Source organism: Capra hircus, chromosome 19 (assembly GCF_001704415.2).
Source record: "Capra hircus breed San Clemente chromosome 19, ASM170441v1, whole genome shotgun sequence".
In the NCBI taxonomy this organism is placed as follows: domain Eukaryota; kingdom Metazoa; phylum Chordata; class Mammalia; order Artiodactyla; family Bovidae; genus Capra; species Capra hircus.
Window position 1 is genome coordinate 21,851,898 of NC_030826.1, and position 250,105 is coordinate 22,102,002.

Below are 250,105 nucleotides of genomic sequence, written 5' to 3' on the forward strand. Positions count from 1 at the left end.
GAGCCCCATGTGAGCCATTATGGAATCCCTTTTATAGGATTTATGAGACCTGGCTTCTGAGAGGTTTCTTGCCAAAGCCTCGCATTAAGTAGGTGGCAGAGAGAGGAGTGACTGTGAGATCAGGAGTGAATGTGGAAACAAGCTCTCACTACCTCTGTCCACAGGGTCCCGTACAGGGCTGGCCCAGCCTGGACCAGGATGTTAGGCAGAGGCTCAGGGGCATAGGGGCATCCACTACTCCAGCTCCCCACCTTCAACCTGACCTTCTCTGCCCTGAACCCGGGCTCCTGGCCTCGGCAACTCTCTTGGCCAGTTTTCTAACCTCAGAAGCAAGACAGTGGGAAAGGAAGTGGACACAGGGCGCTGGAACCATCAGGCACCAACTGGGTGCCTCGGAGCCCAGGACTCCAGCCCTCCGCAGTCAGCCTGGGGCTGGGGCCTTTGTCTTGATCCCATCCTCACCCACAGACAGAAGTTGTCCCTTTCTGAGCCTTAACAGACATTAAAATTCATCTCCCCATGTTTGCTCAGAGGGAGGGGAGGCAGCAGGCACTGAGCTTGGCTTTCTAATGGGAATTGGATGGATGGGATTTGTCCAGGTGTCTCCCCTCTGTTTATCATGAAGATTGTTTATTAACCCAAATGGAGCGCCTGAATTGGGTGGACACTGCGAGAGATGCTGAATCACCCGGCATTGCTGGGAAGTGTGTGCTGTTTGTTGGGTGGAAGAAAAAAAGATGATCACTTATCTTTCCTAAGAAATTGCCCCTTTAGAAAGAAACGTTTTTTGTCTCGGAAACTGCTTGCCAGCCTTTAAGGCCCGGAATACTATGAGCTCTTTTTCTGCAGGTATTCTCATTCAGTGGAGAATTTTGCACATTTTATAGTGGAACAACCTGGGGATGGGTATAGAGCGTCCATTTCCTGTTAGCAGCAGCATGAAAAGTAACCTCAGATGGCTGTGTGTATGCATGCTCAACCCTATTCAACTCTTTGCATCCTCAGGGATTATAGCCTGCTAGGCTTCTCTGTCCATGGGATTTTCCAGGCAAGAATACTGGACTCGTTTGCCATTCCTTTCTCCAGGGGACCTTCCTGACTCAGGGATTGAACCCAGGTCTCCAGCATTGGCAGGTGGATTCTTTAACACTAAGCCACCTGGGAAGCCCAATCTCAGATGGCTACCACCTTACAAATCTTTCTCCTTGTCTTTGGATTTCTGTTTGCCTTTATATTTACTAAAGGTACACCTCATACTAGAGAAATCTCTCAGGACAGTCACTGGGAACCTACAATTACTATAGTGATGGTGTAAAACCTCAGTAGTACTTCAGAGGCCTGGGCTTCTGAACTGGTTGTGCAACTCCTGCCTGCCCCCTGCAGCTGTGGGGGTGGGGAGTTGGGGGACTGAGCTGTTTTGTTAAAAACATTTGGAAGCTGAAGTCCAGATAGCCCTCTGCCCACAGTGGGGCTGCAGATAATTGAGAGTGGGTTGCAAAAGTAAGTAATCAAAAGACATCCCATTTTTACAAGTTAAAGTTGCTTTCATGCTATAAAGCAAGATGACTTACCTGGGCTTTGAGCTGATGCAGAGAGTGAATTTGATGAACCAGCTCCCCCTCGCCCTGGTAGGGCAGGGTCCCCTGATCCCCTCCTCCCTGCTCCCAGTTCTGAGAGCCTATTTTGCCTGGAGGCCACGGCTCTCCAGGATGGTGGGGTGGGGTTCCACTCTATGGTGTCTGGGGAGTCTGGGCCCAGGGGATTCTCTGCCCTCTTTCTTGACAACTCATTGGTTTTCTTTCCCTCTGGTGACTTCCAGGATGACATGACTGACTCCCTGCGAGATTACACCAACCTGCCCGAGGCTGCCCCTTTGCTCACCATTCTGGACATGTCAGCCCGGGCCAAGTACGTGATGGACGTGGAGGAGATCACCCCCGCCATTGTGGAGGCCTTTGTGAATGACTTCCTAGCAGAAAAGCTCAAACCAGAGCCCATCTAGTGGGGCCCCAGCTTCCCGGGACCTTATTTAAAACTCATTCTTCTCCTCCCCCTCCTCCCTTCCCGTCACCCTTGGACTCTTCCAGCGTGTTCCGAATCACACAACCCAAGTGTCCAACCTCTCTGTGGTGCCTTGTTCTCTGCATTAACTCCTCAGCTAGCACCCTAGGGTGCGCATACTCTCCAGCAGCAGAAGAAACCACCGTGTTTGGAGACTCTGTTCGGGGATTCATGGGGCTGGCGTAACCGTCCAGGATGGGGGCTGCAGCGTGCTCTTGGTCGCTAGCTCTGGGTGAGGTATTTTTGCGCGCCCCCGGCTGTTCTAACGCCGAGTGGGCACAGACCTTGGGTGCGCCGGCTCTGCCGCGGGTGCTAGAGCGCATGCGCAGAGCCCCAGCGGCTCAGAGACAACACGGGCGCTCAGGTGGAGCCGGTCGGGGGCGTGGCCCCCGAAGTCTTGGCGCAGAACTTCTGCCCGCCAGGACAGCCTTTCCTCAGTGACTTGGTCTGTCTTGACCTGAGGAGAAGAACACCAGCTTGTCAGTCGGTATCTTGGGCAGGGGAGGAGCTGCAGCTCTCAAAGGTAACTTGTGTTCTTTTCTGATGAGAAAGAGTAGCTACAGTAATGGTTCACGTAGTATTTGCTTACTTTAATGGAGCACCTCCCATGTGATAAGAAAGAGCTGCTTCTTCCTTCCTTCGAGCTCTTTCTCCCTTGATCTTGACCTTCCCCCAGTTTCTGCCTTCTCAAATGGACAGCCCCTCCCATCTTAGAATGTTGTTGGTAAGTTCTCCCCTTTGGCCATCTTCCCAAGAAGAGGCGGTGGACCTGCATTGCCAGAAGAGCACCGTGCCCCCAGCGCCCTGTGGCTCCGGGCCTGGGGCCCCTGGAGCCTCTGCCCACCCTTGGTTACCCCTGCGTTTCCTTTCCTTCTCAAAGCAGAACTTTTAAAAAGAGGCAAGCAATTGCCAGAAGCCTAGCTTTTTCCTAAGAACCTGCAGAAAGGGCTGTGCCCTAGGGAGTGCAGGCTGAGAACAGGTCAGCTAAAAATGGGCCCTGTGTTGGCTCTGCTGAGCCCAGCTCAGCTCCTCCTTTGGGCTGAACTGACCACAGAAAGGAAACTAGCAGCTGTGCTCTTAGGATTTGGGGTAGAAGGCTTCCCTGGGTTTCAGCCTATCTCAATCAGGTGTCAGGGCCTTTTGGATCATCTCAGGCCTCACCTCTGTCTCCACTCACAGCCAACCAAAACCGTTTATTCGGAAAACCCAGCCCCTTCCAATTAGCTGTTGACAGCATTGCTTCTTGCTGAGTGGGATTGTTCATTTGTAGTTCAGAGGGACAAGTTGAGTTGGTCATTACTCTTACTGTTACCAGCCTGAAATGCAATCACCTAGTAAGAAATAAAACCGGCATCTCTGGACGTTATCAACCATTTGGCCTTTCCTGTCCTTCATAACAAAAATCTTCTGGCTTGTACTGTGCTCCATGGGGTGGGCAGTGAGGCGGTGGGTGGCACATACAAGATCTTCTTGACTTTCACTGGGTACTTGGCAGCTGTGCTTCAGGATTTTTGAGAACCAAGCCCTAATATGGTCATCTGTTGAATCCTTCAGAAGCCAGGATGCTTGTTTGGATGAGAGTGCCGGAGGCAGATCCCTGCTGGAGCTCTGGCCACCATCGCTTGGGGTTTGACTTGCCATGGCAGGGGGTGGAGTCTCAGATGACAGGCATCCTTGTGGACTCATGCTCATTCCCCCTCCACAAGGGAACACGTGCTCAGAAAGCTTGAGAAGGCCAGTTGGAGAAACATAAGGAGTCAGTCCCGCAGGGGTCCTCCTGTGAAGAATGAGGTTGGAGACCCTCAAACCTGGCTCTGTCCAACCCCTAGGACTAGGGGCTGCTCCAGAAGACCTGCCAGTGTCTCCCTGGGGAGATGGGAGGGTGGAGACAAGATGAGGTAGGTCAACCTCACTTGGAGGATAGTTGGGGTTTCTGTCTATGCCCTGTACCATGATGGCCTTGGAGGAAAGGTGGTCTCTCTCAGCAGCTACTTATTTTCTGAGGCAAAAGGAACAAAATCCAATGAGGAGTCCTCATAAGTCATTGCAGCAGAAAAATGAGGTCATCTATGATGCTTCTATGCCCATACAGGGCCAGCTGAACTACTTGCCACTAATGTCAACTGGACCCACACCCCCAGAATTCCCCTCTTGAAGGGGGTGTGAAGGTTAATATCAGTGGGAAGTTTTACTAAAAAGGTACGTCTGGTTTATACAGTGGCAACTTTGGGGGAGAAAGCCAGGGGAGAGTCACTTCGCCAGTGAAGAATCTCTATAGTGCAAGATGCTAGCAATCTTAAAGGTTATTGACGAAGTGGGTGGCTTCTTAATTCCTACTAAGCAGCTCCAAAATACCTTAAAATTCTGGTCGCTAATTAAAAGCAGGTTAAAACGCCAGCTGTGACATATTCAAGGGCTTCCGCCAGCAGCAAAGGAAACCGGGCCCTGCAGCTTGGGACAGGATGGTGGCTGTAAAAATGCCACCCTGGGGTTGCAAGTCTGCGGTCAGCACAATGACTTCCAGATCTGATTCTACCCTTTTTTTTCTTTTTTAAACAGAGTTGAGATCTTTTTTTTTTTTAACCTATCTTCAACAGTAAAGATCTCCTTAAGAAAAAAAGAAAGGTATGTTTGGGGGATAGGTATGTATGTATGTGTTAGTCACTCAGTCGTGGTGGACTCTGTGACCCCATGGACTGCAGTCCACCAGACTCCTCTGTGCATGGAATTCTCCAGGTGAGAATACTGGCATGCATGCCCAGTCACTTCAGTCATGTCTAATTCTTTGTGACCCAATGGACCATGGCCCACCAGGCTCCTCTGTCCATGGAATCCAGGCAAGAATACTGGAGTAGGTAGCCATTCTCTTCTCCAGGGGAATCTTCCCCACCCAGGAATTGAACCCGAGTCTCCTCCATTGCAGGTGAATCCTTTACCATCTGAGCCACCAGGGGAGTCCAGGTATGTATAGCAGGTAGCTGTAAAAGCCGGAGGGTGGCTGAGAATCACCCTGTCTTCCAGGAATGGGGTAGGAGGTCTGGTTGCTCCCCTAGCCTCAAGTGTGTCCTTGGAATCAGTGCCTCCCACTTATCTGAGCACAGGGAGTCTGTTCTGCTGTTTTTGGCATTAGCCAAGCTTCAAGTGGTAATTTTCAGCCAGACTGTGTTTTTTCCTGTTGCCTAATTAAAGACACTAAAAAGCTGTTCTCTCCTCCTGCTGCCTTGTTGCAGGGCAGCAAAGGGAATTCCGCAGCGATAGAGACGTGGTAGACTCTGCTGGACCCAGTAAGGTCACTAGAGGGAGAGCGACGCACACACAGGCATGTCCACGCGGAGAGGCCTTGGAATGGCAGCTCTGGGAGGCGTCCGAGGGAGCTCCTGGTCCAGCTCCTCCAGGGTGCGGGCATTGTTTCGCTGCGAACCCCCACCCCTCCCTGGGCAGGCCCCTGCTTGCCTGCCAGGACCAGGACCTCAACAGAACAGAAATGAGGGCTGCGGGTTGTGGCAGCGCCCCTGCAGCTTCTCTCCAGATGCTGCTGTGTGGACCGAGGACGGGCTGGAACTCAGGATCTTCCATTCACCCTGAAGCAGCTGTGTTCAGTGAGCCCTAAACCTAAGTCCCTCTTTGTTCAACATCAACCCCTGTTGAGCACCCACTGCTTTCCTCCAAGCAGGCTGCTCAAGGGGAAGTTCTCTGCAGACAAATGGCTATTTGTTAGCTTCATTATTGGCTATTCATTATTAGCAAGTAGTGCATGTGTCGGAGAAGGCAATGGCACCCCTCTCCAGTACTCTTGCCGGGAAAATCCCATGGACGGTGGAGCCTGGTAGGCTGGAGTCCATGGGGTTGCAAGGAGTCGACGCGACTGAGCGACTTCACTTTCATGCACTGGAGAAGGAAATGGCAACCCACTCCAGTGTTCCCAGGAGAATCCCAGGGACGGGGGAGCCTGGTGGGCTGCCGTCTATGGGGTCGCACAGAGTTGGACACGACTGAAGCGACTTAGCAGCAGCAGCAGTGCATGTGTGAAGGAATATTTTTCAGGAAATAGTAGGCTCGGATGTAGGAAAGTATATGGAGTCTACTCTATGGCTGGGATTTCTCCTACTGAAGGAAGTGTGACACCAGGATATACCTTTAGTGTGAAAGCATGAAGAGACGTCATTATGGTTCATTGTTCAGCCTGTGTCCCACCCCCTGGGCCTTCTGGAATACTTTCCCAAGTCAGGAAATGTGTGGCTAGATTTAGGTAGGATGGTTCTGAGGAGCTGTTGGGTTTCCATGCCATCACGCGCCTCCTCCCGAAAGCCTCTGTCCCCCAGCCTGAAGGGCAGGGTGCAGCCAGCCTCACGTCTGATTCCTGGGTGTGCCTGCCTCACACAAGCAAGCCAACCACACAGGGCTAGAAGTGGGATACAGGAGGAGGCATGGTTAGGGCCCAGGCCCCCAAACCAGATCGCCTTTGACATTAGAGTATATGAAGTCCCCAGCTAGCCAAACCACTCTCCGGGCCTGCAGTCACAGAGGTGCAAGCAAGGCTGGGAGGCCAGACCCTGCTGCAGCCTCGTCTCTCCTCAACCTGCATTCTCTCCTTCAATTCCGAGGAAGGAACAGTTGTGGAGATGGTCCTCTCCAAGTTCCCTGTAGCTCAAACTGTAAAGAATCCACCTGAAATGCAGGAGACCTGGGTTCGATCCCTGGGTCGAGAAGATCCCCTGGAGGAGGACGTGGCAACCCACTCCAGTATTCTTGCCTGGAGAGTCCCAGGGACAGAGGAGCCTGGTGGGCTACAGTCCGTGGGGTCGAAAAGAGTCGGACACGACTCAGCGACTAGCACTAGCACCTCTGCAACCTCGAGGCCCAAGCTGAACAAAGTTGCTCTTCCCTACAAATGTGTCTAGGGCAGAACTGACGCCGTTGCTACGTGCAGACTTTTGGTATACATGCTTTGGGCAGCGGCCTGGCTCCCTGAGGCTTTCAGTGCTTGCAGCTGCTCCAAGGTAACTCGGGACCTTGCTTTAGGGACGGTCAAGTCACCCACAGCAGCACATCAGCTTGTCTGTTCATCTGGCTGCTTCTAGCATTATTTCCTTTGCATGTTCATTGATGTAAAGTAAGTAAGATCTTGGAGTTAAAAGGTGTTTACATGAGTGTTTTTTTTAAAACACGTTTTCCAGGTGAGCCAGCCAGGTCAGCTCCACAGAGGGTGGAGGCTGCTCGGCCAAGAGGGGTCCACAGTGCAGCAGATGGTTTTCAGTACCAGCCAGGCTGTGGTGCTGTTTCTGGGGTCTTCGCGTGACGTGACACAAAAGTGGAGCTAAAGGTAGCTCAGGTTGTGGTGACACCTGGTGTTGTTAATAACCCTGGGAACGTGCTAGGAGGTCCCAGGTGAAGCTGGTAGAAACCAGTTCCCCAAGGTTGGCTTATCCTCTGGGCCTGCATGACTTTTTTCCCCCTTAATTGGTGTGTAATTGCGTAACACTGCTGTGTTTCTGGTACAGCAAAATGCATCAGCCACATGTATGCATATCCCTATTCCTTGGATTTCCTTCTCATTTAGGTCACCAGAGAGCACTGAACAGAGTTCCCTGTGCTATACAGTAGGTTCTTATATATGTATGTCCGTCTACCAATTCATACCATCCACCCTTCCCGCTTTGATTTGTCTGTGAATGACTGAAATTCTAAGGTGCGACAGCAACTGAGGCTGGGGAGGGGTAAGGGCGTTTATGCCTCCCCCGTCTTGAAACTCCTAGAGGTCGAGGTGGCGGGTTCCCAATGAATGTTCCAGGAACCCGGGGACATCAGCGTTTGCTGAGAGCTGCTTTCCTAGAGGCTCCATTCAAAGGAAAAAGATGTGCTAGATTTTTTCTGTAGCAGCTGCTTCCCATTTTTGTCCATTTCCTCCTTGTTTTTGGTCCAACTTTCTGTACTTTAAGATTTTTGCCGAGAACGAATGACGATGTGGATGGATCTCCCGCTGCAGCAACTCTGAGCTTGCCACAGGCCCAGGGTGGTGGAGGGAGACTTGACTCCATCCTCTTGATTGCAACAACTTGCATCCAGGAGAAATCCCCACCCCTCCCTTCAGCGTTGGGAGTCGTTTTGAGGTGTGACTGCCCCCTTGTGGCAGATACCACCACTACAGCTACATGTAGCACAAAGGCAAGGGGCAGCTTGGCCAACCTTCTGAAGTTCTAAAGGCTTCTTTCAGCCCAGCCATGTTCTTTACTTGTCATGTGCTGCTCAGTTTTCATCCCGTTTTCCTGGGGAAATGGTGACAAATACTGGTAAAAAACTGAGAAGGGTTCAAGATAGCTAATTTCCATCAGCAGGTAAAAAACTTCACCACCACTTGCTCCCCCATGATCATTTAAAAGGAAAGACTGCCCCTTTCCTCTGCTAAATTATACCCAGAAATACATAAAGAACTCACAAGGCATGGTTTACAAGTCATTGATCATAAAGTGAAGGGGACGCAAATTTCTTTGCCTTCTTACAACCAGGATGATAAAACCGGTGGAGAATGACGTGCCAGGCATACTCTTTTGCAGTGCTATTTTCCTGAACAAAGACAAGATATAGGGTGTGTTGTTCTTTCATTGGTTTTTATTTTGGGATAAAAATAAGAGGCTGGTTTCATGCTGAAAAGGCATGGAGCCTCTTTTCAGTAATGTATATTTCTTAAGCACTTTTCCAAGGTGTTGGGAGACTGTCAGTAGAGTGGTATTGTTCTGTGGGTTGTCCCCCACCATTTCACCTGCAGGCATTGTGGCTGTGAAGCTGGCAGAGGAGGCCACACACAGCCTTTGTGGGCTCAGCACAGTACAAAGGCTGTGGGCTCTTCTAGTTTCTGAAGGCTGACAAGGATAGACGCTCTCAAGAACATTCCAGGGGCCACTGTCGCCCAACATTTATGTGGGGCCCTGGGCAGGTCCAGACCAGAGCAGCTTCCAGCCTGTCAGCCTCAGAGAGCACAGCCAACCAAAGAGATTGTTCCTGCAAAACCCACTCCTCTCCAACATAACAAAGCAGTCCCATCGGGGCCGCTTAGGCACAGCCATGCATGACCTTTTGGTTTACCAGGGACCTAGGCAAGGTGAAGGGGTTAGGAGAGGTCCCTAGTTTCTCTGGGCCATGCTGCAACTTACTGGACCTCCGTGACGAGCAGCTGAGGGGCTCCCAAGGAAGTCCAGTCAAGGCAGGAGCCACCATATGGAAGGGAGGTGCTCACACTACACTGCTGGCATCTTGGTCTTCAACCATACTCTCTGTGGCTGCAAAAACACTGCTCAAAAGTCAGTCCCATACTCTAGTCCCACCCCCCGCTTCCCATAGTGACTTAGAGTGATCACTGCCTGCCCCTGCCCTCATGTCCCTGGCTACATCCCACTGGTGCTCAGTAAGGATTCAGTCTGCCCTGTTTTAAGAGAAGAACAGCAGGGTCTTGCTGCCGAGCTGTATTCATCCTCAGGACTTCCGCCCCTCTCCGTGCAGGAGCCTCTGTTCACACAGCACCAAGAACACTGGTGTTCTGTTTATGCCGGACGAGGGGTTAATGTAAACAAGTCATTCCATTTAAGCAAAAGGGTTACACAAAGCAGGACTAACAGCAGGAAGCTATTACAAGGAGTATGGCTTTGTTGAGAGATGCAGGGTTAAGCTGAAGATTTAAAAACTGTTTTTTCCTTTTCTGAACTGAGAGTCTTCAAATAGATATCTGCAGAGATGCTAAGAAGGTGTAATACCAACAGATGAAATCAGCTGTTTCACCAGAAATTGGGGAGAAAAACTGTGTCATACATAAACAGTGTCTAAGTCATAGCCTGCATGAACAATCAAAGAGATTAACACAGCCAAGCCAGAACCACTAGTAATACTACTGAATGCCATCACCTGTACCCTTAGCTTCCTCGATCATTAATCTCTCAGCTATGTCCTCACCACTAGGCCAAAGATGAAAAGATGGGCGTTGAGACCCACTGACCACACTGAAATAAATAAAGGATTTTAACATAATCTACTGGTCTGCACTTCACAGGGGCTTACTTTCCATTGACCAATGATCAGAGGAGTAAGTGACCAAGCCTGGGCACTCTAACCAGCCCTCTCTGACTGCAAGCACCTGCAGCTGTGGAGGGAGGGGTCCTCCTGCCCAGGATGATGCCTTCAGCAACTTTCTGGGCACAAAGATGCTCTTTGGTGGACAATTTTTAAAAACGTAAGAGCCACGAGGCGCACTTACTTCTGTTGTCTCTTACCCACCCACACACACACATAAAAATCAGCGGGAAGATGGGAGACCTCAGGAGGAATTTTGACCTTCCTTATTTTTGAGGCTGAGCAGAAAGTCATGGAAGCTCTTATTTTTCCAGTAACCAGAGACACCTTCAAGCTGAGGACGGCTTTCACACACCCTCCTCTTGGTGTTAATGCCTGTCCCTGCTCAGGCGTTCCACCCTCACCCGCAGCTGTCTTTTGCCTTCAAAGAGCAGGATGCTCGCAGCCATGGCTGAATTCAGGCTGTCTACGCCGGGCACGATGGGGATCAGCAGCCTCCCGCCCCCTGTGCTCTCGGCCAACTGCAGGGACTCCAGGCTCACGCCGTGGGTCTCCCCACCTATCACCACGGCCGCCGGTGCCTCTGTCCAGTCTGAGTCGTAACTCTGGACCTCGAGTTCAGGGAGCCAGTCTTGACTCGCTCCACTCTCTAGATCCTCTTCCTCTTCCTCATACTCATGAAACTTCAGCGGGCGGTGGTCACGTACCCAGCCATAGTCACTGGCCTTGTTAGACCTCTGGGCCTGGGCCTGCACATAAAGGCCACAGTTATCGGCCACATAGACGCGGGTGTCAGCAGGCAGGTGGTCGGGCACTGCTTCCCAGTCCAGGTTGTTGATGATGGGCACCTGGAAGTGCGCGCCCATACCTGCCCGCAGCACTTTGGGCTCCCAGGCATCCACACAGCCTAGCAAATGAAAGAGGATCCAATTAAGATTACAAACCTTCCCAGACAAGGGGACTTTGAAGGAAGTCAGATTAATTCTGGATCAGGATAAAGCAAAAATGTCCTATCGTGGCCTTGGCGGCTGGGACCTCTGCCTCCCCAGCTGTAGCAGCGTCCAGCAAAGTGCTGTAACAGATTTTATTCATTCCTTCAACATTCACCACACAGAATCCCCTGGCGGTCTAATGGTTAGGACGTCGTACTTCTATTACAAAGGGCCATGAGTTGGATCCCTCATCAGGGAACTAAGATCTTGCAGACCAGGTGGCATGGCCAAAAAAAACCTCCCACACACATGCCAGACATTTGGACAGGAGATGGGAGAGCCTGGAAGTCCCCAGCCTCAAGGAGCTTGTAATGGAGTGGGCAGTGGTGAAGGGACGACATTTCAGCAGGCGACTATATTATCAGTAACAACTAAAGTTAAAAAAGCATAAACGGTAATAGAAAACCCTTGTGCACAGCATGGCAATCGGGGAAAAACCACCGGGAGAACACGACACTGAGCTGCATCGTGAAGGACAGGAGGCTCTTGTCAGGGAAAGACCAGGGCAGAGGAGAGTTACAGAAGCGGCAATCGCGCCACAGTCCGAACACTGTAAGCATGATAATCGAGCCAATTAATGGGGGTGAGGTGGGAGATGAGGCAGGAGGCAGGAAAGGACCAGTTTAAAGGAGGGTGGTGTGCCCAGCCGAGGGGTTTAGGGTTTCACCCATTAGACAATATAATGTCACCAAAGCATTTTAAGCAAAATAGGGACAGAATCTGGTTTATATTTTAGAAAAACCCATTTGGCTTCAATGTTGAATCTGGACTAGAGCAAGGAGGACACTTGTAATGGGGAAATTACAGCAATCCTGGGAAAAACCAAGGCCAGAGCCCTGTCCTGCACACACCCTGTCTTTGCAGTCGTGCTAAACCCAACCGCCTCCATGCATCAGCAAACATGTTGCCCTTCCCAGTGCCACAAGCCAGGAGACAGCAGGACTGGGGCACCATGTATCTACTACCCTCCCTGACTTGTTAGCACACATCTCCTCATTATAAGTTATCTTAGAAGCTAATCTGTCAAACTTCAGGAAAGGTTAAGTAGGCAAACCAAGTTCAAAAAGGAAAAAAAAAACGTGGAGAAGGTAACACTGTCTACGTGGGTCCCCTACCACAGGCTCTCCTGAGCACTGTGAGAACAAGGGCTGGGAGGTGGGCTGTGTGCCAAGAGGCTAGCAGTCGGGGAAGAAGAGGTGCCATCTAGTCTGACTTCACCCAGTTAGGAGTAAGGGACAAGCTGAGATTCCCCCTCATCCTCGGGTCCTCTACGCTGGGCACCACATCAGATGTTCCCCGCCTTTCTCTACCTCTCCCATACCAGCCACCAGCAACAAGGTGGAAACCGCCTGCCTGGGTGATACAGGTCCATTTCCCCAAACCACACTTGCTCTCAGAGCTCTCAACAGTGAGGCAGGTGAGTGGGGTATGGATATAGGGACCCCGAGCCTGACTTTCATGCTAGCAGAGAGATGCACCCCAGGAAAGGGTGATGGGGGGAAAGAGCTGGGAAAGGCAATACAGGTGAGTCTCAGCAATGGGACCACTTCTCTTTACACTGAATGGCAGCTTCACTGCTTCTGATGGATGATCCTCTCCCTCCTTCTCCTTCCAGGCTGTAATAGGTCTGTTAGACATGTCCCAACTGTCAGGCAAGTCTGTTTGGAACCAAGGCTACAGATTTCTCTTTATGATGAGAGGACAGAACCAAGTGTTAAAACCGGCATCTATTTCTTCCCTAATTAATTTTAAGTTCTTTTAAAAACCTAGCAGGTGTCAAAATAATTTTAAAGATAATCAACAAGAATGAGTGTGCCAGGCATGGTGCTGAGTACTTGATGTTCATCTCACTTAATCCTCAGAACAACCCTACCAGGTAGATTCTATTACGCCTGCTTTCCAGATAAGGGAACTGATGCTTGCAATGCTGCTCACTTACACAGAGTTACCAAGGGACAGATCCAAGAACCAAATCCATACACATCTGCCCACGGAGCCAGCTCACTACAAACAGCCACCTAATCCACCCAGTGACAGGCGATCTTACCTTTGGTGAGTAACACTTTGCTGCAGCCTGCCCCAGCAGCAGATCGCAGAATTGTTCCCAGGTTCCCAGGGTCACGGAGATTGTCACAAATCAAGGATATTGGCAGTGTGTGGCGAAGCTGAGTCTCAGGGTATGTCATCTTAACATGGTCAGGTTTGGCAAAAATCCCTGAGGAAACAAGAAATGTGATTCATTTGTCTGATGTGGGTATGGGGAGTAATCTGACGTTTTGGTTATTTATCACTGTTGGTGTATTTGTAATTACATACATGTAAACATTCTGATGGAAAAAATTCAGTGTGCTCCCCACCAACTCCCTCATAACTGCTTTCAACAGTGTAATGTATCTTTTCAGAACTTCTCCCATGCACTTCCCTACATGTATGTCCATCTACCCATATGTAAGTGCTTTTTCTTTTATAGTAAAATCACACTCTATGTGGGGCTTCCCTGGTGGCTCAGAGGTTAAAGTGTCTGCCTGGAATGCGGGAGACCCGGGCTCAATCCCTGGGTTGGGAAGATCCCCTGGAGAAGGAAATGGCAACCCACTCCAGTACTCTTGCCTGGAGAATCCCATGGAGGGAGGAGCCTGGTAGGCTACAGTCCATGGGGTCGAAAAGAGTTGGACATGACTGAGTGACTTCACTCACACTCTATGTAATTATTCTGTAATCTAATTTCTTTTTTTTTTTGGCCACACTTAAGTGGCTTGCAGGATCTTAGTTTTCCTATCAGGGATTGAACCTGGGCCCACAGGCAGTGAAAGCACCAAGTCCTAACCACTGGACTGCCAGAGAATTCCCAACATTTTCTTAAGTTTTAACTGGACATTAAAGGTTGAAGTGACCCCCAAAACATAAGGTCTGAGGAGGAGTGATTATTCCCTGCAGACTATAAAAACTCACAATATAAATGATGACAGAAAACTAGCTTCAGTTTCCACTTAAAATACAAGATTCACAGATTTGAAAACTGTTGTAAGAAAAGGTTAGGCTCAGTAATATTTTCAATTTCATTTAAATTTGTTGCCCTGAGACAAGTATGAACAAATAATTCCAAGTCTCCCTTTCTACAAACACAGTGAACAACCACTGACCCATTATTCCCTGTGGTGTTACCAGGTCGGACCAATCCTTGATATCCTCAAATTTCACCTTAATGAGGCTAACACCTTTCAGCTTTTCAATGGGCAGCTCCTTTATGTATTCCAGACGGCTAAAGAAGAAAACTTTGGGCACAGCACCAGCCTTGAGAGCGTCTGCAATCAGCCTACGACCTTCCAGCAGGATCTTCCCCTGCTTTTCTCGAAATGGCCTGGACTTAACTATGGTCATCACACTGCTGTGGGTGCAAACAAAAAGACAGGTCATTACCAACATCCTCATTATCGACACACATCGAGTTCTAGCAGACATGAAGAGCTTCGTAGTGAAAGAAACAAACGAACTGTTAGAAAGACACTTATTCTGCCCTCTGTGCATAATAAAAACCAACGAGGTGTGCTGCAAGAAAGTCCTCCAACGCAAGGGAAAGAGGTCAAGCTCTCGCTATGAGGACTGAGGAGAAAAGAGAAAACTCGACAAGCCTCGGAAACACATCACCTTAGCCTTTTGTCTCCAGGGAAAGCCTTATCATAGCGAAGCCCCGACTCTTCCCAGGTGCTCGGGGTCTGGGATGCTGGTCCCTGAATCTGCTGCTTCTGTCGCTGCTCCTGGGGACCGGCCTCTGCCGCCGCCTTCTGAGGCTGTTTCCCGGGATCAAGCTTCCGTTCCACAACCTCATCAGATGGAAACAGCACTTTCACGGGGCTCCGCCGCAATGCCCGGACCCAGCGCCGCGCATCGAGGTCCGAAGCCTGCACCACCGGCAGCAACGGTCGCGTAGCCCATCCCACGCGCTTTACTAGCGCCGCCATCTTCCCCCTCCCAGTGGGCTGCGTCACGAAAGCGCGCCGACTGTGGCCAGTGACGTCACTAACGCGCCGGCGTCAGCTGTGGTTTGTGCGTTGCTGTACGCGTTACTGGTGGTAGTGTAGGTGGTCATGGCGAATCGCAGAGCTCTGCACTTCGTGTTCAAAGTGGGAAACCGCTTCGAGACGGCTTGTTTCTATCGCGATGTCCTGGGGATGAAGGTGCAGGCAGGGCGGAGAGGGGCTGGAGCGCGAGGGGGGCACGAGTGACTGAACCCCACCTGGCCGAGGGAGGAGAAAGGGGTGCGATGTGAATTTCACTGCGAACTCGTGTGTCGGACCTTAGCCCCAGGACTTCCCATTAACTCTGTAGTTTTCAGGTTCAGGAAGCATCACGAATTGCGGCTTGGGTTAGATGGGCTTTGAAAGGGGGCTCACACTATTTGCCAACTGTGTGCGCACACAGGTCCTTTCAGTTTAAGTTCTTTCACGAATGGTTATTCCTGTCTTTGCGAAGTTTCCAGTCTGTGGGAAAGATAGTAAATAAAAGGTTACGTAATACTCTTCCAGTAAACAATGACTCTTCTGATTTGGAGCCTTTTGGTTTTAGATACCAGCATAATACAGAGCTCTACTTCTCTTGGGGCTGGTTTGAATGGATCACTCAGTCTGTCTAGGTGAACGCTCCAGCTCGTCTCAGAAGTGTGAAATCAGAATCCATTCTCCTTTCCAGCTGTGATTCTGCAGAGATCACCTGGGTGGTAAGCACAGGTGGAAGCTGTTGGAAGGCTCCTGCTACGCAGGGACTTTAGATGTTGTCAACTGAAAGAAAAATTAACAACCTAAGATTTTTGAGTTAATTTTTATTTGGGGACCTTCCTAAGGACTCTAGTGTGGAAGACAGCCTCTCGATAGTTCTGAGGAACTGATCTGAAGAGGCAAGGGAGGAGCTAGAAGGTATATGAGTTTTTTGCTTGAAGACGGGAAAGAACCCAAAACCATGTAGGAACATCAAGAGATTACTGCTAAGCACAGAAATAGCTCAAGTTAATGGTTTTAGTGCTTTTCTGTGCGTGGGGAGATGGGTTCTGAGTACCTTGAAATTCTTCCTTAGAAATGCATCTTAAATGTCGAGGACCAGTATCCAAAAGCAGAGAAGGCTTCTTGTTATTTTTCCATTCTGAATTCCCCTCAGGGTGTGCTGTTGGTGAGCAACTGCATTAGCTGATGGTTTGATCTTTGTTGAAATGGAATTGCAGGCAACATTGTTTACAGTGTGCAAGAGTAAGGCTTAATGTAGAGACACTGCAGAGTACAAAAGGAATTACCTAAATTCATCAGTCATTTAAAGAATATCACCTATTTCATGGTTCTGTTTTGGGCCTTGGTGACGAAGATGAAAATGACCCTGTTATCTGTCTTCAGTTAAGATCCTGGTTTGGTAGGAATTGTATTTGTACTTTGCAGATGGTAATGGAAGTTAAAATGTGGTGATAGAAAACCACAGAACACTCCTTTAAAGTGTTTCCTCATTGATTAAAGGGTGGCTGTAAGATTAAATGTTATTATATATGTGGTATTTGACATATGGTTTGTACTATGTAAGTGTTAACTATCATTATTATAAAAGTACAAGAGGAGAGATTTAACTCTAACCTGCGTCCTCAGGAAATAATTCGTAGAGACCTTGTACTTGAGTTGACCCCTAAAGATAGGATTTCCACAGACCTAGATTAGAGGTCTGAACAACTAATGCACAAGTAAGATATGTTTGGGAAGCATCACTAGTTTTTTGTGCCTTTAGCTTAGATTACTTAGTTGAAGTTGAGGAGATGGGATACCAGGACAAATAGGTTGGAACTGCTTCTTATAGTATCTTGAATAATATGCTAAGGAATTTGGATTTTATGTCATAGTAAATGGGGAGCTCTCTTACATTTTGGAACAGGGCAGTGATGTGATCAGAGCTGTGCTTTAGGGGCTTAATTTTATGATAGTTTTAAGGAAAGATCAATAAGGATGATTTCTAATAGTCTGTGAGAGATGTATGAGAGCTTGAACTGGAGCAGTAGCTGTGGGGCTCAAAAAGGAAAATGGAAACTGACACATTGAGAGCCTACTGTGTAGTAGGGTCTGTGTCAAATGCTTTAATAAATTATCTATTTTCATAAGATGTCAGACTCAGGTCCTAATATGTCGTTCTCAGAGTTACACAACTAAAAGTGTTTGATGTCATTTCGGGGTGCTCCAGTGAGCTCCCAGTACCGTAGTCCTTTATGTCTCCATGTAGGAAGAATTCAACGAGAGGCAAAGTGATAGATAAGAAGCAGTTTATTAGAATAGGATGCTTGTGAAGTTTACAAGCAGGCAGGCAAGGGATACCATGCCCCAAGAACTCAGTCGGCTACAGTTTTATAATCAAAGGAAAAGTGGAGAGGGAGGGAAGAACTTCTTTGTGTTTCTTGAGGAGACATCATGCTTCCATCATCAACTCCTCCTCTAGGTTGAGCAAGGGGATTTTCTTGTCTCTACATGATCAAGCTAGGTCCACAGATTATTTTTTATGTGTGCAGAGAACAAGTCCTAGGGATCTTTAACTTACTGAGCTTGCTGGGCAGAATGTGGATCTCATGCCACCATTGTTTTATTGTTTGGGGGCATGTCTTGTTCTTCTGTGGCATGGTTTTGTTACTAAGCAACCCTGCTTTCTTGAGTAATCATTTACAGGGGTCTCCCATATTTTTTCTACCTATAGTCCCCTTGTGGGATTCACTATTGAATCAACTACTTTGTCCCTTTACTCTGTCCCTGTCACAATTAAGTGAAGGCCACACTTTTTTTTAACTGCATGTTACCACTTCCTGATGTGAGTAGATTGTACAGCTTTGCTTGGTTGCCTGACCCTTGCTATCAAGCTATTCTTCTTTTTTCGGCTGTGCTGGGTCTTCACTGCTGCGTGGGCTTTTCCCCGTTGCAGTGAGTGGGGACTACTCTAGCTGCGGCGCAGTGGCTCCTCATGTCTCAGAGCACGGGCTGTAGGGTGCATGGACTTCAGTGCTTGCAACACGTGGCCTCAGTAGCTGCAGATCTGGGCTCTAGAGCACAGGCTTAGTAGTTGGGGCCCAAGGACTTAATTGCTCAGCAGCATGTGGGATCTTTCTGCATCAGGGATCAAAACTGTATCTCCTGCACTGCAGGCGGATTCCTTACCACTGAGCCACCAGGGGAGCCCACTATCAAGGCATGCTCTCTTACCTCATCTTCTAGCCTGGGAAAGATCTCCAGCTCATCATCTTCTGTTCATCTTAAATGTAAAAGCCTGAAAATGATCATGTCTGTGTTTTGACATTTTAGTTTGTGCTAAATATGCTGTGTGCAGTACGAGGAAAACTTTGCCATCTATTCTAATTCCCTTACCAGATTCTTCGGCATGAGGAATTTGAGGACGGCTGCAAAGCTGCCTGTAACGGGTATGACACTTTGTTTCTTAACATCTCCTTAAGCTTTGAATACCCCTGGAGAATAGAAAGCAGTTTCTCAAAGTAGGTAGAAGGCAGCAGAGGAAATTAAGGAGGCAATAAAAAACAGAAATAAGAAATAGAGAGGCAGCTTCAGGGTCACAAAGAAATGTATTCTGTGTATGAAGCAATGTCTTATCGAGTGTCTCTTAGTTAAGCTCAGTGGTCATGGCCTGAAATTCCAAGGCCTGATGGGAGTTGCATGCTTGTTGACAAATATGCAAAACTTAAGTTAAGGTCAGGTGGGAAAACTGTCCCTATAGGATGCAGCTTCCTGCTTTCGAGGAAAGGTAAATGAATCTTTCCCTCAAGTAAGTGCCAGACGGGTGGTCCTGGGAGCCTTCGTTGACGGGGCTCCTGAGCACTGCCCACAGCTGCCCTTAGCACTGACTAGGGCCATCACGTCCTTACGGGTACTTGGAGGACCAGAGGGGACTGCCCCTATTCTTGTTCCAGTAGCTCTCTGAGGGTGGCCTGAAGCAGATTTTTGTCTATGATCACTGGGTTGGATTTTTTTTTTTCTTTTCACTTTTCTAGGCCTTATGATGGGAAGTGGAGTAAAACAATGGTGGGGTATGGACCCGAGGGTGATCACTTTGTCACAGAACTGACTTACAATTACGGCATCGGCAGCTACCAGCTTGGCAATGACTTCCTGGTAAATACCATTTTGTTCTAGCTGATTTTTGGCATTATGTTTGAGAGGTCACTGAGACAGCTGTAGATAATGATGACTAACTGAATTGATGACTTTGGGTGTGGTTTAGTGATCAGTTTCATGATTTCTATTTTAAAAAGAACTAAACTGGGGTAGGGAGGCTCACCAGGAGGGGATCTATGTATACAGTTAGCTGATTGATGTTGTACAGCAGAAACTTAACACAATGTGGTGAAGCAGTTATATTCCAATTTAAAAAATAATGATAAATAAAAATATGTTGAATATTTAAAAAAAAAAAAAAACCTGCTTGGGCATCTTGTCTCCAAGCTGGCTTCAGGATGAAATGTGTTCTCCCAGCATTTAGAAATCAAGTTCAAGATGTAGAGACAGCTTTGAAGGAGACAGGACTCCCCTTGGGGAATGGCTGAACCGTGAGAGGTGGAGGGGCCAGAATCATTGGTTCATCAGATCCTCAGCACCATCCAGAGAAATGTTTTCTCTCTAGTGGACAGTTGTGATTGGTTCAGGCAATTACAGTCAATCCCAGTCACAGAAAAATCTGACAAGGTTTTAAGGATAAAAAAGGGGCATTGCATGCACTGTATTCGTTCATTCAAGAGCTCAAGTTATTGTGCATCTGTTATAGTGACAGTATTGAAACCACTGGGTGTCGTTCAGGGGGCTCTGAAGAGCTCTGGTGCCGTAGTCCTTCATAACTCCGCACAGAAAAGAATTCAGCTCCAGCTAAAATGATAGATAAGAAGCGATTTATTAGAAGAGGATGCTTGTGAGGCTTACAAGTGGGCAGGCAAGAGATGCTATGTCCCAAGAACTTAGTGGGCTACAGTTTTATAATCAGAGGAAAAGTGTGGAAGGAGAGCACTTCTTTGTCTTTCTTGAGTAGACATCGTGCTCCCATCATCAGCTCCTCCTTCAGGTTGGGTAGGGAGTTTGCTTATTCCTACATGGTCAAGCTAGGTCCACAAATTGCTGGGGGGTTTTGTATGCAGAGATCTTGTCCTAGGGATCATTAACTGACTGAGTGCGCTGGTCAGGATGTGGGGCTCATGCCACTGTTGTTTTATTCTTTGAGGGCATGCCCCTCACTTCTGTTGCATGGTTTTGTTACTAAGCAAGCCCTGCCTGGTTTTGTGGTTAAGCTCACCTGCTTCCTTGAGTAATCATTAGCTTACAGGGGTCGCCCATATTTTTTTCTCCTTACAGTCCCCTAGTGGGATTCACTGTTTAATCACCTGCTTTGTCCCTTTAGTCTGTCCCTATCTGTATCTACCACTTGGTAATCAGTTACTGCAAGATACAGTGTCCCTCGGCCCAAATGCACAGCGGGAGTGGAGTAATTCATTCTTACTCAGAATCTGCCCGGGAAGTCTACCTCATGTTATTTTGGTCATTTGCTCTCTTATTCCTGTTAACTCATTAATTAACTCATTGACACGTTAAAATAAAGGTAACTAGATGGAAGTTCGTACAAGGGTCTGATATCTGCAAAAGTGTTTTGTAAATGGAAAGGATGGCTCAGACTTAATATATTTCTGTTTCTTTTTCTCATTCTCTGTGCCACTGACTAATTCGTCTAACAGGTATTTCTCGTGACTTGCTCTATGGCATATCCCTTGTTAGATCCTGGGGATACAGTAGAGAGTGGAGCATGTTCCCTGGCCTAAGGAGCTCCCCGTCTGATGGGGGAAACAAGTAAAGAGACAACAGGAATACAGTGTGACAAGTCTCAGATTGAGGTAGGAACAGGGGAATATGGGAACACACAGGAGGAATCTCCAGCTTGTTCTCCAATGGATGAGAGTTCAGGGAAGGCTTCCTGGAGGAGACATCCGAGCCAGTTGAGGGAGACGTGCACAGGCCTGGAGGTGAGGGGGAGCCTGGCGGTCAGAGAACTGTGAGTCGCGCAGTCTGGCTGGAGCTTAGTGTGGAGAAGAGAGAGGGTAGCTTTGAGGCTGGAGGAGTCCCCTAGGGCCGCATCATATCAGGACATTTAGATGTCCTTCTAAAAGCAGACTGGAGCCATTTTTAAGCAGGAGCATAACACAGAATTTGCAGTATCCAAGAATCCCTGGCTAGAGCAGGGAGGTTGGGTTGGCGGGGAGCAAGACTGAAAGTGAGGCAGCCAGCCCAAAGGTTATACAGTGACACCAGTGGATGGATTTGAGAGTGGATGGATTTGAGAGATGTCAGAGATGGCAGTCATAGGATTTGGTGCTTCAGTGTATATGAGGAGCTCTGTGTTTTTCTTATCTTTCTATTCTTTATGCTCCAAATTTAAATCAGGCAGAAAAAAGGAGAAAACCAACTTGGTGCCATGAACCAAGGAGAGGGGGCCCAGAGCCTGACAGATGATAAATAATAAATTTGAATGAATGAATGAATCGATAAATAATATCATTTTAAATATGATCATTACAATGGGCAAAGAATGGAGGAGAGAAAAGGAGCTTGGGGGTAGGTGCAAATGACCAGTTTCAAGTAGGGTGTTGAGAGTAGCTTTCCATGAGAAGGTGACATTTGAACAAAGGCTCAAAGAGGATAAGAGTTAGCTGTGTGAGTGTCTCAGGGAAGAGCATTTCAGCTAGAAAACAGCCAGTGCAAAAGCCCTCAAACAGTGCCTGGCATGTTTGAGAAAATGCGTAGAGGACGGTGGAGAGGGGGAGAGCTGCCCTGGTGACTCAGGGGTAAGGAGTCCACCTGGTGGTGCAGAAGATGCAGTTTCGATCCTGGCCCAGGAAGATTCCCCCATGTCTTGGAGCAGCTAAACCCGTGTGCCACAGACGTTGAGCTTGCACCCTAGAGCCTGGGAGCTGCGACTACCAAACCCACGTTCTGCAACTGCTGACACCCGCCCACCCCAGAGCCCGTGCTTTGCAACAAGAGACGTCACCGCAGTGAGGAGTCCTCACACCAGGTCTAGAGAGGAGCCCCTGCTCGCCACACTAGAGAGAAACTCTCATGGCAACAAAGACCCAACACAGCCAGAAATAAGAAATGACCTGGGTCAGAGCGTCTTGGCCCGTTTAGGCCATTGTAAGCCATCCCAGGGTGAAGAGCCATCAAGTGTTTTAAGCAGAAGAATGAGAACATGGGATTGCTGTCCTGAGGGCAGACAGTAGGGTGGGTTTCAGGACTTTTACTGGAGTCGCAGAGTAGCTGATGGCTCAACAAGACTGAAGGCAGAGGCTGATCTACCATCCACGCTAGAAACGAGGCCAGGTATATTGGAAGGCGTAGTGTACATTCTTAGGTATTTTGATTACACTTAAATAAAGGATGCCTTGATAGTTGGTTTATATTTTTTGGTTTTAAAAATAAAAATAAAAACAAAAAAGTTTAATTAGGTAGCTGGCAAGCCAAGGATAAGGTCAAGATTTCTCTGACCAGATCTTGAAAATGAGGGGGAATTTTCTCTGTTAGTGAAAGTCGCTCAGTCGTGTCTGACTACTCTTTGCAACCCCGTGGAATTCAGTCCATGGAATTCTCCAGGCCAGGATGCTGGAGTGGGTAGCCTTTCCCGTCTCCAGAATATCTTCCCAACCCAGGGGTCGAACCCAGGTCTCCCACATTGCAGGTGGATTCTTTACCAGCTGAGCCACAAGGGAAGCCCGATTTTCATTGCTCAATGGATCTAATTTCTCTGGCGTTTGAATTTCTGGCCTACCATCCACAAAGTTTGGAATCTTTGTGGGAGAAAAATGTCCAAGACTGACTTCAAAATTAGTAGCAGAAAGTTTTGAATGCCGCTTAAATCTTAGGTGTTTGACATAAAGGCAGTGGGGTTTTACTTCATTATCTCCTAAAGAAGATCTGTTGTGATTATGCTCTTGGGTGATTATGTTTTGTCGTCTGTCATAGGGTATCACAGTGGCTTCCAGGCAAGCTGTCAGCAACGCTAGGAAGCTGAAGTGGCCGCTCAGTGAAATGGGAGACGGTGTGTTTGAAACCAAAGCCCCTGGAGGATATAAGTTCTATTTGCAGGACTGCAGTCCACCTCAGTCAGGTAATTATATCTGGACTGACAAAAGCCCTCTGTCTAAAGGCATCTGGTAGAAGGAGAGAGGGAGCTTGACTTCCGTCTTCTGTGGAGTCTCCGTGTTGACATGACTCGTCTTTCCCAAGCCAGTGTCAAAACTTCAGTGCATCCCTATCAGTGTTCTGGAGTGGTTCGGTTCTACTGGTAACGTGTTGATGTGTAGGATACTTTGAGCTGCAAATATCAGAAAACCCACCTCTAGGTTGAATGGTAAAAAAAAAAGTCTTAGTTCATAGAGCAGGTGTTGTCTCGGTCAGAGAGACTTCAGGGTTTGTTGATCTAGCAGCTCAGCAATGGCATCAAAAACCCAAATCTCTCTCTCCACCCTCTTGTCCTCAGGGATCCGCTTCTCCCCCTCACAGTGGTGGGGTGATTGCCAGTAGCATTTGGGGCTGCCCGCCCACACACTCTCATCTAGTAGGAGAAAGAGAAACTGACTTTCTGTGGCTCCTCTTTACAAGCACAGCAAAACTTTCCTAGAATCTTCTAGCAAACTTCCTGGTCAGAGTTGCCTCACATACCCTGCTCCTGAACCAGTCATAGGCAGGCAAGAGAAGCAGATTTATCCTTAGACCAGTTAGTTGTCTGCCCTGGCTGAGGACAGTTTCCCGGATTACGGTGGTGGTTCTCAGTGAGTACGGGTAAGTGAGGTGAGGAGCCCACCACGCTGAGCCCCACAGTGAGCAGGAGAGAAACTGTGCCACCTTTCAAGTACCTCAGGCATCCTCATGCATCCTATGTGTATTGCTGAAAATTCTGCTACCTGCTTTGCCAAGAAAGAACCCAAAGCGAGAAAAGGAAAAGAAAAAAAACGCTGGTGAATTGCAGGGGCACTTGTGCCAGCCATTGGCTCTGTGAATAAGCCCCGAAGTGAAGACCTTCTCCTCCCCAACGCTGGTCTGCCTCAGCACCTGGACGCCCCTCATATGGTGTCTGATGGTTGTGATTAATGTTACATGCTTTTCATCCAGAGCTCAGAAGAAGAAAGGGCAATGATTCCAGTGTGGGGGGTTAGACGCGTGCTGTGGGACTTACTGAGAGATGGTATTTTTGGAACTTCCCAGGTGATGTGAGGGATTTCCATGATTATTTTTATAGATACTAACATTGGTATACCTAACTCCTGCCATGAATTTCGCTGTGCACTTTTTCCATAGTCTTCATGATACTTCAGTGCGTAAAATAATGGTGGGCCCCAGAGGCCTGAGATGTTTTTGTTCTTTGCAGTGATAACACCTTGGGAGCCTTGATTTCTGGTTGGTAGTATAGTCAGATCTCTCAGTCTAGGGGGTGTCCATCCTTTGAATGAATCACTCTTGTGTAGTCATACCCACTGCAACTATTCCTGTCCCTGTATCCCTTCAGGGTGTGAGTCAGTTGGAATTTGTTGATTTCTCGATGAATGGGGAAAACTTAAATCTGCCAGGAAGAGGTGTCTGTGACAGACGTCTTGCTTTAGTCATGGTATTGCTAGTCTAGCAAACAGGGCTAAGGCAGTGAAAATCAAAGAAAACTACATTGAGTTTACCATCGTCAGATGGAGACTTGGAACAGCTCTTCCAAAAGTCACTGTACAAAATAGAAGTTTCCAGTAATATTAAGCGTTTTAGTATAACTGTTATTCTTTTTTACAAAAATGCAGGGTTTTTTTTTCTCACTAGACAAACAGGCAGAGAGAAGAAAACAGATAACCACTGTTAACATTTTAGAGTATATCCTTCCAACTTTTTAATCCAAAGAAATATATAATCGGATATATACGGGATTCCATTGTGTGACATCATAGGAAGAGAAACAGTTGTCTGTTGTTAGGAATTCACTTTGTCCCTGGTGTCTCGTTGTCATGAGCAACTCTGTGATGAGTGTCTTTGATGAAAGCCCTTCACACATCCACAGTTATTTCCTTAATTGCTGAAAATGGGATTGTTCTTTCAAAAGCAGGGGACATATTTTAGACACTTTCTGTCAAAATTGTTGCCCAGAAATACTACTAATTTACACTCTGCCATTATGGTTTTTCCCATTGCGCTGTAATAGTTAACTCTGTGAACTTTTAAAAATCATTTGCCGATTAGATAACAGACTGTTTTATTTGAATTCTGACTTTGTGAGGTTAAACGTGCTTTTGCATGCTCCTCCCTTTGTGGATTGCTGCTTCGTGCCTCTGGCTTATTTTTCTAGGATGGGCATCTTTTTCCTATTGATGTTGAAAGGTGACTTAAATATTAAGGACTTCTTGCTCATTTTTGTTGTTAAAAAAGATGTTTCCTACTTTGTAGTTTCGTCTTTAATTTTGATTGTAATTCTTGTTTTGGTTGTTGTGTACAAGGTTTCCATTTTGTGTGATTAACCTAGCACATTTTCTTCTTCATGGTTTTTCTGTCTTTGATGTCAGATTAAATAAAAGATCTTTCTCCATCCCAGAATTGTTTAAATGATCACCTGTTTCAAGTATTTTCATGGTTTCATTCTTTCAACTTAACCCTTTAACCCATCAGGAATGTATTTTGCTAACCCATCAGGAATGTATTTTGCTATCTAGTTTAAAGGTGTGTCTTCTTCCCACCATAAGAAGCCAGTTATCTTAATGCCTTTTATTTTACAATGTGCCCTTTCATACTGACCTAAAATCTCTTTCTTATCACAAACTAAATTCTTATATATATATACCTGAGCCTGTTTGGGTCCAGTTCCATTCCTTTGCACTGCCCTGTCCATTCCTTTGTTTTGTTACCTTACAGATCCTGTATTAAAAGTAACTCTAGCAGTATCTGATCTTCAGAAGTCCTTGAACTACTGGTCTAATCTACTGGGAATGAAAATTTATGAAAAAGATGAGAAGGAACAGAGAGCTTTGCTAGGCTATGCTGATAACCAGGTGAGCAATGTTGGAAAGAAAGAATCTGTTACATTAGATTCGACATATAAGTGAGGTTAACATGAAGGTTATTCACGTAGTTTCTTCATAGTAATTCAGTATTTAGAACAGAAAGGAGAAAATAAAAACTGCTGGGAAACTCACCACCCAGATGTTACCTTTATTTATATTTGGAGATATATCCTTTCAGGAGTGGATTTGCTGAGTCAGAGGAGATGTAGGCAAGATTTAACGCAATGATGATGATCTCTTTTTTTTTTTTTTAAAGTAACATTTGAGCATGACTTAGTCCTTGTACTTTGACCCAAATAGGTCTACTAAGAATTTATTTCATAGACGTACTCATCCTACACGTGCACAAAGGAGTGTGTACAAGTTTATCCACTGTAGCATTATTTGTAATAGCAAGATATAACCTAGGGAATTCCCTGGTGGTCCACTAGTTAGGACTCGACGCTTTCACTGCTGAGGGCCTGGGTTCAGTTTCTCTCGGGGGAACTAAAGCCTGCAAGTGGCCCAGTGTAAACAAAAAAAAAAAAAAGAAAAGAAATAGCCTAAATGCTCTATGGATTCAGTAGTTGAGTGATTCATGGTTGATGCATAGAATGGACTACTAAAGCAGCCATCAATAAAATGAGTCTTTATGTGCTGAGATGGCAACGTTAATTGGAGAAGAAAAAGAGAAAGAATAATGTATAAATTATGTTACCATTTGTATGAAAAAAAAAGACTCTATGCCTATGCTGTGTATCTAGAAAGATACACAGGAAACTGCTGATTGGTTGCCACTGGGGTGACAGTAGGAGGGAGACTTAGAATTTACTTATTCCTTTATCCTGGTTTGAAAATTTTTTTTTTTAATCATGTGATCTGTTCTGAAAAATAAACCCACTTTCTCATGTCTTTCAGTGTAAGCTGGAGCTGCAGGCCATCCCGGGGAAAGTTGATCACGCAACAGGTTTTGGACGCATTGCCTTTTCTTGCCCCCAAAAAGAGGTAATGTATGGTAGCAGGTCTTCTGTTGAAACTCTGTGACTAGCGACTTCCAAGAGCTAGGAACCCTGGCCCTCCCTGCTCCAGGTTCATGCTGGTTGTGGCTTTGACATGAAGTTCGGCAGTTGTCTCGAGAGCAGCTGAGATAATAGAAATCAAACAGGTGGTGCCAGGGTTCTCTCTGGTTGATCTGAGAGTCCTCCAGGGCTGCCAGGGACCACGGCCCCAGCGTGGTGTGGCACCCCTTGCTCACTGTGCCTTTTTGTTTTCTTCAAGTTGTCAGACATAGAAGACTTGATGAAAAGGGAGAACCAGAAGATTCTGACTCCGTTGGTGAGTCTGGACACTCCAGGGAAGGCGACTGTGCAAGTGATTATTTTGGCTGACCCTGTAAGTATCACCCAAGAAGGGGACAGGCTGCCCCAGGGTTTTCTTCTGAGGTGTCTCTCTGCCAAATTTCTTTTCTCTCTTGGTGTAGGATGGACATGAAATTTGCTTTGTGGGGGATGAAGCATTTCGAGAACTCTCAAAGGTGGATCCAGAGGGAAACAAATTATTGGACGACGTGAGTCTCACCTCTAAATTCCTGTCCGCTTTGGCCGAAGGGGATAATGTGTATGGAGAAGGGCCAGTTCTTACTTTCAGAACTCTGTCGTTTTGCTGTTGGGGTGACTTGAGCCAGAGACTTGTGTCAACTTCGTGACCGGCTGTGTGACTCTTGGCGGGGTGCAGCGTCTGTGCCTTCCCTCGGGTTGCCTTGAGGAAACCACTGCTGCTGAATACATCACTGTTCTGCTCAGAGACCGGACGTGCCCGACCGCCATGCATTCTCACTATCTTAACCCCTTAGTCATATCTTCTCCATTCTACAGCATCGTCCTCTTCCTTCCTGATGAAGTATTCTCACCAGCGTACAAACTAACTCCAACATCTTGAAAAACTCTCTGTATTCACCCCATATCCATTCTCCAGGTTCCTGCTAGAAATCTCCCTGCGTGCCATTTCTGCTTCTTTGTGTGTGTGTGTTTACTCTCTAATTTTGTCGGGATAGTGATTGATGGAGTAAGTCATCCCTTTTTAATGAGAAACCCAGAAGCTAGTTGTTTGCAGATGGTGAGAAGGGTAGGGTGAGGGACAGCAGAAGAAACTTCACTGGAGTTGTTTTCTGAGGCAAAGGGGGATTTTGCTTTCAGAATATGAGAAGGAAAACGGAGGAAGTACATCAGATTGTGCCTCATAGTGAAGAGGCTCCTGAGGAGGGGAGTGAGGGCTGCCGCTCCAGATGAAGCTGTGTGGCCTGGGGATTCTCAGCACAGATTCCCAGCATCTCTGAACCCAGATTTTCTGCCTGCAAAATGGAGGAGACAGTCACACAGTTCTTTGGCCATGAATGCTATGATCTCATAGCTTTTTTTTAAATTGAAGTATAGTTGATTCATAATGTTGTGTTAATTTCTTTGGTACCATTTCTACTTCTTACCCTCCATTCACATTTTGCTCTGTCCCGGACTGGCTCCTATCACACGGTGAAACGTTCACGTTGACCTCATCAGTGACCTCCCTCTTGCCAAATCCAGTGACTGCTTTTCATCCTCATCAGACATGATCTTCCAGCAGCCTGGGAGGCCGTTGTGAAGTGTCGTTCCCCCAGCTTCCCTCTCATACCTCGTAGGTAGTCGGTGCTCGGTGAGTGCGTTGCTGCTGCTGAAAGGACTGAATCCACCAGTCCTGGTTTCGCCACTTAGAATCTATGTGACTGACCTTAAGAAATTTACTTCAAGTCTCTAAACTACAGTTTTCTTATACAGAAATGTGAGGAAATAAGGTTGTCCGCCTCCCAGGATTGCTGTGTGGTTTATAGTGCTTGGCAAACTGCTGACATAATAACGGACACTCAGTTGATGTTCATCAAAGCCAGAAATGTACAGAAGCTTTAGTGTTTCTAAATATTACCATGAAGGAAAAGTAGAATCTCCGGCAACCTCTCAGTGGGCAGATTGGCTAAACTGTTCTTGCTCTTTCATCACTGACCGACTTCCTGGTCTCTCTTCTCCCTTGATGTTGGAGATTCTGCCATCTTCCTGTCTGTCTGACGGCTTCCCCTCAGCCTCAGGCACCTTTTCCTGTGGCTGGTCCTGAAGTGATGTTGCCCACGGTCCCACTCTGGCTGTCTTTTACTCTGCTCATACATTCTTTCTTTTCTCTGAGAAGTTACTTGCTCCTCTGGTTATCTCTGCTCTGAGCTTCAGCCATCATCTGTTCTAAACTTCTTAATTTCTAGTTCCCCCCTCCTCCCTAAGCTCCAAACAGGCATTTTTGATTGTTGTTACGGAGGTAAAATATACATTGAATTTAAGTGTACAGAAATTTGGTGTTCGCATTGATAAATTTTGACACTTTCATAAACTCATATTCACTACTCAAAATGGAGAGCATTTTCATCATTTATAGAAAGCTTTCTTAAGCCCGTTTTCATCTTCCCACTCCTCCTGCAGCAGCAGCTGCTGTTCTGACTTCGGTCACACTGGCTTTGGCTATCCTTGGACTTCATACAAACGGAATGGCTTCTTTCAGAAACATTTCTGAGATTGCTCCATGTAATTGCACATTCCAGAGTTCTCTTTTCTTCCTTTTGCTGAGTGGTATTCAGTTTTGTGAATGTAGTAATCTGCTTATCCATTCTTCCAGTGGTGGACATTGGAATTTTTTTCCAGATTTTTATCTATCATAAGGAAGACTGCTATGAACAGTCTCATGTAACTCTTTTGATGGACGTATGTTTCATTTCTCTTGCATAAATACCTGGGAGGGGAATTGCTTTTACTTTCTAAGAAGCTGCCAAACAGTTGTCCAAAGTGATTGAATATTTTAAACTATCAGTCATGTATGTATAGAAGAGTTCCAGCTGTTCTAAATCCTCACCAACATTTGTGTGTTATCTTTTTGTCCATTTCTTGCCATAATTTTATTTTTAATTATTGTTCAGTTACTACGTTGTGTCTAACTCTTTGAGATTGTGTGGACTGTGGCACTCCAGGCTCCTCTGTCCTCTACCATCTCCTGGAATTTGCTCAGATTTGTGTCCATTGAGTTGGGTGATGCTATGATTAAAAATTCCACATATACACAAAAAAGAGAACAACAAATCCCTATGTGATTATCACTCATCAGCTCTGCCATAATTTTTCATCATTCCTTTCCACTCCAATTTTTTTTGGCAGTGGAGATGTTTGTTGGAGAATTTTAAGGCAAATTTCAGATGCCATGTCATTTCAACCGTAAATGCAGAAGTGTTTTACACATTTTAAGATAATTTAAAAAGTAAAAGTTAAGGAATTTTCTTGTATACCATAGCGACATCATCACACTTAAAAAATCAACAGTGTGGGACTTACCTGGTGGCCCAGTGGTTAAGACTCCATGCTTCTGATACAAGGTGCATGGGTTTGATCCTTGGTCTAGGAACTAAGATCCCCCATGCCACATGGTGTGGCCAAAAAAATCAACAATATATCCTTAATGTCACCTAAAATCCAGTTCTTATTAACTTTTCCCTGGCCATCTAAAAATGGTTTTAGTTTGTCCCATGTATTTTGTTTGTCTTTACTGCTCTGTGTAGTTTTTAATTGGCTTTAATATGATTGGACTATATCGATATGTATAACTTACCCGATCCATTGAGTTTCATGAAAACTAACCAGTAGACACATCAATGATCTATTTCACATTTTAGCCATTCTCTAAGCTCTAAATATGAGTTTACTTTCACTCTGTGTGTCTTTGCTTACATTATTATCCTAGAATGTCCTTTTTCTCACTTGAGTGTTTGCATATTTGTCAAGGCCCATTTAAATCCACATTTTAAAAAAATCTGACTCTTTCTTATTGATGTGTTGGACTTCTGGATACGAGTCATTTGTTAGATAATCTGTAAAGATGAGTACTTTTCCCATTCAGTGGTTTGCCTATTTATTTTCTTATTAGAGTCTTTTGAAGAGAAGGCGTTTCTTTCCGTCCAGTTTATCAGCTCTTCCTCTTATGCCTAGTGCTTTTTGTGTCACGCTAGTGTTACAGCCAAAGAGCCTCTTAACCTGGACAAACCATGAACGGTACAACTCCACAAGCCTATAACTTGCTTTGTCTTACTTCAGATCCATTCTTTGTTAATATTAGAGGAAAACAAAAGTTACTATTTATTAAGCATCTCCTATGTTGACATGTTCTTAAGTGCCTTACCTGTATTCTGTAACTCTTACCATAATTCGCAAGGTGAATAGCATTCCTCTTTCAGATAAGGAAACTGAGTTTCAAAAGAATAAGTCACTCAATATTATACATTCCACAAGTTAGCAGGGCAGGGGCCCAAAGAGAGGTCTTTCAGGTTTCAAAGGCAGTTCTTTTTTCCTCTTCTGTACTCTGCTTCCTCCCCTGGTAGTACTGTATATCTATTATCACAGTTATTTAAGCTAGAATCCTCAAAGCCAGTTTTTCTTTTAACATTTAATATGCTTTTTTTTAAAAAGTATTTATTTATTTGGCTGTGTTGTGCGGGGCGTGGACTCTGATTGGTGGTGTGTGGGCTTCAGGAGTTGCGGTGTACAGGCTTAGTTGCCCCGGAGCATGTGGGATCTTGGTTCCCTGGCCAGGGATTGAACCTGTGTCCCCTGCATTGCAAGGCAGATTCTTAACCACTGGACCACCAGGGAAGTCCCTAATATGCTTTTTGTTTTAGAATACTTTTAGATTTACACACAGAGCCATTTCTGAATATTGTTGCTCCTCACCGCTACATTCTCTTAGCAACAAGTCACCAAGAGCTGAGAGTTCTCCCTGGGAAATCCTCTGTCTACTTCTCTTTTGAAAAGGCTCTCATTTTCACCTCCAAATACTGCACAAACCTCCTCCCAGCTTCTAGTCAATCTCTGATGCCAGCAGTAGGCTTTCTAAAGCATAAATCCAATAAGTTTAAAAAAAAAAAACTTAAATCTTCTGATGGCCCTTTGTTGCCTCCAAGATAAGTTCAGAACTCTGGCAGAGCACATGACATGTTGGGTCACAGTGTGTGCTGCCTCTCCTCCCCAGCTTACCCCCTTTCAGTCCCACTGAACCATTTATATTAACCAAGGTAGGTCTCCCGCCTCCGCCCAAGGGTTGTTTTCCGTTCTTCCCTCCCCACTTACTCCACTCATCCTGCAAAACCCAGAAGCTTTCTTGGGTTTTCCACACCAGTTTGTTGTTTTTCCCTACTTTCAGTGGCTCCTAGAAGACAGAAGTGTCTGTGTCTTTGGGATGTGGGGAGGTTTTGGGCTTCTTTGGCGTAGTTTTGATTTCTAAATACATTTTATTTTCACCAATGTATTTTTAAAATGCATTTAAAAATCAGAAACACACAAAACAAATAAGACCTTTTATTTTCATCAAGGGCTTCCCAGGTGGCTCAGGGGTAAATCTGTCTGCCAATGTAGGAGATGCAGGTTCAGTCCCTGAGTTGGGAAGATCCCCTGGAAGAGGACATGGCAACCCACTCCAGCATTCTTGCCTGGAGAATCCCATGAGCAGAGGAGCCTGGTGGACTGCAGTCCATGGGGTCACAAAGAGTCAGACATGACTTAGCGACTGAGTGTGTACTTTCATTGAAATGAAAAATCAGTACTCAGATTCTATATAAATGTAGCGATGCCATCTCGGAGTCCCACTGCCCATGGCAGCCACTCTCAGCTTCACTGTTTCTTCATGTTCAGTTGCAGACGACATCTTTTGACTTCCTGCTGAAATAGATGAATGATTTTACACTAGTTCTCCAACCAGTTAGTTACTCCTTTCCCGTTGGTCTGATATCACAGGACACACACACGCACACACATCTGCCTGCAAAAGTTGTTTCCATATCTGAATCCTCCACTATTTCATGTGCTCCTCAAAGGGTCAGACTTTATCTCTGCTGCCACACCTGAACCCAGCATAATACCTGCCTCATAATGAAAACTGGCGTTTTTAAAGGTACAGTTGTCACTTAGTATCCACAGGGGTTGGTTCCAGGACCCACCGGGAATACCAGAATCCTAGGATGCTCAAGTCCCATAGTCAGCCCTCCATATCTGCAGACACAGAATTCATGGAAACTGTGATTCAGTCCTTGAATGTATTTCCCTACCAAACAGCTAATTAGCATATACTTGGTTATATTGGACTCGACGTTTTAGGAGACTTCTGTTGTAAACCCTGCTCCTGCCAGCTCCCCTGCCAGTTTCTAAGACCTCAACCCCACAGACTAATACGATAAAAGGACTCTGGTGGAACCAAAGCATACTGTTTCTTAACGCTTTTTTTAGTGAGGCGGCCCCAAATGAAATAGTACCAACATCAGTGAAATAGGAAGGAGGTATGAGAAAAGGAAACAGTTCCAAGCTCATTACTAAAATGTCAGAATAACTTTTCACATTTCGTGTCATGATTAGATTGAGTCTCCTGAGCACTATAGATTCCTGAGAGGGGTGCTTCTCTGGTAGTCCAGTGCTTAAGACTCCGTGCTTCTACTGCAGGGAAGCATGAGTTTGATCTGCAGTGGGGGAACTAAGATCCCACATGCTGTGTGGCACAGTCAAATAAAAATAGAGATTTTCTTGGGAGCCCACCGAGATGCTAAGAGTGCCAACACTTTCTGTTCCAAAGAGCGCACAGCCTGGTGTGCTTGGCCTTGCTCGCCAGCCAGCCGTCAGCCACACTTCCTCGATGCAGGCTCTGCCCTTTACTCTGCAGAGTGAGAACTGACAAGCAATTGCTCGATACCCAACAGCAACATCTGTCAAAGTAAACACAAGACTCTACTGAATGAACATCTTTTAATTATTAATTTCTTGACTGTGGGCAGTGAGGTATGAAGTAGATTGTAAGTTTATTTTCTGGATTAAGACTAAATAGTTCCAATTTTGTTTCTACAGGCAATTGCAGGAGATAAAAGTGATGAATGGTTTGCTGCACAAAAGAAACCAAAGGCGACAGGTTAATCGAAGACATCGCATGCAGCAAGCCTTGGTGGTTCTTGCCCAACACCTGTGAGGCCTGACTTGTGCATTACATGATGCATGCTCTCACGACTTAGGGGTTTCCTGAACAGGCAGAGAGGCTGGGGTGGTGACTATGCATGTATTTTAATCTTTAAAAGCTCTGATATATTTTAGAAAATCCTATCATCAGTTCATTTAAAGAACTCTTGGCTGTCATCTGTGCTGTCAGTGCAAGGGTACATTCTGTATGTAACTGTTAGATGAGTAATAAATTCTTCTCCAGGCTGGGACAGCTGTATGGAACATGACCTTTGATTGAGGGTTGAGGGAATTTTGATAAGCATGTAGGTTTAATGAGAACAACTAAATCCAAATAAATCCAAATCAGTTACTTATAGCAGGAGTCCTTCCAGGACCTGGCCTTGACATATTAAAACTTTTAAAGAAATTTCGTGCCTTGACCCAAAGATTTAGTTAGCATTCCGGTATTCCTTGCTTTAAATTTTTTAGTCAGAAAAAAACAGAAGGATGTAATGTGTAATGTTGCTACACGCCTGGCTCTGTGTTAGTTTCTCTCTTTCTCTCTCTCTCTCTCTATATGTGTATTTTTTGGCTTTTAATCCTCTTAAGAGACCATGTTAGATTTCTGAGAGATGGATTGATTAGATGATTTCTTCAGTATGAAAAACTATTAAAATATTTTGTTGTTATTTTCTTTCTGATTCTGCAGAACAAATCACTTTTTATCACTGGAAACAAGTTGTGCATGTTTATTATGAAATGTTTTTTGGAAATTATGCTTCTGAAATCAAGCTATTACAACCAATTTGAAAGAATCAGTATTTAAAGGTGGTGGTCAGTTTCACACTTTAGGGAAGAAACTAAGGAGTTTGGAAAGGACTGACTCAGAAGTTACCAGTTCCTGCACAATATACATGAAATTACTTGTAAATCATAGCCTCTAAAGCCAATTGTGAGTTTCAGTGCAAACCAAACTATGTTCCTCCTGTCCACAATTGGTTCACCTTTTCCTATGCATAGGGAAATTATTATACGAATTTTGGATAATCAAGGAAATGCCTCATCTGTCTTCTTTAGACTATGATTCATTAATTCTCAGATTTCCTGTTAGATTATTAAGTAATTCTTGATGTTTCTCTCTAGTAATACTGTTTTCCTGAAAAGAAACTATACTTTTCCCAGTGTGTTAGACTGCTTTGTTGTAGCTTTCTATTTTGCAAGGCATGTGGAATCTTTGTTCTCTGACAAGGATCGAACTCAGGCCCCCTGCAGTGGAAGTATGCAGTCTTAACCACTGGACCACTAGGGAAGTTCCTGATGTGGCCTTCTAAGATTGTTATAGTAAAACAAGTGGTTTATGTAAGTACTAAACAGATGCTAGATTCCTCTTTATCTTACCCCCAATTTTTTCTCTTAAATGTTGAGCTCTGCACAAGAGAGCTCAGAGAACTGAATGCTGTTTAGCTATCTGGGACATTTTAGCTCTATGATATCAGCCCCCTTTTATTTCTCTCATTGCCTGTCATTTTTCCTTTGTTGCAGTCTTTAATATTTTATTCATCCTAAAACCATTTACTGTACCACTTTCACCTTTTATCAAGCAGTCCAAAAGTTGACCTCTATATAGGCAGCTGCTAATTTTAAACCAAAAGTCATTACTTAAAGATGGTTTTGTCCACACTGGTGTTTTTAAACAGATGAAATTGGAAAGTTCCTCCATTTCTCCGGAGTTGTGTTTGCAGAGTAGTGATTTTGTTTTTTTGACCTTCAGGGTTGTGGTCCTAATATATTAAGTTGAAGTTCAAATCTCTCTTGGGTTTAAATCCAGAAAGACTGTAATATGGGAGTTCTCCCAGGTTAGCCTGGAGAGTTAGTATGAAATCCCAATTTGTCTGACATTGGGATGGAATTAGCAAAGCTAGGGACTTTCAGTGCTCCTTAAGGTGACTGTCTGCCTATCTCACCTGTCCCACGATGTCATTGTGGTCTAGCAGAGTTTCCAGGAGGGTTCTCCCTTGTCCACTGAAATTTATGATAGAAGTTGATGGGAAATTTCAGTTTGGTCTAAGATAGCTTTCCTTTACCTTTGAGAAATCTGTAGAAAACTTTTTACTCCATCCTTAAAGAGAAGTAAAGAAGCACCCTTGCCTCAGACCCTTTATAAGGTAATAGAGTCAGTGGTTCAAAAATAAAAACAGTATGAAAAGGTACTTACTGAAAAGCCTTGTTCCTCCCCATCAATCCCATACCCTCTTTCTCCTCATTAAGCATACACATATGTTCTTTCTCTCTCCTTCTCCCAAAATTTTAGCACACTGTGTATACTATACCTTACTTTAAAAAAATATATATTCTGCAGTTGCTGTCTAGAGTCCTTATAATTTATTGAGTTTTATAGTGATTTACAGAATGGTATGGTACAGCACCTAAATTGACAGCATATTTTGGAACAAGGTGTTCTGTTATTATTTTTACTGTTAATTCACATTTAATGTGAATCATGGTCCTAAAAGCATCAAAATGTGTTCATAGTATCTTCCAGAGAGAACAGCACCGTTGTACAGCATGGGTCTTGTCCAATTTATAGTTAAGAGGAATAGTCCTTTATAGTCACTGTGGTATCCTGAGTACACGTGATTCTTAGGTAATGCGGTTAGTCTGTAGCAACTTTCTGAAAATATGTGAACATAGGTTCTTGAAGGAGATACCTGGCCAGATCTGGTTTCCTTTACCCTTTGAAGTCTTCTTTATGGCTGTTTCTTCTGTTGTTAAATAGTCCTCCATGAACGGGAGCTGGCCTGATATCATGAGCCAGGAAAATAGTTTGAAGAGTATTAGGAAATTCCATGCCACAGCTGGCTTTCTTCTCTGGAATGTCTTTAATAATACCATTTAGCACTCCTGTCTCAGGGCACCATTGTGCATTGATGACTCCATGAAAACACTAAGAAGAGACGCTGAGCTTAGGTGCCTTAGCCCCAGCACAGGTCAAGGGATGTGTTGTGCTCCCCAAACAAATCCCACTTACATATGTAGACACACTGTCCCACAAACATTCCCAAGCAGGAACCAAGGCTAGCTAAGGGACTAGTCCCAAGAAAAATTTGGTTGCATGGTCTTAAATGTGTCTTTCAGAGTCTGGTATTTTGAAACCATCCATTCCGGTGTTTCTCAACTGCTGTGTTGTGATGCATCAATTCATCAGTTTCAAAGTGTGACTTCCCTCAAAACATTAACTTCACCAGGCCTGTGTTCAGTAGGGGCTTTTGGTAGTGGGACTTGACTTCAGCTTTTTGGAAGACCAGGCCCCACCCCTACCCCCAACTCTATCAGTTCAGTTCAGTTTAGTCGCTCAGTCGTGTCCGACTCTTTGCGACCCCATGAATCGCAGCACGCCAGGCCTCCCTGTCCATCACCAACTCCCGGAGTTCAAACTCAAGTCCATTGAGTCGGTGATGCCATCCAGCCATCTCATCCTGTGTCATCCCCTTCTCCTCCTGCCTTCAAACCCTCCCAGCATCAGAGTCTTTTCCAATGAGTTAACTCTTCGCATGAGGTGGCCAAAGTACTGGAGTTTCAGCTTTAGCATCATTCCTTCCAAAGAACACCCAGGGCTGATCTCCTTTAGAATGGACTGGTTGGATCTCCTTGCAGTCCAAGCGACTCTCAAGAGTCTTCTCCAACACCACAGTTCAAAAGCATCAATTCTTCGGCACTCAGCTTTCTTCACAGTCCAACTCTCACATCCATACATGACCACTGGAAAAACCATAGCTTTGACTAGACGGACCTTTGTTGGCAAAGTAATGTCTCTGCTTTTCAATATGCTATCTAGGTTGGTCATAACTTTCCTTCCAAGGAGTAAGCGTCTTTTAATTTCATGGCTGCAGTCACCATCTGCAGTGATTTTGGAGCCCCCAAAAATAAAGTCTGACACTGTTTCCACTGTTTCCCCATCTATTTGCTATGAAGTGATAGGACCAGATGCCATGATCTTAGTTTTCTGAATGTTGAGCTTTAAGCCAACTTTTTCACTCTCCACTGTCACTTTCATCAAGAGGCTTTGGGTTAATAGTGCATCAACAGCCCCTGGAGAGACAAGGGGCCTCAGACTCCTTTCCTTCCTCTCCCCCTCCCTTTCCCAGACACTGAACCTCAATGGTCTCACTGACCTCAAGTCAGAGCGTGATTCTGCCCCAGCTCCTCTGCTTCTGCTGAATATCTGTGTATGCTCTGGGGAAAAGGAAGGCTGGGAACTCAATCCTACAGAAAGCCAGTTTCGCCAGAACTTTCCCCTCAAGGAGAGATCCTTTTCATACATTTTGGATACCTCCCCCCAGGACTCTCACTTTTTATCAGACAGACACCATTCATCAGTTGTGCAACAGCAGTCACTATCATGCAGTTAAAGTGATTTATTGAGGTCTCAGCTCCGGTGGCTGTTACAGCCTCAGGCTATTCCGGCCCTCAAAAGGTCTTCAAAGTGCCTCCTTCCCTACTAGAGCTGCCTTGCTGCTCTGTCCTCCCTAACCAGCTTCGTTTTTCTTTAGTTCTTCCACTTTGGCAATGTAGATCCTCATGGCATCCATCTTGGACATGCCTTTATTTTCATTCCATGCCTCCCACTTGGCCTTGGCTTTCAGGTCGGTGGCAGGTGGGGCCGGGATGTTGCAGTCGCCCTGGGTGGCCTGTTTGTAATAGCTGTACACCAACAATTTCTCCTGATCGCTCACCGGCCCCTTCAATTGCTTGATGGCAGCGCAGGCCATCTCAAACTCCACTTGGCACATTGGGGGTGCTGAGGCTGGGCCCTTCTGTCCTTTTCTAAGTGGTGTCCGGCACTAGAAGCTGGAGGATGGAGAGTTAGAAACATTCGAGCCCGGGAATGAGGGAAAGGGAGACAAGACAATGTGTGGGAAAGACAGAGGATATACGTGGGTTATTTTACAGTACAGATTACAAACGGGCCCCTTGGATTAGATCTCCCACACAGGCATTCTGGCTTGCACCGTGCATTTTCTGTGAAGGACAACCGTTAACATTTCAAAGGTGTTTGTGATGCCAGAAAATAATGGAGCAACTGCTGCTGTCAGAAGGAAGAACGCTGAGGACCACGCGTGTTGGAGTCGGACAGGAGCCCCGCTGCGGGGGAGGAAGGCTCTCAGGGAGTGGAGTGGTGTGTCCATGCAGGTTAGTGGGCAGCCTGGGGAGGGATATTTAGTGAGAGTGAACAGTGGCGGGGCTCGCGTTACAGGATGTTGAAGAATGAGAGGCCAAGGACAGAGCTAAAGGGAAGGACCAACTGGAACCCAGGAAACGGGGATTGCCCCGACTCCTGGCCGCGCGAGGCGGGGACTGGGGGTGGGCGGTCCCTTGGGGGCGGGGCCCGGGGAGAGGAAGGGGCGGAGCACGGGTACCTGCCTGTACGTTGGTGGGAGGACTCCGGCCGATAGGGGGTGCTGTGGGCCTGCCGGTCCTAACGCCGCCGCCGGTTAAGTGGGACCGCGCGTGCGCGCGGGGCGGCGGAGGCCGGGTCTGTACCGCCCGGAGCCCGAGGTGAGACTGCGGGCTGTGGCCGAGGCCCGGCCTATTGTCCCGCCCCCCGGGGCCGCCCATTGTGCCGTGACGCTTACGTCGCCCTCAGCGCGGAGAGGGAGGGGCGGCCCGCGCCGCCGCCGGAGTCGCCGCCATGGACCTAGGTGGGTGTTCGGCTTCCCAGGCCCGGACCCACGTGGGCCGCGGTCCCACGACCGGTGACCAGGCAGTGCAGAGCGGGCTTGGGCTCAGGGAGGCCTCCGGGCCGGGGAGGGAGTTGGGAAGGCGAGGGTGTCCTGGAGACCCGGGGTCGGGAGGCCGGGCTCTAGCCCACCACTCCTCCGCCCGCCGCTAGCCAGCTCCGGGGCCCAGCGGATGAGAAGTTTGCGTTCCCGAGAGTTGTCAGGTTCGGGCACGTGGTTTGGAAAAGGCCGGGCTCCGGGAGCGCATGGGAGAATCCGCTTGGATCCATGACAGTCTCATTCATTGAACGTCTGCTGAGTTCTTGAGCAAGTGTCTGACTCTTGAGGTGCTCGTGGATAGAAGGAGATGATACCATATCCGTTTCACAGAGTTTGGGCAACTTTTCACTGAGGTCACATGTGTACAGAGTCGAGCCTGGAGCCTTTGCGCAGGACTGGCGTTCTTCAGACCAGCAGTTGGCGCCGGTTGCAGCAGCCGAGGTGGCACGTGCCTCTTGAATACTCAGAGGCCAGGTTTGGGAGAAGGGAGTGGGGAGCTGGTATAAATTTGCAGCTGCTTGCCCAGCGCCACCCCCCACCCCCCTCCCGCCAGACGTGCTCTTAAGGGCCTGAGACCTGTAGGCTGTCCTGGAAGAGCTGGGGTGAGGCTTCCTAAGGTGTACTAGTAATAGGAGGCTGTAGAGGAATGTTCTGGACCCTGCTCCCAGCCAGCTCCTCCATGGTGGGAGGGTAGAGTTGAAAGAGTTTGGAGCCTGCAGCTGCAGCGATCTCTCTCCCAGCCCCACCACTTTGGAGTTTCGGCATCCTGAGCAAATTGCTTGAGTCTTAACGTTCCCATATCTGAAACAGGAAAGATCCTCAAAAGGTCGATGTGACCATCAAAAGAGGTCTTATATGCATACCAACCAGCACAGTGCCTGGTACAGAGTAAGCACTTAATCAACATAAGGAGTGGGTACTCACAAGCACCAGTTAACCATAAGTGATAACACATTTGGGATTTGTTCAGCTATTAACTGTTTCTGGGACTTACTCCTTCAAATGTCTGTGGAAGGTGAGTTTCCAGTTCCAAACATCTCAACTGAGTGGATAGTGCAATAAAATTGAATTTACAGAGTCAGAAGGGAGCCTATTTGGGGGCCCTGGCAGAGCAGCCTGGGCCAGAAAGAAGGCCCAGAACCCCCAGGGAGACTCCTCAGCAACCCAGCTCTTCCTGGGAGTCTGCCTCCGCCACTGCACAGCCAGGTGGAATGCCCTCAGGAACAGTGGATTGGATTTACGCTCCTAGTGGAAAGGGCTGGGTAGAACCCTGGCTCATGAAGATGGAGAAGCTGTGTCCTTGGGGGCACGAGGTACTGGCCCTGAGAAAGAGGGGAGGAATCAGGAATATTGAAGAGTTTGTACAGTGATTTACTTTCTCAGCCAAGGGAAACACACCTTCGAGAGCTCTGTGCCATGTTTCTGAGCTGGAGGAAGGCAAAGAATAGGGGCAAGATTCTAGTTCTGCCAACGGTGGAAAGGTTTGGGGGAACCGGCGTTCAAGCACCTAGTCAGGATTTTTTTTTTGTTTTTGTTTTTTTGGTTGCACCCAGTCTTGGTTGTGACATGGGAGATCTTTTAGCTGTGGCATGTGGAATCCAGTTGCCTGACCAGGGATTGAACCCTGCCTGGGTCTCTGCATTGGGAGCCTGAGGTTGTAACCATTGGGCCACCAGGGACGTCTCAGGCTCTTTGTCCTGACTCTCACTGTGGTTCAGTTGCTCAGTCATGTCAGACTCATTGTAGCTATATCTTATTTAACCCTTAGCAGCCCTGAGAGATGGGTTTGGGAGCCAACAATGGGCACAGACCCAATGCCAAGGGCTTGACTAGTATATACTGTTAATATTTGACCCTGACAGTCATAATGTGCAGTCTGTATTATGCCCACCTATGCAGAAGGGAAGCTCAAAGAAGTAATCTGTCCAAGATGATACTGCTTTTGAATGGCTGAGCTAGGATTTAATATATGTCTGTCTAAACATCCCCTTCCTTGCTAAGTCTATGTTGACTCATGGCTCACTGAAGGAAGGACTCTTCTGAATCAAGTGCAATCTTTTTTACCTATTTTCTTCTTGGTTTCTAACAAAAGAAACCAGGACCCTTAGCGGCTTATTCTCTTTGATGGAAAAAGTTGTAGGAATTGAATTGTTTCCTTAAAAGGCAGACGATTTGAAATCCATTTGCAAGACAAGATTTTTAGAGAAAAGTAGGGAGGCAGGACTTGTCTGAGTGCAGCTGTACCCACAGCCCTGGTCCGGGCCCCTCCTAGTCTATATTGTTAGTTAGAAGCTCAGTGTTGTGTCCTGCAGTACGTACTTGGTGGCTGCTGTAGTTTGGTCCTGTCCTTGTGTTTTCTTTCTCTCTCTCAGAAGTTCCTCCCCAAAGCCTCTGTTGGTCCATCCTTTTACTGGAGGACCTCACCTCCAGGCAGACTCTTTTGAGCTGCATTTCAAGGCTGACTTTCCAGCCCTCTGTTTCCATTCAGTCAGTTCAGTCTCTTTGCAACCCCATGAATCGCAGCACGCCAGGCCTCCTTGTCCATCACCAACTCCCGGAGTTTACCCAAACTCAAGTTCATTGAGTCTGTGATGTCATCCATCCATCTCATCCTCTGTCGTCCCCTCCTCCTCCTGCCCCTAATCCCTCCCAGCATCAGAGTCTTTTCCAATGAGTCAACTCTTCGCATGAGATGGCCAAAGTATTGGAGTCTCAGATTCAACATCAGTCCTCCCAATGAACACCCAGGGCTGATCTTTAGAATGGGCTGGTTGGATCTCCTTGTAGTCCAGGGGACTCTCAAGAGTCTTCTCCAACACCACAGTTCAAAACCATCAATTCTTTGGCGCTCAGCTTTCTTCACAGTCCAACTCTCACATCCATACATGACCACTGGAAAAACCATAGCCTTGACTAGACGGACCAGAGGACATCTCTACTTTAATGTTCTGCCTTCAAACTCCAAATGACCAAAACTGATCAGTGTTCCCTCCCAGCCCATTTCTTGTGCTCCCTGTGTCCAGTGGTGCCTGTTGTCTTACCAGTTGCAGGCTAGAGAGCTTTGTTGTTATTTAATTGCTAAGTTATGTCCAAATCTTGTGACACCTCCTGGACTGTAAGCCTGCCAGGTTTCTCTGCCCATGGGATTTCCCAGGCAAAAATACTGGAGTGGGTTCCCATTTCCTTCTTTGCCTGACCGAGGGATCGAACCCAAGTCTCCTGCATTAACGGGCAGATTCTTTACCACTGAGCCACCAGGGAAGCCCCTAGAGAGCTGGGAGTCCTTTTGGTTCCTCAGGTAAATCCTTTGACTCCAGCTCTGCAGCGGCTCCTGGAGCTACCCTCTTTTCCCCACTCCTACCGATCTCACTCAGAACCCTTATCTTCTGTACCCCTAATCATGACAGCCCATCAACCAACTGCTGTCTCTCTCTCCAACCTCTGCTTACTGTTCTGGAAATTTTTTCACCACGTTCTATCTTTGCAGGACCTTTGAATATCTGTGAGGAAATGACTATCTTGCACGGGGGCTTCTTGCTGGCCGAGCAGCTGTTCCGCCCCAAAGCACTGGCTGAAATGACCAAGTCTGACTGGGAGCACGTTGGGCGGCCCATTGTGGAGGCTCTGAGGGAGATCTCCTCCGCCGCAGCCTGCTCCCAGCCCTTCGCCTGGAAGAAGAAAGCCCTGATTATCATCTGGGCCAAGGTGCTACAGCCCTGCCCCGTCACCCCTTCCGACATGGAAAACCGCTGGCAGGAAGATGTATTCTTCTCTGTGGGCAACATGATCCCCACCATCAATCACACGGTCCTCTTTGAGCTGCTCAAGTCACTGGAGGCCTCTGGACTCTTTATCCAGCTCCTGATGGCCCTGCCCACCACTATCTGCCGTGCGGAACTAGAGCGCTTTTTGGAGCACATGACCGTCGACACTTCTTCCAAGGACGTGGCCTTCTTCCTCGACGTCTGGTGGGAAATGATGAAGCACAAGGGCAATCAGCAGGACCCCCTGCTCTCCCAGTTCCGGACAATGGCCCACAAGTACCTGTCCTCCTCCGATGACTTCTCCCACCCCCCAAAGAGGTTCAAGTCCGATCCAGATGTGTGTCCAACCATGCCCCTGCTGGCCATGCTGCTCACGGGGCTGAAACAAATCCAGGACAGGATCCTATGTCCTGGGATGAAGTGCTGCGCCTTAGCCAACTTGGCTGACATGCTGACCGTGTTTGCTCTGATGGAGGAAGACCCCCAGGAAGTGTCCGCGACCGTGTACCTGGACAAGCTGGCCACGGTGATCTCTGTGTGGAACTCAGACACCCAGAACCCGTATCACCAGCAGGCACTGGCAGAGAAGGTGAAGGAGGCGGAGCGGGACATCAGCCTGACCTCCCTGGCCAGGCTGCCGAGTGAGACCATCTTCGTGGGCTTTGAGTTCCTGCGCAGCCTGCTGCAAGAGTGGGGGGAGGAGCTGCAGGCCTTGCTCAACAGCAGCCAGGGGACCAGCTACGACAGCTTCCGGCTCTGCGACAGCCTGACCTCCTTCAGCCAGAACCTGAAGCTCTACCTGGATACCACCAGCCTGGCCAAGGAGGAGAGGCAGGTGGTCTCCGAGCTGGCAGAGTGCGTGGGGGACTTCCTGAGGAAGACGAACAGGGCGGTGAGGAGCACGGGCGGTGGGCAGGACATCGCCGCCTCCATCGCCATGGCCATCATCGAGCAGAAGATGGACCGCCACGTGGAGATGTGCTACATCTTCGCCTCCGAGAGGAGGTGGGCCTTCTCAGACGAGTGGCTGTCCTGCCTGCTCGACAACCGGGCTCTCTTCCGAGAGCCGGGCCTGGTGTTAAAGCTACTGGAGACGGTGATGGAAGTCGGCACGATAGATAGGGCCGTCTCCAAACCTCAGATCAAACAGGTGGTCGACTTGATCCTGGAGTGTTACACACACCTCTCGCTGCCAGATAAAAATAAAGTCCTCTCGGGGGTCCTGCGCTCTTGGGGGCGCAAGGGCCTCTCTGAGAAATTGTTAGCTCACTTGGAGGGCTTTCAGGAGGACCTCAACACGACTTTCAACCAGCTCACACAGAGCACCTCTGAACAGGGCTTGGCTAAGGCTGTTGCTTCCGTGGCCCGCCTGGTCATCCTGCACCCGGAGATCACGGTGAAGAAGGTGTGCAGCATGGCTGTGGTCAACCTCGGCACCCACAAGTTCCTGGCTCAGATTCTCACTGCCTTCCCCGCCCTCCGGTTCACGGAAGAGCAGGGGCCAGACCACTCCACCACATTCGTGGTGTCCTGCCTCAAAGAAACGGTCTGGACCAAACTCTCGACACCCCGGGAGGAGAAGCAGTTTCTGGAGCTCCTGAGCTGCCTGGTGAGTCCTATAAAACCCCAAGGGATTCCAGTCGCTGCTCTGCTCGAGCCGGATGAGGTACTAAAGGAGTTTGTCCTGCCTTTCTTGATGCTGGAGGTCAAAGAGGTGGACCTCAGTCTGAGAATCTTCGTCCAGACTCTGGAAGGGAGCACAAACCTGGAGGAATACTGGCTGCAGTCCTGCTCTCCGTTCCCGCTCATCTTCAGCCTGTGCCAGCTCCTTGATGGCTTCAGCAAATACTGGCAGCTCCCCAAGGAGAAGCGCTGTCTCCCCCTGGACGGAAAGGACCTGGCCATCCACATCCTGGAGCTCCTCTGTGAGGTGGTCTCAGCTAATGCCGACACCTTCTCCCCGGACACCTGGGTCAAGTCCCTGTCCTGGCTCCACCGGAAGCTGGAGCAACTAGATTGGACTGTGGGCCTGAGACTGAAGAGCTTCTTTGAGGGCCACTTCAAGTGCGAGGTGCCAGCCACGCTCTTTGAGATCTGTAAGCTTTCTGAGGATGAGTGGACCTCCCAGGCCCACCCCGGGTATGGGCCCGGCACAGGCCTCCTGGCCTGGATGGAGTGCTCCTCCATCTCCAGCAGCATCTCCGAGCAGATGCTCGCCCTCCTGGTGGTGGATGTGGGCAACCCTGAGGAGGTCAGGTTGTTCAGCAAGGGCTTCCTGGTGGCCCTGGTGCAGGTCATGCCATGGTGCAGCCCCCAGGAATGGCAGTGCCTTCACCAGCTGACCCGGAGACTGTTGGAGAAGCAACTCCTGCACGTCCCTTACAGCCTGGAGTATATACAGTTCGTTCCTCTGCTCAACCTGAAGCCCTTTGCCCAGGAGCTCCAGCTCTCTGTACTCTTGCTTAGAGCTTTTCAGTTTCTCTGCAGCCAGAGCTGCCGTAACTGGCTCCCCGTGGAGGGCTGGAGCCATGTGGTCAAGCTCCTCTGCAACAGTCTGACCAATCTCCTGGATTCCGTTCGGTTGATACAGTCGGTTGGCCCTTGGGCTCAAGGACAAGAGCAGGACCTGACCCAGGAAACCCTGTTTTTCTATACCCAGGTGTTCTGTCATGTTCTGCACATCATGGCCATGGTCCACCAGGAGGTCTGTGAACCTCTCTATGTCTTGGCCTTGGAGATCCTCACCTGCTACGAAACCCTGAGCAAGACCAACCCTTCTGTCAGCTCCTTGCTCCAGAAAGCAAACGAGCAGCGCTTCTTAAAGTCCATTGCCGAGAACATCAGCCCCGAGGAGCGGCGCCAAACCCTCCTGCAGAAGATCAGCAACTTCTGACCTCCGTGGGTCAGAAAACAGCCGGGCCTCCACTTGGCGGGCTCGATGGGGACTGGAGCAGAGAAAGCAGAAACTTTTCAGTCATGTGAAATTGTACACAAGCCCCCAAATAAGACAATAACAGTGTAAAAAAAAATAGTTTCTTAGGTATTTGTAACAAACAGGTTATAATAAAATTCTCTTTTGAGTTTCACCTTGCCTCTTTTGAGTCTTTCTCTTCAGTGGTCTTGGCTCCTCAGTACACTCTGAAACTGGGCTCAGCTTGACCTGATCTCTTAGCTAGGGGGAACATGTTCATCATTGGACTTCTCCCAAGAAATAAGTCTGAAGGTGAAACACTCAGGTAGACAGATTACAAGGCACATGCGTTCTTTTGCACTGAAACTCTTCAGACACACTTTGTGGTGTCTTGGAAAGGGCAGGAACTAGGAAAAGGACTCTTTTTCTGCTACCAGTTGGCCAAGTGATTTGTGTGCCCACAAGGCCTGTAGCCACTGTAAAAGGAGGAGGTTGGGCCAAGAACATTAGATGTTGGGGGGTAGGTCAGTGACCTCAGGAAAATGGGTGTCCTGAGTTAAGAACTTCTGCCCCCCATGTTAACTCCATCTGTTCACTGGATCCCAGAGGGGCTGTACTGAAACTGGTAAACACAGCAGAGACGTGTTCAAAGGATGGGTGTGATTATCTTCTGCCTAGGATGGGTTGTCATGGTTTTGAAAAACGTGGGAGCAGATGGTGTGTGTGGAGGCGTGAAAAAGCGAATTTAAGGTTGTCCAGGATGTATTACAGAACTCGGGGGACTGGTGAGGTGTTTACTTGGGAGGTAAGGAGGGACAGATCCATGCTCCCCATCATAGTGAGGCAGTGTTCGGGTTCCCTCCCACGCCTTTAGGTTCAGGTTCAGGTTAGTGGGCTGGCTCTGTCTGTGGCCTACAATCGGGTTTCCACCCTCCTGACTCCTAGTAGGGATTCACCTAGGAAGAGAAGAAAGGGCCTAAAGTTATGTGACCACTGGGCGTGAAGTCTAGAACTGTTGGCACCATGAATTACAGAAACACTTTAGAGTGAGGTATGAGCGAGGCCCTCCTAGAGGGTGAAAGTGTTCACACATCCCCTTTTCCCACAACAGCCCACCTCTGCCAGTTACATGAATAAGAACACAGACCAGAAACACAGACACATAGTCACTGGAAGTTGGCATGAATGTATTTCACAAATGAGAATTAAGTTGGAAAGTATTAGTGCAATTTAATCACCACAGGGGTGATTAATAAAGATATACTGACAGTAAACAAAACAGTAAAAAAATTACAGCCTTTTTTTAAACGGCACCCATTAAAGACCGAAACAGTCAAAATTTGACACTGTCACACATTCAGTACTTTTAAAAGTTCACAGACAACAATGAATTAAAAGGCACTTTTCAAAAAAATCTAGTTTTTCACTGCCACTTGGGAAGAAATTCCATGGTAGCAGTTTCTAAAATCCTTTCTTATTGTTAAGGAATAATTAGTGTTGGCACCAGAGGATGCTATTTGCAAATGGTAGGTAGGAGTCAGTCCACAAAACATATTTGGGCCAGGGCTGTCTTGCACTCTTGCTCTCCAGCCTTCTGTGGCTAAATGGTGGTAACTCAGAGGAACAGGCTTTGGACCACAAGCTCTGGCTTATCAGGAGGCCATCTAGATGAGACATCTCACGGTTTGGAATACTGAAGTCCATCCTACTCCATAGGAAAAGGAGTGTCAAAGAGTGGGGTCACCCAGTGAATAGCTCAGCAGCTGTCATTTTGTGTTACCCCTGTAGTTTTTAACAAGAGCATCCTGTATGTGTGGATATGGGGGAAGCTGGGCTTGAGGGTACTTAAAAAGAGAACAGTATCTTACCTGTTGACAACAAGCTCATAAGTTTGACATTGGTCTTTCCAAGTCAGCCTGCAGAGGTGCTGACCCACGGGCCTGCCTACCTACTCAGGTGCTTCAGGCTCCCATCCCTGCCTCCTACTGCACCCCGCCAGAGAGACTTCTGATTGGAAGTCAGTAGGCAGGATTTTATGTTGGCACATGGATGAGAGAATGAGGCAAAGGACCAACAGGTTATTTAGTAAACAAAAAAACTACCTACCCACAGTGATTTTCCCAGGCCAGCATTACAAAAAATTATGTAAAGAACCAAGTCGTCACTCGCTTCTGCTGGCCCAGCGTATAGATACTGCCCTGAGTGGTTGGAAAGGTGGGGAGCCACCAATATTAGGACCAGGCAGGTGCCCGGCTGCTTAGCACCTTGGTACCCCTTTCTCCACACCCCCCGTTTCTACCTCCCAGAGCCCTGGAGGTAAGACCCAAGGAAGGATCCTTGGGCTTTGCATTAAAACCACCTCGCTGCCAGTGGAGCTCTGACAGGATCCAACAGTTGTTGCTAAGGGAAAAAGTGCTTTTGCAAAAGGGGCAGGTTAGAAGAGGGAGGTGATAGTGAATATCCTTTATAAAAACTCAAATCCATCTGCTGAACAATACCCAAAAGGCTGAGGCCACCCAAGACACAATTTGCAATTTGGTCCAGGGAATACTGAGTAGGCGGCCTCACTGCCTGACTCATGGGAGCCATCAACTGTCCTTTTTGGCTGGAGGAACATCAAAGAGCCGGGCTGCCTTTTTGCACAGCAGAGAGAACCAGTAGATCTGTGGCGCGATGAGGAAGGCATTGGCCACATTGCAGTGGAAAGGAATGTGGAAGGGCACTCGGAGCAGGCTCAGTCCCTGCTGCCGGCCGTAGGACCAGTACATGAAAGGGAAGAGGAGGATCCGACACAAGAAGAAAGTGGTCAGCGTGAGGATTCCGTTCACCTTGTACAGCAGCGTGTGCTGCTGCTTTAGCTGCAAAAGAAGAGGGAGGGAGAAAGCAAGGTCACCTTCGGGTTGTGACTAGCCTGAGTCCCACAGGGTTCACGTCAAGCGCCTCCTTTTCCGACACTTGTAGAAAACATGACTAAGCCCTGTGGTACTGATAGATGCATACAGTCCCACATTTTTTCCAGCAGTGATATGAAAGCCACCCAGCTGACAGGAGCCCAGAAACAGCAGATTCGAAAATCTGTGGACTTCCCTGGTGGTCCAGGGGTTAAGAATCCGCCGGCCAGTGCAGGGGACACTGACTCAATCCCTGGTCTGGGAAGATTCCACATGCCTCGGGGCAACTAAGCCCGAGTGCCACAACTACTGAGTTCTCATACCACAACAAGAGAAGCGACAATGAGAAGCCCCCACACAAGGATGAGTAGCCCCCAACCACTGCAACTAGAGGAAAAAAACTTGAGAGCACCAGGGAAGACCCAGTGCAACCAAATATAATTTTAAAAACATTTATGACCAGGAAAAATTATATATAAAGTGAAAGTCACTCAGTCATGTCCGACTGTACAATTCCATGGACTGTAGCCCACCAGGCTCCTCTGTCCGTGAAATTCTCCAGGCAAGAATGCTGGAGTGAGTAGCCATTTTCTTCTCCAGAGGATCTTCCCCACCCAGGGATTAAACCTGGATCTCCTGGATTGCAGGAAGATTCTTTACTGTCTGAGCCACCGTAAAGAACTGGATCAAATGTGAAATCAAACGTACAATCTCACCCCCACTGGCTTCGAAGACCAACTGACATTTAAGTCTGTTCAAGGGTCTCCTACCCCACTATTCGTAGCACTAAAGGGATTTCTCCAACCACCCCTACCCCTAATCTCCAAGGAAAAGCAGAGTCGGTTCCCTTGGCACTATTTCTGCCACCCCACCCATACATGCCTGGATCAGAATTCTGCCCAGCGATACAAATGGAGTGCTCAGTTCTGCTGTGAAGATGCAGCCGACAAAGAAGTCTCCAAGCTCTCCCCTGAGCTTCTGCAGAGGGAGAGAGGAAAGGGGAAATAAGTAATGGAGGTTGAGGAACCACCGGAAGGAAGGTTCTTAACTAGGGCTCTTGAAAAGGGTAACCCTGAGCAACCATGTGGGGTGGGGGTGGGGGGTGAGGGGAAGTACTCAATGGGCCAGGGCAGACCAGCTCACACTGGGGGGCCTCCATAGTGCCCAGAATCCCCAGGGTCCAGAGGCAACTGCATCACCAGGCTTGCTCTGAATTTCAGTGTCAGCCAAGAGACTGCAGCCCACTTTTGGGTGTCCACTTAGTCCTGCCAAGGACACTGAAGCCAAATCAGTTCCATAAAATGCGTGCCAGGCCCCATGCTTAATGTTAGGGTCCCAATACAGTCAAGAGAGGCTTGTCAACATCACACCCTCTTGCTTCTCCTCTTATCCTTTCAGGAAAGCAGCACAGTGTACCCCCGAGGGGAGGAATGGAAACTCTCAGGGCCCCACTTTCTTCGTCTACCATAGAGGGCTAATAGTTTCTCTAATTATCACGTCTGATTGCTTGCGTGCTTGCTAAGTTGCTTTAGCCGTGTCTGACTGCTTGCGACCCCATGGGCTGTAGCCCACCAGGCTCCTCTGCCCATGGGATTCTCCAGGCAAGAATACTGGAGTGAGTTGCCATTTCCTCCTCCAGGGGATCTTCCTGACCCAGGGATTAAACGCTTGTCTCCTGTAGCTCCTGCGTTGCAGGCGGATACTTTACCACTGAGCAACCAGGGAACTCATGTCTAATTATTTCTAATAATTTCTAATGACTATTAGAAAGCTGTGAGTTTTTAAACCAAATACCTGTCACCCGGTAGGTCCTCGGGAATGACTCGTTACTCACTCTGCATTCCCATTTCTCTTCCTTGTTGGGTGAGTTTTTTAATGGGGGGAAAAAAGCAGATCGGGGAAGAAATTAAGAGGCTGTTTTGAGAGTCTCTGCTTTTGTAACATCAAAATAATGTATACAGCCCTCTCTGGGCACTATTAGGGCAAATAACCAGTTGATGGAGCCACTCTCATTTCTTTAAACAGTCTTTATGTTTTATTGTATATTGGTTTTTATCTTTAAAAAAAAAATTATTATTTTACCATGCCAGGTCTTAGTTGCGGCATGTGGGATCTAGTTCCCTGACCAGGGATCAAACCCAGGCTCCCTGCACTGGGAGTTTGGAGTTTTAGCCACTGGATCACCAGGGAAGTCCTTGGTTTTTATCTTCAATGAACTAATGGCAGAACCTTTGACAAATGCTGGAGAAGCCCTGAGGGCCAGGGGATCACCAGTAAGGAGGACCAGAAGTTTCAGATGTAATTCCTCCCTGCGCTGCGGCAGCAGCTGGCAGGAGGGTGGCGGGTGAGGCAACGAAGGGGAGGAAAAGGGGGAATCTGATGGTCGGGGTGCCCGGTTCAACAAGAGAAACGAGCGACTTGGTGGCTGTTGGGAGGCCATTACCTGGGCAATGGGCACAAGGACAAGCAGAATGAACACATGGTGTGTGATCATGAGGCGGTTTTTGCTTAGGAAGTTTCGAAAAATGGTGAGGGAATGTCTGCTGCTCTGGTCCCCAGCTCGATACCATTCACAGAGGTACATGGCGTAGGTGTCATAGATCATGTAGGGAATCAAAAACCAGACATACTCTCGGGCAAGCCAGTGCCTGAAAGAAAGCATATACACGGTCCAGGGAGTAATCACGGGTACCAACTACGAAGGCTCACAGCCAGCCTCCACTTACACACATTTGCTTTGGCTTTGTACTTCATCAGCTGTCTTGACCCCAGACATTTTACAGTGAAGATGCTGAAATTGACAGGGCGGGTGAACAACTTTTTTAAATTTACAGGGCAAACTTCTAAGTACCAAAGGCTTAGAAAGCAAGGATCCCCTCAGCACCCTGTGTTTTGGTGACTTGCCGTCACTATTTGCCTACTCATTTGTAATGGGTTTTCTGGTACTGCAATAGAGGCTGACCTTGAGGTAGATACCTCTACTAATGATTCAATCGCCCCACCAAGAAACTGGTTTGGAAGGTGGCCCACATCCCAAATCCAATATTTCCAGTTTAACTCCACTCGTTACTCAGCAGTTGAGTTTCTCTTACATCTGTTTGCAACCCCACTCTAGGGAGTTTCTGGGAAGTAGCCCTGGCCATTTTCTTTATAACTGCACAGCTGAACTCAGTGTCACTCATTAAGAAAAATGTGTCTGGAAACGAGCCCAGATCTCAAGGACTACCTTACATCGGACAGATACCCAAAGAGAACCCAGGACAAAAGACAAGTGTTCCCATTTACTTGTCCAAAGGTGTTGAATCAATATTTGCTAAGTCAAAATGATAGTTTTATCACTGTCCCAGAGCAGATCTGAAGGGAAGTCTCTACATAATTTTGGAAATTTTGGTCCCAAAAGAGCCATTCTACAGAAAATATATGTGAAAAAAAAATTAAAATGGTGTACTATCTGGAGGAGGATTAGACTCTCCAAATCAGCTAAGTTTAACAGCGTGCCCACGTGTTAGGCAGATGAAACATTTCACTATTATGTGGCTCAAACTACCCAAACATCAGAATCGCCTGCAGTGCTTGTTCAGGACTTGATACCCCAGAGACTACACATGGTGTGCCAAGGGCCTCACATCTGTGTCTTTCCCTTTGTCCCGGGTGACTTAACCAAAGGAGCCCATCCACTGAACAGGCAACACTGGGAATATATAGAGTGCCATTCACATTGCGGTTCCTGAATCATTCCACACTTACCACAGCAAAACTAAATAATGAGTAAGCTGTAAAACAGGCACACAAGTAATGGCAAATTTAATATTCATGCAGGTAAATTAACAGCCAAGTTCCACTGAGGTAAAAAAAGATGCAATATTTATTCTACTGCCCATCTGTGGTCTCCACCACTTTCTTGAAGCAATCCCAATTGAAACAACTATGAACAGCTACTAGAAGCTCAGCTGAAATGTAACTGACCTCTCCCCTTGAGTGGATCCCAGGGTTTTAAAATTTTGCACACACTACCAATTCAGTAAGATGAGAAAGTGTGGCTGTCAAGAATTCCCCAAAGATGTACTAGCAAGCAATCTGGATTATAAACTTAGCTACCACTAGCCTGGACCTTAACTACTTCTTTTATTAAATGAAGATAATAAGCCTTGTCTTACTTCCCTGATAAAGTCATTGTGAAGATTAGAAAGTCAAAAGTATGAGAATCCTTTTATTTATTTATTTATTTATTTATCGGCCATACCGCCATGGCTTGTGGGATCTTAGTTCCCCAACCAGGGACTGAACGTGGGCCCTTGGCAGTGAACGTGTGGAGTCCTAACCACTGGACCTCCAGGAAGTTTCTGATGAGAGTCCTTTTATTTTTTAAATTATATTTATTTATTTTTGGCTGTGGTGGGTCCTTAGTGCTGTACAGGCTTTTCTCCAGCTGCGGTGAGCAGGGGCTGCTCTTTGCAATGGCTCTCTTGTTTCAGAGCACAGGCTCTAGGGCTAGAGGACTTCAGCAGTTGCAACACATGGGCTCAGTAGTTGTAGCTCCTGGGCTCCAGAGCACAGGCTCTACAGTTGTGGTACATGGGTTCAGCTGCTCCACAGCATGTGGGATCTTCCCAGATCAGGGATTGAAGCTGTGTCTCCTGCATTGGCAGGCAGATTCTTTACCACTGAGCCACTGGTGAGCCCTGAGAGTCCTTTTAAATGTAAAAAGTACTGTCCAAATCTAAGTACTTAGGGAATTCCCTGGTGGTCCTGTGTTTAGGACCCTACGCTGTCACTGCTGGCAGATCACTGTCCAGGGAACTAAGATCTAGCAAGCCTCACAGTATGGCCAAAACAAACAAACAAAAGTAAGTGCTTAAATAGAGAAATTGCCTAGAGCTGTGATTCTCAGCCCTATTAAGGATCTGGATCTCTTTTAAGATGATGATGAAAGCCCTGGCCCCACACCACATTCTGCATATAATTTGGGAAGATTCATAGACACCTCCTCCTACTTTCAGACATTCTATATGAAGGCCTAAAGTTCAAGGGCATATGATAGAGAAATATTTGGATGAACAGACTATGAACCTCGAAGGCTTTCCCCCTGCCCCTAGATGATCTAGCTGCCTTTAGAGCATCTTTGTACATCCATGTAAGGTGAAGGTGGTGTCTGTCTCCATTCTGCAAGCAGAGAATGAATCTAAGGCATAAAGTTACACAAAAGAAGGACTCTGAAAGCCAAACTCAGATGCCCAAGCCCCTGAGACACAGGGCTAAAGAACTGAAAGTTAATCGTGTGCAGACCTCCTTTCTGAAATGTGTAGCAGCTTTCTGCAGCTTGCCCAGGAGTGCTGTGGGGCTGCATCTGCCTTTATCTCAGCAAAGGAGGCGCATGTCAAGTTTGACCTGATAGACTAGAGTGAGGGAGCTTGCTGCACCATCAGAACATGCTCAATTAAAATACATATTGAATCCAGCCAAGCAAAAGCTGTTAGCCTTAGATGTATGCAGTCAGTCACTTGACCTGTCTTCTCTCAGCATCTACAGCGTGTTGCCAATAGCTGGTCTTGCCTAAAAAGAGGCAAAAAAAGACAAGTACAAACATCATGATGGCAGGACAAATCCCAAGTAAGATCCAGGCATGGAATTTGCAGGCCACAGTGAGTTAGACGCCCCACTCAGGCTCCCCTGCCATTCCAGTCCCAACAGGTAAAAAGCAGGCCATTAAGCGAGTCACCATGAGAAAGGGATCAGGACAGGCTATTAACTTTCCCCACACATTTGACAGTCGCTCTTCAATTTATCTGTGAGGAAGAAAGAGTGATTCTGAGAAGACAAATAAAAAGGATGGCTTTAAAAGTGGGGGGTGAGATGGTGGGAACCACCATTGCACAGGTCTAAATACTATACAAAGTAGAGGCCAGGTCTTTATATGTTTTACCAGATGCACATTTGCTGCCCAGCCCTGGCCTGAGCTCTAACACACACACCAGTCAGTTTTCCAAAAGATCCAGAAAACTCATTACCTTAATCTTTCAGAGGAAAGAGGAAAGCGACATTTGTTAAGGAAAGGGATGAGGGGTTTTGTTCCTTTCCTTAGGAGGGTTCTGCTAACCACACTGGACATACCCTGGCTCTGGAGTCCAGAGCAGAACCCCAGGGAGGTAATTTAAAAGCATCAAAAGCCTTACTTTCACTTGTAAGTAATTTTCACATGTATCAATCGCATAAAGAACTTGGGTCGATAGACCACACTGTCCTCTAATACACCTTAAATCAGACTCAAGTCTCTAAATGGCATTCTCCAGCATTTATTTCTAAGCTGGCGATGCTGAAGAAGGTGAGGAGAGGAGGGAACTAATTATGGTGCCCAAGTTTCACCCATTAATCAGCTGTCTGCTGGCTTATGCTGATAAAGAGCCAGTGCCTGTGAGCCACTCAACTGTGGAAACCTCGAAAGAGCTCGGCGCTGTGATTTGTGTAGCTTTCAACCGGCATCCGCATCGGATGTTACCTGTCGGTGATCACGTCGCTGCAGGAGCGGATGACGATGATCCCAGACCCGGTGGCCAACACAGCCTGCACTGAAGAAACCAGCCTAACGTGCGGCAGAAAAGAGAAACGGGGTGGGGTGGGGTGGTGAAGAGCGCCCTCAATCCAGTCCCACGGACAGCATGAAGCCAGAACCCTGCAACCTGACTTTCCCCAGGCTGCCGGGGCAGCGAGGGCCGCCACCCCGCTCCCGACCCCTAAAGCCACTGGTAGATGTCGGAGGTCGGGAGATGTTCCTCCTGGTCCTCATTAGCGCGGGCAGCCGACCCCCGCTTCTCGCCACCCCCACCCCTCCCCGGCAACCGCCTCCAGCCACCTCCGTCTTTCTCCCTCCCTCCGGGGCAGGACGCGCAGGGTCCTCGGAGCGCTCCGGCCGGCGCCGCGGAGGGGCGAGGACCCGGGAGGCAGCCCCCTCTTCCTGTCGCCCCCCTTTTCCGCCCTGGGCTCGGCGCGGGGCGGGCGCGGCCGGGGCGGGTAGCCGGGCGATGGCGCGGGCTCGCCCCGTACCTGGTGCTGATCATCACGCAGTCGTGGTGGGTCCAGGCGGGCCGCGCGCGCCGCAGCCCCCAGGTGCAGACCCCGAAGAGCCCCGGGAAGAAGAGCGAGCCCCAGGCCAGCGGCAGCAGCATGGGTGCTCGGGCTCGGCCGCCTTGCTCGGCGCCCTCGGCGTGGCTCGGTCGGCTCCGCGTGCGCGGCTCGGGGACTGGCGCGGCCCGCCCGCCCCTACTTCTACCCTCCGCCCTCCGCTCCCGTCCCGGCCCGCCGCGACTCTGGCCGCCGCCGGGCGATGGCCCGGAGCTCGCGGCGCCACTCCCCGCGTGACCAGGCCGCGGACCACGATAGGCGCGGGCCGGCCGGGCGGGGCGGGGTCTCGCCGCCGCCGCCCCTGGGCGGGAGGCTGCCCCGGATTCCCCGGCCGGCGAGTGGGCGGCGGCGGGAGCTACTGCCCGCCGGGCCCTGAGCGCGCCGATGCTGCGCCCCCGACCCGCGGCGCGCCAGTGGCCGCCGCCCGGCCGAGGCCGTGGGGGCAGCGCCGAGGCTCTCGCGGCTTCTGTTCCGTCACTGCGGACGCCTCCCCCTCCCGCGGGGACCCGCGGGGACCCGCGCGGCCAGCCAACCGCCTCGCACCTGCCCTCCCCAGCCCCGGGCCAGGCGGCGGGTGGGGGAGGCCCCGACGGAGCCAGGTAGGGAAAGGCGCCGGGCCGGGTCCCCTAGAGCCGCGGGGCGGGGGCGAGCCGCGGGGGCGAGCCGCGGGGGCAGGGGCGTGGCCCGGCGCGAACCGGGCGGTGGGCGTCTCAGGCGGAGGGAGGCCAGGGCGGGTGGGCTGGTGGCGTCCGCCTGCGCGGCTCGTCTATGAAGCACTCTAGCGTCCAAGTGGGATTCTTAAGGAAATGGTCTCTCTGCCGGCGAAAGATGGCTTTTCTACGTCCTGCCAACTGCTCAACTTTCTCCAGGGGAGCATCGCTCCGAGAAACATGAAATCCTGAATCGAGAAACATGAAATCCTGAATCCAGCAGTTCCTCTTTCAAACTACACAGGGCGGTGGGGTCTCATGGCCGCAGACTTGCTGTGGTATTGCGGTACTGTCTCTTGGCTTTGGGCCAAGATACCATCCCGTCCTGGTGACTGCTGTTGTTATTGATAACGTCATCCTTATTTCAGAGTTCTTGGGTCAGATGCTCTGGAATTGAGTGGAGTGAATCAAGCTGTTTTCACTCAGCACCAAACACAGAGGCCAATACATTAACTTGAGTACTACTGGCTTCTCTTCTCTTGGGGTTTGCCAGAGTTTTACTTTGGTCTGTATCTTCCTCAGCTTACAAAGGGGAGCAAGACAATTCATTTACGAAGATGATGGCATCCGGTCCCATCACTTCATGGGAAATAGACGGGGAAACAGTGGAAACAGTGTCAGACTTTATTTTTTGGGCTCCAGAATCACCACAAATGGTGACCGCAGCCATGAAATTAAAAGACGCTTACTCCTTGGAAGAAAAGTTATGACCAACCTAGATAGCATATTCAAAAGCAGGGACATTACTTTGCCGACTAAGGTCCATCTAGTCAAGGCTATGGTTTTTCCTGTGGTCATGTATGGATGTGAGAGTTGGACTGTGAAGAAAGCTGAGCGCCGAAGAATTGATGCTTTTGAACTGTGGTGTTGGAGAAGACTCTTGAGAGTCCCTTGGACTGCAAGGAGATCCAACCAGTCCATTCTGAAGGAGATCAACCCTGGGATTTCTTTGGAGGGAATGATGCTGAAGCTGAAACTCCAGTACTTTGGCCACCTCATGTGAAGAGCTGACTCATTGGAAAAGACTCTGATGCTGGGAGGGATTGGGGGCAGTAGGAGAAAGGGACGACTGAGGATGAGATGGCTGGATGGCATCACGGACTCGATGGACATGAGTCTGAGTGAACTCCGGGAGATGGTGATGAACAGGGAGGCCTGGCGTGCTGCGATTCATGGGGTTGCAGAGAGTCGGACACGACTGAGCGACTGAACTGAACTGAACTGAACTACAGCAATCGAAACATACTATAGAGATCTCTTCAAATCAGCACCATGCAAAATGCTGACCAAACCCTCTCAGAGGACTCTGGAAGAGATGGGCTCAGTCTCCCTGGGCCATTTTGCTCATTTGTGAAATTGAAGAGGCTGTATTACAAACCCTCCTAGGTTCTTCCTGCCCCCAAATCTTTAAGATTCTATGACTTTTATAAGCTAACAGATGATTTCTGTTAGATGCCAATTAAACTTTCTCTAACATAGAAGTTGCTGGTGTAGAAGCAGATATAAACACAGCTTTCAACATCTTCCTATATGTAGTTAAACTGAGAGATTTAGCCAACAGTAAGGAGAAGGCAATGGCACCCCACTCCAGTACTCTTGCCTGGAAAATCCAATGGATGGAGGAGACTGGTAAGCTACAGTCCCTGGGGTCTCGAAGAGTGGGACACGACTGAGCGACTTCACTTTCACTTTTCACTTTCATGCATTGGAGAAGGAATGGCAACCCACTCCAGTGTTCTTGCCTGGAGAATCCCAGGGACGGGGGAGCCTGGTGGGCTGCTGTCTATGGGGTTGCGCAGAGTCGAACACGACTGAAGTGACTTAGCAGCAGCAGCAAGGAAGCAGAAGGGGGCTTCCCTGATGGCTCAGCAGTAAAGAGCCTTCCTGCAGTGCAAGAGACCAGGGTTTGATCCCTGGGTCAGGAAGATCCCCAGGAGGCCAACATGGCAACCCACTCCAGTACTCCTGCCTAGAGAATCCCAGGGACAGAGGAACCTGGCAGGCTGCAGTCCATAGGGTTGCACAGAGTTGAACACGACTGAAGCGATAAGCAGCAGCAGCAGCAAGAAAGCAGAAAACCCAAAGAAAAGTCTGATATTTCTTCTACTGAGGGCAACATCTCTGACTCCCCAATTCACTGCCAACACAGTTGGTAGAAAGGTGAAAGATACTTCCATTTGGTAGCAAGGTATCTGGCAAATAAAAGTCTATCTGTGTATTCATATTTGCAGCTGTCTGTAAACCTTCCATTCTCACCGGAACAGCAAGTCCTTCACTGCAGTTTCCACTCCCTGCCCATTTATCCCAGTCACCTCCAGCTCTCCCAGAGAGGGACAAGTGGTCATAAGTCCTTGCTACCATCCCTCCTTAAAGGTAACTAACAATGAAATACTTCTAAGTGATGGGAATCAACAAGTCATTTGTACTGCTCTTAAGGAGTCTATGAAGGGAAAACAACAGATGGTTCATGCAGAGAAAATAACCAGTAAAATCAACTTCAGAAACCATGCTTGTGAAGTCACTAAAATGTTTAGGTTGAATCACCAGAAGGGCAACAAGCATAAACATGAGCCTTGGCTTTTCAAGTGATCCAAAAACCCCTGTGGGCAAACGATAAAGTTGAGTAAAAAGTATCCGAAAAATTTTTTTTCAACACAAACTTCACTTTGCCTTCAAAAGTCTTGAGCTAAATGGTTCTTCCTGCAAGAAGGAATCTGTCTTCCAGGCAGGCTTCTAAGTTCATTTTCTGAACTGCCTTTGCATTTGTGTATTAAGCATGTTGATTTTTGTTTATACACTCTTCAAAATAGGACCATGTCGGGAATTTCCTGTCTGTCCAGTGGTTAGGACTCTGTGCTTGTTTGGGGAACTACGATCCTGCAAGCTGCGTGATATGACCAAAAAAAAAAAAACCCACAACAAAAAAACAGGATCTTTTTGTTTTGTTCCCTAAGTTACACGTGGCACATTGCAAATGCTCGAGAAATGTGTGATACTTTTTAAAGCTAATGCTTATTAAGTACTCATAATATGCCAGGTACTGGATCCAACATTTTGCATGCATTATCTCATTGGTTCGTCATGAAAAATCTATAACCCTCACTCAGCATGAGTGAGTGTGTGTCTGTCTGTCTGCAAAACGAGACCCAAAGCAACTAAAATATCGCTAAGGTCAGACTGCTGATAGCAGTGCTGGGATTTAAATTCAGTGTTTTCTGCCTTCAAGGTCAATGTACTTCATGACTATTCTGCCATCAAACTTGATAAGCAAGGAGAGAGTAGGTAATTCTTTTTCACAGTGTGGTTTTGGATTAGTAACAATTGTTCCTAATTGTTTACCCACAAATAGAAATGTATGGGGTGGAGTTTAAGGGCTCTGATGCCATTATCAATACCATTTTATATTTATATATAACTATAATTTTTCAAAGCATTTTACATGTATTATCTGACTTGGTTCTCAAAATAACCAACCCAGTGAGGTAGATAAGCATATTATTTTCATTTTATAGATAAGGAAACTTAGGTACAAATGGTAAATAGAATTGCCACTCTATGAAGTGGCAAGACTCAAATTAGGAGCAGGACTCCTGATTCATGTTCCAGTGTGATTTCAACTACTTCATGCTATAGGGTTGGGAAGAAATTTAAGGAGGTTTTAATTATACGTCCTTTGTGGGTTTCAGGAGTGAGGCTTGGGTTACTGGATGTTAAGACTTATTTACCAAATCAGAATCACACCGCTTGAATGGGAATCAATAAAGCTTCCAGTTTTGGAGGGCTGTGGTGGATTTCTCAGTGGTTTCTTCTGCCACTGATCCTGCTTCTTGGTCCCCATCTCTCCCAGTACTTTAGATCCCAAGCTGGATACTGTCAGGAAGTAAGATACATGACTCTCCCCATATCTGCTCCCTGGCTTCTCCAGCCTTAAACTGAAAATTCCATATTTACTTGTAAAATACTTTGAGAATACTCAAGTGAATAGATTGCTGGGAGAAATATCAATAACCTCAGATATGCAGATCACACCACCCTTATGGCAGAAACCAAAGAAAAACTAAAGAGTCTCTTGATGAAGGTGAAAGAGGAAAGTGAAAAAGCTGGCTTAAAACTCAACATTCAGAAAACTAAGATCGTGGCATCTGGTCCCATCACTTCATGGCAAATAGATGGGGAAACAATAGAAAAAGACTGAGATTCACACATGAAACATCTTCACATTGAGCTCCTGAGCCAAGAGAGAACTTAGAGGTCTCCATCCACTCATCTACTTTAAAAATCATAACAAAGAAAATGAAAGTCTTTTGAAATAAAAAATGTTTTACTGAGAACCACACTTCCTTTCCGCATGAGGGACAGGTGAAGCAGAGACAGAACAGGAAGGAGGATAAAAGGAGAGAAGTGATGGGAAGAGACATGGTAAGAAAGACACAGCACAGGAAGCTCCATCGGAGGAGACTGAGATACAAACAGTTACTGGGAATAAAGAAGGCCAGGCTCCAGCCTTCCACACAGGAAAACAGACAAAGAGATACAGATCCAGAGACTGGAATTCACAAGAGGCGAACAAGAGGAAAAGGGCTGTAACACGCAGAGAGAAATGAAATGAGATGGACAAAGAGAAAGAAAGTGACTGCCATTAATGGAACATCTCTCCCTTTAGGCTACCACCAGCAAAAGTGGCCACTTGGTCTTAGGACTCAGAGTGTGACCAGGAGGCAGTTAGTCACCTTCCTCTTTTTTCCCTCCTGTACTGTTTGCTCTCAGTAAGAACACCTGGTCAATGTGGCCTTTCACGGATCCCTGTTTGTATTTCTCCTGCAGACTGAATGCTCCTGATGGGCAGGAGGGGCCCGTCTATCCACTAGGCAGCCAGGACACCCAGCACCAGGGTTAGGATTAGAGATACCTGAGTGCCGCTTCTGGTTCTGCTGCTCCGAAGCTGTGTGACTTGGAGAAAACTACCTACTCTCCCCTGCTAATGGGCGTGCCTCTCTACCTGTCTTGCAGAGCAGCTGTGAGAATTAGGTAAGGTCTTTTCACAAATACATGTGAACTATATGCAACTCAGCAATCAGGAATTGTTCTTTCTCTTGGTATCCCCACAGCACAGTAACTTGTTGTTAAGCTTCTCAGTAAACATCTATTGGGTCGAAGATGCCTGGCCTGCGCCAGCTTCCAGACTGCAGCTTCCTCAGTTTCATCCTGGACTGTTTGCAAAAGCAAACTGTGAGTCTGAGAAGCACAGTCACACTCAAGCACATGGCTTCTGCAAACAGAGGACACAGCTACACCCCACAGGGAAGTCTTTGCTTCTGTACACACTGATAATGATCCCTGTCAATAAAAAACATAATTTACACAAAGAACTGATTATATAGTGCTTGCCTTTGTGTATTGCTTTATATTTTCAAAGTCTTTTCACATATGCATTTCCTTTGCTTATAAATGCAAAAATTTGCTTGTTTGCAGATGGCCACACCTAGCTAAAGGTAGTCAACTTAAAAAAATATTCCAGAATGTTGATCCATTAAGGAAATTACCTCTGAAATGAGTTAGAACCAGCAAATCACTGTGAACATATTCAGCTGCCATCTTAAAACAACAGATCAACAATTTTCAGTGTCTTCATGTCTCATCAGTAATTCCATAAAAGGTTGATTTTGCTTACTCTATTTAACTAAACTCAGATAATTTCTTTGTCTTTTTTAGTTTTTTGATCATAAAATACTTTAAAAACTAAACCATGCCTAATATGGAAAATAATAATCATAAATAATGCTATCACTGAGATATTACTCTCAGATTATTAACAATTTTGTAGAATTCTTCCCAGTCTTCTTTATATGCTTTTGTTATATATCTGAGGTCATGCTTTAATTATGAATATTAATATTTCACTTATCATAAGCATTTTCAATGTTGAATTTCACAAACCTGATTTTTAACATCAGAAATGATTTTATATTGAATTATTATAGATTATCTTTCAAAGTGGCTTTTCACTGGTTCTTAAAGAAATTCTTAACTGAAGGTGAGAGCAGGTTTGTTCGAAGATACACCTTGGCACACAAACTTAGGGCCTTCATCTTTTCTGGTAACTTTATCTTTAAAAATATTCCCATCCTTACTCGCATTCTCAGTTTCTGTTTTTAAAGTGACATCATAATATCAACAGAAACCCAAGCTCCTATTTAAGTATCTAGTCTTTTTCTCTTTATAGGCTGAGCTCTATTAACTTATGTAGTAAACTACAATTATGTAGGTGCTTGGTACTTAAGAAATGAACGAAGAATGAATGAATGAGTTCCTGTTAAGCTAACTGTGTGGTGTCTTTGGCCACGCACAGCCAATTTCAACCCCAAGAGTTAATTACAGCTCAGTAAGATTGCAGGTGAAAATCTAAAATGGCTGGAAACTAAGAACAGTGCAGACAACTATAATTCAAAAAGACGCATGCACCCCTATGGTCATAGCAGCACTAGTCACCATAGCCAAGACATGGAAGCAACCTAAATGCCCGTCAGCTGACGAATGGATCGAGAAGCTGTGCTACATATATACAATAGAGCATTACTCAGCCACAAAAAGGAATGAAATAGGCCATTCGCAGCAACACAGATGGACAGAGGGATTGTCGTACTCAGTGACATCAGAAAGAGAAAGACCAACGCCATGTGAAATCACTTACATGTGGAACCTAAACTATGACACAAGTGAAATCTACAAAAGAGCAACGGACACAGACATGGAGAACAGACTTGTGGCTGCCAAGGGGGCGGGGGTGGGGGAGGGAAGGAATGGGAGTTCGGGTTAGCAGATGCAAATCATGATGCACAGAATGGGTAAACAGCAAGGCCCTACTGTACTGAACAGGGAACTGTATTCAATAGCCTGGATAGATCACAATAGAGAAGAATATAAGAAGGAAGGAAAGATATATGTATAACTGAATCACTTTGCTGTGTAACAGAGATTAACACACTCTAAATCGACTGTACTTCAATTTAAAAAAAAAAAAAAGAACAATGCAAAGAAAACTGATTAGTTACAGAGACTTAGAAGTCTAATTTGGGGAGGAATCTTCATTATATATAGCAAAAAGAACCTCAGCCCCAAGCATCCCAGCACATGCTTATGTGGCAGCTGAGTGTCACCAGTTGTCTATGGCTGACCTCATGAACTATGAATGGTCAGTCTAAAGACTGCATGAACTGTTTTGATGAGAGCCAGGCTGATAATACGTTTGCCCTGCAGGCAGAGCAAATTCCCACATTGCCAGGTAACCTGATGGAGCTGCCTAGTGGAGGTCTGAGAAGGATTTGGAAGGTTTTCCATATTATTAGTGTTAGATGAAGGGCAGGGAGCACTTGCCAGCCAACAGTCTGTCACTTTCCTACTTTTATATGTTATAAATCCATTGTTTCCTTATTGCAGTATCTGTGCCTTGAGTGGTTTGTTCAGCATGTTTTCTCCTGTTTGGATTGTTAATACCATGTCCACTCTGTCTGCTGCTGTTTAATTAACATCTTCTCTGGGCAGAATAGTAGCTCACATATAAACCTTCAAAAAAGATTTTAACACTGGAAAGGAAGAGAAATAACTATTGCTATTTTTAAACAATTTGGTAATTTATCAAGAAAAACTAAGAAAATCAACTGAAATATAGAGTAAAGCAGTTGAGGTAAGGTGGCTGGATACAAGATCAACACACAGAAATAAGTGGCATTTCTATAAGTCAACAAATAACAATTAGAAATGGTAATAGCAAAAGAGGAATATTTACAATAGTTTTCTACATTTATAAAATGACTGGTTTTAGGCCTATCAAGAAATATGCGAGACCTATATGAAGAAAGTCACAAATTTTTACTGAAAGACATAAAAGCCTAAATAAATAGAGAATATGGCTGAAAAACTAAATATTGTAAACATATGAACTTTCCCCAAACTGATCTCTAAATTCAGTACAGTTCTAATTGAAATTCCAACATGTTTTGAATGGACTTCATAAACTCTAAAGCTTACGTGAATGAGAGAACATGCTCAAGAATAACCAAGAAATATCTGAATAAAGAACACCCCTGTGGAGTGGAGGAGGAATTTACAATATATCGAAACATCCTAGACCTTATTATCACTGAAACAGTATAGGAGAAACAGGTCAATGAAACAGAAGTCCTGAACCAGACCCACTACATTTAACCTGTGCAAGTGTATCCCACGTGTATGCAAAGAAAGGACTATGTAAGAAAACCACAGAAACTACTGGCCTGCCTTCGGAAAAAGTAAAATTAGTTGAATAGTGTCACCCCTGGATTCACAATCACCTTAAAATGTGACATCATTTGAAAATGGGGGTTTTTGCAGATTTAACCGTGGTGAGGATTGAGGTGAGACTGTACTGGGTCATGAGGGCCCTAAATCCAATGAGCATATCCTTACAAGAGACAGGAAAGGACACAGGGAAGATGCAGTGAGGGATTGGAAGGATGAGTCCATGAGCCAAGGGAAGCCAAGGACTGCTGGCAGCCACCAGAAGCCAGGGCAGAGGCATGAAAGGGAGGGTTTCTCCTTCAGAGCCTCCAAAAAGGAATCAGTCCTGCAGACACCTTGATCTCAGACTCCTGGCCTCCAGAAATGTGCAAAAATAAATTTCTGTTGTCATAATGCACCCAGCCTGTGCTAATTTGCTATGGCAACCCTGGGAAACGAATACAATGCCCTGCCACACACCAAACACAAACATAGATTCCAGAGACATTAAAGGTTACACGTGAAAAGCAACACTACAGATGTATTAGAAGAAAAATAGGAAAAATATTTTTATAATTCACTGGCTAAAGAATGTTTTCCCAAAGGTCTAAGTCCCAGATGATACATAGAAAATGACTGATGGATTTGTGTGCATTTTTAGAAAGCAAAAAAACTGTACATTAAGTCACTCTTAACAAGTAAAAAGACAACGTAAACTGAAGCACATGTTTGTGGCACACAGTAGAGAGGGCTTCCCTTGTGGCTCAGCTGGTAAAGATCCACCTGCAATGTGGGAGACCTGGGTTCAGTCCCTAGGTTGGGAAGATCCCCTGGAGAAGGGAAAGGCTACCCACTGCAGTATTCTGGCCTGGAGAATTCCATGGACTGTTTAGTGGGATCGCAAAGAGTTGAACATGACTGAGTAACTTTCACATAGTAGAGTTAATATTCAGAGTAGTCAAAGAAAACCTACAAATAATGAAGAAACACAAATGACCCCAAAGAATCAAAGAATATAAAATGGAAATAACAGAAGAGATGGAGAAACAGTGGAAACAGTGGCAGACTTTATTTTTTGGGCTCCAGAATCACCGCAGATGTTGACTGCAGCCATGAAATACAAAGACGCTTACTCCTTGGAAGAAAAGTTATGACCAACCTAGACAGCATATTAAAAAGCAGAGACATTACTTTGCCAACAAAGGTCCATCTAGTCAAGGCTATGGTGTTTCCAGTGGTCATGTATGGATGTGAGAGTTGGACTATAAAGGAAGCTGAGCGCCAAAGAATTGATGCTTTTGAACTGTGGTGTTGGAGAAGACTCTTGAGAGTCCCTTGGACTATAAGGAGATCCAGCCAGTCCATCCTAAAGGAAATCAGTCCTAAAAATTCATTGGAAGGACTGATGTTGAAGCTGAAACTCCAATACTTTGACCACCTGATGCGAAGAGCTGACTCATTGGAAAAGACCCTGATGCTGGGAAAGATTGAAAGTGAGAGGAGAAGGGGATGACAGAGGATGAGATGATTGGATGGCATCACTGACTCAATGGACACGAGTTTGAGTAAACTCCGGGAGTTGGTGATGGACAGGGAAGCCTGGCGTGCTGCAGTCCATGGGGTTGCAAAGAGTCGGACACGACTGAGCGACTGAACTGAAAAGAAGAAATACAAAAGGTCAACAGAAGTTTTATAAGTAAATATTTACAAGATATAATATCGTGTTCATAAAGATATGTGGATTATAGGCACTTTTTTCAGTGCTGATAGAAGTATAAATACATATTGCAAGGATACAGTGTTGTTTGTAATAGCACACACAAAAAAATTTAAGTGTTAGTCGCTTAGTCGTGCCCGACTCTTTGCAACCCCATGGACTGCAGCCCCCCAGGCTCCATCTGTCCATGAGATTTTCCAGGCAAGGATACTGGAGTGGGTTGCCATTTCCTTCTCCAGAGTATCTTCCCAACCCAGGGATCAAACCCGGTCTTCTGCACTGCAGATTCTTTACCAACTGAGCCGCAAAGGAAGATTTAGGAATGATCTAAATATACAGAGGAGCCTGGCAGGCTACAGTCCATGGGGTTGCAAAGAGTTGGACACGACTTGGTGACTAGACCACCAAATATCCAGTAGAGGAGCACAGATCTTTCTCAGCTTCTGGTGGTGGTAGGTCCTGATAAACTCATCGTGGTTGAAAATATCATGAGTTGAAAATCCATTTAATATTTCCAGCCTAAGAAACACCATAGCTGAACCTAGCCCACCTTAATTAAAAATGTTCAGGGGACTTCCCTGGTGTTTCAAGTGGTTAAGAATCCACTTTGCAATGCAAGGAATGAGGGTCTGGGAACTAAGATTCCACATGCTGTGGAGCAACTCAGCTCCTGCACTGCAATTACTGAGCCCTTGAGCCACAATTAGACTGGCGCCACAGCGAAAGATCGAAGATCCCACATGCTTCAACCCAATGCAGCCAAATAAATAAATAAATAATAAAAACTTTAAAACACACACACAAAAGACTAGAAAGGGAAACAAGTTTGTTTTTTAAGTGCTCAGAACACATTAGCTGATACTTGGACAAAATTATCTAATGTGAAGCTTATTTTATAATAAAATGTCAAATATCTAATGCAGTTTATTGAAAAGTGGACTGAAAGTGGAAAAACAGAATGGTTGTGAGTATACTGTTTACCTCCTGACTGCCTGGCTGATGGGGAGCTGCAGCTCACTGCCTCTGCCCAGCATTGCAAGAGGATGTATCACCCAGAACGCCACCAGCCTGGGAAAAGATCAGGATTTGAAGTAGGGTTTCTGCTGGGTGCATATTGCTTTCACACTGTCCTAAAATTGAAAAATCATAAATTGAACCATCATAAGTCAATTAGGATACCGTCTGACATAAAATATTCTTTGGTATGTTAAAGCGTTTGCCTCCAATGCGGGAGACCCAGGTTCAATCCCTGGGTTGGGAAGATCCCCTGGAGAAGGAAATGGCAACCCACTCCAGTATTCTTGCCTGGAGAATCCCATGGATGGAGGAGCCTGGTAGGCTACAGGCCACGGGGTCGCAAAGAGTCTGACACGACTGAGCGACTTCACCTCACCTCATGATCAAACTATGGAATACTATATGGCCTCTAAAAGCAGAGAAAGACCAAAATATAGAGAAAGATCTCCAGAGCAGAACTGGAAATTTATGTATAAAATGGGGCTTCCCAGTTGGCTCAGTGGCAAAGAATCCTCCTGCCAGGAGATGCGGGTTCTATCCCTGGGTTGGGAAGATCCCCTGGAGAAGGGCATGGCAACCCACTCCAGTATTCTTGCCTGGGAAATCCCATAGACAGAGGAGCCTGGTGGGCTACAGTCCATGGGGTCTCAAAGAGTCAAAAACTAAGCAACTGAGCATGCACGAACATGCATAAAATGCTATGTAAATTACTGCACTGCATTAGTCCCTAATACCACTCACTGTCATTTAGTGTAGTGGATTAGATATGCCCATAAAATGCTATTTAAGTACTGTGGGCTAACTGATTGCACCACTGGAGGGCTTCCCCATCAAATGCTGAACTCCAGACCTAAGAGGTAAATATACTTAGATTGGGGCACTGAGGGCAAGGAAAAAGAGAAACCGATGACAAGCAAAGTGAAGATTTTCACAGGCATTTGAAAATATGTGACTGACACTAAGGAGAGAAACCCAAGTGTGGACAGAAGAGATTTGGAGACTAGAGATGGCTGTTGAGAGTGACCTCTCAAAGCAATATATCTCCATAGGGGACTGGGTTGGAGGAAGCTATCCGTGTCTTGACAGTATTACATTTTGAACATAAAACGTTTGACTCGCTTTCTGATGTAGATCTAAAAATGCTTAGCTGGACCAAATATTTTTTGGCTAGTGGAAAATGGATAAAAACTACATATTGGTGGTTATAAATTGGAGGGATAAGGATCACACCGTTTATTGGAACATTGTGTGTGGCAGGGTTGTTCACAAGAGGGTTATGTTTAGGGGACTTCCCTGGTGGTCCAGTGGCTAAGATTCTGTGCTCCCAGTGCAGGGGGCCTGGGTTCGGTCCCTGGTGGGGGAACTAGATCCACATGCCACAACAAAGATCGAAGATCCCATGTGCCTCAGCTAAGACCCAGTGCAGCCAAATCAATAAATGTCTTTTTAAAAGATTGTTATGTTTAGCAGAAAGAAGGCGGGGTTTAAAAAAGAGCTTAAGAAGTATTCCATAGGATCACTTTCCCCTTAGAACTGCCTGCAAAATGTTGTACAAATGTATCTTTTTCTGGGGAAAGGATTTATGATATGGAGGTCTTCACTTCCTCCAGGGGATCCAGATTCAAAAAAAGATTAAGAACTAGTGGTGGTGGACCAGGAGAAGAGGAGCTGCTAAAGACACAGCTCGGGGAAGGCACCAGAACACAGCAGGAAGACAACAGGAAAAGAGGGCAGGAAGTGACCGTGGCATTGTGAGAAATTCGAGGGTGTAAGACACATTAATTAATGGCAGCTACATTATAATAGTTGTACTAGTTAATGTCAATTTTATAGAACAAGTGTTTATATTTGTTGTAATATGTAAGACTTGCACCAGAGGGTTTGTCATTTTCACCTGTGTAATTATCACTTTGTTGAGTGAAGGAATTACTATGAACTCGATGTAGCCAATGGGGAAGGGCCTTAATTTAAAAGTCTACGGGAGCTGGTATATAGATGTGACCGAATGCCTGAGCTACCAGCGTGGGAGCAGGGGAACTACTGAAGCTAGGTGAAGATTATAATCGCTTTAGCAAGAATGGGCATGCACGGAGAACCTGAGTACCAATCAAACAAAACTGGGTGTCCAGGATATGAGAACAGTCAGAACACTCCTGTTTTTATACCCAAATTTCTCACATATGTACACTTCCATATTTAACTTAAGAGTTTACAATCTGTTTACAATCTGCTTCCTCCTTCTATTAAAGGTATTTTTATAGCTCTCTTTTGCTTCTCATAAACCGTGTAGACTGTTGTTACTTATCTTTTTTTTTTTTTTTTTAATTTTGACTGAACTGGCTCTTCCTTGCCAAGGCAGCAGATGCAGGTTCAATCCCTAGTTTGGGAACTAGGAGCCCATATGCCACAGAGCAGTAAGCCTAAGTGCACATCTATCCAGCTAAGCCCACTGGAATGTCAGTCAAGAACAAACACCGGTGTCCAGGATATTCAGAAAATTCTGGAATGAAGGACAGCAAAATAAATCTGTCCTCATGAAAAGTCATGCACTTAAACCAATGCATGAAGAAGCACCAAAAAGACATTCTGAACAAGATTTAATATAGGGATTAAACTATATGCCTCTACTAAAAGTTGGCTTGGAAGCTTGTTACCACCCATAGTGACAAGTGTCTGTGTGTGATTGTGCCTGAGGGTCCAAAGGGGGAATTGTGGAAATCTACAGCAGGTATTTTTGTTTTTCTTTGCAGGGGGTATTTTTGGTTATCACAATGTGGGGGTGAGAGGTTATGCTACTGGCATTTAGTGGGTAAAAAGCATGTCATTTAGACATTCTATGATTTTTTTTTTTAAGTTTCAAAAAAAGCCCAGGTGTTCAGGAGGTGGTCCTTATGGAGATCCTTCTTAATAGAATAAAGACACTGTTTCTATCTTAGAAAATAACACTCTGCACCATGTCTACTCAATTTATTATAGCATAGCTCCTTCGAAAATAATGAAACCAGTTGCAAACAGAGTTAGGAAAAAAACCAGTAAATTGACAGAGGCACATGAAATTCAGAGATCTCACTGGATCTCATGAACAAAGGCTGTTTTAAAATGACTTATTTCCAGCCTATATATTTAACACATTTTGGGCACAAAGAGAAACATTGTGAAAGGAGGGTTACTTTTTTTTCTATTTTATTCTGGTGCCATCCTCAGAGATGCACCCCAACAATGCCCTACAGACTGTTTCGTAGTACTTCTCTTCTACTTTGTCCTTTTCCCATTGCTGATTAAAGGAAAGGGTCTCCTAGGTTGGTTTTGTGCTTTTTTTTTTTTTTTTAAGTATTAGAGTTTGAATTTATTCCTCATTTAGTGAACTTTCAAGGTAGAGAAGATGTTTCTATGATAACTTTGTCATCAGCTATATACCCTATTCCATTACAAAAAATTGTTTTTTAAAAAGCCCAACTCATTTGTGAAAACCCACACATTCCTTATTTTCATACCCCAGTTCTTCATATCTGTACACTCCCATATTATTTAAGAGTTTATAATCTGTCTTTCCAGGCTTCCTCCTTCTATTAAAGATATTTCTCTCATTTGCTTATCATAAACAGTCTAGCCTGTTACTACTTTTTAAAAATTTTGGCTGCCCTGGGTCTTCCTTGCCAAGGGTACAGAACACAGGTTCGATCCCTAGTTGGGAGATTAAAAGTCCACATGCCGCAGGGCAACTAAGCCCATGAGTGGCAGCTACTGAGCCTGTCCGCAGTCGGTTCAGCCTGTGCTGCTACTGAACCTGTGCTCCACAGCAAGAGAACTAGAGAAAGCGGACGTCCCCTGCATTGGAAGGTGGATTCTTAACCACAGTGGACCACCAAGGAATGCATTTTTCTTCACCTAATGTCCATCTATCTCTCTGCTCTTTGTCTTCCTCGACTTTTGTACTGTGCAACTCTCTTAAAACCCAAACTTATATTCATTATCAGTATCTTATCTGCAAAGAGGAAGAAGGAAGGTAATGAGGTTGGGAGCTTCAGCATAAGGAAGGGCTTGGGTTGCGGGGGAATGCAATTGAGGGATGATAATGGAATTGTAAAAAGACAATCAGTGGCAATTGGACAGCCTGACTTAGTATTGGGATGGTCACCCTGGCTCCCTTACTCTCCCCAACAATATGGGCTGTCCTGAAGTAAAGAAAACAAAAATAATGGGGGCCAGGGCTGACGACAGGCCTGGTGGAGCTGGTCCTGTCACTCTTCTGCTTAGAATTCTTCAAAGCCTTTCCATTCCTCAAATGACCATCTCGAGTCTCCACCATCTGGCATTGCCCATTTCTTTGGCCTCTTCTTGTTCCATTCTCCTCATGGCTTTCAAAGTCCCATACCCTGGCCAAGCTCTTCATCCTTGTGGCTTTTGCATATACTGTTCCTTTTATCTGTCACCTCCTATTCACAGCTCCACCCTTTGCTTCAGCTTAAAAATCTCTTCTTCAGAGAAGCCTCTCCTGATCTTCAGATCCAATCAGAGCACTCCATCGCCTTTCACCATATGCTTTACTTGTCTTGCATGTAACTATTACAATTCTTGATTGTGACACTTGGAAACAGTTCCATGGAGGCAGGTACTTGGCTTATTTTGTTGATTGCTAAATTCCCAGCATCTGGCCTAGTGCCTATTGCCAGCAGGAACATTCATTCAGTCTTTCAATAAATTCACTGAATGAATGGCAGGAACAATAATGGGACCTGGGGCACGTTTTTTGTTAGTTTTTAACTAATCCCCATTTTCTCTTTTGTGAATTGCAGATAGTAACTACCAACCTCTGAACTGCCATGTAGATTAAAAGATGATATATTATATATACATGGTATGGGCCTCCCAGGTGACTCAGTGTTAAAGAATCCCTCTGCCAAGCAGGAGACATGGGTTTGATCCCTGTGGTGGGAAGACCCCCCTGGAGAAGGAAATGGCAACCCACTTCAGTACTCTTGCCTGGGAAATCCCATGGACAGAAGAGCCTGGTGGGCTACAGTCAATGGAGTCTCAAAAGGCCAGGCATGACTTAGCGATTACATAGCAGTAGCACACTTATCATGGTGCCTGGCAAATAGTAAGGACTAGGAAATGTGAGTTATTAAAATCATCATTAAAAATAAGCTCTATGAGCAACCAGAACTCTCATCCATTGCTGGCAGGAATGCAAAAATGATAACAGCCCACTTAGGAAAATAGCTGGCCAGTTTCTTATAATATAGTTAAATACAGGCTTACTGGGCAACCCAGCAAGACCACTTCTAGGTTATTTACCCAAGTGAAGTGAAAACTTACATTCACGCAAAATCCTGCTTTATTCATAATCGCCCCAAACTAGGAACAACCCCAGTGTCTTTCAACCAGGGAATAAAGAAACTGTGGTGTATCAGAGACTGGATTACCACTCAGCAAGAAGAAATAAACTATTGACACATGCAATAATGTGGATGAAATGCAAATGCATCATGTTACATGAAAGAAACCAGCTCAAAAGGTGACATATTGTTTGATTCCATTTATATGACGTTCTGCAAAAGTTAAACTATAGGGACAGAAGTCTGGCCAGTGGTTGCCAGGGGAGTAGGTGAGGCATGAGAGAATGTGGGGTGGGGTGGGGTGGGGATGATGGAACTATCTTAGGATTTGATTATGATAGTGGGTACATGATGATATGCATTTATGAAAATTCATGGCATTCTAAACTAAATGGATGGACTTTATATATATATATATTTCTTACTGTATATAAAAAATGAAAAACATCCAAGAGAGATAGATATAATTATCATTTTCTTTTAAAAAACATACTTCTGATTATAAAAGTGTTACAGGTTCATAGACAATTTGGGAAAATCTGCAAAGAATATGTTGAATCGCCTGCAGAAAAGGAGTATTTCTTATCATTTTTATAGACACAAAATACACAAACTGGGATCATGCTGTGTATTTTTGCTTTCTGATGAGTGTTTTCCCATGTCATTAAATAAATTTCAAAACCATGATTTTGAGTCAATAATATTCTAGTAAATAACTGATTTACATGTTTAACTCTTCCTTTACTACAATTTTGATTATTTAAAAAAAGCTCATTGGGACCAGGGATGCTGCCATCTCAGTTTCACAATGTTTAACAGGTAAAACAACTCTTCCTTTGGCTGCAATGATCTCATTGTAGCTGGAGGAAAAGTGGCTCCACAGGGTGACTTTGCCTTTTCCTCTGCGGTGCAGAGGGCTGGACACCCTCTTACTAACCTGTATTACTAGCTTAAATTTGCATAGTGCTTTTAATATTTCTCTCTCCCCACCTCCTTGCCGGGTAAGCCGGGTCGATGGAGTAATTTGCTCAAGATTATACAGCTCATCATTCGTGGACTGTGACTTTGACTCTAGCTATTCAAGAGTCCCAGAAAGTCAACATTTCCCCAGGGTGGGTCACTGCCTAATCTGACTCTCCCCTCCCGTCCCCAACAAGAAGGAAGCTGCAGACACGCCCTGAAAACGGCCCAGAGGCTCGGCACACGGGGAACTAATATCAAGTGGACGCTGTTCTAGCCTACAAATTGTCCTTGGCAACATCGCCACTTACCAGCTGGGGTCATTTCTCCCCCGATGGCTGGGGAGACACCTAGTGCCACTGAGCAAGGGGCTCCTGAGAGCAGATGGATCGCCCGCCTCGAGGCCTGTGAGGGTTGCTGTTATTTGATCGCGACGCAGTCGGGGCGCATCCTCACTAGGGGAGGAGGGGGTTGTCCTGCCAGGCCTTCCCCAGCGCCAGGGCCCGAGTAGGGGGGCGCCTTCTGAGAGGTGAAGCGGGTCCCCATCATCTTAAGGAGAGGTAGGGGCCGCCGAACTACAGGGCTGCTCGGGAGGACTCTCGGGAGGTGGTAGGAATGCCTAGTCCAGGCGACCAGAGGTAAGTCCTCCGCTATCCCAGAGTGCCTCGGATTCCGGAAGTGCTCGGCTTCCCGGAAGTGCCCGATTGGCTGACAGAGCCCAGACTCGCCGGACAGCTGCAGCTGGAGCGTTTCTGGTCTCCGGCGTGAGTGGCCGCAGGAGGTGTGGTTCCGGGTCCGGGTGGGCGTCGGGAGGGAGCTGGCGGCAGGATGATGGAGGAGGAGGAACTGGAGTTCGTAGAAGAGCTGGAAGCCGTGCTGCAGCTCACTCCCGACGTGCAGCTCGCCATCGAGCAGGTGAGCGTTCCGCCCCCAGAGGGGAGGAGAGTGCGGAGACGGGCAACTCTGGGGGTGGGACGGCGAGGAAGCTGTCTTCGGACGGAGACGTGGGAGCTAGGCGCCAAGGGCAAGGAAAAGTATTTAGGGGAGGTGGTGGTGGGAATGAGTTTCTCAATGTAGAAAAGGGAGAGAGGTCTTCCTCGGCCTTGATTGACTTTGGAGGGTGGGGCGTGCTGGTGGGTTTGGGCAAAGGAGCTGTGCCTCCTGAAACGACGTACCTAGAAGGGATCTCGTGGGTAGCAACCTCCGGTAGGGGTTGTGGGGCTGTTCTTTCATCAGGTTGGTGTCCCGATGTTCTTGGATTCTCCGTCTAGCCCCATGTGACTGACTCAGAATTGAGGGGAGGTGGGTAACCTCTGCTTTTGAAGCATATCGCAAAGCAGAGGGGAAACGGTTGAGAATTTCTGCTGGTGATTAGGTTAAAGAATATTCCCCAGGCAACTAAGCTAAGCCTCTGCTCCAAAACTACTGAACCCATGCGCTGCAGCTACTGAAACCCAGTACCTGGAGCCCATGTCCTACAAAAAGAGAAGCCACTGCAATGAGAAGCCCTCACACTGCCACGAAGAATAGCCCCCGCTCACCACAACTGGAGAAAGCCCAATGCATAGCAACAACGACCAAAAATAAATCTTCAAAAAAACAAAAAAGGCAATTTAGACCCTTCTGCAGGTTATTGCTCCTGATAAAGGGGGGAAAATCGCTCTTAAAGGAGTTGGTGTAGCCGACTTAAGAAAAGGAGGGGTGTGCCATACTTAATGATCATGGGAAGTTTTTCAAAGTAAAACATTACTACTTCTGTTACTAATAGTTAATACTTATTGAGCATTAATACTTACTATGGGTGGTAATTTGTGTTGTCCCACTTACCTCTTGGATATGTGTTTTTCTTGGAGTGGTTGGATTACTCACACAAAGCACATTTGACACATCCTGGGAATGCCAGGGCAAAGGTTTGGGTGTTCAAGCCACACTGCTCCCCACCCACCTCCATCAGCCAGAAAGAGAAATACATTTCATTTGCTTTGAACCTACTGGCCTCCAATAGAAGAAATGAATAATGCAGCCAGTTGTTTGATGAGGGTTTTAGACCCCCCCCACCCCCCTTTCTTCAGTTCAGTCTCTCAGTCGTGTCCGAGACTCTCTTCGACCCCATGAATCACAGCCCGCCAGGCCTCCCTGTCCATCACCAACTCCCAGAGTTCACTCAAACTCATGTCCATCGAGTTGGTGATGCCATCCAGCCATCTCATCCTCTGTCGTCCCTTTCTCCTCCTGCCCCTAATCCCTCCCAGCATCAGGGTCTTTTCCAATGAGTCAACTCTTCACATGAGGTGGCCAAAGTACTGGAGTTTCAGCCTCAGCATCAGTCCTTCCAATGAACATCCAGGACTGATCTCCTTTAGGATGGACTGGTTGGATCTCCTTGCAGTCCAAGGGACTCTCAAGAGTCTTCTCCAACACCACAGTTCAAAAGCATCAATTCTTTAGCGCTCAGCTTTCTTCACAGTCCAACTCTCACATCCATACATGACCACTGGAGAAACCATAGCCTTGACTAGACGGACCTTTGTTGGCAAAGTAATACCTCTGCTTTTCAATATACTAGTAGCATAGATTTGTCCAATAAGCAGACATTAAAAAAAAAATTCACTTCCCAGAATAACTGTCTTGAGCTGGTGAAATCCAGTGCGTAGGGGATTCCTTGACTGTTTTTATAATCCACTGTGTTACATGTTCTTCAGACAGTAAAGCGTCTGCCTACAATGCGGGAGACCCGGGTTCAATCCCTGGGTTGGGAAGATCTCCTGGAGAAGGAAATGGCAACCCACTCCAGTATCCTTGCCTGGAAAATCTGATGGACAGAGAAGCCTGGTAGGCTACAGTCCATGGGGTCGCAAAGAGTTGGACATGACTGAGCGACTTCACTAGCATAGATTTGTCCAATAAGCAGACATTAAAAAAAAAAAATTCACTTCCCAGAATAACTGTCTTGAGCTGGTGAAATCCAGTGCCTAGGGGATTACTTGACTTTTTATAATCCACCGTGTTACATGTTCTTCACATTGCAGTGTTTTAAGGGAGTTACCTGTATTTCTCTGAAGGCAGAGGTATTCTTTCTCCTATAAAAGAGATGGACAGTTCCTGAATGCCAGAGCTCCATTTCCTAACACAGTCTGAAGGATAAAAATCGCTTCGGTGCATAGTGAATTCTACAGTTGAGACAATGTTGAGACCTGGTGCTTTAGTCCATTATCAAGATTCCCTTAATACAACCATGTCATCAACTGGCTTAATCTGCTAGTGTATAATGCTCGCTTACTTTACCTTGTCCTTGGGATTTCGTGGCTGTCGGAATACTTCTTACTGTTGCACATTCTGTTAGTCTTACCAAGATGTTAAAATTACAGATGTTGGTGAAAATTATAGATATACTTTACCAGATATTTTACTGAGCATTGGTTGTTGGGCCTTGTAAAATGAAAAAAGACACGGTCTTTGCTTTCAAAGAACTTACCAGCCAATAGGAAAGAAAGAATACATAAAGCAGGACAGGAAGATAATGGTGATTTTTTAATTCTCTCTCTTTATGTAGGTATTTCCAAGCCAGGATCCTCTAGATCGAGCAGATTTCAATGCTGTGGAGTATATCAACACCCTGTTCCCAACAGAGCAAGTAAGTACTGCATTCCCTTCTTGCAATGGCTTCTAAAACATTCTGAGTATTAATGATTAGTTTGTTACACTACATAACCTAAGGGACCTTGATAAACAAATAAGAGTTAAATTCAAGTCAGACTCCTTCGTAACCAGTTTTGGGAGGTGGTTAGCTAATACCAAATACTGTTGTTGTGTCAGAGTGGAATTCTCCATGTAGTGAGCATATTAGAAATTGTACCCTTCGGTTGAAAGAGTCTATCTCATTCCCTGCTCCCCCAGATTTTCTTAGTAAATCAGGAAGTGGAAAGGATTTTTCAAATGTAATAGGGGAAAATGGGAGTGAGGTATGCAGAATAAGCTTGGAGTTAGAAAGCTACTTTTATTTCTATTTCAAGATATAATTTCAGAACTTTGATTTCCAGCCCACCAGCCTGTGGTTGGGTGTTGGCACCTTTACCCTGTTTGTGAGTAAGGAGGAAGAGCCTTACTTATACTACTGACAGTTGTAGTGGTGAGTAGGATAGGAGTAGTGAGTTAAGGTGAACTCAATTTTGAACATATTTGGGCCGTCCAAGTAGAAATACATAGTTGGATATTTGAGTCTGGAGCTCATAATCCCCGTAACTGTTAGTATTTTGGCATGGATCTTTCCAAACTTTTTCTGATGAACATGCTAATTTTTAAAATAAAGTTGGAAAAAATGGTATCATACTGTGTGACTGTCCTTTTTGAGATTTCAAAAGCAGCCTTTAGAGCTCCTTTTTGGGGGGTTGCGGTAAGGGGGAGCTGCACTATGTGGCTTGTGGGATCTTAGTTCCCCTGGCCCCAGCAGTGAAAGTACCAAGTTCCAACCACTGAACCATCAGGGAATTCCCTAGAGTTCATCATTTTCTAATGAAAGAGGAATTCTAGGAATTAGCTAAAGATGGAAATTTGGAATCAAGTAGGTCGGACACGACTGAGCAACTTCACTTTCACTTTTCACTTTCCTGTATTGGAGAAGGAAGTGTTCTTGCCTGGAGAATCCCAGGGACGGGGGAGCCTGGTGGGCTACCGTCTGTGGGGTCGCACAGAGTCGGACACGACTGAAGCGACTTAGCAGCAGCAGGAGCAGTAGATATAAAGATAGCAGTTGAAGCTACAGAAATGTTTCATTTACCCCAGCCTATCAAGACAGCTGACTCGCCAAAGCAAATTGTTAGATCTGAAAATCATGTATATAGGGAACCACCAGGTTCTTCCCTCTTCCTGATAAGTGTTTGTGGGTTTTTGTTTTTAAACCACTGAAGGTAGCATAAGACATTAGTCATTCCACAGATTCAGTTACATGTCTTATCTAATTATATCCCCCACATCCATGATAATGTATTGTAAAGTTTCTTTAAAATTCAGAAAATTTATGACACGGGGTACCTTTATTTCCCCAACCCCAGATTTTCACCATTTTCCAACCCAGATTCCCATGGACCTTAATTAAAAGATAATAGAAAGTAACAGCATGACTTATCATTTCTTTTAACTATTGCTAGATCTTGGGCAAAACCCATCTATATATCTCATGGATATGCAGTAAATACTTGTGAATTACAAGTTTAGACTAGTTAAAGTAGATGTCAATATATCAAGAATAAATTTAGTGACACTCTAAGGAGGAGGGTGTGTATATGTTTGTCTTGAATGGCAGCTGCTTGTGGGTCGGGGGTTACCTCGAGGCAGGAGGAACAGATCCTGGATGTTTCTAACTCACCAGGTCCAGGTGGGAAGAGCTCAGGTTTCTGTATTTAATAGGGCTCCCTGGGTAGGTTCTGACACATAGCCAGGTTTGGTAATGATCTAGAAAATGTTTCTAGTCTCCTAGTGGGAAACTGAAGATGATCATTTCTCATGTTTCCATTAGAAGTTTGATGAGGAGAATCTGGATAACATTTATTAAAGACTAATATAATTAGGGGGCTTCCCTTGTGGATCCACATGCAATGTGGAAGACCTGGGTTCAGTCCCTGGGTTGGGAAGATCCCCTGGAGAAAGGAACGGCTACCCACTCCAGTATTATGGCCTGGAGAATTATATAGTCTATAGAACTATAGACTCTAGAGAACTATAGAACTGTAGTCTATATAACTATAGAATTATAGTTCTATAGAATTATATAGTCTATGGGGTCGCAAAGAGTCGGACACGACTGAGCGACTTTCACTCCCTCACGATATAATTAGGAACTTTGAGAAGAGTCATAGGGAGCTGTGGCTTTTTAACAATTATTACTTTTTTGGCTGTGCTGCATCTTCGTTGCTGTGCGGGCTTTTCTCTAGTTGCAGAGAGTGGGGGCCACTCTTCAGCTGCGGTGAGGAGGCTTCTCAATGCGGTGGCTTCTCTTTGTTGTGGAGCGCAGGCTCTAGGATGCACAGGCTTCCGTGTTTGCAGTGTGGACTTGATAGCTGCGGCACCCAGGCTCTCGAGCACAGGCTCGAAAGTTGTGGCGCATGCGCATAGTGGCTCTGCTGCATTTGGGATCTTCCTGGCTCAGGGATCGAACCTCTAGCCACCAGGGAAGCCCCATAGGGAGCTGTTGTTAAATAATTTCTAATGGCTCCCCAAATGCTCTGCATCTGTATTATTAAGTGAGAAAAAATAAGATGCGAAGTTGCTTATCATCCTGGTTTCATTTTTTTTTTTGAAGCACTTCTATTTACACAGAAGGAACAGTAGAGGGCAGGGGACCAAAATGCTGATGGTAATTGTACTCAGTTGGGGGTACAGGCGGATATTATGTATTTTCTGTAATTAGCAAGAATCGCCTTTAGAATCAGGAAATACTTTTCAATAATTTAAACATTTTTAAATGATACAATTAAAGCATCACTATGAACAAAACTAGTGGAGATGATGGAATTCCAGTGGAGCTATTTCAAATCCTGAAAGATGATGCTGTGAAAGTGCTGCACTCAATATGCCAGCAAATTTGGAAAACTCAGAAGTGGCCACAGGACTGGAAAAGGTCAGTTTTCATTCCAATCCCAAAGAAAGGCAATGCCAAAGAATGCTCAAACTACGGCACATTTGCATTCATCTCACATGCTAGTAAAGTGATGCTCAAAATTCTCCAAGCCATGCTTCAGCAATATGTGAACCGTGAACTTCCAGATGTTCAAGCTGGTTTTAGAAAAGGCAGAGAAACCAGAGATCAAATTGCCAACTTCCGCTGGATCATGGAAAAAGCAAGAGAGTTCCAGAAAAACATCTATTTCTGCTTTATTGACTATGCCAAAGCCTTTGACTGTGTGGATCACAATAAACTGTGGAAAATTCTGAAAGAGATGGGAATGCCAGACCACCTGACCTGCCTCTTGAGAAACCTATATGCAAGTCAGGAAGCAACAGTTAGAACTGGACATGGAACAACAGACTGGTTCCAAATAGGAAAAGGAGTACATCAAGGCTGTATATTGTCACCCTGCTTATTTAACTTATATGCAGAGTACATCATGAGAAATGCTGGACTGGAGGAAGCACAAGCTGGAATCAAGTTTGCCGGAAGAAATATCAATAACCTCAGATATGCAGATGATACTACCCTTATGGCAGAAAGTGAAGAGGAACTAAAAAGCCTCTTGATGAAAGTGAAAGAGGAGAGTGAAAAAGTTGGCTTAAAGCTCAACATTCAGAAAACTAAGATCATGGCATCTGGTTCCATCACTTCATGGGAAATAGATGGGGAACCAGTGGAAACAGTGTCAGACTTTATTTTTTGGGGCTCCAAAATCACTGCAGATGGTGATTGCAGCCATGAAATTAAAAGACACTTACTCCTTGAAAGGAAAGTTATGACCAACCTAGATAGCATATAAAAAGCAGAGACATTACTTTGCCAGCAAAGGTCCATCTAGTCAAGGCTATGGTTTTTCCAGTGGTCATGTATGGATGTGAGAGTTGGACTGTGAAGAAAGCTGAGCGCTGAAGAATTGATGCTTTTGAACTGTGGTGTTGGAGAAGGCTCTTGAGAGTCCCTTGGACTGCAAGGAGATCCAACCAGTCCATCCTAAAGGAGATCAGTCCTGGGTGTTCATTGGAAGGACTGATGCTGAGGCTGAAACTCCAATTCTTTGGCCACCTCATGTGAAGAGTTGACTCATTGGAAAAGACCCTGATGCTGGGAGGGATTGGGGGCAGGAGGAGAAGGGGACGACAGAGGATGAGATGCTGGATGGCATCACTGACTCAATGGATGTGAGTTTGGGTGAACTCTGGGAGTTGGTGATGGACAGGGAGGCCTGGCGTGCTGCAATTCATGGTGTCGCAAAGAGTCAGACAGGACTAAGCGACTGAACTGAACTGATGTGGAAAGACCTCCTAGTCAAATCATTAAATGAAAAAAGCATGATGCGGGACAGTGTGCCTTAGATACAGAAGAGCTGGTAGGTTAGTATATGCTTTTAATACCTAGATCATTTCTGAGAAGGTGCAACAAAAACTCACTCAGAGGCGCTGCTTCTGAGGAGGAGAGTGGGAGGCAGGCAGAGGTAGAGGAAGCCTTACTTTTCACTATTTACCTTCTTTATCTTCTGCTGTTTGAATTCTGGGTTATGTATGTGTTTTACCAACTTTAAATAGGTTACAATTTTCAATCTTTGATATAATTTCCCATTTTTAGAAAAGGTGCAAGAAGAGTATAGAGAATTCATGGCTTCCCCTTCTCACAGAGTCCCCAAATGTTAATATTTTAAATGCCCCCCAATTTTTTTTTTTTCCTAAAGGAATGAATTCCAGCAGAGATTAGCAAGGCAGGAACTGTTTGCCCATTTTGCCTCCGAGGAAACAGAAACTCAGTGAGGTTAAACAGCTTGCCCTATATCGTTTCAGCAGGTTGGCAGGGACAGAGTCATGCCAGCTCCTCCAGCGACTGAGCTTCTGTTACCACAGTGATGATTTATCCCCAGTCCAGTTTTGAAATAACAGATGGCAGTGGATTCTTCGATTAAAATATCTTCTCTTTGAACAGACTCTATGATTTCAATACCTTAAGACTGAAATTTTTGCACCTGGTCTTGTGTCCCTGTATATGTTCTGGTGTCTCCTAGTTTATAGTCTGTGGGAACTTGAATAGAATTTGTATCCTACCATTGTATAAAGATGGTATAAATCTTAATTATGTTGAATTGGTTCATAGTGCTTTTCAGGTCTAATATATATATATACATAGTACATATAAGTATATTCTGCTTCTCTGTATATTCATTCTGTTAATTTTTGAGAGTTTGATCTTGAAACTCTAGCTAAAAATCTTAATTTATCTACTTAAAAAATAATTATAATATATAGTAGAACTGTATGTAACTTTGTTCTGTATTTTCCAAATCTCCTGTAAATGTGTTACCATATTTTCATAATTAAAAGAAAAAGTGAGACCTGGCAAAAATGAAAGAAAGCTTTCTGTTCATTGCAGTCCGTAATCCCACTGCATATATTTATTGAACATTTTGATTCTGAAGGATATGACAAAAAACAAAACAATTCTAGCAACATATTAAAAAAAGATAAAATAACTTCTCTTTTCTGAGATTCATCTTTACCTCTGTCTCTTCTTGGATTTCTGGAAGTTCTAAGTCACCCTTGGCCTTGTCAGAACAGTAGACCAGATATGAATGACCCTATCTGATACCTCAAACACATGCGACTTGGTTTCTCTCTCTCTTTTCCCAAAGAAAATCCTTAATGCGTGATTGTAATATATTCATTTTATCATTGTTTCAAAGTTTTGTTCTTTCATTGAGGTAACGTTGGTTTACAACGCTGTGTGCATTTCACGTCTGCAGCGTTGTTTTTCTACTTTCCTGTGCCCTTCAGCATGCTCTCCACCACAAGTTTGGTTCCTGTCCCCAGACTATTGGCCCCTTTTACCCATGTTGCTGCCCTTCCCTTTCTGGGAACCACCACTCTGTTCTCTGTATCTGCCTGTTTGTTTTCATTTGGCTTGTTCATTTATTTTTGTTTTTGTTGTTGTTTGTTTCTTGTATTTCACACATGAGTGAAATCATACGGTATTTGTGTTTCTCTGCCTGACTTACTTCACTTAGGATAATACTATCAAGGTCCATCCGTCTTGTGGTAAATGGCAAGATTTCATCTTGTTTTATGTGACCTGGTTCTCTTGCTAGACCTGCACCTGTCAGGCTCCTGCTTCTTCCTATCAGCACAGGTTGCCAATGGTAATTTATAAGCACAATTCCTGCATCACCCCCAATTCCTTTTGAGGCAAAATATCTATCAGAGGAGAGAGAAAGAGGACTTACAAAGTTATATTCTGAAACTTCAGTTAAAATGGTGCTATAAAATTGTACCGCCTCTGCTTCACTAGGGGGCCCCCTTTCTTTATGTTTTTAGCTCACTGAATTGATTCTTGTCCATTTGTTTTTACTGTCATTGTCTTAGACATAGAAATAGCTTTCTTATAATTGCAGTGCATCGTCAGTATACAGCAATTAGAAAATACCCATAGGCAAACCGAAGAAAACCTCCCAAATCCTCTTTTTTATAAATTACAGCTACCTCAAGTGATTTCATAGGCTATAGTTACTAGTAGGAGAGGGAACTGGCAACCCACTCCAGTGCTCTTGCCTGGAGGATCCCAGGGACAGGGGACCCTGGTAGGCTGCTGTCTATGGGGTCGCACAGAGTTGGACACGACTGAAGCGACTTAGCAGCAGAAGCAGCAGCAGCAGTTACTAGTATAGAGTCCAGCTACTAGTATTTATTCTTCCAGACTTTTTTCTAATGGACCTAGACACTTAGGAAAAAAAATATTTATTTATTGACATAGAACATAATGTGGAGGAATACACGGATTCTAAGTGTACAACTTGATGAATTTTCACCAAATGCACAAAGTCAGATAACCACCACCCAGACCAAGAAATAAAACATTAGTAAAACCTCTTCTCGTAACTCCTTCCTTCCCTCCCTGTCACTGGTCCTGGCTTCTAGTGCAGGAGAACAGTTTCGCTCACTTCTTCTGAGCTACATGATGAAATATAGGACACGCTCTTGTGTTTGGTGTGTGTATGTGTGCCTGCACAACGTTATGTTAGTAGGATTGATCCACGTTGTGTGTTATAATCTACATTCATCCATTGTTGTGGTCCTAAGGATTTTGGTGAATGAATTTGTCGTGTTCCTCTATAGCAGGGATCAGCAAATTTCCTATAAAGGGCTAGATAGTAATTTTAGGCTTTGTGGATTATTCAGTCTCAGTTGCAGCTACTACTCAGCTCTGTCTTTGCAACTCAAAGGCTGCTGTAGATAATATGTAAACGAATGGACATGGCTGTTTTCCAATAAATTTTATTAACAAAAAATAGATTCCAGGATGGGTTTTGCAGTTGTTGTCAATTATTGCTGTCCTTCCCTGTCTACCCCTGCCACACTGCACAATTTGGGATCTCTTAATTCCCCGACCAGAGATTGAACCTGGACCCTCGGCAGTGGAAGTTCTGAATCCTAACCACTGGACCACCAGGGAATTCTCTATATTTTTTTTTCTTTTTAGTAAAAATTGTACTGTATGATTCATTTCTTTGAGATGTCATAAATAGCCATTATATATATAAAAAAATGACCATTTAAATAATTCATCATTTCTTTGTGAAGGAGGAATTCCAGGAAGTGACATAATAGCTGGCACTTTTCCTTCTCTTTTGTAGTCTCTGGCAAACATTGATGAAGTCGTGAACAAAATTAGACTGAAAATAAGGTGAGTAACATCATGTGATTATTTTTTTTCCCACTTTATTTATTAATGGACCTGCTGGGGCTTTGTTGCTGCTCGGGCTCTTCTTCAGTTGTGGCAAGTGGGGCTACTCTAGTTGTGGTGTGCAGGCTTCTCATTGTAGTGGCTTCTTGCGGAGCGTGAGCTCTAGGGCCTTCCGGCTTCAGTAAGTGTAGTACATGGGCTCAGTGGTTGCAGCTCCCGGGCTCTGGAGCACAGGCTCAGTAGTTGTAGCACACAGGCTTAGTTGCTCCTCAGCATGTGGGATCTTCCCAGTTCAGGGACTGAACTCATGTCTCCTGCATTGGCAGGAAAATCCTTTACCACTGAGCCACCAGGGAAGCCCAACATCATATGATTGTTAATAATGAATGAAAAGATGCTATTCATTTAGTAATGATCACCCTTACCTGTGAGAACACTGAAATCTCAGGTTCTCTATAAGATGGTAATTTTTAAAAGAATAGTTCTTTTATCTGGGTTTCCATGAGCCTTGTGGCAGAGAACTCATTTCTTTGATCATTCTTTATTTATTAAAAAAAAAAAAAGGAATCTGTAACAGGCCGTTTAGAACAGTTGATTATAAAAGGAGGCAAAAGCATTTCTGCTATATCTTTAATGGCTTTATTTCTCTAGCAGACCTACCCCTTTTTTATATTCCCAAGGCTTAGAAATGAAGATGGACTTATATTTTTATCCCTTAGCCACTTATCAGCTGACAGTATGGTCAGATATGATGGTTGGTGTGAGTGGTGGCTGATTATTACACATTGTGATTAATCCAGGATGTCAAGGGTGGTCAGCAAATGTCCGTCCTGCCCGATAGTCTTATTCTGGTTTATCCATGTCTAAATTTCCAGTTTTGACACATGGTAGATACTCAAAGTTTGTTCTTTGTAATTATTATTGGAATGGTTGATATCATAAGTTTAAATAGTTTTTGTTGTTGTTTAACTTTTGATGAGGAGAAACCTTCAGTTTGAATCCAAGCGATGATTATTTTTTTCCCAGACAACCTTTGGGTTTTCAGGTAAAGACCTCTGCCATTAATATTTTGTTGAGTTGAGTACCTTAAAAAGTGCAAAGAAGTCTGTTTACTGTTTGGGCTGACTTTAACTCCAACAGTTCTAGGAGAGACCACTTAAGTTGTCCAGGGTTTGCACAGAAAATGAAAATTCCCCAGTGATCCAAAAATCACTTATGAGCCAGTTATTTTCAGCTTCTCCCACCATACTTTATTTTTTTTAATGGCTTCTTCAAATGAAGGATGAAATTTACTGATATGAATTTCTCTGGTTGAAGTACCATTAAGCGGCCTCTGTTCAGCTATAGGAGAAAGAGGAAGTAGAGGCCACAGATCTACCTCCTGTGGTCAAGGCCCAGGCAGCGAAGCATGGATTTCGTGTATCACCTTGCTCCTTATATCTTTTAAGGGTGTTACTGACCAAGGTTTTTGTGTGGGATAATTTGAATTCTCTGGCTTGTTCCCATAAAGTTTCAGCAACTTTGTCATTTCTGGTTTACTCCATGAAAAGTATTACAAGTTATATTGGTCATTTTGACCAGCTCTGAACTTTAAATAAAAATAACCTTTAAGAAAAAAGAACAAAGCTGACTCATCAGTCTGTGCTGGGCTTGGCTTCTGTTGCTGCCCCCTCACTGGGGTCCAGGGCTTCGGACTTCCTTGTATCATCCAAGCTTCTTTGTTTTTTTCCTGAATAAGTAGCTGCAATCTGTAGAAACTGAGGAAAGGTTACTAGCATTTTTCTTTTGGTCAACCTGGAATCGAGATTATTTTAATGACTTGTGTCCTTTAACACTTTTTTGCTAGGAGACTGGATGACAACATTCGAACTGTTGTAAGAGGTCAAACAAATGTGGGACAGGATGGCAGGCAAGTAAGTAAAATATTCCTCCATGTTTGTTACATCCTCTGATTTTTTTTTAAGACCCCACAACCAACTGACCAGTATATTGATTTGCCTGCTTACAGAGCACTTTCTTACTGGTCTGCCCCGTATACAGCAGGAAGCTTGCACGACTTATCCCGCTACTGGCAGGGATAGACAGCCCAGAGCAGCCATGAGCTGCCACTCAGCATCCCTTAGACCAGAAGCCGCACCTCGCAGTACAGCTCGCCCAGGGCCAGGCTGAAAGGCACACTGAAACGAGAGAACGGAGGTTTCCTTGTCTTTCTGCTGGGGGTCAGGTATCTCTGAGCCTCCATTCTGCTCTTTCACTTTCTGATTTATTTCTGGTCATGTTTTGTCTCCTATTGTGATCCGTCCACACTGAAAGCCTCGTGTCTCCAAGCATGTCCCATGCTTTATGGACCTATGCTTGGGTAAGTAAGTAAGGGTGGTAAGTGTTAGCCACTCAGTCGTGTCTGACTCTTTGTGACCCCACGGACTGTAGCCCGCCAGGCTCCTCGGTCCATGGAATTTTCCAGGCAAGAGTACTGGAATGGGTTGCCATTCCTTTCTCCAGGGGATCTTGCTGACCTAGGGATCGAACCCTGGTCTCCTGCATTGTAGGCAGATTCTTTACCTCCTGAGCCACCAGTGCTTATGTTCTTCTTTTTGCCTAAAAGGCACGTTCTCCTTTTTTTCTTCCAGTAGCTTCATTCTGAAATCTTACCCAGCACAGATACTACTTCTTTTATGAAATTTTCTGTTCTGTTCAACTGATATACCAAAGGAATCAGAATATTAGAAATCCAAGTCCAGAGGGGACTTGAAACTCATCTGGTCCTCTCTTCTCATTTCATAGATGAGAAAGTCAATCCCAGCAGCCATCAGTTAGAGGTAGAGTCTTTCTGCCCACAAACTCCCACAGGCCCTGGCCCCTGCTCCTCTGACTTACAGTGAGCACATCTTGTCCCTTTGGCTAGTGTGTAAGCTCCTTGAAACCAGAACAGTATCTTTCTCATCTTGGTGTTTCTCAGAATGCAAAGTCCACCTGCCATAACATTTTATTCAACTATATTAAATATTTGGTCTGTGGGAGATTATCTAGTATTTGTGAATAAACAAAAGCCCTCTACCAGAAAACATCACTGGGACCAGTGTGTGTGTCCCTTTAAAGACGTTTAAAGCTTGACTGGTGCTTGACTAGTCCCGGCTATCTACCATTTAAAATAATAACACTGCTGTTTAGCGTGTTTCTGCCTATATTTAGAAAGGCTTACTAGAAACCCTGAAATACTTCAGAGATTCTCAGGTATTTACAGTTTTAAGAATGTGAAAATAAAGTAAATCATTCATCAGGACTTTTTGCTGGGTCATGCTATGTTGATATTATACCTTTCAGTTATTTCTGTTCTAACCTGTGATGACAAATAGGCGGTCTTGGAGAGCAGACCCTGAGGTAGGTGGCCTGGAGGAGAGTTGGCCCTCTCCACCTTCACTTATTAATAGGTTGCTGCAGCAAGGCAGGTCGTATTTCAGAGAGCAGCGCCACATTTTCAAGAATGTTTAGATAGCATTTCAATCTGTGATGGAATTTCGTGTTCGTCTCCTTAGAATCCAGACAGAAAGGAAGCCCAGGAGAAGTAATTGCTTTTCCTGTCATCCCCTCCATCTGTGTTTTCCAACAGTTTGTAATGCAAGCTGTAGGAGAGACTTTTTTTTTTTTTCCAGAGAGCTTTTGAGTCCTATCCTTGTCAATTCGTAGGGGTGAAAAAGACTTACTGTCCAGCCCCACTAGCTGGTGGTTTGTTGAAGAGAGGCTCCATCTGACTGGCATGGACTCAGGAGAATTACGGATGTTCCAAAACATTGGGCTTTATAGGTCAAGAGTCCTTGGTTCCCTCTTCCCTGGAACAGAGGAAACTCTGCCCTCAGAAAACTTGTTTCTGAAGTTTCTAGGGAACACTCAGAAAGGGAGAGCAGAAATGTGGACAAAAGGAAATTTTCCTTTCATCCATTTCCTCTTGATTGTGCGCACCCAGGACAGACAGGCTTTGTCATCTGTGTAAATAAGAGAAGAGTGTTGACTTCACATTCATGGTGTCTTCAAAGATGTCTTTTGCAGAAAAGGTCCTTCTGGAAAGCAGTGTTTCTGACTCCAGAATTATTTGTGGAGAGGAAGCGATTTAGAAATTGAAGACACGGTGAGGCAGTTTCTTTAGTTTCCTGACATTTCTGAAACACCCATCTCCTGGTTAGCACTCTGCTGCGCGTGTTGGAGAGCCTTCCATGTCGACCACCTCCTAGGTGAGTGGACTTGAAGTGGTCTGGTCCATGACCTTTTCTAACCAGAATGTGCTCATACGAAGCTAATACAGCTCAGAATTCTCCCAATTTTTATCTGTTGAAATCATCAGGCGAAAGCTTTAATTAAATACCCACATGTTTGAAACGTTGTGGATGAGATGAGTCAATACAGTAAGCACGTGAGCTGATATGCTTTGAAACTTAACTTCCACAGCTTCCCAATAATTGAAATGGACAGCTTGAACAGAGGTAGAAAGAGAGGTGACTAGAGGAGCGGGTTAGAAGAAGAAAAAGTTTGCGTGTGAAATTTCAAGAGTAGCCAGACTCAGATCACTAAGAATCACCAAGAGAGGATCAGTCCCAGGACTTCCTTCAGTCTCTTGTGTGGAGCTTGTCTATAATGTAACTATTGCACCGAAGCAAGACTAAGGTTTGGGAGGGGAAGAAAATTATTGCCGCCTTCAGCTCTGCTCACTCAAACTTTGATTTGGAAGAAGCATATAAGATCATTGTAGAACCACCTCCCACCCAGTTCAGGAATCCTTTCTATGACATCTCTGACATTTCATTATCCTGCTTCTGCTTGGATACTTGTAGTGCTGGGCAGCTCACTATTTTGTTATTCCGCAGGACCATTTGTTCCAGTTTTGTGCAGCTTTAATTGTAAGAACCTTTTTTTTTAATTTATTTATGTGGCTGCTCCAGATCTTAGTTGCAGCACATGAGATCTGTCTTCATTGGGGCATGCAAGCTTTAGTTGCAGCATGTGGGATCTACTTCCTGACCATGGATCAAACCCAGGCCTCCTGCATTGGGAGCCTGGATTCTTAGACACTGGGGTGTCCCCATCTCTTCTTGATTTCAGGAGACTTTTGCCTTCAGTTCTCTGCTGGGTTCAGAGAGGTTTTGATTTTGCTTTATTTTTTTTTCTCATTGTTAATTTAAGAGCAACACTCTTTCCAGCTTTCTGCATCCTGGGGAAAAGCACAACTGACCAGTGGCTTTTAATGTAGTTTAATATCAGTTCAGTAATAAGATTTCAGATTCCACGCTGCAGCCAATCTTTAAGAGTCTACCACTTTTCCTCAAAAAACTTAGATTTACCATACAAAACCAGCAATATATCCAAAGAGAACACTAATTGAAAAAGATAATGTGTATCTCAGTGTTGATGCATTATTTATATAGCCAAGATATGGAAGCTACCTAAGATATCGATCCATAGATGAATGGATAAAGAAGATGTGAAATACACACACACACACACACACACACACACACACACACACACACACACACACACACACACACACTTGGAATACTACTAAGCCATGAAAAAGAGAACAACAAATTTTCCATTTGCAACAACATGGATGGACCCAGAAGATATTATATTTAGTGAAATAAGACAGAGAAAGACAAGCACTGCATGTTATCACTTATATGTGGAGTCTAAAAAATAAATGAATGAATATAACAAAGCAGAAACGTACCTACAGATATAGTGGTTATCATATCTCCCCACAGATAGAGTGGGGAAAGAGAAAGGGAAGGGGAAGAAATATGTGCGTGCTAAGTTGCTTCAGTTGTGTCTGACTCTGCAGCCCCATGGACTGTAGGCTGCTAGGTTCTTCTGTCCATGGGATTCTCCAGGAAAGAATACTGAAGTGGGTTGCCATGCCCTCTTCCATGGATCTTCCCAGAGGCAAAATAGGAATAAGGAATTAAGAGGAACAAACTACTTTGTGTAAAACAAGTAAACTATAAGGATAGTGTACAGCTCAGGGAATATAACCAATATTTTGTGAGTTAGTTTCTGAGTCAGTTATAGATGCTTGAAATTAACATAATATTGTAAATCAGTTATACTTCAGTTTAAAAAAAGAATCTACAGCTTTTCAAGTTTTCCTATAGTTTCAGAAAGGATTATCCACAAGTACCTGAAAAGGATATTAAAATATTGCTTTCTTTTTTAACTGCCAATCTGTGTGAAGCCAGATTTTCATTATATTTTCCAACTAAAACAACACATGAGAACAGATTCAATATAGAAGCATATATGAGAGTCCAACTGGTGTCTGTTAAAGTGTATACCAAAGATATTTGCAGAGGCATAGAAATAGTGCCACCCTCTCAAATTTGTTTGGAGGAAATACAGTTATTTTTCTTAAAAGCATGTTATTTATATTAACATGTATTGGGTTTATTATTTTTTTAATGGATCAATAAATGTTTTTTTAATTTCTCGGTTTTAGTTTCCAATGTGGTATATATCCCATAGCTGTAAGCCACATAAACAAAATCTCTTTGGGATCCTCAGTAATATACTTGATAAGAGTATAAAGAGGTCCTGAGATTTAAACATTTTCAGAAATGCTCTTTATAGTATTTCAGGGTTCAGTAAGTAGGAATGAGAGGCAGTTCTTGATTTTAGTGACAGTGACTGTAGTTCGTGTACTTGTTCATTCACTCGTACAGAAAGTTAGTGCTTTCTCCGTGGTGGGCTCTGTTCCAGGGGCTGGGGATAATACGGTGAACAAAACAAAGGCCCTTCTCTAGAGGTGATGCTGAATGTGCCGGTCTCTCGTTTCAAAATTTTGTGTTAAGGACATATCCTCATGACCTTGGTTCACTAACCCTGTTTGCCAGAAAAAAGATGTTGAATTTTATTCTATGCATTCCCTTCTTCTTTTTAAATATTTATGTGCTTATTTGGTTGTACCCAGTTGTAGTTGTGGCACATAGAATCTTTAGTTGTGGCGTGGAAACTCTCAGGTGTGCACGTGGGATCCAGTTCCCTGACCAGGGGTTGAACCCGAGCCTCCTGCATTGGGAGTGCAGAGCCCCCTTTCACTGGGCCACCAGGGAAGTCCCCTTTCCATCTTCTTCAGATATGAGCATATGGTTTTCCCATTTGATGATTAGCTTAGTGTTGTTTTAAGTACTTAACCCTCTTTAAATACCTACTGGATCATGGTGTTTTGTCCTTTTTTGTTGAATTCTGGTATGATTACCTTGGATTTGCATTTCTGTTCAAAAACTTCATTCCTTTTTCACAACCGAATAGTATTCCATCACATATACATATCACATTTTGTTTATCCAGTCATGTGTTCCTGGCCATGAACAAAGCCATAATGAGCAGTGACATACAAATATCTGTTTGAGTCCCTGCTTTCATTTCCTTATAGTACATACCCAGGTGTGGAATGGCTGGATCACATGGTGATTTTTTTAATCATTTCAGTATTTAATCTCTTTGGAAACATTTTTTCCATATTGTTCTGAACTTTAATAATATATGTTTCCTCTTGACAAGCATATGTTCCTGTTTTGTTTTCATTTAATACATATAGACAGTGTGTTTCAGATTAATTATAGGCTTAAGTGTTTGTGTTCGGTACCTAACAATAATGCTGCTGCCCTCTTCAAAACAGAAAACTACCAGGATGATTTCTTTTAGTTAGCATGTCCAGCAGTTGGACTATTTCCTTCCTGACCTTAGAAATACATCAAGTCCCACTTGTGTGCAACACGATTATTGAAAATGGTTTTAGGAAAATAGTGTTGCCAAGAAGGAACACTGAAGTTTATTATTCTTCTGAGCCATCTCCATGTAAATTGGCACTCTTCAGGAGCCAAGAAAGAAGGTCAAGCATAGCTTTTGCCATCTGCTTGTTTCCATGTTAAGGGCAGTCACAGGTTTAAACTAGAGTCTCCACATCTAAAGAGGAAAATGCCATTCATCACAACCGTAGCTGCTCTGGCTATTACCCAGGTTACTCTTACTTTTGACTGCTAGCTGTTAGTGATGGAAGGAAAATTCCATCCTTAGTCTGTTTGCCCGTTAGAAAAATTGTAGTATAACTGCTGACAGGGTGAGGATTTCTGGATTTTAGATCCCTGACAGAAGTCATCCAGGTGTGTTTGAACAATGAATGGGAATTTGAAACTCTGTTACTTCATGTAAGAACCTGACCTCCTTTTTCCCTCTCCCCTCTTTCATCCATGGAAACACAGAATTTAGAGCAGCATGAATTCGGTTCTTTGGTGGTTCTGTCAACATTTCCATTCATAAATCCCTGTTTTCAGGAGTCTGTAACATAGCTATAAAATTTCCTTTGCTCTAGTTTGGACTCCGAGGTCTCTGGAAGGAGATTAGTTTGGCAAAACCAGAGATAATGCCTTTTTAGTCTGTTTTGCTTTGGTGTTCTATGGTTGTCTAAATCAAAGCTCTAAAATTCGTATGGTATTGGATCACATGCCAGCATTTCTGGCTTTTGTTTCCGTGTTATATTGTGGCCCCTCTGAGCAGATGCCGCCTTCACTTCTGTGTTACGTGACGCCTAGAATTTGCATGTTGCGCAATCTACATTAGGGTCACTCTCATAACAGCACCCGACCAGAGGAGGGTGTTTCTTCCAGAGATATACTTGCTGACAGGTAAATCTGATGGTCCAAATGCCATCTTCTATAAAACAGAAGAGGTAAACTGAGGGAGTCTTTGTCCCATCTCTGACCTAGTTACTGACCCTTGTCTTCTTGTCACACTTCTGAATTTTCTTGTTCTCAGTCACGTGACAGCAGTAGGGCTAGACAGCCAGCTGTTATTCATATGATAACACCACTTGTGCTAGGCCAGGTGCTACACTTTCTTTTTCATCGAATACTTGGAGATTCTGATATTTGGAGATTTGGGTTTCTCAGTTAGCATCTTGTGGTCCAGTTTCAGCATACTTGTCAGCCCTGTGGTTATTCAGATCTCTAGAAGAAGGACGGTGGAAGCCTAGTGTGTCGTTCTCGATTGATTCACTATAAGCGAAGGCACGTTTTGAGTTGCTTAGCAGGTATGTTTTTACTCTTTTGTCTTAATCTGCAATGCTAATGTTTTATTACAAGATAACCTTGTTTAATTTGAGAAATTCCCTGGCAGTCCAGTGGTTAGGACTCAGCGCTTTCACAGCCAGGGCCCAGGTTTGATCCCTGGTCAAGCAACTAAGATCCATAAGCCATGTGGCCAAAAAAAACCCCTCCCCAAAACAAATAAACATGTTTCTCTTACATTCTGCAAAATGTTGCATCAATTACTTCGTTCTCACGAAGATGTGCATTAGGCCACCGAGATGTTACTCTCCCTGTTTCACAGGTGCAGGAACAGGCTCACATCTGTTGTATGACTTGCCCCAAAGCACACCGGGTGACCTGTTAATGATAAGGGATTCAGATTTTCTTTTCTTGGCTGTGCCAAGTCTTTGTTGCAGCATGTGGGCTTCTCTAGCTGTAGCATGCAGGCTCAGTAGTTGTGCCATGAGGGCTTAGTTGCCCACAGCATGTGGAGTCTTAGTTCCCCAGCCAGAGATAGAACCCATATCCCTTGCGTTAGAGAGCAGGTTCTTAACCACTGGACCACCAGGGAAGTCCCCGGGTGCAGATCTTCTGGATCGGTACACATATACTGGTGTGTACCAAATTCTCTTTTTTTAAACAGTGACAAATTTAAAAAGCAGATTCGGGAACCACTTTTTCTCCACTGCGGACACAGGGGAGTCCAAACAGTGACCTTGACTGTGGCCTCCTTAACCATCTGGGCCCCGCTCAGCATGAAGAATCTGGACTAAGAGAAGAGCTCCAGGCAGGCAGGCAGGGAGAACTGAGTATTGACTGCTCACCTTGGTCCTGAGCACAGGGGAGCCGATCCTGAGGGAAGTGGAACAGGAAGAGACAGTCTTCCAGATGAAACCTGCAGTGGTGGTGGTAGGAGGGGAGCGCAGCCCAAAGGGCTTTGGTACAGAAAGTGCGGAAGTGTTGGTTGTTAAGTCGTGTCTGACTCTTTGCAACCCCATGGACTATAGCCCACCAGGCTCCTCTGAACATGGGGTTCTCCAGGCAAGAACACTGGAATGGGTTGCCATACCTTTCTCTGGAGATCTTGCCAACCCAAGGATTGAACCTGGGACTCCTGCTTTGCAGGCAGATTCTTTACCATCTGAGCCACCTGGGAAGAAGGGAGCTATAAAAAAAAATCTGCTGAAGGAACATCCAGAAGCCAACCCTGAATGAAGACCCATAGTATAGATGAGCATTTGTTACGCAGTGACTACAGTTGGATGTGATGGTAAAATATGGAGGATTATAGCAACTGGAAAGTCCTAGCAGGAAGTAGCCCTTTGTTAAACCTGAGCAGATTGTTCCTTTAAATGTGCCTTCTAAAGTATTGAATTTCTGTACCTTTTATTCAGCAAAAGCAGCTGAGACTCTTGTTTGAACTTTTCCTTCTCCAGCTGCATTTGGAGTTGCTGCTTTAAATGTGCTCATCCTCAGGGGTTACATTTCATCAAAGGAAGCTGTGCTTGAGTACATTCCCCGCACCCCACTATTTCAGGGCAAACAGATTTTAAGTTATGGGCGATAACAGATATACGCAGAACTGTAAAATGTGAATGTTTAGTCTTGTTTGGGTACTGCTGAGTTTGTGTCCCAGCCCCATCTTAGGTCTTTAACTTCTGGCTTGTTTCCTAAACACAATAAAAATGAACCCTTTGGTTCACATCTTTGGGGATGTGGTTTGCAGAAATCATAAATTAAAGTAACTTAGGTGGAACAGAGCCTTTTAACAAATAAGGTGAAAATTACTCCTTTTGCCCTTTACATTCTTTTGGTTCTCAAACTTGGAAAGAAAGCTGTGCTTTAAATAAAGCCCCTTTATACCCAGGGTTTCTGAATGGGCTGTGGAAGAATTTGTGTGAGCATCCAGTGCTTTGCCTCTGATGGGTGCCCATCTGGCATTTGACCGGGGCTGCCGGACCTGGAAGGTACCTGGTGTGTTCAGGGCCTCAGAGGATCGTGATGCTGTGCACATGCAGCCATCCATGGCAGTGAGATTCCTGGAGCCTCTGCTGCTGTTTGGCTCGATCTCGGGGCACAGGCTGCATTGTTTTTATTGCTGAGACTTTCTGAAAGCACCTCTCCTTCAGCTAGGGATGCTTTGTTTCCATAGCAACAGTTCTCAGTGGTGCCAGGCTAGCCAACAGTGTCAAAAGAAGAGCCATTCCATAAATCGAGGATACTCACCCCTAGATGTCTGCCTTTAGTGGATGTCCAGGGTCCCCCTGTTTAGGCCTCATCAGATATGGTCGCCCTTTGCAAGGTTTTCGTGGAATCCCTTGCTTTCCAAATGATTCTGGCATTTATACCTCTTTCTATTGGTCTCATCTTCTAGTTATTTCTATTGATATTTCTTATGTATCCCTCACAAGCTCTTTAAAGGTACGTCCCCCATCTAGCAATCTTTTTCTCTCAGTATCTAGCTTTAGTATAGGCAGTAGGCACTCACTTTTTATTGACAGGGTGAGCAAGAGATTGAAGTTTTCTTCCCCTGGAGAATGGCTCATTTGCAACATGATTTGGCAAGATCATCCCCAGATCCTTTAGCCGCCCTTTTGTGTGCCCTGCAGATGTTGGACTTAACCAGCCTACTTGCATCAGCCTTTGTTCTTAGAGGGATAGTCTCATCTGAAATGTCACACTCCATCTGGGAAACCAGGGAATAATAATGATTACCATTAGTGAGCCCCATTGATGAACTGAGTCTTCCGTCAGGATTCTCTGGGTGACAAAAGACAAAGTCCAGTTCCGACTGGCTTAGGTGAAAGGATCGCTTGGAAGGCTCTATTTATTTATTTATTTGGCTGGCTCCTGATCTTAGTTGTGGCATGTGGGATCTACCTCCCTGACCAGGGAACAAACCCAGGGCCCCTGCACGGGGATTGTGGAGTCCTAGCCACTGGACCACCAGGGAAGTCCCTGGAAGGCTAACTGTGTCATTTTGAGTAGCCTGTGAAAGAATAGTGTTGCTGCCAGGCTTATCAAACAGTTGAAGGTGGCCCTGGAATATGGCCCTGGATCTTCTGGGTCTGTCTCTCCAGGTGTCAGCTTCATCGTCTCTACCTGGAGACCAGCTACCATCTACCCTAATTTCCCATCCTGGGGCTTCCTTCACCAGAGAGAGATGAACTTTGTTTCCCAATTCACTGTGGAAAATCACAGAAAAGTTCCAAGTGGCCCAGCTTGGGCCTGGTCTGCCTCTGGGACAGCCAGCTCTGTTAGAACATAGAGGAAAACTCCCAGGAGGAAGGCAATGTACTGAGTAAACAGTACCCAAGGTGTTTACTGCTAAGCCCTGTTTTCCTTCCTGACAAGTCTTTGGGTTGGGACTATTGTCCCTGTTCTAGGGATGATGTGTCTGTGCCTCTTAGATGCTGAGATTGAGTGGCTGGACAGAAATCACACAGTAAGTGGCAAGACTGGCATTTTGAATCCCTGTCTGCTGGTTCAAGAACCCCCTGCTTTTTACTAATACTGTGCGTGGCCTTTCCAAACAATAGGAAGGGAACTGACAGACGTAAAGCTGAACAACAGAAATGATAGCAGAGTAAGTGGGAAAATATCATTTTCTTTCCAGTCACCTTGAACATTAGCCCCTTACTTTTTTTTCAGAGAACTTAAAGCCATATCAGTTCTGAAAATGAGCAGCCTCTTCCTCCTTCCTGTGGTGGCAGCAAATGGGATCTCGGTTTCCAATCTCTGAAAGGCTGCGCATGGACTCACAGGATAAAGGCAGCATAATTCGCTCAGAGAGTGAAATTAGAGGCATCTAGGAGCCAGGGGAGGTTAGTTTCTCTAGGCATTTTCATTGGCTCAGATTCTCTCATCTGCACGGGTGGCAGACAGCAGTTCTGGGGTGGGGGGCGAGGGGAAAGGGGTGAAAAAAGAAGAAATCAGTGAGGTCTGTGCCAGGCTCCACACTGCTTATCTTCCATGCACATGACCTAGTGAGGCTTAGGTAGACCATTCAGCATCTGCTTCAGGAGGCAAGGAAAATTAAGAATCATGGTTACAGTCAATAATGCACAAAAATACAGAGATAGCATAACTGATTCTGCTGAGTCTTGTAGGCCAGCTGAGTGGGTCTCCTTGAATCTCCCATTTGCAGAATCTCAGTCAGTAAAGAGGACGGCCACAGTCACTGCTTCCTAATAGCATCCTCGGATACAGGCTGCAACCACGCTCCAGTGCTCAATTCAGAAACTCCGCTAAGGGTGGATTGAAAGCAGACACTTTTGGGTGATTAGTTCTGTTTTTAATCCACATATGGCCTGGAATGGAAAAGTAGCCACATTGTATTTTAACGAGTGTCTAGGGGCAGTGCCAGAATCATTCTTTCAGCACGTTTTCTCATTAGCTAGGTATAAAAGCATTTTAGGGTCATTTAAAAGTAAAGTCTTGACCTTCTGTAGGTCCTAGGATATTTCCAACTACAAAACACTCCTCCTCCAGGGTGGTTGATTATTAGATACCAAATATTAGGGTAGGTGTTGAGAATGGACTTGCTTGATGGAGTGAATACTTCAGAAAAACCTTTTGGACTCTGGAAAATGAATTATATTAAGTTTCCTCAACTTCAGTACATTGTTATAACAAGCAAAAGTATTCCAGCCTGAAAAACAAACAAAAAAAAAATCTGGCAGACAGTTTATCTTTCTTTAAGACTGTGAAATGTAAGATGGTGTGAGTCTTACTTCTTTGATGAAAAAGTGGTACCGTAAGCAGAGACAGTTCTGGTAGGATGCCAGATGGAGAAGAAGAGAGAAAGAGAGACAGAAACCCTTTCTCTGAGAAAGGACTGTGGAAACTTCTTCAGCCTTGAGATCGAAGAATAGGATGTGGCCCTTCTTGCCTTTCCTTTCACTGAATGTCATGTGTCTTAGGGGATTTGGGTGGAGAACACTTCGGCTTTAATCCCATCAGCACATCCTTAGACCATGACCTGACCAACAAGATCACAGAATTGGATGCACAATTCTGTGCAATTGGATGCTGTACCACAAAAAGTGAGTCTTTTTTGATGGAAACTTGCCAGCAGGGGCCTCTGCAGTACTTTTTCACACAATGGCCAAACATTTTTTAGAAGGTCCAGTAGGTTGAGAATTTACTCACTTCTGGCAGCATTGGGGGCTTTAAACTTTACATTAGCCAAATAGATAACAGTTACAGAAAGTGGGATGCTGTGGTTTTGAACCATTGTTTACAGTGGTGCCTGGAGAAAGGGAGGGCTGTGCTCATTCAGAGCAATAACTTAGCACTGCTGCTCTTCTGAGAAGTACCCCATGGGATTTATAATCTGTTGGCAAATATTTGTCAAGTTCTAACTGTGCTCCAGCTTTGGTTAGATGCTGTAGTAGAGGTGAAAGTAGTGAAAGTTATTTGCTCGGTTGTGTCCGACTCTTTGCAACCCCATGGACTATAGCCTGCCAGGCCTATCTGTCCATGGGATTCTCCAGGCAAGAATACTGGAGTGGATAGCTATTCTCTTCTCCAGGGGATTTTCCCAACCCAGGGATTGAACCCAGGTCTCCTCCATTGCAGGAAGATTCTTTACCATCTGAACCACCAGGGAGGCCCTTAGATGAGTTGATGCTTTGTTATCAGAGTCATTTTGGATAGTGAGAAGGAGCTATTGGTAATTATACTCAGACAGTCCTTCTCTTCTGTGATTGTCCTGTTACCCACTCTCCCATCTACTTCCCTATCAATTTCTCCTCTGTTCGTTTTCTCTCTTATCTTCACATATCAAAAGCTTTATGAAAAAAATAGTTAAACCAGGAGTCAGCAAGCTTTTTCTGTTAAGGACCAGGTAGTAAATGTTTTAGATTTTATATATCATCTGGTTTCTGACAAAAACCCTTCCATGCTGTTATGTGGTACATGTTCAATTCAGTCGCTCAGTTGTGTTCGACTCTTTGTGACACCATGAATTGCAGCATGCCAGGCCTCCCTGTCCATCACCATCTCCCAGAGTTCACTCAGACTCATGTGCATCGAGTCAGTGATGCCATCCAGCCATCTCATCCTCTGTCATCCCCTTCTCCTCCTGCCCCTAATCCCTCCCAGCATCAGGGTCTTTTCCAATGAGTCAACTCTTCGCATGAGGTGGCCAAAGTACTGGAGTTTCAGCTTCAGCATCATTCCTTCCAAAGAAATCCCAGGGTTGATCTCCTTCAGAATGGACTGGTTGGATCTCCTTGCAGTCCAAGGGACTCTCAAGAGTCTTTTCCAACACCACAGTTCAAAAGCGTCAATTCTTCAGCCCTCAGCTTTCTTTACAGTCCAACTCTCACATCCATACATGACCACTGGAAAAACCATAGCTTTGACTAGACGGACCTTTGTTGGCAAAAGAATGTCTCTGCTTTTGAATATGCTATCTAGGTTGGTCATAACTTTTCTTTCGAGGAGTAAGCGTCTTTTAATTTCATGGCTGCAGTCACCATCTGCAGTGATTTTGGAGCCCAGAAAAATAAAGTCTGACACTGTTTCCACTGTTTCCCCATCTATTTGCCATGAAGTGATGGGACCAGATGCCATGATCTTAGTTTTCTGAATGTTGAGCTTTAAGTCAACTTTTTCACTCTCCAGTTTCACTTTCATCAAGAGGCTTTTTAAGTTCCTCTTCACTTTCTGCCATAAGGGTGGTGTCATCTGCATATCTGAGATTATTGATATTTCTCCTGTAAAACGTAAATGAAAGGGATTAGAACGATCCAAGCCAACACTGTTTACAAAATCAGGTGTAGCAGCCTAGATTTTGCCCTGAGGTACCATTTGCTGGTCCCTGCTCTCATACACACTGCCTCCACTTTGTCACACCACTGTCCACTCCTGTTCCCTTGATTCCGCTGAAACCGTTCCTGTCAAGGTCATCAGTGACTTCCCTGGTGTTCATTTTGGTGGCAGTCTTCTGTCCTAATCGTACATGAATTTTCTCATATGGAAACACAAAAGACCCAAATAGCCAAAGCAATCTTGAGAAAGAAAGATGAAGTTGAAGGAATCAGGCTCTGTGACTTCAGACTATACTACAAAGCAACAGCAATCAAAACAGTATGGCACTGGCACAAAAACAGATCATTTATTACTTTTTCACATTTTAATTTTGTTAGAACTTGATTTTGGTTTGTCATCATCTGAGGAACTCTAATGTTGGTCAGTATTGCAGTCAGCAGTGCTCAGCAGAAACTTATATCCTGGCTGTGAGGAAGTAAATATTATAAATAAAGAAGCAAATTCCTAGGAGGGATGGGAAGGTGCAGTAGATGGGCACAGATTCACTGGGGCTGTGGCTGAGGATAGGAAGTGTCCAACAGTGAGCAGGTCTAGAGGTGGTGAGTGAGAGGGAAGAATAATAGTATGTATGTATGTATGTATGTATGTGTGTATCCATCTATCCTTTAGGTGCAAACATTTGCCCAGGCTGGTCATAAGCCTGGAAATAGACCTAGTTAGTATCTGTGCAGTCTTTTACACCTATTATGTCATTGAATCCTCCCAACACCACTGGAAGTAGGTTGCATTGTCACCACTTTGCAGATGAGGAAACTGATCCCCAGAGAGGTTGTCCAGCTGGTATATGACAGCACAGGGAGGCCTCAGACACCTGCCTTCTGGCTGGAACATGGCGGGACCTCTCACTGCTCCATAGCTATTTTGGGGGTGCTGAATCTGGGAGTGAGGAAGGCAGGATAGTGGGAAGCAGAGAGGACACAGTTGCTGAATGAGGCGTCCTTTCAGGAGGGAATGGGGTTGAGGAGCTGCTCAGGGAGACCCAGTTCCATTCCATCACCCATTTGGACTGGTTACTCCTCTTCAGGTAACATATCCCAAATTACGGATACCAATGCCAGTTGTTGTTCTGAGACCAAACCGTCTGATGATTAAAATACCTTAGTCCAGACGGCAGACATGACCAGCATAAAAGCTCCTTTGCTCCCCAGCCTTGGTAGTTACAAGTTCAGTGATCCAGCAGAGCAGATGCACACTCTGCCTGCCCAGGGAGGTGGTATGAACAGCTGTTTATTCAAATAGCATCACCTCAGTCTTGGCAACAAACGGGCAAAGGAAGTTGAGACAGTCTCACGCAGCAGTTCGGCATTCCTCGTCCCCAGCCTGAAACCCTTGCCTATACCAGAGATGGAAGAAGGTCAGAAGAGACCTCTGTCAGGGCTGAGCCACACTAGGTGAGATACTCCAGACGGAGGAAGTAGGCCCAGCATCAGCACAAGCAGCCTCCTGGAAGCCAGGGAAGGACGGGGAGACAGAGTCCCTCCTTCCAGCCAGGGAGGAATTACCTGCCCAGGAAGCTGCCTTAAGTTTGCTTTTTGAGGATATTTTTCAGCAAAAAGGAAAACGTGTTAGTTTGTAGTCCAGAGGCAGCTCTACCTCTGGCTTCTGCTGAAGGCGAAGGTTCAGATCTGTCAAGGCTTTTGTCCTCCCGCCTACCCCTCCGCTTTGCTGTCCTCTTTCCTCTGTCAGGGTGTTCTCTGGGAGGCTGGCTGTTTGTCCCATGCAGGCACAGATGGCCACACACAGACTTACTACATTTTTAAAGGGCTCAGGAGGCCCCGTTAAGACAGACCACGCTTAAATCCAAAATAAATGAACTGCGTTCGATGAAATAAAGCTTGAGTTCTTCAGGCCGCTGCCTCCCTCACCGGTATGTGTGTTCTGCTAGTGTGCAACTGAGCACCTTCCCCACTTCACAGATGCTCCTTCCCAGACTCGCACGATTGCAGCTGAGGGTTGTAATGCTTTTCATGGCTGTCATCTTGGTGGGGATTTATTTCAGTGGAAACATTTGGCTCGCCATTAGCTTTCTGTGTCCCTTTGTAACTTCTTTGATTTCTAAGTGGGGTACCTAGAAATGTCTTTAAGGTTGGCCACAGTTCTGGAGTCCCCATGAACAGCTGTGATTTTTTTTTTTTTTTTTGAAGGCTCCATCTTCAGGAACTTCCAAAATCTGGAGCATCTCCTGCCCTCAACTTAGAGCCACCTCTGTGTGTCTGCAGGCTTTTGAAGGTTACCGCATACGTGTGCACACGCACACACACACAGATGTGCATTCCTGTTTATTTGTTGTCGTCAGTATGTGTAGTGTGCACTGAGACAGAGGGAGATAGTTTAGTTTTTAAATGAAAACTTTATGACTCAGCTTGGCAAGAACCCTGAATGTTTATCTGCCTGTATCCAAATGCTGGACTCCCTTTGTCTCTGCTGCCCAGGACTCAGGTGAAATCGTCCACACAAGTGCAACGAAGCAAGAGAGCTTTAGGCATTTTCCTCTGAGGCTGCACTTGACCATAGTGTAGGGACAATGCTGCTTTGTGTTTCATTTATTCCTCTCATTTTAGGCACTTGAAGAGGCCCAGAAAGCGATACAGCAGCTTTTTGGAAAAATCAAAGATATCAAAGACAAAGCAGAAAAATCAGAGCAAATGGTGAGTTGAGGTTTCCTCCTGACATTTTTGTACCAGCAGAGGAGGTTGACTTGTCATCTAGTCATGTACTGGTTAATAGACTTGTTCTTCCCCCTTGCCACCAACCACACCCAAGGTCTCCAACTCCAGCCCTGGGAGGACATACCACACCCATTCAGGAGGAGCCACGAGACACGCAGTGACTCACCCTCCTGCTGCCCAGCATCTGCAGCCCTCTCTTTAAGTAGGGAAAGTTCTTTTCTTTTCCTTCCCCAAAATAGCTTCCTAGTCATTTTGGATTTCTCTCTCTAACATTTGTTTGCATCACGCATTTCTCAGTTCAGATGTACGACATGTGACACCACTTGAAAACTGGACTTGGATCTGGCAGGTGGGCTGCATCCCACTGGTGAGACGCCCTCAGGGGTTTAAGGTCTCCCTCTACCAGTGGTCCCCTCCGGGGATGTGTTCATCTGCCGACCGAGGGGCCCACCAGTTTTTTCCATTCTAAATAGGAAGAATGAAAAGTGAAAGTGAAGTTGCTCAGTTGTGTCAGACTCTTTTAGACCCCATGGACTGTAGCCTACCAGGCTCCTTTGTCTATGGGATTTTCCAGGCAATAGTACTGGAGTGGGTTGCCATTTTCTTCTCCAGGGTCCTCTTCTCCCTCCTACTCATTTTGGTCACATGGACTCCTGCTGCTGCTGCTGCTGCTGCTAAGTCGCTTCAGTCGGGTCCGACTGTCTGCAACCCCACAGTGGCAGCCCACCAGACTCCCCCGTCCCTGGGATTCTCCAGGCAAGAACACTGGACTGGGTTGCCATTTCCTTCTCCAATGCATGAAAGTGAAAAGTGAAAGTGAAGTCGCTCAGTCGTGTCCAACTCTTTGCGACCCCATGGAGTGCAGCCTTCCAGGCTCCTCCGTCCATGGGATTTTCCAGGCAAGAGTACTGGAGTGGGTTGCCATTGCCTTCTCCAACACAGACTCCTAAACCCTCACAAACTTCTCTCCCTACGTCTTGTTATAATCTACTCAGGAACAGACCCAAGGTCACACTCCCAAGGATCCTGCACTTCTCGTCAGTGCCCGTTTGGCAGGGTTGGGCAGGATGTGGAACATGGGCGGGGCAGGCCTGGTTTCAGTGGTGGACATGGGGGGGTCAGTTTGATATCATTAGTGAGCAGCACAGCCTCTGACCTCAGACCACCTGCCTTCAGATCCACCCTCTCTCCTGACTCCCTGTGGTCCTCAAACACGTTATTGATATTTACCCTCTCGGTACCTCTGTTTCCTCACTGTGAAGTGGAGGTGATAGTCGTGCATACATCATGCGATTGTGGGGATTCATTGAGCACTTAGGATCTTGCTCTGCTGGGAGCAGTGAGCGCCTGAGGAGGAGCGGAATGGGACGGATTCTTGAGATGAGGCGAAGGAAGAACGTTCAGGATTTAATGACTGATTTTCCCTGGTGGTGCAGAGGTTAAAGCGTCTGCCTGCAATGTGGGAGACCTGGGTTCAATCCCTGGTTCAGGAAGATCCCCTGGAAAAGGAAATGGCAACCCACTCCAGTATTCTTGCCTGGAGAATCCCATGGACGGAGGAGCTTGGTGGGCTACAGTCCACGGGTCGCAAAGAGTCAGACACGACTAAGCGACTTCACTTCACTTAGTGACACAGGGGTGAGAAGCGTCACAGATGATGCTGACTTTTAACATCGTAGTTAAAGACCCCTGACGCTTGCAGTGGAGCTAAGTAACCCAGGAAGAGAGGCAGGGATTTTTTTTTTTTTTTTTTGTGGAAAGGAAAATGATGATTTATTTCAGTGTTGGAAGGGAATGATCCAATTGTAGGGCCACACTCCTATATGCTATCTATTCTTGATCTTCTTTTCCCCCAAACATACTTATTTAGTAAACACATGATAGGTTTTTTACCCCCCAGGGCCCGCAATAGAAATAGAGACATTTTGGTAGCTTGCGGGTCATATAGAGAGAAGACTTGCTGGGGCAAGTCCCTGGAAATAGACCTTTTCCTGCTAAGATCCAATCAACCTTGCAGGACTGTGAGTGTGAAACTGAGCTATTAGGTCATGAACCTTTATAGCTTCACCAAGGTTGATCAAACTGAAAAATCAGGTCACATGATCTTAACTGACTGGGCTTTTTCACTTTTAATGGGGGATCTATCTTTAATGGGAGAATGTTTGTGCCTGCTATCCTTTCCTCCAGATGTCAAAGAACCTGGGAAACCAAATGGCTTGCTCTTCAGAAAATTTCTTGGTCAGCATGGACTCGGACAGTTGAGTGGAGAAGTCCGCCTAGATGTTAATAAAGTTGGAGAATTGTTCCCATCTCACTACTGAATGTACTTTTCTAGTGACTGAAATACATTATGTTGGCCAAAAAGTTCATTTGGATTTTTCTAGCCAATCTTATGAAAAAGCAAATAAACTTTTTGGCCAACCCAGTACTAACAGTCCCAACTACACTGTTTCTTTCTCTTAGATTCCCCCCAACACCACCACCACCATCAGCCCTGTTGGAGTTTTACTCCCTCAATTGCCTTCTCTGCCTGAAGACTCTCCTCTTACGATACTATGTTAAGCTTATTTTGCATGGGTTACGTTTTAGTCTTCTTGAAATTTGAGAAGAAATTTTTCTTTGTGGAGACTGGACAATGAACCCTAGTTCCATGAATAAAGAACATCTCAATAGAATTAGCCAACTCACACTATTCATTTTGTACCAAACCTAGTTGCCCCGTTGCCAGAAGGTCATGTCCTTGTGGCAGTGTACGTTCCTGACCTTGTTCAGGAGGAGATCCACTGTCCTCGGCTCCTGGACCCCATGTGCTCCACACTCAGTTACTATTAGGATCACACCGTTTGGGGTGAAGAGTAAAGTTCATTTCATTCTTACAACTGAGGATTTTGTAGCCCCGGATAAAGTCTGCTGAAGAAATGCCAAATTAAGTGTAAACGGGCTGATTGGAAATTATTTTGGGTCTGCATTGGGAAAACACCTGTGTTTTCTCCAAGGGCTAACTCGAGATGTATTTGTCCTTACTTTGTTTGCATTGTTTTCTTGTGAGGCCACTTCCAGACGGGTTGACATCCATCTTAACCATCCTCTTTTTTCTCCTGTGGTTTTGCACTGTTCAGGTGAAGGAAATCACCCGCGACATTAAGCAGTTAGATCACGCCAAACGCCACCTGACCACCTCAATCACAACGCTGAACCACCTGCACATGCTGGCGGGTGGCGTGGATTCCCTCGAGTAAGCACGCAGGCGGTCTGCCCCGGGTCCACGGGAAACGAATGAGTCACAGAGGAAACGGCACCGTAGGTTTAATTGCTCCTCAGCCAGGAGCGTCTCCCCACTCTGCCTCACTTCCTACACATTGGTCTCAGATGTTGAGACACCACTTTTGTTTTGTGCCCTCGGGTGCTTAACATCTAGCAAACACCTGAGACTTTGAGGTGACTAAAGGGGACCTGGAGCTCTTGCGGAGAATGACTGCAAGGACACGGGTCATTTCCGTGTGATAGACCTCTGCCTTGGGGGTTGACAGGAGGCGTAGGGCTGTGTACTCACATACCCCAACCTCTGCCTCGGCAAGTTTTCCTACTGGTCTGGGGTTGCGTTTCAGTGGCATTGAAGGTGCCTAATGGAAACAGATCCTTAATTGATCATCCAGCCCACTTTACTTTTTTTCAACCCACTTGTTCAAAGATGGAAGCTTCCCGTTTGGCTTGTAAAGCATCTGTAGGGAATGGTACATGAGAACATGAGTAGTAGTATTAAAAGGAGGAGCTGGTTACTGACCACAAGGAAGCAGCCCCAAAAGGCCTCCTTTACCAGCAAGACTCTGACCTTCCTATTTGCTCCTGTGGTCTCTCCCAGGCTAAGAATTCCCCTGGTCCCAACCTCAGCATAATCTTACGGGTGGGCAGAGAAAGAGCACCTTCCTAGGAATATAGACACAGTATCCAAAGTCTGGATGAGTCAGGTGCAGGCTCTTCCTGGTCTCTCCCTGATGTCACACGGGCTCCAGCAATCCCTGGCTAGTGACTGGAAGAGCAGTGTCCTCATCCCTTTCTCCTGGCGCTCCGTGCTTTCCGCCAAACCAGCAGACCAGACAGCAGTAGCCACATAACTCCTTGGCTTGAACTTGATCCAGTCTCTTTAAGTGCTTTTAAAGGGAAGTCATAAATTATACATTTAATTAAAAAACCCAACCCTAATGAAAACTTTAGATCTGATAGTTTGTTCCTTCCTTGCTGTAACTGTTGATTTTATCAGCATCCTTTTATTTAAGCTTCATTAACCTTAGCAGTAGGGAAACTAAACATACCTAAACATTCACAGAGTTGCTTAATCTTGGCTTAAAATCTACAGATTTGAGTTAATGTTTAAGTGCATATAAATGCTCTTTGTTGTATCCTGGGAAGATGTGTTTGGTTTGCTCAAATGCCATAACTGTCAAGTAATAACATGCTTGCCCCTGTTCTCTGTCAAAAGCCAGCTATTCTGTAATACCCAACCCAAATCCCAAATTCGTAGTCTTTCCATATTCCCCTCTCCCAACCCAATGGGACTTCATCACTCACACAGTCTTGTACCTCCCAGAACACACAACGTGGACTTCTGTTTAGAGCTGCATTTGTCCTACTTGGTACTACTTAAATGTCCTTGTCACTCTCCTGACTTACTCATGTCCCTTTGTGGATTTGAACTTGGTGCTATTCCCCCCTCCCACCCCGCGGCATAGGACTATATATATTCAGTGCTCAGGAATGCTTATTATTGTAAGTTGAGTTGCTGTCTACTTTAGAGCCAGACTAGGTTGGTCCATATCTGTATCTTGTGTCCCTAGTGTTTTTCTAGAACCCTCAACTTCCTGTTTCCTTGCAGAGCCATGACCAGGCGAAGGCAGTATGGAGAAGTTGCTAATCTTCTTCAGGGCGTGATGAATGTTCTGGAGCACTTCCACAAATATATGGGCATTCCACAGATCCGGCAGCTTTCTGAAAGGTAAAATTTCATTGGAGAAAATGATCTTCCCTTTTAAGGAAAGATGGTGCTAGGAGGTGCTTAAGCGCTCAGCTCAGGAAGTTCAGTGTGGAATCTCACTGGGAGGAAGCTCGGAGGTCACCTGACCTGCTTCTCTCTGATGTAGATGTTCCCTCTTTGTCCCCCCTACCAGCTCCTAACCACGCTATCTAAAGCTCCCTGTATCAGGTAGTTGCTGGCCTGTCTCATGGGAGTGGCTGCTGACATCTCTCAGCTGCCCAGGGCTCCATTTGTTAGGGAAACCCTTCTCGTTGTCTGTTTCCTTGTAAAAAATCAACACAGTCCAGGACTCAGTGGCTGACGACAACAGTCATTTTGCTCATGCAATCTAGCCTGGCCCAGCAGGGACGGCTCATCTCTGCTCCAAGCACCATCAGCCAGGATGGCTCCAGGAGGGGATGGAGGATCCACTGATTTACTCTCATGGCTGACAGATTGGTGCTTCCCATTGGCTGGGACCTCAGCCAGGTGGTCCTCCCGGCCGCTTGGCTTCCCCTAGATGAGGTGGTGCCGGGGCCCAGAAATGAGCACCCCCAAGATGCTGTAAGAACCAGGTCTTAGAAGTCACATAAGGTCACTTCTGTGGTCACCTGGCCTTCAGAATTCAAGAGGAAGGAACATGGCTGCCCCCACCCCCAATGGGAGGAGTGTCAAAGTCACACTGGTATACAGAGCTCGTGGGAGGAGAGACTGCTATGGCAGTCTTTGCAAATAACAGCCTGCCCTTGAACTTCAGGTGTAACAAAATGATGACTTAACCTCTTTACATTTGTTCTTTCCATCCTATTCTATTGAGTTTTGACCCCAGATTTAGAGCCAATAGAAAGAAAGGCAGATGCTTAAAGAGAGAGAGTGGGGGATTTAATGCCTTGTCTGTTAAAAGTAGCAGCAGGAAAGATAGTAAGACCCAGACAGTCACAATTGATGGATCCTAACCCTTTTTTGGCTACAAAGAAGAAATAAAGAGGCCGGTACTCAGCAGGAACCATCCTTTTTAACTCTGCCTTCTGATAAGACCTAATGGCTACAGGCCTCTCTCTTTTCCTAAGTGTCTTTATTTTTAATTATATAACTAATACACATGTACGTTTTCTTTATTTAAAAAAAAGTCAATATACAGATGAAACTTAAGTCCTCTTAACGATACCTGATGTCCCACTGCTACCCATAGCGCTAGTTACTATTATCAGTTTAATTCTCATCCTCTAGATTTTTTTTCTGTGCATTTAAATAAATCTTTAGTTTTAGATTGTGCGTTTATTTTGCTTTGTTTTGTTTTAAATAAATGATCTCATACCATATGCTTCATTCTGAATCTTTCTTTTTGTTTTTAACTTGAGTATGTTTTAGAGGTTTCACCACATCAGTGTATACAAACCTGACTCATTTTTTTAAATTGATGCATAGAGTTCTATAGTATAACATACCACAGATTATTTAATGATTTTCATATCACTAGACCGTTTGTTTCTGATTTGAAAAATACACTCCTTCTTACACATCTGCAATTTTTCTACGATAAATTCTGGGTAATAGGTCATGTGCATTTAAAATTTTAATAACTGGGAGGGGGGTTCAGGATGGGGAACACGTGTGCACCCGTGGCATATTCATGTTGATGCATGGCAAAACCAATACAATATTGTAAAGTAATTAGTCTCCAATTAAAATTAATAAATTTAAATTAAAAATAAATCAATAAAATAAAATTTTAATAACTGCTGTTCCTTTGCCCTCCAAAGTAGCTTAATTTATTTATAGGACCATCTGAACAGTGTGTGAGTACCCATTTCCCCTTATCTTCCACAACACTTGATTTGGTTAATTTTCCTTTTCATTTATCTGATGGATAAAAAATGGTGCCTAATTCCTTTCATTTTCATTTATCTGGCAGCTAGTGAGATTAGTTTTCTTTTCATTTGACTGTTAGTCATTTGCATTTCCTCTGTGAGACGCTGCTATGTATCCTTTGCCTGTTTGTCTGTTGAGTGACTTGTGTGCTGTGCTTAGTCGCTCAGTGGTGCCTGACTCTTGTGACCCCATGGACTGTTGCCCGCCAGGCTCCTCTGTCCATGGGGTTCTCTAGGCAAAAGTACTGGAGTGGGTTGCCATGCCCTCCTTCAGGGGATCTTCCTAGCCCAGGGATCCAACCCAGGTCTCCCGCATTGCAGGTGCATTCTTTACTGTCTAAGGCACCTTATCCCTTCCTTATTAATCTGTAGGAATTCTCTGTGTGTTCTGGATACCAAACCTTTGTCAGATTTTTTTTTTTTCAGATTTTTAAAAATGTATTTATTTTATTATTTATATATTATTTTATTATTTATATATTTATTTTATAAATATTTATTTATTTTGGGGGCTGCATTTGGTCTTAGTTGCATTATACAGGATCTTTTCTTGCAGTGCTCAGGCTTCAGTAAGTGCCCCTCGGCATGTGAGATCTTGGTTCCCCAACCAGGGATCAAACCTGCATCTCCTGCATTGCAAGGCAGATTCTTAACCACTGGACCATGAGGGAAGTCCCAGATCTTGCCTGCAGAAACTGTCTAGGTGTGTCACCTGTTTTCAATCCAGATCCTTGTCCTTTCAGTCTCTTCAATAGTAATTGGTCCATTCAAGGTACCTACTTCTTTATCTCTTTAAAAATTGTATTGAAATATACATTGCATTAAAATTTACCATTTTAATTATTTTTCACTCGACAATTTCGTAGCGTTAAGTATACATTCAGTCTTCCCCAGTGGCTCAGTGGTAAAGAATCCATCTGCAACACAGGAGACGCATGTTTAATCCTTGGATCAGGAAGATTCCCTGGAGGAGGGCATGGCAACCCATCCAGTATTCTTGCTTGGAGAATCCCATGGAGCTTGGTGGGTTACAGTCCATAGGGTCACAGAGCTGGACATGACTGAAGTGATTGAGCATGCAAGTACACTTTCACATTATCATACAACCATTCCTTAAAGTTTTTGATTACCCCAAATAGAAGCTCTGTATGCATTAAATAATAACACTCATTACCTCTTCTTCCCCACCTCTGGTTACCTCTGATCAATTTTCTGTCTGTGAATTTGCCTCTTCTGGGTACTTCATGTAGGTGGACTGAAACAGTTTGTGTCCAGCTTATTTCATTTAGCATGTTTTCAGATTCATCTGTGTTGTATCATTTATCAGAATTTTGTTCCTTTTTAAGACTGAGTACTTCATTGTACGTAGAGACTACATTTTGTTTGTCCATTCATCTGTTGTTGGACGGCTGAGTTGCTTCCACCTCATGGGTGTTGTAGGATAGACAAAGGCAGTCTATCTTCTAGCATTCATTGTTGCCTGGAAAAAACCTGAAGGCCATCTCATTCTTCCTCCTTTATAAGATAATCGATTTTTGTTTCATTTTTATTTTCTTCTGGAAGCATTTGAGATTTGGTGGTGGGAGAATTAGGGATTTTACTAGGACATAGATCTCCTTTCATTCATGTTGCTTAGTACTTACTGGTATGGTTAATCTGAAGACTCATGAGTTCCTTAAATTCTGAGATGGTGTTCTCTTTTATTTCTCTTTGTGCTCTATCCTTTGTTTTCTCTTTGTGGAATCCCTTGTACACGAGTATTGGAACTTCTGGATCTGCTACTGTGTTCCTTAACTTTTAAAAATTTATTTATTAATTTATTTGGCTGTTCCAGGTCTTAGTTGTGGCATGAGGATCTTTTAACTGGGACGTGTGGGGTCTTTAGCTGTGGCATGTGGGATCTAGTTTCCTGACCAGGGATTGAAACCAGGCCCTCCTTTTTATTTTTTAATGCTTTATACCTTTTTGTCCTGTTAAGCTGAATTCCTCAACTCAACTTTCCTTTTTAAATTTGTTCTTCAATGGTGCCCATTCTGTTATTTAGCCTAGCTGTTGAGTTTTTATTGCAACAATCCAACTTTAATCTTCAGGGTATCTAGTTGATTCTTTTTTCATGGGCATAGTATCATCTTAAACCTCTCAGGGAACATAAATTATACAGGTTCTAAAGTTCTGAGTTGCCCGCTCTGTTTCTCTGTGCTCTAAGGTCTTCAGTTCATCTGTAATGACTTTCTTGGTGTTGCACGTTTGGTGATGTCTAGCGGAACGCTCATTTTCGGCTGTGAGATTCTCTGTCAGCCTGATCAGAGATGCTGTCTTACTGCCCCTGCTCATGAAGGGGTAGGCGGGATATGCCGCTTGGCTACATGTGCTGCAGACAGTGCTTCTCAGGTGAGGTGAGGCTGGAGCTGGGGGAGCCGCCAGGGAGGCTGTGCTGGTGGCTGATCTTCTGGGCCCATGAGTTTCTGATCTGCCTGTGTGTTGTCAGCCCTGTGGACTCTGCTGGGTTTCTCAGACCCACGGCCACTCCTGACCTGATCACTCAAGGACGGGCTGAGGCCTGGCACTGGCTTAGTTGTTTCTCTTGCAGGAGCCCAGCATCCCCCTGATGGGTGCCAGGAGCCACCCTCCTGCTCCTGGTATCCACTCCCCTCGTGTCCTTCATCTTTTTAAAAGTCTATTTGACTGTGCTGGGTCTTCAGTGCTGCTCGTGGGCTTTCTCTAGTTGTGACGAGTAGGGGCTACTCTAGTTGTAGTGTGTGGGTTTCTCATCGTAGCGGCTTCCCTTGTTGCAGAACATAGGCTCTAGGCATTTGGGCTCAGTAGTTGTAGCTCCCGGGCTTCAGCGAGCCGCAGGCTTAGTTGCCCCTGGGCGTGTGGGATCTTCTTGGACCAAAGGTCAAACCGGTGTCCCCTGCATTGCAGGGCTGATGCTTAACCATTGGCCCACCAGGGAAGCCCATGTCCTTCATCTTTGAGAAGCCATTTTGGCAGAGGTTTCCTTCTTCAGTCCTGTCCTACCAGAGTTTCTAGTCTACCTCTCCTTTTCTTGCCCAATTCTGGATTCTTATTAAACTCTTTTCATTACTTCAGATGATCTGGGGCAGGAAGGGGAGGGGTTATACCTCATGCTCAGGGTGCCATCTGAGAATGGTAATGCCAAGACTCTGGTAAGGAGTGTCAGAACAGAGCTTGGCAAAATACTTGGGAAATTACCACCCTTCCTTTCCTCCTTCCTAATCCCATCACACTCACAACTGGCTGATTGCCCTGTCAACCTGGGGATGCGAAGCAGCCGAGAGAGCAGACAAACGGGACCTTATGAGCTGCAGGAAAGACGGAAGCTCAGATGGAGAAGGCAGAGTTGCTCTGCTGGGTGGTGGGGGTGAGGGGTGGGTGGGGGAGACAGCGTCGCCACCTCTCACCCTCCTGATAATCCAAAGTTGATCTCTTTTCCCATTCACTTATTCTTCTCTTCGTACTGACCACACGCTTTCTAGATCCCAGGCTCTGTGCTGGGGTCCTGAGGGCATGAGGTGAAAAACACATACTCTTTGCCTTCAAAGAGCTCACCGTTATTGTGAGAGACACTGATAGAGATGGATATAACAGAACTAGTCCATGCTGTCTGGGGACAAGCAGGGTCTCAGAAGAGGGACTGAGAGACTCAGCCTTCAGGGGCTGAGGGTAGGGGTCAAGAAGTATTAAGTTTTAATCTGACCTTAAAAGAATGGGTAAGATCTGAGGAAGGCACCATGCTTTCATTGCAGGAGGTATGGGTTTGATCCCTGGTTAAGGAACTAAGATCCCACATGGCATGGGATGTGGCCAAAACAAAAGGTAGGACCTTACTACCAAGACAAGAAGAGAGGGGGGAAAAGAAGAGCGTGGAGAGTGAAAGTCTGTCTCAGTAGGCAGAGTCAGGTCATAGATCTGACTCTACATTCGTTTTGAATCTGCTCTGCATTTGTTTTGTGGACAATGAAAGATTTTAAGCAAGAAGAGACATAGTCTTATTTGTATTTTGTAAAAGTCTTGTCAGTTATAGTTACAAGAGACTGGAGTTTGGGGCTATGTTCTGGATTAGAAAAAGATAAAGACCATTCCATGACAGCAACCATGTAGTCAAGGAGGTTGCATGATTGCATAGGATGGGCACTGCTGATGGCAGGAGCGTGGTAGAACTGAATTTTATTTATATTATAAGAAAGCATATAGGGAAAAACAAGAGAATGCACTCTTTGAGGATTTCTTGCCTTTTAATTTTGTTTTTCCAAAGATGTTATTTTATAAATCACAGAAACTTTGTGATCACTGCTATCATGACACTCCCCTTAAAAGATAACTTTCTATCAGTATAGTTTGGTGCTCCAGCTATTCATTATCTTGTAGGATTGCTGAGAACACAGGAGGATTTACTTTTCTTTTTGTTCATTTCACAACTTCTATTTGCAAAAAAAAAAAAAGTGTTGATTAACAGAGAATAAGTGCTATTAAGTAACACTAAAATTAACGGAAGGGAAGGAATTGCTTGTTTCCAGTGCCTGGACTACAGTTCTTTTTCAGGAGGTACTAAAAGTTTGAGGAAAGTCCAGACTTCTTATTTTTAGCATCATTTCTGGTGAATTTTCCTCCCTATGTTTACATAGTGATGGTAGAACCATCTGGAAGTGATAGAAATAGCTTGTTTGTTTGGGGAGATGGGGGAAGGCGGGAGCCTTACACCCTGTGCACCACCTCAGTGCCTCTAGCTTCAGAGCTTGCTGTCTGTAGACTGCGGAAGTCACAGGAAAGCCTGTGGGCTGACATCTTTGCCTGCACATTTGAAATATGAAGTTCATGGGAGTCAATTTGAATACAGCTGTTTCTTCCAACTACCCTTCTGGAGAATGCTTAAACGTTAATGTAGCGTTGACGGAAAGTTTTTTTTTTTTTCCCTTTAATGTCATCTTTATATTTCAAATCCTCCTGGCTTAAGAATATCTGAGAAAGCCAATGTGTCTAGTAATCAGTCAGTATTTCCTGAGGAAAAATGGAAGGTTCTGGTGTTCTCTTGAAATCCATGAAAGCTTCTAACTGAAACATATTTTTCAGGACTATTTCTGACCTCTTCTGCATGAGAGGTACTTGGCGTATTGAGGGGATCACTTGGCATAGTGGTCAAAGAAATTAAAGTGGAGGATGAAAAGGCCTAGCTAGTCAACTAACTTCAATAAAAATTTTTACATAAAGAAAAAGGAAGAAAGAAAGAAAAGGCCCAGCTAGCTGTATGACTATGACAGGTTCTTTCTGAAAGGATATTAAGTTTCAAAAGCACGCGTTTTGAAAGCGTAAGGATTGTACTTGATGATATCAAAGCGTCCCACTGAGTCACTCTAAGATTCTGGGTTGAGATTCTGTCTCCTTGGAACTGGAGTATCTGACTAATCAGACTGACGAATCATTCTGTCCGGTACAGACTCTCTATTTTGGGAGGTCAGTTTATTGCAAATTACTGAGGGTGCTTTCTCTGGGACAGGCATGCACAGGGTATGGGAAGCATCAGAGTTATTTTGTCCATAAATGTCTAAATGGTTTTCATAGCTTGTGGTCCCTCTGCTGCCATCCCTCTGCTGAAATCTGATAGCACATTTAGGCAAGGGTGCTTTTATTTTTAATATTTATTTATTTATGACTGCATGAGATCTTAGTTGTGGTGCTCGAGCTCTCTTCTCTCCGGTTGTGGTGCACATACAGTAGTCGAGTCAGTAGTCAGTAGTCGAGTCGCATCGGCTTAGTTGCCCCTTACCCACTAGACCACCAGGGAGGTCCCATGGGAAGGGTACCTTTAAACAACCCCTGGTCACATGGTGTGGAGGATGCCAGGAGGCAGTTGGTTGACCATCGTTGCCGGCATAGCATAGGGAATCTCTCATTTGCTAAGAGTGGTCAGCACTGAGTTGTCACCACCTAACCAGGTCAAGCTTATTTGGATCCAGGAGAAATTGTCATTTCCCCTGTTCTCTATTAGTTGTAGGTTGACTTTCATAAGGATGACTAGGAAGTCTTGGTAACTGAACTTACGTAAGTTCTCTGCTAACAGAGTCTAGTGCTCCATCTCTTCACAGTAAGAGCTTACTTTTCATGGTTGGAAGAGGAAGGAGTTTGAAGGAGTGAGGCCAAAGATGTGTTTTTTTCAGTGTGTTTGATGTCTTTGTAGGATCTTGCTCAGGCAACTGATTGTAAAGACCACTATTCACATCTTATCCTGCAAGTGCATGAATCAGGGTTTGGGTTTCTAGATACCATCATTACTGTCACGAAGGGGAATGGTTTGTCTTTCATCTGAGTCACTGCTAGACACTTCAGAAACTACACTTGGAAACAGGCAAAAGCTGATTCTTCTGCTCCAGTGTTCATTAAACATCCAACTTGCAGTCACCGGTAAGGATGGATGCTGTTGCCAGCTAGAGCTGTAAGATGTGTGCTGTGGAGTAATCAGATAACAATAACACTGAAAGGCATCTAGTCCAGGCCTCCATCCCCACCCTCGTAGTTCACAGCCATTCTTAGTTACGGCTCACTTGAGGGAAATGACTTAATTAGGAGAACACATAGCTCACTAGTTGCACAGCTAAGTCTAGACTGTCTCAAGAAGTAACCTTGGAAATGGACTGTAGAAGAAGGCAAGGGGGTCTGCAAATCACAAGCTGATACTTTTGCCCTTATAGGCTCTGGTTGTCTTTGCAGGCACTCCAATTTCTGTTTCTAAATATTGTATTGAAGTGTAGTATAGTTGATTTACTCTGTGTGTTAATTTCTGCTGTACAGCAAAGTGACTCAGTTACACACATGTAGACATTCTTCTTTATGTCCTTTTCCATTATGGTTTATCCCAGGAGATTGGTTAAAGTTCCCTCTGCTGTCCAGTCTAACAGTTTGCACCTATTAGCCCCAGACTCTCAGTCCGCCCCTTCCCTCCCTCCCTTCCCCTGGGCAATCATGAATCTGTTCTCTGTGCCTGTGAGTCTGCTTCTGTTCCATAGATAATTTCATCTGTGTCACAGTTTAGATTCCACAGGCAAGAAATAACATATGGTATTTGTCTTTCTCTTTCTGATTTACTTCACTTAGTGTGATAATCTCTAGGTCCATCCATATTGCCCCAGGCATGCCAGTTTCAAATCTGGTTAAGAATATGTGGTCAGGGAATGTCGCAGTAGAAAGGGTGACAGAGGCAGAGCTGGGACCATCACATCACCGAGACACTCAGGAGCCCTGCAAATAGACTGTGACTTTTCAACCGGGGTGGAACTTCCCCTCCAGGAGTGATCTGTGGCTTAGGGGGGAACCTGTGCTCTCTTTGGCTGCCAAGAGGAGAGAGAAGGAACAAAGGGGCCTGGAAGCTCTGTCTTGTGACCTGGCACTAGAGGAGTCGGTCTGTCTGGCCCATTATGTGGAGTCATAAGACCTCAGAGGTAATGGTTTTACAAAAGCATCTTCTTTCTTGTCAGAACTCATACTCAAGGAATGTTTCCTGTGGTATGCTGAGCAAGTGTAAATGAATGACATTTTAATGTCACTAGATTCTAATGTGCGGGCTACTTGGGTGACAACCTTATCTCTGTCATTTCTCATCCCCTTGGAAAGTAACTAAAAGAGGCTGCAAACTCACCTATGAGAGTAGTTTTAAGTTTTGAAGATAGTGGAAAAACCCTGGAAAGTATTTGGAATAAGGCATAATTATAACTATGCCACAGAAAAACCAGACCATTTTGGGTCCTGACTATCCCCTCATTAAAAAAAAAAATCTCTGTAGGTTGCCAGGCACAGCCTAGTAGCCAAAGAAATTGTGGTTTTGAGCTGTTCACTATTTCTAGAAACTTCATAAAGTTAATTCCAGAGTAACAGGGTGGAGACCAAAAAAGGAAGAACATTATTTTATGGTGCTTTTAGCGAAGATAAAAGATTTGCCTCAGGCTCAGGGCAGTCCAGCTGTGAGGATGGTGGGCAGGAGGGACCCAACTCCCTGGGCTAGGGGAGGGCGAGCTGGTGGCAGGCGGCCGACCCAGAGCTCCTCTCCCCTCTTGGCTGCTTCTCCTTTCTCTTCTTTCCTCTCAGCCAAGCACTAGTTCTTGAGCTCCTCATTTCCATGAAAACCACCCAGTTAAGTTCCAGCCTCCCCTTTCAAACTCATTTCCAGTGTGACTCAGTCTTCATCCTCTCCATCTCCCAAGCAAACTTAAGTCTTCATTCAGTGACCTTCACACTCAAATAGCAGTTCATTTTATCATTTGATCTTTTTACTTTAGAAAACAGTATTTTGGTTCACTTGTTAAAACTTAGAATCTTGATGTTGGTTTCCAGGTTGAAAAAAACAGCAACCCTGAAGCAGTTCAAAACCCACTTCCCATCCTGTTCTCCAAGGAACGGCAGAGTAATTACACCAGTAACCCGAAGTGGATTTAAAATTTGACTTGGGCTTCCCTGGTAGCTCAGACAGTAAAGCGTCTGCCTGCAATGCGGGAGACTTGGGATCAATCCCTGGGTCAGGAAGATCCCCTGGAGAAGGAAATGGCAACCCACTCCAGTATTCATGCCTGGAAAATGCCATGGGCCAAGGAGCCTGGTGGGCTACAGTCCATGGGGTTGCACAGAGTTGGACACGACTCAGTGACTTCACTACTCACTACTGGGCGTTAGTATATAGCATCTTCCTTCAGCGTAACTACCCCAGTGACATTTTGCAAAGACTGACGTGTACTACCTCACGACAGCTGAGGGGAGGCCTAGGAGAGCTCTGGGATGTAGAAAGAATCTGTGTGTGCGTGCATGCTCAGTTGTGTCCAGCTCTGTGACCCTCGGGACTGTAGCCCACCAGGCTCCTCTGTGGTACGCTGGGCAAGTGTAAATGAATGACATTTTAATGTCATTGGGGTAGTTACGCCACAGGAAGATGCTATATGCTAATGCCCAGTAGTGAGTAGTGAAGTCACTCGGTCGTGTCCGACTCTTTGCGACCCTATGGATTGTAGCCCACCAGGCTCCTTGGTCCGTGGGATTTTCCAGGCATGAATACTGGAGTGGGTTGCCATGCCCTTCTCCAGGGGAACTTCCTGACCCAGGGATTGAACCCGCGACTTCCGTGTCTCCTGCATTGCAGGCAAATTCTTTGCCACTGAGCCACTGGGGAAGCTGATATAGTCATAAACCTGCTGCTAACTAGTGTGTGACCTATCTTATCTAGCCACCACTGCCTGCTTCCTGGATGATCCCTGAAGACCAGCAGTCATAACCTCTATGTGCACAGTTATTTATGGACATTTGAAAATTATGCCAGGTAATGATATATTCTCTTTTCCCTACAGAGTGAAGGCAGCCCAGACTGAGTTAGGACAGCAAATCCTGGCCGATTTTGAAGAAGCTTTTCCTTCCCAGGGCACAAAGGTATTGTTTTGTATTTTCCCTTCAGTCTTTGGATATTCTCACCATATTCTGGCCTGATTCACACTCACCATAACTATGATTCACTTACTATTTCAAATGCAGTTGCTGGCAGCCATAAAGTCTGTGTGCTAAAGATTCAGGGTAATGGAACATCCTTGACTTTAAATATCCCGAAGCAATATCAGTTGGCTATTCATCTGCGTCCCCACAGCATCCACAGTGAGGGTTTATTTTGATTTCATTTAACGTGTGTCAAACCCAAAATGTTGTCTGTCTGGGGAATTAACTTTTTTTGTCATAGTTACTTTTTTTGTTTGTTTGTTTAATTTTTTTTTTCCAAACCACAGTGATTTTTTTTTTTAGGATTGTTGCATAACTTTTTGGTTTCAATTTGGTGAGGAGACAACGGACAGGAACGTGCCCGGGCTTAAGTAACTCTCAGAGTGACAGTTAGGAGACTCGCTTTTAATGGTCAGAATCCTGTTCTTTGGGATGAATCCCTTCAACTCTCACTGGTAGCCTGACTGTTTGTGTTGTGTCTGCAAAGCCCACAGTAATTTCACTCGTGAGCTATTGGTTACACTTCTCATGTAACAAGTTTTGCCTCATTTGGCCGTCACTGTGCTGGGGTAACTGCTTTTAGCTCCATCCTTCAAATTGTAGCAGACATAATCTTAATGCTTTGCATGTGTTGAGGAGAGAAGAACCCTCAGAAGCTTTTTTTCCCCTTTATTATTTGAGCTATTTTAGGAGCAAGAACTGTGCGGCTCAGAAATGACCTGAAGCACACTGACTGGCGCTTGGTGGATGGAGGTGGGGGATATATGTCTGTTTGCCGAGCCAAGGAACGTTTCCTGGATCTGTTCTATAATTCAGTAACTGGAAATATCTTAATCATTGTTCTTTGTGCCTCATAAAAGAGACTTAGGAAGTGTGTGGGGGTAGCTGCCCCAGCTTTGTCGATTACCTCCTATAGGAAACCTGCCTCTGATTTTCATGTCTGTGTATATTATGGCTGTCTTCTAGCAATCAGGTATTTTATTCATAAAGCATGTTCCTTTGTGGACTTTATCTTCCTTTTCCATTTGCTGTAACTGTGGGGAGTGGGTATCAGAAAACAGTCCTGTAAAAAGGGATAGTAAGAGATTCACAAGTTATAAGCACTAGGGTCTGTTTTACTCTACTCTGCTATTGACCCTGGTTTTAAGAAGTTTTAGAAAGATGCAGATAAAGCCCAGCTTTATCATTTAGGAAAATATAACATTGACCTACATTATACCTTTTTCTCAGACCCCAGGAGGAAAATGAGGTGAAAATGGTTTTCTTTAGCAACTTGTTTCCTTTTCCCTGGCTAGATGACTTGATGTTTCTACAAGAGTTTTCTTTTTTCCTTCTGAGTGACTATTGACCTCTCTTAAAGGCTTTGTGTTTTTATTACTGCTTCACAAATGGAAATCAAGATTTGTTTAAAAAGGTATCCAAGGTTGCTGTGAAGTCCTTTATAAATGAAAAAGTCTGAACCCGTGAGCCCATAGATTTTGGCTTTCATAACTTCTCTGTCAGATCAAACGTTTTCATCCAGAAGCCAGAGTTGAGCAGTCAGAATTCTCCGTGGGGGACAGAATAGCCACTCAGCACGGAGCATAGTCAGCATTTAACAGTTTAGTTAGCTCTTGGGCAGCCTAAGTGACACTTAAGAAACTCTTGAACTTCAGTTGAGATGGATAAATTAGAATTGATTTTAAAAAATCATAAAGATTTGTAAGACCCTTAATCATCACCTAGTTAAAATGCATAATTTTTTTCCAATTATTTTTCAGATGAGTGTCAATAACTGAGCCAAAGTTACGTGGCTATTTAGCCGAGCCATGAGCCGATGCCGCGTGTTCCGTGGTCCGCTCAGCCAGCCACGCTCATTCAGTGAGTCACTGTAAAGAAAGGTTCGAGGAGACAGAGCTGCCTTCAGTAATAACAAAGGCCTTCCCATCCTGATGTATCAATACAGCCCTGTGATGGTCTTCTACGACTCTTTTCAGGTCAAGGCACCAATATCATAATATAATCTGGCTGCCTGTTTGCGTGGCTGACCATCAGTGGGGCAAGGATGGTGGATGGAACCTGGATTTAGGTTTTAAGTGCCAGCATGCTGTTTGGCATAATTACAGCACTTTGAGAACATGAATCCAAGGTTAGAATCAGAGGAAGGTGGCACATGTGGCATCAGACTGGTGTCATTCTGACTTTTAGGGCCCTTCAGGAAGGTGACTTCAGTGCAGAAAGCAAAAGTTCCTGGCCCTGTTTCCAGGATGTCTCATTGTTGATTCACGGAGTAGCTTTTATACTGGCTACTACAGACTAGCTTAATGATTCTTTCATTGAGGAACAAGTAACTCAAATATCCATCCAGGGCAGAAGAATGAGTGTCAGGGGAGTGGAAGTAATGACAACATCATGAGTAGAACAAGAAGCAGCAGCTGTCAGAGGCCATAAGATTTAAAGGTTGCTTCTGGCTTCTGAACTGGTGTGTGTGCTGTGTGTTTTACCAGAGGCCAGGAGGACCCAGCAACGTTCTACGAGATGCGTGTCAGGTTGCTAATATCTTGGACCCCAGAATCAAACAGGAAATCATCAAAAAGTTTATTAAACAGCATCTGTCAGAGTACCTAGTACTTTTTCAAGAAAACCAAGATGTAAGTATTGACCAAATGAGCTCAGATGTCACATTTGAATTGTACTAAAAATTGATTGCTCTCAAGTCTATGATTTATATTTTATTAGTATTACTGTCTTAAAATGTTGATTGTTAAACCCTGATTCCTAGGGGCTGACTGTACAGTTCAGTGATTCTTAACCATTTTGGGGTCCTTGATCCTTTGGAGAAATGGATGAGAGCCAGAGATCTTCTCTGCAAAAATGCACCTATACATAAAACCTTGCATACAGTTTCAGGAAATTTATAGACCCTTGAAGCCCAATCATAGACCCCGGGTTAAGAACCTCTGGATCAAGTTAAAAAAGTAACCTAGACTCTTTAAAACCATGAGAAATAGATTGGTTGTGTTTTTCTTGCTTCTATGTTTTTGCTTTTTTCCTTCAACTGTCAATACTGCTTCTGAGCGCTGGGGTAGATTTTATTCCCTGCTTCCCCCAGGTTGCCTGGCTGGACAAAATCGACCGTCGCTATGCCTGGGTCAAACGCCAGCTCGTGGACTACGAGGAGAAATATGGTCGGATGTTCCCACGTGAGTGGTACATGGCAGAGAGAATTGCTGTGGAATTTTGCCACATCACAAGGTAGCTGCCAACTCTCTACTGGTTTGGGTATTGATTGATATCAGTTGACTGAAGCCCAACCCCCAGTCTCTATGGGTTCCTGTGGCTTTGGAACCACTTCCACCTGTTTTTAAAAATTGGTTTGAGAATCATGATTTTCAGGAGCATGTCTTCAGCTGTGCTGGAGTTCCTTCGGAAGACTCCGTTCCTATTGAAAGTTAGAATATATCCCAAACTGAGTCCCTGACTCCAAATGTAGCTGTATTCCACCTTCTCCATCTTCAGAGCTTCAGCCTTAGAGGAGAGAGCATTATGTAAAGAGTGGGTAAACACTTGATAGGGAAAAACGGAAAAGGATACATGAGTGCCCTGGGCTAGCAGGCTATAGCCAGAGCACTTGTTTGTATGTCTGTTCCGCCTTAAGAGTGATATGCACACCACACAGAGGCACAGTCTGATCTTATCTTTGTTCTAGGACTTCCCTATAGCCTTGCCCTACCTTGGACGGCCTGCCTTCTTAGCCATCCGAAAGCATGTCAGCCAGATTCCCTGTAGTGATTCATTGCTCCACGTTTTCCCCTGTGTCTGTGTCACACATATCAATGTGCAGTGAATGTACATCCATCATTGTTCTGCTTTTCTGACATGCTGGGTAGATGGTTCCAGAGGGACAGGGCTGTGTCTACTCCAGTGACATAGTACACACTCAGGAAATAGTTGTTGAGCAGATTTCCCACCCCTAACCCAGTGTTTATAGTCTTTGGATCGTTAATCACTTTGGCATCTGAGTGTTCTGAGCCTTTTAGAGACCTTCTCCCATTCCTCCTGTCTTCGGTTCCATGAGCCATAGCCCAAGGCCAGATAGTCCCTTTAGATCAAAGAATTAAAGCCCAAGAAGTGTAGATCAGTGTGTCCGGACAGAGCTAAAGCTAGAGTCTGCAGAGGCCCCCTAACCAGTGCACAGTTACATTAACCCCAGTTAACTTTTTAAGAAGTTCCATATGTATGCATAACTCAGCCACCTTTCATCTCTCTTAAAATTGTGGATTACGGTCAGTTTGTATGCTTTAAGAGCACATCATAGGGGGCAGGGATTCATTAAGAGATATTGGCTGTTTATTTATTTTGTAATAGGCTTTATTTTTTAAATCATTTATTTATGACTGTGCTGAGTCTTCATTGCTGTGCATGGGCTTTCTCTGTTTGGGGTGAGCAGGGGCTGCTCTCTGCCTGTGGCACAGTGGTTTCTCATTGCATTGACTCCTCACGTTGCAGAGCCCAGGTTCTAGGATGCACACGTAGGCTTTAGTTTTTAAAGCAGATTTATGTTCATAGCAAGATTGACAAGAGATTTCCCATATACCCCCTGCCCTCCCCTGCATCCACAGAGGCCTCCACCATCATCAACATCCCCGACCAGAGTGTATACAGGTTACAGTTGCTGAACCTACCTTGACACCTCCTTGCTACCCAGAGTCCCTAGTTACATTAGGGTCACCCTTGGTGCTTTACGTTCTGTGTGCTGGTGGTTTTCAGAAACATACTTGCTGCTGGATTTAGATGACCTTATTGATTCAAGATTGATTGTCGTTGTCACTTTCTAAGTCCTGATTAGCAAAGAAAGAGTACATTGCTTGAGAGATTGATAACTAATTCACTTTAGCCCCTAGTTCAGTGTCTTGCAAAATTCATTTTCTGTGAAAAATGAAGTCCACAGGAGAGTGAGTGTACATAAAAGCCAACACGTGCTGTTGTGTCAGCTAATGGCAGTGCTGCTGCTAAGCTTTCATTGTTCAAATTGAACAATGTAGATACATAATTCTCAAATTAAGAGGCTCTTTGTTTGGTTTTTGTTGTTTATTTGTGTGGGAAGATGATCTGTAGCTCAGTACTTACTGAGAACTCTCGTGAGACTGCTCTCTTACAACGCAGCATTCTGAGATGGGACGCTTGAGTGGCCTGTAAGCGTCACAGGCAGGAAACACCCAGATGGGTACCTGTCACTTTTTACAAGGGGATTGACTCCCATCTCTCCCATCTCTACCCAGGGGTCCTGTTTTCTGGTTGAAAGATGATTATTGAGCTATCTGGAAGAGGGAGGGCTTTATGATTCAGTAATTAATGACTTGTAAAATTATATAGAATATATGCATTTTTATAAAATACTGAGTAAATGCTTCATATATACTATTAACAAGTGAATGGAAATTTTAAAAATAATAAAAATTGTAGTAGCCATGTAAGCAAACTGAGAGCCATTATCTTTGATTTTATTTTTGGACTGGTGGATAATTTCACCTTAAAATTCTTATTATTTATTTATTTAGGCTGCATGGCTTATGAGATCTTAGTTCCCCCACCAGGGATTGAACCCAGGCCCTCAGCAGCAAGATTGCAGAGTCCTCACTGCTGGACTGCCAGGAAATTCCCTAAAATTCTTATTTAGAATATGTGTTTCTATTCCCTGAGCATTAAACTTAGTTGGTGATAGACTTCAGGTTTTGAAATGACTACATACTTTGTTTTTTTTTTTTTAAGTATAAGCTAAAGCCACTTACTTTGTCCTGTCTTGAATGATCGGTTTGTTCGACAGCATTCTTCTCTCTTTAATTTGAAGGACAGAACTTGCCAAGATCATGCGTACAAGAGCTAAGGAAATTGAAGTGAAATTGCTTCTCTTTGCTATTCAGAGAACGACTAACTTTGAGGGGTTTCTTGCAAAACGCTTTTCCGGGTGCACCCTGACAGATGGAACACTGGTAAGACTGTCCTAAGGGATACCAGACCGGGGCATTGGTGGCCTGGGTGGGTGGGCTTCGCTTTTGAAGTCTTTTACAGTTTGGTGTTTCCATCCATCAGCTCAAGTGCTTAATCCTCCATCCCAAGGATTTTGTTGAAATCATGCAAATAGTCATATAACACATTCTGTATGGCTTTATCATTTGTCTATTATGCAGTATTTCATATTTTTAGAATGTCTTGTCATCATTTTATCAAGGGATCAGCCCCATTTTAAGCCTAGTAATTCTGTGAGTCATAGAGTCTTCACTTATTCAGTCACAAATACCTTATTACATTATTAACTCTTCAGTTTTATAATTAAGATGTGCTTAGAGGAAGATGTAACCCCCAAAAAGGTGAACTGCAACCTTAAAAGCAGAAAACATTAGAGATTTCTGTAATGTCCATTACTCACCTTAAGTAAAATATGATATATTCATGCTGTGGAATAGATAGAACAGTTTCAGAGTGGTAGAATGAGGAATAGATGTAGATGTGCTGTCGTTGGAAGAAAACCTCTCACATGTATAGGTGCAAAACGTAAGCTATAGCCCAGTGGTGGTAATTTAGTCGCTAAGTCATGTCCAGCTCTTTGCGACTCCATGAACTGTAGCTGCCAGGCTCCTCTGTCCATCGGTTTTCCAGGCAAGAATACTGGAGTGGGATGCCATTTCCTTTCTCCAAGGGCTCTTTCCAAACCAGGGATCTCCTGCATTGCAGGCAGATTCTTTACCAACTGAGCCACACAGCCCTGTACATATAGTATAATTCCATTTGTGGAAGAAGCATGTTTATATATGTAAACAGGTAAGAAAAAGGTCTGGAAATGATAACAGTGGATGTCTACCTGTTTCTCAGGGCAGCCCGGCGTCTCTCCACTTTTACCTCACTACCAGGGTCATGCTCCCAGACTGCAGCCTTCTGTCTCCCCGGGGTACTATGCTCTGCGATGTTGTTCCCAGTCACTAGGAACCCCCGAACCTTTCCCACCAATCCATTCCTTTTTGGACTTCTGTCTTTGAAATTCTCTGGCCTAATCAATTTACAAATACCTCCTCCAGTTGTTCAGCTGTCGCCTAGCTCTCCCGTCTAGTTTGCAGAGTTTCAGATTACAAAAAATCCCGCTGAACCATGAGCTTTTTTTTTTAAAGTGGACCATTTTTAAAGGCTTTATTGAATTTGTTACAGTATTGTTTCTGTTTCATTTTTTGGTTTTTTGGCTGTGAGACATGTGGGATCTTAGCTTTCCAACTCGGAGAAGGCAATGGTACCCCACTCCAGTACTCTTGCCTGGAAAATCCCATGGACAGAGGAGCCTGGTAGGCTACAGTCCATGGGGTCACGAAGAGTCAGACATGACTGAGCGACTTCCCTTTCACTTTTCACTTTCATGGATTGGAGAAGGAAATGGCAACCCACTCCAGTGTTCTTGCCTGGAGAATCCCAGGGGCGGGGGAGCCTGGTGGGTTGCCGTCTATGGGGTCGCACAGAGTCAGACATGACTGACGCGACTTATCAGCAGTAGCAGCAGCAGCTTTCCAACTAGGAATCGAACCTACACCCCCTGCATTGGCAGATATAGTCTTAACCACCAGGGAAATTCTGAGCCATGAGCTTTTTACTCACCCTTCACCTCTCCAGTTGGTCAGCTGTCTTCCACACAGGCTTCTCCATGTCACTTCTCTCTTTTAAGACAGTCTCTTCTCCTGAGACTGTTCTTTGTCCCAGTTATTGTGACCCAGCAACCATTCTGCATTCCAGTTCCTGACCATGGCAGCTCCACAGCCTTCAAGGACCTTCCCTTAAAGATGAGTTTCTAGAAAGGCAACAGAACTCCTCTGGCCTCTTCCACAAGGCAGGCCAGGTCCTGGAGAATCAGTTCACGGCCGCCCTGCTCTGGGGAGATGTGAAGGTTGTGCTTCTCACTGTCAGTGAAGTTCACTCTGAGCCTGGTCCAGCAAACATCTTGCTGTGGGCAAGTGGGGCCACACCTTCACCAGTAGCCTGCAGACGTCACTGTCAGAGACCCTGATGGACTTAGTAGTGACTGCTGACCGTGCTCCCAACAGACAGTGTTGGAAAGAGGCTGGCCTGCGCTGGGTCAGAAGTGCCACCTGGCCTAATGGCCAGTCTAGCTGCTGGATACCCCATCTAAAGACTGGCTGTTCCTTGTCTCCTAGCCTCTTCCCTGTCTGGCCTTGATCCCAGGATATGCCTTTTGGGTAATCCTTTGTGGTCACCATTTTGTTTCAGAGTAGTAGAACTACAGAATGAATCAAAGTATATCCTAATACTCTTTACCATATGCCAGATTTCATTGAAAGTTATCAGATTCCTTGGAAAATAATAGAGCAGATAAGAAGTCCGCCAAAGGCCAGGTTAACCAGAGACCCTCCCAGGCTTGCTCCCTTCCACCCTTCGCTGTATCACTCAGGCCTTTTCACGCCCCTTGGTGACCGATTGACAGTGAAACAATGAGGGTGAGCTCACCTGAAAAGACAAGTTCACCTGGAAAGCTCTTCCTAACTGAGTCATGTGATGCATCATCTTTTGCTCTTTTTTGACAGATGTGGATACTTAGAAACTTAGACTGTTAGAAACTGTTAGGAACTTAGACTGAAAGAGCCTTAAGGACAGGGCATGTTTTGTTTTTATTATTCCAGCCCCAACAAACTCATAATGTCCTGTGCTATAACAGTTACTGGAAGAAGGGAACTGCCCAGGTTTCTAGCTGATTGCCTACATTCCTGACCTTTAGGAGGGATTTAATATAATCTGTAAATTAAAACGCCTTGAAATTAAAAGCAAATGTCTAGATAGGATTTAACTATACCCACATGCATCATTAGAGACTCAGTGATTAGATTTATGGTAAAAATTATATTCAGCCTCTATGAAATCACTGAAATGAAAATCACCTTAAAATGGTGAATTTTATGTTAATTATATCACAGTTTTAAAATATCAAGGGTTTTAGAAAATCTGAGTTTAGTTATAAATCATCTTCATGCTTCAGATAATTTATCTACCAAAAAGAGGGAGAGTAATACATGCTTGTTATAGCTCAAACAGAATAAAATATTTTAAAAGAACAGTCACTTCTTGGGACTTCCCTGGCAGTGGATCCAGGTCCAGTGGTTAAGACTTCGCCTTTCAATGCAGAGGCTATAGGTTTGATCCCTGGTCAGGGAGCTAAAATACCACGTCTTGCGGCCAAAAAACCAAAAGACAAAACAGAAGCAATATTGTAACAAATTTAATAAAGAATTTAAAAATGGTCCACATTACAAAAAAAAGGTCGACATAAAAAAATCTTAAAAAAATAATAAAATAGAGGACAGAATATTAAAAAAAAAAATAGAATAATCTCTTCTTTCTCACTTACTCTAAATCTCTCCTCCCAGAGATATGCACTGTTTAATAGTTTGGGTTATAATTTGAGACTCTTCCAACCATGCATACACATGTGCACAAACACACCTACACCTACCTGGGTTTGGTTTTGTTTTTTTTTTTTTTAAACAAAAAAGAGGAACCATAATGCCTGTGTTTGAAGAGTTTATTGAATGCTTCTCCACCAGCGTTTATCCGCCAGTGTTTTTCAAGCTCCCTCTTGGGGCAGGGCCTTAGGTAAAGATGAAAAATTGAATCAGACAGGTACGTATATTCTAGTAGGAGAAAGATATCTATACGTAACTGTCACAGCATGAGATCTGAATGTGGTGGCACCAAGAACAAAAGAGGGGTCCCAGCAAGGTTAAACCAGGTATCTGTAGGCCTGTGCTCACCATCCTATCGGCTGAGACCTCCTAGCCATCTTTTTAAGGACAAATCAGGAACTGGGCTGGAATAAAGTATTTATGGAATGAGAAATGTAGAAATTGTGGAACTTTCATCTCACATTGAAAACTCTCTTCTCCAGGGAAAGGAAACAGATTCATCTTAAATTTCAGAGTTTCTTCTTTGATGATTTGAAGGGTCCAGCTAAGGCCTTAGAAAGCAATTTGTGCAGACAGACCCAGATATGGACATACTACTGACTAAAGCCTGGTTGGCTCTTCCCAACAGTAAATGAGACAGCTTGGCTGTCCTGTGGCCGCTGTTGTTTTGATAGTGTTGGGAATCCCATGTGATTTAATAAGTAGGAATACACTTGCCGTGTGAAGACTTTTCATGTATGAACTTGAAATCAACTGTCATCATAGCAAAAAGAATGAATTCTCTCAAAACTGGAAAGTTGTGCATTTCTTGGCAGATTTTTGGTTTCATTTAGCAGCCCCAGAGCTCGTGGAACATGTCATTTGAGTTCTTTAAAATCTAAACCTCAACTTGTAATTCTCTGTGGTCTGTGACAGCCACAGAGCAGGAGTGAGTGGCAGATTTGGTTGTCTCTGCCAGCGGGCCTCTTGCACACAAGGCTGAGTTGTGCTGGTGATGGCTTCCTGCAGAGACTGGTTCTTTCATCACACCAAATTAATCAGAGCAGTAACATGGCCCCCTCAGTAGCAGGCATCTGCGTCCACCTCTCGGTGTTCTGTGGCATAACATTTGCCAATGGGATGGTGGTACAGGAGATACTTGGAGGGCTTTGTTGGAGACTAGGGCAGAAGGGTGAAGCCCAGTGGCCTCTGTCTTGTAATTTGATGGATGCATTGCTTTCATTTCCTGGAGAGCTCCCAAAGAGATGAAATAGTAGGGAAAGATCTAACTTGTGATTAAAAACATTCTTTTTATGAGTCTTCCAAGCCCTGTGGTCCTCTTATTCCCCGCTGAGCATTGCTCTATTGAGAGGCACAGCCGTGGTCCTGCCTTCATGACTTGTACCCCAGTTAAACACTAAGGACAGCCCCCGCATGCCGCACTTCCTCGGCTGTTGTGTTAAGCTGCTCTGTATGCACAGTCATGCTCATTAACTGCCACTACATCTCTGTGCAGTGGGTGTTCATATCCCTTCACATTGCAGGTGGAAGGGCTGAGGCATGGAGAAGTTAAACCACATACCCGAGTGGTAGAGGCTGGACTTGAACCCAGGCCCATCCCTCAGTCAATGGTCGCACAAGCCACACAGTTCCTCAGGCCAGAAAGCACCTTTCCCTTGATTGCTTCCTTTCCTTCCCCGTCACATCCACTCTCTCACCAGTTCCCCTAAGTCTGCTTTCCTAAAGATGCCCCAAGTGTGGCCACTTTTTTCCATTTCCACGACTCTAGCTTCGCCCACTCGGGTGTCAGCCCCACTTGGCAGCAGCCTCTTCAGAATCTAAAACTGGTCCTCCCACTGCCCTGTTTAGAACCCCCAGTGACTGCCCAGTTGCTATGAGAAAACCAGCCTTTCCCACAACCCACAACAGGCTGTGTGATCGGGGGCCCCACTGCCCCTCCCTGCCACGTTCCTTTCACTCCAGCCTTCGCACTGGCTCTCCCTGGGGAGAATGCTCTTCCACAGGTCTTGGCCCAGCTCGCTGCTTCTCCTCATTCAAGTCTCTACTCAAATGTCCCTGCCTCAGAGAGGCCCTCTTGGATCGCCTTGTAAAGAACCTCCCCAGCTCAGCCCAGTTCCCACACTGTATTTTCAACACGGCACCTCCCTTCTTTATCTTGCTCAGTGCTGGATCTCTGGTGCCCAGGAGTGTGCCTGGAGCTGAGCACATGCTCAGCACACCACTGCAGGATGGGTGGCATCACCCGCTTGTCCCTTTGCCTAGAAAGCCCTGGCCATCCCACTCCGCTCCCACACTGAGCTCTGAAGCGTCCTTCAGTTCTGGCTCCAACATCGTTTCCGCGGGGTGGTTTTCTGTGACCCTCTGTTGCATCCTTTCATAACAACCTCTGCTTTTCCTGCATGGCCGCCTCACGCGCTTGTGTGATTCTTTGGTTAAAGTCTGCCTCTCCCACTCAACCGTAAGCTCCCTGAGGACCGAGCGCAGTCCTCGCTCCTGCCTTCCCTGTGCCCAGTGCATCCCTTTGTCAGGTGGATGAACGGAGGAGCGGTGAGTCGCTTTTCTGGTGTCAGCTCGGTTCCCAGTTGGAATGCATGTGCCTCACGTGAATGAGCAGGAGGTGCCCAGTGCCCCTGACTCCAGTAATCTCATCAGCTTGTTAATAGAGACAGACTGTGGGGACAGGAAGGACACCTCTCCTGTGGGGAACCTCCTGACCCGGTGACACCAAACAAGTAGCCCACTCTGTACTGCCTGGAACGTCTCTCTGCTTTTTCAGTGCTGCCTTTTAAGTTTGCTTCTTACGGCCTACCTCCATCCATTGAATACTCCCATCAGTGAGCATGGAGCCCAGGAATGCCCTCAGTCGGCATCACCAAGATTTCCAAGAACACATTGTTTTTAAAATGAGTCCTACCTGTATATAATTGTGAAACATATTATCAACCCTGGTAGGCCTAGCAATAGATGAAGAATATTTGGTTCAAAAACTTACATCCTGTTTCTGTTGCTGAACAATCTTAAACAAAGCTTTGCAGTCAGTTGCTGTCTTGCTCTCCATGTCTCCAAAGGACCGAAAGACTCAGAATCATAGTGGGTCAGCTCAACAGTGTGATCCCCAAACCCACTTTGACCCAGTAGGATCAGGAATCCAGTGCTATTAACTAATGTAACTTGTTGTTGAAGCTTAGATTCCGTTTTTCACCCTCACCTTAAAATACCAGCAACCCTCACAGAGACAACTAAGACTTAGAAATATGGCTTTCAGAGAAACATTGCTTTCTAGAAATAGCCTAATTCTGAAATGTAAGTTGCTTTTCATTTATGAGGGTTCCCCGCCCCGCACATCAGGCAAAGAAGCCAAATTTCAGAGTGTATATATTTGAAATGTTTGCTGCTTTCTTAGACCATATTGTTTCTCCAGAGGATACCTCAAAAATCATTGTTCTCCTCCTGATTTCCTTGAGCTAATGCATTAATTAGTCTTCCCGGGTGGCGTAGTGGTAAAGAATCCACCTGCCAATGCATAAGACACAAGAGATGCAGGTTCAATCCCTGGGTCAGGAAGATCTCCTGGAGGAGGAAAAGGCAATCTGCTCTAGTATTCTTGCCTGGAAAATTCCATGGACAGGGGATCCTGTGGGCTATAGTCCATAGGGTTGCAAGGAGTTGGACACAACTGAGCATGTGCACACACACACACACACGTACACACACACACACACACACACACACACAGTGCCTTAATCACAAGGCTTTCTTCATACACCAAGGCTCTGTCTAGCTACAAAACACCATCCAAGTGTTTTAGCCAAGAAGTAAGTAGTTTACATGGATGTAAGTGGAATTGCCTTAAAGCTTAAACAAGACATGGGTGTGGTTTGTGTGTGTGTGTGTGTATTTAAGTTGTATTTTTTTATTTTCTGTGTTGTTTGTTGGGTTCCTTTTTTCTTTCTTTTTTCGGTAACATCTTCAGCTGATGTCCTGGCACCTGACAAAGTCATTCATGACACTGTGGTCTGTCTGCCATCCCTCTTGCCATAGGGATCAATTCAGTCTGCTCCACTGATACATGCTCCAGTTATCACAAGTACTTTTATTATTTTTGAAAATTTGAAAAATACTAATTTGTTTAACTGTTCTAGGTCTTAGTTGTGGTGCGTGGGAGCGTCGATCTTCATTGTGGCATGTATATCCTTAGTTGCAGCACGTGAGATCTAGTTCCCTGACGAGGGATCGAACCTGGGCCCCTGCATTGGGAGCTCAGAGTATTAGCCACTGGACCACCAGGGAAGTCACCTCACAAGTACTTTTAGAAACTCCCTCTGCACCCAGCTTCTTGTCTCAAGAGAGCCATTCCCTCTACCCTCTTCCTCTTCCCCAGCACCTGCCAGTCCCTTTTATCCTGCTTGTCTGCTGAGTTCCCTTTCTGCTAGAACACCCAGCTCCCTGGCATAAACAACATTCTGAGGTCAGATTTGTAAAAAAAAAATTCCAAAGCACAACCTCCTTTCCTGTTGTTGCGCTGGAATCATCATTGTTAATACATATCATGTGCTGCTTCTAGCGTTTCACACACTTTATCACATTTAATCCTTCAAGTGGTCTGTAACTGTATCCTCCTCATTCAGCCATTCAGGCTGCTGCGGTTCAGAGAAGCTAGGTGACTGGGCCAACGCAACAGCATTGGAGCTGAAACCCACATCTCCAGCCTTCTACTAGCCCGAAGTCTCACTCAGTGATCTTTTAAAAGAGTGGTCAAGGGACTTTCCTGTTGGTCCAGTAGCTGAGACTCTGTGCTCCCAATGCAGGGTGCCCAGGTTCGATCCCTGATCAGGGAACTAGATCCCACATGTGGCAATTAAAGAGGTCGAGTGCCACAATTAAAGACTGAAAATCCTGCATGTTGCAGCTAAGACCCAGTGCAGTCAAATAAATGTTTTTTGTTTTTAAATACATGCTCAGAAGTATTTTTGAAAAATGAAAAAAAAAAGTCACATTCAGGGACTGGGGAGTAATTTTTCTCAAGGAGATCTTGTTGTGGGTGCTGTAATGGGTCTTAATTGGGAAGAGAAGAGTCTATGATCTGGAACACAAAAGATTAGCTCTGGAGTTTGTTTTTGAATTCAAACCTACCTTCATATTTCAGAAGAGATATAGGTCTCTGGCCAGGCACCAGAGATAAGACACAAGATAGGCATGATTCCTACAGTCACAGAACCTGGTGGGGAGGAGACACACACATGAGTAATTGGCAGTATTTTAATAAACACCTAGTTAGGGGACATGCCAGGTGGGGATGGAGGCTTCTAAACTAGACTTGCCAGGTGGGAAAAGGCTGCCCAGAACAGGGGACTTTTGACTTGAAGACTGAAGGATGAGTGAGAGTTGTAGGCAGCTTGCGATTGGGGTCAGTGGGCGGTAAGGTCTCTGGAAGACCCAGAGGGAGTTTGATGTGTGATGTGGGAAACCCAAAACTGGTACTCTGTGACTACATGGAGGGGTGGGGTGGGGAGGGAGAGGGGAGGGGGGTACGCCTATGGCCCATTCTTGTTGATATATGGCACAACCATCACAGTATTGTAAATTATCCTCCAGTTATAAAAAGCAGTGCGAAGTCCTGGTGGTGAGAATGTGATCCAGGGTGTCTCCATTTTTGCCCATCAGATCAGATTGCATGGTATAGCTGTTGGAGAGCCTTGGAAAAGGCGGATCAGTGGGGAAAGGTGTTGACTCTACTCAGAAAACACCCATCTGTTTCTCACATCTAATTAACAGAAAAAACTGGAATCTCCACCCGCATCCACCAATCCCTTCCTGGAAGATGAGCCAGCAGCAGAGATGGAGGAACTGGCATTAGAGAAAGGAGATTTAGAGCAAGTAAGTCTGGTTTGCATTTCCCCTCACAGCCTGCCGAATGTTTGTTTCTGAAAATGGGTCTGCTCACTCTTAAATATGATCCCTTGGCTGTTGACCACGTTCAGAGATTACAGCTTTGGTGGTCTTTCTAGAAGGGCTTTATCTGAAAGTACATTTAGAAACCTGAATAAAAGAGCAGTCCTTCCTGCCCCTCCCCACCCCACCCCGCTGCTCTCCAGTCGCCTCACCACCGGCCTCAGCAACAGCCAAGCTTCATCAGCGGGTATGGCAGGGTGGCCGAACTCTGCCTGGGCTCATTCATCATCTCTCGAATTTAGCAGCCCAGCTTTTAGTTGTCCCCTGATCTGGTCCGGTGAAGACATGAGAGGCTGAAAGGTCCCTGGTGAAGTTAGCAGCCCCTGTCAGCCAGGAGAGACTCCGACTCAGCGGAAGCCAAGCACCTTAGGTCTGGAAGCCGTCAGGGAGGCCTGAAAATACCAAGGGGACCAGTGGCATATTTGGAGAGTTACTTTTCAGAGCACACCAGCACTTTCATTTCCTTCGGCTTTTTCTGTCCAACTCTTAAATTTCCTCTCCCTCCATTCCAGAGAATGGTGTTTTTGTTTCATTGCCATTTTATGACACTAGAGGTTAGAGCGATAAATCAGGACTTTTCCTGTCTGGATTAGTGAGCCTTCTTTTTAATTTTCTACACTTGGCTGCTGGAGGATGATTTTATGAGATTATTTTGATCCAGACACCACCGAAAGGGAGGCCGGCTGGGAAGAGCAGCTCTGGGAACCCCAAAGCCGTGCCTGTCGCAGTTCACCCTGTGCTCCTAGCCCGGGGGGATGATAGGGGTACAGTCCTGGCAGGAGCCAAGACAGCAGGACTCCCAGGAGCAGCTCTGAAGCGATGCCACAGGGGTATCTGATCCACTGATTAAATAATTATAACAACACGGATGCCTCAAATTTTTATGGTGCTTTATAGTTTAGAAGTCTTCCACAGGCTTTACTTTATTTTGTCCTTCCTGTGCCTGCCTTTTTCAGGATTTCTGTGAGCGGCAGGCTCAGTGACTAGCCCAGGGTTACAGAGTTTGGAAGTGAAGAAGCTGGGAAAGGACTGGAAGCCAGGTCTGGAAGTCAGAGACTAAAATTCCTTTCCTGGCTCTCTTTGCATCACACCGTGATGTCGCCCTGAAAAGTGGAGGACCTAGAAATGAATCCCATGAATAAAAGGGAATGAATAAAACTGGAGAGATGCCCTGAGGCCACATCCCAGAGATCTACAGGATTAAATATAATTGATTTAAAGCCATCATATCAGCTAGGCTAGGAGAAAACAAAGATTTCTCTTAAAGAAATGCCTCTCTCAGGGACTTCCTTGGTGGTCCAGGGGTTAAGACTTCATGCTTTCAGTGCAGGGGTTGAAGGATTGATCCCTGGTCTGGGAACTAAGATCCTACATGCCACTCAGCACAGCCGAAAAAAGAAAAAAATGTGTCTCCCTCATTTGGGGAGGAAGGACTGGGATGAGAAAGGAGAGTCCAGGTATGGAGCTCATCTTCCACCCGCGCTTGGGTGTCTGTGCCCTCTGAGCTGGCCTTCTGTAGTTGGGCCATTTTCAGGGCCCTCCTGTCTCCCCAGCGCACATGGCTGCCGCTGTCACACCCAGAATCATGCAGTTGAGCACTCAGATGCGCGCAGTGCTGTTGGAAAATTATCCCATCAGCCAGTCATCTCTGGGTGTCACAAAACTGGATTATGATAGAGTTCCCCATGAGCTACAAAATCAGTTTTGTCAGGTAGCTTGGTTTTGTTTTTTCTTTCTTGTGGAACTTTTTGCTCATCCTGGAAGCTTGAGATTAAGCTTGTCTTAAGGATGAAGATCTGCTCATTCTAAGGACACACAACACAGGTGCCTGGGGTAATGCAGAGTCACTGATGGAGAAGATGCCAGACTCTGGTTTGCCATCAGCTGGCTGTGTGACCTTAGGCGGGTACTTTTCTCACTGGACTTCCCTTGTTGAGAGGGAGCCAGTGGTTTTCCAGTTCTGTTCCTTGGTGCCCTGTCACATGTCACTGTGGGGAGCTGGGAGGAGACCAGAGCTCCAAGTCCCTCCAAATAGAGCAGTTCTGTTTTGAGTCACTTTTTTCATGGACTCCCAGGTAAAATTCCTTTGGGATCAGGGGTTCTAGGTATGTTCAAAAGGAAAGTACTAAGACTTTGTGGAGGTCCAGTGGTTAAGACTTCAGCTTCCAATGCAAGGGGTTGAATCCCTGATCAGGAAGCTAGACCCCACATGCTTCTCGGCCAAAAAAGACAAAACAGAAAACAGAAGCAATGTTGTAACAAACTCAGTGAAGACTTTAAAAATGGTCCATATATTTAAAACCCTAAAAAAAGTACTGAAAACCTCTGAGCTAGATGACCCACCCTCAGCTTCACGGGCTGTTCCTTTTTAGTGATAAAACTGACACACCAGTGACTAGTGCCTCCTCGTCTGCGTCCCCAACCTCATACCACCTCCCCAGCACCATCCCACTTGTGGTTGATTAGGTGGGAGCTCCAGGACCCCCCCCCACCCCCGCCCCGATTTCCCAGTCACTCTCTGGCTTCTGAAGTTGGGCACACTGGAAGAGGAGGAGCCAGGTGGGGCTTCAGGGGGAAGCACACAAGATGGGTGGTGAGCTCGGCTGGGGCAGGGGGACCAGTATTTGTCCTGGGTTACCCAGCCTGTTGGCATCACTGCAGTCAGCAGACAGGGTGCCTTCAAGATGAGCCTATAGAGAAGGGAGCGTGAACTTGAAAAGAGGTATTTACTTCAAGCAGTCTGTGCCAACATGTTCCCAATGATTAAAAAATGGCATCTGAAAGAGGACTGAGGGTCCTCAGAGTATAAAAGAAAGAAGAAATAAGGAATTTCTGGCTTTAAAATGTACCCTTCTGGTGATCCGAGCAGTTAGATTTAATCTGTTTACATTGGATTGTAATAAAAGGAAATGGGACCAGCTGCAGACCTCCTTACTGTGACAACAGTAACCTTTTATTATTCCATCAAACTCCAGGAGGAAATAGCTTAAACATCTGCAGCTTTTGGACAGAATCCACACACTCCGAAGTCCAGCCCGAGTGCTACTGCTAAACGACTTTAGTATGTTCTTTAAGCTGAGAAGCAACCCTTTAGGGAGCCTGAAGGTGCAAAGAGAGACACCAACTTGAGCTCCAATTCTAGCCTGTGGCATCTAAATATGAACACAGATATGAGGCAGCCAGAAGCAGGAGGCAGCTCAGTGGGGGTTAAAAAAAAAACCAGACTTGAGGCAGTGCCTGCCATTGTTCCCCTCTTGCTTCCAAATCACATTGAAAACTCTGTAAGAGGACAGGGAGCTATGACTATGGCTATAGGCCCCTCCTCTCTGCTGGCAGCGCCATTAGAGAGCAGAGGCTGGGCAAAGTAGAGTCTCCTGAGGAAGGTTCGGGCCACCTGGGCTGTCTGGCTGTGCGGCTGGCTCTCTGGGCCACAGCCAGAGGTGTCTATGGGGCCTCATCAAACTTGGGTCCCCAGGAAGACGGGTCAGGGTGAGTTTGTTGAAATATCAGATAGCCATACTCCCTAGTCATTGAAATCTCTGTTTATCTGCATAAGCTCTCTGGATTCATCCATACATTTTTATCACATCATTTTGTGCATACATAAAAAGGAAAATATAAGCAAAATAAATAGGTAAAGATATTCCCCAAACTTCTTCACCTTTGGAGTCTTAACTCTGCTGAACTTTTTTTTTTTTTTAAGAGCTTTTTGATGTGGATCAATTTTAAAATCTTTATGGAATGTGTTACAGTATTGCTTCTGTTTTATGTTTTGGTGTTTTGCCCATGAGGCATGTGGGATCTTCTCTCTCCAATCAGGCATCCCCCTGGGAATCCAACCAGGGATCCCAACCAGGGAACCCGCACCCCCTGCATGGGAAGGGGAAGTCTTAACCCCTGGACTACCAGGAAGTCCCTCTGAACCACTTAAAAAAAAACTTTTAATTTCAAAATAATTATACACTCATAAAAAGTTGCACAGAGAAGTCCTGGATACCCATCTCTCAGCCTCGCTCAGTGCTGATGACTCCCATAACTACAGCACGTTATCAAAACCAGGATGTTGGTGCTAACCTCGTTTTTCACTCAGGTGTGGATGTCTCTGCTGCCACTCAGTGTGGTCCCAGCTGCTGGTGATGTGCCGTTTCTCAAAATGCTCCTCTGCTATACCTGGGATATACCTGTAGTATGGTCATCATCAAACCAGCTGGTTAACACTGACACAGTACTAGTCACTTAACTCTAGGCCTTATTTGGATTTTTTATTGTTATTTGAAACCTTTTTCTCTTTTTTTAAAAAATAATGTCAAATTTGGGGGAAAGTTTTAAAAATATTGCTGCTACTGCTAAGTTGCTTCAGTCATGTCCGACTCTGTGCGACCCCATAGACGGTAGCCTACCAGGCTCCCCCGTCCTTGGGATTCTCCAGGCAAGAACACTGGAGTGGGTTGCCATTTCCTTCTCCAATGCATGAAAGTGAAAAGTGAAAGTGAAGTCGCTCAGTTGTGTCCAACTCTTCGAGACTCCATGGACTGCAGCCTGCCAGGCTCCTCTGCCCATGGGATTTTCCAGGCAAGAGGACTGGAGTGGGGTGCCATCGCCTTCTAACTCCCAAATATCTTTCACCTGAGCTCACTAGTTTCTGCCACTTTGCTGCACTCACTTTACCATTTTCTCCCCTCGCCTCTCTCTTCTGTCTGTTACTCCCCCTCCCTCTGTCTGTCTCTCTTTCAGAACAAGTCAGTGTATAAGTATCATGCCCTTTGTCTCTGAGTATTTCAGTATGTATTTCCTTTCTAGGAAACACATTCACTTAAGAAAGATGTTCACTAAGGAGAGGTACTCACTAAAATCACCACAGGTCAAAATCAGAAAATTTAACACCAGTGTGATATCTCATTTATAGATTTATTTAAATGTTATAATGTGATCCAAAAGTGATAAATTAAAACACTGTCAATTGTTGGGAAAGCACACTGAAATTAAATAAAGCCAGATACAAAATACACATGTTGATTTAAAACATGACAATATTCTATATTACACAAACCCCCATTTATAATTTCCAGAAGCTATCCTACAGACATGTGAATATTTTTGTCAGGGGAAGAAAATATAAATAAAGGGAATAATTATAATATTTATGAAGATTGCATTTTAGTTAATGAAAAGGCATCTGGGTATTGTGGTCTTGTTTTCCAGTTCTAAAATCAGGATATCTGGGTCCCCTGTGGCTCAGCTGCTAAAGAACCTGTCTGCCATTGCAGGAGACGCAGAAGCCAGGGATTGGATCCCTGGGTCGGGAAGATCCCCTGGAGAAGGAGATGGCAACCAGCTCCAGTATTCTTGCCTGGAAAATTCCATGGACAGAGGAGCCTGGCAGGTTACAGTCTGTGGAGTCGCAAAGAGTCGAACACCACTGAGCATGCCCATACACATGCTGTGTGGCGCTGTTAAAATTAGGATATTTCAGGATATCTAATTCTAAAAAAGTTAGACAAATTAAATCACATTTCTCTGTTCGTTTATCAGATCACTTTATTGAAAAGAACAAATTTTGAAATATAAGTAACTGACTTGGAAAATGTAAAACAGATAAGGACCACACCTTCACAGTCATCACACTGCGTCACAGATCCCTCATTCTAAACTAATGGAAATGTAGACAAACCCCTAAGGTATCTATGAAATGAAGTAGAACTTTGGATCTAGCCAATTTAAACTCAAATTAACCCGGTCTTACATGCTAAGTCACTTCAGTCATGTTCAACTCTTTGCTACCACATGCAACCCGCCAGTCTCCTCCATCCATGGGATTCTCCAGGCAAGAATACTGGAGTGGGTTGCTATGTCCTCCTCCAGGGAATCTTTTCGATTCAGGGATCGTACCCGCGTCTCTTATATCTCCTGCATTGGCAGGTGCCTTCTTTACCACTGATGCCACCTGGGAAGCCCAGAGTCTCTTACAGTCTCAGCCTAAGGCCTGACTTTGGCAGTGGCTTCTGGATGGTAAGAGAAAATATCCCAGACTATGGTTAGTCTTAGGAAGGACCAGAGTTTCTTCAAATCCTGCCAAATAAGTAAATAAAGACATGGAATTCTTAGAAGGTGAAAAGGGAATAGAGCTAGATATGAGATTAAATGGGGTATGGCTACAGTTGACATTTCAGGTGATCATTACCAGTTTTTATAGATGTTTTTAAGCATTTTGGGTTTTTTTTTTTTTTTAATTACTAGAAGAAGGTAATCATTATTTCCGTCTGTCTTTAGGAGCTTAGCTTTTCCCATGTATTAAGAGATGAACAGTTCAGTTCAACGAGTATGTCATAGTGCTGATTTATATCCAAATTGTACCCTTGTATCAACCCCAGCAAAGCCTCAGAGACCTGTATCTATTTTCAAGTGCCCACAAACAAAACATAGATAGAACTGACTTTTTCTTTTTTTAGGAACAGAAATATGTAGGAAGATCTTGTTTATTTTTTAGATGTTTTGAAAGGAAATTTAGTAGCAAACAGTAGTTTTTAAATGCTTGCCTACCCAGATAACCTTTTTATCAGATACAGTTTTCCCAACGTCAGTTGGGGACCGGGGCTGATCCATGTTTTCGCTGCTACGAGGCAAAAAATACAGATAAAACAGCCAGCCTGTCTATCTACCTATCTGTCTTTCTATCTTGACCTTTCTATAAGGTCGCCAACTAACTGTCTCTTCTTGGGAGGAACTGCCTTTATGCAGCTATTTTCTCTTTTAAAAGGTTTAGGTATAAAATACTCTTTTAGGAACTTGTGGCGAGAATGTCGAGAGTGTAAAGTAGCAAGATACAAAGTTAGCAACCCTGTGTTGGCCCCCTACCCTTCTTGTTGTTGTTTTTGTTTTTTCCTATTTGTTGATGAAATTCAGCAGTCAGGAAACACTGCAGGGACAGAAGTGATCTAATAGGAAGAGTTCTGGTTCAGGAGATAGGAAGCTTCACCCTGTGCCTGGGGGCAGGCTGCTAACACCTACTGTGCCTTCCTTTCTTTAGGTTTAGCTCAGTTGTGTCCAGCTGTTTGTGACCCCATGGACTATACAGTTCATGGAATTCTCCAGACCAGAATACTGGAGCGAGTAGCCCTTTCCCTTCTCCAGGGGATCTTCCCAACCCAGGGATCAAACCCAGGTCTCCCTCACTGTAGATGGATTCTTTACCAGCTGAGCCACCAGAGAAGCCCTTCTTTTAGTGTAAAATAGTAGTCATAATTCCTACATTGAGGGTTGTTATGAGGAGTAGATGAGAGGTTATTTCATATCAAAGCGCTTGGCCCATAATAACAAGCAGTAAATGGAGGCTTTCAAAACTAGACTGTGTAAAAGTACTTAAGACATTCCAAGGCACTGCCCAGCTATAAGGTGCTGATTATTAGCAAGAATTTGCATTTTTGAAACATCGGTCAGATGATGAAGAACTTCCAAATTGAAAATGCATGTGTTATCACAGTAGCTGTAAATCTTCACTGCACAGAGCACATAAATGATGCCAGCAAAGCTGGTTTATTATTCACAAGCTGGCATGAATTATAATACAGGACATAGTCCCAGTCTAGTTACACTTTGTGCTGCTTTTCTGTAAGTTAGGAGTGAGCTTTGAAGGGATGTTTTTGTTGAAACTGCTGGAAGATTTGCAAAGATGGCTCAAGTATAGAGTTTCTTTTTTTCTTTCCTTTTCTCTCTTTTTTTCCTTTACAGCCTAAGAAGCCTAAAGCCCCAGACAATCCATTTCATGGCATTGTTTCCAAGTGTTTTGAGCCGCATCTCTACGTGTATATTGAGTCCCAGGACAAGTGAGTGACAACCACTTTGCTTTCTCCTGCCATTTCTCCTTCCTCGAGTCAGGGAGGGGCCTCACAAGGGCACAGCTCCTTCTAGAGGTTGAAGGAGGGACTTGGCATGCCCATGACCCTCCCTGGAAAGCTGCTAAGGATACTTTTTGGTCTTTTGAGCATTATAATGTATTATGTCTATAAATCTCAGAAGCCTGAATGTGACTCTGAGGCGCTCCCAAATGGATCCCAGTGCCTATTTCCAAGATGGGCACTGAGCCCTTATATCTGCATGTCAGCCTGCCAGGCTTTACGATGTCAGGTGCTGAAAAGTGGAGAATGAAAGCCTCAACTCTAACGTATATGTTTTCAAGTATAATTTGTTTAACTTTTCATTTTGAAATCATTTAGATTCACCAAAAAGTTATAAAAGAATTCTCATATATCCTCTGTCCAGAGAATGGTGGTGGTGGTTTAGTTGCTAAGTTGGGTCGGACTCTTTGTGACCCCAGGGACTGTAGCCCACCAGGCTCCTCTGTCCATGGGATTTACAAGGCAAGAATACTAGAGTGGATTGCCATTTCCTTCTCCAGGGGATCTTCTGACCCAGGAATTGAACCCATGTCTCCTGCATTGGCGGGCGGGGTTTTTGCCCCTGCACCACCTGGGAAGCCCCCAGGGAATGGTAGCAGTTTATAGAACCGAAGTTATGAAAATCAGGAAGCTGCTGTTCTCCCCTGCATGTCCTCCCTCTGGTCCAAGATCCAGTCGTGCGTTTAGTTGTCAGGTCTCCTTAGTCTCCTTTAAGCCTGAACAGTTCCTCAGTCTCTTCTTTGTCTTTCATGACCTTGACACTTTTGAAAAGTGTTTGACCAGCTCTTTTGTCCAAAGCCCTCAATTTCTGTTTGTGATGTTTCCTCTTGATTAAATCCAGATTATGTGTTTTGGGCAGGAACACCACAGAGGTGACATTGTGTCCTTCTCAGTGCCCAGCGCACGACGTCAAGAGGGGGCACCTCACGTGGCTTTGTCCTGTTACTGCTGAGGTTGACCTTGACCAGTTGCTTAAGTGGTGTCTGCCAGCTTTTTCCCAATAAAGCTGTGCTTTTGCTTTAAAAGAAGTATTTTGTGGGGGGATACTTCGGAACCATGTAAATATCCCCCGTCTCGTCACTTCGCCCCTCATTGTCACATCCCTTGACAATTCCTGCCTGACTGTGATTACTGTAGTGTTTGCCAAACACTGTGGGTTTCTATCATTTCTTCTACATTGACTAAATGGGCTTCTACTAGAAGGAAGAGCTTCCTCTTCTCCCCCACTTGTTGGTTGGTTTGTTTTTGTCTGTTTGGACTGATGGCTTCTTATTTTCTTTGATGAATTATCATCATTTAATATACATGCTTTTTACAAATGCAGGGGCTCCAGAAAATGCTTACCAAGCAGCCCACTGCAACCACAGCCAGTTGAATATGGTCATGAGTACTCCCACAGCCAGCAGAGTGTGGTCATGTTCCAGTATCCACTTCCATGCATAGGACAGGGACCCCTCCTCATCCCTGAATCTCTGTCCATAGCCAGAGCAACTGTGGAAGGGCCATTTTGGAAAGGCCGGGTTTCTGAAACATGTCGAACTGACTGGAGGCAAGCTGGTCCGGGCTTCGAGAAGAGGCCCTGAAGCCTAAAGTATATGTTTAGGAGGACCAGAGAGTTGCTCACATAGGGACGACAGCAGCTCTGAGAAGCTCCTCAAGGGGCGTTCTCTGGGAAAGCACTTAGGTCTTAAAGTCTAGTCCCTCTCACCCTCTTTTTTTTTTAATGTTTCTTTCATTTTAGCACATTCTTACTTAAAAGTATATTCCAAAGGTAAACCAGAAAATTAAGAGAACATTTCAAGTGGGTATTTGTGTCTTACCTGGAACGTTATTGTTCTTCAGCTATTTTATTTTATTGTCGTTCATTTGCCAAGTCGTGTCCAACTCTTTGTGACCCCATGGACTGCAGCACCCCAGGCTCCTCTGTCCTCCATTATCTCCCAGAGTTTGCTCAAACTCATGTCCATTGAATTGGTGATAGATTGCTTCTATTCTTTTCTTTGTTGATTGCAAAATGCATATTTTGTAATCATATTACAAATTACATGTTAAAACCCTGGAAAATTAATTTGTGAAAGAGCTTCTATGTTAACAAAAACAACCTCCTCCCTGCCACCTACCCAGCAAAAAAAAAAAAAGTTGCCTTGACATCTTTTGCCTTGTAAAGCCTCAGTTTTCCTCCTGCTCTCTATCCATTTGGCTTACATCCATAGGCATGCAGAAGGGCAGACTACTAAAATCAAGTTTAAGAAATCATTTCCTTGTCTGTTAAATAGTTACTATTACCTTTTTTTTTTTTTTTAACATCCTGTCTTCTGCATTCACAAAGTTTTTTCTCAAGATTACTGAGATATCTCTGCAGGGCAGGAAAAAGGAGCTGCTATTTGCCTGTTAGATGAACAGGTCTTGAAGCAGCCCACCTGTATGACTATTATGGGCCAAACACCTATCTTTTCTTATCAATCCAAATTCTTATTTTTAGAAAGGCTTGAAAGCTGCTGGGCCCAGGGTTTAAAGTGCATATCTGAGATAACCATGTGGTTTCCCCAAACCTGTCCAGTTTAAAAAAAAAAGTCATTTTGTGGATTATCTGGTATCATCCTGGGATCGACTCTTCTCACATGGCCTCAGTTCATATAAAGCACACTCATTGTTATGAGACTTTGGGTGAAGGGCCAGCCCTCCCTTCCTCAGGGACTCTCCATTTCTCTCTGAAAATGCAGTGCTGGCCCCTCAGCCTGCCGCCTGGCCTCGCTGGGACGCGTCCACAACACGAGGGCAGTAGCGGAAGCTTCTCGTAGGAGAACTGCGTAGGCCAGGCTGCTCTCGCTCCAGAATAAGCAGCAAAAGCTGGGAGCAGGAAATCAAGTTCAAGAAACCCATTTCCTCATCTGTTACAGGAGAGCATCAGACAGAATAATGCCTAAAGCAGTGGGTTGTTACCCTCGAGTCATAGACCCCTCTGAGAACCAACACAAACCACAGGCCTCTTTGCCAAAAAAGAAAAATCCACATGAACCCACACACTATTTTGAGTACAGTTTCAAGAGGTTCTTCCAAGTCCTTCCTGAAGTCAGAGAATCCTAAGACTGGGGAAGGAACTCAAGTGGGCATTGACTGGGGGCAAATCACTCCTCCTGTCATAGCTCTGCAAGGGGGAAAACCTGAGGCCATTCACAAGCTCCCAGAGGACAGAGACCCAACTCAAGATAGTGGAAAGAGCATGGGCCTGGGTGCCAGACAGACCTGCGCTTGCATCCAGGCCCTGCACCCCGCCTCGGGCCTCCAGCTCTGGTCCTCACCTCTCCGAGTCTCTTTTGCACCCTCTACAGGCGAGTGAATAAAGCCCCCCACAGGATTAGCGGCGACGGTGAAGCGACAGGACATGTCGGCTCCTGGCACAAGAAAGCAGGGCTCGGAGCCACGTCTGCCCTGCCCTTCTGGTGATCCTGTTCAGGCTCTCGGGTGCTTGGGTGGCCTGGTCAGTGCTGCCAGCTCTCCGCAGCACCTGGCGTGGGGTCCACTCTCTCATCTCCATAGCGCCCTCCCTGCCCGGGGAGAGTCCTGGCAGCACCTGCCCCAGCCCAGGGCCCAGCAGCAGCAGGAGGACTGTGGAGCCGGTGCCCAGGGAGGAGGCAGGAGTGGGGCTGTCCCGAAGTCACCTCTCACCCGGCTGGGCCGCGCTGTCCTTCTGTGCCCTAAGCTGGTTTCTTAGTTTTTGTTTATGTCCAAGGAGGAAGTTGTATCTCTTCTACTCTTGGAGATGTAGTCATTTTTTTTGGCTGACTCTTGCAGAAGCAGTTTCTCTCCATAACCACTTTTCCTTCACTCCATTCAGTGACATTTTCAGGCTGAGAAATTATTAGTGACTCCATTTCTGCCCACTTGATTTCTCTCCATAACCATTTTTTTCTTCACTCCATTCAGTGACATTTTCAGGCTGAGAAATTACTAGTGACTCCATTTCTGCCCATTCTCCTGAGTTCTCTGTAATAGCTTTTGTTGAAATAGAGCCTGCCACCGCTTCTAGCTTGGTCAAGCCTAGAGTTTCCTGTAAACAGACGTTGCTTATCGTTTGTTTTGAATTAACTTCTAACTTTCAGAAGAGTTCCAAGAATTGTACACAGAGCTCCTATGTATCCTTCACCCAGATTCTTCCATTAACAGCTGTCCCTCCCACCTCTGAGCAGACACACTCACAGACAGACACAGTCTCATGTATATATGCACATTGTGTTTTGTTTGTTTGTTTATTAGTGTCTTAAGTCATGTCCAACTCTTTTGTGACCCTGTGGCCTGTAGCCCACCAGGCCCTTCTGTCCATGGAATTTTCCAGGCAAGAATACTGGAGTGGGTTGCCATTCCCTTCTCCAGGGGATCTTCCCCACCCAGGTATTAAACCCATGTCTCCTGCAGGCGGATCTTTTCTACTGAGCCACCTGGACAGCCCCACATAGCCACAGTGTAGTCATTAAAATCAAGAAGGTAGCGTTGACACAGCACTTGCATTGAATCCATAAACCCCATTCACTTTCCCCATTTGTCCCAATCCTGTTTTTTATAGATCTCAAATCCATTCCAGGATTGCAGGTTACATTTATTTGTCACAACTCTTGGTTCCATCTAGAAGAATAACTTTTATCTTCCATAGCCTGAAAATTTTTGATGAGTGCAGGCCAGTTACTTTGTGGAATGTCCCTCAGTCTGGTTCTGACTGATGCAGACTCGTGAGTCATGATTCATACAGAAGTGGTGCTGTGTTTCTCTCAGTGACTCCTATCATGAGACATACAGCGTCAGCATGTCTCATTACTTGTGCTGCTCATTTTTACTACTTGGTTTAGATGGCATTGGCCAGGTTAATTAATAAGTGTTTAATAAGTGTTAATTACTTAACCTTGAACCCATATAAATAGCTTCTTTCTCATATTTTACTTATTTATTTTACCATTCGTTAATGACATTTGTCTGAATCCTTTATTACTTAGAGAGTTGCCGAGTAATTACTTTTCTAATCCCATCATTTCTTCTGTTTTAAGAAACAGCTTTATCTTTTCTCCATTTATTTATCAGCATGGACATGTGGATTCCTGTTTTATTCAGTGGGTTTATAGCCATTACTATCTTTTTATCTTTTAACTTTATGTTGGAATAAATTTAGACCTAAAAAATTTTCAAAAATAGTGCAGATATTCCATATTCCCTCTCATAAACTCCATGTTCGCATCTTAAATAACTGTAGTATAGTTATCATCAAAACCAGCTGGTTATCACTGATACAGTACTAGTCACTTAACTCCAGGTCTTATTTGGATTTTACCAGTTTTTCCACTAACGTCCTTCTTCTCTTCCAGGATCCATCATTATTTGTTTTAATGGTCAAATTGTCCTTGACTTGGCCCCTTCCAGCTGGTTTTCCACCCTTTTTGTATGCCCCTAGTGTGTTTTGAGCACTTTCTTTCTGGCACAGCAAAATATACCAGGCTCATCTTGTACTTTCCTAACCCAGCCCTGGAGTCATCCATTTTTCCAGGATCCCTTGTTCCCTTGGCGGGAGATGTTTAGAAACTAAGTGCTGGTCATCAGGTCTGTTCATTACTGCTTGAGTACCGTGCTTCTAGGCTCTCCACGCTGAGAGAGCTAAGAAATACATGTATGTGTATATCTGTGTATATTTTTATCCTTTTATACCTGTTTATATATTTAAACCCATCAGTCTATGCCAGTAACTCCAGTTCTAACCTAACACCACAGGGGTTATTGGAGTCTCCCTGTTCCCATGTCTGTAACTACTCTCTACAGCCGTGAGAAACTTGTTCCCAGTATCGTCCATGTTGTTATTTATCTGCTCCATTGGGTTATCTGGGGTTGGGGCTCTCCAACCCCACTGACCACACCAGAGCCAACCCTCCTGCCCCAGTCAAAAGGAATGGGTGTATGTGAGCTAAATCGCTTCAGTCGTATCTGACTCTTTGTGATCCTGTGGACTGTAGCTCACCATGCTCCTCTATCCATAGGTTTCTCCAGGCAAGAATACTGGAGTGGGTTGCTGTGCCCTCCTCCAGGGGATCTCCCCGACCCAAGGATGGAACCCACATCTCTTGATGTCTCTTGTACTGGCAGGCAGCTTTACCTCTTGGCCACCTGGGAAGCTTGCATGTACCCTTGGATGAACAAGTTCTCTAACTTCCTGGGGTCTTAAGCTGCTTTGCCCACACTCATCCTCTTGCCCACTTCTTCTGACTACCATCTTCCTCTTCTGGAGCCATCTCTCCTGTACTTTCCAATTAAAACACCATTTCTGTGAATGCTGCCTGCAGATCCACCAGGAAAAACAGCCTTGGTCATCCATACCTAAGCTTGGTCTGCAGTGTGGTTTTTCTGTCTGTGTTTTAATCTTTCCCTCTATTGCCATCGTTCTGAAATAGTCTTTGTTCCCAGGTGGTTTTTCGTATCAGTGGCACTCCCAGCAGTATTTCACATGGCTCCCCCGAAATGCTTATACAGTTCCTGGCTTAAAAGCTCAAGTTACAGGAAGAAGGCAAAAGACCTCATCCACACCCATGATGTCTTTCTTTAAGCTGGAGAGAAAGTGAATCTGAGCAGTCATTGTGACACCACAGGTCTGTATAGCACTTTTGAGATTTGAAATCAAAGCCTCGGGTAGTTGATAGAGCTTGGCTTCGGAGTCAGGCCCCAGTTCAATTCTAGCTCCAATAAATTCTGTGGCCTAGGGCAAGTTATATTATTTTTCTCAGCATCAGTTTTTTCATTTTTAAAATGGAGGTATTAATGCCTTCTGATCAGGGCTGCTGTGAGGATTAAATGAGATTGTATTTATAATGCATGCAGCAAGGTACCTAGTTTATAGGCTTACAGCCCAGGGTCAGAGAGAGACCGAAAAACCATTTTGGAACACAGCGTGGAGGGGTGAAAGGTGCGACACCAGTTTGCTGTGGGAATTCAGATGTGTATGAACCTAGCTGCAGGCATCTTCTGCCTTGGCCAGCCAGCGCCTTCTTCCCGTCCGTCGTATTCTGTACTTTTTTTTTTTTTTTTTAAGAAATTTTTATGGGTGATGTGTACTAGAACTGAACCTGGGCCTCCTGCATTGGGAGCATGCAGTCTTAGCTACTGGACCACCAGGGAAGTCCTTGATACTTCTGACTCTAGGCCTTTATTCTTTCGCCTGAATCTGCTGTGGAATTTTCTGTCTAGTTTCCTCTCATATTTTCTTTGTCTAAAACAAATTGTTTATAGTGTCTATACTGCAAAACTGGCAATTTATTGGCATCTTGAGATCTTAAGATCATAAGCATGAAGGTCCTGTCACCCCTAATAGGATACTGTGTCTTTATCCTCACAGCGCCATGAGCAGGACTTAACCCTTTATAAACGTTTATTTGATTGTGATTGCTTTCGGGCATAAAGGGCAAGTCTATGATTCCATTCAACAGGTCAGCATGCGCATGCCCCTTTCTCCAGTAGCTCTTCCTATAACGTCATGCCGAAACTCAGGGTAGCATTTGGTGTCTGGAAGAAATGGTAGCTTTTTTTTAGGTGAACTCATTTTTATCCAATACAGCCCACAGCACTTTGCACATACTAAGTGCTCCATCCGTTTTTGATTGGTTTGGACCCTCTGTGCCAGCTCATGCACCTTGCCCTTCCCATCCAGGTGACTCTTCCTCTTCTGTGAAGCTACTTGATTGCTCGTTTTCCAGTGTCTTGAGTGGCATAGCAGCGTGCTGATGAAGAGTGTTAGGTGAAAGAGAGAGGTGGGATATTCTGACTGGTTTATTTCTCATTCACACCAGAGAACAGTGTCCAAAATAACCCAGTGAACATCCTGCAAAATGTGGAAGATTGTTAGAGGTTTGTTTATGAGGAAATTTCTGTCTCTGTTCTATGATCATAATCGATTTACAGTCTTACTCATCAGCGTGACTCTGAACTAGGAGGTAGATGAAGAAGTATCCTGGCTTCAGCTTCCAGGGGGATTAGATGAGAGGGTCAAGTAAAAATGCTTCAGAGCTCTGGCCCCTGTTTTGGTAGGTACCATGGACCCAGAGGTTAGAGTCTCTCATAGAAGGACTCTAGTGGAAGCCTTGCCTGCTGTTCTGAACTCTCCTCTGTGCAGCAGCCCCGCCCGCACCTCGCCCTTCCATTCCCACCCTTTAGGGACAAGATGTAGAGGCTGGGCACCAACATAATTTGAAGATGAGTTTCAGGAGGAGCAGAAGTAACAGAGACCTTATCCCTGCTCTCAAGAATCTTGCAATAACATGCGTGACACAGAGAATAAGATTCTACCATTGTAGAGCAAGTAGCTTTCACCTTTTGTACCAGCTTCACCTTATAAGAAGGGACTGGCTACACGACTGTCTCAGGAAGGATCTGAATTTACCCCGGAGATCAGTGAGAAAGACAGCCATTCCTGATGAGCATTGCCCACTGCAGGCTCAGGATGGGAGGTCAGCATGTTTCCAGAATAAGTGACATCCTCACACTGTATAGTAGTGTATTTTTTTTTTTAAGTGTAAGCATTACAGATGCCAGAAATTGCAATTATATAGAGAAAGGGTGTGAGTAGGGGTTGTCTGGGTGCCCCCTGAGCTGAGCTAGGAGGGCAGTGAACAGATGGCGACGGGAGAGACACCAAGGAAGGCATCCAGGCAAAGGCGCAGAGATAGGGGCTAGAGATGGAGCTGAAGGGGCAGCTGAGGGGAGTCCAGCTGAAGCGTGGGGACACTGTGGAGGAGAAGTGGGAGATTAAATGGAAAGGTGAGGCAAGAAGAGGGTGTGAGGAAGGGGGATAGTCACCCTGGAGCTTTCCAAGGTCAAGCTCCTCCTTGGCTTGCTGACCATCGCCACCGTTATAGTGCACCAGCCTAGGCCTGAAGTCCTTTGAGGGCAGAGTGACTGTATCTGGATGTCATAAGCTCTTAGTAGCAAAAGCTTTTGGGTAAAGTATCAATCTTCCCCTGTTCGTGCTAATTGATACTGCGTGTGGTTCTTGTCTTTTTCTTCCTGACAGTTATATAAATACATGTAAAAAGCACAGCTGGTTTCCTGTAGCCTCAGACAGTAACCTAAAAAGAAGCAGAATGTCAGGGCGGTGGGAACACCCTCCCCTTCCCCATGTTTCATACAGCACAGCTATGCAGGGACCAATTAATACAGCCCTGTGGGATTCGAACAGTGATGACTCAACGTGACTGAGGCAAACTCAGTGACGTTCGAATGGGAAGTGGGCGAAAATTAAAACCATCATCACCGCCGTGACCTGGGACAAGCCTGGAGCTGCTCAATAGTTTCTCTCCTCTCAGAATTTCTTGCACCTTTAATTCCAGAAGTTGTAAGAATAAACTACATTAAAGGAGAAAGAAAGCATTTTTTTGTAAAGAATATTTCGTTACAGTTCCTCTTTGTTTAGGTATCTATCTGCTGGGAATCCTGAGGTCATTGTTGTTTTTCAGTTGCTAAATTGTATCCGACTGTTTGCAACCCCTTGGACTATAGCCTGCCACAGTCCTTTGTCCATGGGATTTCCCAAGCAAGGATGCTGGAATGGGTTGCCATTTCCTTCTCCAGGGGAACTTCCCAGATCAGGGATCAAACCCACGTCTCCTGCTTGGGTGATGGATTCTTTATCATTAAGCTACCTAGGAAGCCCACCTTTAGGTTAATGATGTCTAAGTATTTGCTGACATTATACTTTTTGTGTTTAAGGAGTAGTAGGGTAGAGTGGAGGCCTTCCCAGGTGGCACTCATGGTAAAGAACCTGCCTGCCAGTGTAGGAGATGTAAGAGACATGGGTTTGATCCCTGGGTAGGGAAGATCCCCTGAGGGCGTGGCAACCCACTCCAGTATTCTCGCCTGGAGAATCCCACGGACAGATGAGCCTGGCAGGCTACAGTCTAGGCTCACAAAGAGTCAGACACAACTGAAGCGATGCATGCATGCGCAGGGTAGAGTGGGTAAAAACCATGAGGTTTGGAGGCAGGCTGCTTGGTTTTTAATCCTGACTCCCCCCACTGTCTGGCTGTATGACTCTGGACAAGGTCCTTTTCAGTTCCTTGCTTTGTAAAAAGGAGGTTAGTGTTAGTCCCTAGGTCATAAGGTTATTTGTAATGATCAAGTGAAGTTCAATGAAGTGATGCTTACAAAATGCTGTGCAGCATAAGTGTTCAGAAAATGATGACTGTCATGATGTAGGGTTTCACTTCTGGCAACAGAAGCTGGTACTAATATGGTACTAGGACCAGGGCACACAGCTAAGCAGTAGATTCTAGGCTCAGCTTTGCCACTAAATTATGTGACCAACTTTGCACGCCTTCATTTTGTCATCTCTTAGAGGGTCCAGTAAAAAAAGAGGGTCCTTTTCTTTCCTCCAGGGGTTTGGGATCAAATGTGACCATGGAATGCCTTGAAAAGTGTAAAGCAGCAGACAAATGCCAAATTTTGTCATTGATGTTATTATGGGGGAGGGTGATGTTTGGTTGATGATACTGATAAAGATAGGTCCAATTTTTTTAGTGTTTTAAATTAATTACTTTTTATTGAGGTATAGTTGATTCACATTATTGTGTTAATTTCAGACATACAACAAAGTGATTCGACTATATAGGTTGATTCTTTTCCTATATAGGTTATTATAAGATATAGAATGTTGTTCCCTGTGTTATACAGTAAATCCTTGCTAATTGTCTGTTTTATATACAGTAGTATGTATGTTAATCCCATGCTCCTAATTTTTCCCCACCCGCTTTTTCCCCTTTGATAATCAGACGTTTGTTTTGTTTATGAGTCTGTTTCTGTGAACAGATTCATTTCTGAATATAAGTGATATCATATAATATTTGGTTTTGATTTACTAAAATTGGTCCAGTTTTCAGTATAACAAGCATGAGGAATGATTTCCTGGTGGTGGTCAAGCACAATTGCTTTCTCCTTGTTGAACTAAAATGACATTTCACGTTTTCTTCCTCCTAGAAACCTTGGAGAGCTGATAGATCGGTTTGTGGCCGATTTCAAGGCCCAGGGCCCACCTAAGCCCAACACGGACGAGGGGGGTGCTGTGCTCCCCAGCTGCGCCGACCTCTTCGTCTACTACAAGAAGTGCATGGTGCAGTGCTCACAGCTAAGTACTGGGGAGCCCATGATCGCCCTGACCACTATTTTCCAAAAGTACCTCCGCGAGTACGCCTGGAAAATCCTCTCTGGCAACCTGCCCAAGTGAGTTCCCATTCTTCCTGGTGTGAGTGGTGAAGTAAGCTTCTGAATATACCTAAATATGGAAATCTTTGAGGAAATCCATTCTGAAGTTGTTTACTGAATTGCTAAGAATATCAGGAAAATCCCCTGATGGAGTTTCTAAGGGTCTGAGATGGTTTCCTCTCGAATGGGATCCCCTAGCCGATCAGGACCATCGCAGGAAATGCCTGCTCTGGCTACCAGCATAGGTCATATCCTAGTATGGTGGACTCCAGAATGTCAGTCCCATTATAGATGGATTTCGTTCACGTGGATTCAGTAATTCAGGGATAGGTACTTTGCAAAAAAAATGTGGGGTGATGGTAGAGATGGCTTTCGAATAGGAAGGGCAGTTTCACTGAGGCCAGAGTCTCATTTATGACATCCTGCTGTCTTAGATGGAGCCTAATATTTAAAAGTGTTGTGGGGTTTGTGGGGAGGTCATTGTATAGCAGAACTCCTAATTATAGTGACTTGTGTGTATTATTCTGAGGCACAAAAACATCGTTATATTTTTTATTGTGTGTGAGTATTCAGTTGCTCAGTAGGGTCCGACTCTTTGAGACCCCCATGGACTGTGCATGGGATTTCCCAGGCAAGACCCCAGTCTCCTCTGTTCATGGAATTTCCCAGGCAAGGACACTGGAGTGGGTTGCCATTTCTTCCTCCAGGGGATCTTCCTGACCCAGGGATCGAACTCATGTCTCTACAGTCTCCTACATTGGCAGGGGTATTCTTTACCACTAGTGCCACCTGGGAAGCCCATATTTCTTACCACTTGAAATAAAATGGATTGTTCAACTAGAATTTTAGAGATACTTGGGATATATAGTAATTTCTGTTATAAGAGAATATGATCTAAAGCAGTGCTTCAGAATTGAGTAATTATAGGTCTTCCCCATAGCTAAATTCAGCAGTTCTGGAACGAGCTTCTGCCATGGCCACTAAAATGTGTCACATATAGGAGTTTTACAGCATTAGGAGGAAGGAAGAGCCCTAGGCTCTGCAAGACATTTAAAGTAACAGGTAATGGTTCACCAATGAGGATTTCTTTGAATATGATTAACATTATTTTTAAATTTTTAATAACTGGTATCCTGATTTTCAAAATAATGAAAGTTTGTTATAGTTTGGAAAACACAGAAGAACACAAAGATGAAGATTTAAAAAAAAAAACCACCATCCGGAGAAGACAAATTGAGCTTTTCAGTATACATTTTTCTGTTCCCTGTTTATATATGTCGTGTGTGCAACTGTGTGCTTTTGCTTATTTGTTTGACAGAATTGGGACTGCAGTGCTTACAGTTAGGTTTGTACCCTGCTGCTTTCACTTAACCTCACGCTGTGTGCATTTTTCCATGTGTGTTAGTCAGTGTCACAGCAGGAAACAAATGGCACATGGCTGGGGTATATTGGCAGTAAAGCAACTGTTTAGAGCAGTAGGGGCAAGTGAAAGGAACCAGCGGAGGACTCTGAAGCATCCAAACACTTGGGTAATTGTTCTACCTTAAAATTCATCTGAGAGCTGGGGCTGTGGGCAAAGGGCTGCCCCATGGAACTGTGGTCGAAGGTGGTCACTGCCAGGACCATGCTGAAGCAGAGGGAGCAGGAGGGCTCGTTGTCGCTCAGACTCCTCTCTGCTCGACCTCTCTGACTTGCTGCGGCCGTGGCTGTTGGCAGAAACCAGCAGGAGACCAGAGGGCCGGGGAGCCTGGGAGATACATCTGTGGAAGTCAGTCTCCCACACGGAAGAGAGGAGCAGAAAACAGTTAGCATAGTAAAAAGATTCATCCAGGCACCTTTTTTTTTTTTTAATTTACTTGACTGCAACCCGGTTCTTAGTTGCAGCCTGCAGAATCCAGTTCCCTGACCAGGGAACGAATCTGGGCCCGCTGCCTTGGAAGTGCAGAATCTTAGCCACTGGACCAGGGAAGTTCCAGTCAAGACCCTTCTTGAATGTCATGAATATCATGGTGCCATGATGTTCCCACATGCAGAGGACCCTGAGTTAACTTCTGAGATTTTTTTTTATTGACCATTCTCTTAATTGACCATTTACATTGGATTCGCTATTCTGGTATTTCAAATAACACTCAGAGAAGCATCCTTGAACAGAGGTAGAACTACTGGGTCAAACAATCTAAAGATTTTTTCTAAGCTCCTGAAATATACTTCCAAAATGGTTATACAGTTGCTCCTAACCCATAGTGGGAGAGAGGGCCATGTCCTTATACCCTTCAGTTCAGTTCAGTTCAGTTCAGTCGCTCAGTCGTGTCCGACTCTTTGCGACCCCATGAATTGCAGTACTCCAGGCCTCCCTGTCCATCACCAACTCCCGGAGTTCACTCAGACCCACATCCATCGAGTCAGTGATGCCATCCAGCCATCTCGTCCTCTGTCGTCCCCTTCTCCTCCTGCCCCCAATCTCTCCTAGCATCAGAGTCTTTTCCAATGAGTTAACTCTTTGCATGAGGTGGCCAGAGTACTGGAGTTTCAGCTTTAGCATCATTCCTTCCAAACAAATCCCAGGGCTGATCTTCAGAGTGGACTGGTTGGATCTCCTTGCAGTCCAAGGGACTCTCAAGAGTCTTCTCCAACACCACAGTTCAAAAGCATCAATTCTTCAGCACTCAGCCTTCTTCACAGTCCAACTCTCACATCCATACATGACCACAGGAAAAACCATAGCCTTGACTAGACGGACCTTATACCCTTAGAGGTACTAAAAATTAAGATGTCTTCAAATCTTTAATTACCAATAAGACTGGCAAGTTTAGGATTTTTTTTTTTTTTTTGAAGGGAAAGAATCTTCTTTTTTTTTTAAGGTAAGTGTCATTGAATTCTGTCTTTCTGAAAAGTGGAATATTGGACTTGTCTGGTGGTCCAGGGGTTAAGACTACGTACTTCTACTGCAAGGAGTGCAGGTTTGACCCCTGGTAAGGGAACTAAGCTACCCTGCATGCCACACAGTATGGCCAAAAAAAAAAGTAGAATCTCACGGTTTAAATTTTACAACTACAGGAAGTTATTTTATTTTATTTTATTTTATTTTTTTTAATTTTAAAATCTTTAATTCTTACAACTGCATTTTCCTATATTGTGATCACATGATTAGATCAATAGGAAGAGATGAGATGCTTTTGTCTTTCTTAAGGCAGTCAGGACTTTGGCCAGGAGCCGTGTGTTAACCTTCACTCTTGAACCCCTCCACAAGGACAGATTCCCAGGCAGAATTTTCTTAACTGAGAAAAACAACTGGGGAACCAGCTCTTGTGCTCTGGGTGATCCTGAATGAGCTGTGCAGATCAGGAAATTCCAGGCTAAGCAAAGAAGCCGCTCAGCAGCCTTCTCTCGGAGCCTGAGTGTCATCGTAGTTAATATGACTGACAACTGGCTCACTGTTGGGATTGTCTCTTCCTATTTCTGATGATCAGAGAGTTTAAACACATGACCGTCAAGATCAGGTCACTCGGAAGGGCCTCATTGTGTGTGGATTTGTTAGGGCCAAGTCCAGCCTTTCCTTCCCCCTTTTCTTTTTCTTGAGATGTGCTGTTTCCAGGTCAGGAAGCCAGGGAGAAGTCCCGGCCTGACTAGTTCCTGTTGCTTTTCCTCAGAACCACAAGCAGCAGCGGCGGGCTGACCATCAGCAGCCTGCTCAAGGAAAAGGAGGGCTCCGAGGCGGCCAAGTTCACCCTGGAGGAGCTCGGCCTCATCTGCAGCATCCTGAGCACTGCAGAGTACTGCCTGGCCACCACCCAGCAGGTGAGCCACCCCGGCCACCCACATGCCCCTCCTCTTCCTGAGCTGTCTGGGCCACCAAGCTCAGGTAGGAGACCACACAACCCCAGGCAGACCTGCTGGCCTCCCCCAGGAAACAACTCGAGGTCCAGCCAGAAGACTGCCCCAGCAGCCACTGCGCAGAAGGACCACGTTAAAAGGAGGCTGGGCGAGACTGACCGGCCTCCTCCCTGGGGCTGTGTAAGCCACTCCGAGGGCATGATGTGCCCTCTTGAAAGTAGGTCGTAGCCTTGTCTCCCATACATGAAAAGCAGTAATGACTGTAGTGACGCTAGGCCCCAGACTTGATTGTGCTGAGTCACAACCACTGGTTTTGTTCTCAGGAGGGTTACCAGGCTCACCAAAAACCCTCTGGGCTCTTATGTGTCTCCTGAAATTTATGGAGCATTCTCTGTTCTGAAACAAATAACCATTGTTTGGATGCTGACGTTCAGGAACCGGGAAGCAGGAAAGGGTGATGCCCCTGCTGGAGCTCCCATTAGCAGAAGGAAGACCCAGAAGAATTTTCCATTCAGCCTTCAGCATGGGATTAGAAGTTCCTTTCCACGTTGGCTCTGGAATTCACCTAAGGTCAAGAGAAAGAAAATAACTGGGAAAGGTTCTTTTCTTCCTCCCTTTTGGGATTTCTTATTTCTGCATGCCTAGATGGCTCAGATGGTAAAGCATCTGTCTACAATGCAGGAGACCTGGGTTCAATCCCTGGGTCAGGAAGATTCCCTGGAGAAGGAAATGGCAACCCACTCCAGTACTCTTGCCTAGAAAATCCCATGGACGGAGGAGCCTGGTGCAGTCTACTGTCCACGGGGTCGCAAAGAGTCGGACACAACTGAGCGACTTCACCTCACCTCAGATCATAGGAAGGCAGGCATGACTTACGGTTCAGACAGTTATAGCTTGGAGCACATGTGAGCCAGAGCAAGAATACAGGAGGCCAGAGAAGAAGGGTCCCCCCAGAACTTCACAGTTAAGGTTAAGCCAGGCAGAGGCGGGGGCAGTAGTATGTCCTGCTTGGGGACATGGTCACACTGAGTCACACGGGGAATAACCTGTGAAGTTTTGGCCTTGGAGCCAGAGACAGCCACTTGTTTAGTGTGAGAACTTCCAGGGCAGGACAACAGTATCTATGAGGACCTCCAAGGCAGGGCCCAGAGTTCTTTGATGAAGAAGTACAATTTTAACTATTCTCTGTGTGTGTGCAGAAAGAGAAAAACACACACATATAAATATGGTATTTTAAAAGTAAAATAACCATGGTACCAAAAAGAACTATGCAATCAATGACTCTCAATCCCATCACCCTCAAATAATCATATTAGCAATTTGGAGCCTTTCTTTCTGTGCTTTTCCGTGAACATAGTTTCATATGTTCTATAATTAACTTAATTCACTTTCATATCCTCCTGTTTTTAACATCACAGTGTTAGCATTTCTCCTGTTGCTATGATGTCTTTCTTGCCATCATTGTTATGGTTACATAATAGTCCAATAAGGGGCTATACCATAAATCATTTAACAGTATCCCTGATAATTGTTTATACTATTTCCAGTTTTTGCTTTTATGAGTAATCCTACAAAGAACATCTAAATATGGTTTGCATTATTTTTTTAAAGGAGATCCTTAGAAGTTCTAGACATATTAGTAGGTCAGAGACCATTCTGATGACTCAGTGATAGATGTAGCCAGTTTTTTGTTAGAGAAAATTATTTTTACTGATTATGAAAGTAAATACATTTTTGGCACCTATATTGTGCTCTCTCAATACCATTTTTCACTGAAGGGAACCAGTCATTCCTAGAGAAATGACTAATTCCAGGTCTGAGGAAATGTGCAAGATGAACCTGGAACATCAGATCATACAAAAAGCAAGACTGTGAGAGTCATATCAAAAGGACTCAGGAGCTGTAGCAGGTTTTATGGTACAAAACAATATGTCCAGGTCCTAAGCCCTGGTGCCTGTAAATGTGACCTAATTTGGGAATAGAGTCTTTGAAGATGTAATAAGTCAGAATCTCAAATGAGATAGTCTTGCATTTAGGGTGAGCCCGAAATCCAATGACCGGTGTCCTTAGAAAGGAGAAAGTGAAAAACGAAAGTCGCTCAGTCGTGTCTGACTTTTTGCGACCCCATGGACTATACAGTCCATGGAATTCTCGAATTCTCAAGACCAGAATACTGGAGTGGGTAGCCTTTCCCTTTTCCAGGGGTTCTTCCCAACCCAGGGATCAAACCCAGGTCTCCTGCATTGCAGGCAGATTCTTTACCAGCTGAACCACAAGAGAAGCCCAAGAATACTGGAGTGGGTAGGCTATCCCTTCTCCAGCAGATCTTCCCAGCCCAGGAACCAAACCGGGGTCTCCTGCATTGCAGGTGGATTCTTTACCATCTGAGCTATGAGGGGAGCCCTTTAGAAAGGAGAGGGAGACTTAACACACTAAGACATAACGAAGATGCCCACATGAGGGAGGCAGAGACTGGGAGGATGCATCTGTAAACCAGGGAACACCAAAGGTTGCCAGCCACCACCAGCAGAGAGAGGACAGACATGAGAGAGTGCTACTTCAGAGACCCCAGGAGGAACCAGCCCTGCCAGCCCCTTACCTTTGGGCTTTTGGCCTCCAGATTCTGGGAGAGGATACCTGCCTGATTTAAGCTACCAAGTTTGTAGTAATTTATTATGGCAGCCCCAGGAAACTGATTACAGGAGCCAGCTCTGCTGGTCAAAGATGAGACATGTAAGTATCACTACAGGTATTAGCTACAGTGGATGGAAAACATCAAATACGTTTAAATCCATTTGGTTACAGTGATATTTTTTAAAGTTCAGTTACCACATTGGAAGATACTAAGAAATCACTGATATGAATTGAATATTGGCAAAAAGAGGGAACGTTCTTAACCTGCTTTGCCTATCTGACTTGTAGCTCAGGATAACCAAATCACTGACAATGGGTAGTGTATCTTTATAGCGGATTTTCAGCAAATAAATGAAGAAGAAAAGATAAAATTTGAATAGCATTCTTTTATACCTCCTTAATGGAATAATGGATCTGGCATTGACCATCAGTGGTTGCTGACTTTACAAAAAGAGAGAAAAGCAAACATCAGGTATCTCTTGATGGAAGTACCACAGCGTCATCATGAAGGAGTTTTCTTTCTGTCTTTTATTTGTAACTGTGCCATGCAGCTTGTGGGATCTTAGTTCCTTGACGAGGGATTGAACCCAGGCCACGGCAGTAAAAGCTCTGAGTTCTAACCACTGTACCACCAGGGATTTTCCATGAAGGGGTTTTCTTTAAAAAAAAAAAAAAAAATCTGGAGCGTCCCTGGTGGTTCAGTGGTAGAGAATCCATCTGCCAGTGGAGGAGACACGGGTTCAATCCCTGGTGCAGAAAGATCCCACATGCTGTGGAGCAACTAAGCCCATGTGCCACAACTATTGAGCCTGTGCTCTAAAGCCCAGAAATGACAACTACTGAGCCCACGTGCCCTGGAACCCGGGCTCCACAGCAGGAGAGGCCACTATAATGAGAAGCCCAGGCACCACAACTAGAGAAATGCCTGCTCAGCAACAAAGACTCAGCACATCCAGAAATAAATAATAAATAAAATCTGTATCTGATCAAGCTACAGTTTACAGGAAATACAAGGGACAGAAGAACTTGCCAGTTAGTACCTTGTGGATACAATCAGTGAAATCATACCATGAGAACAGCTACAAGGCAAACAACCCAGTTTCCTTAAGAACAAACACAGAGGGTTGGAGATGGGGGGATGGGAGAAGAAATGAAGGGAGAGACCAAAGAGACTTGAGACTCCAAGCAATGAAGAATGGAAAAATAATACTTAAAGTACAGTGCCAATGATGTGTCAGTATCAGTTCATTAATTGTAACACATTTACTCTTAACAGCTGCATGAGTGTGGCATTCATTCCTTCAGGAGCTCTTTATGAAGCACTGATCAGGCACCAGGCACCATATTTGGTATTAATTCACAGTGGTGAACAGAGTAGACAAATTTCTTACCATGGAACTTAGGACTAATAGCGGAGCCAGATGATATAAGTAAGGAAGTTTTGTGGGAAGTTCTAGGAAAGAAACAGATGCTGCAGTGCTAATAGAGATTGCCTACTGAGGCAGAGTAGTCAAGGAGGGCCTCCCAGAGGAGGTGATAATGGAGCGGAGACCTGAATGTTGGAATGCGGTTGCCTGGAAGGTCTGGGCACTGGGGAGTGGCAAAACAAGGGAGCTGGCTTGGTGGGATGAGCAGGGAGAGGGAGAGGAAGCAGGAAGTGTCAAGGCCCTGGGAAGGAAAAGACCCTAGTGTTTTCCAGAACCTTAAGTGTTCACTATAATTGAAGCCGAGCAGGCAAGGGTGGGGAGAGCAAGATGTGGGCCAGAGAGCTAGAGAGGACCCAAATCCTAATTAGAAGCTGGGATAGTTGGGTTTTATTTTCAGCGTAATGGGAAGAGGCAGCTGACGGGTTGAAGCCATTGTGAGCCTGTGCCATGCTTTGTCTCCTCGGTCCCTTACAGACGTGCAGATTGTTTGTAGGTTTTCACTAATATAAACAACACTAGGATGTGAGCTCTATGAGAAGAGGGTCTTATCTGTCTACAGATCAAGACAGAGCCTGGTGCAGAATAGATCAGTCGCTCAGTCGCGTCCAACTCTCTGAGACCCCGTGGACTGTAGCCCACAAGGCTCCTCTGTCCATGGAATTCCCCAGGCAAGAATACTGGAGTGTGTTGCCATTCCCTTCGCCAAGGGATCTTGCCAACCCAGGGATCGAACCTGTGTCTTCTGCATTGCAGGCAGTTTCTTTACCGTCTGAGCCATCAGGGAATCCTGGCACAGAATAGGCTGTCAGTAAATATCAGTTGAATTCAAGGCCACTGCAAAGAACTCCTGTACATCTCTGTACCTTGTTCTCATCAGTCATTGAAATATCTTTCTAGATGCACAATTGCTGGCCAAAAGAGAGTGTATACTTAAATGTTTGCTTTTTAAATAAATTGCCTTCCCAAAAAGTTACATTAATTTATCTACCCCTAAGAGGTATTTTTAAATTTAAGACAAAACATTCGTTATTCATAGAGTTTCTGTGATAAATGGGTTTGGGGCTGCTCAGTGAAGCGATTCCTGGGATGTTTTGAGATATTTACAGTTCCCGGTCAGTTGTATTTTTCTTCAAGACGGCTGGGAGCTCAGCCAGTTTCCCTCCCTCGGCTGTAGGCTGATGGAGGCAAAGACCATGTTCCTTCTGTTTACCTCAATATCCCCAACACTTTAATATGGTGGGGGAATGGTCCATCCCAGCGCTCAGGGAAGACTTTTGATTTTATTGCCACCTACCCCAGAGGCCACCAGAGGCTTCCAATGTTAGTAGGTGAGCCTGCAATTCACAGGGCAGGGAGTAATCTAAAAACGGGGGTCTTTTTAAAATTAAATTTGATTAGGACTTCTCCGATGGTGCAGTGGATAAGAGTCTGCCTGCCAATGAAGGAGACATGGGTTCCATCCCTGGTCTGGGAAGATTCCACATGTCGAGGGGCTACTTAAGCCTGTGAACCCCAGCTACGGAAGCCTGTGTGCCTAGAGCCTGTGCTCTGCGACAAGAGAAGCCACTGCCGAGAGAAGCCCGTGCACCGCAACAGGGTAGCCACTGCTCGCTGCAGCTAGAGAAAGCCCGGCAAAACAAGGAGACCCAGCTCAGCCAAAAATAAAAATGAAATAAACAACTTTTAAAAACAAATTAGTTAATTTGTCAGTGTGTCATGAGAACCAGGGCCAGAGAGCGCAGGTTCTGCAGGAGATTCAGTTCCCTCCCTACCCGCTCACTGAGCAGGGTAGGCCATGCCTCCACACCCTCATCTATCAAGTGAGGATCATAATAGAGTCTTCTTCACAGGCCGTGAGAATTAAATGAGCCCATACACGAAAAGTGCCCAGAATGGTACCCGAATCATCACACTCGGTAATTGTGAAGTGGTCTTACTACGGTGCTCCTTCCGATAACCACTAAGCGTGTTTCTTTCTCTATCAGCTGGAAGAGAAACTCAAGGAGAAGGTCGACGTGAGTCTGACTGAACGAATCAATCTGACTGGAGAAATGGACACATTCAGCACGTGCGTACTTGCAAGTCTCTGCTTGAGACTCTTCCCTCACCCTGCCCAGAGCAGTGCGTCTCAGGACATCAGCTTAGGTCACTGCAGAACCTAAGAGGTTCCCAGAGCCTTCTGTTGAATCAGGATATCTTCACAAGCCACTAAGGAGCCTGAGAAGTTGGTGCAGCTGACCCATATCCTGCCTCCTCACATGTAGTCATTCTTAGCTTACAGGGGTTTTATTGCTACAGTTTCTATAATAATGGCCTTCTCTGGTAACTTAGCAGTGAAAGAATCTGACTGCCAATGCAAGAGACTTGGGTTCTATCCCTGGGTCAGGAAGATCCCCTGGAGAAAGAAGTGGCAACTCACTCCAGTATTCTTGCCTGGAAAATCCCCTAGACAGAGGAGCCTAGCGAGCTACAGTCCATGGGGTCACAAAAGAGTTGGACACGACTTAGTGACTAAACAACAACAACAATCTAGGATAACAGGGAAGAAGAACTTTCCCACCTCAGCCATCCCTGCAGGAAGGTCAGGTCCAGGGCCTCCTGTCTGCCCCCCTCAGTCCACAGAGGGCCAGCCTCACCTCCAGTGTTTTCAGGATGTAAAGGCTGAGCGACCTGATTTTAGCCATGAAAGCGGGTGGAGGAGTGGGCAGGGCATGGATGTATTTGGGGTGGGAGGGTGTCTGTCCAAGAAGTTCAGATGAAAGACTTTGGAATCAGTTCCTGCCCTGGTGCCACCTGGCAGGGTTTTGACATGGTCTTTAAATGAGATTGGGGAAGGACAAGCTTCAGCTTTCTCATCGGCCACTTAATGAGGAAAAATCCAGATCCTCTTCTTAGGTCATTTCCTCTCTTTCTCTCAACCTTTTTTTCCCTCCAAGGTCTGACTTAAATATTTTAGGCAAGTGTGTACTTTGGGAAAAGTGAAGAGGGATCCTGGGCATAGCTGCAGGGGAGATGAGCCACTGGATCTTGTGTCCTGACCAAGTGGGGACACACCCGAGTGAGACCAGACACACAGCTAAAAGAAGGGTGGAGCCAAGATGCTCCTCCTCGTCATTCATTCCATTTTGAAATAAACTCGAGTTTTTCTGATGAAATGGTGAAGCTAGATTATGCACAGGTGCCTAAAACCTTGGCAGGGGGCTGTGTCAGTGGGTCATTCACAAGTCACTTCTGTAAGCCATGACCACAGTGGTGTGTTTGACTTGCAGTGTCATCTCCAGCAGCATTCAGCTGTTGGTTCAGGACCTGGATGCTGCCTGCGACCCCGCCCTTACAGCCATGAGCAAGGTAAGCTTTCAGGAAGTGCTGCCTCCTGAACATCGGAGAGTGAGCACAGGTGGTCTCTCCCGGTCCTCACCTGTAGCTCCTGTGGGCTCTCCAGTGCTTAAAGCACCAATCAGGAGGAGAACGGAGCCCTCCAGGAGTTTCCACAGGTGCTCAGTTGATCTCGAACCTGAAGTTAGTTGTTTGTCCTTTGGGAATGAGACAGGAAGCAGGTATGTTTCCTGAGTTTGAAGGAGAGGTTGCCTTTGCTCAGCATCTGACATGTGCGGAAAACCCTTCCTGTGGCCTCCCCAGAACGGGTGAAAGTGAAAAGTTGCTCAGTCGTGTCTGACTCTTTTGGACCCTGTGGATTGTAGCCCACCAGGCTCCTCTGTCCGTGGAATTCTCCAGGCAAGAATCCTAGCTTGGGTAACCATTCCCTTCCTCAAGGCATCTTCCCCACCCAGGGATCGAACCTGGGTCTCCTGCATTGCAGGCAGATTCTTTACCAGCTGAGCCACCAGGGAAGCCCGGGTGGTGGTGTGCTTAAGGCAGTCCCTTCTAACTCATCTTCGTTCCTGCCACTCAGATTTTTCCAACTCTTACTGAATTCTGGTGACTGTGCAGGGTTATTTGATCAGGTTGCAGAGCCTGGTTTTCTTTTCTTTTTTTAGATATTTATTTCACTGCAGCGGACCTCATTTGCAGCAGGCAGGATCTTTAGTTGTAGCATGGGGGATCTAGTTCCCTGACCGAGGATCCAGTCTGGGCCCCCTGCGTTGGGAGTGCAGTCATAGCCACTGGACCAGCAGGGAAGTCCCACCCCTGGTTTTCTAATGTGGTGGCCCGTCCGCCAGCCCGCAGTCCCCAGGCCTCTCCCTTGGCATTTCCCACGCGTGGCCTCATGTTGTTCTTCGGCTTTTAGCCTATGTCTTTTCTCCCTAACGTAAATACCTTGAATGCATGGACCACAGAGAATAGAGAAGACTGTCATATTTGTTGATTGATTAAGTTGGAAATAAGCAATTCTTCATTGATTTTTTCCCCCCTTAACATTTATTTATTTGGCTGCTCCAGGTCTTAGTTGTGGCATATGGGATCTAATTCCCTGCCCAGGGATCAAACCCAGGCCTCTGCATTAGGAAGTCGGAGTCTTAAAGACTGGACCACCAGGAAAGTCCTTTCATTGATTTCTAAACCAAATAACACAAAGCCGTCCGTCCACTCGTTGAGCCTTCTAGAGCAGTGGTTGGCAAACTACTACTGGTGAGCCACATCTGGCCCACTGCCAGACAAAGTTTTATTGGCACATAGCCACACTCATTCATTGTATGTTATCTGTGGCTGCTTTTGTGCTACAACAGCAGAATAAAGTAATTGCAGCTCAGACCAGATGGCTGGCAAAGCCTAAAATATTAACAGTCTGGCCCTTTACAGAAAAAGGTTGCCAGTGCCTATTCTAGAGTCACAGACTTTTGTAGCATTCTTACAAATTCTGCAGAACTTCTCAGGGGCCTACTGGCCAGTAGCAGAGTACAGTGAAGAACACTGGCTTTGGATTCAGACAAACCTAACTCTTCTCATTTTTCCTTTGGGCGTGTTGAGCAAATAACAGCCTCTCTGGGTGCAGGTTACCTCATCGGTATGTGAAACAGGGGGCTCTGCCTCCCAGAGCGTTATGAGGATGGAGACTGGCCCAGAGCCAAGAAACATTAGCCCTCCTTCCCTCTGGTCAGGAGGAGTGGCCGTGTCACAAGGCTGTGTAAGCGAGACATTCGGTCTGAATTTGGTTTTGTAGTAGGTTGTAAATATTTAAGAAAAAGAGAGGTTACTACCCAAACTTAAGCTTCGGGGGTTTTTTTATGACGCTCAGTGGGGAGTCCTGAGTAGCCGATGTCACAGAGTTTCCTTTCAAAAGGCTGATCCTTTCAGCAATCAGAGGTGAATATGTATTTCCAGCACCCAAGTGTTTACAAGCAGAAGACTGGGAGTAGGCAAACTGAGGCTCACTCATTTTCTTAGAGAGATGTGACTCTGAGGGCTGATTCTGCAGGCTCTGATTATCGCCTCACTGCTGGTGAGCGTTCCTGACATCCTGAGCATGATCTGCTCCAGCTGCCTCCTCTCCTGCCCTGCCACACAGTTAGGTCAGAAGGCAGCTGGGGAAAGAATTTCTACATTTACCAAAGGAAGAGTGAAATTTTTTTTCTTTTTAGTAAAATAGCAGTTGGAGGGGCTTTAACGCTCCAGGTGTTGCTTATGTGAACTGTCATTTCATTAGGTGGGTTTCCTTCAAACTGCCCCCACCACCCATCTCTCCCCCAGACCCACACCAGCAAACACTAACAGAGACCATACCTCCAGAATCTTTTGTTTATATCACAGGAAAACCACAGACGTGGGAACGCAGCAGCTGGGAGGCCATTACTCTGTGTCTGAATCTTCTGGAGTTCTAGCAAAATGAAATCCATGTGATGGAAATGACCAGATATAAACAAGCCAAGTGGTCACAAACCAATTCAACAAATACCCTGTGATTTGTGCCTGCATTCTGTTCTGTGTAGTTTCTTCAAGGATTTTTAAAAAACTCTCGTGATAATGTTTATTCTTGTCTGTGATTCCATCATTTTTAATAGTTGAATAGTTCGATTCAGACTCTACCCAGAGCAACGCTGGGAAAGTCACCAACTTTATTCCAAGGTGCTTGTTGTTGTTGTTCAGTTGCTCAGTCGTGTCCAACTCTTTGTAACCCCATGGACTGCAGCACGCCAGGCTTCCCTGTCCTTTATCATTCTCCCGGAGTTTGCTCAAACTTGTGTCCATTGAGTTGGTGATGCCATCAGTTGACCATGAGTACATGGGTTTATTTCTGGACTCTCAGTTCTATTCCACTGATCTGTGTGTCTTTTCTCATGCTAGGGCCACATTGTCTGATGATTGTAGATTTCTAGTAAGTTCTAAAATCAGGAAGTATGAGTCTTCCAACTTAGTTCTTTTTCAAGATTGTTTTAGCTATTTTGAGTGTCTTGCGGGCTCACCGTTGTCTTGTCTCATCCAGAGTATCTTTCTCTCTCAAGACACCATGGCACTTATATTCTCTGTTTTGTTGTACAATTATTTTTTCTATCTGTCTCCCCTGTTAAGCTGTGAACTACTTGAGGGCTGTGTCTTAATCATTTTTTGATCTCCCCGGCACAGCACAGTACTTGCTTAACAGTAGTACTCCTGGAATGACTTTGAAGGTAAAGAAAGCAGAAAGGACAGGACAAAGGTTTGTAGACACTCACTTCACCAAAGAATGGTGACCAGGTGAGACAGAGGTGGTAACTCTACTGCCCAGATTTAGCTGGGTAGAGCTAGCAGACAGTAGGAGACTCAGGCATCTTATAAATGGCAGGATCACAGAAGCCTTGAAGCCTTCAGGCACATCCAGGTGCTACTGAGGATGAGGTGATGATCCTCAGTGGTACTTAATAGCCAGGATTCTTACTTCACCAAGGAGCATCCTGGAGCAGACTGAAGTTGGAAATAGGAAATGCCCACATTTAGCTGTTTGCTCCCCAGCTGTGGGCAAAAACCCTGCTGCTGGTGAAGGAGAGAAGAACACAGAGGGGCAAATTTGGTAGAAAATCCACAGGAACGGCTTTAAACGGGCCAAACTCACAAGGAGGAAGCACAATACAAGTAAACTAGTGGTTTCTCTGAACCTGTAGACAGTGAGATAGTGTTGAGATAGTGTTATTGATGAGTTATGTCAAAATTACCCTTCAGACCGCTTTCCCCTCCCAAATTGCATTATTTTCTCAGATGAGCTCCGTGAGATGATGAGTAAGTTGCTATTTACGGAGCACTTTACCAGAAATCAGCACCCAAAGGCATTACCGTGTTTAATTCTGACAAATATATAAGGTTCCTGTGTTAGTTCCTTCTCAGTTTTGCAGATAAGGGAATGGAAACTCATCAGATCTCTTAGTTAAAATGCAGCAGAGCCAGAATTCAGACTCAGGTCTCTCCTCTGTGCAGTAACACACCACACTTACAGAGTAAGTTAGTCTTCTGGCGTATGTGGAAACTGAGGCAAAAATCAGCCTAAGTAATTTGTCTAAAAACAGAAGAATGTGACAGTGTATGCTCAGTACTGGTGGGTTCACATGAGCGTGTTTTCATGCTTACTTGACCATGAGCTCCTCAAGCATTCAGAAGCATCCTGTTAGATACTGGTCTTCAGCTTTTCTCAGTCTGACACCATGACTTTCCTACAGGGAAGAAAACAGGTTGAGCAGCCAACCCAAGTATTGCAGCCTGCTCTGCACATTTCTCCAGAAAACTAATGGATTATCATTCTGGCATGTGTGTTACTTGGTTTTCTTCTTCATAATATGTCCAAGGCCATAGCGCTTTATAACAGCAAAGCCAGAAATAAAACCGAGTCTCCTGATTCTTGAAAAGGAAGTTGTTTGGAGTGCTTTGGTGGAAACCATGTGAAGAGTTCTGTCTTTTAAATGTAATTTCTGTGAATTCTTAAGAATTCGTATGTCTCTGCCAGATGCAGATGATCAGTGTAATTTCTTTGCCTGTTCAGTCAGAGAAAGTGGTACTCAGCCGTGGAATGTATTGTAGCTTTTAACCCCTGATGTGTACATGTTGTGTAACAGAAAGGGCAACAATATGATTGCAATCCTGCAGAATGAATGTGGCAGAAAACGGTCAGTGAGCACAGTCTTATTTCCTTTTGTTGTCCAGAATAATTGGAATTCTTGAGCCTCCTAGAAATTGGAAGCTAAAGAAAGCAATTCAAGTTTCCTTTAAAAAAAAAAAAAAAAAGAATTAGTATGCCTGAGTGTGACCTTACAAGTAGGATTTTTTTTTTTTAATCTGTGGCTTCCTTAAAGGGAACCATTGGTCCCATGGTCCTCCTCACTCTGTCCTTCTTCCTAGGGCTACTCACATCCCTAGGTTGAAAGAATCTAAGTCTCTGTCCAGAATCAAACAGATTTAGCTTTTAGCCCATTAATGGTAGTTTTAAGGGAAAAAAAAACAAACAAACAGAAGAAACTGAACAAATTAAATTTCCTTACAGTCTGGCAAGTAATTTCTATTAGATTTCAAGATCGTGAACATGTACTCATTTAGGAGGCTGCCTTACTGTTCCCCAAAGACATTTCAAAATAGCCAGAACAGTTCTCAAATCTGTTCTCATTTCCCTCAGTTATTAAAATGTAGATCTGTTTCAGGAGACTCACAGGGCTCCATGGTTAAGAAATCCTCATTTCCATCTACCACCTATAATCAAGGCACATCTTTCTTCATAAAAGATTTTTTTTCATTATGACCAAAGCAAATTACCTTCATTATAGAAAATCACAGATTTTTAAAAAGAAGAAAATTTAAACCACCCATAATTCCAATTAACAAACATATTTCAGTCTTTCTTCTTATGCCTATATTTTCTTTATCTATGTTCATTTTTGGCTGTGCTGGGTCTTCGTTGCTACACAGGCTTTTCTTTCTTCACAGTGTGAGGGCTTTTCATCGTGGTGGCTTCTCTTGTGCAGCACGGCCTCTAGGGCAGTAACTCAGTGCATGGGCTCAGTAGTTGAGGTTCCTCGGCTCTAGAGCACAGGTTCAGTAGTTGCGATGCATGGGCTTAGTTGCTCTGTGGCATGTAGGATCTTGCCAGACCAGGGATCATAACCCATGTCTCCTGCATTGGCAAGCGGATTCGTTACCGAGCCACCAGGAAAACCCTATGCATTTATCTTTAAATAAACAAGCTTATGCTTTACATAGTATATAACCTCTCTTTCTCATTTTGCAGGTTTTAATAGTTTTCTGGGCCGTTTGAGCTGAATCTGTGGTGTTTTTAGTGACTGCCTAGTACTCCATAGTACAGAGTATTTACTGTTAAAATTGTAATAGTAGTTAACATTTACCATGGAAGTAATACATGCCAGGCACTGTGTAAGAGCACCCCATACACTGTCTTTCATTAACTGTATAGATTATAGAGGTTATCATCATCCCAGTTTTATGGCTGAGAAAACTGAGGCTCAGAGAGTTTGGTCACTTGTCCAAGTCATGCATTTAGCTGGTTGCACGAACAATATTAGGACTCATGACTGGCAACTCTAGATTGCCTCATCTTAAGTACTGTCATCTGTTGCCCCTGACATGTATGTGATCATTTCACTTTTAATGGATGTTAGGCTATTTCCAATTTTTCACATTTATAAATAGTCCAGCAATGGACAGCTTTGTGTGGGTGTGTGTTTTCTGAGCATTCATAATTACTATCTTCAGATTAGTTGCCATAAAGGAATTGCAGAGATCTAAAACTATGTAAAATGCCAAAATTTTTGATAAATATTTTCAAATCACCTGTAAGAAAGCTTATACAAATTCACCTTCCATTGGCCCAGCAGTGAATTAAAAAAAAAAAAATCTTAAGCCTTTATTGCTCCACTTTCTATCCTGGATCTTACTGGTTTTCCTCTCAGAGTTCAGGAATGTGTATCCCTGAGCGAAGAAGTAAGAAGAGTCATCCTTTCCTCCTCTTCTGTACCACCATCAACACCACCACATCCTCTACTTTGGACAGGCTCATCTGTACACAGATTTTGCTTGCCCCAAATTTCCTTAATTTCAAGTTCATTTCAGGTGATAACACTTATTTTGGAAAGCAGCATGATAAAGTGGAAAGAAACAGGGACTTTGGAGTTGGTCAGACCAATGTCTAGATCTTATCCCTGCAGACTTATCAGTTCATTAGGCCAGTCTCTGATTGTCCTCACATCTGTCTTATCATCCATGAAGCAGGAATAAGAATACCTCCTTCACTGCATAATTGTCATAAGCAGTAGGTTCATGGGAGAATGTCGATCATGATGCTTAGTACATAGTAGGTGCTCGGTAGAATATTTCTTCCTCTTTTTTATTCCCCACACAGCACTTAGTTCAGTGCTATACTTGGGGAAGGTGCCTAAAAACAGCACACGCTTGTTGAGTGAGTAAAAGTAGCCCGGACAGACATGAGGTGTGAGCGTGTGCATGTGCGGGTGCCTGGGGCCAACATCCCAGCAGCCTTGCCCGTAACACTAGACTCTGATCGCCTGCAATGTTCCCAGACTCCGCAGGTCTGAGTCTGCTCTGTACAATTTTAGTTTTGAGATAAGATGAATATGTGAGACTCTGAATTCTCGGTTGAGGAAAATTAATTTCTCAGGTGACCTCTGTGCACGTTTCACATAGCCATGGAGAAACACACATGCCGTAGTAAACTAGTGTGGAGCTCCGTCCTCTGATCAGTGGGGGAATCAGAGGTCTCTACTGCTGTGGGCATCTCCCCAGCCTTCCCTGTGAGGGGCCACCACACTTTCCTTCCACAGGCACCAAAACACACAGGGGCTGGCAATGCCCTGAGCCCCACAACATCCCCCTGAGGCTGTGTGGGGTCCCTGGGACTCTGGTATTGTAAATGGATCGTTTCCTTGCTTGCTGTTTCTATCAACCCTACAGCTTGGTTACTGCTTCTTTTGCAAACTTGTTCTTGTCCAAATAGCACCAATGGTATTCAACCCCACCCCACTTGCTAAACAAAAAGCGCAGAAGAAAAACCTTGAAGTATGGAGTTCTATGAAGTATAAAGTTCTAAAGGTCAGCTGCAAAGTTCACCTGGAAAAGTTGGAGTCTTATTTCCACTAATGGCTTTGCAGGATGTTTGTTCTTCCAGTGCAAGCTACTGTTTTATGTCCCTTGATCACTGTGTATCTCATTAGCTTCTCCGTGAGAAACTGGGCTCCCCTTGAACTAAGGCTGAGTTAAGTACTGTTTTTGTTTGTTTGAAATAATTAACATGTGTCTAGGAAACAGCCCAGTGTAGTGCTTGGGTTTAAGATGGGCTTGGGCTGCCTCCACTCTGCTATTGATCAGCTGAGTGACTTCGGGCCTCTTCTCTCTGAGCTTTTTCAGTCTCCTTGTCAGTAAGACTGCTGTAAGTAAGATCATGTCTGAATAGCAAAGGAGATGATGTGTACCAAATGCCAGGCCAAATGACCTGCACACAGTAGGTCTTGATGTAGGTACATTGGCACATTCGAGTTATAACCCAAACCCTAAGTCATCAAGGGGGAAGATGGCAGAGCGTCCGTGTGAGGCTGTGGCCGGACAGCATCACTGCTGGCTGTACTTTGCTCATTTTTTAGAGACTTGTCTGAACAATGTCAACTTTCATTGTTTTCCAGTACTTTAAATTCTTTTCTTATTCCACAAAGCTGGCTTAATTTTTTTTAATTTTTACTAATTTTTGGCCACACCAAGTGGCATGTGGGATCTTTGTTCCCCAACCAGGGATCAAACCCCTGACCCTGAAGTGAAAACACAGTCTTAACCACTGGACCTCCAGGGAAGTCCTGGGTTGACTTAAATTGAAACTCATGAATCCATTTGACTTTTGTCAGTACTTCATTTGTCTTCACTGATGGGGTTTGAAATGGCCTAAGTATTCAGGAAAATTGGATCTTTCACCTAGATTCCCAGTGTGGACACATACTAACATGGCCAGTGGTGGTCAAGAGGAGGCAGCTCTCCAGCAGGAACTTGAACTCTCAGACTGCAAGCTCCGTCTTGCCCCAGAGTTGCTTTGTAACCGATGACAGGGCATGTCACCACCTCCCACTGTAGTTGTCTTCTGTCAATGGAGAACCATCGTGCTTAGATAATTGTTTACGAACTTTTCGAGCTGTTGAAATGTCAATTGCTGCCCGCTTGGAAAAGAGCAGTCATTACTATGGATAAGCTTTGCGTTTGGTGGAGGGCGGAGCTCACTGTGCGTTTGTTCCCCGGGGGCCTTCTGCCGCGGAGCTGCTGACAAGCTGGGAGTGGACGATGAAGTGTAGATGGTAACAGCACCTGCCAATTCTGGCCTCACCCTGTGAGCTCATTTAAGCCCCCCTAGGATGTTCATTGTTTGAATGGGTCACATCTTTCATATCAGATGGGAAAAGAAGTCTCTTGAATAAAACAGAAGAGGATGAGGAAAACATTAGAAGTGGCCAAAGCATTAGAATATAAAGTCAGTTTGTATTAGACTTTTCTACCATCTCCACATCCTTTGCTTTTATTCTTTCCCCCAGTAAAAAAATTAGAGGTCCTTTTCTTTCTGGAGCCTCATTATGAAAGCTTACATAGACTTCATGTACCTGGGCCTTGGTTTTCTTATCTGTAAAATGAAGATGGAGGTGTCTTCCAGCTTTTGCATGGTTCTTTGCTTACACAGACCCAAAGCTTTTAGGCCATAAATATCTGTTGATGTGAAGAAACATTAGGACAAAACAGAGAGTCATTCGAGCTTCCCAGGAGCTGGGGGATCATCCGTGTGTACAGTATGATTCTTTTAAACACATTCTCTCAGGACTGAATTTTTCCTTTCCCCAGGAGCTCTGTAAAAATAGTATTTTCTTGCCAGAAACATCAAGGCCTCAGAAAGACTGCCTTCCTTCTATGAACATATTATACAGTTTGTGTTCGGCCCAGGATCTTTTTAACAGGCAGCTCAGCTCCTTTCTGAGAGGCTGACCCTGCAGAACCCCATCTCAGTCCTGGCCGGTGGTGTGAAGCAGGCTGGGAGCTGGTGCCGCCCCTCTTCTCCAACGTTTCCGGGGTGAGGTGGTGGGAAGATTACACCACTGCTTCTTTTTCCACTTTACTGTGCATGTTTTTTCAGAGCATTTCCCCTGATTGTCCTCAGGTTGTGAGAACTGGAGCCCAGCAGGTCTCTCATTTTTTTATTTTGTTTTTAATATGTTTACTTATTTGGCTGCGTCCAATCTTAGTCGCAACACCCAGGATCTTCATTGTGTCCTGCAGGATCTTCCACCGTGGTGCACGCACTTAGTGGCTCCGTGGCATGCAGGATCTTAGTTCCCCAACCAGGATCGAACCCAAGTCCTCTGCATTGCAAGGTGGATTCTTAACCACTGGACCCCCAGGGAAGTCTCAGGCCTCTTGATTTTGTTCACGGCCTGCCTGGTCAGAGGCCATGCAGGACCTCTCAATGACGCCCCAAACCTGCCATCCACACAGCCCCTGCCCTGTTCCCCACAGCACTGTCTTAACCTCTGACCTGCCCCTCATATTTACAGAGATGCTCTTTCCTTAAAATCCTACATAATCTCAACTGCTCTTGGAGTAAGAGTCTAATGTTTGATTATGGAAATTTTCAGTTAGATAGAAAAGTAGAAGAAATAAGCTACCAAAGAAAGCAGAGAAAATAAGCCACAAGGATTTTTTTGCACAACACAGGGAATATGGCCAGTATTTTATAATGACTATAAGTGGAGCATCACCTATAAAAACCATTCAGAAACTAACCCAACACTGTAAATCAACTATACTTCAATTTTTAAAAACTGTGAATCACCGTACTATACACCTGTCCCTGCACCTTCCCCAGCATAACGCTGTCCTCCCGCACAGGCTCTGAAGACTTGTCCCGCCTTGTCTCCATTTGCAGATGCAGTGGCAGAACGTGGAGCACGTTGGTGACCAGAGCCCCTACGTCACCTCGGTCATCCTTCACATTAAGCAGAACGTCCCCATCATCCGTGACAACCTGGCCTCCACGCGGAAATACTTCACGCAGTTCTGCATTAAATTTGCAAAGTAAGTCCTGAGCACCCGCATCACTGGATGGTTCTGAATGCCGTCCTGACCACCAGCATGCACCCAATCCAGACGTCCCCACCATCCAAATAGTTTTTCTGTACCCCAGAGAAGCATACTAACCACACTGAATTTGCTGCTTAATGTGGTAGATCACAATAACAGCAGCACAACCATCCACCTCCCAAGAGAGGCAGAAAGGGGTCGGGGGCTTCTGCCATTTGAACCATGTGGACGTACTGGTACCCCTGCCTGCCCCCAGGTTTGGATAATTAAAATTATTTTTCAGCAGTTTCATGTATGTATTTTGTCTCTCTGACTGGATAATAGGCTTTTGAGGATGGGAACCATGAGTTCTGTTTCTCTTGAGCCTTCTCTTCCTCCACGCCCACAGCTCTCATTACTGTGGCTGCCAGAGTATATCCACTTGTGGACACCCATGAGTCTAGGGAAGGTACCAGAAATCAGGAAGAGCAGGTCAGGGAGCCAGTCCATTGCCAAGTATGTGGAGTGAACACTGTGCTGTGTGTCTCCTGCCCGTCCTCCTGTGTGGATACTTCTGGCTTGTTGTTTTAAAGCAGGGAGATGTTTTGGTCCTTTGCCAGTCAGCATCTGGCCATAGCACCGTTTTCCCCAAGGCCGGACACCATGGAGGGTCAGTGCCTCCTCTGACCAATTATCAAACAAGCGTTTTGGCAGACTTCGCAGGGAAGGGCTTCAGGATGAACGGCCCTGTCCAAACTACTGAAGTGAGGTTATTCTCATCCAGGTCCCCAAGGACGGTTTAGGGCTCCAAGTTTCTGTCTTCCCCAGATCTCTCCCAGTTTGTGTTCAACTAAGGCTTTCCCTCCCCCTCACACACGAGCCCCTAAAGAGCAACAATTACGGTGTGGCTTGTGGCCTGAGCTTTAGTTCCCAGTGTGTCAGGAAAGGCTCTAGTGGACCCTCCCGGGAGGCATTAATGTGTGCAGGACAGCAGATGGGCTGGGAGCTGACACCCCTTCCACTCTCTGGGTGTTCATTAGCGCAGGTTAAAAGCCCTGCTGATAAATCACACTGTGACACTCCCCATAACTCCCAGTAGGAACAGCGTCTCTATAAAAATTTACTGTAACCAAGAATCTTCAGTGCGGTTGCACAGGAGCCTGATGGAGCTGATGTTGAAGCGAGGAAGGGATCTGTTTACTTCACTAGTCCCAGTACCAGCTCACCTTCTCTCAATGCCCTTGGCTCCCACGTTAAGCCCATATTGGGGGAGCTGGGCATAGGATGCCACCTCTCACATCTGGAAAAGTTTAACCTGTAATCTAGAAAGTGGATCTTTAATTTAATCCATGGTACTCTCTCATCACTGTAAAATCCCAGCTGAAGACCAGAACCTTCAGATGGGGCCTGAGAGAACACTCTTCTTCAGCCAAGAGTAGTCACTGCCACCACTGCGAGGGTCTGGAGGAGCCCCTGGCAGTTATCCCTCACGTTGCTGGAACTCTTCCCCCAAAGACGTGTCCCTGATCCTTATGTTTTCCCCACCCCTCCCCCTATAGTCCAGCACACAGAGCCAGATGAAGCACATGATCAAAACCTACTTAGTTTGAAGTACCTTAGGTTATAAACTGTGTGCCGTTGCAGCTAGTTGTAGTTCAGTCTCATCGTACTTTTTGGCCTGACTCCAGTTCAGAGCTGGAAGAATCCATGCCACATAGTCCCTTGCTGTCACTGCCTCCTGATCAGTTAGCTGGCCTTCCCCTAGATCTGACCTCTGGGGCTGACATTTCTTTCCCTCTAACTTTATTATCTCACTGTTGGTCTCTGAAGCAACAACAGTCTCTGCTATTTAGACATCAAGATCATGCCCCTGGTGGAAACTACTGTTTGAACCACAAGTGACTTCCCTCATCCACTCAGCGGATTCTCCTCCATTCAGTAATGGGCATGATGAGACAGATTTCTTAATAGTGATTGGGAGGAAAAAAAAATGAGAAGTCATATAAACTTCCTGGTAAAGTCCTGGTACCAAGCCGACATTTAAAAAGTATTAGCTGCTGCCATTATTATTTATTGTTCATTCAGCATGCAGCCCCTTGAGCACCCACTGTGTTCCAGCTGCAGAATTCAGTGCTTTGACTAAGTAGACGTGGTCCCTGGCTTCATTTGCCTTACGGTCAAGTGGAAGGAAATAAACATGTCAGCAAATAAGTATAACCAGGTAAGTTATTTATTAGGTTGGAGTCTGTGGACTCTGCAGAGTATGGTGGAGGGGACTGAGGAGAGGCTTCACAGGAAAGCTGTCCTTGAGCAGAGTCCAGGAGATACATGTGTGTCCTGACCCGCAAGGTGGTGGGGAAGGCATTCTGGGCAGAGGGAGCAGTGTGAGCAAAGGCACAGAGAATTCAGATTGCCTAGAGTCGTAGGATCTGCATGTGGCCAGCCAGCCTGAATCACAAGGTACCAGGGCTCAGCGAGATGGGGCTAGACAGTCAAGGAGGGTCTATCTGCAAGAGTTGTGATCAGAGGAAGGTCCTAACCATATTTGCATCTGAAATAAATCCCATTAATGGCTGATGGATTAGAAGTGATGAGGCTGAAGGCTGGGAGACCAGTTAGGAAACAACTGAAAGAGCTCTAGTGAGGAGGAGAAGGGCAGCAGCCAGGGGAGGGTCAGGAAGGGTGGGTGTGGGTTTTGAGGAAAGAACTGAGAACTTACTGGATTTCAGGGTTGAGGGCAAGTCTGTGGCTTCTGACTTGAATGCCTGCGCAGAGGAGATCTAGTCTCTGAGCCTGGATCCAGGGTAGGGCAGAGTCTTGGATGTGCTGGGGTGGAGGTGCCAGTGCCATGCCAATGGGCTCTCCAGTAGGTCTCTCAGAGTGGCACAAACCTTCTGGAAAAAACGTAGAGAGAGCAAAGAGAAAGGCGGGCATGAACCTGAGAGCAGCTTGTAAAGTGAGGAGAGGGGAGGCTGGCCAGCCTTTACCTCAGCCTCCAAGTCTTGCTTTCGGCCATGGGCGCTATGTTCTCCTGGTCTTCGAATCTGGCCTGATTTTAGGCGTTTCTGGTTCCCATGCCTTCTGTTCAGCAGCAGTACAACTCAGCCTTCCCTACTCAGGGCTCTGCAGGGTTTTCTTAAAAAAAAAAAAAAAACCCTCCTGACCTGTTAAAATTATATTCTCTTTCCCCAGATGAGCATCATCAATCCACCTGGCCCAGGTTGCCCTTCAGTCCCCAGTAAATACTTTGGAGATTGTTTATTTTGTTCCCTGATCTGACAGTTACTCCCTTAGCAATTATTTCCTATGTTCGCATTTAAGATCCCATAACCACCTCATGTATATTCGGTTGTCACATCCATTAGGATGTTTTCAGCTACTCGTCATAGAAGGCCTGACTCAAACTGACTTAAGCAGTGAATTTTTTTTTTCCATGTAACCGAAGTCTGGAGATCGGACAGATCCCAAGATGGCTGATGCAGTGGTTCAGCAATGTTACTAAGGACCCAGGTTCTCTACTGACCCTCCTCTCCTTGGGCCTGGCTTCATCCTTAGAACAGTGGGAAAATGACAGCTCTAGATGTTAAATCCAAACACACAAACAGGCTGAAAAAGAAGAGAGTCTTGCCCCCGCTGTGCAGTGAAGTCCTTCCTTCCCGCTGGCTTGGATCATGTCCTCTAATTGTCAGCACCAGCAGCAGTCACCCAAGGAACCCCATTCTCTGCCTGGCTAAGGCTAATTAGAATCCACCTCTGTTGTTTAGGAGGAATCAGCTTTTCCCCAGCATCCCAAGGCCAGATTTACCTAAATAAAACCAGGGCTTTCATTAGAGGGGGGAAAAAAAAAAAAGAAAAAGAATCCATGCTGGTAGGACATAAGAATATCTACTTTAATTCTCCATTTTCTTCAGAAGGAAGTATAAGAACTTTAAAAAATGAAAAATTTCTGCAGTTCTTTACCAAAGAGAAAATGAACCTAATCCGTCACTTCTTTTTTATCCACAGCTCCTTCATTCCCAAGTTCATCACCCACCTCTTCAAGTGCAAGCCAATCAGCATGGTGGGGGCAGAACAGGTGAGGTGAAGCTGGTATAGGGCTGTTCCCCTCACTTTTATTGTGGATCAGACCGCATATCTTTCTAGTCCAGAAGCACTATGTAAACGTAAAACCACCAGTTTCCCCTGTATGAGGACAGAATGATGATCTGGCAGCTTAATTCATTCATCCATTTATTTAAAGCATTTTTTTCCATTGAGCACACCCCCTAAGTACCTGGGCCTTATTCTAGGGACAGGGCATACCACAGTGAACAGGCAGACAAGACCTCTCCTTCATGATGTTTACACTCTAGTAAGAAAAGACAGATAACATACAAGTAACAGATAAGTTAGAAGATCATTTTTACCTCAGTATGCAGGGTATAAAGCTAGGTTATCTGAAAGAATACCTTAGGAGCATGATAGTCATTATATTCTTTATGTATTTATGTGCCACGTGCTTAGCCACTCAGTCGTGTCCGACTCTTTGCAGCCCCATGAACTGTAGCCTACCAGGCTTCACTGTCTGTGGAATTTTCCAGTCATATTTTTATAGAGAAGTATTCTGTTAAAATATTTATTTACCCATTCATTCGGCTGCTTCAGGTGTTAGTCGCAGCACATGGAATTTTCCCTGCCTCGCGTGGAATCTTTCTGTTTCAGTACACTGACTCTCTAGTTGCAGTGCGCAGGTTTAAGTAGTTGTGGCATGTGGGCTGAGTTTCTCCACAACACATGGGATCTTAGTTCCCCAACCACAAATCAAATCCATGTTCAAGCATTGCAAAGTGAAAGTGTTTTAGTCACTTGGTTGTGTCCTACTCTTTGCGACCCCATAGACAGTAGCCCTTCAGGCTCCTCTGTCCAGGGAATTCTGCAGGTAAGAATACTGGAGTGGGTAGCCATTCCCTTCTCCAGGGAATCTTCCCAACCCAGAGATCAAACGTGGGTCTCCCGCATTGCAGGCTGATTCTTTCCTGTCTGAGCCACCAGGGAAGTGTATTGCAAGACAGATTCTTAACCACTGGACTACCATGGAAGTCCCTAAATATATTCTTTACATATTTATATTCTGTATATGCTCTGTTCTATGAGGAGTAGTGGCTTTAGGCTGGATGGTTGGAGGAGGCACCTCTGAGAGCTGGGGCCGGAGGAGGACTAGGAGAAAAGCATCTGGGCAGAGGGAGCCACAGTGGCTCTCGGTTACTCTGGGTCCTAGTGGCTGGGGCAGAGGCCGCCTACGAGCAACAAGCAAAGACAGGCGCATCTTTTTGGTACGGAGAAGCTCTGTTCACCTCACCCAGCAAGTCTTCCTCCACCGGCCCCACCCTGCTCACTTGAATTCTATGCCTCAAGACATGTCTACATAGATGGTGCTGCCTCAGCGCTGCTGAGTTGAATTGGGTACCATGGCAGTTGCCTCTGCTCAGATACCACCTGTTCACACTCTGTAATTTGAACAGCTTGAGTTTGGAGAACAGTTTAAGCTCCTTTAAAAACAACAATATTCAGCCCCTAATTCATTTTCTGTTTGTTTATAATTGTTCAAGCCATTTAATTGTAGCTCCTTAATCTTCATACAGATGTAAACAGAAGGCTCAGTTTGCCCTTATTCTCATTATTTTTGAAGGTTTAGTTGTTCTTTGTTTTTAATTGAAGTACAGTTGATTGACAGTGTGGTATTAATTTTAAGTGTACAGCAAAATGATTCAGTTATATGTATACATATATCTATTCTTTTTCAGATTCTTTTCCCTTAGAAGTTATTACAAAATATTGAGTATGGTCCCCCAGCCCCTAATTATTTAAAAACACTTACTTAGATGCAAACTGTTCATGTACTGATCATGTATGATCCCTTTATATTCATTAAAATAAATCCTCTGTATACCTTTATTCAGCAATACTGAACTGATTTCAGTTGCTTTCTATATTTGAAAGAACTACATTTTTAAGTAAGGAGAATATATAATTCAAGGCATTTCCATAACTCCTGCTCTTCCACTGGATTAGTTGACTGGGTGGCGGCTCAGCTCTCCTAGCTCCGTGACTTGCCCCAACCCTGGGCCCTTGGCCGTGCTGGTCTGAGTCAGGCCTCAGGAGGGCGGCAGGTCAGCATGTGCCCTGGTGTATCATGGGTCCATCAAAAAGTATCAAAGCCAGAGATGTAATACCTGTGAATAACAGGCATCTCTTGAATCTCATAAGTGCTGTATGTTTTATACTCTTTTTGTAAGTGAGTGGCCTTCCTACACTATAGCAAGGCAGTAGGTGTGAGCCTTAAGGTTATGGGCTCCAGAATCACTAAGGTCTGATGCTGAATCCTGTCTCTGCCACCCAGCAGCTGTTTGTCTTTAGACAAGTTACTTACCCTTCAAGGGCTTTAGTTTCCTCATCTATAAAATGGGGATAATCACAGTACCACCTCACAGGGTAGTTGTGAGGATTAAACAAGATAATGTACTGAAGAAGGTCAGCAAGGAGATCAAACCAGTCAATCCTAAAGGAAATCAACCCTGAATATTCATTGCAAGGACTGATGCTGAAGCTCTAATACTTGGCCATCTGATACAGAAAGCCGACTCACTGGAAAAGGTCCTGATGCTGGGAAAGACTGAGAGCAGGAGGAGAAGGGGGCAACAGAGAATGAGATGGTTGGATGGCATCACTGACTCAATGGATGTGAGTTTGAGCAAGCTCCAGGAGATAGTGAAGGACAGGGAAGCCTGGCCTGCTGCAGTCCATGGGGTCACAAAGAGTCAGACACAGCTTAGTGACTGAATAACAACAGTGCATTGAAGTGCTTGACCCAACATCAGGCACATGGGAAGCCCTCGAGAAATGCCAGCTCTTACTATTAATAGTTTGTTTCTCTGTCAGTGCCTGTCTTCTCACATGGAAACATCTAGTCAATGCTTGACGTGGGCTGTCTGGCTGACCAGCTTAGCAGAGTCAGAAGCATTGTTTCAGCAAACGTCCTGGGAGGTTGTGTGGACTCAGACACTAATCGACTGCGTCTGAGTGTAGAGTTTCAGTGTTTGGAAATTCTTGCCGCTTGCACGTCATAAGCACAGAATGAACCCTCTCCTCAGGAAACAGCAGAATAATGCCCCAGCACGTCCAGCTTCATGAGCACATGTTCACCAGGGACCCTCTTCACCTCACTGCTGTGTGTGATGAGAGAGGACATAGAGTGGTTGCTCTTAGTGGGTCCAAGAGAAGCTTTGGATTCTGTTTCTGGTCTCTAGAAACTAATTTTCTCAAGTCTCTAGAGTTGATGAAGCCCCTGGAACAGAGTTGATTCATTGGGAACATGTTTCCATGAGTTTGCAGCTCTGCCCAGGCCTTGCAAGCTGATTTAGTGTCCAGCAACCATGCTATTTTCATCTTGTCACATGAATCCAATGTCATATCTATTTTCCTCAGATTTTCCTTTCTCTAAAAGAATGTTAAAATAATCAACTCAGACTCCAAAAGCCCGCATCTTCAGAAAAATATCAGTTTGGCCAGTATTCTGCTTTGAGATGTGAATGAGAAAACCATCTGGAAACTGGCTTTTGACTTCATCAGACCCCAGACAAACGTGAGTGGGTGGCAGGGGAGCATAGATCTCAATAGGCCCTGCCTCGGGTGAGGGTGGAGAGGCCATGAGTAGGAACTGTAGGGCATCGTGGCCCTTGAAAGATCCCCACGTGAAGCTCAGGTTTAGCTGGGGTCCGTGCTTGCCGGAGTATCTGGGCTTAGAAGCCCATGCAGTCATGGAGCTGGAGGCATGATCACTCAAGCAGCAAAACCACAGGAAACTGGAAGTTACCAGAGAGAAGTTCATAGATTAAGACAGATTCTGGGACTTCCCTTGTGGCCCAGTGATTAAGACTTCACTTTCCAGTGCAGGGGTACGGGTTCAGTCCCTGGTCGGGAAGCTAAGATCCCACGTGCTTCTCAGCCAAAAAACCAAAACATAAAACAGAAGCAGTGTCATAACAAATTCAATAAAGACTTTAGAAAATGGTCCACATTTTTTAAAAAAATTGTTAAAACTCCTGCTTAAAAAAAAGAAAGAAAAAAGTCTTGATGAAACAGATTCTGTCACAAGTCTTATAGCAGCTGTAATCCAAGTTTAACAAAAGCTGTGAGAGTCAAGGATTGAGGCCTAATCTCAGAGGCCTCTGCCACAAAGGTACTAGATCCTAATTTTAGATTGCATTTTAATACTTGTGTCAAAAATAGTAAAGGAGACATTTTCCTGCTCTTGATTCTTTCCCTGATCACTTTATAAAGTAAATTATTTCTCTTTGGGCCCCAGAGTCTGCCTGAGCAATTGCAAGGGCATGCGGAACTGAACCATACCAGTATTTGTCATGCTTCTTGCTAGTTTGTGATTTTCAGAGAATCTTGTGGGATTTGCAGGGTCATTAATTAGTCTTTTGGCCACAGTATGTATGACCAAGCACACAGTAGAAATGGAATCCGTTTGCACAAACTTAACAGAGGAAGCAGCTCACTGTTGTGTCAGGAAAAGGACCCAGGGTATTTTTAAGCACTCCTTTGGGGGGGAAAAAGTGTACTAATAAAATTTAATACATGTAAATGACCATTTTTTAAAAGAACGACAAAACCTCAGCAAGCTAGGAATAGAAGAAAATCTGTTAAAGGTGATTTTATTTTAAAAGGGTATATACAGAAACATATGTGTTGGTCTACATGGATAAATCCATTTGTCGAAACTGTACAGTTAAAAATTATACATTTCAGTGTATGTAAATTTAACCTCAGAAAAATTAAGTGAGGGACAGGGAGTGGTTGCAGCAGGGTTTCTCAGCCTCTGCACTATTGACATTTGGGGCTAGAGAAGCTTTTTTGTTGTGGGGCTGCCCTGTGCATTATAAGATGTTTGGCACCATCCCTTACCACTACCCACTAGTTGTCAGTGATACCCTGCCAATGTTGACAACCAAAAATACATCCAGACATTGCCAGATATCCAGGCCGGGGGTGGAAGGATGAACTAACACCCCCCTTCGCCAGCTGAGAGCCAGTGTATTATAGGCATAGATGAACTGAGATGAGCATGTGAGAATGTCTCTGGTTAATACAACCGACTGCATAAGGAGTCACTGTATTCTTCTATTTATGTCATACATGTTTGAAACTCTCCATAATAACAAAATCTTTTTTTTAATGTAGTGGTCCACCCTCACATAATACCCACTTTAAGTGATATCCACAATAAAATTTTGAGAAATGACACGAAACTCAATTAGTGCTTAAAGTAAGTTCCTTCTAGATTTTCTGATTATGGAATGTGTGTTCAGAAAAGCTAAACTTTCTCCTTCCTTTTTTTTCAATGTACTTGTGTATCTGTGCACACTGTACAGCTTTCTCCCCTTTGTTCAGCCCTTCTCTATTTCTAAGGAGCTTTTTGAATGTCTTCACTCCCTAACCACTCACTTTTCTCTGTCTTGTTAGCTCTGGCCCATCTTGACTTTTATGAGACCATCCTGTCCACCGAGAACTTGAAGCCTCCTCTATCACTCAGTCGAAAAGGGGCCTCCCTTTGTGCCACACAGAGCAAAGAGACAGGCACAGCCACACTCCACAGGGGTTTATGCCCATGGCAGGATCATCAAGGTCCTGGAGATGGGAGGACCGAGCAAGCTCATGAATGAAATGAATCGGTTAATAGGAAAAAAAATTGCTGTAAACATCACACTTAATGGTCAAATATAGAAAGATTTTTCTCTTGACATTAGGAACAAGACAAGGATGTCTGCTGTCAACATTTCTGTCCCATGTTGCTCTTGAAGTCCGGGCCAGGAAAATAAGGCAAAAAATAAAATTTTAAAGAAATAAAAGGTATACAATTAGAAGGGAAAAAACAAAGCTGTCGTTTTTCACATTTTACAGAGAACATGACTGTGATTGACAATATCCAGAAGAATCTATAGACAGACGATTAGAATAGAAATTCAGTAGGCGGGGGCCAATATGAGGTCAGTATTTAAATTATTTTCAATATTTGTATATACCAGCAACAAACAATTTAAAAAATTTTAATGAAACCATATACAGTAAAATCTAGGTAGTAATAAGTATTTTTAAAATGTGAGTCTTCTACACAAAAAATGATACAGTATTAAGAGATATTAAGGAAAATCTTTAAAATGACAGGAAGGTCCATGTTCATATGTTAAAAGACTCAATACTTTTTTTTTTTTTTTTTAATTTTTGGTCACTCTGCATGACATGTGGGATCTTAGTTCCCCAACCAGGGACTGAACCCCTACTCCCTGCACTGGCAGCAGAGTCTTAACCACTAGACTTCTAGGGAAGTCCCATGAGCTCAATATTTTTAAAATGTCAATTCTTTCAAAGTTATAGATAGAGTGAAATCCCAGCAGGGGTGGGATGGGTGCTTGTGGGTGTGAATGTAAATTGATAATCGGATTCTAAAAGTTGGATGGAAATGCAAAAGACCAGAAATAGCTGAAATAACTATTAAGAAAGAAAACAGAGTTGGAGGATTTAAACTTCAAGATACCAGGGCTGCTTTTAATGCTAAAGTAGTTAAGCACACAGGGACAAATGGGCCAACAGAAAGGAATGGAGCTCAGAAGTTAACCCACACGTACACAGACACTTGATTTATGGCAAAAGCAGCCCTATAATTCAGTTGGGAAGGGATGGTCTTCTCAGTAAACAGTGCTGGGTAATTGAATATCCACGTGGGAAAAAAGTTAATCTTTATTTTTTGTAAGGAACTTTTTGATGTGGGCCATTTTTAAAGTCTTTGTTGAATTTGTTACAGTATTACTTCTGTTTTATGTTTTTCTGTTTTTGGAAGTCCCGGAAAAGAATTAATCTTAACCCTAACCACACACCATATACAAAAGTCAGTTCCCAAAAAAACAAATCAGTTCCAGTGAGGATGTGGAGAAATTAGAACCCTCATACACTGCTGGTGGAAATGCAAAATGCTGCAACCATTTGGGGAAACAGTTTGACCGTTTCTCAAAATGTTAAACATGGAGTTACCATATAACCCAGCAATTCCACTCCTAGATAGAAACCCAAAAGAACTGGAAAAGTGTGTCATGTAAACCGTTGTACACAGATATTCAGAATGGCATTATTCATAATAGCCAAAAAGTAGAAACAACTCAAATGCCCATCAGTTGATGAATGGATAAACAAAATGTGGCTTAATCTTACAAGGCAATATCATTCAGCTGTAAATAGAAATGAAGTACTTACTCATGCTGCAACACAGATGAGCCTTGAAAACATTATGCTAAGTGAACGAATCCTAGACAAAAGGTCACAGAACGTATGATTCCATTTATATGGAATGTCCAGAGCCGGCAGATCCGCAAGACGGAAAGCAGACTACTGGTTGGTAAAGGCTGGAGGAGAGGAGGGAAAGAGATGCGATTGCTAATGGCCATGGAATTTATTTGTGGCATGATGAGATGTCTGGAACCGAACAGTACACTTTTAAAAGGTGAATTTATCTCAAAAAAAAAAAAGAAAAAACCAACTCCAGGTGGATTATAGCTCTGAAAATGAAAGATAAGACAACAAAACTTCTGGAAGATAAAAGGAGAATATTTTTATGACTGTGGGTTAGGCAGAGATCCCTTAACAAAACATTAAAAGTACTAATCGTAAAAGAAGAGATTATTTGGAGTTTAAGGACTTGTTTTTGTCAAAAGACCAGCCAGAGTAGCAGATGATATTTGCAATATATGTAACTGACAGAGTACTCATATTCTAAATATATCCTTTTAAAAATCTCTAACATATCACTTGTGTGGAATCTTAAAAGGAAAAAAAAACCAAAACTCGATTTCAGAGAAACAGAGAATCGAATGGTAGTTGCCAGGGGCTAGGGGAAGCAGGAAATGGAGAGACGGAAGTCAGAGGGTGCTGCTGCTGCTGCTAAGTCGCTTCACTCATGTCTGACTCTGTGCGACCCCATAGACAGCAGTCCACCAGGCTCCCCCGTCCTTGGTATTCTCCAGGCAAGAACACTGGAGTGGGTTGCCATCTCCTTCTCCAATACATGAAAGTGAAAAGTGAAAGTGAAGTCGCTCAGTCGTGTCTGACCCTCAGCGACCGCATGGACTGCAGCCTTCCAGGCTCCTCCACCATGGGATTTTCCAGGCAAGAGTACTGGAGTGGGGTGCCATTGCCTTCTCCAAGGTCAGAGGGTACACACTTTCAGTTCTAAGGTGAGTAAGTTCCAAGGACCTAACGTACAGCATGATAACTGTAATTAATAATACAGTGTGACGTACTTGAAATTTGCTGAGAGTAGGTCTTAAGCATTCTTACCACATACGCAAAAGGAGAGTTAATTATCTTGATCTTATTAATCATTGCACAAAGTGTATGTATATCAAATAATCACCTTGTACACTTTAAATATATGCAGTTAAAGTGTATTTGTCAATTATTCCTGAATAAAGTTGAAAAATGTACTTTAGAAAAACCTCAACAAATCAATTAGAAAAAAGATGATCAGCCAGTAGAAAAGATGGCAAAAGACTTGAACAGGTGCTTCAAAAAGAGGCTCGCCAGTAAGCATATTAATTGTCTAGGGAAATGTAAATTAGAATCACAGAATCAGAATGGCTAAAATTAAAAAAGACCAAGAATACCAAGTATTGGTGAGAATGTAAAGCAACTGGAACTTTCAGGCATTCCTGATAGGACTGGAAATTAGTGCAGCCAAACTGGAAACCTATCAGACAGTCTCTACTAAAGCTAAACATATGCCTGCCCCTTGATCCGGCAATTCTACGTAGATGCTACCCCCAGAGAAATGAGGGTGTGTGGCCACCAAAGACATGTACAAGAATGTTCATAGCAGGTTAATGAGCAGCAGACCAGTCCTGAGGCACAGAGGGCAGAAGAGTGGTAGCCTTTGTTGGGAAGGAAGAGCGTTGACTGGAAGAGAACCCGAGGAAGCCTTCTGGGATGCAAATAATGTCCCAAGTCATCTTTTTAATTTATTTTTTTAATTGAAGTATAGAGGAATTGAAGTACTGCTGCTGATGTCCAGCAAAGTGATTCTGTTATGTACATGTGCATATATATATATATATGAAGATTATGTAGTCTTTTTCATGTTCTTTTCCGTTACAGATTATAATAAGATACTGAATATAGTTCCCTGTGTTATATAGTAGCACCATGTTGTTTATCTATTTTGTCCATAGTAATGTGTATCTGCTAATCCCAAACTCCTAATTTATCCACCCCCCGCCGCCCCCACCTTTCACCTTTGGTAACCGTAAGTTTGTTTTCTATGTCTGTGAATCTGTGCCTGTTTTATAAATAAATTCATTTCTATTGTATTTAGATTTCAGTATATATAAGTGATATCATATGATGTTTGACTTAACTTCACTTAGTATGATGATGTCTGGGTCCATGCATGTTGTTGCAAATGACAGTATTTCATTCTTTTGTGGCTGAGTAGTATTCCATTGTGTGAACACAACATCTCCTTTATCCTTTTGTCTATTTTGTTTGTTTTGGAGTATAACTAGTTTACAGTGTTGTGTTAGTTTCTGCTCTGCAGTGAAGTGAATCAGCCGTACGCATACATATCTATCCCTCTTGGACCTCCCTCCCGCCTCACCCCCATCCCACCCCTGTAGGTCATCACAGAGCACTGACTTCATTCATTGGTTGATGGGGAAATGACTCATGTCTTTAACTAGGCTGTAGGGTGTATGTGCTGTGCTGTGCTTAGTCGCCCAGTCATGCCCGACTCTTCGTGATCCCATGGACTATAGCCCACCAGGCTCCTCCGTCCGTGGGAATTCTTTAGGCAAGAATACTGGAGTGGGTTGCCATGCCCTCCTCCAGCGGATCTTTCCTGGAGAATCGACCCAGGGATCAAATGCAGGTCTCCCACACTGCAGATGGATCCTTTGCTGTCTGAGCCACCAAGGAAGCCCCATAGGGTGTATATATATGTAATAATTTATCAAGCTGTGTACTTGGTCTTTGTGTACTTTACTGTACGAAAGTTATACCTTTAAAAAAAAAGGAACGAGGAAAGAGACAAGACATGTCCTCACCTTGGCCCACCTATTCCTCATACCCTGAACTGTTTTCCACATCACCTCATTTAGAAACTTAGTGTTATATAAGCAGCCTTTCCCTTCTAGGAGTGTGCCTTTATTTTGTCTGCTCAAAGGTTCTATCACTGTGATAGTCATGTTGTCCCCCAAGAGGTGTCAGAGCTTTCCATTAATGCGCGATGACCCTTCCCAGGCATAGCATGCTGGCCAGCTTTGCACCCCAGTAGCCCACCAACAACATGAGCCATATCACCCCCAAAATGTTTCTCTGAGGCTCAGCCAAATTTGGCTGACAGCCACCTCTTGCCCAGTGCCTCATGCATAAGGAGATGAACTTTTAGCTATTTTCAAAGATGAAAGCCAACAGATTTTCATGATAAATGGGCCGTTTCACCTCCATTTCCCACGGACAGCCGCAAAGTCTGTCGGACTAGCTCCCACCTATTCTGACTGCACTACTTCCGGTAAAACCTGAGACCAAGGCTTCCATCTGTTCATCTGTCTGGTGAGGAGAGAATTTTACTGTGACTGGCCAAGAATTGAGAATGTCCTATCTTTCAAAATATGGGAGATACTAGAAGGTTATGTCTGGTTCATTCAAAACTCTTCCTGTCACTTAAGACTGTACAATTATTTATGCATATAATATTCTCTGGGAAGTAGAAAGTACAGAAAAAACAGGAAATATCCCCATACCTTTTAAAATAATCATTGATTTTTTTTTCCTGCTAGCAGATAATGCTAAGACACGGCTTTGATTTTGACAAGACGCTGAAATTCTACTACATAGAAGATAAAGTTGAATCCTTTCTAGGCCTCAGATATTTAATAGCATACTATGAAAAAAGAAGAGACGGAAAAACATAGTTCCAGTTAATAAAAGTATAGAAAATAATGTCAAGAATATCAGCTTCCCACTTAGCTTAGTCAGATCTTAACATGGTCCTATATTTGCTGTAAATCTTTTTTATATAAATTATAATTATGGCTGAAGTCCCCTGTGGACCTACCCTGCCATGCCTCTCCCTCCATGCCCAGAGATAATCACTATTCTGATTTTGATTTTATCATTCCCATATGTGCTTTGATAAGTTACATGTGTGTGCATCCAAAAACGATATATAATTTTGTTTTGCAAATGTTTAAACTTGATACAAATGGTACTATACATATCATTTCCCCAGTTGCTTTTTTTGCCCAACATAATAATGGTTTCTGAGACTTAGCTGTGAGATATAGGTTGTTTGCGTCGCTTACTTTAACTTCAGTGTCATATTCCATTGCCTGAATATAGCGCTGTGTGTCTATCCATTCTGCACCATTGATGGGCATTTAGGCTGTTTCCAATCTTTTGCTTTTACAAACAGTGGATTCAAGGAACCTTTTTTGACATGGGCAAGAATTTCGCTAAAGGATATGAGTACTGTGTCACAGGTTATGCACAAATTCCACTAGAAAATAGTACTGAAATTCCCCCAAAGTGCTTCAACCAGTTTATAATACCTCATCCTAAGTGTGAGTTTCTTTGCACTATGTGTGTGCCAACACTTGGTATTTCGACCTTTTTACTTTTGCCTTTCCGATGAGTACAAAATGATACACAGTTGTGGCTTTGATTTGTGTTTACAGGGTCACTAGTGAAACTAAGTTTCAGGAGCCTGGCGGGCTACAGTCTGTGGGGTTGTAAAGAGTTGGACACAACTGGGCACGCACACACAGCGTTTCACAGTCCTTATGAGCACTGGCGTCGCCACTTTTGCGAGGTGCCTGTTCAAATCTTTGCCCCGTTGTTGGTATTGTTTTTACTGGGGTTGCTGTTCTTTTTCTTACTGATTTTCAGGAATCAGATCTTTTCAAATTCTTACTTGTTATCTATATATCTTTGGTGAGGTAGCTGTTAAGATCTTGGGCCCATTTTTTAGTTGGATTGTTTTCTTATTGCTGAGTTTTTCTTGAAAAATCTTTGTATGTTTTAGATAACAATCCTTTATAAGATGTATCTTTTGCAAATACTTTCTCCTAATCTACAGCTTACCTTCTCACCCCCTTGACATTGTCTTTTGGAGAGCAAACATTTTTCATTTTAACGAAGACCAGTTTATCAGTTATTTCTCTAATAGATCATGTCTTTGTTTTTTTTTTAATTTATTTATTTTTAATTGAAGGATAATTGCTTTACAGAATTTTGTTGTTTTCTGTCAAACCTCAACATGAATCAGGATACATATATCCCCTCCCTTTTGAATCTCCCTCCCAGCTCCCTCCCCATCCCACCCCATCAAGGTTGATACAGAGCCCCTGTGTGAGTGTCCTGAGACATACAGCAAATTCCCATTGGCTATCTGTTTTACAGATGGTAATGTAAGTTTCTAATGGATCATGTCTTTGGTCTTATATCTAAAAAGTTATCACCATACCCAGGGTCATCTTAGGGTTTCTCTTTTGTTACCTTCTAGAAGTTTTATAGTTTTATGTTTTACATTTAGGCCTATGATCCATTTTGGGTTAGTTTTTGTGAAGGGTGAAAGGTCTGTCTAGATTCCTTTTTCCTTTTCCTTTTTTCTTTTTCTTTTTTTGCACATGGATGCTCAGTTGTTCGAGCACCGTTTGTTGAAAAGACTGTCTTTATTCCATTGAATTGCCTTTGCTGCTTTGTGAGTGATCAGTTGACTCTATTTGTGTGGACTGTATTTGTGATTTATTTCTGGGCTTTCTCTTCAGCACAATTGATCTATGTGTCCTTTCACCTGTACCACACTGTCTTGATTACTTTATTATAAATCTCATCTTGGGACTTCCTGGTGGCCCAGGCAGATTTTTAACTACTAGACCACCAAGAAGTCCCAAGATCCTGATGTTTAAATTTGGCTCAATCTCCTACGTCCTCACTAGCATCCAGAGAAACCCCAAATAGAGCAGTATGGAGTTACCATTTTTTGCCTGTTCAATAAGCAGAAATTTTAAAGACATTTGTAAGGTTCTTCATACGTATCCTGAACTGCTTTCTAAATGGAATGCAGGGGATCTGGGTTTGATCCCTGGTCTGGGAAGATTCCACATGCCGCGCACCACAACTACTGAGCCCAGGCTCTAGCGCCCTCAAGCTAGAATGAGAAGCTGCTGTAATGAGAGCCCCACACGCCACAACGAAGAGCAGCCCCCTGCTCAATGCAGCCAGAGAAAGTTCACACACACAAGTGAAGACCCAGTGCAGCCAAAAATTAAAATAAATTAAAAAAAAATTTTAATATCAAGAAAATGTTATTTATCAGCATGAGTACACTAGGTGTTGTGCCCATGTGAAGTGGCTGGGACTGTTCTGTTCTCTTCCCTCAGCTACTGCTGGACACGCACTCCCTGAAGATGGTCCTGCTTGATCTGCCTTCCATCGGCTCTCAGGTGGTGAGGAAAGCCCCGGCCAGTTACACCAAGATCGTGGTGAAAGGCATGACCCGCGCGGAGATGATCCTCAAGGTGGGACTTGTGTCTTCTTTAGGGTTTCAATTAAAAGGGCCTAGTTACCTGACCACTTATTTGAAACAGTACTGAGTACTAGTCTCAAAAAGCACAGGTTAGACCTATTCCCATCAGTCCCAAAAGATTGTCTGCATTCTTTGGCTGGACCAGACTTTGGCCTCATCAGTTATTGTTGAAAGTCAGTGCAGTGTTGCGGGGGCCAGGGTTGGGGTCAGTAATTCTGTCTGACAAATGCATTCTTTCTTGTAATGGGATTCTCTTGTAATAAGATTTGGCCAAGATTGGAGGCTGGGTGGCATTGTCACTCAATCAGCCTCCAGTCAGGGTCTCCCTGCTCTGCTTCTCTCTGCTTCCCAGCTGTCAGTTCCTCCCATTCTTGGCTTTCTAAGCTCTGCCACCTTATAAGAACTTCGAACAAATGTCGCATAGCTGATTCTAATCAGCAGATGGTTTTCTAAAGACCCATTTGACAAAATATATGTGGGGTGATGATGCTAAGAATGTCTGAAGCCTTGAACTCCTGAATCTGATTTCCACCTGGACTTGTCGAGTGGAGAGGGAGCCTCCTGGGGAGGGGAGAGAAGGCTGGAGAACAAATGGAGCTGTCAGGGGATGCTCTTAGAAGGCCAGGGCCTCCAGGCCCTTCAGGTCAGTCTGCAAGCAGAATGGCTCAAATGATGGAGGAGGGGGAGTCACGGCGGGCCCTGATGTGGCTGGACTGGGCGAGGGGCCTCCACAGACCTTGGGCTTTGACCTGAGGAAACTGAAAGCAGCCTAATCCATTTCTTCCCCAGCTGGTAGTAAACCTACTGGAGGAAGAAAACCGGACCCCCACAGTGAAAACCAAATGACTATGAACACGAGGGTTTTGATGCCAGGGCTCTCCTGCTGGTGGCACGTGAAGTTGTTGCTGTTGTTTAGTCACTGAGTCGTGTCTGACTCTTTTGCAACCCCATGGACTGTAGCCCACCAGGCTCCTCTGTCCATGGGATTCTCCAGCAAGAATCTTGGAGTGAGTTGCCATTTCCTATTCCAGGGGATCTTCCCGACCCAGGGATCACCTGCATCGACAGGTGGATTCTTTACCAGTGAGCCACCAGGGAAGCCCTGGTGTGTGAAGTGGATGTAGTTATATGAAGTTCCCGATTTTAAAGTCTCGGAAACACTGAGGCTGTTGTGGAGTTTTTGTTCTTGAGAAATTCTGCTTAACTCAATGCTTGTTGAGGCCATCCCTTGGGAACCAGGGCTTCCCTGTGGCTCAGCTGGTAAAGAATCCGCCTGCAATATGGGAGACCTGGGTTCGATCCCTGGGTTGAGAAGATCCCCTGGAGAAGGAAAAGGCTACCCATTTCGGTATTCTGGCCTGGAGAATTCCATAGACTGTATAGTCCATGGGGTCGCAAAGAATCAGACACAACTGAGCGACACTTCACTTGAGAACAACGATACGTCAGGACAGAAGGAGCAGGTACCAGAAACCCAGGAAATGTCCCAGACGGGGCCCTCCAACACAGTGTTTCCTATGGTCTTGATATTTTAAAAAAAGACACCTGGGACTCCTCCCCAGGCTCTATGAATTAGAATCTTCAGAGGAGGGACATAGGAATCTGTATGTAAAAAGCAATTCACGTGACATTTTTTATTTAGCAACCTTAGGAAGCATTGTGGTGTTGTTCAGTCGCTAAGTCATGTCTGACTCTCTGTGACCCCATGGACTACAGCACATCAGGTTTCCCTGTCCTTCACGATCTCCCGGAGCTTGCTCAAACTCATGTCCATTAAGTCAGTGATGCCATCCAACCGTCTCCTCCTCTGTTGCCCCTTTCTCCTCCTGCCTTCAATCTTTCCCAGCATCAGGGTCTTTTCCAATGAGTTGGCTCTTCGCATCAGGTGACCAAAGTATTGGAGCCTTAGCATCAGTCCTCACAGTGAATATTCAGGGTTGATTTCCTGTAGGATTGACGGGTTTGACTGGAAGCATTGCTGTAACTGGATGCTGAGATGAAACAGGCTGTCAGGACATTTCTGGAGAAGATGCTCTGCTGCCTCGGATCATAAGCGTGTCCGGCAGGCCTGACTCTCCTCTCTCCCTCACAGGTTGTGATGGCCCCTCACGAGCCGTTGGTGGTATTTGTGGACAATTACATCAAGCTCCTGACAGACTGCAACACAGAAACCTTCCAGAAGATCCTAGACATGAAGGTGAGCTCAGCATCTTGTTCTGTCCCTGGTTGCATCCTTCTCACACTCCGTGACTCACTGGGGGGTGGAGTACAGGTCCCTGGGGGGCCTCCTCAAAGTCCCCCTGCTGGGCCCAGGCTGCAAGAAGCCATTTGAGGAGGGGGAACCAGGGCCCGCGACCATGCCCCCCATCACCTCCTGATGGCAGGTAGCTGGGCTTGGCGGGGCTGCGAGAAGAGGAGGCCGCCCTCCCACATCCGGCTGCCTGGCCACTTGCCCTCTCAGCCCTTTCTCTCCTCTCCTTCTGCCCTTTCTTCCTCCCCTGCTTCTCTCCCAGGCTACTACCCAGGGCTAATATCTACCCTGGAGAAAGCACTAACCCTCAGCCTAGTGAATACCAGATACTGCACTTGCCCTTGGGTCGTTAGGAGCCAGACCTGCCATCACCCTCCTTTGTCTCCACCTCAGGGGCTGAAGCGGAGTGAGCAGAGTAGCATGCTGGAGCTCTTCCGCCAGAGGCTCCCCACCCCGCCCTCAGGACCCGAAGGCTCCAGCTCCCTGTCCCTCCTGGCTCCAACTCCAGAACAGGAGTCCTCGCGCATCCGCAAACTGGAAAAACTGATTAAAAAGAGACTGTAGGAGCACCCAGGGGGCACTTTTCCCCCTGGCCGGTGAGCCACCCACAACCGAATCCCCGGACGCCCCTCACATCTCCTGTGCTCCCCAGATCCTCAGATCATCAGTCCTGAAACTTCCTGGGATGTTTGGGTCATTCCTGGGTCGCTCCCATGCCTTGTCTTAATTCCTGCCTAATGGGAGAAGCCAAGTAAGGACTGGAGGCAATCTCTGATTCCTGTAGCAGAGGCCACAGTGGGTAAAGATGGTTCCCGGGCTTCACTGGCTGTTCCCCAGCTGCTCCCAACTGCTCCAGTCGTCACTGACTCTCTAGCCTCGCCCGCACGGTCCCGCCCTCTATGACTGTGGCCCTGTTCCCTTCCCTGTTCTGTCCTAGCACTGTGGGCCAGAGAGCCGGGCTCTCACAGCTTCCCCCATCTGCAGCTGTTGGAGGTGCCCTCTGCAGCCAGACTCCTAAGAGATGTCCTCTAGGTTTGGCTCTAGGGCTCCAGTGATGAAATGGCAGATGATAGATGTGGCGGAAGAGAGAGGTGTGGCCTTTAGCTGAGCCCTATGAAGAAAGGATGGCTAAGTAAGAAAAGTGCAAGGGGACTTGTGATCCAGTGGTTAAGACTCTGAGGTTCCAGCGCAGGTAGTGTAGGTTCGATCCCTGGTCAGGGAACTGAGATCCCATGTGCCATGTGGCCAAATAAGAAAATAAAATAGCGAGAAGTAAACCTTGCAGCCAAAAAAAAGAAAAATGCAGGAAGAGTAGAGAGGAGCACAGTGGGTCTCCCAGGCAGCTCAGTCAGCAGGTTTCCCTCTGCCCAGACAGCCATGGTGCTGCTCTGGGAAAGTTATCCAGCCCATGCTAATTGAGGTTAATGTTCTCGTCTCACTCCTGAAAGGGGGGGTGACGGGCCCATCTCCAGGCAGCCACTTTAGCCGTCTGTCATTGGCCCGGGAAGCTGGAAACGCCAGTGGACTCCCGCACCTGGTTCTTGTCACTCTTGGTGTTTACAGATCCACACTTCTTTTTGTGGTTCATTCACAAGGAGTCACTTTCTGGACATCTCCATAATGGCATTGAGATGTCAAGGCAGTTTCTCCTCTACCACCACCAGCCCCAGGTGGTCACAGCCAGAGAAGTTGCTTTCTTGATTTATTACACTGTCAGTAATCTCCAAGGAGCCAACAGATGTCAGCAGGAGTTACGTTAAGTGTCTTGTTGATGGGAGCTGAATGCTGTGTGTACGTCCTGTACAGACAGAGCCTGTTTCTCCGCTGGGGGTCTGCATCAGCATCACCTGAGGCCCTTTTTATTTTCACAAGTACAAATGCCTGGAGGTTGTGAATCAGTCAGTCTGGAAGTCTGGAGTATCGCCCAGAATACAGTTGTGAAAAGTTCCATTATGATTATAATATTTACTCCTTATGAAGAACCATTATAATAGGAACTTGCTTTATTGAAGATTTCCTATTGCACATTTTCACAAATGGGTATTTTTTTTCTGACTGTAAGCAAGTGTAATTACTGTATAATTAACCTGGTACCCAAACAGGAAAAATGTTTTTTTGCTCATAGCCAGCATCTTGAATTTTGAGTTTGTGTTGATGGAGGGACCACGGCAGAAATCATGCTGTCCCCGTCCTGACTAGGATTCTCCTTTGTTTTGATGACTAGGCCCTAAACGGAAGATTTATTTATTATTGTCACTTTGAAATAATATATATAAAGGAGCCCTCATTGATCAAAACAGTAGCTGACAACTCTGCTGTTCAGCTAAATTAGACATTGTACTGGCTCCTTCCCTCTGCTTTCTCTAGACTTCCAAAAAAAAAAGAAAACTTTGAAGTTACCTTATGTGGTTAAAATAAATATTGGTAATTTATAATTGATAAAGAGTTCTCTCCTGTCTTTACTGTGGCAAGACTTCCGGATTGCTGGTTAGAGGTGCTCAGGCTGGAGAAAGTTCTGTTTGGATCGTAATCGGGAAATAGGAACCACCACAGACAGGGTATCTTAACCTCCAAACTCAGTTCTGGGAATTGAAGCAACTACCACCACACCTCCCTCTCTTGAAGAATAAAGACCCAGTACCCAGGGCTTTGCCTACCCCACCAGAAAAGGGTGCCAACTTTCTCACACCTCAGGTGGCTCCTCGGTACAGACAGAACAAGACCAAAAGTCGACTTCCAAGGACCAGTGTGACAGTGACGGGCAGGCAGGGTGAGTGAGCAGGAGAAATGGGGGATGTGATAGCAGCCCACCCTGAATTGCTGTTGGACGAGAAACCCTAGTCCCCTGTTTATGGAACGCCAGGGAAAATGCCAGAAGTTCACAGCTGGAAATGAAATTCCTCTTGCTAGCAAGAAAAATCTCCAAAATAACCAGCTTGCTTGAGGCTGAAAGCAAGTGTTTCACACTTCTCGTCCCCTCCAAGTCAGATCGCTAAAAATAAAATGGTTAGGACTGCACTGGGCCATTTAAACAAGAGTCCTGGAAACACAGACACATGAGATGCTGGCATGCAGAAAGAGTACTGTGAGTTTTATACAGTAAAGGTAATTTTCCAGTCTCAAATTCCAATATGTATCAAAATAGATAAACCGCCCCCCCCCCACCTTCCCTGGACCCTCAAGGTTCTGTTCTGTACCTTTGGGAGATACTGATCTGCTGAAAGTAAAGGGATTGCCTTTTTGTCTAAATATCATTCCTTTTCCCCATCTGGAAGTGATTTCTTGGTGCATTATTGGAGCATAAAATATTACAGTTAATTAAAGCATTACTGGATGTCACTTGCTAGGATGTATTTCCTTACTGTTGACAGAAAACAGAACGGACTGTAGTAAAAAGTTAGCACGCCCAAGAAGCCTGGGCTCCCCCTCAGCATCTGCCCTTCTCCCTGGTGGAGATGCACCCCTCTCCTGACAGCCTGAGGAAACAGGGCACAGAACCAGGCCGTGGTGCCCATGGGCAAGGTCCTGGCACGTCCACAGGTGGGGAAACCCTCTGTGACTAGGCATAAAGCATCCTGCTTCTGATTGGGACGCCTCCTTGTGCTCCAGATTCCTGTCCCATTGACTTGCCCTCTCCGCCTCATGGCTCCGGTCTCAGCCTGCTTGTCCATGTGACTGCCAGCGGCTGTCTGTCCTGTGCGCAGTCTGCCTGTCTCCTTAAGAGCTGGGTGGGCGTTTGGCAGTGAACGTGTGAAGGAGTCTGATGTTCCCCTCAGCCCTGGAAAATCTGTGGCGGTTCTTCCGTTAGGTTGGCTTTGCGATCATTCCCGAGTTCCCATTCTTTTTTTCCACCAGCTCCCCACTTTTATAGGGTAGCCAGAAATCAGTCTGATGAGGAAAGAAGCCTTTCTGTCTAACCCACCTGGAAGAACATGGTCCGATGACTGACCTACCAATTATCTTCCTTCTTGCTTGCATAACCAGGTAAGCAGTGGCTCGTGAAGAATGCCCGTTTGAAACAGAAGCCACGACCTTCCTGGTGGCCCAGTGGTTAAGACTCCTCCTTTTAATACTCCGGGTGCTGGGGGAGAGGTGGGTTTGATTCCTGGTGGAGGAGCTAGGATCCCAGGTGCCTTGAGGCCAAAACACCAAAACATAAAACAGAAGCAACATTGTAACAAACTCAAGACTTTTTTTTTTTTTAAGGCAGTTTTTAGTATCTGTCAACAGGGGTATAATTAACAGCATGGTGAAGGTCACACAAGAGCCAGCTACACACGCACCCTTTGTCAGCCACAAGGCTGTGTGAAATGTGACCTCCTCATTGTCACTCGCCAGGCCTGGACCCCAGGTGGCTGACCTGACCAAATGGCAGGTGGCCATAGAGTTGGCTCTGTCCCTGGGCTCACTCGAACAGGAGTGAGTCCAGGGGACAACACAGCCTGCCCCCAGGGGCAGGCTGCATCTGCCGCAAGCACTGGGATGTCAAGCCTTTGCCTTTTTAGGTCCTGCTGGTGAGATCCGACTTACTCAAGAATTTTAAAAGGCTCTCCATCCTCTGTTCCCCTTGCCCTGGCAGCTGCTGTTTCCGTAGCATTTAGGGATAAACCTGCAGACGCTGAGAGAAAGAACTTCCTCCCTCCCGGGTGGTGTTGGCTGGGCTGTCTGTTATGGAAAAAGTGGCAAGTTTCCTCTGAATGCAAATCAGAAGGGTTGCCAAAGGCTTCCATCCAAAAAACTGTCTTTAGATATGGTGTCCGGTGTCCACAGAAACTCGTTTCAACTGGCCATTCCTGGCAGGGACAAAATTCCTGCCTACACTTCTTTTTTTTTTTTTTTTTGGACCTTCAATGCCCAAAAATCTCTAAGCTTGATTATCTTGGGACAGGCAGACCTAACAGGGAAGCCAGAAATTCACCAGCTCTTTGGATGGCTTTCATCCATCCAGAGTCCCCTTTCAAAAGATGTTCAGACCTCTCCCAAGGCCAGGGGAATCCCTGTAACCAGGCCCTCTCAATCCCCTTGGGGGCTACTGATAACAGAGAATGCTGGGCAATAGAGTGATAGGAAAACCTGTAAATGCTTTGTCCCCTAAGAATGTTCATCACTCTGAGAGCTCTGGTAGCCTCTGCTCAGTGATCAGATGGAATTTGCACAATGGCCATGACCCAGGGCCGCCTCCTGTTTGGAGTAATTTTTCAACACATAGGAAATTAAGAACAGCTTCTTGATAGAACTTCCCTTTGCTTCTGGGGCCAAGAAAAGTATTTACCAAGTGGTGCAATTTTCAGGGCCACCAGGTGAAACAGTAGAGAGAAACTGCAGCTTCTTCTGCTCACTTGCTCTGTGCAGATGGAAAAGAGCCCTTCTCAGGCAGAGGGGAAGCACATAGCCTTCTGAAGAGACCACAGTCCACAGAATTCTGCACAGACTGCAGTCCTGTGATTGGGCCACCTGGGGCGGCCAGTGAAACGCTTCAGCAGGCAAATGGAAAAGTAGCCAGTGTTGTATAAAGAAAACATGAGCTCACACACATACATACATACATACACACACACACACCCCAACCTCGTACCCACGCCCTACTGCAGCCCTGACACTGCTCTCAACCACTCCCAAGTCTTGGCCCCTTGGCTGACTGGCTGGCTCTGTCATCTGAGGAGGGTGCTGATGGGCCATCAGGTCCTAGTTGATGCAGCCCAGGGCTTTAGGTGCAGCCTGGCTACTGTTTGGCATGCAAATAACACTTGGTTGTGAGTAGGGCTAAGAGATCCAGGCCCTTCAGGGCTATTGGGTATCGAGGGAACTGAGTATTTACTGCCTCCTGGATAGTTTAGAGACCTCATTGGATCAAAAAACCCCTGTTAAGTGGGCATGATTTATCGGTATGGACCTGGAGGCCTGGGGAGCAAATGACGTACCCAAGGCTGTAAGACTTCTGAGGAGGCAGAGCCAGGATTTATCTCAAGACTCATTCCATCACCAGGCTCTGTGCACTGCACCAGTGCTTTTCACATGTATGAGACCCAACTTTACATAGGACTCTCGCTCTACAAACAGATAAAATGTTTTATTACTGTATTTTGTGAGTTCAAACATCTTTCAAAGCAACTCTGTGAGAACACTGAAATTATTGCAGTTAAATAGAAAGCATTTCAAAGCTAAGGTTATGGGTGGCAATTTATCCATAACCGTGACTTAGAAATGCTTCCTATTTAACCGTCCCTGGCGACGCAAAGAGTCAGCCATGACCGAGCACACACTGGCAATTTATATTCATCAACCCAGCATCCAGTTTATTTCTGTGTTTCGCTTTGGTTGCATAGAATAGAGAAATCTTGATTTAATCCAGCGAACAATTTGCAAACAGTATCAGGTTTTGTTTGTTTGTTCTCTTGAAGTCTTCACTGTATTTGTTACAATAGTGCTTCTGTAATATATTTTGGGTTGTTTGGGCCACAAAGCATGTGGGATCTTAGTTCCCAGACAAGGGGTCAAACCAGCACATCCTGCATTGGAAGGGAAGTCTTTGCCACTAGACCCCCCAGGGATGTCCCTCAGTTTTTTTTTCACTCTCCTTCCAGTCCTGGATACTCTTTGTTTAGCTAGATGTGATAGAGTCTCTTTATCCTGAGGTCTACACAGACAGAATAGCCTTGACAGGGCAGCTTAATACACCAAGTATCTGTAAAATCTCAACATTTACACCAGTAACACATTTGAGGATGTGTGTTATTACAGTTTAGAATGCTTTGTCATTAGAATAGCCTTCAAGTATGCATTCTTAAAGGGAAGATAGAATCAAAGCTTTATGTGGAGCTCCTTGGCCCCTCAAAACATCTCAAGAATTCCAGGTTCCCCAGAAGTCAGTTTGGAAGCTGCAGGCCCTCATCAGGGGCTGCCATGTAAAGGGGAGGAGGCATTTGGTGCGGTCACCTTTGTCCAGGAAAGAGTACCTTTCATCTGAAGTCCACCACCCACTCAGCAACAACCCTGAACTGTCATCCAGATCCTGTTTGAGTCTCGCTGGAGGCCACCACCTGGATTGAGCCTTGCCGCCCTTAGAAGTTGGACATCAGAGAACAAGGCACCCCTGGTGCAAGGCAGCTGTGTTCTGAGAGGAAAGCAGCGCAACCGGAACTGGGAGGAGGGGGCTTGGGCAACACTTGAAAGGAAGCCTGTCCTCCTCGGGAAACGCCCACAGCCCCAGATCTCACACCTGAGGCCTCACACGGCTGTGCACACAATGCTTTCCCACGCTCTCAGGACTTGAAATAAAGAAACGATGACATGTGGGACTCCTCTGGCCTCACCAGGGGCTCTTGGGGCTGGATCGCTGGGCTTCAGTGTTGGGTGGTATGTGGGTTCATCTGCTTTTAGAACTTCAGTCAGATCTCCTCATGTGACCGTTGGGAATCTGAGGCCTCAGGAGTTCCAGTCAGGAACTTGGGCCCCACTGTGCAAGAGGACTGGTGACATGCAAGCCACCCTTGTACCCACTTTGCATCTGCTGTTCCACTCTGCCTGGCTGTCCTTCCCCGGAGGCCGCCCCCTCCCCTTCCCCCACCCCCGCTCCCACCACGTTCCTCAGAGCTTGCCCTCTTTTTCCAGTCTGCCTGCAGAAGTGAACAGGGGTATCATGCTTTCCTTGATCCTGCCACCCCCTAACGCCCCCATGCCACCTCTCTTGTGGTCTTTGTTACCATTTCCAGCAAGAGGTTACAGCCACCACCTCCATCCGCTGTAGGCATGCCTCTTATTCAGCATCCATCTCAACTACTTTCCAGAAACTTCTCTGGAAGGACAATCTTCTTGCTGCACTTTCATCCTCTTTGCCCTCTTGGTTGATTTGGTGAGTCCTCCCCACCCCAGGACTCTTCCCCTCCCTCCTTCCACACCTGGCTTTCCTGGCTCCCATCAAACATCTCAGTCTCCATCACTGACTCTTCCCTCCTTCCAAACCATGACCGCCCATGTCAAACCCCAAGGTCTTAGGCCCCCGTAGTTTTCACTCCAGACTCCTTCAGAGAACTTTCCCGCCCAGCGCAGGCATAAACACCAGCTATGCCTTCTGAGGTTTCTCGGATTTTCAGCCTTTGTCTGCCGCACCGCCTCAGCTGACCCCATTCCACTTGCAGTTCCCACCATCAGTTCTGGGGAGCATCTCCAGGTCCACTTGCCTCCCTGCCTGCAACAGCCCATCTCTAAAGGGGGCCACCTTCCCTTCCCACTTCCTCAATCTCAAGGCCTTGGAGTCAGGCACCCTTTTATTATTCAGTTGCACTAAGTCATGTCCAACTCTTTGGGACCCCATGGACTGCAGCACGCCAGGCTTTTCTGTCCTTCATCATCTCCCGGAGTTTGCGCAGATCTCATGTCCACTGAGTCGGTGATGCCATCCCACCATCTCATCCTCTGTCTCCCCCTTCTCCTCCTGCCTTGACAACTCTCTTTGTCAACCAATATGGTTAGTTAATCCGAAAAAATTCATTTTTCTAAATGATTATACAAATACTAGTCCTGGAAACCAAGAGAAAATCTCAATTGCCTCAGCAAATCAAGCCTCTCAGTCCCTGTCAGGCCTGGCAAGTGGGGTTTCCTCACAGAGAAGCCCTTCTCCATGGTCTCCTGGCCAGGCTCACCAAGTTCCTCTTTGCTCTGAGAGTCTGAGAAGGAGCTGGTTCACTCCCCTGGGCCTCCTCTCACTCATAACCACTAACCCTGATGATTCCTGGTGTTTCTATGCTCCCAGTATCTATACTGATGCTATAGAAATAATAGCTTAAAGAAACAGCCTAGGTTTCTTCATCTTATAAAATATTGCAATAGTAATATTTATTTTTAAAGTATACAATATGAGTATTCATGTTAATAAGTTTAAACAATATAGAAATATATATATCAAAGGTCCTACCCTCCTTCCAGACTTTGTCTGTACCATGGGGGAAGGGCACTTTGCAGACAAAATTAATATTAACCATATTTGCCTGTTTTCCTACAGCTAAACAAGAAATCTTGGCCATCTTTTCCCTCAAGATGTATGGAGCTACTCATTCTTTTTAAGGCTACATGGTGTTTTATAGTTGAGATATATCATCATCCATTTAGCCAGTCTCCTATCAGTATACAAAGAGGTTTCTGTTGTTTGGCAGTGAGAAACACATCACCAGTGAAAATCTGTCTGTAGAAATCTTTGCTTACGTGTGCTCGCCTTTTTGTAGGCTACTGTCCTAAAATCGTTCAATTTTAGAAAGTGAAGGGGCACACGCATTTGAAGCACTTGCTAGCTCTTGCCACAATGCCCTGTATACAGATGGTTTTGCTGCACACTCCCATGGACCGCATGTATGTGTGTAATCTCTTCTCTACATCCTCATGCGCCCTAGGTGTTTTTTCCTGCTTCTTGATCTAGAGGGTGTAGTTGCAGCTCTAACTGTAGAAACCCAGCAAGCCTGAGTTCCCCTTTGGTTTTCATTGCACAAAACCACATGTGAGCCAACCGGTGCTGTGTCTTGGTGCAAGAGAACTTGCCTATTGAGCAAAAGCACTGCAGCTTCCCTCCTGGTCAGGGCTCCTGGAGGACATGCCTTGTTGGTTTGCTTTCGGAAGCAGCGGTCATCCTTTGTATACTACAGAGGTGATAGTTTGATATGCAATTGAGAGCCCTTTCTATTCTTTATCTCTGCCCTTTCCCCAGGCTCCATCTGGGCTCCCTATATGAACTGTTTTCTGGCACTGATGCTGTAGAGATAATAGCTTAAATTCTTAGCTTCTGAACTCCTACTACAGAAAGTAGTAGAGTTAGATCAAGATGTATCAACAGGGGAAAAAAAAAACATGTATGCAGAAGGGAGACTTTTTGACAGCTACCTTTTAAAAATCCTGTTTATATCCTAATAAATTGAAATTCTTTGGTTAAAAAAAAAAAAAAAAAAACCTTTGCGAGTGGAGGAGAAAGTCTTGGAAGTCACGAGTTACAAGAATTGTTGGAATGGTGTTTTGCTTTGTTTCTGATCTTTATCCTGAAAGTGAGCCTTTTCATTTTAAGAGCCAAAATGCTGGAGGACTTTGCATACAGTCCACACCACCAGCATAGGGACAGTGCATCTTGATGTGAACATTTTTTTTTTTTTCATTTAAAAAAAAAAGAAGTGGGGGGAATTTTGACCAGCAGGTATCAATAGGAAAGGACAAACTAAAGGGATATGACTTGGTTTCAAGGCTAGAAGGTCCTGGAGAAGAAATCTAGAACCTCACCACTCTGGACTGAGCCCCAGGATAAGAGAAACCCCCCCTAAGTTTGAGGGAAATCCTGATGTAGAGGCCCTTGCCAGGCTTCCAGCTATTAACCTGGGAGACTGCAGTCCCTGTAGAGACGTAAGTATTCAACAAGACACCTGAGGAGGAGAAATAATGTCTGAGAGTGTTGTCCAGCCAGATGGACCCAAGAGCAACACATCTTAGAGTCTCTCACACCCCATCATGGTGGGGGGGTGGGTGATGGCTTCCAAACTCCCTGAGCCCTCAGCAGTAGTGAAAGGCCAGCTGGCTGGAAGAGACTTCAGGCTGGGACACCTAGGGTGTAGATTCATGAACACAAAAAGCAGAGGGTGACAGTCCATGGCCAAGCAGAACCAATTTCTCCTCAGTAGAGGCCAGAGAGGCAGGAAGATAACCGTGAACCAGGCTCTCACCACCGCAACCCCATCCTATGCTATGATGTTATGAAAGCCTCCCCAGATGCCACCAGGCAAAAGGGAAGAGAGAGAGTAGTAATTACCCAAGAGCCACTAGTCATTTCCCAGAAGATAAGAACTATACTGTGAGCAAAACACTTTTCCAGGCTTGAGAGAAACTGGGGCCTTAGGTGCTAAACTGAGCACAGAGCATTCACCTTCTGTATGCCAAGGTATCATCACAAAACTATCCATAAGTGCCGAAGGAGAAGGAACAGCTTGTTGCCGTGTCTTTGACATGCATTTCCAGCCAGGAGCAAAGCTGGACTAAACGAGCCACCCTTACTCACTCCCCTTTTTCACCAGTGTGACATCTTTACAGGATGCATGTCCAGAACTGGAGCTAATTGACTCCAGAAGGGATTGAACTTGGGGCCTTTGTCAAGTCTGCAGTCATCTCCACTCAGTGAATTGAAGCCGGGGGGAAGATGTCCAGGTCCTCAGAGACCTCATGGCAGGGCTTTGCTGCTCACCACCTTCCTTCTTTGCCTGCCTGTTCCTTATTTAAGGCTTTTGCATCAGCATGGGCGTCACTCCCTCCAGACTTCTTTCCCTAAGCCTCCCCTCCCTCTCTCCCCCAGGCTGGTGAAGCTCTCCTTATGCTCCCACACTCTGACTCACACACAGGAGGCCCTTGGCAGGTGCTGGTTGAATGAATGGGTCTAGTGGGAGTGCACACACAGACCCCCAAAAACTCTTACCCAGAGCAGATTTTGGTAGGAGGTCTCAGCCTTTGGAGTAGAGGTGAAACAGTTTTTGTGGGGTAAGACTAGGGTATCTGCTGATAAACAATCTTCCAATGAGGAACACAAAGCCCAGATTCCTTAATATTCATGTGTGATGGAAGGCCCACACGAAGCTCATATTAACCGCTCTTTTTATTACAAGCATGTAGAACAGATAGGGATTGTGACAAGTCTTAGGGTTTATAAGATGTCAATGCCTGACATTCTAGAGACTTCTGCTTCTAACACAGAGAACTAACAGCAGAAGGTCCTTTCTCAGATGGTGGACAGGCTTGATGCTAAAAAAAGGCATCCCTGGAAGTAAGAGAGTCTAACCTTTCAGGCTTTGAGAAGCAAGGTGTTGAGATGGGGGTCAGGTGACGTTTGATGGGCATCTGGTGGGGCAGGGTGCTGACTGGGACTAAAGTCAAGTAGCCCCATCATTCTCAGGTCCAGAGGCTCTCTTTGCATGTGGAACCAGAGAGTCTTTTAGAGAAATCTGAAGAGAAGGGGCCAGAAGGGTAAGCCAAGCTCAGGGGAGAGAGATTTGGATCCAAAGCAGTTTTTTTTGTTTGTTTGTTTTTGTTTTTTGCTGGCTTCTTTTACTGTTTGCCTCTTGGTGCAGCCCCTGCATCGTTCCAGCTGAGACCTAGGGCAGGAGGCAGGCATAAACGAAGCTATAAACGACCACCCTATAAACATAACTAGAAGGAGCGGGAGGCACTTAGCTGCAGATCACAGCATAGCTCTGGCACCTCCGGGCCACGGAGCCCTCCCCCACCACCAGCGTTGGCAGCATGGCCCAGGGCTTTGGTACCCACAGTAGTGACGGCTTGGCCGCAGCCTCTGAATGCCTGATGGAGCTGACTGTGGTCTTGTTGGAGGGCACTGTCACCCAACTTAGCAGAACCAGAGGCTGCAGCAGTGGGTTCGGGAAAAGAAAAAGAAAATTAATAGCAGGCGTCCTGTGTGTATGACCAGATTTATTTAGCAGCATATGAGAGACACCTTCAGAGCTTTCCAGAAAGGCTTGTTACTGGTTGGAGTCATCCTGCAGAAGAAGTACAAGGCAATAGTCGATAAAATTCCAGTTAATCATCAACTGATACAACCTGGAAAACAGGAAATGCATGGAATATTTCTTTGGTGCTTCTCCGCTCACCTCAAGTTCTTTCTTTACCACTGGCGAATTTTCAGTAGAGACTCGAAACTGAAAAACATTTCTTCAAAGGCATGTAATAGCCTTCGGTGAGTCTCAGGAGTTCCCAGCAGTACAGAGCTGCAAACCACAGCTGCCTTTGCGGCGGTGTATTCTGTTTTGAATCTAGCGGGTGGAGAGGAATGCACTTAGGGGCAGTGGCTCAGGGGAGGACAGCGGAGCCAACTGTACCCCCTTCCCAGGGCTCCCACTCACCATCCTTCCCCACGCAGCCCTGCAGACCCTAATCCCCCAGAGGTCCTAAATACCCCGTAGTCTGGAGGCTGCCTTTGGAGAGTGGCTGAGCAGACTGGCCATTTGTGGCCTGCACACCCTTCTATAGCGCCCTTCAGCCGAGGAACCAAGGGTCTTAACTTCAGTGGCTCAACGAAGGACTATTTTTCTGGGCTGCGAGTCCTTGTCCGGTGTGAATAAGCAGAACAGAGCCAAGAGTGCAAGTGTATTGATGCCGTTCCAACAAGACCATGTGCCCCAGCTCTTTTCAAAATTCCATCTGAGGTTTTTTTTTTTTAATGCCATCTGGGTTTTATTTTGCAGAGGCCACAGCCCTTTTTCTGTGTAACTAGCGAGCATTTGGGAGAATAGCTCTCAGCTTACAAATAGGAGGCCTTGAGGGTGGAGCCTGCATTTAACTGGGGTCCCCAGGTCCCCCACTCAGGGGTCACAGGCCTGACTCCACCCCAAGCTGCACTTGGTTGTCTGGGTGAGCATTGCCACATGGCCTGGGCCAGACACCACCTCCCCACCTGACCTGGTGGTCTCACAGGTGAGAGGTCAGAAAAGGAGGCAGCCTGTTTCCGCAGGCACACTTCTCTGTGCAGTTGCCAAGCTCTGGCATGCTGACCTCTGTGTGGTTCAGGCCACCTTTGTCAGTCCCAGGGGCACAGAGGTATGAACCAACCTTACCAATGTGTGCACACAGACGCCTATGGGTTTGGGCTGTATCAGTACATCTTTTTAATTCAGTTCCTTTCTTTATTGAGTATGGCAGGTCCCTGTCAATGCTCCCTGAAACCAGTAACCTTAAATTTTTTTTTCATGTTCTTTATTATTTGTAGATTATTATTATTTTTTTTTTTTTTTTGACTGCAGGCAGAACTTCCCTGACCAGGGATCGAACCAATGCCTCCTGAAGTGGAAGTGAAAAGTCTTAACCACTGGACCACCAGGGAAGTCCCCCCAAACCTTAATCTTAAAATACTTAAGGAAACAAAATAAAGTCCTATTTTTTTAAGCATTTTGGTTGACACGGGTACATATGAAGGCAAGGGGAGACCTAGTTCAGTACTAAGGCAAAGCCATTGCAGCGTGAATCCTGGAGCCCAGAGACCCAGGGGGCTGGGCCTGCAAGGTGCCTGGGCCCCGAAGCATGTGCCAGCAAGCTGGAGCCGGCAGTGGTTTTTAATCCGCTGTCTGGCTGGGTTTACTGAACACAAGCTGTTCCAAAAACAATAAGCAGCAGCCATTGTGGGGGTCCCACTCTTGTCTGACTCAACTCCCATTCAGGCATTAGCTTACTTTGGTGGAGAAAAAGGGAAAATGCAGGACTGGCATTCACTGTGACTTGGCTTTGTTCCTCAGACCCTGCGGGGAGAGGCCTCAGGCCAGGAGCCAAGTCCTACAAGGACACCCGTCTGTGTGATCCAGGCGGGGGCGATGGCTGCTCTAAAAGGACAGCTTTGAGAAGAGGCCACTCTTTAAGCAGGGTCCATGGTGTCATTTTGTAAAACTCACCCCTGATTTCTAGGTGTAGCCCAGATGCTTCTCGAAAGAAGGCCTGTCTTTGAAACTGGGCCAGAAGTGGGTAAAGTGGAATCCATTGTCTTTCCCAAGCTTGGTTAGAGATTTTTTTTTTAACTTTTTATTATATATCATATGTCAGAATATGGCTGATTAACAATGTTGTGATAGTTTCAGATGCACAGAAAAGGGATTCAGCCATACATACACATGTACTATGGTGTTGGAGAAGACTCTTGAGAGTCCCTAGGACTGCAAGGAGATCAAACCCATCCATCCTAAAGGAAATCAGTCCTGAATATTCGTTGGAAGGACTGATGCTGAAGTTGAAACTCCAATACTCTGGCCACCTGATGCAAACAACTGACTCACTGGAAAAGACCATGACGCTGGGAAAGATTGAAGGCAAGAGGAGAAGGGGACAACAGAGGATGAGATGATTGGATGGCATCACCGACTCGATGGACATGAGTTTGAGCATCTCTGGGAATTGGTGATAGACAGGGAGGCCTGGTGTGCTGCAGTCCATGGGGTCACAAAGAGTCGGACACGACTGAGCGACTGAACTGAACTGATTCCCCAGTACACTCACCTCCCATCCAGGCTGCCACATGACACTGAGTAGAGTTCCTTGTGCTACACAGTAGGTCCCCATTGGTTATCCATTTAAAACATAGCCGTGTGTCCATGTCAATTCCAAACTGCCTAACTATCCCTTCCCTTCTAGTTGATTAGAGCTTTGTTTTGTTTAAGAAATATCCTTTGGAAAATAATCTGGCATAAGATTTAGGCCAGGGATGAGCCCAGGGCTTGGGGCTCTTCCAGAGGACTACAGCGGATTGCAGTATGGACTCGTGGCTCAGGAAGCATAGCCGGCTTACAGGATCTGCACTACATGGCTCCCACGAGGTTACAAAACAAGCTCCCCCCCTGCTCTCCCACCCAGGGGGACTCGGGCAGGTTGAACTCGGATGGTTCCGGTTGTAAGACCTGCTCTGCTCATCTCCACCAGGACTGCTGTGAGTTCACACAGATGAGGGTACAGGCAGGATGCCTGGGCCCAGCCAGGCTTGTGCCCTCCACCTTCTCCTCTGCACCCAAGCAGCTTCCAGCCAGATCCAGCTTATCTTTGAGCTCTCTGAAGACAGTCTGGACAGGGGAGGACAAACCCGGGGTCCCAGCTGTCTTTTAATTGGCTCAACAGGGTTCTAGGAGCCATGGAGGGGAAGACTTCAGCAGACCTTACTGGGGGATGGGCACCTGAGTGGTCCAGGGGAATCTGTAACGGGGCCACGAGCTCCACCTCTGCTTCTCCATCAGCATCAGGTCTGTGGGCTGAATTCCTCTTCAAGCCCTTCTGGTTTCCTGTGTGTGCATCAGGTCCGAGCTCCTCTATAGGAAAGAAATCCAGGGTATGCAATCACCTTATGCTTTGGGAGCACCTTGGCAAGCGTCCTGAAGCCGGAGAATGTCCTGATCTTTGTGAAAGCCAAGATGCCCCCCTGGAGTTGGGGAGAGGTTGTCTTGGGGATCAGACAGAAATCTCCTAGGCTGGAACGTAAGACATAGATGCTTTCTGGGTCCAGCCTAATGGCTGAGATGCCCATGTGAAGTCCTGGGCCACCTGCTTGATGACTCAGATGCCAAGGAAGAAGGGTTGCCTCCAATGTGTCTCCTTGATCTGGCTAGGACCCTCCGAAGCTCACAACTTCACATTCCCTTCCTCACTTTGGCATCTTTGATGTCTCTGGATCATCATCAGAATGTGAGTAATGTAAGCCCTTCAGAGTTCTGCTCTGGAGGTGGTGATGTGGGGCTTCCCCTAGACTCCAGGTTTCAGCAGGTCCAGGTTGAGATCCCTCCCAAGACACCCCACAACGATTCAGGCTTTGATGGAGTCAGAGGCTACACTGGCTGAGCATGCTGACCTTGCTCAGTCTCATCCTCCTCTTCCACACTGATGACCTCGAAGGCCACCACCGACTTGGAGCAGTCACCATCTTTCTGGACACTTTCTCCTACTTGGTCAGATTTAGGGAAGAGTTCTCAGGATCTATTAATACCTGGGTACAGTGGCAGACCAACTCTCTCTAGGGTGCTAGTCCTCCCACTCCAGCAGACCACACACCTTTCCACACCCCCGGGAAGCTCTTAGATTCCTCCTGTGATGCCCCAGGTTGGGATATGCAGGTGGTGAGGTCAACAGGGGTAGAGGAGTGTAGCCACACAGTTGGCCCAACCTCTAAGACCCACTGCTTAACGAACTACCTCCCAGCACTCAGCCATGCACCAGGTTTTGTTCTCTGCGGAAGGGCTGATCCTGGGCTTCCTGGTCACAGCAAGCTGCTTTGTACCAGCTGTGTGGCTTGGGGCAAGTCAAGTTCCTTCTCTGTTTCCTGACCCGAAAGTGATGGATGAGGAGAATAGGAGTGTTGAACCATTTCCAGCAGATCACAAACATCCTGAACTTGGACTTCACCAGGTCCCAAGCAGACAAGGATGCTTTTGCAAGGACACAGACTGAGCTTCCATGGAGGGCTGTGCATGGTGCCCACCTCTCATGGAGCCAGGGAAGTCCCCACCCCAGGGCATTGCTCCTCCTAGCTAGGTCTGCTCACAGCTCCACCTTGAGGCTGAGCACCCATCAAAAACCCTCAGGGGAGGGTGGCTGGTGGTGGTGGTTGGAGGGATTTCCTATACTTACCAATATTCGGGGTGGTCTCTGAGAAACAGTACTCGAATTTTCTAGTGCTTTTAGATATGAGAACAGCCCAGTTGTACAGTTGGGCAGCTGTTGCAATGAGTTCCCACTCAGGTAGGGCTTCTCTGTCAAACTAAGGAGGAAGGACAAGTAACCCGTCTGAAAAGCTGTGACCACCACCCACTCCCCGCCCCGCCGCGTCCCAGCGAGGGAGCCCGTCAGACAGATCTTCTCTCTGATGGAGAGCCGGTTGAGCCTCTCATCTGGTTCGAGGGCCACTCTGCACCCAAGCTGAATTTCCCTGCCCGCTGTGGCCACGACCTGTTCCGCTGAGCACCCAGGCCGGCCGTGATGCGTTCCCCCGCCCACCCCGAGTCCCCTTGAGGATAAACGGAATAGGCGCTCTTTTCCCCCCGGGGCAGAAATGAGAGCCAGACACAGCCTGAGAGGCTGCTCGGCTGAGCCAAGAGGCGGCTGGAACCATACGAAGCGCATTAACTATTAATAATTTCCAGTTGTTTGCTCGCTGGGTTCGGCCGGCTCCCCAGGCCTCTGCGAGACCGGGCTCTACTCTGCCTTCCCCTCGACGCCTAGGGCTCGAGATTCTAGCGTCCGCCGGCCCAGCTGGTCCAGGCCGAGGGGACAAGGCGCCCGTGGGCCCGGTGCGAGCGGGGTCTCAGGTCCGCCCAAGGCGGGGCGGGCGGCCGGGTGGGGCGGGGGTCCCGGGCCGGGACCCCGGAGCCTGAGATCGGCCGCTCGCGGAGGGCTGAGCGGCGCACGGCAGGAGCGCAGCGGCCCCTGGCGCCCGGCCTGGCGGCTCCGCCACCGCGGGCGGGTCTGGCCCCGGCGAGGCGGGGCGGGGCGGGGGGCGGGCCCGGGAGCGCGGCAGCCGGCGGACCCGGACGGCGCGCGGGTGGTTGGCAGGGAGGGCGGCCGGCGGGCAGCGGCCCCGGCCCCGCCGCGCGCACCGCCATGGTGGGCCGGCTGAGCCTGCAGGATGTGCCCGAGCTCGTGGACACGAAGAAGAAGGGCGACGGCGTCCTGGACAGTCCGGACTCGGGGCTTCCCCCCAGCCCCAGCCCCAGCCACTGGGCGCTCGCAGCGGCCGGGGGCGGCGGCGGGGAGCGCACGCCGGCCCCGGGGGCACTGGAGCCAGACGCAGCGGCCACCCGCGCGGCCCCGGTAAGTGACCCCGCCCCGGCCCCTTCCCCCCAATCTTATCCCCCCACCCCGTGCCGGACCCCCAGGCGGTCTGCTGGCCCTCCCGGGGCGCGCTGTGGGCGCCGCCGCCCGCCCGTCGGGACGGCGTGGCCAGCGCCGGGAGCCCCGGGGCGGGAGCGCGGCGAGAGCCCGGCCAGCTGGAGCCGGTGGCTGGAAAATTGTCATCGCCTGGGAGGCGCGGGAGCCCCGGGAGAGGCGGGCCGCCGCCTCCTCCCTTCGGGGTGGCGGCCCCCGGGGCTGCCAGGCTTCGGCTTGACCATATCCTGACCTGGCCGGACCAGAGGGGTCCCGGGACACCGAGAGGGAACCCCAGGCTTCTCCGGGCTTTGCCCCCGCTCTCGGTGGTTCTGACGGGCCTGCCCCACTCCCGGTAGGTCTTGAGGAGAGGGATTTGCTCCACTCCCAGATTCATTGAGCAAAGAGGGCCAGCTTTAGAGCACTGTTAGCAGCATTGGAGGGGACCTTTTGAGATCAGAGTGGCCCCTCTTGGCCCATCACCTAACCTGTATCTGGCACATGATGGATGGGAGGCCTTTAGGTGGGTGGAAACTTTCAACAATGAGTCCTTTTACTTTACTTTAAAACTTTTATTTAAAGAGAAAATGCAAGTACCTTAGGAAATGCTCAGATGGTAGTGTTTATTGCCTTTACCTAGAGTTCAAGGGACCCACATCCTGCCTACAGTCAAGCTCGGAGCTCTGAGCCGGCTCCTCCGCCTTGGGGATGGCTGTTTGCAGCCCTCTCCCCTGAGTGAAGTAGTCAGTTGCTACTGACTGTGGTCAGTTCAGCTGCTGCTTCTTAGGGGCCCACCCGCTTTGGTGCGTGGAATTCTTGATCCTGTCTCTCCGTGACCATCACTGTGTTCTCTCATTTCCATGCGAAGGCAGCACTGGCTCCATCTTGGCCTTCAGAACCCTGGCTGCCTGGCCCTTTATAGCCTCATCTTCCACATCCCCTGACCGCAGGCAGATGGACACACCTCTGCCCCTGAGGCTGCTCCCTCCCTCTGCGTGCTTCTCTCCTTCTACCTCTCCAACACCCAGTCCATCAAACCCCTGCCGGCTGCCCTTCGCGACCCAACTTGTCACCTCCTCTGGGAAGTCTTCCTGGATGCCTCCCAGAGCCATGCCAGGGGCTGTGACTTTGTCCCTTCCGCCTGGTGGGTGCCTTGTTCAGGAGTCTGACTCCTGCTGCACCACCCCCCTCCCAGCCTGCGCTGGGGCACGGTGTGTGCTCAGAGAGTGCTGGTGGCAGGGATGAGGAGGGGAGGAGACAGGGCAAGAGGACCCAGTGTCTGTGTGGACACCTGGGAGAAGGCTGCAGTGTGAGTGTTGAGAGTCGCCTGCCTCCTCTTGGTGGCTGTGTCGTCCTGCAGCCCCTAGGACTGCTGGGAAGGCAACCCTAGGTTGAGGAGTGTCTGTGGGCAGAGCAGGGCCCCCTGTCACTGCTGGGGTTGTTTCCTGAAGCTCTGCTGCAGCCAGTGCCCAGCCCCGCCCCAACGCTCGGACCTGAGTTCTCAAGCCCCAGTGAGGGCTTATTAAACTTCTCCCCCCGACCCTGAGTTCAGGGCTGGACCCTGGGGACCCCCACCTCTCCCTGACCTACCTGGTCCCCTTTGTCTTTTGTATGTCCACCTTATGCCCCATACTTGACACCTTGTCCTGGTAACCTAAGAGTCTTAAAGTCAACCTTCTAGAAATGTCTGCTTCCTGGAAGCCCTAGGGGTGGGGCTGCCACCACCATGTCCTGGCCCAAGTGTAGGTTCTTCTCTCAAATCAGGTGAAGAAAATGACAGTTTCCAGTTATCCCAGGAGGGCTGCTCCCTTTGGCTGGCTTAACACAGAAGCTCTGACTCAAGTCAGATCAGGCGAAGAAAAGCGAGCACCTCCGTGGAGGATGGCCCTATCTCTGACTCAGGCTGCTTGGTGAATCAGAAAGCCCGATGCCTTGACCAGCCTGGAAGAGGGTGAACCCCTGGGATGCCATGCTCTGGTTCTTGGAGTTTTCTGGACAGTGGAAGGTGCCATAGAGAACTTTCTGGTGTCTGCCTTTCCAGTGAGTTTGCAGATTCCTCCATCTTGGCTGGGTGTCGATCTGGTGGCCCCAGAGGCAGAGGACATGAGAGAAGTTGGACTGAATCTTCAGTGTATAAAAAAAAAAAAGAATCCCTGGTAGCGTTTCTTTTTGTTGGTTTTGGCCTTTTCTGAAGAGTTGCTGAGACAGTGATAGGGCTGGGGGCGTGTAATTGAAGGTTCTGGTTAGCAAAACCCCAGTTCATGGTGGTTTTCTTTCTGTGCGATGATGCGCTAGGCCTGGGGACTGGTCACAGTCACAGTGCTGAGCTCAGATTTGCTTCCTCTATTCACCCTTCTACGAAACCTCATCAGTGGAAGGGGACCCCCACCCCCGCCCCGGGTGTGCAGAGAAGGTCGTGGGGCATATGCTGTGACTCTGGGGAGGGCACCCAGCACCTCCACAGTGGACCCAAGATTTGAACACAGCTGTCCACGCTCTGCTGCTGCTGTGGATCAGTCCTTCTCTGGCATCAGTTCCCGGTGGGGGCCACGAATCACAGCTGGGCCCGTCAGCGGGAAGCTAGAACCAGGAATTCTGTGGGGAAAGCGTCACATGGGCCCGTGAGCTGACTGCATTCTCCATCATTGCAGAATCCAGCTTCTCTCCCCAACCCCCTTGGCTCCGGCTGCTCACCAAGGTTATGCCCCCTGTCCTTTGGCGAAGGAGTGGAGCTTGACCCCTTACCACCAACAGAAGTAAGGTAAATACAGTGGGCACTGATTTCATTTCACTTCCATTTTTGATTCCAGTAATTAATGCTTTTTTTTTTTTTAATAGTCAATGACAGAAGTGCGCTAAACTCATAGTTTGGTGGATTCTCTTTGGGGTGTTCTAACCTTTTGAATATAGATACACTCATTAAAATGAAAATGAGATTGTGTTATACCACAACTTGCTTTTTATGCTTCACTTATCGTGGCCATCAGATGTTTAAGCATTTGTAATAAAGTAATTCCTCTTTGTGGCATCACCGACTCAATGGACATGAGTTTGGGTAAGCTCTGGGAGTTGGTGATGGACAGGGAGGCCTGGCATGCTGTGGTTCATGGGGTCGCAAAGAGTCAGACACAACTGAGCAACTGAACTGAACTGAATTCCTCTTCCTAGAAGCTGCTTTCCACATCTTACCCCCACCCCACGCCAGCATCAAGGTGCTATCACCTTGTCTCAGGTTCTGATTTCATTGGGCAAGTACTGTTCTTCCTTGGGAAATTTATCTTACCCAGGCTCATCTGGGGTCAGAGAGCCTTTGAAAGACTCCATTAAAAGACACATCTTTTTAGAGAAAGGAATTTTACTTTGGGTAACTAGTGGTTTTATAGCTGGAGTTTCATTGCATGAACACAAAGAGCCCTTTGACACAGAACAAAGGCGACTCAGCAGTTTGGAGGTGAGCGGTTCAGCCTTTTATTCCTGGAGAGCTTGTATTTTGAATCAAATGGGGACATGACTTCATGACATGAGCTTCCCTAGCCCCTTAACCTACTTGCCCAAGGAGAATAGATGTTCCCATCAGACTCGTTTTGAAAAGACTGCTGATTCTTACTCCCTGACCAGTGGGTAGGGGATGGCGAGGGGCAGTCTGTTATCTGTGCCTATGTGTGATGCTTGTACACGTTTCAGTAACGGTGAAGAGGCAATAATTAGGAAGTCAAATGAATTCATGCTTTGCTTCCAAAAAAAGCCTCCCAAATTGCCCAAGAAGGACTCAACAAATAATAATAAAGTAGCTGCTGAGGAATGTGGGTGTTAATTATTTTATGGAAATCAAGACTGTTAATTGGCTTTGATGGATAAGGTCACGTCTCGGTTCCCTGAGCCTGAGGGGTCTCCAAATTGAAGGCGGAGGTGGCCCCAGTACCAGGATTTGGTTATCAGAGAGCTTTCAGAACCAGCATTCAGGATGTCTGGGTTCTCTGCTCCTCTCATTAAAGAGATGATTGTTCATTCAGGGGACAGAGAAACAACTCACCCCTCGTGGACAGGAGAATCGGCCTTATTATATAATCATTCCCATCAATAGCAGTTGCTGTTTAAACACTCTCCCCCCTTACGCTGGGCACCTTTTTCAGGAAGGAGGGATTTTCCTGGTGTTAAGACTCCGTGCTTCCAATGCAAGGAGTGTAGGTTTGACCCCTAGTCAGGGAACTAAGATCCCACACGCTGCATTTAAGACCCAGTGCAGCTGCAACTGAGACCCAATAATATATAAATATATATATATATAAAAGAGGAAACAGAGGCTTGGAAGTAATTTGTCCAAGGTCTGAAAATTTAAGTGAGTGGGAGCCAACTCCATTCAGGGGGAGCAGAAATGCAGGTGAACTTGGGAATCCTGCATGCCTTGCATGGAGGCCCCAGCTCCACGCTCCCTCTCACTGTGACCTTAACCTCTGCACCCCCAATTCCTCCTCCTGGCGTTGTTGGGAAGGTTAATTAATTAGATCCTGGAAGTAAAGTGCTTAGAACAGAAAAGGACCACATGGTAAGCACATCATAAACTCCATGCAGCTTCTCCCCAGAGTCACCACATCTCAAGGTCTGAGGGCACAGTAGGGACCCCTGTGCCCCCAGCTCCGAGGAGCGGCTTCACGTGGCCTTGTGTCTCCCGCCCAGGTACACGTCCTCGGTCAAGTACGACTCAGAGAGGCACTTCATTGACGACGTCCAGCTGCCCCTGGGCCTGGCGGTGGCCTCCTGCAGCCAGACCATCACCTGCATTCCCAGTTGCACGTGGCGCAACTACAAGGCGGAGGTGCGCTTCGAGCCCCGCCACAAACCCACCCGCTTCCTCAGCACCACCATCATCTACCCCAAGTACCCCAAGACCGTGTACACCACCACCCTGGATTACAACTGCCGCAAGACACTGAGGAGGTTCCTGTCCAGCGTGGAGCTCGAAGCCACGGAGTTCGCGGGCAGTGATTACCTGTTGGAGGAGAACTGACTGGAGCAGGCTCCAGGGGGCCGGCCCCCTTCCCCGGGTCGGTCTGGTTGGGCCAGGCTGCCCTCGCGTGTCCTTCTAGCCCCAGAACAGTCTAACCCAGAGATACCTCTAAGCCCAGCCTGGAGAAGAAAAGAAAATGTCACAGTAGCTTCTAATTATCCAGTGAATTCGGTTTTTACGTTTTTTTTCCCAACTGTGTTTAAAGGGAGTGTATTTCCTAGTTTGCTGCTACATAGCTTCCCCGAAGTCTCAATTTGATGAGAAAATCAAAGAATGGCTTAGAGCGAAAGGAAAATGCCCCGCACTTTGAAATAGGGAGGAGGGGGAGCGCTTCCTCCGTTGGTCAGTCTGTTTGAGGAAGAGCATGGAAAATCTCCCTGAGATGGAAAAAGTGAGTTTGAAGACGTTTCAGCCCCGGGTGTCTTCACTACTACAAAAGTGGTGCTAACTCAGTGAGCTGTGACACCCATATGGGTTCAATCTGTGGAGAGTTGAGTTCCATTCTGTTTTTTTTTTTTTACATTTCTATTTGTATTTCCTGTTAACTAAAACTCTTTGGAATTCTCTAAATCTTTTTTGTGATATGGAAAAAAAACCCCAAATCACAATATAAGATGCCTTTCAAAAAAGAAAGAAGGAAAGAAAAGGTTCACCCCATTCTTGCCTCTACAGTGGGGTCGGGTCAACTGGTGGCTGAGTTTGGGGGTAACAGGTTGGTTCCAGTTCCTTCCGCTGTGGGTTCCAAGCTTGGTTCCGAGCAAAGTGCCTTGAACCTTTGGCATTTGACAGTGTCTTCACTGGGGCTTCCCTGGTGGCTCAGTGGTAAGGAACCCACCTGACAATGTAGAAGACTCAGGTTCGATCCCTGGGTCAGGAAGACCCCTGGAGAAGGAAACGGCAACCTACTCCAGTATTCTTGCCTGGGAAATCCCGTGGACAGGACTGATGGGCTGCAGTCCATGCCGCCACAAGAGTCGGACACAACTTAGCAACTAAACGACAATGACGTCTTCCACAAGCTTGTTTAACTCTTCCTGATATGTGTTTTGGGGTCCCCAATACTTTCCTAATTTTTTCACAAGGCAAAACATAGCAGAGGCCCCTTTGGAGAGAATCGGCATTTTGAAAGAATGCTTAGGGAAAACACTTTTTGGGGAGTCCTACGAGGGGGACTTTACTCACAGTGGGAGGCAACAGCCATACCTAAGACTTGATTCCCGCTGGGAGGAGGTGGACATAGATGTTTCTAATGATCTGGTTCATCAGGGTGCGTGTCCTTTCTAGCGACCTTGGGTCAGCACTGCAGAGGAATTTTGCTGGTGCCTGAGCTCTAAGCAAAAAAGCAAGGAAATCGACACCCCCCCCCCACCCCAAGTGAACTAAAGGTGAGCTGAGCATCAAGAGTGATGTCGCAAGTCAAACTCCAAAGCCCGGGTGCCATGGTGACTGTACACGTTCAAACGTTCCTTTTAATGTGATAGTCATGGCATTGAGTGTGAACGGAAGAAACTGTGAATAGCTGATGGGCCCCCACAGAAGTAGGGACACAGGCTGGGCCAGACCAGAAGGGCACGGAGGCCAGGCTGCCTCTGGCCTTCAGCCTCTTGCCTGCCCTGCTTCACACCCTACCCTGCCCTGCCTCACCTGGCCCTGACTTCTTCCTGCTACCAATCCCTGTGGATTCTGAGTAAAGATGGTGGCAGATGGCTTTTGCTCATCTGATATTGGAGAGAACAAAAGCGTGGGTATTTCCTCTGCATCCAGATGATGTCAGGTGCTTGCAGAGTCCTGGAAGCCCGCACTCCCGCTGTACCTCCGGGTTTGTGCTGATGGCTTCCATCTGTCCTGAAAGCAGAATTGAGGCTCGGTGGATACCCTAGAGCCACAGCAGGACTTCTGTTCAAAGGAGAGCAGGTGTGACGATAATCACTGTCATTTGAAGTCATCAGAGGCCTAGAGGGCTAAATGGTCTGCTGTCTTTCTCAAATTTAACAGCAGTATGTCCATTGTGCCCCTGACTAGAAACACCCCTTCCGTGGAGCGTGCAGTCAGCTCCATGGTCCCAAGTTTGCCAGCACGAAGCTCAGCAGGGGTCCCTCGGGGGCACCCCAGGACCCCATAATCTCCTGTCATCATGCAGAGCAGTAGATGCCTCCTGCTTTTGGAAGAGTGACACAGCATTTATGGATAAAAATGGCTTTTTCTCTCTGATTTCATAAGCTTGTCATTTAAGACAAGTGATCAATGTAATTTTTAAACTATAGTAAGAGAATTCCCGTGGCTTTCTTGGTGGCTCAGTGGTAAAGAATCTGCCTGCCAATGTAGGAGATGCAGGTTCAACCCACCTCAGGAAGATCCCTTGGAGAAGGACGTGGCAACCCACTCCAGTATTCTTGCCTGGGAAATCCCACTGACAAAGGAGCCTGACAGGGTACAGTTGCAAAAGAATCTGACATGAGTTAGCAACTAAAACAATGAGAAAGAAAATTCCAATTGCTCTGGCCCAATGGAGACACATAACGAGCTCAGGATAATGTCGTGGACAGCACGGCTGGAAAGACCAGTGGGAGGGAACATAGTCTTTGAACGTGGCCTTGTGTTGAGATGCACATGTGAGATTTTTTGATATGAAATATGTTAGTAAAGTAAGTAGAAGTGAGTGCCTGTGGATGCGTCATGTGAATGGAAAAGCAGATTTTGATTTTGTTATCCACCGGGGACCCAACTGCAGTTTTCTCGAATCCTTTCTTTTCCCCCAAATGTGCTTTGCTGAAAGTTGCAGAAAAGGAAGCAGGTGAAGGTGTAGATTGAATGTTGTCGATCAGTGGTGGATTCATATTAGTTCTCAAGGTGGAAGCGATGAATTTTAAAGCCCACTGATTAAAAACAAACATTCCAAAGGGTGTCTGGGAAATACCATTTACTTATGAGTTAAAAAGTCTCTTTTCTCAGACTCTTAAATTTAATCTTTTGTGTAATAAGGATCTATATATTCAGAGAGAGGTTTTCTTTTGAAATCACAGGCATTTGAAAAAGATTAAGTACCTCTTCATTGGATACATTTCCTGTTTCTAACCTTAGGAATAGTATTTGAGGAAAACGACACTTTAAATTTATGTTTGTCATCTGCTCCCCTCCATTTTGCTTTGACTTCTTCATTTGATAATAAATTATCTTTTAAAAAACTCAGAGATGCTGCTGTTTTTCTTAAAAGTCATAATGTCGGGTTAAGAAAAGTGAGAACAATGGCTCCTCCTCTTGAGAAATGTTGAGATGCAATTGTGAATTAATAATAATACTTCTGACTGGGGTATGCATTCTCCTGGAAGATTTTCCAAGGGGTTCCTGGGCTCTGGAATTTTGAGGAGTGTGTTTGCAGATTCAGTGCGCACTCTTTCCCCAGCCCGATCTGCCCCGAGATGCACCTGTGAGTGTCGGTGTTAGGCCAGCCCCTTCCCACCTGCCCTTTCACATTGCCTTCCTCCCATTCTGCAGAAGCAACCATGCCTCAGTCCAGCCCAGCCTGATGATGATTGTGATCTGCTGCTCTGGGCTGGAAAAACCTGTACGCAGGGCAAAGGGACAGCTAGAAACATGGCATCTGGGCACCAGGATCCCCTGTGGGTTTCGTGTGTGCCACAGGGTCCTGCACAGAAATGGTCATGGTGGTGGAAGCAAAGTGCGCCTGCGCTGGGAGGTCCTCACTTTCAACATCTTGGAAAATGAGGCTGTCAGAGTGACGACATTCCACATGACCACCCACATCTCTTCAATCTCAGACTGTTGTCTTCCCTGAGGAAAAGTCCCTTTGGGTAAAGCAAAGAGGTCAGTAAGGGCTATTGAAAGGGAAGGTGTCTTATTTCACTCCAGCCTTCATTTCATGGTGAGGCTCTGCCTTATCTGTTAGTCTTGGAGTTGCAACTCAGAAATAAACATGTCCCAGGAGTGCATGTTATCATTCTTACAAACACGTTTTAAAAGCCAGTCTCAGGACTTCCCTGGTGGTCCGGTGGTTAAGACTCTGCACTGCCATTGCAGGGCGTACGAGTTTGATCCCTGATTGGGGGTCCCTGAAGGCCATGTAGTGCAGCTGAAAGATTTTTTGAAAGCTCATCTCTTTTTATTCTATTTTTAAAACTTTATATTTTGTACTGGGGTATAGCCAAATAACAAATGCCAATCTCTTTTTAATAGAAATCAAGTCTCACTTGGCTGATGGGAATGACAATACGAGGGCTAATTTTGCCCTTTAGGTTATGTAATGTAAGTTTTCTATAAAATGAATGAGCTAATCAGTTCCAAGGTTTTGATGGAAAAATATTTAAAGCATGTACGATTAAAGCTATAATTTGTGTGTGCAGGGCATGGGGGAGGAAGAGAGAAGGCACAGGCGTGTTGAAGCTAATACTGTTTCAATTTCCCAACCTTTCTAAGTGTATCGGATTAAGCTGGTGCCCTTAAGAGAACCAGCAGTAGGTATAATTAATAACAATACGATAAATCTTAAAAATGTGGTAAACTTCCCAGAAATTTAAGAAATTAATAACTCGATTAAGTAATGACTCCTATTGCATGGAATGTATCTTGTCAAAGTTAAATTCTAATAATTTTGTTTTGGAATATAATCATTATCAAGTGGTTTGTATATATCGCTATATTCCCAAAGTGCTTTCTATGGAATAAAATAAGGTTCTGTGATCAAATAAGTTTTGGGGAATGATAAGTTGAACAATGGCTTCATATGGTTATTGTAGTCTTCTTGGAACCCAGCGTGCAATTGCTATGTACATGGGGTTTCATTATGCTATGTCTATATAATTTGTATATACTTGAAATTTTCCATACCAAAAAAACCTGGAAAAAGTACCTTTGTTTCTATGACACTACTGACGAAAACTTGTTTTTTAAAGAAATCAGAAAATGCATATTAGCAAAGATAAAAATCACTGCGATTTCCCTGAGAGATAAACTGTTACTGGTTTTTGGAGACCAGCAGCCTCAGATGGTTGTTTGAATGGACCAATCTAAGAGACAGCATTGCTTTTAGATGGTGGCACTGGGCTTCCCTGGTGGCTCAGATGGTAAATAACACACTTGTCCATGAAGGAGATGCAGGTTCGATCCCTTAGTCAGAAAGATCCCTGGAGAAGAAAATGGTAACCTAGTTTAGTATTCTTGCCTTGGAAATCCCATGGACAGAGGAGCCTGGTGGACTACAGTCCATGGGGTTGCCAAAAAATCGGAAATGACTTACTAACTAAACAACAAAACTGTAAACACTATTTCCAACCTCAGAGCATAAGAAGGGGCTTTTTTGGGGGGCTCCACCCTGCATCTTGCGTGATCTTATTTCCCCAATTAGGGATAGAATCCAGGCCCCCAGCAGTGCAAGCTCGGAGTCCTAACTACTGGTCCACTAGTGAATTCCCAGGAGGTTTCTGTTCTTTACATTTGCTGGTTCCTTTTTCAGAATGAGAACACAGGGGTGCGGGGTGTGTGAAACCCATTGCTGGTAAATTACAAATTACTATTTTTCTCCAGAAGCCCTGGGGCAGGTACAAATTAAGCTGGCAAGCACAAATAACAGGATGTTTTGAATACTAGCGCCACTGTTGCCAACCTGGAGAAGTTCTTACAAAGCAGTAAGGGTCCAAAGAGCTCGTTTAAATGCGTTCTTTTATTCACTTCTTTAAATATTTATTTGTATCCACCTATTTTCAGAATGAAATAGGGACGACTACAATAAAAGACACCCTCTATGTAATACAGGCATTAAAACCAGGGTGAAAGGATAAAGGCCAGATAGTGAAGTGGGGAGGGTGGGGGATCAGTAGAAAGGGACTTCACCAGAACCCAGAGGACAAAGAGCTGCTGTAATTGAGGACAAAACCTAGTCTTGAGTTTCCTCGCAAGCACGGCCAAAGAGGAAAGAAGCCTGTGTGACAGTATCTAGTATAAGGAAGTGGATCCCTAAAGGCAGGGCTCAAAGAGGATTTTAGCACCACTTGCATATATAAGGGGCATAAAAATAAAGATCCGTGTATTCTTCCAATACCATTTCCTATTGGACTCTTGGGAAAAGCAAGGAGGATATTTAAAGTGAGCGCTTAAACATACAGTAAGGGCACACAAAGATTCTGAAGCCAGGGAAGTGGAGGAAAAAACTTTTCCTCTGCTCTCTTAGGTTCATTGAATGTTGCCTGCAAATTAAACTGACAAAAGACAGATTTGCAGGAGAAAAGGAATACGATGTTTTTTTTTGCTGGTGGTTTATTAATTTGGCGGCACCCTGCAGCATGCAGGATCTTAGTTCCCCGACCAGGGATCGAACCCATGCAGCTTGCTTTGGAAGCACAAAGCCCTAACCACTGGACCACCAGGGAATTCCCAGGCATACAATGTCATTGATGTTAATAGTTTTTACATACACAGGGCTTTCACAGAAGTGAAAAGCCAAAGAAGTTAGACTCAGGAACTTACACCATTTTAACAAAAAAGTGATAAATTGAGAAGTGAGTAGAAAAAGGAACAGGAATTTGGGTTTCTAGAGCCAATAAACTATGGGGAAGTGAGTAGGAAATAACTGGGGAAATTAGTGGCAGATAAGGATTATTTAACAAGGTCTGTTTATGCTGACGCATCTTGGTGACTCTCTGTCTCCAGTGACAAGAGTTGCTGTCCTCATCATGGAACAGGAGGTGGAGGACAACCTGTGCACTTTCACAAAAGGAAACGACTCCCTGCTTTTAGGCACATAGGGGAGAGCAAAGAGCGCCTCTTACATCTGTTGATTCTCAGTTGCCTTCAGCTCAAAATAATCCTTATACCAAAGTCGCATATTTTGGAGTGGCATATCCTAGATGCCTTCACCAGACCATCAGGATTCAGATCCCAGCTCCATCATCTATTATCTGTGCGACCTTAGCAAGTCCCTTAAACTTCCTATGAAATGAGGATGAGAAGAGTTCTTTTCTCATAGAGAGCTGTGCATGCTAAGGCGCTTCAGTCGGGTCTGACTCTGTATCACCCCATGGACTATAGTCCACCAGGCTCCTCTATCCATGGGATTCTCCAGGCAAGAATACTGGAGTGGGTTGCCATACCCTCCTCCAGGGGATCTTCCCAACCCAGGGATCAAACCCGCGTTGATTGGCAGGTGGGCTCTTTACCACTAGCGCCACCTGGGAAGCCTGTAGAGAGCTTATGAAGATTAAATGAGTTCATACACAGAGTGCTTAGAACAGTACCTTCCAGGGCTCAAAGGCTATACCAGTGTTTCTTGTTTTAATTATCTTTTGGCTTGTAAGTTCACTTCCAAGAATGCACCCAAAGCACCAGACACTTGCAGTAAATGTGCATTTAAGGATGTTCCTCGCAGAGTTGTTCAGAATAGCCAAAAAGACAGGAAACCAAGTAAATGTCCACAAATAGGCATTGAATAAATAGTCTGCACAATGAAATACCAGTGGGTGACTCCTCACAAGATTTGCAGGCACAAGAGAGAACAAGCGCCTGGGGCTGCTCAAACATCAGCGTGCACGTGAGCCACCTGGGGAGCTTGTTAAGCTGCAGGTTCTGATTCGGGAGATCTGGGCTTGGCCCGAGAGTTGCTAACAATCTCTAGGTCCTGTAGGTGCTGCTGGTCCTGGGTCGCTGTTTCGAGCTTCGAGGCCTTGGCACCATCGTCAACGGCACGTTGTGGGCAGTGAGTAGCTGTAGATCGGCGTGTCTGACTGGGGTGGGAGGGGAGGTAGGACCCTTCCTAGGCCCTTCCTGGGGACGGTCAGAAGTGGGGTGGTGCGTGTCAAGAGTGTCAAAGACCAGATTTGAGCATGAACAAGTACACAGTAGGGCCAGGAGGCCCGAAAATGTGTTTCCTCATCACCCTGGGGCTCTCCAGGGCCCCGTGGGTGGGGCTATCTGCCTCCCCAGGTCCCCTTCTCCCCAGGAAGCTTCCCTGCCAGCCACAGTTCCCAGGAAAGACACCCTCTTTTCATCTATATACATCCTAGCCAGCTTCAGCCACCGGCTCTGCCTATGAGCCCCTGTTCTGTCTTCATCTGCCTCTTTCCCTGGTGGCCAAACTCCAGGAGGGTGTGTAGTTCGGCTCCCCTGGCTTTGGTGAGCCTATCTGAGGCACCACTGCACAGTGATTAAGAGCTGGACCTTTGGAAGCAGCTAGACTTGGTGCGAAACCCTAGCTCCTCCCCTGAGTGACTCTGTGCAGGTCACTTTCCCTGTCTGTGTCCATTTCCCCACGCGTAACTGGGGTTGTAACACCTCGCTTCTCAGATGGAGGTGGAATTGTGCAAGGTTGGGTGTGTGATGCCTATGCCACACCAGGGCAAAGGGGAGCCTGGTCCATGGAGATGGGTGTTCCCAGCATCCTGGCAGCAGTTAGCAGAGAACTGCGGACTGAGCAATGGCTTAAGAAGCATTTTCTAAAAAGACCATTGGAGACTGTGGAGCCCATCTCTCACAAACAAGTTAAGCCACTTCTCTTTAAGTCTAAACCATAACCTGGAGATGACGATTCCCACCCACTCAGGATGTTTTGACTGGGGAACAAATGAGACAGAAGAACCTACAGACTAGATTATCACCTAAGATGTTATAATGACAAGGTAGGGGGCAGGATCGGAGAATGCGATGGCACCCCACTCCAGTACTCTTGCCTGGAAAATCCCATGGACAGAGGAGCCTGGAAGGCTACAGTCCATGGGGTCGCTAAGGGTCTGACACGACTGAGCGACTTCACTTTTCACTTTCATGCATTGGAGAAGGAAATGGCAACCCACTCCAGTGTTCTTGCCTGGAGAATCCCAGGGACGGGGGAGCCTGGTGGGCTCAGAGTTGGACACGACTGAAGCGACTTAGCAGCAGCAGTAGCAGCAGCAGCAGGTGGCAGGATGCAAGACACAGACCATGAAAATGTAATCTAAATAGCTACCGACAGCTCCATATGTGAGCATAACAGGCAGAAAATGCTTAATCTTCCCTAGCACTTCTCACTCACCCAGAAGTCCCCTCAACCCTGCAGGACACAGCATCACTTTGGGATAAGTTATCAACTTAAGAATCCCCTGAGTACCGGCAGTGGGAGTCTGTGGAGCTGGATAACGCATGGCTCCTCAGGAGAAGGTGGGGTTTGGGGTTTTCCACCCTCAGGTCGAGGAGGAGGAGAAGCAGCCAGCTGAGGAACACAGCTAATGGTGAGGGAGAGGCCAACTGTATTAGTAACAAAATTATCCCCAGATTTTGTGTCTTCAAACAGCTTCATCACCTCGCAGATTCTGTGGGTCGGGAAGCTGGGTTTCGCTCAGCTGGATGCAGCTGGTTTCTGGTCTCACAGGCTGTGATCAAGGTGTCACTGGGGCATGGTCACCACAAGGCTTAATGGGGGTAGAACCCACTTCTGAGTTCTCTCGCTGGCTGTTGGCAGGAGACAAGGATTCCTTGTCACTGGAGTCTCCCCAGTTGTTAACACCTTTCATGGGTTGGTCCATGTGTTACAGTTGATGAGCCTATGTTGATATGTCGTTACTAACCCCAGTCCACAGTTGAGGAGTCATCCTTGATGTTAGGCTGTATATGGGTTTGGACAAATGTGTAATGACATGTGTGTATCATGGCAGTTTCTATAGCCCTTCATCCTTCCTTCCTTCCTTCCCCCAACACATTCTCTTTCAGTAACCTCATCTTGGAAGAGACGTTCCACCCCTTTCGCTGTAGTCTAGTCATTAGAGTCAACAGGTCCTTGATGCGGGAGGGGGGAAGTGTGTGGGGGGATGTGTCTGGAGGCAGAGGCCACAGAGGCACCAGCCGCACCATCCACACCGAGGTTACATTGCCTGAACTGCCTTCCTGCAGTCTTCATGGTGGATATTCACAAGGCTCCACCCACTCCTGGTGTAGAAACCCGGAGGCTACTCATGGTGGGAGTGTCTTAGAGTGAGCTGAGCACGTAAGCACATGCTAGCCACATGACCAGCCTTAAAGGTTGAAACCCACCCCTTCCGAACCACCCAAACCAGGTGCAAATCATAAACCCGATCATTACTAAGCTGAGTCGGCCAGCTCGCACATTCTGCCCCAAAACAGCTCACGGACCCACCGTTACGCAGCCCTCTTCATCTCGAGTTAATAGATTCCATGGTGTTGGGCAAGGGTCAGTGGTTCTGGAGATAAGTATGCAGTCAATCCAGGTTGTTGAGATTATTGCTGTGTGATCCACCCCCATGACCCGTGGTCAAGGTCCTTCAAAAATGAATCATTCTTAATCTGGAGGGTAATGAAAAAAATCTACTTGGCATCTCTTTAGAGAGGCACTCTATTCTGTGTAGGTTTTATATAGATTCTATGACAGTCTGTTTAGCACATGTGTTCATTAGGTGCCATATGCCCACCACACCCTAGGTCTCTGCAGCAAATACTCCCTTTCCTCATGTGTTAGTCACTTAGTCATGTCTGACTCTTTGTGACCCCATGGACTGTAGCCTACCAGGCTTCTCTGTCCATGGGGTTCTCCAGGCAAGAATACTGGAGTGGATTGCCATTTCCACAGGGGATCTTCCTGACCAGGGATCGAACCCGGGCCTCCTGCATTGCAGGCAGATTCTCTACCATCGGAGCTATAGGGAAGTCTAGCCCCTTTCCTTGTCCACTGTGATTTGTCCATGATGGACATATGGTATGACCTGTGCCAGGCCAGAGGTCTTCTCTGTGGTTGATATGAACATAGGAGTTCATCTTCGATGAACTATAAGGATGTCAGTGGCCATCCTTGCAACCCTGTTATGCGAACCTGCTTCTGAACATGAAGCTAATCAGGGAGGCAGAGGCAAGATATGGAGAAAGAGATAAATTTTGATGACACAGCATGACCTGGATCCAGCCATGCCTGAAGCCATCCATAACCAACCCTGGACTGTTGGCCTTAGAAGTCAATCACTCCCTTTTGTCTGTAATCCAGTTTTCATTGGTTTTCAAGTTTTATTCCTTGCTAATGGAAAAGTCCTCACTGAAACAGGCTGGGTATCAGAAAGATGCTTAAAACTTCTAACCCATTGTGGTTTGAGTTGGAGTCACTTCCATGCTTGTAGGAGCATTAATTCTCATTCATTCTCACCAGCTTCTTCAGTTCATATCTTGAGCACAGACACCATTTAGTTCCAGGCTACAAGGAGGCACATTCTTGTTTGGCCTAAAGCCCCCTTCCCTGCATGCTGGACTGTGAGACTCAATTCTTTCCTCCTACACTCCCTGTAATTTGTTTTGTGGTTTGTTTGAATTCTGTCAGCCAGTCACTGAAGCCATATTTTTGTGTGCGAAGGTCACTCTTTGATGAGGTAAGTTCTACACCATCCCCAGAATAGTCTTTCCAGTGGCTGTGTGGCTACACCTTCCTAAAATATCACTGCTCGAAACTCTTTAATATAGAATGAATGCTTCCTAGGGGGGCAGGCACTATGCTGAACGCTTTATTTAATTACTGCATTTGATTCTTACAACACAGAAGTAGGAATTTGCATTCCTGTTTCCGGATGAGGTAACTAAGGCTCAGAGAGGTTGAGCAATTTGTCTGAAGTCACATAGGTAGTGCGTGGTGAGAAAGAGAAAAATGCAGCTCTGAGGTCAAAGCCTATCACTTACTTTCCCCACTATCTCAGAACACTTCAGGCAGAAAGGCGACCACAGGCCACCCCAACCCCCACCCCGCTTGGAAGGCTTTGCAAAGCAACCAAGACATCCTGAGGCAGACGTGCCCTCCGTTTCCTCCATGCACTCCCCCCGCCCCCTCCCCTCCCCCTCCCCCTTCCCCTTCCCCCCTCTTTGGTGGAGCCAGAAGGCACAGGAAATACCAACTCAGTTGCCCCACCCTCTGCTGTCTTTACCTTGAACCTGGTGCACCGGGCGAGGTCTAAGGCTGGGTCTTAGCATACTTCCATCTCCTCCTAACCATGGAGCCGCGCCCAAGCCCTGGGGTCCCCTCTGCTTGACTCCATGGGTGCCCCACAGCCGGACAGCACGGGACCGGCCTGGCCTTGGCATAGGGATGGCCCATGCCAGGCCAGGCTGCTAACCTCATCTCCAGGGGAGGAAGGGCTCTTCTGAAAGCCTCTTCAGTATATCTTGTAGGGTCTGGTGGCCAAGACGTGAAAACCCTGACACTGGATCTTTTAAGGGGCTGCTCTGTCTGCCAGGGGCCTGCATACTTGTCTCCAGAACTACACTATGCATCTATTTACTAAGATGAACAAGGCTGCGTACCCGTGGGTCCGTGAGCTATTCTGCAGCAGAATGTATCAGCTGGTCAGCACAGCTCAGAAATAATCGGGTTTCTGATTTGCACCCGGCTTGGGCAGTTCCGAGGGGGTGGGTTTCAACCTTTAGGGCTGGTCAGGTGGCTAGAATGTGCCTACGTGATCGGCTCATACCACTTTCTCTTAAGTTTTAAATAAGCCTCCTGTGATGTTTTGTGTTGGATTTCGACTTCTCCTGAGTACCCTGCGCGCCTTCACCTCCTTGGCAGGCTGGAGCCTCACGTCCACTGTGTCCCTCTCGGGGCCTGCATCGTGCTGACAGGGGTACTTGGTGCTACCCCAGAGACCATCTCGACCCCTCAGAACCTTCCGGCCGCCTCTTTGTGCCAGAGGGCGGTTCCCCCACAGGTGAGACTGGCCTCTAGCCCTCATGTGGCAGGCTGGAAATGCCCGGAAACCAACATCACCCCAGGGCCCCTCCGCCAATGCCTCTGGGGAGCGTGACACCTCAGCTCCCTCGCCCTCAGGCCAGGTCACCCTGACAGAGTTTCCCTGTGGGATCGAGGCCCAGCTGCCCGGTGTGGAAGCTGGTCTACTAGTCTCCCTGGACTGGCCATCTCCCCTCCCCTGCATCCCCTCCACTGGTCCCTCCTTCACCTCCCAGATCGTCTACTTGCGGTGGAGTCTTTGTCTGCTTCTGGAAGAACCCAGACTAAGGCAGCACATGGCCCTCACCCAGTATTTGTAGACAAGAACATTAACTTAGAACAAGTAGTACTGCGGGGCGTTTTGATTGCTTCAGAACTTGGGGGGTTAGAGGAGGACCATATTGATAAGAGAAGCAATATTCCCTTTGAGACTTCGCATAATAACCTCCCATAGAGGATGCTCTGGAACTCCCTTATTCTGAAGGCCACAAAAGGGCAGTGAGTATATTTAACTAAAAAAGAAAAGTCTCCAGGCTATTCAGGGTATTTTCCTTGGGCCTCTGAAAATATGCTGTGTGAGGAATTTTACCCATGAAATTAGTTTAAGATTTGGAATTGAGGAACTTCCCTGGTGGCTCAGACTGTAAAGAATTTGCCTGCAATGCAGGAGACCCAAGTTTGATCCCTGGGTTGGGAAGATCCCCTGGAGGAGGATATGGCAACCCACTCCTGTATTCTTACCTGGAGAATCCCATGGACAGAGGAGCCTGACGGGCTACAGTTCATAAGGTCACAAAGAGTCCGACACGACTGAGCAATTAACACTAGAATTGAGGGACTTCCCTGGTCCAGTGGGTAAGAATCCGCCTTCCAGAGCAAGGGACCTGGGTTTAATTCCTCACTGGGGAACTAAGATTGCACAGGCTCGGTGGGCAGTGGGCGGGGAGGGAGGGACTAAGCCCAGAAGTCACAACTAGAGAGCCTGAGCACCACAATGAAAGATCCGAGTGCCATAACTAAGACCCGACAGCAACCAAATAAATATTTTTTAAAAATAGAATTGATACTATCTACCCACTTTCTCTTTTTTGTGTGGGTGGAAGAGACTATAGATAGCTGTGATGGGAAATTAAATAACAAAGCGATGCCAGCTTATTTGAGAAAAAAATGACATTCAGAAGAGAATTTTGTTTATCGACCTGCTTAACACTCTTAAGGAGCTGTGGCTTTCCTGGGCCATTGAAAGACATCTTGGTGGAAGGCGAACTGAGCTCATCAACCCACCAGATACCTGCTTCCTTCAGAGGTAAGTCTGATTTCCTTTTATTTATGTATAGATATAGTTTTAACACATAGACTGGTGGGAAGGATAAATCATAAGCTTGTCTAGGTCACGGGTGGGCTTTGGCTCCAGCAGAGCAGTAGGGAAGTTGGGGTGGAAGAGATTCGGGATAAGGTTTCCTTCTCCCATCCAAGTATTGACCAGGCCTGACCCCACTTAGCTTCCGAGATCAGATGAGATTGGGCACGTTCAGGGTGGTATGGCTGTAGACATGAGGTTTCCTTCTGAGCACTGGTTAGGGCCCTCGGCCGTCAGCTGCCTGCTGCTGCCGCTGTCCTGATCCGAGAGGTAGGCTGGGTCCTCGGGGGTCTCCGCGGCACCGGGGTCAGAGTGGAAGCCCTTCAGGGCCCAAATTCGGTACCGCTTCCTCCGGTTCAGCTTGTAAATGCGAATCCTTTCCTTCTCGGCCTCTGGATCGGCGAGAATGCCATCCCAGCGCAGACTTTCGTTGACCTGGTTGGAAAGGGTCTCTTCTATTTCGACAAAGCGGGGGAGGCTTACAGTGGTGGAGTAGGAGAAGAGCTTGCTTTCATCCCTGTTCTGTCTGTGCTCTGGCCCCAGGCCGTGATCTTTGCTGGGACCTAACATGTCATGGAACGTTGGAGACAGCTTCTGAGTCTTCATGCCTTGACTCTGATGTTTATCTGCTGAGCAGATGGGTGGCGTTAGCCTCTGATACTTGCCCTGAGCCCGCTCAGGGGTGATGCCCAAACCACCAAAGATGAAGTGGGAGGGCACTGGAGGCCCCTCCTTTACCCTAGGGCTCAGGTGGACAAGCCCACCAGCCCCGTACACACCCACTGCCTATAGGCTTTGGGTTGTCATGCTGGGGAGGGAGGAACCATTTACTGAGCACATACTATGAGCCAGGTCCCCTTGGGGAAAGGCTATCTGCCCTGTTTTCCAGGTGAGGAAACAGACACCAAAAGCCTCCGTCACTTTCCAATGTCACATAGCAGGTGGCAGAGCTTGGATCTGAACACGGGCCTGACTCCCAGCGCCGGGTTCTTTCCACACAGATCACCACCTCACCTCTCCATTGCTCGCCAAGGTACTGCCCAGTTCTGGGAGCCTGTGACTTACCCCTAGTCTAGACACTTTTATGATGGAAGAAATGGAGAACAACAGAAAAACTTCCTAAATCTGACTATGGAAAGCATTCTGCCAAGCCAGGAAATACTTCTGCTGTGTGGCGTATACTGATTCTTTTGAAATATTAATAGCACTTCTGAATTATATAAAGTGCATATAAAATGCTACATGTTGTGATTCTTTCTTCAGCTCATCCTATTTTGGGGGGAGAGAGAGAGGAACCTCCCTCCCCCCATCAAAAGAAGAAAGAGAGAAAAGGAGAGAAGGGGGAAAAAAATCCTCTCTTGGCATTCCTATACCTTCCCACTTCCCCAAAACTATTTGGTGTCCCCTGCTGACAGTATGAGGTACATGCCACTGTAATTTTTAGAGTCAGAAGCTAAGCTGAAAAAGATATTAAATTTCCTAATCTGTTTGGCAGGTACACCTGGAGCTTACTGACTTAAACTCCAGAACTGTTTTCTTGCCTTTTTATGATGATTCCACCTGGAGAAGTAATTGTAATCTGCCCATTCCCCACTTCTCCCACTACAAGGGAAGGCTGCTACATCTTGGCCTCCAGCTTGCCAGGGGAGTCAGCTTTGCACAAAGATGGCCAGGGCCCAGAGACCTGAACCCAGGACTAAACTATGCTAGAGGTAAGGGGTGCTGATCCACCTCCCTGATAGTAAGAGCCCCCACAGTGGACCACACAACTGACAAAAGAGACTTAGAGCACCCACAGACAGGTACATTCTACATCACTGTTGCACTCTTTCCACAAATGAGTGCTCAGGGCCTTTGCGGAGTCCCTAGGGAGTTCTCAGAGGAGCATGATAAGCCTGTGGGCTCTGGGTTTGCAGCAGCTGTTGGTGGGTGTGTTTCTGTGATGCGTCCACAGGGAAACCAGGAGTGAGAATCCCATGTGTATAGTTGTATGTGTATGGGGGTAGGGAGCGGTCTAGGCAGGTGAGTGTACAGCCTGTGAATGTGTGTGCCTGCTGGCTATCTATGCTTTAGCTTTATTTGGTGATTATACTGATAGAAGGGGGTGTTGTTGAGGGTGCTGAGGATGATAAAAAGTGTGTAGCAATGCCTGGTGTGATGGTGTCTGTGTGCAGTCGAAGGTCAGCCTTGGCAGGTGAGGGAAGTGGAAGGGCGGTCTGTACAAGGTGTATACCCTGTATTATATGCACTTCCTGGGTGTCTCTGGAGGAGGGTGTGGCAACCCGCTCCAGTATTCTTGCCTGGAGAATCCTCATGGACAGAGGAGCCTGGAGGGCTCCAGTCCATCAGGTCGCCAAGAGTCAGACACAACTGAGCCACTCAGCATACAGGGCACCCAGAGGCAGGTGCCCCTAACAAATGAGGTTGTAAGGCAAGAGCTGAAAGGCAAGAGCCTGTGTTTCTGTGTGTGCCTGAGAGAATAGGTCACTAGTGCCTCACTACCTGTGGGTGGGGGAAGTCTGTGTATGAGGATAAAGGCATCGCTGTAGGAGAGCTTGAGGGTTTTGTGGGGAAGGTAAGGATGATCAGGATTTTGAGTTTGGACTGAGGGATTAGAAAGATGAGTGTCTGTATAAAGCTAGGAGTCACTGCGGGGCTGGGAGGCTCTGCGGGGTGTTCCTGCGTGGGGTTGAAGGTCTCCATAGGTGTTGAGAACTCTCAACGCAGGATGTGGGTCTCTGTGGACATGGATGGTCTCTATAGGAAGGGCTGGCGTCTCGTCGTGCGGGGAGCCAGAGGACCTCTGATTAGTACCGACGAGTTTCTGTCTCTGGGCTGAACTGGTCCTCGAGTAGATGGGGTTCTCAGGGGTGGGGTGGGTGTCCTCGGAGAATTTCAGGTGTGGGAGCTGAGGCTGCCGCGCTAGCTGCTCCTCTTACCGTCCCCCTTGCCCGACCTCTTTGTCTTTTTCTTCTTTTTTTTCTTCTTCACCTTCCGTTTGGTCAGTTCTGAGGTGCAGCCCGCGATGGGGGGCAATCTGGAGGCCTGCGAGGCCGCCATGCAGCCCTCTCGCTCCTCCTCGTCCTCGTCGTCCTCCGACGCCCGGGCCCCACCGCTGCCGCCGTCCATCCGCCCACGGGACCGCTCACCTCGGGCAGCTGGAGACCCGCAGCCGCTGAGCCCGTGGCTTCCGGCGGCGCCTTGCGCCAGGGAAGGGCCACGCGTCTCCATGGCAACTGCAGCGCCTGCGCAACCCAGAGGCTGCGCCCAGGAGCCGGGGGCGGGGCGGACTGCAGATGCTCGCGTGCGTAGCTCAGCCTCTGTGCTTGACTTGGTCGGCGCTAAAGGGGAGATTCTAAACACTTGGGCGGACACCCGTCTTCCACTCCTGTGCCTTTTTAAATGCTATGTGTTATCTGCTACATTTTTATCTCCCGAGTTCAATTTTGTACATCCGCCTTGGCCTTTCAACCCCCTTGTGTCCAAAGAAACTCGTTTCTCTATCAGTCTCGATCTCAGTGAACAGGAACAGCTGGGCAGGCCAAAGCCATGGCGGTCTTCCTTGGCCGCACTTCTCTCCCTGTACCCTCAGCTAGGCTAGGGCTGACCACCATGCCTGGGACTTGAACTTCTGGACCTCTTCCTGAATAGTCTCTGCTTCCAAACCCTTCCCACCCATTCTTTATCCACGCAGCGGCTAGAAAGAACTTTTAAAGACCATGGACAATTTCACTCTCTGGCTTAAAACTCTCCAGGGGGACCCTGTTGCAAGTCAGATCAAGACTGAACTTATAGTGTGGCTTACAAGATGCGATCTGTCACCTTTCCTTTCCAGGTTTATCCACCACAGTTTGTATTTCCTCAAAATGGCTGCAATAACACCTCTCATTCCTCAGGCTCGTCTAGAATCTTTGCTGTCTCTCGTCCGCTGTCAGGCTCCCTAATATATCCCATACAGCTGTGCACACAGCGAGTGCTTGGAACCTGCCCCTTGACTGTCTGCTTTTGTCCCCAGGAGCTAAGTGAAGTGTAAATGACAGAGGTCCTTTGTGCAGATGACTGCCTGCTAGTGGAGATGTCTAGGGTTTGCTTTCCAGACACCCCACCTGCTGACCCTGGTACTGGCAGGCAGGTGCTTACAAAGACCAGCTGCCCTCCTTTTCCAAGAAAGGCTGACCTGTCTTCCCTCTCAGCTGGTCCTCTTTGCACTGTGCTGTGCTTAGTCACTCAGTCGTGTCTAGCTCTTTGTGACCCTGTAGACTGTAGCCCACCAGGCTCCTCTGTCATGGGGATTCTCCAGGCAAGAATACTGGAGTGGGTTGCCATGCTCTTCTCCGGAGGATCTTCCCAACCCAGGGATCAAACCCAGGTCTCCTGCATTGTTGGCAGATTCTTTACCATCTGAGCCACTAGGGAAGCCCAAGAATACTGGGAAGCCCTGGTCCTCTTTGCCTGGATGCTTATCTGGCAGGAGACAGTAGGCACTTCTCTTCCCGATTTTCCTGAAGGTGGCATCAAGGTCATGGTGAGCCGGCCAGTCAGCGACCTCCCGCAAAGGAATACAGTTTGGGGAATAATTATAAAAACCCCTTGTGAATAGAGATGGGGCAAGTATGCTCCTGTTTAGTAGATGAGACAAACAGATGCAAAGTGACTTGCTCACCTCTCGATGCTAATTAGCCCCCAAGTTGGGCCCGAAATCCACATTCCCACTTTTACATCCAACATCTTACGGGAAAACAGTTGACTTCACAATGATGTTCACTGATCAACAGAAGAGATGATAGCGTTTTCATTATTTGTTTCCGCTTCCTTGTTTGTACTTGCTCTTTGTGGTTTCTGTGGCTGTTATGAGCATATAGGAGCTAAGGTTTCTGCCTCTATAAGGATCATGCTTTCCCCTTTGGCCAGTGCTGACATAGGAATGCCTGGGTAGAGCTAGCAGCTTTTTCCTTCTGGCTGACTTTTCAGCGTGGGTCCCCCCAGCTGGCTGGGCTGCTGGTTCCAGCTCTCTGCTCTTTTCTGCCCACTTTCTCCATGCTGTTAGTTCCTTCCCCAAGGTGAACAGGCAGTGTCCACTTTTAAGCAGCGCTAGCCTGAGACTTGGGCAAGTGGGGTCTCTGCCCCGGGCCTCATGTTTCACAGGACACTGCTTTGACTCTGCCTCCACTCCACCTCCCACCTGCAGCTATATCCTTCCCCCAAGGGACAGGAAGTCTATGGAATCAAGGAGTCCTGCTCCCCCAGCACCTCCCATTCCTCCCTCCACAGGTAGCCTGCAGTCTGAGTACCTGGCACCTCGGAACTTCTTGCCTAAATGACCCCTACCTGCTTATAGGGCACAATTGGGTCCCAGTCCTGGATCCATCCTCTTGAGTAGCCCTAGGTCAAGGGCAACATAGGTGAAATCAGCAGACAGGCTGAGATGTCCAGACCTATGCATTCAAGGGCCTTGTCAGTGCAGGATAGGAGCTAGGAGTTGGAACAGGAGGTGGCAGGCCGTGGGCTGGGTGCAGAACCTCAAAGAGCTGGAAATTCTAAATTTAAATCTGGCCTTCCAGACGGTATGAAGGCTGCTTGTCAAGGTAAGAAGACAGTATTTCTTTTTTTTCTTTCCCGACCCAGGAGTCGAACTGGGGTCTCCTGCATCACAGGCAGATTCTTTACTGTGTGAGCCACCAGAGAAGCCCTGACTTTCTTTGATTACTTTTTTATTTTTGCCTGTGTCTTAGTTGCATGTAGTCTCGTCATTGTGGAGCACGGACTTCTCTAGTTGTGTTGCGGGACTGAGAGCATGTAAGCTTAGATGCCCTGCAGTATGTTGGATCTTAGTTTCCCCACCATGGATCCAACCTGCATCCCCTGTAATAGAAGGCAGATTCATAGCCACTGGATCACCAGGGAAGTCCTAGGAAGACAGTATTTATGTTATTTAACAGGATGTTAATTTATTTTATCACTTTTAATATTTAGCCATACGGTATGTGGGCTTCCATCTACTTTTGCCCTGGGCTTTGCAACTGTTAAGAGCATGCTTGCTCTATTTTTCCTCCTTTTATCAGCCACTCCAACTGCTTCCTGATTTCCACCTCATTCCTCATGGTATCTTAAAAAAAGGAAAAGAAAAACCCTATAACATATTAAGTAAATCCCATTATATCCAGATGGCAGAGTACTTGGGAGCTTCTAAAATAAAATGAGGTACCTGGTTCAGGATGATTTAGGACAAAGGCCAAGAACGTGTGTGCGGAGAAGCAGCAGAGCAATGGGAAGGGGCTGCTAACCGCTGCTACCCTTTCCTCACTCCCCTCCAGCTGACTCACTCACTGCCTTGCTATTTCTCCTGCACGTCCAGACATCTCAGGTCTTTGAATTCCTGCTCCCTCCCCCTGAACACTCTTGCTCTAACCATCCTGCCTTCATCCTGAAGGGTACTAGAATATGTCACCCCCAAACATGCCTCTTGACACAGGGTCTGGGTGCTTTTTGGATGTGATTGTCCTTTCCTCAAGTCTGGGCCATTTCTGCTTGTCAGTTCTTATGACAAATCCCAGGAAACTAAGATCTGCATAGGCAATTCTTTTTAAAAATTTATTTTAATTGGAGGATAATTACCTTACAAGGAAAGTTATGACCAACCGAGATAGCATATTAAAAAGCAGAGACATTACTTTGCCAACAAAGGTCCGTCTAGTCAAGGCTATGGTTTTTCCTGTGGTCATGTATGGATGTGAGAGTTGGACTGTGAAGAAAGCTGAGTGCCGAAGAATCGATGCTTTTGAACTGTGGTGTTGGAGAAGACTCTTGCTAGTCCCTTGGACTGCAAGGAGATCCAACCAGTCCATCCTAAAGGAGACCAGTCCTGGGTGTTCATTGGAAGGACTGATGCTGAGGCTGAAATTCCAATACTTTGGCCACCTCATGTGAAGAGTTGACTCATTGGAAAAGACCCTGATGCTGGGAGGGATTAGGGGCAGGAGGAGAAGGGGATGACAGAGGATGAGATGGCTGGATGGCATCACTGACTCGATGCACATGAGGTTGGGTGAACTCCAGGAGTTGGTGATGAACAGGGAGGCCTGGCGTGCTGCAGTTCATGGGGTCGCAAAGAGTCCGACATGACTGAGCAACTGAACTAAACTGATAGTGATGGTTTCTGGCATACATCAACGTGAATCAGCCACAGTACATAGGCGTTCTGTCTACAGCCCCTTCCCCACACCGTCCGTGGTTAGGTGCTGTGAAATTGAGGATGCTGAAGCCTCTCTTGGGACTTTTATTTATTTTTGCTGCTGCTGCTATGTCACTCCAGTCATGTCCAACTCTGTGCAACCCCATAGACGGCAGGCCACCAGGCTCCCCCGTCCCTGGGATTCTCCAGGCAAGAACACTGGAGTGGGTTGCCATTTCCTTTACTGCGCTGGGCCTTAATTGTGGCACATGGGGTCTTTGATCTTTGTTGTTGCCTGTGGTATCTTTAGTTGCAGCATGTGAACTCTTAGCTGTGGCATGTGGGATCTAGTTCCCTGACCAGGCAGGGCTGGAACGCTGGGCCCTGTGAACTGGCAGCGTGGAGTCTTAGCTACTGGACCACCAGGGAAGTCCCTCTCTTGAGACTTTAGTTTCCTTCAGAACATTCACTGATGGCGTCCACACGTTGGCCCCTAGGCTATTTCCGGAACTCAAAGATCTAAATTTCTTCCAGTATTTAGTTGTGGTTGATTTATGCCACCATCTCTATAGGAAGCCTCTCAAGGGCTTCCCTGCCTAAGCAAAGGAAGATCCTTTTGTGCATCAAGGTCCAGGCCTTGTTGGCTGCCTGCTGAACAGCTGCCCCCGTGCTCCCCTCTGTGGGCTGCTATTAAACTCCAAATCCTGGAGGCCTGTTGGTTCTGAGGTGATGGGGGAGCCTCAAGATTCCAACTCCCCAGGAACATTTCTAGAAAGTGTTAAAGAAAAACAAAGCTGGGTAATAGGAAGTGGTGATAAAGACAGATTTTATTCAGTACTCCTGCAGCAGGGGAAACAGACTTCTTTAGCCTAGAAATGAGCTTGGTTCTGATCTATACAGAGGGGACCTGGCCTCCTTAAAGGGAGAACCAGGGAGCAGGGAAGGAGAGTGGGTGAGGACTCAAGCAGAGTCAAGACAGTGAAAAATTACAAAAAAGCAGATGAGTGGTCAACCCCGAATGTTCATTGGAAGGACTGGTGCTGAAGCTCCAGTACTTTGGCCACCTTATGCAAAGAGCCAACTCACTGGAAAAAAGCCTTATGCTGGGAAAGACTGAGGGCAGGAGGAGAAGCGGGCAGCAGCGGATGAGATGACTGGATGGCATCACCGACTCAATGGACATGAGTTTGAGCAGACTCAGGGAGATAGTGAAGGACAGAGAAGCCTGGCTTGCTGCAGTTCACGGGGTCGCAAATAGTCTGAGATGACTGAGCAAGTGAACAACAAGATGAGTAGTCAGTGTCAGTATGATCAGGCCTTCTTAGCCTGGTGACTGGCCCTTAACCAAGATACCTATGTACAGATTGAGACACAGGGGCCCATCCTTCCTGATGGTTATATTTCAAAGGAATGGCTCCCAGGTCCTTGAGAAGACACTCCTGGCTTCCAGGAGATACACATACATCTCAAAGGCGTAGAGAGAGGGTTTACAACAACAAGTGTTCAAAATAAATGCTCTAAGAAAATGGAGGCAAGGCGCCTACCTGAAGGTGCTGGCTGGAACAAATGGTAAATTCCCTTGGCAGACATGGGCTTTCTCAGACAGAAACTCAAGTAGGGATGGGATGGGCTGGGTCATGGCAAGGACACCGTGGCCTTAGGCTCCTAGACGCCAGGCTAGATCATTTTTTCAGGTCTCTATGTGTGGGAGGGTGGACAAAATCATTTGTGTTGAGAGATGCAGTTCTTATAGGCCACAGTTGAGGTCTTGTTGAGAAGTAGGCTTAGAGAAACCTGATGAAAGTTTGGTCAAAGTGAAGTCGCTCAGTTGTGTCTGACTCTTTGCAACCCCATGGACGGTAGCCTACCAGGATGCTCCATCCATGGAATTTTCCAGGTAAGAGTATTGGAGTGGGTTGCCATTTTCTTCTCCAGGGGATCTTCCCATTACCATCTGAGCCACCAGGGAAGCTCTTGGTCAAAGGAAGAGCCTTTTTCAAAAGGAAGGTGGGGACTTCTCTGGTGGTCCACTGGTTAAGATTCCGTGTTTCCACTGGGGAGCTAAATTCCTGCATGCTATGCAGTGCGGCTAAAAAAAAAAAAAAAAGAAAGTGGAAGTCAGGGAGGTCATCTTTGCAGTTTGAGAGTTTGGGAAGCCAAGAGTGAGGGTTTCTGGGTCTTCCACCTCATTAAGGTAGTCAGAGGGTGCCAGCCAGTGTGGTCCTGGATCACTAAGGACACTCAGAAATCCTTGAGCTCTTGGGGGGTGTTTTGCCACCTAACTTGTCCACACAGATGTCTCCCCGCTTTTCCAGTCTTCTGAAAGTGTCATAGGAAACATACAGAAGCAGCGATGGCTTTTTGAACCAGAAGAAACATCACCCGCCTTGAAGTAAGAAGAGAGCTTGAGCTTTAATCACTGATTTGTGTCAGTGTGTCTCTGGGCACATAAATGAACACACCTATAACCCGAAGACAGGAACACTGTGCCACAGATTATTATATCAATCAGTGGTGCTCGCAAATATATACGCCTTTTATTCATAAAGTCTTGCTTTAGCAAGTAGTCCCATCTGTGGGAGTAAATCCATATAAGCCAATATCTATTTACCTTTTCCTCTTAAGACTCAGTAGAAAAGGGGCGTGTCTTCTTCACACACAGGCACATAGACTGCTGATTCTTTCACTACTACTACTTTTTTTTTTTTTGGCTGCACCACAGGGCATGTTCCTCTACCAGGGATCAAACCCATGCGCCCTGTTGGAAGCGCGGAGTCTTAACCACTGGGCCATCAGGGAAGTCCCTCTCTTTACTTCTTGATGTGTGTGCATGTGTGCTCAATTGTGTCTGACTCTCTGATACCCCCCATGGACTGTAGCCCCTGGGGCTCCCCCGTTCATGAAATTCTCTAGGCAAGAATACTGGAGTGGTTGCCATTTCCTCCTACAGAGGCAAATTTCCTGCATTGCAGGCAGACTCTCTACCTGCTGAGCCATCAGGGAAGCCCTAGTTCTTAATGGTGCCTCAGAATTTAAAGATCTGAGACTGGCAGTAATTGGCCAGCCGTAATCCACATCCTGGGACCCTTCTCACGCCAGTCCCAACCTCCGACTCTGAGCTCATTTTCTTCTCTGCCTCCCCGCTCACCACTCCCCGCCTTTCAACACCCCCTTTCTTGCCTTCCCTGTGCCTTCTACCTGCAGTGTCCTTCCCCATCTGGCCCGTCTGGCCACCTCCTCCTCTTCTGAGTCTCTGGACTAGGGTTTCCTCTGAGAAGCCCCTTCTGAGCCCTGCCACACTGTAGTTCATGCCTCTGCATTTCTTTCGTATCTGGTGCAGCCATGGGGGTTGGGTAGCATAATGGCTCTGCTACTAGCTGGCTGTATGACCTTGGGCAAATCCCTTAAAGTGCTCCTAGCAGTAAATTGGAGATAAATAATGTCCTACTTCCATGGCACCTGTCTCCCGTGAAGTCACTACACAGTAGGCAGCAAGTCACAGCTTGCATACCATTGTCCAGAGATGATTTCTTTACATTTCTGTTTTTCCCACTGAACTATGAGGTTCTCAAAGACCAGGCATTTTACCCATTTTCCTCAAGTAGCAGATTTCAATGCCCTTCCAAGTCACATGCCTGCTGTGGTCTCAGGAACACCAAGCCTTTTTGGCAGCACATGGCAGGGGTGGAACAAAGCAGCTAAAAGAAAATTTGGGAAAGAACTCTTAATGTCTGTGATGTCAGTTGGGGCTCCCCCAAGCCTGGAAATCAAAGCAGGACCCATCCGTAATAGGAAGCACTTACTCTCCTAAGGCTCCTTGCCTTGGGGCCTATCCTTCCTATTCTGCACCCTCAATAACTCAATACTGGGACTTCCCCGGCAGTTCAGTGGTTAAGAATTCACCTGCGAATGCAGGGGACACAGGTTTGATCCTTGGTCCTGCAAGATTCCACATGTTGCGGGGCAACTAAACCCACGTGCTGAAGCCCACACCCCCTAAAGTCTGTGCTCCACAAGAGAACCCACCGCAACGAGAAGCCTGAGCATGGCAGTGGAGACGAGCACAGACAAAAATTAATTAATAAAAGAAAACCTTAAACAACTCGATACTTTGAGTTGTCCACTAAAATCAACTCCACAAAGAAGTGTCAGAAAGATAAGTAGGCTTCAATGAGGACTTTTTAGGGGAGCTAACCATTTTTTCTTCTGCAATGTCTAATCTGCCATTAATCCCATTCAGTGTATTTTTCATCTCAGACATTGTAGTTTTTATGTCTAGAAGTTCAATTTGGGTAATTTTTTTTAGCTTCCATATCTATACCTAAACTTTCCTCTAGCTTCTTGAACTTACAGAATATGGTCCTAATAACTGTTTCTATGCCCTTGCCTACTAATTCTGCTGTCTGTGTCATGCCTGAGTCAGTTTCAATTAATTGAGTTTGATCTTCACTATGAGTTGCATTTTCCAGCTTTTTTGTGTGCCTAGTCATTTTTTCTTGGATGCCAGATATTGTGAATTTTACCTTGTTGGGTACAGGATATTTTTTAATTCCTATAAATGTTTTTGAAATTTGTTGTGGCAGTTAACTTGCTTGGAAAGAGCTTGATCCTTTCCAATCTTGAATTTAAGCTTGCTTAAGCGGGACCAGAACTGGATTTCTGGATCCAGTCTAAGGTGAATTTTTTTCTAGTATCAAAGTAAGGCCTTTCTTAGTATTCTTTTTTTTTTTTTTAATGTGGACCATTATTAAAGGGTTTATTGAATTTGATACAATATTGCTTCTGTTCTATGTTTTGGTTTTTTGGCCATGAGACATGTGGGATCTTAGCTCCCAAACCAGGGATCGAACCCACACTCTCTGAATGGGAACGTGAAATCTTAACCACTGGACCGTCAGGGAAGTCCCTTTCTTAGTAGTCTAACTAGTAGCCCCTGAACTGTGATGTTTTCCACTTTGGCTGCTGAAAACAGACATTATTCCAGCCCTGTGTGAGCACCAGGGGCTGTTCCCACTGATCCTTTCGGGTGGTTCATCCCCCGCCCCCAACCCTCATATCATTTTCTCATACACCTGTGCTGAGCAGTACTCACTAAATACTTGAGGAGCATTTTCTGTAGATCTCTAGGTTTCTCTCTCTCTCTGCATCTCTCTCCTCTCTAGTTCTCTGCCCTGAGAACTCTTAACTGGTTTCATTTCCCCAGCATCCAGCTCTGTTCCATTCAGCTAGTCTTCTTCTTGAACCAGTCTGGAAACTCTCCGGCAGTTTCCAGATCCCTGAGCAGTGCAGGGATCCTTGCTGTTCCCTCTCTCAGGGGTCACTTTCCTTTGTTGCCTGATGTTCCAAAGTCTTGAGTGTTGGTGTCTTATATGTTTGATCTGATATTTTCGTGGCTTCAGGCAAGAAGCCGACTCTGGTCCCTGTTACTCCATCTTGAATGAAGCAGAAGTCTGCATAAAAACATTCTTTTTTGATTGTGTAATGAATTTGTTCAGCAAATTTAACCTGATGATGTCGAACCAGGAAACAGCCTTGTGTTTTCTTGGGGGTGGAAAGAGGAGAGCTGTCTCCTCTCCCTCCCTCATCTTTTTCCTGCTTTGATCTCCCCTAGATGAGGCCATCTGAGGGCTTCTCCAGGAGGTCCTGTGTGATACAGTCTCTTGCTTCCCTCTTCGGTCCTGCCTCCAGAGCAACATCCTGCACCCTCTGACAGGGGGGTTGCCTTGCCCCACCGGCCACTTTCTTGGAGAGGAACTTCTTCAAGACAGAACGCAGCTCTCTTCCACAGTTTCTTCTTGGCCTTTAGAAAACTCCCCTGACCAATGACATAGGATTAACTTGCCCAAATGTCAGCAGAGCCATGGTCAAGTGACCCTGTTCTCGGTTCATGCCAGCCCCCAAACTCCAGGAGGTGAGTCAGCTCCCTTAAACTTCTTCTCCACCATTCTCTGCTCCTGGAGCCATGGAGACGCTCAGCCAGCATCCTCCTGGGCACCCCTACAGGCCCTCGATTTCTTGAAGGGGTTTCCTGTTTTGGTTGTCCTGTCACCTGTGAATCCACTTGAAGAAAGAGAAGACAGGAGCTTACTTGGACCAAGGTGAAAAGAGAGAGGAGAGGAGGCCATTCTGAATTTGGCTATGGAGATGCTGGGGGTGGGGTGCTCTTTCCCAGCTATGAGAAGAGGCGCTGGTCAAAAGGAAGGGCCTCATCAACAGAGTCCGGCCGTAACGTTGGAGAAGAGGCCGTACTGCAGCTCCGGCTGGTCACGGGTGGTGTGTACCTGTGTATGTTGGCATGTACACATGCAGGGAAGTGTGTGTCCCCCTGCAGTGAACATGATGGAGCCCAGCACCAAGAGGATGAGGTTATGGTGGGGGATGCGGGAGTGGGGAGGAATGGGTCGGGCCCAGTGTACTGCTTTGTGGGCCAAAGGAATAAACGCGGGCCAGGAGAGGAGGAAATGGCTTTTTAAGTGAGCTGGGAGGCTGTGCCTGCGCTCCCACGTGAGCTACCCCCGGGGCATGGGGCACAGCCAGACAAACGGTGTTTGTTACAGTCACTGGGACGGGGTGGGAAGACCTGGGGAAACAACAGTTAAGTGAGACGAGTGTGAATCCCCAGTTTGGCCAGAGCCTGGCACAGAGCAGAGGACAAGGAGTGCTTTGCTGAGAGCTCTGACACTGAGGGAAGGAAGGCTGGGAGGGTGCCCGATTTGTCTGAACCCCAGAGAGGTACAGCTTGGGCCAGGAAGAGATGTTACAGGGCGGCCACTTCAGGTCAGTGTAGAAATCTTTTTCCCTTGGCCAGCAGTCCAAAGAGAGCTTAGGTCATCCCAGAGATGATGAGGGCTCTCTCCCAGGCCACGTAAGGAGTGGTGTGAGTGACTCTTGCCTGGAGGGGGCCTGGGGGGCATGGGTCGGTGGGCTAGAGCCTATCGAGTCCCTACATCCTCGCGGTTTTAGTGTTAGCGAGGTGATGGCGGTGGTGAAATATTGGAAGTGTTAGTCACTCAGTCATGTCCGACTTCTTGCGACCCCGTGGACTGTAGCCTGCCAGGCTCCTCTGTCCATAGACTTCTCCAGGTAAGAATACTGAAGTGGGTAGCCAGTCACTTCTCCAGGGGGTCCTCAGGGAGCTCTTCGAGGGAGCCAGGCCTACCATCAGGGGCTTCCCTTGCATGATCTCCTTCAATCCTCACAGTGGGACTGCCACCTTCCTTTTACACAAAAAGAAACTGGAGGTTTAGGAGGACTACCTTGGTGGTCCAGTGGCTAAGACTGAGTTCCCAATGCAAGGAGCCTGGGTTTGATCCCTGATCAGGGAACTAGATTTCACATGCCACAGCTAACGATCCTGCATGCTGTCATAAAGATCCCACGTGCCACAATTAAGACCTGGCGCAGCCTAAATAAATAAATAAATTTTAAAAAAATAAAGAGGGCTTCCCTGGTGGCTCAGTGATAAAGAATCCACCTGCCAATGCTGGAGACATGGGTTCAATCCCTGGTCTGGGAGGATCCCACATGCTGCGGGACAGTTAAGCAATTACTGAGCCCACGGGCCACAACAACTGAGGCTCGCGCCCCAGAGCCCATGCTCTGCAACAAGAGAAGCCACGGCAATGACAAGCCCTCACGCTGCAGCTGGAGAGTAACCCCGGCTCTCCACAACTAGAGAAAAGGCCGAGCAGCAACAAAGACCTAAGCACAGCCAATAAATAAATAAAACTATTTCAAAAAAACAAAAGAAATTGAGGCTTAGCCACTAGCTGCATTGGCGGTATAAATTTAAAAGAAGTAAAATGAAATTAAAAAGTCCATCCTCTGTGACTGGCAGGAGGGGACAGCATGGCCAGATGACATTTCCATAGTGGCTGAAAGTTTACTGGACAGTGCTAGCTTAGAGAGATTTGCTCGCTTACCCAAGATCACCTCTCCCATGGGCACCATCCAGAACCCAAAGAGAGGTCTGACCCAGCTACTGGTGGGTACTGCTGTGTGAGTCCAGAAACCAGGACTTCCAGATTTGGTCATCACTCGGCTACCAGTTCTGCAGTTATCTCAGGAAATCAGTTCATAAACAGTTTTTCTGGTCGAACCGTATTCCTGGTAGAGAATGAAGAATAACACGGCTTTTAACACTGTTCACCTCTTCTCACTCTCACCCCACCTGCATAGGAAGCCATGCACCGAGGGCTCCTCGGGGGTGGAAGTGGAGAACGTGGCAGCCGTGACACAATGCTGATGAGTTTGTGGCTGTTTCCTTTAATGACGGTGGCAGGTTGCCTCAGCCTTCCTTTGTCCATCGGT

The 250,105-nt window shown here is 46.0% G+C and overlaps 9 protein-coding genes, 2 long non-coding RNA genes and 2 other non-coding genes across 21 annotated transcripts in view; 7 read left to right on the forward strand and 6 right to left on the reverse strand.

Moving 5' to 3' along the window:
* Positions 1–3,434, forward strand: part of NXN (nucleoredoxin) — a 159,691-nt gene extending 156,257 nt beyond the window's left edge. Inside the window, exon 8 of the mRNA XM_018064367.1 lies at positions 1,820–3,434. Within this exon, the coding sequence (XP_017919856.1) occupies positions 1,820–2,002 (183 nt within the window). The 3' untranslated portion in view covers positions 2,003–3,434. The remainder of the gene's footprint in view (positions 1–1,819) is intronic.
* Positions 8,653–15,096, reverse strand: MRM3 (mitochondrial rRNA methyltransferase 3). Its single transcript, XM_005693302.3, has 4 exons — positions 14,763–15,096; positions 14,258–14,502; positions 13,162–13,329; positions 8,653–11,029 (listed from the first exon to the last, which is right to left on the reverse strand). The coding sequence occupies exons 1-4, from the start codon at positions 15,074–15,076 to the stop codon at positions 10,491–10,493; spliced, it is 1,266 nt and encodes a 421-aa protein (XP_005693359.1). The 5' UTR covers positions 15,077–15,096; the 3' UTR covers positions 8,653–10,490.
* Positions 15,131–35,065, forward strand: GLOD4 (glyoxalase domain containing 4). 3 transcript variants are annotated; one of them, XM_018064369.1, is made up of 10 exons: positions 15,175–15,292; positions 15,681–15,831; positions 18,491–18,540; positions 19,126–19,246; positions 23,129–23,273; positions 26,048–26,184; positions 27,094–27,180; positions 27,454–27,567; positions 27,656–27,742; positions 34,119–34,940. In XM_018064369.1, the coding sequence occupies exons 4-10, from the start codon at positions 19,154–19,156 to the stop codon at positions 34,182–34,184; spliced, it is 729 nt and encodes a 242-aa protein (XP_017919858.1). In that variant the 5' UTR covers positions 15,175–15,292; positions 15,681–15,831; positions 18,491–18,540; positions 19,126–19,153; the 3' UTR covers positions 34,185–34,940. The 3 variants fall into 3 exon arrangements, with proteins under 3 accessions (XP_013827360.1, XP_017919858.1, XP_017919857.1); XM_013971906.2 differs by lacking the exon at positions 15,681–15,831 and having other exon boundaries at positions 15,131–15,292; positions 34,119–35,065; XM_018064368.1 differs by lacking the exons at positions 15,175–15,292; positions 15,681–15,831 and adding an exon at positions 18,202–18,381 and having other exon boundaries at positions 34,119–35,065.
* On the forward strand, positions 19,309–19,377 carry MIR2335 (microRNA 2335). The gene has a single exon (NR_129670.1). It is a non-coding gene; the product is annotated as a microRNA 2335 (primary transcript).
* LOC102175985 (diazepam-binding inhibitor-like 5) lies at positions 38,246–39,017 on the reverse strand. Its single transcript, XM_005693303.3, has one exon. The coding sequence runs from the start codon at positions 38,993–38,995 to the stop codon at positions 38,732–38,734; it is 264 nt and encodes an 87-aa protein (XP_005693360.1). The 5' UTR covers positions 38,996–39,017; the 3' UTR covers positions 38,246–38,731.
* On the forward strand, positions 39,160–46,832 carry GEMIN4 (gem nuclear organelle associated protein 4). Of its 2 annotated transcripts, none has more exons than XM_005693304.3 (2): positions 39,160–39,395; positions 43,470–46,832. In XM_005693304.3, exon 2 carries the CDS (start codon positions 43,493–43,495, stop codon positions 46,637–46,639), a length of 3,147 nt encoding a protein of 1,048 aa, XP_005693361.2. In that variant the 5' UTR covers positions 39,160–39,395; positions 43,470–43,492; the 3' UTR covers positions 46,640–46,832. The 2 variants fall into 2 exon arrangements, with proteins under 2 accessions (XP_005693361.2, XP_017919859.1); XM_018064370.1 differs by lacking the exon at positions 39,160–39,395 and adding an exon at positions 39,616–39,904.
* FAM57A (family with sequence similarity 57 member A) lies at positions 47,826–56,856 on the reverse strand. Of its 4 annotated transcripts, XM_018064371.1 has the most exons (6): positions 56,590–56,849; positions 56,045–56,128; positions 51,992–52,196; positions 51,343–51,403; positions 50,431–50,526; positions 47,827–49,515 (listed from the first exon to the last, which is right to left on the reverse strand). In XM_018064371.1, the coding sequence occupies exons 1-6, from the start codon at positions 56,709–56,711 to the stop codon at positions 49,274–49,276; spliced, it is 810 nt and encodes a 269-aa protein (XP_017919860.1). In that variant the 5' UTR covers positions 56,712–56,849; the 3' UTR covers positions 47,827–49,273. The 4 variants fall into 4 exon arrangements, with proteins under 4 accessions (XP_017919861.1, XP_017919860.1, XP_017919863.1 ...); XM_018064372.1 differs by lacking the exon at positions 51,343–51,403 and having other exon boundaries at positions 47,826–49,515; positions 56,590–56,853; XM_018064374.1 differs by lacking the exons at positions 47,827–49,515; positions 51,343–51,403; positions 51,992–52,196 and having other exon boundaries at positions 50,469–50,526; positions 56,590–56,856.
* LOC108638261 lies at positions 57,179–62,746 on the forward strand. 2 transcript variants are annotated; one of them, XR_001919686.1, is made up of 3 exons: positions 57,179–57,266; positions 59,609–59,750; positions 62,202–62,746. It is a non-coding gene; the product is annotated as an uncharacterized LOC108638261 (long non-coding RNA). The 2 variants fall into 2 exon arrangements; XR_001919685.1 differs by lacking the exon at positions 59,609–59,750.
* LOC106503197 lies at positions 67,252–75,304 on the reverse strand. Its single transcript, XR_001296837.2, has 3 exons — positions 74,978–75,304; positions 68,332–68,480; positions 67,252–67,288 (listed from the first exon to the last, which is right to left on the reverse strand). It is a non-coding gene; the product is annotated as an uncharacterized LOC106503197 (long non-coding RNA).
* VPS53 (VPS53, GARP complex subunit) lies at positions 75,415–200,547 on the forward strand. 2 transcript variants are annotated; one of them, XM_005693305.3, is made up of 22 exons: positions 75,415–75,581; positions 78,220–78,300; positions 85,982–86,031; positions 87,878–87,944; positions 104,504–104,590; positions 107,731–107,846; positions 109,485–109,604; positions 120,841–120,919; positions 123,466–123,609; positions 124,071–124,213; positions 126,810–126,951; positions 136,189–136,290; positions 144,094–144,188; positions 155,256–155,498; positions 159,131–159,278; positions 165,361–165,443; positions 166,645–166,723; positions 177,210–177,358; positions 181,349–181,418; positions 194,812–194,949; positions 197,050–197,154; positions 197,602–200,547. In XM_005693305.3, exons 1-22 carry the CDS (start codon positions 75,495–75,497, stop codon positions 197,770–197,772), a joined length of 2,499 nt encoding a protein of 832 aa, XP_005693362.1. In that variant the 5' UTR covers positions 75,415–75,494; the 3' UTR covers positions 197,773–200,547. The 2 variants fall into 2 exon arrangements, with proteins under 2 accessions (XP_005693362.1, XP_005693364.1); XM_005693307.3 differs by lacking the exons at positions 75,415–75,581; positions 78,220–78,300; positions 85,982–86,031; positions 87,878–87,944 and adding an exon at positions 88,602–90,260.
* On the reverse strand, positions 167,155–167,226 carry TRNAC-GCA. Its single transcript has one exon. It is a non-coding gene; the product is annotated as a tRNA-Cys (tRNA).
* RFLNB (refilin B) lies at positions 215,225–223,762 on the forward strand. The gene is made up of 3 exons (XM_018064375.1): positions 215,225–215,511; positions 218,217–218,326; positions 220,243–223,762. The coding sequence occupies exons 1-3, from the start codon at positions 215,302–215,304 to the stop codon at positions 220,571–220,573; spliced, it is 651 nt and encodes a 216-aa protein (XP_017919864.1). The 5' UTR covers positions 215,225–215,301; the 3' UTR covers positions 220,574–223,762.
* On the reverse strand, positions 234,551–237,855 carry C19H17orf97 (chromosome 19 C17orf97 homolog). The gene is made up of 2 exons (XM_013971865.2): positions 237,564–237,855; positions 234,551–235,250 (listed from the first exon to the last, which is right to left on the reverse strand). Exons 1-2 carry the CDS (start codon positions 237,853–237,855, stop codon positions 234,796–234,798), a joined length of 747 nt encoding a protein of 248 aa, XP_013827319.2. The 3' UTR covers positions 234,551–234,795.

What these genes read in the sequence shown, in the direction of transcription:
- MRM3 (XM_005693302.3), bottom strand. Translation starts at nt 15,076, where the DNA reads ATGGCGGCGCTAGTAAAGCGCGTGGGATGGGCTACGCGACCGTTGCTG. An exon ending in CCTGGAGACAAAAGGCTAAG is followed by an intron (nt 14,503 to 14,762) that starts GTGATGTGTTTC and finishes TTGCACCCACAG; the next exon opens with CAGTGTGATGACCATAGTTA. An exon ending in AACACCACAGGGAATAATGG is followed by an intron (nt 13,330 to 14,257) that starts GTCAGTGGTTGT and finishes TTGTTTCCTCAG; the next exon opens with GGATTTTTGCCAAACCTGAC.
- C19H17orf97 (XM_013971865.2), bottom strand. Translation starts at nt 237,855, where the DNA reads ATGGAGACGCGTGGCCCTTCCCTGGCGCAAGGCGCCGCCGGAAGCCAC. An exon ending in GAGGTCGGGCAAGGGGGACG is followed by an intron (nt 235,251 to 237,563) that starts GTAAGAGGAGCA and finishes TCTGCTCAGCAG; the next exon opens with ATAAACATCAGAGTCAAGGC.
- LOC102175985 (XM_005693303.3), bottom strand. Translation starts at nt 38,995, where the DNA reads ATGTGCCAAGTGGAGTTTGAGATGGCCTGCGCTGCCATCAAGCAATTG.
- RFLNB (XM_018064375.1), top strand. Translation starts at nt 215,302, where the DNA reads ATGGTGGGCCGGCTGAGCCTGCAGGATGTGCCCGAGCTCGTGGACACG. An exon ending in CGGCCACCCGCGCGGCCCCG is followed by an intron (nt 215,512 to 218,216) that starts GTAAGTGACCCC and finishes CCATCATTGCAG; the next exon opens with AATCCAGCTTCTCTCCCCAA. An exon ending in TTACCACCAACAGAAGTAAG is followed by an intron (nt 218,327 to 220,242) that starts GTAAATACAGTG and finishes TCTCCCGCCCAG; the next exon opens with GTACACGTCCTCGGTCAAGT.
- VPS53 (XM_005693305.3), top strand. Translation starts at nt 75,495, where the DNA reads ATGATGGAGGAGGAGGAACTGGAGTTCGTAGAAGAGCTGGAAGCCGTG. An exon ending in TTCCTTCCCAGGGCACAAAG is followed by an intron (nt 120,920 to 123,465) that starts GTATTGTTTTGT and finishes GTGTTTTACCAG; the next exon opens with AGGCCAGGAGGACCCAGCAA. An exon ending in CCCTGACAGATGGAACACTG is followed by an intron (nt 126,952 to 136,188) that starts GTAAGACTGTCC and finishes TCTAATTAACAG; the next exon opens with AAAAAACTGGAATCTCCACC.
- FAM57A (XM_018064371.1), bottom strand. Translation starts at nt 56,711, where the DNA reads ATGCTGCTGCCGCTGGCCTGGGGCTCGCTCTTCTTCCCGGGGCTCTTC. An exon ending in TGCGTGATGATCAGCACCAG is followed by an intron (nt 56,129 to 56,589) that starts GTACGGGGCGAG and finishes GCCGCACGTTAG; the next exon opens with GCTGGTTTCTTCAGTGCAGG. An exon ending in TCCTTGTGCCCATTGCCCAG is followed by an intron (nt 51,404 to 51,991) that starts GTAATGGCCTCC and finishes TCACCCAACAAG; the next exon opens with GAAGAGAAATGGGAATGCAG.
- GLOD4 (XM_018064368.1), top strand. Translation starts at nt 18,217, where the DNA reads ATGTGGGATCTTTCTGCATCAGGGATCAAAACTGTATCTCCTGCACTG. An exon ending in CTGCAGTCCACCTCAGTCAG is followed by an intron (nt 23,274 to 26,047) that starts GTAATTATATCT and finishes GTTACCTTACAG; the next exon opens with ATCCTGTATTAAAAGTAACT. An exon ending in GAAACAAATTATTGGACGAC is followed by an intron (nt 27,743 to 34,118) that starts GTGAGTCTCACC and finishes TTGTTTCTACAG; the next exon opens with GCAATTGCAGGAGATAAAAG.